Source organism: Ixodes scapularis, unplaced genomic scaffold (assembly GCF_016920785.2).
Source record: "Ixodes scapularis isolate PalLabHiFi unplaced genomic scaffold, ASM1692078v2 PGA_scaffold3__209_contigs__length_174095766, whole genome shotgun sequence".
NCBI lineage: Eukaryota > Metazoa > Arthropoda > Arachnida > Ixodida > Ixodidae > Ixodes > Ixodes scapularis.
In genome coordinates, this window is record NW_024609868.1 from 36807352 (window position 1) to 37068704 (window position 261353).

Consider the following 261353-nt stretch of genomic DNA (forward strand, 5'->3'; position numbering starts at 1 on the left):
TGGAAGAGTACATTTCTCCTCCAAAACTTCGCAATTGCGAGGATCCCAGCTTAGCCAGTAACCTCGAGTGCCCCCGACGGAAGATTTTTCCCCGCCAGCACACACCGGGGCAGCACACCGCTGCTCCAAAACTTACTCTGTTCAAAGATAAAGCCCCAAACCTCCACAATGGGCACACCCTGCGTCTGTCTTCTCGTGCTCCTTCTCTGGTAGACCGCCGATAGTCAACGCGTGGTCATCTCCGCTCTCCTTCCGGCGAAGCACCAAACATGACTTTTGGGAAGATACCTCCAACTGAATTGACAGAGGCATGCGCCAGGAACACTACCTGCGAAATCATTTTGGTAGATTCCACCGACGCCCGATTGACTCGCCTGGGAGCGAGGCAAGACGTCATAAAAGTTTTTATTCAAGAAATTAAGGAGATGCTGGCAAATATCAGCAACCGTATGGAAGGATAAACTCATTTGTTTATCCACCATAAATCTAACAGCCAAACGACAAGTACACCCTCCCTGGATATTTCAATCGCGGCAAAACGCCCGAACCCAAACTCTGTATAGAAGAGAAGAAAAAAGTGAAAGCTGTTTACAGCTCCGTGTAACGCCGAACTAGAGCGACGCTCTTGAGGAGGAGGAGGGAAAGGTGCTGAGGAGAGGCTATACACCTTCTCCTCCTCCTCCCCTCATTCTTCAATTTCCTCCGGGGGGGTCATTTGGCCTCGGGGGGGGGGGGGGGGGGGGGGGTTACGTGACCTCGGGGGAGGGAGAGGAGGTGGGGTCACGTGACCCTGAGAGGGAGGGGTCACGTGACTCCTTCTTGTCACAGTCCTCCAAAAGGAACCCGGGGTCCTTCGGGAGGACCTCGGGTTCCTTTTGGAAAATTTACCGACAATGCACCGCGAGGTTACGCCGACGGCGACGGCGACGCCGCTCAAGCCGGAACCGGGCGCCTAAAAGCTGCGCTCTAAAACGACGCACCTGTGGTCATTCTACTTCAAGAAACCATAAGCACCAACCTCACCATCCCTGGATACTTCACCCACAAATCACCCTCCATTCTACATTCCTGCAGCGAAAACCTCGGTGGGCCACCGGACACCCCGGGCATGGTTTTCACCCTAGTCAAAAACACCTTCCCGTCTCAACAACGAAGAACGTGAAATCGTAGGGGTGAGAGTTCGACTCGGAAGCAAAACTATCTATATTTATAATGTCTGTCTTCGCCCCATAGGGTCGATGTATCATTCATGATGTCGATTGGCGACATCATGAATAATACATCCCACCCAGTCATCGGCGGCAGCGACTTCAATGCTCCTTACAAGCGATAGGGCCACAAGAACACAATTTATAGAAGACGCCACATCGCATTACTCTGCAAGAAACATTATCTCAATTTTCTCAATGTCAGTGATACTCTGACTCGTTTCGGCCTTTCGGCACTTCGGCACGACAGGACGATACTTCTCCGGACCTCACGTGGGCATCCTCGGGCCTTCGGACGCGATAGGGCGTCTGCCCGGACTCCATGAATAGTCATCATGTGCCTCTGCGCACCGCTTTAGATTGGCTGCAGCCCACGCAAGGAAATTACTTTCTTCAAATGGAAAACCTTCCCTAAGGCCTTCTCCACCCTCTCAATTCCTGACTTTACAATGCGCATCTAAAAGGCCCTGCGCATCTAAAAGGCCCTGCGCAAAGCTCAGTCAACATACCAGAACAAAGAAGACCCTCCGAACCTAGACATTCACATTTTTAACCTGTGGGAAAGCTGACTGCAGGTATTCCTATTCTACCGTAAGATCAAGCAAAACCAAAACCTCAAAATTAAACTGAACCTGGCTACCACCAATGCCAAGCAAGATACCCCGGAGCTCATCCGATTCACGTGGGAAACACACTGTAATCCTTTCAATGAAGAGACGGGACTCAAGAAGGTTTCGTGCACCAACAAGGGCATGGCCGAGAAAACTAAGAGCAAGAAGACGTAATACAACCTGGCCCTGCACTTGATCATTTAGAAGGTCGAGTTGGCGAAATCGGCGGGGGAGACGTTCTTCCCCCGACCTGCCACGCTGTTCCCTCCAAACTGCTACCACATCCAGGAGGAGTCGCTTTTTAGCATGGATAAATATGTGTCTGCACTTAGCAAAGCCAAGTGCAACACCGTCCCTTGTCCAGATCGCATAACGATTACTGCTCTTCGCAATCTCCCGGAGGAAGGTTTGCGAGATTTCCTCAGCTTGTTCAATAACGTCTGGCAAGCAAATGTGCTCCCCAAGAACTGGAAGCTCTACACCGTCATACCCATCCCAAAACCAGGCAAGTCCCTCAGCGACGTAAACAAGCTGCCCCCCCCTCTCTCTCTCGTCTTAACCTCTAACCGTTGCAAAGTGATGAAGCGCATGGTCCTCACCCGCATCCCGTGGATCATAGAGACTAACAAATACCCTCGCGTGCATGATGCTCGTGTTTGAGCGTATATGCTCGAACACGAGAATCAGGCACGCGAGGGTATCTTCGGCAAGCTTGCAATCACTCGTGCTTACTTCACGAGCACCGAACGACTAAACATCTGCCAAATATAGCACCGCGAGCATGCTTCATGTGTTGGAGAAAAAAGATTCGCGCCCCGGCTGGACGTGCTCCGCATGGGCTCCGCTTCCACCTGGTTATAGCTTTGTATCATCGCAACCACACCAGTCGAATTGATACCAAAGTGTTCCCAACGTCACCAGGACCACATCGGTGCCAACAACTTCGCCCATCGATACCGGGTACGTGAATCACCACCGAATTATGACCAGCCACGCCGGCACTCTTCGCTAAGCCTAACGTCGCCTTCGCTTGGCGAGGCGGCCGCCGGCTTGACGTCAGCCCTTAGCGACAGAGGCAGCAACCACCTGCGCACGTGCGGTTCGCTCCACTCAACGCACCGACATGAGCGCCTCCCAACCAGCTGCCGACGCGGGAACTTCAAACTCTCCGCCGCCGCCTACCACCAACTCGCCGCCGGAGCAGCTCCCAACTTCTCCGACTAACACCGCCATTCCAACGCGTGTCGAATACATGGTCGAAGGGGACGAAATCGATCCCGACATCCTACGTGAACCTGGATGGAAGACAATTCGCTCCCGCATCGCAGCAACAACCGTTACTTCAGCCACCACCACACCCGCTGCTGAACCCACCAAGCCCCAACAAAAACGCCGACAACATCGCAAGAAACCTACCACCCCCCCCAGAAGACCCGCTCCCCCCTGATGACTTCAAGGTTGTCATTCGTCCTCAGGGCGGTCTGGACCTCAGCACAACTAATGCAGCCCAGCTAGCCGACTGCATCTTCCACCAAGCCAAGATAACAGACTTTTCTCAAGACCAAGTACGCATAAACACCCGTTCAAACTTCATCGTAGTAAGTACCCCCGATGAACGCAGAGCCCAACAATACACGGACCTCAATGCAATCACTTGGAACGCTACCCACTACCCCGTCCAAAGCCACATACCCCCACCCAGCACCACCACGCCAGGAGCAATATTCCAGATCCCAGCTGAAGACTCCGAACCACTAATCATGGAAAGCCTCACGCGTCATAACCCCACCATAACAGTCCTCGACGCCCGTCGCATCAAAGACACGGGCATCGTGCAAGTCCTCTTTTTGGGGCCGCATGTACCCTTCTGGGTGCGGTACCGTGCGGTTATTCTTCGTTGCTACCCCTACAAGAAGAAAACCGAAGCATGCATGGCCTGTTGGTCAGCTGGCCACAGGCGAGACGTCTGCCCCAAACCCTCACCGAAACCCCACTGTACAACTTGTGGTACACCGGGCCCCACACCAAATCACCCATGCCAGCCTCGCTGCATCCTCTGTGGACAAGATCACCTGACAGGTGCAGCGGGATGCCCTAAACGCTTCCAGCCTCGCTGCACCCTACCGAAAACCCTACCCAACATACCCCCCTTCACCCCCGAGACCGGACCTGACCGCAACACCACGACCTTCACCACACCCGGACTCATCTACAGCCAAGCCGCTCAGGGCCAGGTGCGCGCAGCTCTGCTCCCAAATCCCCCAATTCACCCACCCCCACCCCGGCCCTTCACATGGCAAAACGAAATGCGCCAAATGCGCCAGGAAATGCAGCAACTGTGTAACACTATCACCCTCCTTCGCGCAGACAATGAGCGTCTACAAGCGGAAAACCGTCTCCTTAAACAGCAACTCCAAACCTCCCACAACCCTCCAGCCCCGTCACCCGATCAGCTAACCACCTGCCCCCCGAATAAGAAACGGGCACTGCCCCCCCAATACTGACCCTCCCCCCACATCCTCAGGCAACGCAGAAATAGCCACCCTACGCGCCGAAATAGAAACGGCTTTCGATAACCACCGCCAACACACCTCTGCCCAAATCAATGCAATCCAGGAATCGGTACATTCCCTACATCAAGAAGTCCTACAATGGATTCACCTTGCCGCCCCAGCTACCACACCCTTACCTATAACCCACGAAAATGACCCGGACCTCTAACACACAATACATCTGGCAATGGAACTGCCGCGGTTTTCGAGCTAAAAGAGCCAACCTCCAAGCACACATTGCATCCATACCCAACCCCCCCATCCTCATAGAACTACAGGAAACATACCACTCACCCAAGCTCAAAGACTATGCATCTCACTCCCCATCGGATTTCCCCCAGATAGCCACCCTTGTACATCGCAATATTGCCACCCAGCACGTAACTTTTGCCTCACCGATCCCACATATACTCACCACACTCCACCTTCCCAAATCCCTTGTCACACGCCTGCATGTTCTTAATATCCATAGCCCCCCTAAATCCAAACACATATCCTTCAAATACATCTTCCAGCAGGCACTCGCTTTCACTAAACGTGACCCTCTCCTAATTGTGGGTGACTTTAACGCCCCTAACATAGAGTGGGGCTACTCTTATACCACACGCAAAGGCCGCCTACTCTCTGAACTCACCCATTCCCTGAACCTCACCCTTCACACCGACCCTTCCTCCCCCACACGCATTGGCAACAGTGCCCGGCGTGATACCACTCCCGACCTCACCTTTAGCACCGGACGACTCACCCTTCACACATCCACAACACCACACACACTTGGCAGCGATCACTACATCATCAGCACGTGTCTTACCCTCAAAGGCATCTCCACAAGCCCCCCACTTCCACCACCAACACACACAGATTGGGATCTATTCCGTACCGAATGCCCACTCCCACCCACCACCACCTGTGATTCCGACCTAGAACAATGGACGACCCACCTTCTCTCAGCTAAACAGATTGCAACCAAAACTATCAATCCTCCTCCCCCAGCGGAATATGTAGATACCCACCTCCGTAACCTCTGGGAGGCCTACACCAGCCTAGAGCAGCGCTGGCGGAAACATAAACACCGACGCAACCTTTGCCTCAAACAACAAACCCTCTGCACTAAGATTGAGACGCACGCACTCACATTAGCCAGGAACAACTGGAACAATATTTGCGACGAAATGCGAGGCCAGCTCTCCACTAAGAAGATTTGGCACATCCTCCGTACCCTACTCGACCCGCGCACTACTAAGACGCAATCTCGCCACCAAACCACACAAATTATAGCGGAAACTCAGCTCTCACCCACCGCCCTATGCGACACCCTCCGCTCCATATACATTCCACCTCCATCATCACACCCTGTTGGTCCTCCACAATACACTGGCAACCCCAACCCAGAGCTCGACGCCCCCATCACCTTTGCAGAACTACAAGCGGCGGTGCAAGCCCTCAGACGCAACACCACACCAGGACATGACAACATCACAAACACCCTCTTACGTCACCTCAATGAGGAGGTCCTAGAACACCTTGTACAGCTCGTCAACCAACATGGGCTTAACCGCACCCTTCCCTCCACCTGGAAACACTCTGACATCACCCTTATCCCCAAACCTGGAAAAACACCCTCCATACACAACCTTCGCCCCATCTCACTCACCTCCTGTCTCGGCAAACTTCTCGAACACGTCCTGCAGAATCGCGTCAATGCGCACCTTGAATACACACAAACCTACCCACCTAATATGATCGGCTTTCGACCCAACTTATCCACGCAAGACGCCCTTATACAGTATCATCATGATTTCCACCATCACCCCCCGCAACGAGATCACACCTCTATACTCTCATTAGACCTCCAAAAAGCCTTTGACAATATCTCACACCATAGCATCCTTCAGGCAATCTCATCCCAAAACCTAGGCCTACACTTCTACCACTATATCTAACCCTTTCTCGCAAAACGTACCGCTACCATCCGTTTCGGCCATGTCCAGTCTGATTCTTTCCACATGCCAGACCGCGGAACGCCACAAGGAGCGGTCCTCTCGCCCATGCTCTTTAATCTCACCCTAATCCCACTTGCCCGTACTCTCCTCACTATCGCCACACTACGCAGCACACTGTACGCAGATGACATTGCCCTTTGGGTCCACTGTGGCTCCGACCAACACATTGAAGCAACACTTCAACATGGCCTCAACCAAGTCCTACATCACATCGAACCTTTGGAGCTCCAATGCTCCCCACACAAATCCGTTCTCCTTACCTTTACGCCGCCTCGTCACAAACCCCTCGAAAACCCCCCCATCCAACTTTTTATACACTCTGACCCAATACCAGACACACAACAAGTTCGACTTTTAGGCCTCACCCTCACACACAACAGATCACCCGCACCCACCCTCCAATACGTAAAGAAATATGTTACCCAAACCTCACACCTCATTAGAAGGATCGCCACTAAACACCACGGCATCAAGGAACAGGACCGCCTCCGACTCGTCCACAGTTTTCTACTCAACCGTATCCTATATCACCTACCCTACCTTAACCTTACACCCACCCAACTCGACTTCCTTGATGCGCTCCTCAGGAAGACATATAGGCATGCTCTCCTACTCCCCCCTCACGCCCCAACGCACCGCCTGCTCGACCTCGGCATACACAAAACAATACGCGAACACCTAGACGCCCACCACATGTCCCAACTCACCCGCCTCGCATCCTCACCCACAGGGCACTACATTCTTAACACCATAAACATACTCCCCCCCACCATCCCAATCCCCCCACTCCCCATTCCACCGCACATACGTAACCGCATTCGAGTCCACCCAATCCCTCGCCACATGCACCCAACTTTCCATAAAGCCCGGCGACTAGCACGAGCCAACATCCACGCCAAACTATACCCACCATCACCATGCATACTATACACTGATGCCACACCCTACCCTCACAAACCTGCACACTGTGTAGCTGTTCTCGGCCAACATCCACCACCAAACGTCACGGCGGCCACCATCCTCACTACAAACACAACCACGGCGGAGGAAGCGGCCATTGCCCTTGCGCTCGCCCAGAGCCTCACCCCCCAATTCGTCCTATCTGATTCTCAGCAGGCCATCCGCAATTTTATTCGCGGCAATATCTCCCCCATGGCCTTCCAAATTCTCACCAACAACCCTCCATCCGACACCGTGACCCTGCTGTGGACTCCAGCCCACACAGGCGTAGGCGCTAATGAGATGGTGCACGATCGTGCTCGCGAACTTATCGACCGAGCCGCCATTTCAACTGCGCCTACACGCGATGTCCCTGCAGGCAAGCCTACCTCCCTCCTGCAATACAGGGATATTACCCTACACTACCGCCTCCTCCGCCGCCAATACCCACCTCCGCACCCCCACCTCTCCCAAAAGGCAGCACACATGCTGCGCCTCTTACAAACACACACTTTCCCCCACCGAACACAACTCATACACACTCACCCACACCTCTTTACCAGCCCCGCCTGTCCTGCCTGCGGGGCATTCGACACTCATTACCATTCCCTTTGCGAATGCCCCGCAGACCCATACCCCCCTCTTCCCTCCCCTCACCTCTGGGAGCAGATGTTGCGCGACCCGGAGGAGTCAGCCCAAGTCCTGACCACCTCCCGGGCCCTGGCGATCGCGGCGGCCCTCTGGGCCTCCGCCACCCCCAATACCTGATCCCGGAAGAATAATAAAATTTCCTCCTCCTCCTCGTGTGTTGGAGGCTTCACTCTAAAAAAAGGGGGTGTAGACGTTACACCCCTTGTCACATATACGACACCCCAAAATTTTAGTTGGACGTACAGTGCGCTGACGTTCAGCTGACTGCCCCACCTTTTGCGAGACGGTTGATGACAGTGCGATATAACATATTAAACAGCTAAAGCACGTATCATAGTCTACAAGAAAAAACACAGGTTTTGCCCAGTTGAGTCTAGAAAACTGCGATAACTTTTTTTTGCAGTCAGTGACACCTACATTAGCCATTTTAATGAGTTGTACAACTCGGCTATCAACCCGCTCGTGAAAGTTGGTAGCGTCGGTACAAAGTCATTGCGCTGTACAACTAACTGAAGTTTTGGGGTGTCGTATATGTGACAAGGGGTGTAACGTCTACACCCCCCTTTTTTTTTAGAGTGTTGTCCGTGTCGGTGGTTTTTGCTTGTCGCTCTAGTGGGACTCCGGCAAAAGAAACGCCAAGTGTGGGGTTTATCCAGGGACTTTAGCTCACAGTGCTGATTTGGCTTCCCTCGCTTCTATCATCTACTTTACATATCGGTAATTTTCTGACTCAAATTATGTTTGGAAAAAACATGCGCTGTAGCTAGTGTCAGCGTAAGAGTTCATCCCATTCTCCGTTTCATACAGCGTGTCACAAAACAACAAACAAAAAAAACAAAAAAAACTTAAGGCGGTTTTTATTTCTGCCGCAAAAATAAACTACGCATCGCCGAACGCTTATTCTCCGGCAAAATGTAGTAATAACGGTTCGAGACAGATGTCAAAACTTTAAAAAGTAACATTTATCTTAATCAAAAGTTTTGAGTGATTTTCTGAAAATTTCAGGGCAGAAATAAGGCCCGTTTACGCCCATTTTCGGTAACTGGCGCTATTCGGCTCCATGTATCTAAATGCTCCGCCGGCCGTTATTTCCTAATGGAAAATGTCAGAAAATAACCCACAGCTTTTTAATAAGATAACGATTAGTTCAGAAACTTTGTCATCTGCTTATTTGGCACAAAAGGAGCATTGGGCGATACGTGCTTTTTATTTTTTATTTTTTGCGTTATAAAGAACTTTTAAATTTGTTTTGGACGCCCGATATTTTTGTTCAAACGCCCTGTTTCTTTGCCTTGGCTGCATGAACCAAGCCGGGCGCTTTAAGGGTGATCCCGTGTCAAGATCCTACTCAGCTCTGATTCTACGCGTCGCGTAACTGAAAAAACGTCGAGACGTAAGTTCGGCCGTGGCGCTATACATAGCTTGCACGTAACGAGGACGCTAGGCTTTGAGAGTATATAGCCTCGAAACGATGCACAAATTTCATACTATTGAAGAGCAAGAGATATAATTGGGGATGCAGTCTTTCTCACAATGAGCTTTAGTCACGTTTCATGGTCCCGGATGTTGCTTAGGGTCTCGTGAAATGACCGCGCCGGCACCTTCTTTCGCGAGTCTGCCCAAAACACGGAAAAAAAACCTAATAAAAAAAAAACTGACTAATTGTTTAAAGGGAAGCTGAAGATTTTCTTAAATTCGAACAAAGGGTAAAAGTTGTGAGGTAGGCACCTTAATATTTCTATTGTCTTAAGTTTTAGTTCTATCTTATTAGTAGGAATGTCCTAATTAATAGCCAATTATACTTTCGACGTAGACCCGTCCGTTGCGGCGCGCCGACGGCAGGAAAGAGTGAGAGCAGAGAGAAAAAACTAGCAAAGGTGACGTCATCAGCGGTGTCATATGACCCTTGCTCGGCACTAAGCTGGCTGAAGGACGCCGTCAATGACGCCACGACGCTCTAGACAGATAACAGGCGGCAGAAAGGGTCGCCGCATGCCCGGCGGGAATCGCTGCACGAGTTTAGTCACGGGACTAAAACTATAAAAATCCGCTACCAGCTCAAATTTATTGAAAAGTGTTTCAGCTTCCCTTTAAAGGGTAACTGCAAAGAAAAAAAAGTTTTTTTTTTAAATAGCCTAATTGGAACAAGCATGTCAAAAAACAATTTTTCCGCGAGAAAAAACATTTTATACAGCAATATTTATTGCGTGAGACTCATTTTAGTTTGCGGCTATTTCGTCCGTTTTAAATCGCGCGCCACAAAGTTGTGATTATGTGACGTCAATCCCAAAAGGTTCTCATTGGCTAAGAGTTTGATTGACAGCTTAGATCCGGTTGTTAAACCTTTGTTATATGTTGCAATTTCCTTTTGAGCGGCATATTTTTACGTTTAAAGAATAACACATGTGATGAGAGTTATTATTCTTTACAAAAGGTTTACAAGACGGGCACTTCCGTTTGGATTCATACAAACAAAAGCTTCGCCATTCTTTCATGGCCGCCGAAGTCTCTGCTCCCGCCTGTCTCGCCTACCTCGACTAATTGTTTCACCGAAGTGATCAGTGTTTCGTCGTTTCGTCCTGACCCAGGTGCTTGAGTGAGACTTCTTGAAGTGAAGTAGTGTGTGTTTAGAAGCTGTCGCAGGTGTTAGTGATAGGAAGCGACGCGGTGTTTTGGCTTTCATAGCGCGGTTCTTTCGTTTTCCGCTTTGCTTGCTTAGCGTGCTTTCTTCTTTTTTTGCTTGTTTGCGCGTGCAAATGCTGACTTTTCGGAGATGTCAGATGCGTGATCCCGACAGTGAGCCTTCCAGCAGCCATGTCGCCCCGAAAGGAATGCTATTTGGCTGGAGGCAATCGGGCGTTCGCGTAGCGACCATCGCTCTGGAGGCCGTCGAGATTCGCCCCGTGTGTACCTAACGTCCGCGACTAGACAGAAAATAAAAAAGCACTTGTCCACTACGTAAAAATGGTCTCAGTTCATGCATCTGTAGGCAGGTACGAAATCGTGCCCAAATTTATTCACACCGCACGATGCAACACGTCGCTGTACAAACGCAGTCCAACACGAAGCATAAAAACGGCAGATTTAGGACAACAATTCGGAGTCCATTGTTCAATTAAAACGACCTAATTTTGTTGAAAACGCCCGCAGCTTTTTACTCACGGTTTGCGTCGGGAAACTTCCACATTTTGAAACAGAACGAGGCAGATTTACTTTTAAAACGCTCCCAGCGTCCTCCCGGACCAGTTTGACTGGATCAGCTGACGACGACGGGACTTAACTGGTTGAACGTCAACCCCACAACAACCAATTTGCGCTCCGTGTTAGCACCGCATTACACACACCACGAACGTTTCAGCTCTGTCGCATCGCCGTGTTGCACAAAACAGAACGAGATCGCCGAAACCAACGCAGCGCTGTCGTGAACCTTGGCTTGTGGTTGCGCACTCGTGGATTCTGTGACTCCCTTCGCTTTCAAAGCGCGCACGACGATTACGAACGATACTTTCCGTCTTCCGGGAACATCACAGGGGCATTTCTCCGGTCACGTCTTCGCTACATGTGCTCGCAAACCGCGTCAAACCAAAACAATACCGCGGCCTGGCGTAGTTGCCAGATCTTGCCGGAAGTCGAGGCGCTGCGTCGTTCAACTCCGCAACGCAAGAAGAGTGAGGGGCGGGGCGTACTCCTCTTCCGCGGGGGTCGAAAGAGCGGGAGTTTCAAATGTGGAGAGATTCTGACTCTACTAAATTACGTCCTGTGGTGTAAATATTGATAAAAAAAATCATTTTTTTCGCGGAACATTTGTTTTGTGACATGCTTGTCCTAATTAGGCTGTTTAAAAAAAAAACTTTTTTTTCTTTGCAGTTACCCTTTAAGAGCGGCCCAGGGCTACCACGACAAATTCGAAAAACAGCACCTAGAATGCAGGAACGCACGAGGGAGGCTTATTTACGTCGTTCGCGTCATTCAGATTTGCTGTCTTGTATGGGGAAGCGGCGCACCCTTGGGTAATAGCTGGAAACCGGCGATTGGGCAGGCATTATCAGTATAGACCTTTCCAGAAAATGGCTGCTGGCCGGTTTCATTTTCAGTGTTCGTGCGTATCGCGCGTGATTTGCTCGCTTTCCGAAGCGACGCACACGCGCGTGCTGAGCTGTGGAGATCGCACGCTGAGCTGGGGATTTGTAAACATTGGAAAGGTCTATACGTATAGAGGAAGCTACACTCTTAGAAAAAAGGGTCAGTATAGTCCTCCCTAAAGGGAGGAACGCTCTTGACACATATGTTCCTTCAGAAAGGGAGAAACTTTCGTCCCTAAAGCAGGGGAGGAAAAGTTCCTCCGTCGACTGCATCTCATTATGGCGGCCACGAATCGAGCAAATCGAGCTCGGTAAGGCTTAACGAGAACACTAAGTCTATTGCACGAAGCGAGAGGAGCAGGAAATAAAAACGTAACACGAGCTTTCCGCGAACTGTATTTATTTCCGAAGTTTCTTTACCCCTGCAGGTAAAGAAACTTACGTTTCGAAAGCATGCAGTCACTCAGTCTTCTCATCGTCAGCACTGCGATGTTCAACGGAGACAACCGGCACTCAGTTCGCGCACTTTATGTCCTATACCTTTGCTATTCCTCGAGCCGCAATTCCTTCGTCAACCGTTGCGTCAACCGCACATCACGGAGGAGTGAAAATCATTCGCCCGCAAAACCAAAAGCCGCTCTCAAAAAAAAAAAAAGCAAATCCGAAGCAACCTCTTGGCTTATCTCAGCACGGTAACACGAAATTATGGCGTAGCCGCGTAGCGTAAAAGGATGTTAAATCGCTTGCCACCAGATGGCAGGGTCAAGCAGAGTAATCGCACGTAGCTAGGCTAGGTGGCGCTAGGTACCGCCCAATTCATGTTTTACAAAAAATATTTGTATTTTCTTACGCCACAATTGCGTTTCCTTTTCTTCGGAATCTCTAACACATGTAGACACATTGCGCACACTACAAGCCCTACAAACATCAGTTCAACATATATTGAACGCACACACAGGCATCGCCATGGCACATACAAACATCAATACAACAGCACACTACCCCGATCACTACTACCGAGCCCTGCGTTTCCGTCTTTTATAGTGGTCGTTTTGAACGTACGGAATTTTTCGGTGACTCCCTAAGCAAAAAAAAAAAATATTCCGAACATGTTCATTTTTCTCCAGCAATGTCATACATCTGAGGCTATTTTTAATGGCTCAGGGGATGAATCTCTTATTAAAAAGAAGACGCTCGATCATGCCATAATTATTTGAAAGCCAATATATCGAGCCGCTCCAATGTGGTTCCAAGCCATGAGTTTGTTTTCCCTCATGGCCCTTCGTAGCCAGTATTTATATTGTAGTGTTCGTTTTTCTATTTGTGCTGTTCGCGCAAAGCTGCAATTGCCGTCTTGAATTAATCTCTTTAGAGCAGATATCCACTCAGCTGGAAGCACTGATCTCTATGACAATTGCTGGATCGCGCTTCCCCGCTTGTTCGCTGCAGCGCAAGTGAAGCCACCGGGCTTCACTCGCTTGGGATACGATTTGCCGTTTTTGCTAGCCTTTGCTGCGGTTGTCCAGCGTGCTGACGACACGTTTTCTACTCGTTCGTCGTCATTCGCCGAAGAAGTTTTTTGAAGACTCTGTGTATTGTTGAGACTTGCCGTTGTGAACACGTGGAAAATTTTACGAAAGTGCAGTGTCGCAGGAAAAAGGCACAACGCGTCGAAAGGAAGGGCTGGCGGCGTGTTCAAAGCTTCCTTGGCACGCCGAAGTGCCGTGTCTCTGTGCCTTCGCACGCTTGGATACCGACCAAGAACCGACGCCGTGTGTATGTGTTCAGCGAGTGCAATGTGCGTGAAGCTGTTCGTGCCTCAGGATCAGCGTCTTTTCCTCTCGCGGTTTAGGAACGAGCTTAATCCAGCGTCCACTAGCGACGGAAGATGGGGAGAAGGTACGTCTTTTTTTCGTCCTTAGACGATTTACACAATACCGTGCACAACAGCTCCTCATCACTGATCAGTGCTGGCTTATTATCAACCTACTTAATTGCACTTGACGTTTGAGCGCGGCTCAACAGATTGCACACGACCATATCGGCCGCGCTTCAAAGATTTTCATTCTCGCCGTCTTGTACTTTTGCTTTCGAAAACCCCCCTGGCTCCACAACGTTGCCCTATTCGTGCTCCCACGGAATCTATTAGAGTAGATTTGGGACATAGCCATGGTTAATATAGTACATAAGAACACGTACAGATCTCCCCCTTTTATTGATAGCAACTCACCGGAACAGCTGGACGATCCAGAACTCCGTGGCCGATATATATAAATGATCTAAAGGCATCTACGCGCGACACACGTTCAGAACTTTGGCGCGGCGTCAATTCTTGACCGGTATCCAAGCGTGCGAAGGCACAAAGATGCATCACTCGGCGTGCCAAGGAAGCTTTGATCACGCCGCGACACCGGCGACACGTTTTCGACGAGTTGTACCTTTTGATACGGCTTCACGCACATTGCACTCGCTAAACACATTCACACGGCGTCGGTTCTTGGTCGGTATCCAAGCGCGCGAAGGCACAGAGACACGGCACTTCGGCGTGCCAAGGATGCTTTGAACACGCCGCCAGCCCTTCCTTTCGACGCGCTGTGCCTTTTTCCTGCGACACTGCACTTTCGTAAACTTTTCCACGTGTTCACAACGGCAAGTCTCAACAATACACAGAGTCTTCAAAAAACTTCTTCGGCGAATGACCACGAACGAGTAGAAAACGTGTCGTCAGCACGCTGGAAAACCGCAGCAAAGGCTAGCAAAAACGGCAAATCGTATCCCAAGCGAGTGAGGCCCGGTGGCTTCACTTGCGGGAGCGGCAAGCGCGATCCAGCAATTGTCATTGAGATCAGTGGCTGGAAGTGATGCTTCACGGGCACAGAAATCGCTTTTCGATCAACTTGAATGCAGTCAAAGCCGAGACTTGCGACAACTGTTAAGTGTACGGAGCTGCGCCGTTGCGAGCTCGAAAACTTCTAGCGCTCATCCCAGCGCGCCACTTAGAGGGCAGTTTCTACAGGAACCGTAATATATTTAAACAGTAAAATAAAGGATAGCGTTTTTTTTTTTCGATTTTGCCTGTCTTTTTTTTTTTTATGCTAAACTTCCATTATAAATATACGTACTTTCCGTCATACTTTCTTAGTGTTGTCTTTTCCCCAGAGCGCAATCGCTCTCGGAGACCGACAGTCACATTGGCCACTGTACGATAGGAGCTTACCGTTCAGACCAGCGTTCCAACATGACTATCCACACGTCGATCGACTGCACCTAATCCCTCAAGTGGTTTTAAACTCTTTAATGTAAAGCGGAATGTCATCCTGCGACACCCCGGCCCCTCCGATAACGGCCCGACCAGCGACATCAATGCCCGACAGTTTACGTCATCTCATCTTGTTGTTACACCACTGATACGCGAACACACGGTCACATCGGCGATAATTCCAGTCTTCTGTTCACAACCCACAACACTGCCATCACGATGTCGCTGACACGAAGAAATACAGAAACACGTTGACGATGTTGCTGACACGCAGAAGAATCACGTTGAACGCCGGTTGGCACTCGGCACGGGACAACGGAACCGAACTCAGCAGGGAAGGCACCCAGGCAGCCGGCAGGAAAACCTGCCTTCCTTGGACGCAGTTCCCGCGATTTCCATACCGTCGAAAACGTCGACACAGTTCCTCGCGGTTTCGCTGCTGTAGTTCCGCGTGCGTCCCGCAAATTGGAGACGGCCGTCTTACCCAGTGTATGTAGCGCTGCTGGCACTGCTCCGGAACTTCGCTGTTTCTAGCGGCTTCGTTAGCTCGTTTGATAAAATTAGTGGTAAAAACGTCAATGCAACCGAAATGTTCTGCACGTTTGCACTAGAAGACGGAATTACAGGTGGCCTTCGCTGCCGCTGAAGCTCAATCAACTCAACATTAATTTATTAAACAACGTGCGCGATGTGCTCGAAAAACGAAACCGAAAGAAGATGGGTCGGGAGGGCGAAAGCTTTCTCCGGTCTGCCTGGAGGAGGAAAACGTCTCGGAGAATAATAAGGACTTTAATTTTCCTTTCATCGGTCTGGGTTTGTTTATGTGTGTTTTGGTAAACAAAAATTTAAAAAAAAAAAAATTTACAAAAAAAAAAAAAAAAAAAAAAACACAAAAAAAAAAACTACTTTTTTGGGGATTGAACCGTTGACCACTTGGTCAGTAGCGCGATGTTCTACCCCTGCGCCAACTGAACAAAGAGAACCCGCCCTCCTCCTTTCATCTGAACTGCCGTTCCTCCCTTCTCTGGGCAACTTGTCCGCAACAAGGAGGAACAGTCGCTTTTGCTACCTTTCTCCTCCCTTTTTTTCTTAGAGTGTATGGCTCAGTGGAGGCTCAGAACGAGCCCCCAATCATCTTCTGAGAACTGCAATCTTAATGGTGTGCAATGCACATTGCACAAGCGTTGTGAAAGCTAATTATAAGCTCGCGCTGGTCAGGAACGGACGAAACCATGGCCAACTTCGGCACCACGACACGCTTGAGCGAGCAGGGAGTCATTATTAATCGCGCTCTCAGTCAGTCAGTCAGTCAGAGTCTTGGGAGAAGAAAATCAAAGGAAGTGTTGCTGAGCCAGAAGCTCAATATGTCACCTTTGTTTTGGGGTAGGGGAGGGGGAGTGAAAGGTAAAGATAGGAAAAGGGTGGTTGCCTCAGTGTCGCGCCGCAAAATCGCGCCGCCGCGCCACGCAAGCCGCACGAAGAAGCCCCCCCGGCCGAGCAGAGCGGCCGGTGAAGTGCGCTTCTTCCTCGTAGAAGTTGAGTCAGAGTCTTCCCTCTTTCTTGAGTCAGTCTTCTTAAGTCTTCCTTTTAGTGGGCCGCCACAAAATACACCAATGCCAAGCACCACCAAGGAGCCCCGCTACATCGCGCTCTATCGCTGAGGAGCATTTAAAACCTACGGCCGCTAAAGCATAACGTAACAAACAGAAATCGTCCACTGGGACGGCTGAAAGCGCAGTAGAAAAACACAGCGAAAGAAGTTGCAGTAAGAACAAATAACCTCCTTGGGTACGAATGGTAGGAACATGACGCCGGGGCACAATGTTGCTTGACAAACAGCCAATCCGTCAAATGCCTGCTGAGAAGCTGGTGGTAACATTTCTAATATCAGTTTTAGAGTGGGTCGCGGTCCCCATCGGTGTAATATTTTGGCGCTGCTCGTATTTAGACTCCGTAAACCGATATCAGTCACTTATTTTGTTTCGACTTTTCACTGGAGTGACATACTCGGCCACCGCTGCCCCCGTGCAGGACCAAAGGCGTCGCTGTAGTCGGCTTTGCACAATTGGCCAAACGACGGGCACAACAATGTGAGACTGTCACCTTTGACGATGTTGGATTAAGAACGAGACGCCTCCTAGCTTCCACAGTGTTTTTTTTTTTTTTTTTACGTGCACCATCAAAGTTGTCGTCGCAAGTTATCAAAGTAGCCAGGATTAGAACTCGTGACGTCACGGGCGGAAACCACAAGAAGGTGCCACCGAAACATCACCATAGCAACCTATCGCAGCATCTGGTTTTATACTCGGCGTCGACAAGTTCGTGCTACGTTGTCAAAGCTATAGCTTAGCTACCACACTGCTTCAACTCTGTCAAAACTATAGTTGCGCTAGCACATGCAAATGAGGCGCAAAAAACAAAGGTACGAGCTCTCGCAGCAGTGCGGGACTGCTGCACCGTGGAAGCCTTGGCAAAATAGCAAAAAAATCTTTGACGCAGAGTATAGTAACTAATTATAAGCAGTTTCAATGCAGTCGGCGGTAGCTAGAGACGCTTTCAGGCAACTGTGCATGGGCGCCGCCATAACCGACCTTCAGTTTTTGTTTCCTCTAATTTCGTTCGCTTCACTTCATCGTTACCACAGCAGGACAGGTCATCGCCACTTTAGGTGCCACTATGTCCTTCTTTCCAGCATAAGCCTTTGTAGAGGCTCGTCAATGCCCGCTCCAGTGGTTCGGCATCTCGGTAAAACAAGAGAAGGTCGGCTATGGCGGCTCAATCTGGCGCGTGTTTACAGCGTCTATAGGAACAACAAGAAGGTAATTCAAAGAGAAAAGCACTATAAAGTAGCGTAGCAATATTCCCCGGGATCCTTGCACCACTCAACGATCGTCGGAAAGAACAAAGAACAGGCTGAGAGACTATATTAGGTGGCCTTCCCACGGGACGATGCCTTTTTTTTTTTTTTTGTCTTACTTTTTTTTATCAAAGAAACGTTCAATCTTCTCTCCGGCACCATCCGAAGTAATCTATGCACGTCCCTTCCTATACCTTTTTTCTTCCGATGCGTTCTGGCGTTTCCGGGTGCATTCTTTAGAGAGTGCCGGTCGTTCGAATTTGTCAGCAGCGAAGGAATTTATAATTACGCAGCAGCGCTGAACCATTCGGACAGACAAACGTGTCACCAATCACAGTTTCCGTGTTCTACTCTGCCCCTTTCCCCGTTTCCTTTTGAGATTTATAGCGAACAGGCGCAGCGAGTGGATGACGCACCCTGTCGTCTGCTGGCAGCGCCTATCGGGAGATGGCGCCACGTGTTACAACTTAGATGCTTCGCCAACTTATTCGTCTGCAAACCCGTCCTGCCAAGTCTGCTGGACTCATTTTCCACAAGAAGGAAACAATATGCTTTAAACTTTCACCAGCTAAAATTCACCACCTTAGTGTACTTACACTGGGTGAAAGTTTGAGCTTCCTTCTATGTGCAAGCGCCACGTTTTTCGGCTCGTTTTAGATTGCAGAGATTCATTGTGGCGTGCGCGTGACATCAACGCACCAAGTTAAGAAAACTTTTCGAGGGAAAGGAGAGCTAGGGAGGAGGAAATAAACGGAATGCAGGAGAGGAGAGGAAGAAACCTCCACCTCTCTCTAGCGTTATGTCTGCTTCCTCCCCCCTTTTCCTCGAAAACTTTTCTTAAAGACCGACGACCAGTTCCGCTTTCCACTTTTCCCTCGCTTCCTCCTCTCCCTCCTTCTACTCTGTCCACCGTTGCCTGCTTCCTCCTCCCCCATGGTGAGGAAGAAACAGGCCTTCTGCCTTGCAGAATCTGGAGTATAGTCGTCGGCCTTCATCCTATAACTGATTATAGGCGGGAATACGTGACACTTCCCTGATTTGCATTGGACAGAACGACGACCGCGCCAAATCCTCCCCTGGTGGAGTGGGTTATTCGGCGACGACTACCCCCCCCCCCCCCTTTCCCCTCGCCGCGGAGCACGTGACCAGGCGACGTCTTGGAATGTGGTTGAGGTTGACGGCGTCGCGGATGCAAAGGCGGTACCGTTGCCGCCGTTAAGGCCCGTTCACACAGTTGCGTTCGGAGCGACCACTACGCTTACGAACGAATGCAACCGGTTGGAACGACGAGTTACCATAGCAACGAAGCGCCAAACGGTCGTTTCGTTCGTGTTCGTTCGCAACGCAAGGAGTTGAGCCGGGCTGAACTTTTTCGTTACGTTCGGGAACGACGGGAGCGACATACCAATCACAGGTCGAGGAGAGCTCGGTCGCGCACGTTGCATGCCGGTCTGCCAGGCTCCTTCTATTTCCAAACATGGCGTCGGTGGTGATCGTCGACATGGAGGGCGTGGTGAACGCTCATCGTGCCCCGTAAAAGCGCTATCCTTGACTGTGAATTTTCGTCGTGTGCCGTTATGATAACCCAGCACGTGAAGGAAAGATCCACCCACTCGTGCGGCGATCTCGTGGCGGCACTCTCAAGACAGCAGAAACGCCCGTGCCATCGTGTTTGTTTACTTCGACTACAGCGGTGCTTTCTAAGCATTTGTGTCCTCGAACATCGCCCGGATATCTTTTTGGCGCATTCCATGCGTGTGCTCAAGTGCAAGGTATTACAGGTGCGTACCGTATAAAGGATGCGAGGTTTCACGCGTTTTCATCACCCGAGAATGGTGATTAGTGTTAACAATCTTGAACGCTCGCAACGTCTATTTGATCACGAAATTATATTTCTGCGTTGCTATATCGCTGCTAAAATTACATCGTCTTTTATGATCGTAGAAAAGGCGTGTGGCGAGATTTGTATTCTTGGCAAAGTCGTGTATTAAAGTCGTGATCGTGCAAAACGGCGTACTGCATCGTTTCTTTTTCTTTTTTCTTTTTTTAATGCGCTACCCTGCAAGCGTATCCTGAAAAAAAAAATAAAGTTTAGGTAATAGAAGAGGGTATGTCTATTTTCTGTTACGCCAGTGAGTGGCAGAGCGTCCTCTTCTTTTTAGAGGCACCGCTGAAACAGCTGACGGCGGCGGAGAAGCGGTCGCCGTGCTGCCGACCCGCTGCGCTTGTGGCTGTGGTTGCAGGAGTGTACGCGCGGCGCAGAGCGGTCGTTCCGGTCGCTCTGGTCAGATTGGACGCAGTCGTGGTTAACGGGTTCGTTGCAAATGTCAGAACCAGCCTTTACACAGTTATTGTAGGCGCACAGCAGATCTTCGTGACTGTTTGCCGTAGCCGAAACCTCCGGCTGCTCCGGTGAGGAGTCTGAGGAACTCGCGTCGGGCACGAAACCGTCCGCCATGTTTTAAGCGTAGCTGGGTTGCTTACTATTGGCTAGGAGCAAGAGCTGAAGCTCGTTTCTCATTGGCTGTTGCTTCGTATGGTTGCATCCGGTTTCATCTGTGTGTACAAGTCGCGCACAGTTGTCGTTGAAGTCGCAGCGGTTGCATTCGTTTGTAAGCACAGTGGTCGCTCCGAACGCAAGTGTGTGAACGAGCCTTTACGCGTGTTTACGCGGTTCTTCGTTGTCCACTTTTTCCAATGTATTCTCGGGAAGTGTCCTGTATTCCTCCGGTAAAATATCTGACACCATGCTGACCGTCATTTCCTTCCTTCTGTTTAACTACAGATTGGATGGTGCAAAATATACGCGGCAACAGGCTCAGCTGTTTGGTCCTATCATCAGCAATACCTCATCAATAAACTATAGTCTACACAAATGAAAGCCGCCCATTTCATTCATCCTAACTATTCCCCCAAAACAGTAGTATAACTGAACCTAAGGCTAATTCTAGCCTAACTGCCCTTGCTTCTCGCCGCAAACGCTCTCGTCTTTCCTTTTTCAGACGTTCTACTACCGCATGTCATCGCTCATGCTCAACTACAGTACGCCAGCCTCATACCATTCTTTACGTAACGATTGCTCCTTAAAAATTTCACCTATTTTCTGCCGCACTACTAGATTCAAATATTTTCCTCTCGCTCTGGCTAATTAAGGAATTGCGCCGCTCAAACGATATAGCTACTGAGACACGAAATCATATTAATAAAAAAATGCTTGACCCCGACGTTGTGATGTATATTGTTTTAATCCCCACGTGCAATCATGGTTTCCTGTTATTGCGGATATTCCTACTTTTCTTTTTTTTTTTTTCTGTTCAAATAATGAGTGCTCAAATATGTATAGTCTGTTTTAAGTTCGTGACTCCATCTTAGTATTTTGTGTTGCCAATGTATTCAGTGCTTTTTAATCCCTTCCCCCCCCCCCCCTCGTTCCAACCTATTAAAGGGCCCCTGAAAAGAAAAAAAAAGTTTTTTTAAAAACAGTCTGGTTGGGACACGCGTGTCAAAAAATTAATTTTACGCGAAAAAAAAAATTTTTTTTAGAGCACTATTGACCGCGCCAGACGCAATTTAGTCGGCAGTCACCTCCTTTCCACCTTTTTCTCTCTTGGCATCTCGGGCGCGTGGAGGAGAGGTACACCCCGCCTCTTCGTAGTGGATCGGCTTGGCTACTTTCCCGGCTTGGCTGCGCCCCGCACGAAAGCCATTGCTACTTCCTGGCCGTGTTCCAAAATTTACTCGATCTTACCCCAGGGTTAGAGTTTCGTACCCTTGGCGTTCTAAAACCTACCCGCGTACAGCGTTTTTCCATAGAGTTATTATAATGTACACTAGAGGTTCAACTGGCGCTAGTGTCTACGCGACTTCCGGGAGGCAAATTGAAGCAGACAGCAACCAGTCTACTTTTGCAGTGCTCCTGTGCATCCCTATGGTAAAACGCGCGTGCATTTTGTCTCTTCGCCGGAAAATAACATGAATAACTTTTGTTATTTCGGTTGTACCGGATAGTATATACCTTTATTAATATTGGGAAAGCGTAATTACTTTAGTTACAGCATTTTTCTTTACCACTGAACGATTCTAAACGTCGCTGTATTTCAGGCCCAAATCTCTGTACCATGGCAGGTATGTAAAAACGAACGACGATTCTAAGCAAAATAACGATCGAAAGGAATGTAGAGTGTGTTCAAGGTAAGCTAGCATTCCGGCGGCGCTTATAAATTGCTAATATATAAGCCTGTCATTATATGAAGTTGACCCCGTCGTGCTCATCTTTACTATCGGTTAAAAAAACATTCGGACGTAAAAAATAAAGTACGTATGCTACAAAAGGTGTGTCTTTTTATTATTTCTTATGTCGGGCAGTTTTTATCGGGCACCTGTTCTCTGGCTTCTCCCTATTTTCAAATATTTGGAGCGTGCGAGTGATGATTTGAACCCAGAACAAGCATCTTCGCACATATTCACGAGCAGAAAGAATAAAACAGTACTTATTTATTGGAAATCGGACTATTTTACGTGCCTTTCAATTTATTTTGATCATCTGCATGCACAAGGAGTTACTTATCCAGTGCTCCAGCGTAGTTCTTCCAGCCTCTCTTAGTTTTCTACATGTCCTTCGTTCGTTTGGCACGTATATCCGCCACGCTAGAAAGCTCCGACGCCGTGTTCGCGCTAACAGTGTCCGACAGTGCACATAAATACATGTACGAAGCAGTTTTAGCACCGTTTTTCATGCCACGAATTTAAAATAAAAACGCCGTAACTGACCAATTATTTCGTCTGCGTGACTGAGAAATGTTACAATGTCCCTAGTGCGTACAAATTATTCGTGATATTTGCTCTTATAATCCAGCGCAGAGAGAAAATGCACTCACTTTTTCCCATAGAAATGCCTTACCGGAAGTCACTTTCAGACTGGTTGCTGTCTGCTTCAATTTGCAGCACTACACTAGCGCCACTTGAACCTCTAGCGTACATTATAATAACTCTATGCGTTTTTCAATCTGTGCTGTCACGTGATACGATCCGCCGGAATAACTCGGATCCATTTGGAGATTTGGAACACAGCCCCTGTGTCTGCCGGTCGCGCGTCGTATCGTGCACGATGGACCCCGACCTGAAGCGTCGGTTGCTTCAACCCTTCAACGCTGCCAGGAACTGGGCCTTCGCCCGTACGAGGACACGCCTCGCCAGCCGGAAGGCGTCCGCTCCGATCGCCGCGAGACAACCGTTCGCGAGGAGGCACCTACTTCGCCGCGGAAGGCGGCGAAGCGGGTGCCTCGACGAGTTCGTCTGAGCCGCACGACCCTTCAAGCCGCCGCGAGGACATGCAGTGGTGACTCATTTTTTTATTAAACGTTGAGTGCGGTGCCGCGTGCCTTCACTGAACCCTTTACGGGAACCGACATCTAAAAAAAAATTGGCACTGGCGCGCGCCAGAAAACATACAAAAGATGGGGTAAACGGGGCACTCGAATCACGCAAAGAAAAGCAGGAAAACAAAAACCTGTCACACCGCGCCACTTCTAAGTACTGACGATGACTAACTAACACAAGCAACAAGCCCTCTTCAGAAGGTTTTCTCATATAAACGCGATAAAACTATAAAACCACCCGAGGTACGCGAGACGCGTTACAACGACGGCGACCATGACAGAAAACAAAATGGCGAAGCGTTTGTTTGTTGTTTTGTTGTAGTATCCGAACGGAAGTTACGATTTTGTCAAACGTTTGTAAGCAATTGCGACATTCATTCGATGGATTTTTTCTTAAACCTAAAAATATGTCATTCAAAAGGCGATCTCAAGAGATCACGAAGATTTTATAACCAACATCTAAGCTGTCACTCACTCTATTGGCCAATGAGAAGCCGATTTGAATGACCATGGTTACCAATGAGAAGCCGAGCTGAATGACCTGGAATTTCCGCGCAAAATTTCAAATAAATATCTCGCCGTCAATATTGCTCTAAAAATTTTTTTTTTCGCGTAAAATTCATTTTTTGACACGCGTGTCCCAACCAGACTGTTTTAAAAAAAACTTTTTTTTCTTTTCAGGGGCTCTTTAACAAAATTGAACTTGAAGCAGCCAATCCACCGCAATGGACGCGGGTGTGACGTCAATGCGAGAGATGAATTGTGTAAGCACCACCTACGTCCGTAAACGTGGCCGTGTCTCAGAGGACGGCCACTCTATTCTGCTTCCCACGGATGCAGCGTCCCTGCTCAACATGGAGCTAATATAATAATCTTCTAGATGGAAAGTTCATGTGCATTGGGGCCGCTGAAGAACGGCAGGGCATTCACGCGGACGTTGGTGGTCATGGTTGGCGGTGTCGATGGGCTCATATCGCTGGTGACGCCATAATATACACAAATATTCTTTTTCTAGCTTACCTTGCAGGAAAACACCCATATCTCGCATTGAATATGCGAGAAGTTCAAGAAGTATACGGATGCTCGCCGGGGAGCCAGAGTCAAGGTGTTGAAACCTGGAGATAGAGTACGGGTCAAGCTACCAGGACACATTCCAAAAGAGAACCTTAGCTATTCTGCGCCCCTCAAGGTGGTGAAATACCTGGGGAAAAATGCCTACCGTCTAGAAGACGGGTAAGTGTGGAACAGGAAGCGGCTGGTTGTCATACCTCTAAGCACGAAGCCACCTCCTCAAGCTGACCTGGGCCTCATGCCATGGTTCTCGACACCATCAGCGACCCCATCATCAACCGCATCTTCGCCTTCTACGGTCGCGCAACCACAAGCACCTCCCGCGACATTGTTGGAGGCCGCGTTGCCGGCATCTCCATCGACCTCGCCGGCACCGGGATGTCCCCTTATCAGTTCGCCCAGTTCAGTGGCCATGGAACCAAGACGGTCTGCCAGACATACCTCCAGACCACAGAGATTGCGGTATTTTGTTTTATATTATTGTTCTTGTTTCTAATTTTGCACATAGCATTTCCTTTTTATTCTTGAAGGGGGGAACTGTTGTGGCGGCGCCACTGTCGCATTTGCAGTCTGAAGAAGAAGAGGATCAAACAAAAAGGTTGTTCTTCACCGGTACTGGAGCAGGGCGGTCGACTTCAGCCGCCACGGCAGCATACAACAGAATATATGTTTAAAATAAGTGTACCAAAGCATGAGCAACTCCAACTAGTCGCGGTAAGGCGAACGCGCCTGACCTTTCGATTGCTTTTTTGCTCTGCTCTTTTGTCGCTCTCGATCTCGTATTTCTCTCGGGACCATCTACGTCAGCGCTTGAGATTTACCACGTTCTGCTCCCGTCTTCACCCCCCCCCCCCCCCTTTCCCTTGGTGCTCAAACACTTGGCCTGAGCGAAGGGTGGTAAGTTCACTCGTTGTCACTTCGAGCAAAAAATAACTTTTTTGCGCATTATTCATGCGCTGAGCAAAGTAGTTCTTACAATATTTGGTTGTCAAAGAAAGATGCAGATGCAATAATCTTGTTTTTTGAAACGTTTCGAAACGTGCAGGTCTCAATAAAATAACCAATCTAATCTTAGATGAACGTACATATATTTTAATTCAACACAAAAAGGGGGAAATGAGTAACGTTCCGCAAATAGCCCGATATCTTCTTTTTTTTTTACTACATTTTTTAGTTGAATACGAGCACAGAGTCACCATTCACACCATTTTGTTCACACGGTCAGCGTAAAGGCACCTTTAACACGGGTCCCTTTACAGTCGGTAAATCAGCCAGAACTCTTGGGTCGCGAGCACATGCCACGCGCGGAGGATCGCGACCTAATTCGCCGCCGACCATAAAGGTCGTTTAGCTAAAAGGGCCTTGATAATCGCGTGAACGAGCTATTAAAAAGCTAAACGTCTGAAGCATCGGCACTCCATCTTGCGATCTTCTCGTGGGCGCCGCCATCTTGCTGCATAGAGCAGAATGAGCACAATTGGCGACGAGCGCGACCGAAAGCGTCGCTGTGGTCGGCCTTCCACTAGAGTGCCTTCATACACACGCGCGCTTTTGCTTGAGTGGTGACATCTCAGCCATTTTTCCGCTCAATCGTTTTTTTTATGCATTTTGAAGTGCGCGCAATCCGGTGTCGCTCAGCTCGAGCGCGTAGCTTTGGCTAATGCATAGACGTCATTTTACCGCCCGATTCACGCACCGAGTGCGCGAGAACGTCACGCGCTGGCACATTCAGGGCAACAATGGATGTCCTCACCCTGAGACAGACAGACATCTAGGCACCCTACCTTCCACGATTGGCCAAACGCTGACTATGAGGTCGGAAAGGGGTTTATCATCGACGGAAATAAGAGGAATGAAAGAACTTTAAGTTTGACGGTGTTGGCAGTGTTCCTTTGAGAGCGCAATAATTTCAAGCTTCCACCATTCTATTTACAAACACCATCGAACTTGTTGTTTGCAAGGTAATGACGTCGCAATGTGGAACCGTAGGAGGGCGCCACCAAAACATCTCGCCGCTAATAGACCCTTTTAAAAAAAAAACCGCACTCTGAGCACGAACTCAAAGCACGTATTGGACCCGAGCACTGCGTCATCGTTCGACGAGGACTCGGATCTAATCACGCACTTCGTGTCCAAGCAATGGCGACCGCCAATGTTGCTCGATGAACTTTTGAAAACTGTTTATTGGCGATCGTTACGATTTGTATAGAAAAGCCCAGGCATTCGTTTTTCTGTCTGTTTTTTTCTGTCGAGAATTGCTTTAACTTTTCTGGAGGATGGAAGAGCTTTTCCTGTGATTTCAAATAAAGTGACGGCTGAAGCGTCATTATCTCGAAGCGTAGCGAACAGACCTCTCGCAAAATTGAAGCGATCGTTGCGGCGTAGTGTCGTACAAGACTTCTTGGGAAGCCCTCCTCCGCAGTTTAGGTTTCGATTCGCCAACCTTACTTCCCGACATCCCGTTACGGTTAAATACAGTTCTTGCATTTTAGAATTTGTCACCTCGCTTAAATTTATATTAAAATATAGTTGTTGCCTACCAGTACAGAAAGAATGCTGGGGCAGGTTTGAGCTTGAGCGCGGGATTACGAAGGCACATAGGGAAGAGGGAGTATACGGTCGTCCTTTTCCATCTCCTCAATGGGCTTCTTAAAGGGCCCATGAAACGAATTTTGGGTTGGGATCAATCATTTTAGATTGAGATTTTACTAATAACACATCGTTCAGTGGGCCAAAAGAAAAAAGGTAGAAAGAAAGTCAACAGCCTGACTTTCAGTGCGAAAAAATGGAAACAGAGCAGACTATTTCGTACCTCCTCCCCTTCGTAAGCTCTCTGCCTTTTCACTGTGATACATCCGCGGTCCCAAAAGCTCGTCATCGGGTCCAAACGCACGTCACACGACACCGGACCTCACTTATTCTCTTCACCCCGAAGCTGATATTGTGGTGGAAGCTACGCACTTGCCGGACCAATCAGCCGCCTCCCTTTCATCACCTGACCTCATTCTTTGTGCGCGGGTATGCGCGAAGGGGCGTGATCACGTGTCAAGTGTTGCTGGCCCGACGAGCACGTAGCTTCCACAGCACTGTCAGCTGCGGGGTGAACGGGTTGGGGAAAGCAACTTCTATCTGAGTTTTGAGCGACGGGCTAACCTTCTAGGGGGACAATGGCTCTGTCCGGGTACACAAACCCGTTTCCGAGCAAGAGGGGCCTCCCCTCTGTTTGTCTTCTTGAACTGTTTAGTAGAATGCGCGATTTATGAGTTGAGGAGGAAAGCTAAACAGGAAAAAGTTGGAAAAGCGTTTCATGACCCCTTTAAATTATGTGTTTGCCAGGAGGGTCACGCTTCACTCTGGACTGCTAGCCAGACCGCCAGAAAGTTACTGGACGTGGCCGGCCGTACTCCTGCTTCTCGCTTTGACAAGGCAGGCCTTTACGGCCGCTGGAGGTCCGTGTTTCAACGGTGGCTCTCACGAAGATGAACGGGCGCAATCCAAGAGAACGCTGACTTTATTTTTACGCGGTGCTGAGATGTACTACTTCGTGAACGGGGAGATCAAAACCAAAACCACGCCGCCCCTCTCTATGGCCAAAGAGGTACCAGAGTGCTACGCGCGCAGTGTTGCATGCTGCGATCTTTGGAAGTAGTATATTCTGTTACTTTATAGACACTTACAACTGAAGAAATGCCGTGTGCGGCAGGTCTTGAGCATCTTATAATAATTCCGAAGCCAATTATATAATTCGGCATCAACCGGTAAGATCACCGAGGAACGAATCACGACACAAGAAGCGTGAGCATAATTGACTTTCCGTAGAATAACGTTTTCGAGCGAGCGCTAGCACTGCCTGTTCCACGCTGCGCGTGCGTGGAGCTCCAACGGCGGTCATGAATTGGCTCATGGCGACAACGCCCATGCGCAGCGTGGAGCCCGCAACGCTAACGCACAGCGCTCGTGTTTGCTCCTATACGAAATACTAAAACTTTATCTATAATAAGTCATGCCCTGCGTTTGCTGAGCTGCTAGTGACTACGGTAACCCCATGCAGTCACCCGCAAGAGGTGCGCATAAATCAACGAATTGTCTGCCAAGATCTAACAGCTTTGGAGGTTCCGAACGAATCGGATGAAAGCTTGCTCTCAGCGCGTGATCAATAAAAACGCGATCTATCGTCAGGTGTCAGCCATGGTCACCGCTTGGGCAGAACTGAAGAATCACAAACGCTGACGCCGACCAAGCGCCTTGTTTTTCAAAGTGCTCTGTTCGTGATATGCTTAGATTGCTTTGCCCTTTTCCTCTGTTCTTCTCCCGCTGCTTCATCTATTTCATCCTTCCTCGATCCATCTCGAGCACCTTCCGTCGGGAGTGCTCCCCACTAGTAACGTGACCGATCGCACGTAGTCGTATATGTATGCCTCGTAACACGTCCAACCATGGAATGTTTTCTGGCACCGCAATGGCCCCGATTGTCACCGACGCGAAACGGAGATGGCGGCATAAAGAAACGACTGAGGCAAAGCGGTACGCGCTCGAGGAAAGATCGCCGGTCCCCCAGGGATAGGGGCGTGCGTTATAGTCGGCCGAGCCAGAGAGTAAGATCAATCGGACAAAGGGAGCCGCCGACGCGCAGAAGCAGGACATTTGGACACGGATGCCGTTGGGAGTTATCTCTCAGCGCTCGGGGAGGACGGATGAGGGAGGTTGGGGAGGCACAGGCAAAAAGAGGTATTAAGGTAGCCCTTTGAATAGAGATCTCCTTACTGCAACATCCTTCGAGAAAGTGAGTTTCTGGATATTTTCTCCACTTGAAGAGGGGGGGGGGGGGGGGGGGGCGGGAAGGGAGACGTAACTACGAGAGGGCTGCAGTGTGTTCTTGTCTCGCGTCCGTAAAGATCTATTTCCCTTCTCCTTGGTTATCGCGTCTCTACTAAGAAGTCCCGCGGCGGTGCTCTCGCACAGATCGGCTCGCTCCAATAGGACTGTTCAGCAGATCGCTTTATTCTTTCCCATCGCGTTAGCCGAGAGCCCGCCAGTGCCCTTTTTCCTGCATTGTATCGTTACCGGATATTTTTACCGGAGTCGAAAAGCGATTTGATAAACCTGTGTTAAAGGGGTCACGAAACGATATCGGATTGACATGTTCGTGACTTTGCAGATGCGTATTGGTGCCATAGTGTGGCCTGAGTATACTCGCACAGACCGCCACCGATCCAGAACCTTCTTTGCCGTCGTGAAATTGAGATGGTAAAAGGAGGACTATTTCTCTCAGTCTTGCTTCCGCAAAGCTATATGGCATAATTATAGGATCGAAACCACCAGCCTGATGACAGTCCAGTGCGCCTCAAGAATAGGACGCGAGAACTGCGCGAGCACTCGACTTTGGCTCGTAGCAATTAGAGCCACTCTATATGGCAGCGTAGCTGCCAGAGTAGCGCCACGGTTTTCCCTGTGCCGCCTCTCACCGTGATTGGTCACACGCGGTACCATAGCAACGAGCTGAGCTGGCTCGGTTCCCTAAAGGTGTATCCACACGACGGACCGGTCCGCGGACCGATTGATCACGTGATGCACGGCCCGCGGGCCGCCCGGCTGCAATGAGCATCCACACGGCGGACCAAAAGAGCAGACGACAGAGTGAACGGGCCGGTCTAACCCTCGACCTCAAAGCTCCGCCAAACGTATGCAGCGAGCTGCTTTGAGGCTATGTGTAAAGAGCCAAAATGGAGGTTGAACGAAAGAGACGTTTGGCCGCGGTGGCCCTGGCGTTGAATATTGAGGACGAGGACGACCTAAGCGAACCGAAAAAGGCATGGGGACATCTTTAGATGATTATTTGTGTAGTCGTCGCGACTATTGTCCCATGGAGCGGGGAATTGCTCCATGAGCGTGATGATGTAAAACGTTGCATCGTCTTCACAACAAAAAGTTCGTCTTCTTCGCCTTCAACAGTTGGCGCCTAAAGAAAACGACTTTGGATTTGGATTCCAACCCAAACAACAAAAGTCAGCTTGTTGCCAGACTTAGCGCTTCAATTATACTAAAAACGCCGCGGTCCGCCGCCAAGGTCCGTGCGAGAAAAGTCGCTTGGCATTTCTCACAAGCGCGGGCCGCGGACCGCCGGCGGACCTCAAAAACCGGTGACGTAAGATCACGTGATGCGCGGCCCGCGGACCAAAAGAGCAATTTGGTCCGTCGTGTGGATACACCTTAAAGGTGTATCCACACGACGGACCGGGCCGCGGACCGATTGATCACGTGATGCGCGGCCCGCGGGCCGCCCGGCTGCAATGAGCATCCACACGGCGGACCAAAAGAGCAGACGACAGAGCGAACGGGTCGGTCTAACCCTCGACCATATCATAATCACCATCACTTTCATATGTACATTACATCGTCACATAATCACCTTCACACGGCACCGCGGGCCTCCTTGGTACGGGCTTTTGCCTTTCTGCGGTGCCGCGGCTCTCCTGAGCAAATGAGCAAATAAACAGCTCCGCCTAACGCATGCAACGAGCTGCTTTGAGGCTATTTGTAAGGAGCCAAGATAGGTTGAACGAAAGAGACTTTTGGCCGCGGTGGCCCCGGCGTTGACTATTGAGGACGATGAGGACTTAAGTGAACTGAAAAGGGCATGCATTTATTGTCCCACAGAGCGGGGAATTGCTCCACAAGTGCGATGAAGTGAAAAGTTGCATCGTCGCACCATGCCGCCATCCTCGCACAACAAGGAGGAGGAATAAACGTCTTTATTTGCCTGCAGAGCTAGGTCAAGCCTAGCCGGTGCGGCCCACACCATCCGACGCCCCAGCGCAGGGGGCCCGAGGTCGGACCTGCCTGCGCAGTAGACGCCGGGTCTGCTGGACGTCTTCTTCGTCTTCAACAGTTGGCGCCAAAAGAACACGACTTTGGATTTGGATTCCAATCTAAACAACAAAAGTCAGCTTGTTGCCAGACTTAGCACTTCAATTATACTAAAAACGCCGCGGTCCGCCGCCAAGGTCCGGGCGAGAAAGCGCTTGGCATTTCTCACAAGCGCGGGCCGCGGACCGCCGGCGGACCTCGAAAAGCGGTGACGTAAGATCACGTGATGCGCGGCCCGCGGACCAAAACAGCAATTTGGTCCGTCGTGTGGATACACCTTTAGCAACGGAGTGACTACTCGTCACGTGACCTCGCAAGAGCCGTGATGTCACCGGTAAGATGGCAGCGCCCAGAGCTGGTGGATACTAAAGCCCCTCGATATGTTTTCGTTTGTCTTTGCAAGTAGCGCCAAATGCGCGAGCGCACATGGCCCAGGTCTCGAGCGGCCCTTGGAAGCAAATGGCGGCGCAGCACTGAAATGAGCGGCCCTTGGAAGCGAATGGCGGCGGAGCACCCGCTCGTGGCACGTGTCTTGCGCATTTCCACAACAATGGTTGGCGGTACTTGTAAAAGCACCTTTATCAAGGGGCTTTAGTGGATACGAGTTTGTTCGGTGCGCGGTAGTCGTAATGTGCCGCTGCTTGCCGACGATTTCGGACTTCTTCGTGCTCTCTGACGCACGTATAACTTGAAGATCTGAAAGAATGTGATTTTATACCTTTTCTGTGCAAGATCGCTTTGGATATTAATACCTGTGCGACAGCATCTGTAATTTCACTGTAGCGGTGCTGGGATTCGTGGGATTTGTTCGAGGATGGATAAGACATTTTGCATGCAATTTTCGCATACTCCTAGCCTTGTTTGAACGTTGGAATCTCTGAGAATCAATGCGAATTGTATGCGCCGCATGTTGGGCCTTGGGGAAGTTGTTTCAGCCCCAGGTAACCGCGTAATCACGAACCTTTAAAAGTTTTAATTTCTGAGAATCGAAACGAAAAGTATACGTCGCGTGTAGGGCTTTGGGGAAGTTGTTTCAGCCCTGGGTCACCGAATAATCACAGCAATCATGATGGCGTTAACAATCCTCAGTAGACCACCGTGCTGTCCTTCTTGGTTTAACCCCGTCGACTGTTAACCCCATCGCACAAAACGAGGGTGATACCGTCGTCGACGCCGCTTCCCGCCAGTCGGTGAGATAATCTCATCTTGAATGAATGATTGGGTCTTGAAGAAGTATGGTGCTAAGCATACATTCTCTTACTATTGGGCAGTCGAGCAGCAGTCATGTCCCAAGGCAATCGTCCTGTCGTGGCCGGCGTAATCGGATTTTGTTCCATAGGAGCGAAGTCCGAAAGTACAAGGATGGTTCGTTCGTCCCACGAAGCGGCCGCCATCCCGGCGGCGCTGAAAACCACTCGCCTTGTCCGTGCACGCTGCACATCGTCTCATTTCACAGAAGAAACAGGAACCGCTCCTCCAGAGGCCCGTGCCGTACCGCCATGCGAAGCGTCTTTTAGGTCTGTTACCACTTTTCAATTAGCGAATGGAGATATCAACTACATAAAGGTTGCCGCCCGGCGTCGCTAGCAGTACGGTTACCATAGAGTGCCTTCATGTGCGCGAGAGCGTCACGCGCTGGCACATTCAGGGCAACAATGGATGTCGTCACCCTGAGACAGACAGACATGTAGGCACCCTAGGTTACCATAAAAACCTCCCAGGCCCAAAATGGAGATCTTTCTAAGCGCTTCTGACGTCGTGCATCTAGATAATTTTGCGTCGTGTCGCTACTCTGGCAGCTACGCTACTCTGGCAGCTACGCTGCCATATAGAGTGGCTCTAGTAGCAATCAATAGAGAGTTTTAGTAGATCGTTCCCATGACTCCGATAACGATACCCGATACTCCGCCACCGCCTCCCTTGTGCATGCATAGTATCGTTATCGGGGCTATCGGAGGTATCGGAACGATCTACTAAAACTCTCTAATGTCTCGGTGGACACATCAGGTAGTGGCTCGTGTCCAACCACACCAGTGATTAGAACAGCCGAACCCTGACAATGCCTGGAACTCAGCACGCGTTTTCTACGTTGCCAACCCGAGCCCGTGGCTACATATGATTAACGTTGGCGGCAAATGATAGGCATCGCTTGTTGTGGCTCCGAGCTGAGGGGACGAACTGTGTGTGTCTGTTCGTCCTTCATGTGTTTTATTCTTTCCGTGTATTCCGATGCTTATATTTCTCGATTTTTTATGGCAACTGTCATTGCGTAGAGAGAAAAACGAAAGCAAGCTTATTCGGTTATTAGCGTTAGGAAGTGATTCTTAGTAGTACTTATCGAAAGTAGAAACGTAGTTTCATGGCTCTTAAGCCGCAGGGACATTGCTCATACATTATACAAACACACATACTGCAGACATTGCCTGACGCGTGTTTCTTCCTTATAGGATGACGCTCCTGACACGTTGGTCATATATGTCTGCAAACATGTTCGAAACACACATGCGTGTGCAGCCAAAGTGCGTCGAACATTCTCGATGCAGCCAACATCGTGTCTTTTGTATAATGTACGACCAGTGCGACTTCGGCTTTATGGTATATAGTATTAAAGGCCCCACACACGCGCGACAAAGCGACCGGTCGGAACGTCCGGTTGGATCGTCCCGTTGGATCGTCCGACGCGTCGCAAAGTTGTGCTCAATACGACGAGACGTCGGTCGTGAGGTCGTGTTTGTCTCGCTTGTGTTTCGAGCCTGACGTCGCACAGAGTGGTTCGCGTAGCTAGACTGGCTTCTGGAGCCATTCGTACAGATCTGCACTCGGGAATCTCGCAAGCGCAAACCTAGACGGATGCGAAGAATGGGACATTTTGTCCCACGTCCCCTTTCTCGCGTCCGTCTCGGTTTTCGCTTACGCGTTTTCCGAGGATCACGTGCCGATTAGCCCAACGAGTGTCGTTAAGCCAAGTGGATGCTGGTGGTGTGTGCATGTTTATATGGCCAGAAGTTAGTATACCTGAACAGGCGACTTGCCTCTCAGCTGTAGATGAGCAATTTAGCCAGTGCGGTACTGCTCAGGATCTCTGGGTTCTGCAGCGCGAGCTTTCGCTCCACGTGTTCCGAGCTAGTGTGCGCCGCTAGCCCACTCGGCCACCGATCCCCACAGTGGATACTGGCGGGTTTGATCACTATAAAACTGATTGAAGAGTTTGATTCCAGACACTTGATTTGAATAGGGAGGACAAAATATATATAGCACGTTTCAATATAACGAGAATAAAAAACAATTGCTGTGGTACAACGAAACAACTAGCAACAACCGTTTTAATTAAAACTGTCTCAATCGGTAAAATAAACCAGTTTGCTATTTCCGACCACATATTTGTTCGTTGCAAGACAAAGAATGTGTGATTATGGAGACAATGATAGCGAGACTCTCGCAAAAATAGTTGGCCACGCGGTCTTGAGAAGCTTCTCGAATGCCTTGTGGAGGCTTGAAGATGTCTATACAAACTAGGGAGCTTTCGTAAATCGTTTTCGCCGTCCCGCAACGCTCTCCGCAACCCGCTATAATGTTCGAAAGTTAACAGTCAAGACCATCGGCGCGCAGGCGCCGTAGTAGCTTCTTCGTTGCGAAGGACTTAGCGGAGGGAGAAACGTGGTCTACGGACGCTCCCTACTTACAGTATACGAATGACAGGTTGCGTCTTTCAAACGCCCGGCCTTCAGAACACGCTCCTCACCTTCCGCCGTGTTTTGTCTGCACGCCTGCGCTAGAGGAGCACAAGCTGCCGAAGCGTTGTCGAAAGTATATAGGAAGCTCTTGCGCGAAGCGGAACAACTGAGGCTCGTCCCCGCTGTTTTCACCTCGCCGCAGGACAAAAGAACACGCTTTCTTACAAACGCAGGCGCCACATGGACCGTTAAGCCCGGGTCACACTGCTCATACATCATACAAAAGACAGTCTGCAAACACGACTCACCGCAATATCTGTGGTTCGAATGCCACGTGCAAAGTTATCTCCTTGAAGTCATTGCCATGCGGCATTCGAAGCACAGATCTCGCGGTGACTCGCCTTCGAATCTATATGCAGACGGTCTTTTGTGTCAGGTATTAGCGACGAGATTTTTTGGTGGCGCCCTCCTGTGGTTCCCTTTTGTGACGTCATTACTTTGCAAAGAACAAGTTCGATGCTGTTGGTACTTAGCATGATGGAAGCTTGAGATCACTGCGCTTTCAATGCAACACTGCCAACATCGTCAACCATTGTAGTTCTTACCTTTTTCTTATTTCCGTCGATGAGAAATTCTTTGCTGACGTTATGGTCAGGATTTGGCCAATCGTGGCAGGCCGACCACAGCGACGCTTTCGATCACGACCCGGCTTTAGTTATTGGGATAAGATGCACAACGGTTGCAAAACGTACGGTTGACATAGTACCTCTGTTTCTTTAATGCATCTCTATGTGGTTGCTGCTGTCGACGACAACCGCAATAACAGTTCTGTTTATAGGCATGTATAATAGCGCTAGCTGTTAAAATTGAAAACACCGTATAGCAGGCGCAAGCAGCTGCCTGATTTAAGTGGTTCAGGCCATAGAGTTATTGTAAGGTACCCTAGAGGTTGAACTGGCGCAACTGTCTATGCGACTTCCGGTAGGCAAATTGAAGCAGACAGCAACAAGTCTACTTTTGCGGTGCTCCTGTGCATTCCTATGGAAAACTCGCGTGCATTTTGTCTCTTCGACGTAAAATAACATGAAACGCATTGGTTATTCGGGTCGTGCCTAATATTATGTGCCTTTATTAACAGTGTAAAAGTGTAATTGCTTTAGTTATAACATTTGTTTTACCCCTGAACGATGTTAACCTTTCCGATATTTCAGACCCAAACCTCTGTTCTATGGCAGGCATGTAAAAGCGAGCGACGATTCTAAGCAAAATAAAAATTGAGAGAACTGTAAAGTGTGTTGAAGGTTCGCCAGCATTCTGGTGGTGCTTATATATTGCTAATATCCTCAGTCTGTCACTATATAAAAATGACTCCGTCGGGCATCCCTACAAGCAGCTAAAAAAACATTCGAAACGTATGGAAAGAAGTATGTGGGCTATGAAAGGTGTGTCTTTTTATTATTTTCAATGCCGGGCAGCTTTCATCGGGCACCTGTTCTCTAGCTTCTCCCTATCTTGAAAAATGTCGAGCGCGCGGGTGATGTTTTGAACGCAAAAAAAGCATCTTGGCACATATATATCAGCAGAAAGAATAAAACAGCACTTATTTATTGCAAATTGGAGTATATTACGTGGCTTTCAATTTATTTGGATCGTATGGATGCACAAGGAGTTACTTATCCAGCGTTACTGCGGTTCTTGCTGTCTCTCTTGGTTTTCCATATGTCCTTCGTTCGTTTGGCACGTATATCCCCCATGCTGGCAAAGCGCCGACGCCGTGTTGGCGCTAGCAGTGTCCGACAGTGCACATAAATACATGTATGAAGCGGTTTTAGCACAGTTTTTCAGGCCACGAATTTAACATAAAAACGCCGTAACTGACCTATGATTCCGTCTGCGTGTTTGAGAAATGTTCAAATCTACCTAGTACGTACGAATTATTCGAGATATTTGCTCTCATAATCAAGCGCAGGGACAAAGTGCACTAGCTTTTTCTTATAGAAATGCATTACTGGAAGTCAATTTCCGACTGGTTGCTTTCTGCTTCAATTTGCCGCAGTACACTAGAGCTTGTTGAACCTCTAGCATACCTTATATTAACTCCATGGTTCAGATGCATTCATTCGTTTGTTCACCCAGCGGTAACACGTGAACGCAAACCTTGGGTCTATACAATAGAGACCTGGGCCGTCATGCTAGAAACAGAGTATAAGCTGAGACTGAAAGAAAGAGAACACTGCCAAAGCCAGCGCGCGAGCTGAGCGAGACTCAAGCTGCATCTCAAGACGCTCGCACCCCACCCTTTGCACTGCGTTCTTTCAGCCAGTCTTAGCTGAGATGCTGTTCTGGGCCCAACTAGGGTGCCTTCATGTGTGCTTTGCTTAGGGTGGTGGCATCTCGCCATATTGTCCCACACGTTAGGGTGGTGGCATCTCGCCATGCTTAGGGTGGTGGCATCTCGCCATATTGTCCCACTCGGGCTTGCAGGGCACGCTCGATGTTCGTTGCCTCGGCGACAAAATCTTCGACAGTTGTCGGAGGGCTGCGGACAAGGCCACCAAAGATGTTTTCTCTCACGCCCCGCATAAGGATTCGTAGCTTCTTCTCTTCTATAGCCCGAGGGTCGGCGCGGGCGCTCAGGCGCAGGACGTCCTCTACGAAGCCGGTGACACTCTCGTTGGGGCCCTGGGTTCTGGTTCGCAGTAGGTCCTCGGCTCTCTCCCGGCGGTGGTGGTTGATGGAGGTAGTCTTGAGATCGGTCTTGATAATGTCCCACGAAGTCAGGGAGGACTCATGATTCTCGTACCAGTGCTTCGCGGTCCCCTTGAGCGAAAAATAGACATTGTGCAGGCGCTGCTCGTCGGTCCAGCAATTGTGGCGGGCGACGCGTTCATACTGGTCAATCCAGTCTTCGACGTCTTCGTACTGCTCGCCGTGGAATGGAGCCGGTGCCCGAGGAGCGACGGGTAGGTAGACGACGCTAGGAGCGGCAGGGGTCTGCGACTGGTTGGCCATCGTCGGCTGCCTGGTCCTGGGTGGTAAAAGTCCGTATTCCGGGTGTAGTCCTTGGGTGCGGCGACTTGATCGAGTCTCTTCGTTGGGTCCTCGGGAGTTTGGGTTCGGACTCCCGAGGACTCGGAGGGCTGCGCCGCACGGACATGCGGTACCCCGCACCTCCACCAAAATGTCACAGGTGGTGACTAAGAAAAACAATAAATAAACAGGAAGAAATTAACGTTTAATGTGGCGAACTTGTGCCAAAAATAAAAGGGTACAAAAGATAATAACAGGGCGTCGTGGGCGTCGAAGTCGACGTAGCAGCAGAGTCAAACGCTGGGGCGAAAACTGACTTCGGCTTGCCCGCGGAGCCGCTTTTGTACACACGTTGGCTTCTGGAGCATTCGACGTAGAAGGTTCGACGCGTAGAACATTCTGACCTCGAATCAGCTAGACGGTTCTCGATTTCACCAGAACATCACATTACAGTGTCAACAAAAATGCATAGCCGCGGCCAGGAATCGAACCCTGGCCCTTCGCGTGGGAGGCAAGCGCGATAACCGTTAGGCTACGGCCGCCCTGCCTACTTGGCGCGCGGCAATATCACTTCCAGCTGTTCGTGTTTCTGCGCAATACCAACGTGTTTTTTTTTTTTTTTTTTTTTATAAGGCAGTTTTGTTATGTCATTTTTTGAGGCTTGGGTAAACACCTTTTTCGCTTACTTTTGTCCCCAGACACCTGCCAAACATATCCGGTATGGACGACGAAAAAATAATAAAGCATTTCAACCTGCAAATAGTAAAAAATAAAGAGGAGACAAAACGAGAATGTGTGACGGTGACGCTTACATCCAAACGTGTTCTAGCGGTGTGGCGACGGCGACGATATTTCTAGCGGTGTGGCGACGATATTTCAAGATGGCGGCGTCCTTGTGAAATAGGCGTATGTAGTGGTAGGCACAGCTGGTGTGGCATGACGTGGGGGGAACTGCATGCGAAACGTAGAATTTTGCGCCTACGTGTCTATTGAGCGACAGGCAAGCAAACTGCTATTGTATTGATTATTATGCAATTAAATACAAATATGCAAGCGAGTTGGACGGGAATGACGAAAATAATCCCTGGAGAAGGGGAACAATGGGGAAAAAAAGACAAACACAAATCTCCAAACACAGCTAGGTGACTGGTCACGGGTTCGACACCCGGACCAGGCAGAATTTTTCGGTCGCGCACCAGTCAGCTAGCTCTGTTTGGAGATTTAATTTTGTCCTTTTGACCCCCTTGTTTCCCTTTCCCAGAGAATATTTTCGTCGTCCGTCGTGCTATTCTAATTCATAGTGTTCTTAATGTCCGCACCCAATAAATGTTCCGTACAGCCCCCTTACCTTTACAGGTAGTTATGTCCGTGTCCGTATGCATCGTCGCTTGCAGTTTTGTTTTACGCGGGCACTCTTTGAATAATGTTCATGTGTGCTAAAACGTTTTGTGTCGTTGAGATTAGTTGTTCGAGCCTTTCCCCCCCCTTCCCTCCCCCCCCCACCCCTCTTTTTTTTGACTCTGCTGTAGACGGCTGTGGGTGTCTTGTCAGACGGTGATAGCTCGCCTTTGCTTTATCATCTTAGACTGAAACTTTGAATAAAAAGTTTGAGTGTGAAAATTATTAATTAAAGCTCATGTCGCAACCTCAATTGACAGTAGACAGCGTGAATTGAGTTTCAGAGTGCTTTCAACTGAAGTTCATTCGCTTGGACAAAGATACGAAATATCCAGCGACGAGCCAAGCTTATGCTCGAGCGTGCCTAGTGCCTTCAGCTATTTTATTTTCTGCTATCCACGCCGGCCGGCCATGGTTGAGTCATTCTAATGCTATGCCAAAACTAAAAAAGATATATTGAAAAGTTTGAACAGTCGGCATAAACGGAATTCGTAGGGACTCTAAAAACCCGTTTAGGGGAGTCTTTTCGTTAAAGGCACAACGACTGACTTGGTCTTGAGATGAAGTCTTTTTGGGCCTACTTAACGCACTCATTAAAGCAGACGTTGTCTGTTTCTGTGTCGAGAGTCGCTTCCTAGCGTCAGTGGCTTTGAGAAATTCAACCAAAAGCACGCTGGTGTTTTTTTTTTTAGTTAGTTTTACAAATTAAAAAAGTAATCGGTATCATTTGCTTCTGCGAAGCACATCGTTCAAGTAGTAGCAGATTTGACTAAATTTGTTTTGTGATCACAGACATTTAATGGGCATGGGTGTTTCTGTTCCGCTCGCCCTTTTCTTTTTTTAGACTCGTTAAAGTGAGACCAGTTATTGTTATTCTAAATGAAACGCACGGCGTTCGTGTCAGTTAAGTATTGCACAGATTTCGCTACCTGTCGAGATATAATCCAAGATCCAGTAAACAATTTCAAGGTAGAATACGTTTGTTGGCTAAGATTGGGCGTTGCAATGGCCACGCAAAATTGTGACGACCAAGCGTACTTTTTTGGTTTGACTTATAATATTCGTTGGTTTATGTTTTTTTTTGTTTTGTTTTTTTTTGTTGGGGAGGGGTTGTTTGTGACCTTGCGTAAACCATGACCCTTGATCTTTGATCTCGAGGTAAATAATCTTGAACGAAAATACGGCCGATGCCCATGAGGTAAGCGTGGAGAGCGTTCGCACACCAAGTACACATTTGAAGTACTACGGAATTTGCAACCCAGCAGTTCAATTTTTATCCTTTCTTAGTAAAACATTTTTTATCGGTTTTTTCGCAGCACGTGTCCACAAAAAACTCTCATTTATCGTCTGCTTAGAGTGGCAATTTCGTTAGCCTAAATTTCACGTTGTCAAAGCTGCCGTGGAAGATCACCGCATTCAGGACGCGATCAGCAGCAAAGAACGGGGCATAATGATAGCTTCGTGGATTGCGCCCGTACCCGACGAGATAAGAGAACCCTGCCAACGTCGTCTATAGTCGACAAACGAACCCCACCCGACCAGGCATTCCTGACCTCCGGCACCCAAGCAAAAATACTATACCAATTTCCGAAACACACCTACTACGTCTCCCGAGATAGTACGGGTAAAGTTCCGACGTCACGCGAAGTCCACTCACGTGGCTCTTTTTTTTTTTTTTTACTTCTGATTAGGTCATAAATTTACACCCCCCCCCCCCCCCTCCCTCTCCACAGAAACAAAATTGGCCGTGTCGTTTCATCGAAATGAACTTGTGCCAAAAACACCCTCTGCGATTTTTTTTTGAAACATGACTTTATTTGCTCCCGTGGAGCTGGGGAATGCACCTGGACAGGAAGCTTCCTGGGCTGTAATTCGAGCCCTCATGATTGCGACTTGTGTCGTTTGCTAAAAGTTTTTTTTGTCTGTGTCGAAGTAGTGGGACCGCTATAATGATAGCCGAGACCATGATATACGACCCCTTCTTTGTCATTTAGGACACGATAAAGAGATGGTGGCGGTCCTCCTTCCCTTCTTCCAATTGTAGCGCTTACTTGTCATAAGACTGCTCCATGTTTTCACATAAAGAGGAAGCCAAGCGGCGAAAGCTCAAACTATGGTTGTCGTCTGGAACAGGAGTTGCACGCTAAGCTACCTTTCCTCCCAGACGCCAAGTGTGGAGTTCGAGCTTTTGACGTTGCGCGGTGAGGGCCTGCGCGTGCGCAGAATTCTTCTTTGGAAAGGTTTATTGCGGTTCGTGGGGATGGAGACGGCGTACCTCCAACGACGGATTTCTTCCGGAGCATAAAAAGCCACAATTGGCAATATATGTCCGGCCCAAAGCCGAAGTGACACGCATTCTTGCTTACTCTCTTTGGTTTCCTTGTTTTGAAAATATCGACAACAGAGGCCATGGTATGGACTTACAGACGCTAGGCCCTGTTATTGAAACAACAAGCTTAAAAAATATATATATATAGGATTTGAAAGCGTTTTAGCGCGATTCTTTCCTCGCATCTATATTGTTGCCGCCTTGGGGATTTAAAAATAAGTATTTCGATTGACAGTCGCGACGCACGTTCCAAAACAACCAATTTGAAGTCTATTTTTTCTGCGGTGGCGTACTTTGTTTCTTTTGGGATGAACACAAAGATAGTGAAAACGTCTGCTTGTGTTGATTATTCTATCAGCGGCATCGCGAAAGCGGTACACTTAACCTTATTTACCTAAACAACAACATGTTGCGGGGGGCGGGGCGAAAGGAAAGAAATAAAACCGACGCGCGATCACGTACGGTCGATTTATTCTTTTGTAGCAACCCAACTGTTGGCCTTGAGTGGAACCCTGGTTCCCACTCCATGCAAGCACCACTTTTCTTCCTTACAATCGACGTATCAGGTCCAACGTTACAACTCTTGTTCGCTGCCAACACCAGACCTATCAGCATAGCTGTCATCTACAATTCATAGCCTGCTTTTCACTTCGCCAAAAATTGAAGACGACATAAGCGCTTTGATTGAGCCAGAGAGCGGCCCATATAAACGTCGGAAATTTCCAATAAACCGTTTCACATGGTGTGATAGCACGAAAAAGAAAAAAACAAAAAAAAAGTAGGCGCGTACGACGCCGCGAAGGCATCATCAAATTCATTTTTTCTCCCGAGAACTTATGACAACGGGACCCGCGTGGCGTGGCAATCGCTTAAGTTTTTCTAAATTTCAGGTTGTTTTTGTGCAGGAACTTTATAAAAAATAAAATCGAATAGTTAACCAGTCAAAACCGGTTGCCTTGTTTGCTTTCACTACTTTGTGAACATGAAATGAAACTGTAAACATTCGAAGCGCCCCCCCCCCCCCCCCCCCTTGCCCAGCAAGGATCATCGTTCAAGAAAAACTACAACGTAAAATTACTAATTTATGCCGATAGCACTGATACAGTTGAACATCCGTAGAGCGATTGAGACGTTTGACTTTTGATTCTTGTACATTTTGATTACAATTTCCGCAGCTTTTTTTGGCAACGCGCAACTCTGAACACTGTGTTAGATTCATATGTTTGCATACGTTGTGTTCTCAACTGTGATTTTTTCTTATTAAATTGCCGTATTCTTTAGTGGTATGTTTTATATACGTTAAGCGGTCTGCATCTACTATTGTGTAGCCTGAATTCTAAATAAATTAGAACAAATGATCGTATCCGGACTAGAGCTTCCATTTCCTGTTTTTCAATCGTATGCTAAACAAAGCAATTCAGTATCGTCGCTCTTTATTATCAGGTAAACATTTCTAAATAAATATGCGTTGTAAATTTTAAAAAAATTGTAACTTCTGAAAAGATGATGAGACTCTGGAACTCGTTTTTTTTTTCGTTTCCTTTCTGTGTTACATTCCTTGCGTTTCATGACGTGACCTCTTTACACTTTTAATTATAAAAAAGTGCGTTCTAACATATTGAGAAAGATTCTTCGAATCTTTTAGGCTTGATATTTTTCAATATTCAATGTTCAAAAATTTTGAACATGAATAGAATATTTGTTTGATGACAAAGTTTGTTTTTCCTGATTGAAGAGTCGTGCGATTTGGAGATTTAAAGGAAGAACAGCGCTTATCTGGTACATACATATTCTATCGCATAGCAGCTGTTTGCGTGTGATGCATTTTTTATGTTATATTTTTATGATGTCGGAACCTAAGTGGCAATTTCTTTCAACTATGTTCAAAATAAAACTAAAAATACATAAAATCAAACGTTTTTGGAAAAAATGCTTCTGAGATTTTTTACGCCTCACTGAATATGTTTTTTTTTATTTTTGATAATCAAAACAATTAAAAATTTGTTACCATAGCCTATATAAACCTTTTGTATCGAGTCTCTCTTTGAATATGTTAATAGGTTCGAAATGTTTTCAATACAATAATTAAAAAAACAGGTTTTAGTCAATTCTCATTTAAATCAGGCGAATTCGGGGGAAGAATTCGGGGGAAGAATGAACCTACATATTAATATGTAGGTTCATTGATGACTTCTCCTATTTTACGATATCTGTGCTCTCCTAACAAGTTATAGTAAAATTCGGTATTTTATTTGAAGAAACCTATTCTATTCGAACGAATTTAGCGAGCCAACCGAAAATGAGGACTCCTTCTTGAGCTCCGACTCAACTCAGACTAATTAGTCGAGAGAATTAAGCACCCACCGAAACCACCGACCCTTTTTCCAAGTGGCCGTTCTTTCTATCTCGGTATCGTAATGAGGGGATTAACGAGTCCTAAAACTTTGGGGACCCGAAAAGTCTTAATCCCCACTCGAGGGACCCATAAGTCTACGATGAAGAAAACAGCTTTGCGCTTACCACCTTTATCCGGTTCGGTCGGGCGCGACGTCGCTCGCCTACCCCTCTCGTAGCTTGAAGGGATACTGAACCGAAATTTTAGGCTCACAAGACAAGGCTGGACGGATAAACGGGACGCCGCAAAACCCCAAAACAACATTCGTATAGCAAAATCTCTAACTGATTGACGTATGTTTTTGAAAATAAGTAGGCGATCGAACACGGCCGACGAGGCCGGCCGACGTGACAATTCACGTCGCACGATCCTCATTCCCTCTCGTCCTCGCTACGTCTCGTCGAGCTGGTAAACCGAAGCGAGGAGGAGAGAAGTGAGGCCGCTTCCCCTTGTTTTTAAATTTTCCAGGAGGGCAATAACGTCATAACCCTCGCTTGATCGCGCCCTTGTTTTCATAAAGTACGGCCATCCGTTTGAGATATCGATGTATGAGTGATGTTTTGAAGTTCGCAGCGTCCCGTTCGACACTTCTGCGGCCTTATTTCGCGAAATCCAAATTTCGGTTCAGTATATCTTTAAAGCAAGGCCGAATATTTATGTTCTCTTTGCATCGCGGGGCAGTGCAAACACCCCCCCCCCCCCCTCTCTCCCTCAAAAAAAAAAAAAAAAAAGAAATGTTCCTTTTATTGAAACTTGGTTAATACAGAGGAAAAAGTGCCGTCCTCTTCTCATTATCGCGCGCATGCGCGGGTCGTAAAAACAATGAAGTGCATGTGCTGTCCTTTCTCCTCACTTCCTGTTCACATCACAGCGGCCTTATGCACCTCGAAGTGAACCCTGCGGAACAGTCGTTTTGTTGGCGAACACGACATAAGTGATAAAGGGGCACTCAATCAGTTTTTGGGGAAGCTACTTTTTGGTGCGATGGCGTTAAGGAAGTGTCAGTGAATGAGTATCTTCAGTTTTAGAAGTCAGAACTGCCTATTAATCACGCAGGAATAAAATACGTGCGGACTCTTTTCTGTACTTGCGAGGGCCAATGATATTATCGTATGTTTGAAAATTTTGGCGGTCTTTGTAAAGTTTCGCTAAAGAAACAATTTTCAGTTCATTTAAATATGTTGTGCATGATAATTTCACAAGACCTCAAATATTTCCAGTTGAGAATACGCGATACTGCAATTATCGTTTCACAAACAAGGGACTACGTTTTCTCTTTGCCTTCCTCCGCGTTGGGTGCATTTCCCGTTCCCTCGGGATGCGCAGAAGCGCGCATATCATGAACTCTTTCCCTCCGGGTTTTCGGGAAGTGCGTTCGTGTCTGCCCGTCCTCCCGAGGCGAAATTCAATGTCGCGACATCGTTTGACATCACATACCAGAGGTTACGCTGCGATGCCAAACGTTTGCTTGGTTACGACTTGCCCCAACCGCAAATCGAAGAACGCCCGAAAAGGCCTGCGTTTCGTCGTCCTGCCAAAAGATGAACATCGCAGAAGCACGTGGTTACGTCGCGCCGGCCGCCAAGACGACACACAGAACTTGCCTATGACGCCCCGTTTTTGTCACGACCACTTCGACCAAAGTGAGTTTTTCTGCGCGGAGGACACGAGTCGTTTACAGCTTCGATGGAACGCGGTGCCGACGCTTCTGCTTCCAGTCGAGGACGTGATCGAGGCATCTCCACCGAAGCGCCAGAAAGTCGTGGTAAGTTAGTTTTCTTTTTTTCGCGGCATAGCTTTTGTGGGGAGTTCCGAAAATCTTAGAAGCCACGTGTTCGGAACAAGTTGCAAGACGAATTGCGCGTGCACGCGAAGCTTATGAGCAGGAGCTGTCCACGTAAAGGGATTCATTTGGACAGTGACCGAACACGGACGTACCGATACCCACGAAAAGTGCAATCGATACGTAATGTATAATAATAGATAATCCCAGTACCAGTAGTGTCGTCAAGATCAGTTATTTGCTGTTTTATGGAGGGTTAGTCTCAATATTTCGGACCCCGGAAGGTCGCAGCGTAATTTTGTTTTCACAAGCAACAGTAATGTCGTTACTGCGCACACTGTGATCCGTCGGCACCAGATGAAATAGAACAGGAGCGCGTGAGCGTCTCTTCACGGTAGTTTTTGGCAGAATAAGGGTGGGTGGAATATATACGGAGTGCAAGTGCGTCTACTGTTCGCGTATCTCATGCGTTTGTTTACAACCAACATGTGCCCACGTGCTCTTGTTTGCCATCTGAGATCAACCAGTGGCAGCGCGTACCTGGCTGCTTTGTAGACGTGTGTTTCTTGCGTATTCTCTAAATTGCGCGTTGATTGGCACGTTGTTTATGCGTATTCATGTTTTCCCGGAAGCTCGTACAAACTCTCTCCTACACGAAAGGCGCATTTTGGTTCACTTGCATGCCGTATTATGCGCTGCTTTGTTTCCATTCTTTTGGTCCCGATAGTACATGTTGCGCGTAGAAGGTTAGAAGGAAATGATCGGGTTACAAAAGTGTGGGAAATGCAAGACTATTTTCAAATCAGAGAATTGCCCTTCCCCCCCCCCCCCCTTGCTTTTACTGCTTGCCAAGCTTGTACTATTGCAAATTGTTACGAGTAATGAAAATCATGTATGCAGAACATATCCCAAGAACTAGGCAGATGATGCATAATACCACTGTGTCACCATGAGATTCAATAAATAAAGACTTATCTTTCTTTAAACAACTATTACGCAGGGCAACGACACTGGTGCCACCAGTGGGGCACCAGTACCTTCTAGTAGTCCTGAGCATCAGGACAATGGTGCTGTGGAGCCTTCCACAGCAGGTCAAGGTGCTCGTAAGTACTTACGGAAATCAGCGTGCATATAGAGGTTACAAGTCTGTAATTTCTAATTGTAGCAACAACATACACCCTTGCTGTGGTAGCAGCTGCACCACCAGTAGCTGCACCACCAGTAGCTGTACCACCAGCGACAGCCATTACCATGGAGGAGGCAGTCACACCACCAGTAGCTGCACTACCAGCAGCTGCACCGCCAGCGACAGCCATTGCTGTGGAGGAGGCGGTTCCGTCAAGTCCGCTAAGCCCTGGAGCCACCAGCTTCTCATCGGGGTCCGTTCTGACATACTCCCCAACTCGTGACGAAGATTTTGAGAGGTAAGCTGTTCTTGTTTACATTCCGTTTCGTTTCTAAATATTTTCTTGATTCTGCTGCAGCGATCAATACACACCAGGCCCACCAGAGGGGGAGCGACAGTTCCTCGTGTTTGAGAGCTGCCTGAGGGAGCTGTTCAGCACCTGCAAGGAGTGTTCACGGCCCTGCAACACCACAATCACCCCCCTGGGCACACTGATCAAGGTGAAAAGCATCTGCCCCCTGAATCACGAGCGGATATGGGACAGTCAGCCTCTCATGAATGGGAGGGCAGCTGGAAACATCCTTCTGTCCAGCCACCTGCTGTTCTCTGGATCAAATGTCACAAGCACCTTGAGGATGCTGCGCCACATGAACGTGGAGGTCTTCAGCGATCAGACCTTCTACACATATCAGAAGAGCCTCATGTTCCCTGCAATCGACGAAGTGAGCAATATTTAAAAGGGTCTTAGTTGCTTTCTGTTTTGTTTTTTCTTAGTGGTGCTTAAATAGGCATATACCTTGAAATAGGTAGGTCTAAAGGCAGAGAAGGGTGAAATCTTAGTTGAAAAATGACTAATGCACTTTAGTTTTGTAAACAAATTCTGCAACACAGCCAGGGTTATGACTACTAAATATTTATTTAATTGTGTATTTAGAAGGTACTGAAATTACAAATAAGCAAGTTTTATTTTATTGTGCACACATAACCGTAACTTTGTAAGGTTCACCTGGTTTGAACAGCAACAATCATTTACATAAACAGGTCTACCTGCAAGAACAACAGGATCTGGTCAGACAGCTGGAGGACAAGGATGTTGACATCACCAGCGATGGCAGATTCGACTCTCCTGGGTTCTCTGCCAAGTCCCTGACCTACACTGCACATGTTCAGCAGATCAACAAGATCCTCCACTCCATCCAAGTCCAGCTAGGAGAGGTAAGAAACCCGATCTGAGCGAAAATATAAGCACTGCTTTGCTGGTCGCATAACTCGATTAAAATATGCCACACCTCTGCTTGTAGTCGGAGCGAGCCATGGCAAGTGTCAACATGGAGAAGGAGGGCTTATCAAACTGCTGGAATTCTTCGAGGAGAAACGTACGTGCACTCAGTCAAGGCTCAGCAGCTACGCAGCAAATTCAGCAACCAGACCTAACATTTAGTTTTATTATTGCAACTTTCTGCAATTATATGATGCAGGTATCCATGTAAAATCCTTGGACACTGACCGCCACCCTGCCATACGAAAACACATGGAGGTGCACGAACCTGGGACCGCCCACTACTTCGACATTTGGCACATCTCCAAAAGTAAGCAATTTTGATAAGTATTGCATTTAACCTACATTTTTAGGGAAATATGCTGCACGTTGATATGAGTTATCTCGTCAAATCTTAGGTGTGAAGAAAAAGCTGAACGCAGCACGAAAACGAGCTGGATGTCAACCGCTAGAAGAGTGGGCGCAGGCGACCACCAACCACATGTACTGGTCTGCCATGGCTGCGGGAGGCAACAGGGAGCTGCTCGTCGAGATCTGGCTGAGCATGCAGAACCACGTCATCGACAAGCACACTGGTCACGGGGGCAGCTACACGCGGTGTGTGCACAACGAAATTCTCGAAGCCACAAAAATGTTGATGGATCCCAGTAAGTCATTGCCTTCATAGCCTACCCAGGCAGCACACGATATTGGGCCAACATTGGAATTGATGGGACAAAGAACGGCCCAACAATGGCCCAACTGAGCCATGTGTTTACCAATATTGGAATTACCTGGGCCAATAATGGACTATCATAGCCAATGTTTTTCCAATATTGGTGATGCACTGGAATAAGCTGTCCAATATTGGACTGTGAAAGGCAATGGCTTGCCAATATTGGATAAATGCTGGCATAACCTGTCCAATATTGGACTGTCAAAGCCAATGGTTTTCCAATATTGGATATATGCTGGCATAAGTTATCCAATATTGGACTGCCAAAGCCAATGGCTTTCCAATATTGGATATATGCCGGCATAAGTTATCCAATATTGGACTGTCAAAGCCGATAGGTTTCCGATATTGGATATATGCTGGCATAAACTGTACAATATTGGACTGTCAGAGCCAATGGCTTTCCAATATTGGATCCAATATTGGACTGTCAAAGCCAACAGCTTTCCTATATTGGATATACGCCGGCATAACCTGTACAATATTGAACTTTAAGAGCCAATGTGTTTTCCGATATTGAATATACGTTGGCTTAAGCTGGTTAATATTAAACTGTCAAAGCCAAGAGTTTTCTAATATTGGTGATGTCTTGGTATAGGCTGGTCAATATTGGTACTGCCATAACCAATGGCTTATCGATATTTACGTCGCCTAGGCTATAGACCCGCGAACCTCTTTTTTGCATTGCAGAAATAGGAAATTGGAAAAGAGTCATTCATGAGCTCGCTCGGGCGAGAATTTTATTTAGCCAACTTCATGGGGCGTACGTCGCCGGCGCTTTATAACCGCAATCACAAATACGTCCTTAGCTGCCTAAAGGACTATTGCAGTTTTTTTGCCGGCTGCTCTCCATTCGCATTGCCTTACCTCGGCGTTGACAACTTAACTCCGTTTTTTTAGATTTAAGTATTTTGTCTTTTCCAATATATTTTTTATATATACGTAGCGTTAACGTTTTCTCTTTGTCCGTGCCCCTGTCATGTTTGTATTTCTTTCTGCGTGCTCTATTTTTTATATTGAATGATTATGTGCATATTTCGTCATTGTCGACGCAGGTGTCAACAAACATAAAGCCGCCGCTTACGCCGCAACCGAAGTGACTCTCAGTTTTACGAGAGTATATCGCGATATAAAGTCATATATTAAACTCGAGTGAAGTCTCGACAGGGTTGCTTCGACTGCCAGTGCACATGTCATCAGGGTAGGCAGAGCAACGACGTAGCTATCGCGACGCGAGAGCACACTGCGCCTCGATGTGGCCGGCCGCGCTCGCTCTGCGGAAATGTGAGCGTGGGACTCTCGAGCCCCGTTAGCTTACTGAAGCTGCTAGACCCTACTTTGTTGTCCCGAATCATTTGCCCTTCGAACGGTCGCGAAGCCGTTGCGCTCGGAGTACCCTACCCAGCATCTTTCAGAAACCGTTCGCGCAGCATCGCAACCTTCTGTCGGCGAGCGTGGGCGATTCATCGCGTGCTGCTATTCGGACGATGTGCTGCTCGGGCTGTCTTTTATGTGTAACTCTTTCGTAAAACAATTTGAAGTTTAAAAACGCGAACCTAACAGCGTACAAACAGTTTTAAATTTATTGATAAAAAATATATTTATATACTTATAGATATATTTGTGTACATCGAGCGCAAAAAATAGTCGCGCTTAGTTCTTCATTACATTATATTATATATTTATATATTATTATATTTACGTTATACGACGTAAAACATACTGTCTTCAAACTTGCCCCGTTTAGAACCACTTTTGGGCTGGAGAGCTTCTTTAGAAGTTCGAAAGCTGACCTTCAAAGAGCTGTCCTGTTAAATCGGTATTGACAGCAGGGTAGACGCTATGCGTGTTTAAGGCCAATCCTGTCTCCGGTTAGGGTCACTTGACTACGGTCTCGAAGCTGGTGATAAGGCAGAGCACGGAACCTGCCTAAAGCCCAAGGCCACGCATAACATCTACTGCACTATCAACCTTGGGTAGGAGTGACAAATTCTCTCGCTGCGTTCATTGTTGAGATGCCCCTGAAGATTAGCCTTTTGTAAGCGCACCCCACCCCCGTTCTGGCCTGCTTGCTTTGTCCTCCTTCTCTTTTTTTCTCTCTCCCTAAGCTGAAGGCGCGGTAGACGGTCCGTACTCGCCGGACCAATGAACCGTACACGTTTTATCGCTTGAGTTCGCTCTCTGTGCGCGGGTAACGGCAGAAGCGTGATCACGTGGTTTGACGGATGACGCATTAGCCGTTGAAAAACTCGGAATGCCTGCGTCGCGAAGACCGGACCTAGTTTCGCGTGTGATGCGGCCTGCGGGGTGCGGGCCCGCTGTGGATTTCGCTTCTGTGGCAAATGGTATCTCGTTCGAAAAGTCCCACCCGTGCCGATTTCTTCATAGAAGCCCAAGACATTTTTGTGAATCGTTTAGTGTTCGGTTCGGCAAATGGCAGCGTGTGCTACATCGTGTTGAATCTTCACGGATCACTTCCTTCTGGTTTTTGTGTTTGAGTGGTTTTTCTGCAGTGCCCGTGTTTACATATATGTCGGATTACATCTTTCAAGTCCGGTATTTTCAAAGTAAGTGCGCTGCAACCTACTTGGTGATCATTGTCCGCTCTTGTATGGGTAATCTTCCGGATAACCTCTAGAATTGAGCAGGGCCTATATCCTGGCAGCCGGGAGAATAAGTTTCCCGCAATCTTACCGACAGTCGCCTGCCATTATCTGTCTGAAATAATGTCACAACTGCAGGTAGAATGCTGACTTTTTTATTCTCCGTGCGTTTCGCGAAAACACGTTTCGTGGCCACCTTTTCGTCGACATTTTTGTTTCATCGACACGCGTTACGCGAATTTCGCGCTGTAGGGGCATTTCGTCGTGCGTGTATTCCTGAGGTGCAACGTTTCCTTGACATGCGTTACGCGAATTGCACGCTGTAGGGGCATTTCAACGCAAGTGTATTCCTGAGGCGCGTGCTCACCGAACCAGCCCACCCTTTCACGCCGCTTCATGCCAAGTCTGAAGCGGTTCATTGCAAAAAAAGAAAAGAGGGAAAAAGACGTATTTTGAGTTTTTTTTATGAAACATCGCGTGTTGATGAAACGATCTGTCTATGAAATGTCGTTCGATGAACTGATTGCACCGCCAATGAAGGGCGAATAGCGGTAGAATTTGGGGGAAAAAATTCTTCCAGCTGCCGGGAGACTGGACACTCCACAATAATTACCCCGGTTTGTGTTTACTTTGCAATCTTCTTAGTTGTATCACAGTTGAATAGTGTCTCTTCACATATTAAAAATTGCTGATTTTGTGCCTGTCTACAGAATAAGCTGTGTGTAATAAACTCTTTGAAGATTTTAAAACAATCCCTTGTGTCTGTCTACCTTCCTTTTTGCAAACAACTTGGTGAATGCACTTGCAAAGAGCCGGGCGAGTGCAACGATGGCCAAAAATCAGCATAACGGCCAACATTGGATCGGGTCGCGCTTCCAGTGTTGTCCAATATTACGCCGGTTTTCGCCAATGTGGGAGCACCTTGGCTGGAACCATGGTTTAGCAATGGCCCAACATTGGCACCAATGATTGGGCCGACATTGGCTGGAACGATGGCTGAACAGTGGCCCAACATTGGCACCAATCACTGGGCCAACGTTGGAAAGGGTAGCGCTTCCAATATTGTCCAATATTGCGGCCGGTCTTTGCCAATGTTAGGCCAATGTCGGACCGACATTGGTGTGCTGCCTGGGTAGTTTGCTTTTCCTAAACCACATTCTTTCTTCAGACTCCCCGGCCTACAGTCACTACAAGCAGATCACTGAGAACAAGCGCCTCCTGAAGGACCTGGCCCAGATGTCCCTCCACGGCCAGATATTCGCCCTGGAATCCTCCCACAGCGTCCTGATTGACTTCGCTCCCAAGTCCCGGGCATTCACTCCAGAAGGCATGCGTGCAAGGTAATATTATGATTAAGCTCCATAATGTTTAATCAGTTTGCATATAATCGTTTATCACCTGAACCTACTACGACCTGACTTAGTCCTTTTCCCCAACAACTAGATATTGGTCTCGCAAAGTACAAGAGAAACGGTCGAATGACAATTATTATTGCAAACATCATCCCTAATAAAACACCATTTCACTGCAGGACTCGAGTGGCAATCTTGCATTTCAATGAGAATGCTGATCGCTGCCAAGCTGAGACGCAAGCGGGCAAGCCACGCTGGGCGGTGAAAACATCCAAAGCACGCAAGGGCCACCACACAGCTTGTCCCGTCAAGGCAGCACCCACCTACAGTAAGTGTGGCATTCATTTTATGGTCGTTGACTTGCTCGGTCATTTGATAAAGTAAAAAAAAAAAACCTTCAATTCCAGGCTACGTTCACAAGCTCGTAGTGGAGGTGATCGCAATCAATAGTCGATGGCGGTGTCTTGCTACTGCGGCGAAGGCCAGCACAGACATCTTTCCGGCGCCCATGACTGCGGCCTTTGCCAGGTCTTCAAAGGAGGAGTTAGTGGAAGCACGGAGGTCCCGCCTCGGCCGTAGTCTGCAGTAAGGGCACTCTCTAAACTCATGTTTCATTTCCGCAGCCTGAACGAAGTATACCTACCAGTTAAAATGAGCGTCCTAGTACATAAATGACTCTACTTTCACAGGACTCCCTGAACATCGCCATGCCCTCCAAGCAGCCTGCCATCTCATCCTCAAAGCCAGTGGTAAGTGTGGCTGCAACAAAGCGATAACTGGCTTATAAATACGCAACCTTTTCTCTACAGAAATGCCCCGGGCAATACAAAGTCCACTCATTCGTCCCGCAGTCTCGTCATGAAAGCCTGCAGTAAGTATGGCCGCTGCACGATGCTAGCAGTCCTGTAACCACGCAACCTTTTCTCTACAGAAATGCCCCGGGCAGTACAAAGTCCACTCATTCGTCCCGCAGTCTTGTCTTGAGAGCCAGCAGTAAGTGTGGCCGCTGCACGATGCTAGCAGTCCTGTAACCACGCAACCTTTTCTCTACAGAAATGCCCCGGGCAGTACAAAGTCCACTCATTCGTCCCGCAGTCTTGTCTTGAAAGCCAGCAGTAAGTGTGACCGCGGCACGATGCTAGCAGTCCTTTAACCACGCAACCTTTCCCCACAGAAATGCCCCGGGCAGTACATAGTCCACTCATTCGACCCGCAGTCTCGTCTTGAAAGCCAGCAATAAGTGTGGCCGCTGCACAATGCTAGCAGCCCTGTAACCACGCAACCTTTTCTCTACAGAAATGCCCCGGGCAGTAAGCTTGGCTGCAGCAAAGGGTGAACCAGCTTATAAAGAAGCAAGTTTGTTTTATAACACTTACACCAGGTGAGCACTACCAGGAATGAATGGCCAATCCTGAAACCACGGACCTGCAGTAAGGATATGTGTTGCTTTGCAATAATTTTTAAGTAGAATTGAGACCTATTTCAACAGTTGTGTTTGGATTTCAGGACCACGAGAGATGCAAGCTTTGACGACTGATATCACCTGTCAGTGTGGATGTTAGAGGACAAGGAACACCAGCGAGCAAAGCAAAATATATCAGGAGGTCCCCATTTTTCAATATTTGTTAGCAAGGAGTGAGCCGTAACATTTATTTGAGAAAGTCTGGTCAGTATAATTGTCTTCGGTGCAGCTACATTAGTGAAGTAAAGATAATCAGTACCCTACACTTACCAGTGGGCTACCATCTCACGCAGTGTTCATAATGTGACCTCGACCGGAGTGTGACATTGACAACCAAGTAGAAGGACAGGGTCTGTCCTTGCATGCCAGGAATTTTCAACATTGTCAAAGGAAAAATAGTCGGTTTACTGAAAGTGTAAATTATATTCAGTTGAAGCATACTAATGAACCTGTTCATGACACTTTTTTTTTTTTTTTATAATTGAAGCATCTAATATTCTGGCGTTGATTTTCCATTTCATGTGCTGGCAAGCTGACAGGTTGAAGAGGAGTTACCACGATTACAGCACTGCTCGCCTGAGACTTTTTTTAATAAATGCGGTTTTCAGCCAGGAGGTAGACTGGCAATGCTGAGTAAAGTTGTGCATAACTCGGATCACTCAGAGTTATTTTTAATGATATCCAAGCAGTACTGCCATTCTACACCGCGGTTTTCCCCCATCTGAATCATTTTCTTGTTTCACCTTTGTGCGATATCTCTCCTGTGTAGACCGGGTGGTGCACTGCTCTCCAGATAGTTATAAATAAATGTTTGAAATAACTTGCTTCTGTTTCACATGAAGCAGATAGAATGTAACCTAAAAATTACCTGTAGGATCCGGTGCATCAGGCATGACCAAAAAATGGATAGAGGGCATTTTCTGCCAATAAAGGAATGGTGAAATAAAATTAAAAGAATTGCTTCATGATTGTGCCCTGCAAATAAGCAAGTAGGTCTCGATGTACAGGGTTTTCCACTGTTGGGGTGCAGACGGCACTGCGTAGCTGACGCTCGGTGGAGCGCCGCAGTTGGCTGCCTTGTGAATTGGGGCCGATTAGCGATAGCCATTGTCCAAGCCTTTGCTGCGTCGTCTGCTACATGAGCAGCCGACGCGGCAATTACTTCGCTATGTGGCGAAGTAATTTTTTCTCGTGCGGGACACTTGCTGTGTGCCGGCTGGTTTACCTTTCTCAGAGGAACAAGTTGTGCAGAGCACTTGTAGATCAAAATTTCTGAGTATCATGTGACACCAGGGATGTAAGAACAGTGCTTGCTTCGCCTCAGAACATGGCCGCTGTGCCGACACTGTAGCAGATGACGCGGGGGAGGCTTGACCCCTGGCTCTCCCTGAGCCTGCGCACTAATTGGCCCTAACTCGCAAGGCGCTCACCTGCGGCGCCTCGCGGAGCGCCGGCCACGCAGTGTGGACGACCCTGTACACCACTCATGTTTGTATACCTCCCCAAAGAGAAACTCGCATGACAAAGACATGGCCAATGTTTCCAAAAAAGCAATCGCATTTTATTACCTTCACAACATACATGACGGATTCACATACCTTTAGTGCCTTTCAAAGATCACATGGCACTATTGACACTTTGTCAATCAACGAAGGAATCAATACTTCAACATTTCTAACATCGCCAACAATATGTGCTATTCCATGAAGCAGAGCTGTAAAAATGCTAACGCTGCAACAGTAATCACAACAAGATAACTTGTAATATTCAGCAAAGCTAACCAAGGGTCCAGTAATGACCCAGGGCTCACCTCAACCATCAGAATCTTCCTTTTCCCAGACACTGGCAACGCCGCACAAAGCCAGGCATGGGTGGGTACTAACCCACGGATTCCTCTTTGTCTGGCCCCTATCCTCTGGCCTGTCCGGCATGGGTGACCCTGGCCGGCATAGCCCAAGAGGGTCATTGGAACACACAAACCCCTCCACCACAATAAGGTAAGAATCCTCTTGGGGGGGGGGGGGGGGGGGGCGGGCAGGCAGGCAAGTGAAAAAATATCTGCAATGTGGCAATAACTTTTCATACATTGTTTTTACTAACTTCTGTCTTCGTTTATTTTATTGTTATGCTGTTGTGGTCCTGCTATGAAAGTTTGATAATAATTCTTCATTTGTTTTCCTTTTGTTGCGAATAGATCACAGCCCTTCCCTTGGAAGTTTGTACCAAAGAGCAAAAACGAGCAGGGTTCCGGTTTATGTGGTCGGAAGGTGTGGACACTCAATTCATAGACACTCCGTTGAGCGAGACACTGGCTCCCTGCTCGTTTTTCCTCTTTGGTGCAAACTTCCAAGGGAGGGGCCATGATCTATTTGCAGCAAAGAGAAAACAAATGAATTATGGTCAAACTTTCATATCAGAACCACAACGGCATAACAATAAAATAAACGAAGACAGAAGTAAGTAAAAACAATGTACGAAACGTTATAGCCACATTGCAGATACGTTTTGACTTACCCTCATATGTTTGAGCCCCCAGAGTGGCTTTCAGTGACTGTGCCGAAAGCCAGAATACGAAGTGTCGGGAAACCGGCCCCTGATGGCCTTCACCACACAGGATGGCAGTGGTCGCCTGTTGTGCTGGCCAGGGCGCCGCCACAGCCACAGGACGCACTGCCGGTAGGCGGCGTAGCGGTTGCGCCTGAAAGAATAACCACAATAATTTTCTGTGAGACGCAATATCACAACCTTTTAAAATTGCAGATTCTGGGCTCTACCAGCAGAAAAAAAAAAAAAAGTGCTGCAACGGGCCTCATGCCTGGAGCAGCAACCTATCTAAAATAACCCGAGGAGCAGAGCAAGTTCTAGATTGTGTCCATTATTCTTCCCACAAATTAAATTGACATGTGTGAACATTATATTATGTTGCTAATTGAACCGCAGTAGTGTATACTCCATGTACAAGAAAGTAGCAGCGGTTGTGGGGCACAAGTGCAACCATTTTTCGTTGTAGTTCGGCATCGTGTAGTAATGGGCCATAAATCATCACAAAGAACTGTTAGAAAAAGTAAATTCCAACAGACCAGATTATCAAAGCCTAACATGCGCAACAATATGCATGTCACAAACCCTAAAATATGCGGCAGCACTGTTCATGCTGACTCGATTTAACTACTGCATCTCTTTGTGGCAAAGAGATGCAGTAGTTCACGCCAAAGAGACGGGGCATTGCTTTTATCATAATTGCTTGCACGCTATTAATAAATAACCTTCGGATAATTCAGAGAGGGACTTCAATGAAGCTAAGGGAAATTAGCTTTTTTGTTGTTTTTTATCTAGTGTTCAAAGTCTCGACGCACCATTTCGTCTGGAAGCTGCACCTGCCGGAGTGGAATCAAGGGGCAATGATCAAGGGGCACATTCCGCCGTGATCAGCTTTTTTAACGACACAATTGCAAGCCCGTCGCTGCTACCGAGGAGAAAATGGCCATATCAAAACTTCAAAGGCATCCCACGGGGGTCTCGAGTGGCGCAGCAGTCAGAGGCGAAACTTGAGCGCACTACTCCAATGGGTGTGAACGCTGCGTTCAGTAGTGTACCCTGAACGTAGCGTTTATGCATGTTGTGCCAACGTTTGTTGCAAAAGTTACGCCCGTTAGGTCCATAGTGTGAACATAATATTAGTGATGGGACGAATCACCGGAGATTTGGATTCGGACAGATTCGGAGATTCATCAGATTCGTCGCTGGTTGCAGACGGCAGTGTGAAAATAGTGGTAAACTTCGCGAATGTGGTCAGTTGTGCTTTCCTTAGGTACTGGTACTGCAGATAACCAGATTTCGTCTTGCTTATTTCAACATATGGTATGTACTAAACTGTCGTTCTAAACCCTGGCAGGCGCCAAGGTCCAGCTGAGCTGATCGGTGTGGTTGGCGTGGGCCTAACCAATGCACGGTTTCGCTTCCTGTGAGGTTTCGCGGTGATCGGTATAATGTAGCAGAATGCTCTGTATTATACATAATGTGACGCAACGGACAATAAATATATATTCAGGCAAGAAAATGATTTGTCTGCTTCTCTAGAGTTGCGTATGTCTGCACCTTTAAGGCGCGAAAACTAGATGAATGTTGCTCGTCACAACTTCGACTGCGTACCGGCACCGGTGGCGAAGAAAAACGTTGCGCTGTCGTTTCTACGTTCTCGGCAGCAAGTTTTTTTATACGTGAACTTTATTTGACGAAAAAGAAACACAACCCAGGGGTGTCCAACACAACTTCATTGTTTGCAACCAAACACTAACTAAATGGGATAGCATTAAACAGGAGTTTCACATTGTTTCCCGTGTTTCGATAGCAATACCTCAGTGGAAACACGTTGGAGATAATCGAATCGAACATACTCACTTGTGTGGTTGTGCGCCACTATGACAGTAATTATGGGCACAAAATATGTCTGTACCGAAGAGCACGTACGGCATCGATCTCTTGCAGCGATGAAAAAATGCGCTTGCATTTCTATGTGTGTGCACCAAGCATGCCTATTGCGTTGTAATTTAGAATCGAAACCAATTTTCCCGTGATGTCTGGCTACCGTTCTCGACAAACATGCGAAATAATTTAAACAAAGCGGAACATTTTATTTATTACTGTGATATTATATTACAATATATTTAGTCCACTTTGTAGAATTTAGTGAGTATAATATCATGAAAAGTTGAAACACTCATCAACGTGATTTGGCAACCATGGCAACGCTCCGAATGTTTCCGAACTTTTCCGAATCGCTTGGGATTCGGCTACTTTTCCGAATCTTTCCGAACCTTCAGATTCGGATAAAGATCCGTCCCATCACTAGTGATAAGCTAAACTGGACCTAACCATCTTACGAACTTGTTTTGAAGCAAGAGATACTGATGCAGCCATCGAGGTTTTGAACATTTTACTTTATGATGACCCACAACTTCACAATGAAACACGGCACGAAACGCAAGTAAAACATGCGATGCAACTACTAATGTGACTTCAAATTTGAAAAGTAACGTGCGTAAGGCTCCCTGAAACAGATAGTAAAGTAGCTGTCTAACGTTTTAATGCTGGCGCCGGTTTGCAAGTTAGCCGAACAGCAAATTGCGGCGCTGAACTCACTCGTGCGCTGTTGTGCCCATTCCGCCCTGGCGGTAGTGGCGCATCATGAGGTAGGCGACCTCGAGCACCCCCGGATTCAAGCACACCGTCTCGAAATTCGGGTTGCTTGTTAGGCAGCCAGGTTGCCTCGACGCGGCGGCGGGGTACTCGCGGCAGCAGACGCACTCGTCAGCTGTCGGCATCTGCGCGTAACATCCGCACTGGCACCTTTGAGAAAGAAAATAAGAAGAAAACAAGCGCAAATGACACATACAGCGGTAAAATAAACAGCGTATCACCCACCAGTCGGTGTTGCCGATCCGCCCCGTCTCGTCAAAGGCGCCGTCTTCGTCCTCGGACATGGCCGCCTGCTCGTCCTCAGAGCCCGAACACGACTCCGATGCGCTGCTGTCGTGTACATCGCACGTCGGAGTGGCGTCGTAGGAAATCATCCCCAGGTCGGCTGTTCGCCGAAGAATGTCAAGCTCTAACGGCGTCACGTCCTCGAGCGTAGAGAACTCCGCCATGATCGAAGCCCGAATGACAAAGAAGTTCGGCCGGTGCGGCTACCTCGGTATCGCTGCGCGACGGAACGTCGTTCAACGCCATTGGCCCGAGATCGTTTTGATATGCGTGCGATGACCAATGAGAGTGGTTTCGTTTCCGGGTGGATCCGAGGTTTGTAGGCCTTCATTTACATTTTTATTAAAGAAATAATCACCGTATAACTATATTTTTTGGCTTTTAGGGATACTTACGGCGTCTTAATTCAGTTGTCATCATCGAAACACGAACTCAAAAACCACTTGAGTGCCCCTTTAAATATGATGGATAGCTTCTTCTTGAAATGTGACTTAAATACAGTGGACTCACCGTTACGCTGTTCATTCAATGGTGAAGGTTTTTAGTTGAAGAGTGATATGTTTCCGTCTTCCCGATTTAGAAGTTATAGTCTGTGTCAATCTGTTAAGTGGGGCCATGAAAGCTCGTTCTTACAAGGCTTCGTCACGTAAAACGTTTCCCTTCCGCCTCGGATGCAATCTAATCCTATGCGGAGGGCATGTTCGTCTGCTTCTTGCGCAGGGGGTACCGGTGACGTCAGAACGCCGAGCCCTGATTGGCTGATCGCGACAGTCTATCTGAGCGTCGTCTGCTCCTTTGCAACGTCGTCTGCGTCTGTCTTACCTTTCCTGCGACTTTCGGAAGCGCAGAGGCCAGATTCACGAAACGATCTTACGCCAAAAATGTGCGTAAGACAAAACTTAAGAACAAATTCGTATTCACGAAACGAAATTTTCGTAAGTTTTGCGCAGGTTACGACGAAATCCTATGGGCAGCTCCGAAACTGTCTTACCGACTTCTTACGATCAAATCAGCATGGCCGACAGCGTCGCGGTCGCGACGACATATGGACGTTATTTTTCTACCTGCGCTTCTGACGCATCCCGACCTTAAACAGCAAGAAAAAATTAAGAAGTACTTGAAACAGACCATGACGAACAAGAACGCTGGATCCACAAACACCCGGGAAAAGCTCCAACGGCCACGATTCCACCGAACGCAACCATACGAGCTGGGCGGTTAGGCCTCGCAGGCACTCCGCGACTCGGCGGCCGTCTGCCCACGACCGGCTGGCGTGCTAAATGGAATATGCCCGCGCGACCCTTGTGAACCCTTCCCGTATTATACTCTGATCGCTGACCTCAATTTTAGATTAAGAGGTCAATTTCTTCCTCTTGTCCTTGCTTCCCGAGGCAACGGTGACTCTCGCCGGTGAAAAAGCGGTGAATCTCCGACAGACGCAGGAAAGGTAAAGCAGCCATCGCTTTGAGTAGCAGACGTAAAGCAGACAACGTTAACTGCGCCAACCCGCCGACGCCGTTAAAGAGTGAGGGGTCTCGCTGCACACGAATGGAGAGAAAAAGTATTTGGGAGGGAACTTGCGGACACTAACACGCTCACTCTCGGTTCTTAGCAAACAAACCTCGGCGCCCCGGGACACCTCGCCGGTGAGTCCTTTGACTTCCCTCCTTGATGCGCGCCTGCTAGTTGTTAGAGAAAAACAACGTACCGCTCGAGTTATTTCGTCTGCCCTCTCTTAAAGGCGAAGTCGAGTTCGCTCCGAAAGTCGCAGGAAAGGTAAGACAGACGCAGACGATATTGCGAGCAGACGACGTTGCAAAGGAGCAGACGACGCTGAGATATGGGGTCGCGATCAGCCAATCAGTGCTCGGCGTTCTGACGTCACCGCTACTTCTTTTCCCATGCGCAGAAGACGAAAATAAGCCCACTTGCGAGGCGTATTCTCCCAAGAGCACTATAGAGAGCGTATTCCCGGTCATTCCTCTCAATGAGTCCTGTTCCCAAACACCCGAAGAGCCCAAGTTATTGCGCGTTGCCACTTAGGGGGACTGGATATTTGCTAGGCAGAAGCTTCGCCAGTTAGAGAAAGGGATGACGCGAGCTTCGTAAGATGTCTACTTTCACAAAAAAAGGGTTGCGGTATCTGCTCGTAGGTTTATTCCCGAATAAACTTCCGAAGAAAAGGCTGCGAGGCAAACCGCGAGCGGCACCTGCTTTGCTCGATTCCCGTCTTTTCCGACTACAAAATGCTCGTTTACTTAACAAGGCCAAAGATACACAGGAAACATCCTGGGACCTTGACAAAGCATTTGATATTAACCATTTATTCGTTTTTTCACAATGGTCGAAGTTTACGGTTTGACCTTACTTGACGAAAAAGCAACAAGGTTGGGGATCTGTTTGTCCTGTCCTCTCAGGTTTTGAAATGTGTTGACCTCGCTTGTGATGTGCCCTTTGCCTTGTGTCCCATTAGCCGTTCATCCTTAAGCTGACAGTGGGGTGGAAGCTACGGGCTCGTTGGAGCAGTAACACATTCATGTTTCGCCACGTCACCACGCAAAAGAAAAGAGACTGGTCAGGTGATCAAAGGAAGGTGGTTGATTAGTTCTGGTGAGCTCGTAGCTCCCACCGCACTGTCAGCTTAGGGATAAACGAAGCAGAGTATAGTCGCGCTTACATGACGCCGTGAATCTGTCTTGCCTGGAGTTCGTGAGCCACGGCCTTCCAGCGATGTCTTTACATGTAATCTTTTCACATTCTCCTTTCCAGCCTACATTTGTGCGTCTGTCAAGTTCTTCGCACGAAGCTGTGCGCTCAGATGGCTGTCGTTTTTTTGATCCAATGTCTCTTTCACGACATTTCCCCACGAAAAATAATTTTTCTCTTGTTCTAAAGCTCGCGAATGAACTTTTTTTTTTAAATTCGGACGAAAGTTGTTTAAAGAGTAATGAGTATTTTTTTCCAGAATTACTGCCGAAGAGTACTTCATTGCACTACTAAATTACCAGCCTTGAAAAGTAGTTTAATACATTACTCATTACCACGAAAAAGTAATTTTTTACTGTAATTTTATTATAGTAATGCCCTGGCTGTCATCTCTGGGCTAAGAACAGAGAAGCAATTAGCAACTCGCACGACCTATAGGGGGCGCTTGAGCCTATCAAAATGACTGTCATCTGGATGATCATCGTAAAACAGCAGTACGAGGAGGGGTCTGCGACGTGTAAGTGATTATAGTTTTGCTATATACCAGCAGTACTAGATCCTTACTTTCTGTCTTCACGCCAGAAAGGTGTAGGCAAGCAACTCTATTTTGAAGCCGATCATCCAGGAGCTTGGGAGCACGATTCTCAGACCGCGGTACCACCATCGCTGAAAGTTGCGAATGATTAAGGAAGCGCATATTTAATGCATGTTTACCATAAGGTACGCTAAATTTACTCTACCTAACGTAGTCTTCATAGGAGGCAATGAATGCTATTACAATCCGACGTAGTTTGCAGCAAAGTACCGCAGAAAACGCCGCCCCGATAATATTATCTGGCAAATTTTAACTATTTAAAGAAACACTCAATTTTAGTTTAGATGCGTATGAGTATGACGGTATATAATTATCAAGATCATTACGTGTTTTTTTTTGTTGTTGTTGTAAATTAAATTATGAACAAAATCAAGATGATATCACGGTGGCTCTTAGTACCCAATGCAAAACAATAGGTTGTGCCTAGGAATAGAAAGTATGCGTTCGAACATAATTAAATTAAATTTAAGTTGTAGTATTGCCGTAGCTATTTCTTTAGGAGAATAGACATATCACCTCGGCAGTTGTTTGGCAGAAATGAAATTTGCTACAGCTTTTTCGCTGAAAGCAACCGAGAGGGGCGCACGCAGCATATGTCCCTGAATGTTGGGGATAGCTTTTACATCACGCAAATCGGCATCGTAATAAAGCCGAGCGCTTATTACGTAGCATAACATCAATTTGTTCTTTTGTATTACGTAGCATAACATCAATTTGTTCCTCTCATCAAGGCAAGCCTTGAAGAGAGAAACAAAATTGATGCGGCGAAATGTAGCGTCAAACAGAAGCAAATAGAAGAGGGGGAAGGACACCGACAAGCCTCAAACCAGTCTTTTGATATTTGACAGGCTTTGTAGAATGAAGAAGGCTAGGATCAAGCACGAGCGTCATGCACGCGAGGATATTTTTGGCAGACTTCCAATCACTCGTGCTTAATTCACGAGCACCCAACGAGAAACCGCCTGCCAAAGGTATCGTCGCGAGCATGCTGCATGTTTTTGAGGCTTGTCGCTGTCGTTTGTTTCTGTTTGTCGCTCTAGTGGGACTTGGGGGTAAGAGGCAGGGGCGCAGAAACATGATACGGAACAATGGCGACTGCTGTGTCGTCAATGGAAGTCATGTATAGCTTTTGCAAAACAAGAACTGCAGTAGAGGTTTTACTTTAAATTCTAAAGGAAAGGATTCCGTGAAAAACTCATTAACATAGAGCAATTTATCTTGGTGGATTTGGAGTGGTTTTGAAGCGTTTATTTGTTGATTCCTTCCGGCTCGTGCAAGCACGCGCTAGCATTCGCCGCTTTAAAGACGCATGAAAGGAGCGCCCTTTGATCCCTCTAAATAGACCGACCTCACCAAGCGTTCGGCGCATGCGTGACGCCGCCATAACTTTAGCTCGTAGGAGGCAGGCAGCAGTGCACAAGACGGCTCGTGCCGTCTCATGCTCCACACGCGCAAGCTCCAGCTAGGTTGTTGCACGTGCAGAAAGACGAAAGCTCCCTCGACGCATTGCGGCAGCGGTGGCGTAGTCAAACTGGCTGGTGAGATCGGTCCGTTCGCGAAAGGAGTGGCCCGTAAGTGCTCATTTTGATTTTCTGATAACGCGGAAGGAAAAAAAAAACATTGTCAGTGCCCCCCATTTTTGGTGTGTGTGTGTGGGGAGGGAGAGGGGGGCACTGACGTTTAACAAAAGAAACCGTCTAAATTCTGATGCGCCTTCGCAAATAGTGCAATAAGCGATTCTTCTTCTTTTCGTGCGGATGGAGCTTTTGCTGACGTTTTGATATTGCAACAGGAATTGTCGATATGACACTGAAATATGTCGATCCAGCAGTAGAAGCCAAAAGAGACGCATTGCGGAAGGTTCCTATATTGCCTTCAGATACTTCGTGTACGATTCTCAAAATGACCCCTCCCTCTCTCTCTGTATGTATATATGCCTTCTTTTTGTTGAATCGCTTTATTGCTTCGTGATCGAGCCAAAACCGGAAACTCTGTCGTGTTATCAAAACATAGTGCATTCACGCCAACCGAAACACTAACAATACTGGCAAAACAACAACAGTAACAGCCTTAATCGAATTGGGATCCGACAATGCTGTTTTAGGCCGCGCAACGTCGAATACTATTTATTTTCAGGGGCATCAATGTAAACAGGCCTGGGAGGCTCTGAATACACAACTTGGTTATTGCTTGGCTCCAATGGACACGCAACCCATGCGCCCGCCCGACAAACCAAATAAAAAAAAAAAAAACATGGAACACGCCATTTTATTAACGAGAATGGCGTTACGAGGTTTCAGACTTCTTCCTAACCAACAGTGCATAACACAATAACCACAATCAAATAATTTCTTTTTTGTTTTGTTTTTCTTTCTTAACTGGAAGGCTGTTAAAGCTATTGCTACTTCTATGGGACGGACTCATTCTGTTCACTTGCTTAAGGTGGTAAGACATGAGCCACACTCACACTGCTCATGCATCATACAAAAGACAGAGTGTTTGGTTTCTAGACATAATGACAGAATCATCTTCGGGCACGCACCAAGCATGTTCTCAATATGTTTGCTTCATACATTTGTATGCTTTGAATATCTCTGCATACAGTTTTGGTGTTATCAATATGGCAGAGCCGACATGCAAGGAAGCAACACGCCTCCGGGTCTGTGTCTGCAGGCTGTCTTTTTGTATACAATATATTCCCGATCGGAGCGCGACTTTAGTGTTCCGCACTAATTACCTGTTTGTAGGAAGTTCATAGAGAAAGAAGGAGACAAAGAACGAACGAAGATTGTAGAGAAATCGGCTGTTTTATAAACGGAGCGGTCTAAAATGCAGGAGATTTAAAAATGTTGCGTTCGCGCTAACAGTGTCACGCACAGTAGGGAGTTTTCGTAGATCGTTTTCGCCGTCCCGCTACGGTACCCGGAACTCTACAGCCAAGGCTGTCAGCGCGCAGGCGCAGTAGCAACTTCTCCGTTGCGGAGGTCTTAGACTCTTAGCGGAGGAGGAAACAAGGTCTACGAAAACTCCCTAGTACCTGAGGGGAGTATACCGACGTTATTTCGAAGACTTTCAGCGTGCGTCTCGTGGGCCTGGTAATTCAGTCATTTATCTTTTTTCCTCGTAGACGTAGCTTCTTTTTTTTTTTTTGTGTGTGTGTGTATGCGTTTGTGTTTGGGTCGGTTATATTTTCGAAAGATTTAGAATAGGGGTCCCCAAAGTTGGGGTAGGGGGGGGGGGGGGGGGGGGTTGCGCTAAGAAATAGAGGCTCATCACTGCGAACGCTCCCGAACACAAGCAAACAGCGTCTAGCGTTCCTTTTTTTTTTTTTTTTTTGGCCGGGGGGGGGGGGGGGGGGGGAGAGATGGCGCTGGCCTTTAACGCAAAATTCGAGAAATAGCGTGAGGCCCCTATTTGCTCGAGGACCGGATGCGTTTGTAAAACATGGCGGCGCCCTTACCGCTCCCTTCGGAGCAAATTCCTCACGGCTGCCGTATTAGCCACGTTCGCTGCCAGTAAATGGTGCAGCCGGCTTTCGCGTCGCTTTATCTCGCTGAAATCACGAAGAAAGTAGCGGTGAGCTCACCACATTTTAGATATCGTTTTCCGATTCTGGCCTTTTCTAAGCCTGAAGAGACGCGGTAACCGTTGACATGGCAACGTCTCGCTACTCCGAAACTCCGAGTGGATTTTCTTGTCTCGATAGGCCGAGCGTTCGTGGCAGGCTACCCGTAGCAAAAAAGCGAGTCTTCCAAGGATTCCAAGTCACTCCAGTTCGGATCTAAATAAAGCAGCTGCTCGCAAAAAGTATGCTCGTCTGCGTTCGTCCCAGTTTCGACATAGTTGAAGGTTCATATCTTCGGCGACACGCGGTCAACGCGGCACACGAATGCCAAAAACAATCCGAGAAGGAGCGCCAAATTAGAGCGCTATGCATTGCATTGTTTATTTAATTACATATTTTCATATACCTACCGCGCCTGGGGCGTTATAGCAGAAGGAGGGGAAAAAAAGAAAAAAAAACATTAAAGTTAAACCTACCGGGCAAATGGAAACGGAACAATGACTACATGCTAATATATGCCTACCCCCCAACACACACACAGACACACACACACACACACAGTCTATAATATTACAAAAAGGATAAAAGAAGTAGAGATAATTTTTGAAAAAAATAAATACATAATTTCTTGTAGTGTTCACAATTTCGAAAGGTAAGGAGTTCCAATCACTTATTGTATTAGCAAACAATGAGTTCATAAATAAGGAGCACTCTTTGACTTTAAACGCATGGCCAAACCTAGGAGCTGAAAACAGCTCGAAATATTTGTACTGATTTTATACTGGCTTTTATTTTAGCCGGGCTGATTTAGTTTTACCTTAACTAATTTCTGTAAACAAAAGTACTGGCTAACCGCGTATGTTTCACTTTTTTTTATAATATTACGTTTGTTAGCCGCATTGGCGCTCCAAGCGAAAAACGCAAACGCGCCACGCTGCGTTGCGAAATCCCTTTTCCATACGCCGGCGGCGAGAACCTTGTCGCGTTCGGGTTCCCCAGTTATCTATTATCTCAAAAACGGAATGACATCCGAACGAGTACCACTGCACTTTTCTTTCTTTGTTTTCTTCTCAATCTGCGCCAGCACAATTTCTGCTGTTGTTGTTGTTTTCGCGACTACATCCCAGAGTTTATTAGACAGCAAGGATTGCAACTGACGGGCGAAGTTACCCCTGCCAAAACCTGAAGTCAATCCGCACGGTGATTAAGCAACCCCGTCTAGTGGGCGGCGGATTAAACGCGACAAGCCGGCTCTTTTCCCAACTCTCTCTCTCTCTATATATATATATATATATATATTATATATATATATAGCAAACGCCCGACTGCTCCCCCCCCCCCCCTTTTTTTTTTCACCGCGAAAAAAAAGTACAGGAAGAAGAAAATAAGGGAGTTAATTACGTGCTACTTTCAGGCGGAAGTATTTGTCCCCGACTAAGTATAACTAATTTCCCCGGAACTTTAATCGCGGACATAGCCAATTACGCCTTGAAGGGAAGCCCAGTGAAGCATCGAGCGAAACGTCCGGGCTCTTAGGGCCTCGCCAGGATGAGGAAACGCCCTACTCCGCTTAATAGGAGGGACCCGTCGTTGCGGAAAGGGATCGATGAGCCCGACGGTGGCCGTCGGTTCAATAATACCGAATTTACGACTACGTTTTCGTCGGGTTATTTGGGACAGCAAAAAATTACCGGTGTAATAGGGACATGAAGTCGCGGTGTCACACTTCTCGTATACATCGCACAAACATTACGGCGTTCCCTGAAGAGACGCGAGGGCAGAATTGTCGGAAGACACGTCTCCGGCGTGTTTGAAGCGCGCTTGCAGCAGGTCTGCGGACAGTTATTTTTTATTATTTTTTTGTAAGCAAAAGGGGGTGGGGGGGGTGGGGTGACAAGAGTGTTATACGGAGAAAAAATACGGCCTCGGATTTGGGCATACGGCCGTCCAGTACATGTTCTAAAAAAAACCGAGTAAATGTTTTGGGTAGGTCTCATCCCCCCCCCCCCCCCCCCCCCACCAAAAACAAAAAAAAAACACCTTTGCTGTTTTTCAGATTGTTCTCTGCGTCTAAAAAATATATTATTAAACACTGGCTATAAATATGTTTAGTATTGCTCCAAATAGTTAGATTATTTGCATTGCCTCAGTATTTTCAGAGTAAACATTTTTTTTTTGTATCTGTATATAGCTTTAACTTTGTTCTATTTTTGTTTTATTTTTACATGAGCTCACAATTCGGGCATTAGTGACGAATAATTATTTTAAAAAATATGTTGACCAATACAAAAAAGAGTACCTATTTAATTTTAACGTCAGCGCTATGGGCGGTCACCGCCCGAAGCTATTTTAAGATGGATTTGTACGGCTCTACATCAGCGATCCGAAAGGCACGTCCGAAAAGGATATGACAGGAAAATTAAATTCGATGAAGTTCGGTTCTTTTTTTTTTAACAAAATAATTTACGGTCTGGTTTTTAAACGTAAAGTGTCACAAAACCTTGTAATAAAAAAAAAAAAAAAAAAAAAAAAAAACACGCGATCACACAGCGAAGGTACGTCAACTAAACTGAGCGGAAAGTGCTTTTGCTAAATTTAGCGAGGAAACTTGACTGAAGTAATTTCCGGATGTCTTGACGTTGAGCAACGTTTCGCGCTGAATTTAGGTCATGTGACGTCGCCTAACACCGCGTCATGTGAAGTCATGGGAAGTCACGTGACGGGATACTACGACGTGAGGCAGGGATTTCACGGGGCCAGCTGACACCGTTACGTCACGTGGCACTATGATATGACGCCATGACGTCAAGTTCTCCTCTAACACCATTACCTGACGACACGTCGTGTGCTCACGTGACACCGCTAATCGTGGGGGCACCAACCACCTGGCAACGTCACTCGCTGGGGCACCAAGTCCACAAATCCAGAAGCGAAACAAGCGAAGGAGATTCACAGATCGAAGCAGATCGAAACAGATCGACACGTCGCATTCTGCGTCCATTGCCTCCATACAAAGTATCGAGGTCTTTGTCATAAAGCGCAGCTCTTAGGCGCCCATTTCCGGGTTGAGCGGCGTCGGCGTAACTGCGCGCGTTGCATTAGAGGAAATTTTCCCCCTAAATTTAGCGGGGAACATAAACCGGTAAAATTTAGCTGGTTAAGTTTCCCCGCTAAATTGAGCGCGGAAATTGACGTCACGAGACCTCAACTCCAATTCAGTTTCCCCGCTAAAATTAGAGAGAAAATTTTCGATAAATTTCACCGCTAAATTTAACGGGAATATTTCCCCGCTAAATTTGCCTGAGAAATTTTCACTAAATTTATCGGGGAGTTTAGCGAAAATTTCCCGCTAAATGGGAGGGCAGCAGGCGAGAAGGAGGGCATACCCTCCCCTCCGTACCCTCCCATCCTCCTCCTCAAAAGCTACGCTCTAATTCGGCATTACAGAGAATTGTAAACAACTTTAATTTTTGTTTTCTTTGTAATTACAACAGAATAATACGTTGGGCCATAGCCTCCTATATAGAGGAGGCTATGGTTGGGCTAACTGGACTGTCGCTGCAACTACGCGTGGCGCAATAAAAAAAAGAACGAGAACCAAGACTCCGCTGCACTGCACCTTGTGTTGTGTAATCCCTTTTGTATGTCTTTTTTTATATGGACCATTTGATTAAAACGCTGATAGTCGGCAGTTGAGACAGTATGGGATAGTGTAATACCTATCGTTTGTAGGGTTTTGTTATTATTTAGAATTAACAGAAGAATTTGTCTACACCGAATGAATGAACAATGCAAAAATAATAATCGCCAGAAGTTCGCTGGATCCGTCAAATCTAGTAATTATTTTATACTTGATTATCGGTAAGTCTTAATTTATGCTATAGTCGTGACAACTTTAGAGGCCTGTCATAATAACTCCCTAATATAATTTGGATATTTTGTTTTTACACTATATAAGAAAAAGGTCAATTGAAATTAGGAAATGAGCCCTTCTTGATAAAGTTATCAACCGCAGAACGCGTAAGTGTGCCAATGAAGTATGATGATTAGTTCACTAAGAACCTTTCAAAATATTCGCCTTACCGGGCAAATTTCAAATGGAGAATATGTTGCTCGTCGTCCAATTACGTTATAGAAGTTGTTAAAAGCAAGAAAACTAAAATCTTCGTGCTATTCGATGGCGAAGTTAGTCTACCTATGGTCGGTGACAGATTAGTAAAGTGGAAGCTCTCTCCCACCTCTTTCCACTTAAGCAGAGCGAACGACGGAGAGGAGGTAACCTTCTCTCCATCGTTCGCATAACTAAAGTAGAAAGAGGGGGAAGGAGCTTCTGCTTCGCTCTTAACCTGTCAACGACAATAGTATCCGCCCTACCTAAAGCAAGAGAAAGAAAGCACGGAAAGCTTCGCGCACGAAAAAACATAAGAGTGAGGCTCGCCTTTTCTACGACCACGTGATTCTCAACGCTACGTTGTTAGGTCCTCTCACGATGATTGGCTACCCTCTCTAACTGCGGAGACTAACGTCACTTCTGGTTAAGACTTCCGTCGCTCGTTCGCATGAAGGGCGAGGATAGCGCGGAGCAGAATTAAGTTGCCTGAGTTTTAACAACACGCATGGCATATTTTAACGATCAACACCAAATCCCCAATTAGATTGTGCCTGCTGAGGCAAAAATTTTAGAACTTAATTAGTAGATGTTGGGTAATTTATTCGCTAATTATGACTCTATACTCGTGCCCTAACGGCTGCCGCGGTCGCAAACATTATGGCGAAGGAATGATTTTTTTTTTAGGCGCCAGCTTATAGCAATGATTGCATCCTTAGCGACCATAGCAAGCGCGTTCGTTGCGCGCGGTGGCTAAGCACGCTGGAAGCTAGGAGAGTTGGCCCAGTTTGCCAGCTGCCAAACGCGTGCACCAGGAATCAACTGCCCGTGTTTGCACGGGTCGCGTGTTGACTAACCGTAATGAGTGACCCCACAGGGTGTGCCCACGCCTATGAAATTGCATTCTTGGCGTCGTATAGAAAAAAAAAGGGGGGGGGGGGGAGAAAGAAAACGCGACGTTTTGAAAAGACGAGGCGAGGCGGCCCGTGCAAGAAAGGTTTACGTTGAGCTCGCGTGGTGGCCGCGTTTTTTATAAAAGGCAATGACCTCAAACGTCGGTTTGCTCAATAGATCCAAATACAGCTGCAATCTGTTTTACTACTTTGAGTTGTTGTAGATTATTAATGCTAGTTATGTAGTTTAACAATAGTAACCCTATGCCCACTAGCCTTTTGTTGAGGTCTAAACATTTTGTTTTATTTTCTATATCATGAAGAAGCTGTGTCAGAAAGAAAATGAAACAGTTGTTATATTCGTACCACATCCCTTAAGCTGCTTTCCCATCATGCTTTTTGCAATATTTCGTTACCAAGATTTATTTTTAAACTTATTGTGAGTAGGGCCCACAGAAAAATAAAATAAATAAACAACGAGTTACGTAAATGTTATCTTAGGAAAACAAAACTCCCATTCATTACGCCAAAATGTCTCACAAATAAACGGCGAAAACAAGAATCCACGAACGACATATTCAGCTGTTTGGATGGGGACAAATATATTGGTTGAACAAATAAGAACAAAAAGATTAAACAAAACAGCTGTATTTGTGCCTTTCGCTTGACTGTGTATTTTAGTCTCTCAACTTCAAATCCAGAAATATTTTGCTGGATTTTCTCGAGGAAACTAAATTATTTACGTCTTTATTTCATATCTTTAGGTAACTTGAAACGTATAGTGCGTGTGTGTTTAACCAACCTCTTGCACTAACACATATCTTTGTTCTCCGAAACCAACATTTTTTTTTTTTTTGTATACGTCCGTGTTTTTGTTTTTTTTTCTTTTTTTATGCGCTTAGTGTACGCGTGTCATCGATCTTTTTTTTTTTTTTTTTTTCACCACTATATTTCGGTCAAAATGTTGCACGTTTGGAATTCTACAACGCGCGGTTCATTGGAACAATAATAACAAACAAAAAACTAACGACCGAATTTACGTTGTTTAAAAATCTCCGTTTATTTTCATCATTTTTTTGTAGCTTCTCAGACGAGTCTAAAAACGTCTGATGTTCAACTTTTTTCTGCAATAAACTATACAGGCTACTTGCCAATATTGGCGTTTAGGTTACGTTGTCTCACCGATGTCTCCCAATCCAACAGCTTTTTTGTTTTGTATTGGATTTCCAATCGCCAGGCGCTTGCTGAAACTTGAATATCAAGGCTCTACTACTCTGCTCTCCGTGGATAATGGTGCTCAGCGCAAAGACCCGCTAAAATGCATCGTCTTCTATGAAAGCATCGAGCAATCAGACCCTCAGCTGGACAAATATGCCACATCGAAAGCGTTTTCACCGTTTTGAGGACGAGAATGATGCTGATTATCACGATTCAAAGGGCGTTGTTTGCTGAGCATACTCTATTCTCAACTAAAAGACTCTGCTCGAAGGCAGATGAAAGGAACTCGCCGCGTCGCACAGTGGAGAAGACGTAAAGTAGTTAGACGTGAATCTGTGGTCTACACAAATGAGCGAGAAAAAGTGGCACGGCCTTCAAATCCAACTAGAAACATTTTGATTATATATATATATATATATATACATATATATATATATATATTATTTTTTTTTTCTCTTTTTTTTAATTTTTTTTTTTTGGGGGGGGGGGTTGAATTGTATCTACAGCATCTGGAACTGCGTACATTTTCCACAAGAAGAAAAATTTGGTTAAGACGTTGAATTGGCACCACACATCAAACAAATATACGAACCGACCAAAAGATGGAAAAAAAAGGTTGCTTGGCGTCAACAAAGACGTTCTACGTCTACAGCGGAAAACCTGTCGTGTTTCTTTATGACGAATAAAGATTAATTTTGAAAGCAAGTGCAGGAAAAAATTCGGTCCCGAACAAAAAAAGTGTCGCCGCTCGCCTTTCAAAGCGAAGTGATATCTTTATTTTTTTTCTCGCTCTTTCAAGAACGCCCACACGTACCACCACCGCAGTGTGGAGCGACGCCCGAAAGACAATTACAGTTATCAAATATTATTCAAGATTCCTATTAATTTATCGCTTCACAAAAAAAAAAAATAGGGGTGGTCTTTTATACGTTTTGCAAAGCTTGTTTTTTGGGCATGTCAGTCTCAGTTCCAATTCAGAGAGGACAAACGTAATATTTGGTCCGTTTGTTTTTTCACTGGAGACAAAAATAAAGAACAAAAGGTGCGCGCCGTATGAAAGTCTGGGTTATAGAAGGAATAATAAGAAAAGTGAAGCACACTGAGAGCGAATTTATAGCTCCTGAGATATAAAATGAAAAACCCAAATTTTCGGATATGATACAACTAGAGATTATTCCAACGGGACTTTTTTTATTATTATTATTTCTCGTGCTTTAAGAATTATCTGTCTGCGGCACGTTAAATTTTAAATTGAAGCAAGTGTCAAACTTTAGTTGCTTCTCGATCTGTGTTCTTTGTGTCTGCTCATCGCGCACCCGACAAGTTGAATTTCTTTTTGTTTTTATTCATCCCGTATTGCCGGAATTCATTACTGGGGAAAATCATAAACGTTTTTTTTTTTTCTTAAAAAAACTGCAAGAGACACTTTTTTATGGTTTCATGAATATAGCGCAGGCCATTCGAGCAGCATTAAAAAGTAAAGGAGAGTAAAAGTATCATTTTTAAATACTCAATTATACAAAAAGAAATAATTGTCCCCAGAAACTTTCAATCCCATTCTTTTTTCTTTTTTTTTTTCTTTTTTTGCTTGACGCTTTAAGTGAGAAGGACTGATAGAATTTTTTTATTGGCTGAATTTCTTTTCAATTTGTAAATCCCCGTCAGAAATCACTGTTCTTAAAACTAATCTTTTTTTTAAACCTTTACACGTGTACTGCCGATATTTCTTTGTTCTCGTTTGCCTGCTAATTCACTTGGGACCAATAAAAATACGTTGAGTCTATATCAAAAGAGCTGTTCGTCTACATGAAAAGAGTTACTGGCGATTGGCTGTTACAACACACAAAACGCGTATGCCTGGAAAAGACCGCTTAAAAACAATCCCTCTTACGACCAAAAAGCTCAAGCTGAAATATATGGGAGGACGAATCCGCTTGATTAATTAGTGTCCAGTCTATAATACTATGACCATTACGCGTCATTGCCGGTCTGTGGTAGGTACTATCATTGATGAAAGGGTTCATAACATTGGAGGAGCGCCAATACACGACATTTAATGAACCCTGAAACGATTTTTCTATTTTCGCTAAGTACTACTAAAAAAACATTTCCTAACGTTAACAACTAAATAGACTTGCCTTAGTTTTTCTTCGTAGGAAATGAGAGACGCAAAAATGTTTATCCCCTCAACTCGGAGCAAAAACAGGCGGTCACGTGGCCTGGTACCTATCCTATGCCGCCAACGTCAATCATACCCAAGTGCTAGGATCGGCAAAGTAGAAAACGTATGCTCAGTTCCAGGCATTGTTAGAGTTGGGCTATTCTTATTACCGCAGTGGTTCTACACGAGCCACTACCTGGGAGTCCGCCGAGGCATTGATTTTTACGAGCCGAAGTCGAGTGCTCACGCAGTTCTCGTGTCCAATCCATGAGCCGTGCTAGACTGTCCTCAGGAGGGTGGCTTCGATTCCCCAATTACGTCATCAGGCATTGCGAGGGCAAGACTGAAAGAAATTGACCGCTTTTATCCTCGCAATTTCACCGCAACAAAGAAGCTTCTGAACCAGTAGCGGTCTGTCCCAATATACTTGGGCCAGAGTAGGATCAGTACGCCTCTCCAAAATCACGAGCATTTCAATTAACGATATCGGGTTGAAGTAAATGCAGTGGCGCTTTTTTTTTTTTTTCATCTCTACCCTAGAACTTCGCACTTTTACTACAACATTTTCTTCTAATGGCGTGAAAAATAATATTGCAAAGCATGTCATAAAACAGCCAAAACAGTTTTTTTTTTTTTTTGGGGGGGGGGGGGGGGGGACGTTTGCTTAATGACTATATTTGACAAGATATCGCCAAGTGAATCAGTCTCTCCAAGAACCTACACTTGCAGAACTGACTTTAAAAAAAGAAAGGAGAAACGTTAATTTCTACTTCAAGGCTTTGCGTCCTTTCTCCCACCCCTGGCAGTCGTTTGTGATTTGTCCGTAGATCTGCACTTGAAGTTTGGAAATACTCCTCGCTCACTTAATCTCCGACCCTTTTTCAACTCGTTTACCACCCGCCGTTTCGTCACTCGTGCGCTCCAACCTCGAACGACCGATACATCTGTTGCGCATTTTAAACGCGTTCTTTTCTAACCTCCACGCCGTTCGGATATTTAAAATTTGATGAAATCTAGCTGCCCCCCTTTCTAAAATCTGGCCCGAATTCAGTCTGTTCAAACTGTGAGAAGCAGTTTCTTCAATCACCAGCTGTTACCCGAAGCGTGCTTTGCCGCACGATCAATATGAATGATGGAAAGCCCTCCCTAAAGAGCGTACTTAGATAGCGTCGGTTTATTGCTCTTTCTTTTTGGAAAATATTTGCGATGCTTACCTCGAAATAACGAAACAAATAATATAACAACTTCCCACAATCGAAACGTAGAAATCTCCACACACGCGAATAGCCTCTGCGATAAGAAAACAGAACGTCATGATCGTTCAAAGCTACTAGCCATCCACGCGAAAAACAAATCCTCGTAGAACGAATTCCGCAGTAGTATGAGAGTATTTCTTAATATTATGTTATTGTGGCTAATATTAAAATGTGTGGCTGGCGCTACGTAAGATATATTCGTAACTCGTTTTAGCTGACATATTCTTAAGTGGCATTATACAATACTATATTATATTATTTGGCGTTGGCTCACCTGAACCTGCGGTGCCTAATCAGCGAGTAATCCAAGGCACCCCGGAGTTCCTTGTCATCCTTCAGGCACTTCAAATGGCAAACTCGTTCAACTCTGAGAGGCTTCCGACAGCACTAAAAACACAAACTTTGTTCAAGACCTAATCCGCTAAACGAAGCCATAACACCGCGTGCCGTGCGAACTTTCCTCTTAATCTCGGGGGATCGCGTAAACGTCGTTAAATCCGTGGGATCACCTAATCCTTTCCGGGTGGGGAGCGCAGAATAATCCGGCCTAGCGCCCGTGTCCGCGCGGAACCACCACAACGCAGACTGCACGGGTCGAGCGGAAGCAGACGACGGACGAGGCGATCGGAGCAGACGACGCCCTTCAGGAGCAGTGCGGTGGCGCCATCTCTGCAAATTGACAGCGACAGACTTCAGGCCGTCGTGGGCTAGACCCAGATCTTGACGAATGACGTCTGAGAACGAGATTAAGTGAACTCGTGAAGGATGGGAACAACAAAAGTATACGCGCTTTTTTTATGCTTTACTAATTTGTTTTGAAAGCCATGAAGGCTACAATAATACGTTCTGTACGGGTGAGGTATATGGTCAGGGGAACATGGTATAGGGGATAATTGCAACGATAGGTCATTAAATTACTTATACCGTTTTACTGTTTTGAATTAGTGAATATAAACATATAATTTCAATAAGAATCTTACTGAGCGTTACAAAATACCACTAACTCAGCGAATTTTGGGAAAACTTTAAGCCCATAAGTGGCGCAGTGGTGCGCTAAATTTACCCTTATGCAACGGGCGCAAGCCTGAAGGTGCAAGAACACGCCCGCACGGTTTTTCCAGCCTATTATCATCCGCGTTTTTGTACCGCAAGTCTCGCGGCTGTTGCAGGTGTTGTTACTTTATCGCAGTACCGCGCTTCCCACGCGCTGCAAGTATTTATAAAATCTACTGATTTAGTTGTTGTCGATGACTCTGAGCAAGTATCTCATTGTAACCATACGTTCATTTCTTATCACTGATTAAAACGTGAATAGCCATATTTCAGATAATTCTCCGACTTAAAGGGGTACGGAAAACAAATTCTGGAGCTCATTTCTTTGTTTCAACACGACGTAGGTAGCAGCACAACCACAGAAACATAAATATTGCGCTAGAAAACGCAAGAAAACATATTTTAAAGTGAATTAAACGATAATCAAAAACCACCTGGTAGTTGGTTATGAAGCTTCAATGGAATGTCGTGACGACAACATGCCTCTGAAAGCAGCGCCGCAGCGGTATGTCCGCTCACTGGTATAGATTGCCTAGGCCTGAACGCAATACCGAGGCGTCTTGGTGGAAAGAGCCAAAACGAAGTGAGCCACCTTGGTTTCAGCTCTCGCGCGACGTGCAAACGCGTGCTTCGGTTGTTCTCAGGTTTGGTGCGCGTGCTGGCCCCGCAATATCTACAGCCCTTGGGTACTTCGACAAAGCGAGATTGTAACGCGTTGACGCCTCCAAGTGGCAAAACTCGTCACTACGGTACGCTTGGTCGTCCGAGGCATGATGACGTCAAGACGTCTGCCGGATCTCCCAAGATGCATCGCGCTCCCCCATGGCTGATTTTGAAGCGCTCGCCAAAATCGCGGCATTTAGAGCACAAAATATAGCCATCTGCTCAAAATACGACCGTGCGATTATTCATTACGGGCTTAGCTGATCATATTGAACTCATTTCTTGATGTTTTCTCTATATTTCAAGTTTCGATTCCGTATCCCTTTAACGATGCGATTGGCCCCCAACATTATGTCCCCCTGGCTGCATATCTAGGCTGCATAGACCGCATTCTGGTGCTTTCACGGCTATTTTAAAACAAGTCTGCAAAGCCAAAACACACACACACACACACACACACACACACACACACACACACACACACACACACACACACACACACACACACACACACCCTGTATACGTTCAGACCTCATATCACGCCCTAGCGTGAGCTGCACCGAAGTGTACAAGCACGAACGTATATGCATCGGTTGCAGATGATTTCGCGGAGCTCAGCTTGCCTAAGCGAGGGGCTGGCGCACATGTATTCTTTTCAGCAATCCGCCGAACAATGGGACGACGACTTAAGACAGTCGATAAATGGAAGGAAACTATAGTCGTGCCATCTATGGGATTGTGGCTTTCTAACGCAGCTCAACATCGCGACTTACTCTTATGTTTTGGTATCCGCAGGTTTTCTCCGGGTTAATAGTGTGGCCTCGTTGAAGATTAACCAAGCCAACAATAAAGTTTGAGACGCATTAAGTCCGACAAGGATATACAAGTCTTTTGAGTGTGAGCACGTTTCGCATCAAAGACATTGGTTTTCTGCCACTACTTCAGAAGAAATTGTACTGGTTCCCCATGTTTAACAGAAAAGACAAGACACACCTGCTCTAAAGAACGTACCTAAAGAACGCCATTGATAATGGTAATGGTAATGTAAAAAAATAAAACAAAATTTTTTTCTCGAAGAAGCGAACCCACATTGTCTCGACGAGTAAAAACTTACACCCCCCCCCAAAAAAAAAAAAAAGAAAGAAAAAGATTTTGATAATTTTTTTTGTGCTTTACAAATCGTTTTTTTCCACTTGGAGAGGCGAAAGGAAGAATAAACAAGTATCAAAGGTGTTTTTCTTTTTTTTAATGAATGGCCCGAAAGAAATGGGCCGTCGTGGAATAGATTTGGTAGCAACGCAAACCCCCCCCCCCCCCCCCCCGAAAATTGAGGAAAAAAAACGTTATTGCAGTAGGTTTTTTCTACTTTTCTGTCGGCATCCGAACCGTCCAAGTGTTTTCATAAATAGGCTCTGCTGCGACGCAGAAGACAATTCAAAATCCGTCCATACTCAGTGATGCACGGCGCACAAACAGGGACAATCATCGTGACCGATGCGAGGGTAGAAGATAGCGATACGCCTTGTATACTTTTTTTCGGTCCAGAGAACCCTGTCCGCCGCGATGCACGGAGCATAGAACATGTCCGATGTTTGGCATCCCAGTGACCATAATATTTTCCAAACTTTTACGTAACGCGTTATTAGCAAATATGTGCTTACTCTCCGTAATGAAGAAAAGACACCGTTGTATTTATTTCCTCGAAACGTAACGTGATTAAGTTACGTGTCGGTCCAATAACGAGCTCATTATTTTACTTACAGTTTTTTTGAGAGACATGTACAACACCGACCTTGTCCTCATTCCCGAATTATTGTTCCCCGCACCATACTTAATGAGCCTGTGAGATTTTAAGAATAAATAAGTAAACTGGTGCTTCACATTTTTGTGATGCTCTAGAAGCGTCCAAAAGAAAAGTGGGGAAAAGACATACACAAATCTGGATGGCATAAAGCCATGCTTATTTCAGAGCGCGTAGGATTCACTCTCCATTATTCGTAATACGTTTACAAACGAACACAAAACATAAAATGAAAACATACCTAGAAAAATAATTGTAGAAAAAGATTAACACTATTTTTATATAAAAATATTTAATTGGTACACGGCGTTCATGAAAAAAAGAAAAAGCAAAGTAGGCAATCTTCATTTTTCTTTCTCTCTTTTGGTCGACTGTTAGAGAAAATTATGTTGTTCAAGAACGGTGACGCATTGTGAGAGACCCAATTTTCTTATGAAAGGATCTAAACATGGACGCTGTGTTTGATTTGTAAGTAGACACCGTTATGTATTGTCGGGGCGGTGCATGCGTTTCCAGGCATTTAACTTCCAGATTAGGAAACACGAGAACATGCCTATGGGTGGTGAAAATCTGAAACCAGCTTCACAAAGATTGTTTTTAGGCTACAACTTAGCTAAGAAGGTATTAAGTTAAGAACATCGTATGAGGATAAATCGGTATTCACGAACGCGTTGTTAAGTGAGAGGAGGAAGGTTACGTTCTCGTACGGAAAAACTAGAACTTCCAATGTCCCGCAAGGTCCCGATCCCCGCGAGAGTGGGCTGTTGCTATGGTGACGACGTCTTCAGCAACACGACAAACCAATCAGAGAGCTCGGCATGGTTCGGAGCAGTTCGGGGTAGTTCGAAGCAAGTGGATTCTCAATAGAAAACACGGGTGGCCTTTCCTCCACCGCTTGTCTGCGGTTCGTGCCTGTGCAGTGATATGCGACGCTAACACGATTTAAACGCGCCCGAATTCCGAGGCCGGGAAAACCGCCTTCGTTGACTGCTACAAACTCGATTGCTGCGAAGTCAACACAACTGTCATCGTTGCTAAAAGAAGACGGCCCGTGCCAGTCGTTTGCAAAGCGGCGCAGATAGAAACAAATCGGCGCGCCGTTTTTCGCGGCATCAGAGATGCAGGAGCGAGCCGACGTTAAAGCAGATACGTTTGAACTACGTGAGTGTCAGCAAGAGCCACGTAAATACCTGTTCACACTCGGAGCGGACGCACACGTTTGATCGGAGTACTGGGTTAGATTCTGTTGGACCGCGTCTTGGGAAGCGCTTTGGGACAGATATTTTACGATTGCAACTCGATACTGACGTGACACTTAGCAAAGAAAGGTTGGAGCGGCATTGCGTAGCTCCCATGAACTTTTATAGCTCGACAGTGACGTAACGCCGTGCCAGAATAAAAATGGCATACTAATAATACAGTGTACATACCGTGTTGCGTAGGTAATACATACATCGTTTATTTGAGCTCTATATTACACAAAACAAGCAGATAGAATCGATGAGAGTCCCTTTTCGACGACAGCGTTCATCACCGCTGCCTCGGAAAGCAAGGAGATGACAAGGGGAAGAGATTTACCTCTTTATCTAAAATTAAGGTCAGTGATCAAACTGCAATACGGGAACGGTCTTGGACAGGCCCCGTCTTAGCAATGCTGCGCCAGAGCATGTCAGTGCCTTGCTAGGCCTATATTCTGCTGAGCTTGCCCTTGGCCGGGTCGCTTGGTAGGTGAGATCGTTGCCATTGTAGCTTTTCCCGGGTGTTCGTGGATCCAGCGTTCATGTTCGTCGTGGTCGGTTTCAAGCAGACAAGTACGAGTTACTCAAAAAAGTAATTAAGTTAAGTTACTGAGTATTAATGTCAAAAGTAATTTGAGTAGAGTAGAAATTACTCAAATAGAAAGTAATTGAAAAAATTACTGATTACCATAAAAAAGTAGAAAATTACTTGTAAGGTTATATTTGAAGTTACATTTATATGTGTTTTTTTTTACGGTAAAAAGAAAAGTACAGGGGTTTTAATCCTTTAGCGAAATTGCGCTAGCCAAATATGCATCGGCCTTGTTGTTTTCACAGAAATGCTTTAATAGCTGGTTCTGCTTCTGCGTGCCTAATTGTTTTGTACTTTCTTGTTTGTTTGGTCAATGATGTACTGCAAATGTGTCCTTTCTACTTTGACGTTTAGAACTGTCTGAGCTTGATTTTTTAGACAGTGTTTTTGTTTGTTTACAGTGTTGCGTAAAGTACATCTAAAAAGTATTTCAAGTAAAGTACAAAGTATATGAGAGGTTATGTACTTCAAGTAAAGTAATAAGCACACCGGGTGAAATGTACTTGAAGTAACGTATATAGATGCAATATATTTCAAGGTAAAGTACAAGCACTTTAACACAATCTTTCATGATGGAACTTCATTCCCTATACTGTGTTTTTTTTGCCGAGTATGCATTGCTCTAGGGATAATCGGAGGTGCATCACTGGCAGCAAATATTCTATTTGATCAAGTAGCCGCAGAGTAGTTCTTTTACTCTCGCTGACGAACTATTTGACACAATCAACTTAAAGGCACTTATTTCCATCGGTCTTACAACCGCCATTACTTCACTCAGACAAATTACCAGATGACGTCACGAAAGAGCGCGTTTTCACACGACGATACCGTCATTTTGTGTTTTCAAATTCGGGGAATGTAGATTGAAGTCGGGAGTTTTACTCTCCTTGGAAAATGCAAGTACGTTCAGAGAATGTACCTCAAGTAAAGTACATTTTTTTCTAAACAGTGGTACTTTAAGTACCATGTAAATACTGTACTTCCCAACACCTGCTTGTTTATTATTTTTTATATAAAAACGTTGGGGGAATTACTACAGGTTTCTCGAACGATCTATGAATCTTTAAAGATCTGCATATTCTGAGTTTTGGGAGGAAAGGCAACGCAAAAAGGTAATCTTTTCGTTGCCCTTTTGCCCGCGATTCTTCGAGTGCAACACAAACTAAGGGAGCACAAGATGCGTTTCAGAGCAGGTGCTGCATTTTGTTGCCTCCTTTGAGTGAGAATGCAGTGTGTGCATCTAGAGTTTCTACGTTGGAGAAAAGCGAGGACCAGCCATTTCTTTGAATGGGTCAAGTCTCCTTGAGCTTCGGGACACAAAAACGCCAGTCTTCGGCGCAAATCCCGCAGTTACTCGGCCTCTCTTGCGCCGTGTCTGTTCGCTCCCCGCGCCTCGTAGCAGTGTTGTTGTAGGGGGGGGGGGGGGGGGGGAAGGGAAGGGAAGGGGGAAGGGAAGGAAGGGGGAAGGGGGGAGGAAGGAGGGGGGGTTCGGACTTTCCAAACCATTTTCTCCCCCCTCCCCTTTCTACGCCACATGCTGCCCCCTCTTTGCAAATTTCAGCTGATTTTCGAACATCTTATCTCCTTTTTGCAGGAATATGTGTTGATAGGCAAAACAGCCACTAAAATTCAAAAGGAATTTGTAACTTGAGCAGAAGTTACTCAAAAAAGTAATTAAAGTAAATTACTCATGACTTAAATAAAAATGTAATTGAAAGTTGCTAAACTACTCAAAAAAGTAGCTAAAGTACAGTAACTTGAGTAGAGTAGTTTAACTACGTACAAGCCTGGTTTCAAGTGCTGCTTTCTTGTTTCTTGCTGCTTAAAGTGGGGACGCACGAGAAGAGCACGTAGAAAAATAAATGTACCTTGGTCGTCGCCACAAAGTAACTGAGCGACGCTGTCGGCCATGTTGATTTGATCGTAAAAAGTGCGTAAGACAGCTCCCGGAGCTGTCGTAGGATTCCATCGTAACCTGCAGAAAAGTTACTTACTATAATTTTGTTTCGTGAAAACGAATTTGCTCTTACAATTTGTCGTACGCATATTTTTGGCGTAAGATCGTTTCGTGAATCTTGCCCCTGATGGGGACTCGCCGAGCGTCAAATATTTCGAGATAAGCAGTGATATAAGCAATCTCTGGTGCAGATTCTTTGCAGCTCTACAACGCAGCGAATCCTTGTTTACAAGGGACAAACTCGGAAGGTGGGGTACTTCTAGTTTTGTATGTTTCTTTTATACGACACTTAAAGTTGAAACATACGACGCTAAAAATCCGGTTATTTATTTCTTGACATCGTTAAATCTCATGCTTCAAAAATAAATTTCAATTATATGACCTCAGTATAAGGCCGCGAACGAGCTGGTGAGTATTAAGCATGACAAGACCGCGGAGTCTGCGAGTAAGAACGACAAATACACTAAACGGTCTCGAAGGGCGAGGCCTTTCAGTGTGTGTGTCGTTTCTACCCGCAGTCTTGGGTATTTGTCATGCTTAAATTACGTGTCCATTTAGCAACTGCTTTAAGTATATTTAGTATTTTTCATGTGCAGATTACGGTTAAGTCTCTAGATATTACTTCTGAGTTAGGATTTTGTTTACTATTAAATAAAGCGACTCGGAAGATTTCTTTTTCATATTCATTTTTATGAGAAGTAAAGTGAGCCGAACAATTCTGAAAAGAATTCTTCCGAATACAACCCGAGAGAACTGGATCCCCTCTACGGCCTCCCTCTTATTGTACAACCAGTGTCATGAAATATTGCCGGGATGAGAGAAATGCGTTCAACCCACACCGCAATATATTTTTTCCGGGACACGTTCATTTTTCTTAATATAAAACAGGGACTACCGTTTCCCCTTTTTCAAATCTACTTCTTTAACCCCTTTTCTCCCCTTTCTATCTTTGCTGTGTTACTTCGATTTTATCTTGTTTTTTAAGAGTCCTCTCTATATATATATATTTAATAATGTAAAACCGTTCATTTTTTTACGGCCTCTATTTTCCAGACTCGGTCACAGAGGACATGATCGCGGCCACTAATTTTCGCTAATTCCAGACGCCTGGATTGAAACTCTTAAAGGGACACTGACAGGGTATTTATGCTCGCCGAGATTTTTAGTTGAACACAGTGTTGGAGGTAACGCGTTACTAGTAACGACGTTACTGGTAACGCGATACATTTTTCGCTAACGCAGTAACGTACTCGTTAGTATTCTGAAGGACTAACGAGTAAAGTATCTTCGTTACTTTTTTACGGTATCGGCTGTCAAATTTCGTTACTCGTTACTCGTTACTTTTGACCAAAACTGGTGAAATCCTGCGCGAGCTTGTCTCAAAATCCAGCACCAGCTTATCGCTGCACGGAACCAGCATCCGTTACAGTAAAGTAAAAAAAAAAAGAACTCACTTCTCGTAGGCGGAAAAAGCCTGCGGCTACCAGCTCATTTCGTTCATCCTCCTTTTTCTTCTTTTTTTCATAGTGTCACCACCCACAAGGCTTGAACTTGCGTTACAGCCTCCTCCCCTCCCTCCTCTTCCCCCCCTGCTTTGTGCAGCAGAGGTGGACAGCGGGGGGGGGGGGGGGGGGGGGGGGGAGCCGTGGAGACATATCCGTTTACAAGAGTGGACAACTAGTGGCGAAGCGATTTGCCCATTTCTCTAGTTTAAAAAAAAACAAAAAAAAAACACCCTTTGTGGAATATTTTTACCCTCGCTCTCCCCCTCGCTGACTGTAAGTTCCTGACTCACTTTTGTACACAGAAGAATCTTTCGCTTGATTAGTCTTTAATTCCCTAAGGTCATGATAAAAGAATTGAAAAAAAAGTTTTAAACCTGGAAAGAAAACTTACAAACACAAGAACCTTTCTTCTTTTTTTTTCACAGAAAAATTAAGAGCTAATGCTGGTAAGAGGCAGCAAGTGATTATAGCCAGTGTGCTGGTAACCGGTGTCCTGTTCCATATAGTGAAGTAAATCAGTCTCTGGTAATAGTATGAACCGGACTGTTACTAAAACCGGCGTACAGGTGAGGGGTGTTGTTGGTTGGCTGGTTGCGTTCCAGCAGTCCTCGTTCGCATGCTGTAGTTTATAAAAGCCGATTGACTAACATCTCCGACTCATTCTGCGCGTGAGATGGGCATGAATAACGAAAGTCCGTCGCCATGGCCAGCAGGTCTGAATGAAATGTATCAACTAAAAAAGACAGAATCAGGTAATTTACAGTTTCAATGCATAATCTGCATGCCGAAAATTAAGCTGCTTCGCGAATCAAAACACTATGAAACCACTTTATAAATTTTTATCTTTACCCAAGCTTGTTAAGGAAGGCTTATCATACATCTCTGCCAAACATATGTACTCGAACAGAAAAGTAACGTAAAAGTAACGTAAGAGTAACGTTCGTTGTTTTTGAAAAGTAACGGTAACGGTATATCGTTACGTTTGTAAAAAAGTAACGTAGCTCGATAACGCGTTACTTTTTACCAAACTAACGAGTAACGCTATTTCGTTACTTTTTTTCGGTAACGGGCACAACACTGGTTGAACATGACATATGAGGGCCCAAATACCCAGAACAGAATTTGCTGCTCGAAATTCGGTCTCTTTCCGCCCGAAAACCGCCGATCAAGAACCGGCCGGTTTGAGTCGCGCTCATTCTCTTCTCCATGGTCACGGGCCATTTTCTAAGGTTTAGACACAACCACCAAATTTAATCAAAGTCGTCGGTCATTCAAGGCACATACTCAATATAATATATATATATATATATATATATATATATATATATATATATATATATATATATATATATATATATATATATATATATATATATATATATATATATATATATATATATATATATATATCTGGAACCCCTTTTTTGGGGTCCAAAAAATGCCAATACGTCGATTGAAAAAAAATGTTTAGAGAACCGTAGGTACCGTGTGCGTTCACTGCGTAATTCTCAACATTCCGTCGTATCGGGTATCGTGGGACTCGCGGCTTGACGGCGCTGGCAGCGAAAGACGGGCTTGGGACCTCTACTTCAGAACTGTCGTTCGCGGTACGGGCGAATTTTCTCTTCCTTTGAAAGAGAAATTTTGGACCGATCAAAGGAATCGGGATTCATTCCGCACGACACGCCCGACAACCAAGCCGATTTGCACGAAGACGTCGCCGAGCCGTCGCCCCTTCTCGTGGCTGAAGACATCGCTCGCGCAAACGTCAAGCAGGAAGTGCGTACTTCAATTTGAATATGCACGCGTGCGGTTTCTTTACTAGGTGCGAATGTCCCCAAAGCGTGGTGCTTCCCGACTTCGACCCGGGAGTGCTTTTGCTAGAGAAAAATCGACAGCAAACTTTCCGACCTACAATCGACCGGTTGCATTACTACGAACAAAAGAGTTCCTCTTGTAGTTTAGTGGAAAGGTGTTCGCTTCACAAACAGCGGACTCGAGTTAGATTCAAAGTGTAAGCGTGCTGTTCTTTTTTTCTTTTTTCTTTTTTTTAGGGGGGAAGGCTTTATTAAAAATATACGTGACTCTGTAGCAAAATATTAATAGGGCAGTCTTCTCACACCATATTAAATCGCCTGGCAAAAAAAAAAAAAAAACTGAAAAAAACAAAGTTTTGGGGGGTGTTAGTAACCGTTTAAAGGCCGAAATTTTCGGGTTCTCTTAACTTTTGCGAATTGTTTAATTCGTAAAATTCGAGAACATTAAGGGCTCGGGAGCATTAAGGGTTCCAGAATATAAATCGCACTAGCTTTTTTAAACTTTACATCAGTGCGTTTTATAGAGCAGAGCGACTTATACACGCACATAAAAAATATTATTAAAAATTGTCGGGTCTTACTTTTTTTTAAACTATTTACAACGTTTTGTTAGGGTAATTACCGTTCACTTGCCAGGCTGACACGTAGCGTTCAGCGTCATACACACAATATTAAGATGAACATTCACAGTGACTCGCATGTCACATTTTGTTATGTGGAGCTTTTGACAGTGAGAAGTTGGGCTGCATTCGAAGAACCGTAGTGCGGACGCTTGGGATGTGGTGCACTATAACCTTTATTTTACCACTGAGGAAGTTCCCGAAGTTCAATTTGTGCGCAAACAGGCCACCGACTTTCGTTGCTTTCGTAGGACAATATTTTTTTTTTATGCTCTTTTGCCGTATGTCCGATTTACGGTTGAACGTGGTCCCTGAAGTGACAACAGATTGCGTCACAGGAACCGACGTGTCATGCTGTCGGATGTCGCAATCTTCGTTGTGGGTCGTGAAAATGCCGACGAAAAAGGTAGGAGGACTCTAGGTTCGCTGTCGTCGCATCACCCGATCTCGTATCTGCTTCGATTTCCGTCGACCGTCGGGCTTCAGAGGGAACTACAGCAAAACAGGCGTATTTTGCATTCACCTCCGCCGCCGCGCCACCTCCAGGATCACAGCAGGAAACAACGTGACATTTTATGACGTAATCAGGCGGAAGTTGAGCGATCGCTTTTGAGTACACGGCAAACGCACCGGCTCGAGACGCGCTTCGAGCTCCATTAACTCGCAGCACACTCAAAGGCTGGAAGACACACCGACACATACACACAGACGAAAGTCGTATGGTCACGGAGCATGGACTGAGCTTTTTTGGGTTTTTCCGGGGCACAACCAACACCCCCTCGACAACTTTCGAAGCCAGCGCGTCACGTGACATGACGTCACGTCCCAGAGGCCTGCATGGGCGCTGACTGGATGCGAGTGCCGCCTCCGCCTTCGCGTAGGACAATGATAGGGAACGAGTCCCACGCGAAGGCTGACGCGGCACTCACATCCAGTCAGCGCCCGTGCAGGCCTCCGGGACGTGACGTCATGTCACGTCACAAGCAGGCTCTTAAAGTTGTCTAGGAGGTGTTCGCACAACACCGGCATCAAAAAGAAAAGAGGACAGACGTCGTGACTAAACTTCGTTTCACCTTAGATCCGAGCGCGGCCGATAACATGAGTCGAAGGGCTAATCAAACCGCGCAGAAGGCGCAACGTCATGGGGTGCTCTTTGTGCTTGGCATACACTATCCGGCGGAGGATCACGCACACAGAGGCGGCAAATACCGGCTGGCCCTATCAACTGCAGAGAGCACGCCATGACGTTGTGCCTCTTTAGCTGTTTGATTGGCCCTTCGGCTCATAAGATCGGCCGCGCTCAGACCTATGCTGAAACGAAGTATAGGCACTTTTCGCGCTCCCTGATCGTCCCCATCGGCTCCTATACGTCGAATATGCTCTCTGACCTAAGCGTGGTTCACGCATCTGTTTCTGACTTTGATCGAGTGCGCTGTGCTCGTTTTTTTACCGCTTCCGACGAGAGAACGCTGTAAAGAGCCTGTATTACAGAGGGTTTCTAACTGCTCGATTAGGGTCACGTGATTTAAGGGCCGCGTCTGCAATACGAGCTGCGAGCAGGTGACGAACGCGTTGGTTGTCTGCTTTTACGCTGCTTTCCTCCTCGCTAGGCGACAACGCAGCGCATGCGCTCTTATACGACCAATCTCCGTGGGAGGCGTCCGCCATTAAATTACAAACGCTCCCCGTGGTTTTGAGATAGACCCTCTCTACAATCTATAGGCTCTCTGGAGAACACATTGGAACGCTGGCGTGTTCTATGCGGAGTGCAATTCGTCTGCGTCTTGGGCAGGAGTTGTAGTGACGTCAGAACGACGCCGAGCCCTGATTCGCTTTGATTGGAAGAATAGTGGGTAGACTACAATGCTGGATGCATGAAAGGGGTTATGACACGGAACAGACAAAACATGGGATAACTATGACTGAAGAACCCACTATGTGCTGCCATATATTTGCGATATTTGTTTTGTAAACCGCACGATAGTTTCAGGGATACAGTCATTTTTTATCGCGGATCCTCGGCTTCGCCCATTGAGATGTTCGGAGGTCCGTGTTGTGCCGGCCTCCGCTGAACGCACGCCCCTGGTAGCGCCGCGATGCAACCGGCTGAGCTGAGGCTGATCTGCTGCATGCACTCCCAAACTAGGCTTACTCAATCCTCCATTCTAGCAACTTTTTGGGTGCTACGGCTAGGTTTCCTTTGTCCTTGACATTTAACACGTGCGACCGGCGATGAATGCGGCGGAGAAAGAAAGGTGCGGAAAGGAGCAGGTGCTAGACGCTAGGCCGCAGGGCGGCGGTTTTTGTGCTCGCAAGGGTCTAGGCGAAGAGAGTCGCCGAGAGTGACGAGAATTAGTCAGCATCACGTGACCCATAGACTCCATGATGTGACTATCGGAAGCAGGGGTGGAGGCTTGTTACGTCATATTCTGTCAGGGTTGTCTGATCATTTCTTACAAACGATCAACCTCAAAAAATTAATTTTCGCAATTACTGGAGCTCCGAAATTCGTAAAACTTATTGTGAAGAGAACACTACATGGCACATGTAGACCTCATATCTACCTCTCAATATATTCATGCCCTACCCTTTTAAAGGGATACTTCAACAAAATTTGAAATATTTCCGTCGTGTTCAAAAATAGGTTGAATATGATCCATAATATCCGTAAACGGCAATCGCACGTTTGTATCTTGAGCCTGGTGGCTGTATTTTTCGTTATAAACGGCCCACTCTGGCAAGCGCTCGGAGAAGGCCCATCTTAGAGCACGTGACATCCAACGCAATCGTGGCGTAGGTCGTCTCGGGACGAGCCAAGCTACGGCGAGGCTGACGTCGAGAGGATGGCCTAGTCGTTCCAGCCACCGAAGCGGCTGCTTTTGTACGAATTTTTAGTGACGGGTTAATCTTCTATAATCATGTAGGGGGACAATAGCGACTTCTGCGACACAAAAAAGGCATTCTCGGGATGAGGGGAGTTCCTCCTTCCAGTCTCTCTCGTCGTGGCCGGAGGCGAGACACTCACCGTCACTAGCTGTCAAGGTTCCTAGACGGGCATTACAAACGAGGCGTTAGCGACATCCACCAGGTGCTCTTTACTAAACGTTAAATTCGTTTTAAAATTCCTTTTCGAGACTTTTTTAACAAGATATTGGTATGTTCGATGTGATACTGCTCCATTGAACACATATATAGAACAAAAAAAAATGAGCGCCGAAATTTCTTTGTAGTATCCCTTTAAGGTCCACGTACTTCTTTTTAATCACCCAATAAGAGCTCGGTGTTCTTACATCATCGCAACCCCTGTGCAAGAAGCAGACGAGCTTGCGCTCGGCTATCCTTAGTACCCTTCTAGTTTTCGTAGCGTATCTACGCACCGTCCTTTCACAGTTGGCTTAAAATAATTATTGACAGCGTTAGAAGCGACCATTTCCCACAGATAACGCGTAAATTCCAACTCACAAATGCTGTTTGTTTATTGTGGGGTGCCGGGAAGGGGAGAGCTAGGAGAAATGTGGGCCTCCAGGTACAGGGGCAAGTCGCTGCAAAACATTGAGTCTACTTTTATGCGGTTATGGAGGTGCCCGATAGATGGCGCCATTGGGAGAGTTCGGCCAGTGGGTGTGGCGACGAAGGCACCGAAGAGGAGAAAAGTAAAGGAAAGGGAGGAAAGCGCCGAAGGAGCGAGAGAGGCAGAAGGGATCAAAGAGGAGACGGCCGCCTTTTGACGCAACGCTGTCGGCGCCAACGTTAGTCGGCGCCGAGCACTGTTGAGGCTACGCGTCTCCTGCTACAAGCTTATTTCTTTTTCGCCTCGATAAAATTTTGCGTTCAAACGTGAAGGAACTTCATTCGGTAGCTTATTAAGCCACTGAGGAATAACACTATAGACGCTTTCAGCGCGCGCCAGATTGAGACGCCATTGCTGACCTTCTCTTGTCTTATCGAGATGCCGAGCCACTGAAACGGGCGTTGACGAGTCTCTACAAGGGCCTATGCATAGGGAGAAGGACACAGTAACACTTAGAATTGCAATAACCTGTCCTGCTGTGGTAATGATGAAGTGGAGCAAACGAAATAAGAGGGAACAAAAACTGAAGGTCAGTTATGGCGGCGCCCATGCCCAGCTGCCAGAAAGCGTCTATATCATTTTCTTGCCAGAGCCTGCCGAATGAAGAAAAAGAAACGAAATTGGGATGTCGATCCCATGCATTCCGCCGGGCGAATGATTGAAAATGGCGCCCTTCCCGCTCAGCTGGGAGCAGATGGGAGTACACGCGCATGCGCTCGCGCCTCTCGCTGTGCTCCGCGGGCTGATTGACTCACTAGGGAGGGGGGCGTTACGGCGGCGAGATCATAGACTGGCCAAACTCTCCCCATATACGGCTCTGGCAACGAGCTGGAGTCTTACCTTAGAGTGGTAAACCGGAACCTATCGCCTGCAGCGGAAATGGCAACCCCCCGTTTGCCGCCATCTTGCCTGTTTGCCACATTAGTGATCACGTGACGTTGAGATGGCTGCGCCCAGAGGTGGCCCAGATTATATTGACCAGATCACGGTCAGCAGATGGGCACTCTGGGGCTGCGTTTTAATCTTACTCAAATCGATCCGAGGCAATCCGGCGGATCAAGTTACGTGACAAGACAGATACAGCAATGCTGGACGCGGGTAGGTTTTCCAACGCAACGGGTACGAGCCCTTCACCCAGGAGTGAGGTAGGCGTGGCCTTCGATTTACTTGCATCTCCTGCACCGGTGCAGAAAAATGTTGACTTTTCTGCACCGGTGCAGGAGGTGCAAGTAAATCGAACGCAGCGTCTGTCTCAATCCTGGGTGAAGGGCTCGTACCCGTTGCGTTCGAAAACCTGCGTCCAGCATTGCTGTATCTGTCTTGTCACGTGACTTGATCCACCGGAATACCTCAGATCCATTCGAGTAAGATTGGAACGCAGCCCCAGAGTGCCCATCTGGGCCCGTTTGCTCGAAGCACTAACCGCGGCTGAAGTTAGCCGCAGTACCTAGGAGGGGGATTTTGAGATCACGTGACTGGCTCGGTAGGGATGCGGGGAAACATGGCGGTGCCCCAGTGAGTGAGCGCCGCTCGCTTTGGAACTAATATGTCGTTGTGGTTGCAATATCGGGCGTGGTTGTCAGCAACGAATGGTGCAGGAGGCTTTCGCTTTGCCTTACATCACTTAAACCGCAAAGCATGGGCAATGACATCGCCGGATTTTTTAGATAGTGTTTCGATTCTGGGCACTCCTAAGCCTAAATGAATGCGATAATCGTCGGCATAGCAACGTCTTTGGAAAGCGGACCTTTTCGGTCCAAAACCGAAAAGGGGTAACATGGGACATGTGTGCGTAGAAGATAAAGTTTCGAAGATTTCTTTGTTGTACGCCTACTTTTTCGCTTCGGAGCGATCAGTCGCTTTTGTTTTCTAGACTCCGTGTGTAACCCTGTTTAGGAAGTTCACTATGCTTCGCTGCGTTGAAGATTCTTTGTTTCTCGCGTCTTTTTGGTTTCAGTCTGTAGCGGGTTTTCTTTTCTCTTTTTTTTTTCCTTATTAAAATACTTTCTGGGGTGCATATGACTGCTATGCTTCGGTGTTGACTTTGGTTGCTTTTGTTATTTTTAATCTTTATTATTTTTTTTTTATTTTGAGCCCGCGGAGGCTGTATCAGGTATTATCGCAAAGGGCAAACAAACATTAAAAAAAACAAAAAAACTTTCCACATTTGCGGCTTAAACAATTTCACTAGGCAGCGTATACCATTCCTTAATAAACTAAAAAAAGCAAAAAAGTTTTTTTTAAATTTTGTTTTGGCACGGAGATCACCTGTCTTATGTGATGTTTACGTTCTTAAATATAATTTGGAGCATTGCAGCAAGCCCTTTCCCATAGGATACAAGAATGTTCACTGAAAAAAAGGTCCTGGCTTATCACTATTTATTTGGGAGCAGTATGCTTGATAAATTACAGGAATGAAATAAACATAACGCAATTATAGTCAGTTACAGGTTAAGAAGGTAGCGGCAAATGCCCCTCAAAGGGAATCAGATATCCCTCCGCCACCTCCGCATCCAATAGCGTCCCACGTTTCCTTGACGTCGCGGCCCAACGCGCGAGGAGGGTCTTTGCCTTTTCTGTACATATTTGCTTTATTTTTCGACTTTGACTTGGCATTGTGGAAGCCACGAGAGGGAGTTGAGAGTTCTCCCCCACCGACGGAAACAAATACGACTTTCGGGGATTAGCTTCCCCCCCCCCCCCCCCCCCCCCCCCCCCCCCCCCCGATGGATACAAAGGCTGCTTTCAGGGGCTCGGTTCAATCTCCGATAAATACAAAGGTCGCTTTCTTAAAAAGTGGGATCGGAGACAAGTGGGAATCCATTGAAGCGGAACAAGGAGCGTTTCCAGTAAGCTCTTCTTTCGACTGCGGAGAGATTTGAAACGGGCGCATCACACTTGTGGGAGGAGCTTCTTCTGCCTTCTTGACTTGTAACCGACTATAGCTATTTAGCCTCAGTGGTCATTCAGGCCTGGTTGGATCTTCCGTCTCGTTGGACATTCGGACTCGTTGGAGATTCCGTCTCAATTGAACATTTCGTCACGATGGATATTCCGTCTCGCCTGTCACGTGACCAATTGGATCGTTCGGCTCGTTGAATCTTCCGTCTCGATGCATATTCAGCCCGCAAGCCGTCGGGATTCATGCCCTTTCCACTTGTTTTCTCTCTCGGCACTTCGGGCGCGTGGAGGAGGGGTGGATCGGCTTCGCCTTCGCGACTGTGATGGTCATTCCGGAATGACCCATGACGTCATGGTCTTCGCACGCCTTTTTTCAAATAAATCTCTTGCCGTCAATATCGTCTCTAAATTTTTTTTCCCGTAAAATTTACATTTTGACACGCGTGTTCCAACCAAATGGTTAAAAAACAAATTATTTTTCTTTTTAGGATTTTTTTTAATAGAAAGCCGTTATCAGCTATTCTTTCGCGTCGACCGCTTGCCTCGTTGCATCCCGGAACAGCATATGATTCCCTGCTTTCTCTGACGCGCGTTCTGCTGACGTCCTTTTCGAAAACTCCGACATTATTCTGTTGCGGAGTACGCGTAGTGGAGGCGGAAAAAGCGGTCTACACAAACTCCCTATTAACTAGACGTCTCCGTTTCATATTTCGATAACGTTCTCAGGGGACACGGATACGAGGGCGTAATGCGCCGAGAAACCTAGGAAGGAGAGGAGCCGCGTTCTAGGACCTGTTTCCGAACAAACTATACCGATCGTTTTTACACACTTTCTGAAATGTCAAAATCCGTCCGCTTCTCAATACCATCGGTTTTACGTGGAGGCACGCGCACGAAGGCTATCATCGCCTCAGAAGAGTGTTGTTTGCTCGCTCGAGGTGCCCAGCGAAGCGACATAAGCGCAGACCGGCGGAGTGCTAGGCAAATATACGCTCCAGTTCGCAGAGGACGAAAATATCTCGCTGCGTGTGCCATGACCCTACGCACATATGTCGCCGCAAACATGGAACAGTAAACATCGCGAAAGGCTGACACGTGTGCCGGGTTCAGTCGGGAAAGGAAGGCATCGATCTCATGTAGCACTTCCGGAAATGTATTTACAAAATGCGTCAAAACGCAAAAAAAAAATCTAAATAAAAAAATGTATTTTGCTTTTCGATCTATTATTTCCAGCGTGGTGATCATCTCGTACATGCAGAGGCTGAGGCTGAGGCATTCGCATGCCCATTTTCGAAAACAGGTAAGGCTACAGGGACGTTAGCATTGAGCTATAGCAGCTGGTTCCTGCACACGTGCTAGCGCGTATAGACTCGGCATTTTCCGTCTCTTAGCCGGGACTTTCTTTGCGCTCCGGTTGAGTGAAACATGAAGCTTATATACAGTTTGAAGAAGTTGAATTCGACCCCCTACGCATTGCGAGGCTACATACGCGAAGCTTAGCTACACACCTGCTCAGCTCTTTGACGTCGCGCAAATGCGGTGGCGCTCCTGTCAGCAATGCGCATGCGCAGAAGCTTCATTTGTCACGCTCACCTTTTTTCTGCGCACCCGCAGTGCGCACACCTGGTGTGAGAAAACTCGGGTTTGCCCGTAAACAGTGTGTTATTTTATAGTCGCTGACCGCTTAATGCGGGACGCAATAAGTCCCGAACCACTTATTATCGTCCCGCGGCCTATCAGATCGCGGCGTTTGCAGATAAGGTAACCCGAAGAACCAATCACAAAGCAAGAAACGCGAACGTCATAAGCAAAGCTCTGCGTTTGTTAAGCTGACGGTGATTATTGTGATAAACTCCGAGCTCTCACGCTGCACTAAAAACATTTTTTTAAACATAAAATACATATTTGATGGAAGAAACGTGACAAGAAGGTAAAAGGCACAAGTGAGACACAAAAATGAGAGGTACAAGTGGGAGGTAAAAGCATAACGATCGGGAGAACGACAAGTAAAGTTTCTCACTCCGTTGGCTGGCGTTAGCGATCACGTGACCATGGCGGCAACAAAACCAGTTATTGCTTGAAGTCGCCGTATGAGCCTCAGCACGTAAACGATTGCTGAAAAATTCATCGATTCAAAGACTTTTTTTTGCACTTTGGATGCTTGGTATTTTTATGTATAATTTTTTCATACAGACTTCACGTATCACGATTTTGTAAAACCAAGGCAAATTCTGCGGCAATCTTTTTTTTTTTTTTGTGAAGTGCATTTTTTGTTTATAGCTATAAGCCGTAAAGCGAAATGGGCGCATTTAGCGGATGAATTGAGAGCGTAATTTACGTGGCTGCACTCTCAGCAGCTTCTACATGAGTACTGCCGCACCATACACTCTACACCCAAATTACCGTTTTTCCGTAAACCAAGTTATGTAATAAGAAAGATAACAATGTCACACCATCAACAGTCACACAATCCCAGTGGCAAAGAAAAGGTTCTTACAACGCAGACCACAGGACAATGGGAGCATGACTCATATCACCCTTCTTCTTCGCACCGGTTAAACTGATCCAAAAACGACTCGCGGGACTTTGTTTCCCGACTAAATCGCGGTGCACTCCTCAAGCCTGCGGATTTCCAAGAGTGAGTACGCCAATAATGGCACCGTATTTATGCACGGGGCTACCGTGGGCGGATCGCGATTTGCGTGGCATCAACGCAAACGACAAACAACCGCGGCGGCCTCAATCACGCGCGAGTGGCCTCGCTGGACACGCCTGCCGAGATCCAGGCTCTCGCTCACTCTCTATAACATGGACCGCCACGAACGCTACGAGCTATCCTTAGCCAGTGCAACGCCGAGGACGCATCATGTGACCTTTCAGTTGGGATCGACGATGCGCCAAACTTAAAAAAAATTGCTTACAAAAAAAAAAGTTTAGTGCGTATTTTTTTTAGCAAAACACTCGCAATTTGCGTATGGAGCTTGGAGTATGAAGCTGAGCATGACGTAAGTACGTGAAACATCATGCTTCTTGTCATATAGAGCAGACTGTTTCTTTAAGTCTGAACATATTTTCAAGGTTCGTCCTTCGCTGAGCCTCATTCGAAGATTGTGGCGGATGACTGTACTCGGTGCGGGAAACCATGCACACCAGATTTCTCATACTCTGATATTTCTCGTAGGTGGCGCAAGTTGCCGCCCACTTCAAAGGGTATAGCCATTAACATCTATCCATCCACACGAAAGACAGTCTGCAGACAGTGTTCGAGGCGTGTTTCTTCCTTGTCGTGGTGGGCCTGTCAGGTTGTTCACACAAGAAACCGTCTGCAGGCGAGTTCCGAGGCTTCATATTTCTTTAAGCGAACGGACTTCCCGAACGTGCTTGATGCACGTCTACGGATAATTCAGTGAACAACGAACACTCTATCTTTTGTACGATGTATGTGCAGTGGGACTTGAGGAATCCAGCATTGCCAGTGTAGTGCTCGCGGAACTGGATGGGCTGAGGGGATTCGTAGCCGTCCGGGCGCAGTCCATCTTGCGGTGGAACGGAGCCGAGTGGCGTCCAGCAAAAGTGGGACGGGTCGGGGAACGTGACAGCGGCCGGTTATACATCCCCGACCGCTCTCCAGGAACGCTCGTGGCATTGATCGTCGCGGCGGCGCCGCAGAGCAGCCGCCGCGACCACGTCCCGCCGACAATCTCGTTTAGGTTCCAGTGAATTCATCCTTTTCCTAAAATATTGTTCTTCTTTTCTTTTCTTTTTCTTTGAGGGTGTGGGCAACGGGAACCGGCTGTCGGAAATAGGAAATGGTATTAATTGCGAGAGTAAACTCTCAACGTGTCAGTGCAAAAGCAAAGCCCGCCTTAGTTGAAGAGCAATCGAAAACGGACGGTTTACAAAATCACTGATATAGAGAACGTTTTTTTTCCGCGGTTGTCGCCATATTTAATTCTGACATTGCTGAGTTGGGGAAGGGGGGGGGGAGGATACAGTTTTTCTTTTTCGTTCACCACATGTCAATATTATTAGAACCGTTTCCTTTACACCGACTGACACTTTTTGTTATCGCTCCATTAAAATATTTCATTTTGCTTTTTTTCTGACATTCCGATGTGTATAGGGTTGGATCATACCATGTGAATGGTATTTAAACTAGTGTCGTGAGGAGGAAGTAGAAGTAGAAGAAGAATACAAAGAACTTGTAATTCAGCGCATGTGTTTGTCTTTTTGTGTGTCTTTCGTTTCGTCTTCGTCTAGCGCGCTGTGACATCAAGATGAATCACCTACTCACCCAAGTTTCCGTCTTACAGTCGACAGGTCTGAAATACTTTGTATTATACTAGTACTTAAGCGACGTACGCTTTTTCATTATTTTATATAAGATTTGATGCAGTGGTCGTCAAAAAGGGGACAGTCTTAGAAGTAGGGCAACGTGATTATGACGGGGGGAAAATAACCTCAAAAACAAATGACTGTTAAAAAAAAAACTAATTTTATCTTACTTCTCTTTATAATATTCATTATAAAAAGTTGGTGTTCTGCAATATTTACGTGGTGAACGGTGTTTTCAGGTTGCACCGAGAGAACATGCTTATAAGGCACATTTTAATACGCTTCGTCCAAAGTATGAAAATAAAACAAATTTTAGACTATTTGATTGTGATGGCTGGAAGGTGAAGTTTGACAGGAGCTGTGTGCGCGTCGTGTCGCGAGAGGCGATGAAAATGTTTAGAGAGCCTAGATTTCGTGACGTCCCGCTGATTCCGTGCACCTTCCGGGCGCGCATAAGAAAGTTGGATGAAGCGCAACCTTTTCTTAACGCGCACGAAAACGCGCTGTGACGTAGTAAAGCGCTCCTGTTCCCGGCCAATCGGTGGAGGGCGCTAGTTCCGGCTCCGTGTTTCTTCGCCGTCCGGCGCAGATGCTCTCCGCCCGCACCGAAGCCGCACCGTCCTAACCAACGCGCGCATGGTTGTGAGTCCAGAGATGGAAAGATTACTTTCAAAAAGTAATTAAATTACATTACTGATTACTTTTCTAAAAAGTGCAAAATTTTAATTAAATTACATTACAAATCAGCGCAGACTAAATGTAATGACATTACATTACGATTGCTTTCAAAAAGTAATGAAATTACTTTTACATTACTTTTGAATACCTTGAGGCATTCATTCGCGCTCATTTTATTTACCGTATACACCAACACACTGTTTACAAAACAAGCCCTCGTTAGCCCACATAGCGCGTGTGCAGGAACCAGATCCGGGAGAAGCGAGGCGCTGCGCATGCGCAGACCCGACAGCAGCGCCACCGCAGTGATGTGACGTCAAAGAGCTGAGTTGGTCTATAGGTACCAAAACTCAGTGCTCCCTGTTTACACCGCAACAACCTTATGTGCCTCAAAGGGAATAATACTGAACAGAGGTTTTGCTGGCGCACACGACACAAGTGTTAAATATGACGGATAGCTTCTTCAGATGTGGCTCAGAAAGACAGTAAACGCACTGGTTTCGCTCTTCATTCAACGGTGAAGGTTCTCACAAAAAGAGTGATATGTTTCCGTCTTCCGGATTTAGAAGTTATAGTTCATATCAGTATGTTAAGTCGAGCCATGGGAGCTCGTTCTTACAAGGAGTCGTCATGTGAAACGTTTCCCTTCCGCCTCGGACGCAATCTAAATCTATTCTCCCAAGACCACTATACTCGGCGATAAGTTTTCTTGGCAATACAGTGGAGAGGAGAAGAGCCAGCGCACAGCTTTATTCAGAACTCAAAATGGGAGAGGGAACGCGTGCCTGGACCCTCCCCTGCATTGCCAAGAAAAGTTGTCGCCAAGTATAGTTGACCTATTCCCGGTCCTTCCTTTCAAGGAGCATTCTTCCGAAACACCCGAAAAGTTCACGTTTTTGTGCATTGTCACACAAGGGGACCGGATAATCGCTAAGCAGAACCGTCAAGTGAGGAATGGCGCTAGCTTCCTAAATTGTGGACTGTCCCAACAAACGGGTGGCGATATCTGCTTGTAGGCTTGTTCCCTAATAAACTTACCAAGGTAAGGCAGCGAGGCACACCGCGAGCGGCACCTGCTGTGCTTGAGGACGCACAAAGCGTTCTGTGGCTTTGACGAGGCATTTGGAATTAATTATTTATTCCGGTCGTTTATTGTTCACCATGGTCGAAGCTTACGGTATGACCTTGCTTGACGAAATTACAAGGCTGGGGATCTGTTTGGCCTGTCCTCTCATGTTTTAAATTATGTTTAATTCACGTACTGGTGATGTGCCCGTCGCCTTGTAGCCTATGAGCCGATCATCCCTAAGCTGACACACTGTCAGCTTACGGATGAACGGTGGAAGTTACGTGTTTGTCAGAGCAGTCACATATCTATCGTTCGCAACGTAAACACGCTCTCGTTCATACCCAGGCGCAAAGAAAGGGACGGGAGACGTGATTAGAAGAAGGTGTTCGATTGGTTCTCGTTTGCTTGGAGCTCCCACAGCACTGTCAGCTTATGGATGAGCGAAGTATAATATCGTCGTAATGACGCGACGCCGTGAATCTGTCGTGCTTTGAGTTCGTAAGCCGTTGCCTTCCAGCGATGTCTATACGCAAGATTTTCTCCTTCGCCTTTCCAGGCCTCCTTTGTACGTTTGTACAGCTCTTCGTACAAGCCTATGCGCTCAGGTGGCTGTCGATTATTTCCTATGATGCACTTTCAAAACATTTCACCATGCAAAATAATTTTTCTCTTCTTTCCTAAAGCTTGCAAACGAATTTCTAATTTAGGACAAAAGTAATTTCAAAAGTAATGAGTAATTTTCTCAAAATTACTCATTGCATTTATTTGCATTACTAAATTACTAGCCTAGAAAAGTAATTAATTGCATTACTCATTACTTCAAAAAGTAATTTAATTACTGTAATTCCATTACAGTAATGCCATTACTGCCAACATCTGGTTGTGACTCAGAAAGCGCGACGGAAACTGCAAGAATTCCACGAAATACGCAATTTCCGGGAAGCGCACGGCCTACGCGGTCACAAAAACGTGTTGGTTCAGATCGCGCTTGACGTGGCACCATATGCGCGCCACGTCAGAGAAAGGCGCAAGCAGTGGCGTATTAACTTGTTTTTGAAGGGGGGAGGGGGAGACCAAACCAACCAACCCCCCCCCCCCCCCCCCCCTTCCCGGGTCGCATATTTTTGCTAGTGATGGGCCGAACTTTTGAAGAATCTTGGGATTCGGCGGAGTCAAACTTTTGCCGAACTTTTCTAAAGATTCGGCAAAAAAGCACTGTTACCAGACTTAACGTTCATATTTAGTATTTTCTTACGAAAAGAGGTTTATGTGTTTTTTTTCTTAATTGTAAGGGATGGTGAACCAAAATCTGGATTCCAAAAATACAATGCAGGGGATGTAGGCGGGACGCTACAATCCCTGCAACACTACTCGTACGGCGATATCTCGAATGGACGGCCGGATTTTGGGGAAAAGAGGTCAAGATTGAACCAGGTCGACAAGGAGCGTGACGTAAAGATATCTCGTTTCCTCCTCTCTTTGCTCCGCCCCCTCAAAGCGGCGAGGCGGAGAAGACGCGAGGCCGTTCCCTCTCCTTTTCGGGGAAACAAGACGTGAACAAATCTGTCAAATGCGCCTGGTTGTTTTAAAAAAATACGGTCATCCGTTCAAGATATTGCTGTATGAGGGGCGTTTTGGTGTTTGTAGCATCCCGGTTGCACGCTTCCGCCGTGTTTTGTGGAATCAAAATTTCTGTTCAGCATCCCCTTAAGTACAACATGTAGTGTCTACTGACGCAATTATTACTAAATAACATGATATTCTGCAAAATAATTATATCGATGTGTTTTTTTTTTTTTTTGTGTGTGTTTACTTGCAATTTTAGTGTCTGCTTCCAGAAAGTGGCGTGACAACGAGGTTGGGTAATAGCCGGCGCAGTCACGAATCACGCTACGAGAGATTTGATTTTGAGACTTCATGAGCGCACGCCTGCAAGTGTGTGTACATTGTTAAAATAAAGGCAATCATTGCGTTCTTACTCTCTCTGGGAGTCGCCGTTTTGTGCGTGAAAACGAAGGCAACGGTTGCTGGAGCCTTCACCAAAAGAAATAAAAATATTGTAAATATGCATGTTTTTCGATTTGAGTCACTTGACATCAGCTTTGCATGAAAGTGCGCGTTCCATATTCGCAACATGACGTTTTTAACCTTTAAAATTCCGGTTTCTGCTGTTAGGGCACTCACGGACGTTTAGGAAGATGGGGTGAGTTAGGAATTTCGGATGTGCAACGTCGAGCATGATAGATAGTTATGTGTTTAGTTTTATGCAGATACATAAAAATCGCGAAATAACGCGAACGAAAGAGCAACATCATTGTGTTTTGGCACAAACTACTTGTGAGCCGAAAAATAGGAATGTGAGAATAATAATAATAATAATTTTATTTGCACAAACTGGAAGGGGCCCATGTGATGGTGTGCGGGACTAGGCAGATAGGTGAAAACCCTTACGAAGGGCGGCTGCCAGCCCGCCATAACATGTGAAAAAACAGAACCGATATATAAATGTACAGAATATACACACTACAGGAAGTGCGTAAAAAGGCAAGAAAAAAAGGGGGAAAACATGTATCACATTATGACGAGGATGCCCAGCTGCATCCCATACATTCTGGCAAGCTCTCGTGACTCTGCCCCGTTTGACGGCAGTGGGCTACGAACACTGAGCGTAATTGTCAGTTGTCAGTCAATGTTACAACTACCTCGTTGCATCAATGGAAAGGTCAAATGAAAATCACGCTATCCAGAATGCACTTCATCATTTGTCACTTGCGCAGTGGACTGCGAAGATTACAGGTCGATCTTCTGTTCTTGAGGCAGAAAATATTGAAGAGAACCACACTCACAACAGCTCACAAACGCACAGTTACCGTGTCGCCTACTCCCTACCTCGCAGTAACCGCTGGTTGTATTAAACTGTACGATGGGCGTCCATTTGCGATCCATGGCCCCGTCGCGTTCGTGCGCGTGCGCAGACATTTGCTGAATCTTTGCCGAACTTTCCTTCTAAATTTCGGCATGTGCAGAACTTTGCCGAATCGGAAGTTCGGCAAATTCGGTCCATCACTAACTTTTACGGCGCAGGTGATAGACCCATAGCAACGACACTGACGCCGGATGGGCTGCTCGGCAACGCGCGGGAACTTACATTTCGGATTCGGACGGCGCGTGTATCACTCGAAGCGCGTTAACACCACCCCCCGCCCCCCCCCCCCCCCCCCCCCCCGGCCTGCGTGCACACCGCTTTGCAGCGGCAGTGTGCTGCTGCTAATTACAAAGCTATTAACTTACGGGTCACAGTTTCGACTTTGAGAATGCGTCCACTCTGGCGCGTGAATAAAGGTGGGGTCCACGCAGGTTTGTGGAATCATGGTTCATCCGAAGCGACTCATCGGCTTGCAACTCCAACCGCGGCCCCCTCCCCGATCTGTACGCGGACTTGCTTAAATAGGACTGTTGGAGTTTTTTCGCTCATTCCTGCTTGAAGATTTCACTGATGATGTTTCCCGCATGGGAGATGAGCCGTTTCATAAAATTGTTTATCTTGTTATGTAAAGTCGGCGCAGTTTTTTTATCATTGTGATTCCCGGCTTTTGGAATATTTTTGCATTCGTTCACACCTTGTACGGCTCCGCTGCCTTGGGCGACTTGAGAGAATACTTCAACCAGTCCACAGAGATCGTCTGCCTGGAATGCCATCAATGCTTCAACCGTGAGCGCCTGAACCACAACGTGATTTCACATTTCTACGATGTCGCCCCCTGGTCGACACACCCTACGGAAGAAAACTGGCCCAAAACTTCAGCCGCGACTGCCTCAAAGCACGGATGCTGGACAACAGGCAGAAACTCATCGACTGTCGGCACCGGCTTGTTACAGCTGAGAAGTTCCTCCGACGGACTCTCCAACCTGACGACATGCACCATGTGTTCGGTGCACGGAAGCAAGCAGAAGAAATTGAAAAGATCAAGTGCACGCACACCCATGACAAGGAACTGTCCCAACTAATTCCAAAGGTCCCCACACCACCGGCATCAGCGGTCTACAATTTGTCATCGAAGCAGCTGTCCCCTGGTCATGTAACTCTTCTTTCGAAAGGTCTTGATTCCGCTCTAGCCCCCCATGTAATTCCCAAAAGAGACTCTATAATCGAAATCAAGGAGGCGTCACCTACAGGATACGACCAGGATTAATCTGGCCCGCGGCCGCATATCGACTATGCTTAAAAATGCTAAAGTAACGCCACCGGTTCTGAGCAAGGTGGAGCAGTCGGCCCTACGGGATCTTAAATCGGATCTATCCATTATTATTTTTACAGCTGATAAGGGGAAAGGCACTGTAATACTCGATAAAGAAATTTACTATTTACTAAAAAATGCAGGTGGTTCTTGACGACACAGCGCATTTTGTGACGTTACCACGGGACCCCACTCCTAGATCTGAGAGATCCCTTGTTGATCACCACCGCGATCTAAAAAAGAATAAACGTCTAGACGACGCCACGTACCGTCGTCTATTTTTTTTCTGACGGATCTACACCTAAATTGTATGGTCTCCCCAAAATTTAGAAACCCGAGTGACCGTTGCGTCCTATTGCTTCATTCATTGGGTCTCTGACGTACAAGCTGTCAAAATGTCTGGTCGAACTGATCACCCCGGTCACAGGAAAAAATGGTTTAACAGTACGGAATTCCCAAGAATTCGTGGGCCTGGTTCGGGATCACGTCCTAGACGAAGCCGGCATAATGGTTTCGTTTGATGTTGTGCCCTTGTTTACGAATGTCCCCACCTCTCGGGCTGTTGAGATATATACTCTAACAGGATACCTTGCTGGGATGTTTGGTTGAACGACATAATGAGAAACAGCGCAAAAGGGACAGGGCACAAAGTAGAAGAAGGACACAGGACATACGCTGACTAACAACCAAAGGTTTACTCTAACTTCCACGCGCGCACAGTGGCCCGCGCAAGCACAAGCTCCTCTTTCTCTTTCAAAGGAGATAAATGCCAATAAAAAAAGAAACAACGGCACTAGAAGGACGTTGATAAACGCGTGCCCAGAATAAATATGAAAAAACAATTTTAAAAATGTGACAGTGGCACGAGAAAACAATAAGATCATGCGCTGCGTACACTCCACGTTCGCACCATGTGCGCACCGCGTTCAGGACACCTGTACGCGCGATCTGTAAAGGTATCCTGAACGCGTTGTGCACGCGGTGCGAATGTCGAGTGTACGCAGCGCATGATCTTATTGTTTTCTCGTGCCGCTGTCGCAATTCTAATATATTTTTTTTTTATATTTAATCTGGTCACGCGTTTTGCAACGTCCTTCTAGTACCGCTGTTTCTTTCTTTATCAGCTTTTATCTCTTTTGAAAGAGAAAGAAGAGCTTGTGCTTGCGCGGGCCACTGTGCGCTCGTGGAAGTTATAGAAAACCTTTGGTTGTTAGTCAGCGTATGTCCTGTGTCCTCCTTCTACTTTGCGTCCTGTCTCTTTTGCGCTGTTTCTCATTATGCTGTTGAGATAATCGAAACACGCTTACGTAACGATGACAGCCTCCCCTCACGCACATCGTTAACGGTGGATGATATTGTAATTTTGCTGCGTTTTTGTCTTAAACAGTCGCCTTTTACGTTTCGCGGACAAATGTATCGCCAAATTGAAGGATGTCCAATAGGTGGCCCAATTTTTGTAACAATGGAAAATCTTGTTGTGGAGTATGTGAAGGAAACTGTCCTTGGAACAGAATGCGCACCCAATAGGGTTTTACAAACGTTATGTGGACGACACCTTTGTAATTTTAAACAAGGACCATGTCTGACTTTCATTTAGCTTTAAACAACGTTGAATCATCAATCTAATCCACACATAAAGTTGAACAGAACTGTGCGCTGCCTTTTCTGGGTGTTAATGTGTTCCGAAATAGTACCGGTCGCTTAGATACAACAGTGCACCGCAAAGCTTGCAATACAGGCAACCTCTTAAACTTCAACTCCCATCATTCTTTCGAACATAAAAGGGCTGTTGTAAAAACCCTACTACATCGGTCCGAACGCATTTCTTCTAATCCTCTATTGCGCGCCTCTGAGGATGCTGTTATTGTTGACCTGTTGATGAAGCGGAATTATCCGAAACGTTTTATTGATAACAGGCGCAAGCAGATGGGACAAGGAATAACCTAGGATAATGGAAGACTTAGGACCAGGGCAAGTAACAATACCCCAATTGAAGGGTGTTTCTGAGTCTATTCGCAGGGCCCTCGTAACTTTGTATATCCGCACAACTTTCAAAACCCATCGTAAACTACGGGACCTCATTTCTAAACCTAAAGATTACACCCCCCCCTCCTCCCCTCCCCCAGAGTCCCACTGTGGTGTTGTGTATAAACTGAACTGTTTAGACTGTGAAACATCCTACATTGGGGAGACAGGCCGGAGGCGCTGCACCCGCCTAAATGAACACAAAAGGGACGTGGCGAAGGCCACGCATGCTAGAAGAGCGAAGGAGGAACTCGTAGACCGTTGTTGGAATACGGGTCACAATTTCGACTTTGAGAATGCGTCCAACCTGGCGCGTGAATAAAGGTGGGGTCCATGCAGGTTCGTGGAATTATGGTTCATCCGAAGTGACTCATCTGCTTGCAACTCCAACCCCCCCCCCCCCCCCCCACACACACACACACACCCCCCGCCCCCGGACTGTTGAAGTTTTTTCGCTCATTTCTGCTTGAAGATTTCACTGATGATGTTTCCCTCATGGGAGACGAAACGTTTAAATAAATTGTTTATCTTGGTATGTAAAGTCGGCGCAGTTTTTTTTTATCAACTTATAACTAAACAGTGCACAAAAAAAGGTAATATAAAAATTCGAAACAAAACTAGTTGAGGAACGACTGTAGTTAGGACGCCACTTTTTATGAACTCATTAACGTGTTCCCAACCGGTCTCCACGTTGCTGTAGCCTCTCTCCATCCATCACCTTCTTGATGTCAAACAAATTGGGTTGAAGTTCTGGTTATGTTTGCACCTGTGCATTTATATGTGCGTGTGTGTGCGTTCATGCTTAAGTGTTTTTCTATGCTGTATGTACGTTCCTTCTTCTGCCAGTGTGTCCACGCAAGCATATTTCTGATCATCTGCGAATGTGCTTGTGTTTTTTTGTTTTTCTTCGCCTAGGTACGTCTTCATGTTCAGTGTGGGGGAACCGGTGGCAGGGCGTGTTAGCGCACACGCAGTTTGGAGCGCGTAGAGTGAAAGCTCGCTCCTCAAAACCCAAAAGATCTCTCGTTCAACCCTCACCCATGGTCGTTTCAATATGGCGGAACACCGTGAAGGTGGGTGTTTCTGTATCACCACTTGTTGCTGCACGTTAAAGACCCCAGGCTAGCGAGGGTACTGCATTGGCAAATTGTCTCATCTACTGCGCAGACACCAGGCGCCCTACGGGGCTGGTGAACTTCTCGCTGTCTGTACAAACACACAACGCAATTGCAGTTTCAGTGTGCCTGTGAGCGCGCACGTGTTGGTTGCAATTTTATCTACACCTACATAATTTATGAACAAAAATATTGGCATTGTTCAATTATCAGGAGTCTTCCGCGTAAAGCAATTACGCGCAATATATATTCCTGTCGGCTCTGCGTCGTACGGAAATGGGAAAAAAAAAAGCAAGACGAGGTAAAATATGACCTCTGTGCAGAGCAGCTGGCGCTTCGACCAATATATACATTAAAAGACACATCCGGCGCTACGAAATATGTTTCCCGAGCTCAGCGGCTAACTTGTTTTCGCAAGAGACGCGAACCGGAGCCAAGTTCGTATTCGTAACACATGTGCCTGAAACAATAAAAAAAATATCAAATGTGGAAATTTTAATGTTCTTTGACGATCGCTACGTGATAAACAAAAATTTGCATTAAAAATATTTACGTCTTCCGGTAGCCTATCAGCGGTGTACGCTCATTCTCATGACGTCTAGGACCAAAAAGATCGAATAAATATAATGTATTTCTTTCTTTATCTGAAATCACCATCCTTAGACAAAGTAATTCATTTAAGAAGCGTCTGAGTGTTCACATACGCAAGCTTCTTCGTGTAGGTATATGACCCAGTTATGCACTCAAGAGACAAATAGCAAGTATATCTCTATCCAGTTAGTCTTATAAAAAGGTCCCCCCCCCCTTTTTTTTCTCTCTTACTAAAACCATATGCTCATGCAGTATGATAAAGATTATCTTTCTTCATGGTAGAACTGATAGTTATATAGAATAAAATTTTTGTTTCGAGTGAATCGCGGTACTCTACACATTTAATCCTTACAAAAACGTAGGGTTGTTTGTGTGTTTTGCTCTAGAAGTATCGGAACTTTTTTTTTTAGATGTGTTACGTTATTTTAACGTGCATGATATCTGACTGTGTTTCCAGCTTAATATAAAAAATGCCATGAAATGAATGTTACGAATGTGAATTTTTTTATTATTATTTGACTTTTAGGTACTTATATTTGTTCTTTCTATGTTCGCTTTCGTACCACCCTCAAACCAATCAAGCAGCCGCTCGCAAAACTGTTTTTCGAAGTGCCCCTTCAGAACAATTTTTTTTAAAATACATTTTCCATTGAAACCAACTTTCACGCCTAAACGGTAAAAAAATAATCTACTTTGAATCTGATGTTCGAGGGTATTGTGATTGTTCTAGGTTAGCTTATATAACGTTGCTTATTTAAATCATGGTCACGATAACAACCAAAATATCCGATGACCGGCAAAGCGCGTAAAATAAAAAAATATCTAACCCAAGTTCCATTGGAACGTATCTGCTTTCAAAAAATGTTATGACGGGACAAAATAGGCATTTTACTATACCACAAATACGTCGACTTTTAAACAGCGCTATAGCTCATAGATTGATGATAAAATAACTCGGACAAGGTGCCACATACCCCTGCATGCGTTACACTTCTTAATGAGAAATGGGAAAACGGGGTGCATCTATGCAGACCACTGTGCTGACCGTGTCTTCTAAGAAGTTCAATGCCTGCCGTAAGCCTGAACTACTAAGGGGGGGGGGGGCAGTGAGGCGACTGCTCCCCCCCCCCCCCCCCCCGCCCCACCCCCCTTGGCCCTTTGTTTTCGCGCCGACCGGAATGCCTGCTTTTCCGCGCAATAGTTCACAGTATAGGCACCGGCTACGAACATTTAGCAAAGGCGGACTTAGCATTTTGCGGGCCTCAACAGCCTTTAAGAGTGAACCTCCCCCCCCGATCATCGACATCATACACGCGCAAAAATTTAAATAGTCCGTTGTCCAGGAGAATTTTAGAGGGGGTTTCGGAGAACCACTTCCGCAATGCCACTACCTACGTACACTCATTTGGGAACCGCAAAGAGGAGGTCGCCTCCGCGCTTTCTCTATAACACTCGAGTCTACCACGTCATCGTCGAACGTACGGAAACGAGAGAAGAAGTCTGGACTCCGTGGTAACTGGTGAGCAGCTTAAGGGACTTATCAATGCAGAATGCTGGGCTAGTTGGTAGTGGGATGTCAAGGGCATGGCACAGCGCTTTTAGACGAGGACGAATAAGTGACTAGGCACACACGAGCGCTGACTGCAACTGTTTAGTCAGCGTGGAAACGGGACATGTATGCACGCTACGACAGAGTGTCGAACCAAAATTTTCATCGGTTCGGGTTGGGTTCGGGTTCACGGCTTTCGGTTCGGTTCCGGGGAACAGAAATAAAGGTTCGAACCGGTTCGAACCGCTTAATTGATCATATATTTTCCGCGATGTCTTGGCAATAGGCGGTACTTTCACCGTAAAACAAATAACTATATATAGCTGCTTTTTCTTATCGTTCGTACAATTTACTTTAATTTTCATGTACAAAAGAAATTGTGTTCTTTAATTTTTAGTAAACACTTCGAGACAATCTAGATCGACATATGGTATCCATTCGTTTGCATCGGTCACATATATTTTCCTTAAATCAAAGGGTTGTCACGAAGTGTGGTAGGTCGCCTAAAGTATCCGTGTTTGCTACAACCTTGCGTCGCAGAATGGAAAGTTAAATAGTAGTTGGTGCTTTTGAACTAACTAATTAATTACACTGCATAAAATCATCAAATGGGCACTTCGTCACCGTATATATTGTGAAATATAGTTTATAAAATACATTTAAGAGTATATATGATGACGACACAACTGAGCTAAGATCAATAACATTTTCAAAATGTCTCGCAAGTTTTAGGACAATTCCTTTCAGTGTACCTTTTATAGAAGTGAATAACAATTGCTGAGCGGCAATCACAACGCTTGTTTTCCTAACCAACATTGATTACGCTCAGCAACGTGATGCAGACGAAGAATCGCGCAGAGAGGACTAATAAAAAATGTTCGCTCTAATCTATACGCGAATTCGCAATCAAATCGCACCTGGCCTAAAATTGCGCGTACTCAGTTGAGCATTTTATTATACAGCATAAGCATATCCTGTCTGTTGGGGTTCGTTCTTGACAATATGCCGTTTTATTCAATTTGCTGATAAGCATCACCTTTGATAATTGATGATTTTTGTTTTGTAAAATAAAACAAAGTAGTATTGCACCCTCTATTCGACATGGCAGCTACTTGATTGGTCGCTTTCTGGTGGTCTGCGTGCGTCATCGTCATAGATTTGCCACGTGCCGTTCATATAATTGCTTGAGACCGACACGGGAGTAAAATACTCGAAAACACACCAATTGTTGAACAGCAATTAGTTTTCCACTCCGCGCAATGGCAGACGCAGGAAAAATAGAGGTCAAAAACAACTTTCCCATCCTCAGCTCGCAATCAGAACAAGTGCCATTAGAATTCTAAAAATATACCGTCAGTTTTCATCATAGTCCTGGGCTGGGGTTGGCAAAGCGTAAAGCATGGGCTGAGCTTCAAACATTGTTACAGTTTGGCTATTCGATTTCCGTGAACCCGAGCACTAGACTCAAGCTCATGCCAATCGAGTACGTCACGGTGTCATGGGACTCGCGGTGCGAATTTGTAATATCATGTGACGTCACGGTCTCAACAACGCTAATGAATCTAGTGACGTTCTCAATTTACATCAACTCGACGCAGTGAGTCACGTGACTACGGCACGTGACGTCACGGGGATACGTGACGAGATATTACTTGACAGTACGTCTTGACAGCATGACATCAAGTGAAGACGTGACGCTTTATTAATCATAGCCTCAATACAAAAGCACCTCCCGCAGTTGCTCATAGAATGCAATTCTGTATATGACGATTCGATCAATACATAGAAATAGAGCTGCCAATTTTTTTTTATTTTGTAATATTCATTTTCTGATAATAACAAAAAAAGAAAAAGAAAAAACAATACCCCAAAAAACAATAACCGGTTACCGTTATATTTTTTTCGGTTCAGTTTCAAGATGGTGGTAAAGATTTCGGTTCGGTTCAGTTCCAGTTCGTCTAGAAATATCGGTTCGGTTCTGTTTCTCGGTTCAGTTCCGGTTCGACACTCTGCGCTACGGTCCTATAACAATCAGCCAACCCCAGGCCTTGCCGCCGCTCGCATGAACTGTAACTCCGTAACTTCTTATCAAACAGGTCGATGGATGCAACGCTAACTAAACCTACACCAGATCTTTTTACTCGCCCGCTTCGATTATCTCCGAAACATATTTTTTTTTTTTTTTTTTTTTATGTTTGGTCAGTATTGAGCACGTGCGGCCTGCACCCGCAGTCCTGACAGTGCGCTGATAGGGGGCCATCCCGATAGTTGTTGAAGTTAAGATTGTGTTCTCAGAGCCTTTCGTTCAAGCATCTGCCGGTTTATTCTACGTATTTATTTTCGCATGTTAATGGAATCTGATAAACAACACAGCACAAGCGAAAAACTGTCTTTAGTGCTTTTTCACACAACCAAACAAGGCTTTGCAAAAAGGGTCCGTCAAATGACTCAATCTGGCGAGCTTTTCAACCTTAGTATTTATGCGGCTTGCTGCTTTGTTTAGGTTATGCGCTGTCTTGTGCATATGAGGCACGACTGCGTTTTTTTGTTTTCTTCTGAACTCATCTGGACAGGAGTTAACCTTAACCTTTCTAGAAGTAGCAGGCAGGATCACGAGGTGAAGAGGAGGGAGGAGGGGTATACCCTCCCCCCCCCCCCCTCCCAGTGCCCTTCCCTCCTCAAGAGCTGCGTCTAATTCGGCGTTACAGGGAGATGTAAACGGCTTTCATTTTTTCCAGCATAGGCAGACTCGTCTGATAAAAGGAGTCGTTTGGTCAGTGACCATCTCAACCGTGAAAGATATTACAAATATGGTGCTGCTTTCGTACGAATATTATTCTCCAATATTGTTGCTAAACTTTTCAAGGAGTATATCTTTTACTAAGAAGTAACGGTACACACAATAGTTATTTGTGACTGTATATAAAACAGCGTCCCCATAGGCCCCCAGCATCCGTGTTCTCGCTTCCCCGAATGGACTGCCCAGGGATGGGCAAAATACATGCAAATATGTATCGAAATACAAATACAAAATACTTCGTCAAAAATGTATTTAATTACAAATCTAATTACATTTCCAAAAAAGCATTTAAATATAAGATACAAATACAACCAAATGTATTTGGTCTCCTTCAAATACTTTTCCAAATACATTCCTCAAAATTTGCGTCAGCGACTTCAGGGCACCTGCAACGAGTTTCCGGGTATCTCATTTTAATTTTGCATTGCACACTCGGGAGTTAGTGTGCGATGCTCTAGTAACGTAATAGAAATGTAATCACAAAAAAAAAAAAAAATGTAATCAGCTTGGACGTAATAGGTGAAAAACGTACAGAGCTTCAAGCAGCTTTTTTTTGTCAATTACATTCTGGTATAGAGACCAACAAAGAACCGACACGACCAAGACGCGCAGGACTAGCTAGAGAATTTTTTATTGTTTCAACTCGCACCAGTTACAAAAATCTGGACGACCCGCGCATTTAGAATGTTCCAGGCAAAAATATGGAGGGAAATCAGGCTGGAAAGCATCACAGGTTGTCGCAGGCACTTATTTAGCCAGTCTGGCTGTGAACGTCGATTTCGTTACTATTCTTGCCCTGGACTAGCACCGTAATCACAAAGTCACCAAACGCTTGTGCTTGATTGAGAGACACTGCATTCGGTGCAGAACGTAGTTTTCTTCCTGCTCTGGACAGTGAAAATAAATTTGAGGGATGTATTTTCGCCCACAAAAGTGTATTTAATTACAATTGTATTTGAAATACCCATGTTTTAGTATTTAAATACACACGTCAAATACATTACCCAATTTGTAATTAAATACAAATGCAAAATACACAAAGTATTTTAAATACGTATTTCAAATACTTGTATTTGAAATACTGCCCATCCCTGGGACTGTCCTACTTTGCGCATGCGCGTCTCCGTGGTAACCACATCGTCTCTTCTGAAAAAAAAGAAAAAAGAAACACAGATGTTAAAGAATACAAAAAGAAAAGAAAACAGAATGAACCTTTTATGTCTTTGGACACCTTTTTACCCACGTGATACGTGGCTATTTTCATCCCAGTTAAACCAAAAAGAAAATATAAACGCTTTCAAAGCACGTTTCAAAGCATGCAAAGGGGAAGGACGCCGTGACAAACGTAAAAAGCCGCATGGCCAGTGCATCATCAATGGCGGCGTTCGAGTCAGTGCTGGCTTCCACGACGTGCTGGAACAGAGCTGCGATCGTTATAAAGTCAGCTGCAACCTTTAAACGTGCACCCTGCTGCAGTTTTCGGTGCTACGATCGTCCGTGGATACCTCCCCCTGCGTTCCGAAACAGTAAGTACGTCGCTAACGCTGGCCATTGGCGATGCAGTAGAAGACGCCGCCATCTTGTACCCGCGTTTGGACAGATGCACCCACGATTTACTCTATACTTACGACCACTCCATCTGTAAACATTCCAGCACGCACCTCCCGGAGGGCTGAGTCTCAGCGGCGCCCCATGGCGGGGCCTGGAAATCGGTATTTTTGTTTCGTCTTTTTCCGCGCTGCACCAGACTGTGTTGGCCACTATGGCGTTGGCGGCGCGCGAGAGCAGCCATTACCATCTGGTGTTGGCTGCACAAACTTAAGAAAATCAAACTAATTAACGAATTGGACTCCTTCACTATCCTTTAGATAGAAAAAAACATTTTGCAACGTGAACGCGCCTGAAACCAGAAAGCGCGATCAGGTGCCACGCAGCCACGGATAACAGAAGAGCCCGACGAGGTAGGAGTTAGGTAGGAGGACCCAGGCTTTCGTGCCGCCTAGTGAGAACGCCTTTCGCTAGGCGGCGCTAAAACTCGGCCCTCTGCCGGGAGCAGGCTCTTCCTTACGGAGTGCTCAGAAGGAGTGGTCGTAAGTATAGAGCTGGTCGTGGATGCACCCTGTGTTAGGAGGACTAATCACTGCTTTTGCTTTGCGTGCCTATCGGTTAGTCCCGGTCGAGTGTAGTTAGTCCTCAGCATATGCGCGCGATACCTAGCTCGAACCAGATGGTCTCTTCGGGGAGAAAATGGGAGTTCAGAGGACAAAATGCTGCCGTTAGTCCTTTGAGACCATCTTTTCTTTATTAGAGTGTAGGTCGATACATCCAACATACATTATTCTCGGAGAGAGTAAGCTTAATGCTGAGGAAAAGATGGACACCTTCTACTGGCACCTCATGTGTAGGTTTGAGGGTATAAAGGACATCTATAAAATAGTTGAGAGACTATCTACCACCAAGTGGAAATGGGGCGAGTCATAGTTAAGAAATATTAAAAAATAAGGGAGTCGGTTTTTGGCTCCATAATGATCAAGCGCATGCAATTTTTGACGTACCTCAAGGATAAGGAGGTCGCTTGGAGCTGCAGCTCCCTGCTCGCTTGCAGTGAAATATGCAAAGTGCACTGTCCACGTTCGGGCAAAAGCTCTTGCAGTTTCTTGGTGTCTTTCAAAAACTTCACCGAAGTGTTCGCTGAAAGGCCGAGTTGAAAACGAAGGGTGAGGGAAACGAAGGCTAGAGAGGCTGTTGTTTTTGCATTTCAATTTAGAATGTTGGTTATATGCCGTAAAACATAGGATCTTCATACTTCCCGTTCTTGTTTAACATTTGGGATGGGCAGTTCCTCTGGGACTCCAAATCTAGCCTTCCTGCAGCTGTCCTGTTCACTTGGTATTGACAGCCAGGGGGGTAAAGGTGGGTGAGGAGGAGTGGCAAATCCCGTGCGCCGACACCCGGGGTCCCGAGTGAACGATCGCGAAAGAGAGCGACAGAACACGAGAGAAAGAAAGCAACGTTGCCATGGTAAACGCGGTAAACGCGAAGAGTGTGAACTCTCAGCAATATAAACAGTGATAATTTAACGTTGTAAACTAAATTCTGAGCTATTCTAACGCTTATAAAAAGCAATAAAGTCATTACGCTGCATTAACTTCCCTTCTGTCGAAATCTCGGAAATCTGGTTGTTGCGCAGTTTCGTATTCCTCAACCGCACCCAGCCGCGCCCCACCGGCGAAGCCGGGTATATGGCTTAGTTTAGCGTTAACGCGAGGCCGTACATCTGCGCGCTATGCAAAAAAAAACATTTGAAAGGAACGCGAGTATCTTTCCACCGGTAAGTTCGTGGATTGTTGAAGTTCACGAAACTGCTCTGATGATGTAACCGTGTTTGGGACCCCGAGGGTCTGCCTGCATGGTCCGCCGCTTGCGGCAGCCAGAATGTATGGGAAAATGGCGGACCTTTTCCTCTGGAGTTAGTATATGGTCTCTATGTTGACAGCAGAGTAGACGCTATGCGTATTTTAGGCCTATCGTGTCTGCGCTTACGTTGTCGTGAATATAGTCTGGAAGCGGGAAGAGCACGGTATCGGCTTGAAAGACACTGCTTGGTAGACCATTCATATAGTGCATTATCATCTTTGGGACGAACTCACAAAAGTATCCAGTGAAAAAGCCTCTCGCTGTGTTCATTATTGGGATGCCCCTTGAGGATAATCCTCTTGTGGGCGCACCTACCTGCAGATCTTGAAGAAGCGCCTGCTCTTCGGGCTGGGGAGGAGGAGGCAGGTTAAATCCTGGAGCGAGGGGGATGTTTCCTCCTCATCTCTCCAGCAAACCATCTGCTTCCTCTTCTCCAGCATTCCTTTCACTCGTCCTGAACTCTTCGCTGCTGCTTGTGTGGCTTGCGTAGATTTCAACTTATTCGAAGTGGACCAAGTACTAGCATAAGTCGGCAAAAAGCGATTTCTTCAAAGAAGTCCCAGAAACTCTTGTGGTGTGGTTTGGCTCGGCAAATGACAACTTATGCCGCATCGTGTTGAATCTTCACAGAGCGCTTCCCTCTTGTTTTTGCATTTGTGTGATTGTGCTCCAGTACCCGTATCGACATATATATCGGAATACATCTTTCAAGTCCACTAAGTTTATGGTAAGCGCGCTAAGACCTACTTGTTGGCCACGAGTGACCGCTGTTCTACGTGTATTCTTCCAGATTAATTATAGAATTAGGCAGTGTGTATTCTGCCGGCAGCCGGGAGAACAATTTCTCCGAAAGTCTACCGACAGTCGCCTTCCGTTAGATGTCTGAAATCATGGCACAACTGCCTGAAGAATACTGACTTTCTTGTTCTCCCGGCACTTCGTGGAAAGACGTTTCATAGACGTCTTTTCGAGGATACATGTTTCATGAACACGTTTCGTCAATACAAACATACCACCGATACTCGGGCCGCGAATTGCACGGAGCAGAGACATTTGTTTCGCGGGTGTCTTTGGCCGAGCGACCCGTCCACGCGGCGACGTTCTGCGACGGCTCAATACAAAAAAACGTTAATCTTCGTGGTACACCTACAAGCCGTTTGCGGCGACAACTTAAAACGACTTGTTACCAAAAAAAAAAAAAAAAAAAAAAAGCTGATTATAGCTGTCTGTAAAACAATCTGTTGGTGAAGCGTCGTTCGACGAACTGATTGCCACTGCCAATAAGAGGCGTCTGCCGGTAGAATTTCGGGGAAATTATTTTTGCAGTTTTCGAGAGAATAGACAATATAGCCTAGAATTACCCCGGGTCTTGTTTGCTTTGGAAACTTCTCAGCTGTATAAAAGCTTAGTAGTACCTCTTTACATTTCGCAGATCGCTTGCAAGTTTGTACTTGTCTACGGAACGTGATGAGTGTAATACACTTCTAGGAGATTTGAAAACAATCTCTTGTGTCTGTTTATCTGCCTGTTTACAAACACCTGTGCTTTTACATTTTTTTTTAAAGGTTTCCTTCTTGTTTTAAATAGGCTAATTCAGTTTCGGACGTTTTAAATAAGTTTAAGATATCCAACCTTCCAGACGGTACCCGTTTAATGTTGACGAATTCTTTTCAATAAGCATTGGTCAGCGAATTGAATCCCGCGGCTATGCTTCTGCAAGAGCAAGTGAGCCAGCGCTGTCTTTCGTGGCTTGATCGCGTCTGTTCATTTAATTGTGCGTGATATACTCAGTTGCATAGTTGAGAAAGAGCTGATATTGGTCAGTCATCCTTCACTTCACGACAATTTGGTTGAGGTAGCGGAAAAACTTCTAGCCTATTGGTGAGCTAAGCTCCTCAGAACATTCGATGGTAACAGAAACGAGTGAACTTATGTCGAGTATTGGACGTTGTCAACCTATGCGGAAAAAAACTGAAGTCGTCGCCACTGTTGGATTACAAACAATATTCGCGAAAGAGCGGTATGCGTGTGTGCTTGCGGGCAAATCTTTTTCAAATTTAAAAATTGCATGTGGATATTTTGCATGGATAAACGAGACCTTTGGTAATTGATTCTTAAGAACCGCTAATCATTTGAGCCATTGCGTTAATTACTTTTGGCTTAAATTATATTCAGAAAAAAAAAGCAGCCGTTCCCAATCCAAGATTTCTTATAACTTCTTGATGCACCAGGGGCTCTCTAATGACATTTTTACTGTAATAGCTTGTATTGCCCTGTCCCAGTTCAAATTGCTGCAAGACATTTGCGTTAGAATATTGAAAAAAAAAAAGATAAACAGAATCAGTAAAACAATCAAGCTGCTTTGATTTAGTTGAGAAGAAAGGGAACCCCTTCATGACGGACTATTTTTTTGTTTTTTTGTTTTTGTTTTTTATTCTATTTTGGGAATAGTACAAAGGGTAATCAAAGCACAGCTGTTCTTTTTATTATCTAATGCGAGCACGTGCAATGCTTGCAAGCTGTTCAGATTGACAAGCATCGAATGGAAATATTAAGGTTGAAAACTTGTCGCGTTTTTTTATTTGGTTTCATTTTGACGCATCCGCTTCCACTAAATTCAGGCAGTCTCAGGCTCCGTACCGGAGGTACTCCGGGCGTCTCTTTCCCATTAGTGCCAGTAAGCTTGTGTAAAGTTAAAAACATCGCAACTGAACATCGTTGCACTGTCCCTTCAACTAAATTTACTTTTTTTTTTCTTTCACAGCTGCAGTCCGGGGGGGGGGGGGGGGGTTTAAGGGCTGGATTATGGACCATCCATGGTCCCACGGACGACTAAAATGGTGGTCGACACAAGCGTTTTAAGATGTAGTACTCAAAAAGTTCAGTAAATATTAAGCAACCTTACAGCAGCTTCGCTTTTCATTAATATGTAAAAGTTTCTGGAGTTGAGTTCTCAAACTTGATCTCCCGAAATTCTTGACAGTGTCCTGAGGAACACACACATTTCCTGGCAGTATGTGATAAATTGTATAGAAAGTGTATCGTGTTGGTCATTTTTCTCCCCTAACGGGAATCAACTTTTTGTGCCGATTTTTTTTTTATATGCGCCTAAAATGCTTTTAGCTCTGTTGCTCGGTCACTATCAAAATATGCCTTCGACATCCATAGACGAACGCTTAAAATACGTATATGCAGTTATGGATATTGGGAATGGCTACCCTCATTGTACGGGAGTGAACTGTGAATTTATTCGGAAAAAAGGCGCTCGCATGATCATATAAAATCCGGTTCAACTTGAAGTAGTTCACAGTTTACGGAACTTGAGTGTATGTATTTAGAGACGATAGTTTCAATTAAAGTGGTCTCTAACCCATAATGTGTACCCCTCACGCACTGACGAGCACAACAGTGGAGCCCTAAATTAACAGAGCATGCGTTTAGTTACATGATTATACCTAAACTGTCTGAGTTCAGACAGTTCACGTATAATCATATGAGTCAGTGCTCTGTCCTATCCGATGTGTCTCTTCCTTTTATATATTTTCGAGCTGTTTTATTATTATGTATAACAACTACCAACTAGTCCAACTTTTTACCTTATAACAGTATATATGTGTGTTTATTGTGTTTTAAAATAGAAATGAACACTTACACATGTTTTGTTCGGTGGAATAATAACCTTGTGAGCACCATAAAATAAAGTATAGTAAACGCAAAGTAATTGCTAAGCCACGTCGGGATGCGATTCAAATCTAATTCAAGCAAAATTTATGTTCTGGTGCTTGCTTCTTTTAGATAAAACTGCTGTTCATGCCTTTCTTATATATTTTTTTATGTTACGTGGACGCTACATACTATTGTGTTTCTATGGTTGTATTTTTTGGTAACGTTTAATATTAACTCACACAATGTACAAAATTTGGTCGATTATTTCAGCCCAGCAAAAAATATACCAGGTTTTGAAATATTTTAGGCTTTAGACAACAAATGCGCAGCAGAAACGTGTAAGATTGCGGTATTTTCCGCCTGAAACCAGGAGCGGCAAGCGGCTGCTCACACTTTCTTGTGCCGGCCTTTGACTGGCGTGGCGATCGCAATATCTTTAAGATGTAAATTATGTGTTCCCAAACATTGTGGATTTGACATATGGGCACTATAAAGTCTTCCAGATTTTTTTATGTTCTTCAAAAATTTATTTTTACGTGCCCCCAAAATTGTTTGGGATTACATCATAAGTTCAACACCCCCGCCCTCAATTGTTAACAACCACACACATATATTGCTTCAATATTCTCGTAGGCCCTGTACATGCACAATGAACAGATATCTCACCAAAAGACCGCGGTTGTCAGCTAAAGCATCCAGAATGCATACGCAAGATCTGGCGAGACCTGCGCTCCGGTTGTGGCAAGTACATCCAGGGATGCAAGTCTATCAGCATCGATTACGGACAACATTCTGGAACCACCTTTAGCGATCGTGAATGTGACTTCAACTGGCAAGCCATCTCTCGTGGTTGCTATGGGCATACTCGATCGGAATCCACTAAAAGCAACGGTGTACAAGGCTTCTTGAAGAGTTGAGGATCCACCTACGAATGCATTCGTAGGTGGATCCTCAACTCTTCAAGCCACGGCTTTCGAACAAGGCACAAACCGGTAAGGTGTATAGTGCCAACTGCGCAGAAGCTAGTGAGAAAACGTTTCCGCTCCCATGTCATCGCGAGAGAAAGATGCGTGTACCGTTTTCGTTGAAAGTGGTCCCCAGAACTGGAAAAGAAGCATTGTAAAAGCTTAGAAGTCATGAAATTCAGCACTTCGTCGCGCGGCGTCCATGGTACTGACAGATGCAAGCACAAAACTAAATATAGCCTCTGTGCTCTCATCGTCTAAACTTTAGCAAATGAAGGAAAGTCGTAAAGCTTTGTAGGCACTATTGCCATTTGTTCGTTTTTTGGCGTTCCAAGGTCTCGCACTTTGAGTTCACAATGATGACGAGGGCAACTTGAAGCAGCTTTTACTGTTGCGCGAAGCCGATGTATCAGGGCTAGCAGCATGGCTAAACAGAAGGGACTCTAAGTGGACTTCCCAGGACGCACCAAACAAATGCTGGAACTAATAACCCACAGCATGCTTCGCTCCCTGATGAAAGAAGTGCATGGTGGAGAGATTTATTCAGCAATTGCTTCCAACATAACTTCGCAGGAACAAGTATTCTTTCTTAGGTATACGTAGGCTTGTTCGTTTTCGGGTTTTATATTTTTCTAAATTCGGGGGGTAAAAATGGGGTGCTATTTTTCAGGCTGATAATCGGCGAGAAATCGGGTTTTTTGAGGAAACATTCGAAAATTCGGGTTTTTTCGGGTTAAATACACGAATGTACTCAATAATACATTAGTTGTTTTTTTGTTATTGGAGGGTATTACGAGCTGATTATTGCTAACGCGTTAAAATTAGGGATGTGTTTCAAGCTGGTAACTGGGGGGAGGGGGGCATCAGGGTTTTCCAGCTTCGATTGCCGTCGGTCACTTCAGGGGGATTACTGCCCAAGGGATCATCCTCTGCCTCAGGTGCCAACAAAAATCCTGACCGTTCGAGGGACGGTCGTCTTCGATCAGATATTTCGCTATGAAATCAACTTGTTAAGTTTTCCCGATCTGTTTACGTGACTGACTGGCTCGCACGTTGTTCGTGAGAAAGGTTGGACGTCAGCGCGATGGCCATGCTACCCGAGAGACCCTGTTGGGCGTCGACACCTCAGTGATCGAAGGGGGATTGATAGTGCATTTCACAAGCTGCGTGCAGCAGGGCCTAAGCTACATGGCGTGCCGAGGAGATTCCACCTGCACAGCGGGGGGACGGAAATGTCCCTCCGAGGCCCCAACGCCTATTGTCGTTGTCCCTCAGCCGCCCTCCGTAGAATGCCACGGTGAGTTAGGCGCGCTCGTTGGGCGGTTGGTTGAGAGCCGTGTAGTGTCCACAGTGCTGCACGCAGCTTTCGAAATGAACTACAGGTCACTGTTGTCCCAAAGTAGGGTAGATAGCGTGTGTGCACGGCAAACTCCCGAGCGGCGTAAAAATTAATAGGTTGGTTATGTGGTTTCGGAATTCCGGGAGAAATCGGGTTTGACCCGAATTTCCTGAAACATGTTCGGGGTGTAAAAATCGGGTAAAATCGGGTTTTACCCGAAAACGAACAACCCTAGGTATACGGAAGAAAACCTCGAAGTGTAGGAAGTATTTGTTGGACTGTATGCAACCGCGGACACCACAACACGTACTCTCGTTTCTATTTTGAATGATGTGCTTTGTCGAGTCAACCTTGGAATCGACAACTGCCGTGTGCGATGCTATATGATGGAGCTGCAAACGTTTCCAGCGAAATCGGTGAGCTTCAGGCCTTAGTGCAAGATACTGAGCCAAGAGCTCTGTTCGTACATTGCCTTGCTCACACACTGAACATAGTGTTGAAAGATTTGTGCATGAAAATTGATGTGTGTCGGGAATTCGTTAGCTTGTGCGCAGACCTCGTAAAGTTTCTTAAAACATCTCCGAAGCGCCTGAGCTGGTTCGAGCAGTTTCAGAGGGAAAGAACACCTGCTCAGAGGCAGTTCTGTGAAACCAGGTGGACGCTCAAAGCGTCCTCACTCCGGTCTCTCTCCAGTAACTACTAAAAAGTAGTCAAATATCTTTTCACGTTTTCATCAGATGAAGAAAATGACACTGGAGCCAAGTCGAGTGGGCACGGAAAGACATTCAAGATATTCGATGCATATTTTATGCTTAGGCTCATGCTCTTTGTATTTGATAGATTGGAAAACGTGAATACCGCTCTCCAGAAGAAAAGCTTACAGTTTAGCCACGCAGAGCTCTCAGTAAAGGCGGTTAAAGAGAGTATCGGTCAACTTTGTCACGACTTTTTTTTGCTTTTGGAGCGATGTCTCTCCTAAAGCGGAAGAAATTAAGGTTGGGGATCCGAGCATTCTGAAGAAAAGGCAAGCGCCACGTCGTTGTAGTGAAGGATTCCATGCACATGACTTTAATTTCCTGGAAAATTTTTACCGGCAACGATTTTATGTAGTTTTTGGCGCGGTGCATGCATCACTGCGAACGCGGTTTCCGCCAGAAATGTGGAATCACATAACGCAAGTCGAAAAGTTTGTGACGGGAGAAAGCGGCAGTATTTATCTGCGTGAATTTTATAAAGGGGATCTTGATCTGGGCCTCCTCGAACTTCACAGGGACATAGCAAAGCAACGTGTCCCGAGCCTTGTTACATTTCAAGACGTAATAGAAGTTCTTTCGGGAAAGAGGGTGAACCCCTGAGAGTTCTTCTTTCAGAGATTGTTGAGCTCCTCCGAATCGCACTGACAATTCCTGTACCTTCCTGCACGTCAGAAAGGTCTTTCCCGTGCCTCCGGAGAATTAAGACTTACCTACGCTCTACAATGAGACAGGCTAGACTAAACCGTACCGCCTTGCTTTAGTGCCACAAGGACCTTACTTACCTAGTAGATCTATACATTGTAGAAATCAGTTCATTAAGGGAACAGTTGTTAGAGGAAACGCGTTTCATGTTGCGAACTGGGACTATCTTTTGCACCTTCTCAAGGATATTTTAGAGCGCAGCTCTTAGGCGGCCGTTTCCGGCTTGAGCGGCGTCGCCGTTGACGTCGGCGTAATCCTGTTGTCACGTGGCCCCCCTGAGGTCACGTGACCCTCCACCCCCGAGGTCACGTGATATCACGTGACCTCACGGGGGCCACGTCACCTCAGGGGGTCACGTGACCTCACCGGGCCCCGTGGTCCCCGTGGCTGTGTAGTAGGCAGGATGACGAGGTGAGGAGGAGGGAGGAGGGGTATACCCTCCCCTCAGTACCCTTCCATCCTCCTCCTCAAAAACTGCGCTCCAACTCGGCGTTACAAGGAGTTGTAAACTGCTTTCATTTTTCACCCCCAAAGGTTTGTTCATTCATTAACTTTATACTCTCAACCGTGGGTTCATTTATCATATGTTTCTAATACGTAGACGCTTTGCCTTTCTGTAATTTGTTTTCATCTATATGTATAAAGCAGTATGAGAAAGAATTGTAATGTTTGTGCTCATATTGGACTTTTCTCAATGCGCGTGTAAAACTCCATTGTAAAGTGTGGCAATTTTACCTTCCATGTCAAACTGCGTTTTGTTCTTCAACTTTTTATGCACGTAAAATGTTACACAAAAGTTCGATATGTCTTTGCTTACTTTTGTTTTTTTGCTAATTATATTCATGCATTTAAATATATATATATATGTATATTAATCCAACAAAATCGTGCCAAGGTATAAAAATATTTTAGTGCATTTTAGAAAGACGATACCAAGCGAGTAAGTTTGTTCATTGTTTGGAGCAAGTCGGGCTATTTGTTTTTGTATTTTGCCCAATTAAATAATTAAATAAAATTAATAATTAACTTTTGTAATACTCAATCTAGAGCCAATAGTCCAATGGCAAAGTTGTAGAGCGTCCTCAGTAGCGTCCAATTCAATGGTTTTTATAAAGACGCCTTAACACTTTTTTATTGGCTTCAAAAAAAGTTTGCAAATTATGAAAATAAAAAAAGAAATAAAAAAAACGTTACCTTGCGCACGTGCATTTTGTATTGCAGGGGTTTCAGCCAGGGCTTGAATAAACTATACCAGTTTTCACCTCAAGAATTGTAGTAAAAAGAGTCCGGCTCTTCGCGGAGCATTACTAAAGCTACCCTTTATGTCGAGAATTAAGATATATACAGGTGCATTTTACATCAAATATGTGTTATCGTATCAAGACATATGCGTTTCAAACGCCAAAAGCATCGCTTCTTTCTCTGGCAACCAAACCTTGTAAGAACTACTTCGCCCGGCGTAGGAACAATGCGCGAAACGTCCTATTTTCTTGAGGTGAAAACAAGTATAGGCCTGCATGCTGAATAGAACACTGTTGACTGGGCGCTGTTTAAAAATTTGCGTTTTTCGTGTTTTTTTTTTTTTTCGTGATTCGGGCACTTTTTTTCAAGCTCGAAAAAACGAACCGCGTAAAGGTTTCTTGATAAAAAAAAAAAAAAAACACTGAACTGGTTGTTTCTGAGGACGTTACACAACTTTGTCATTGGAACCTTTGCTCTCAACTGAATCTTTGAAAAGTTAATTAATTGTAATTTAATTGGAGAAAAATAAACCTGACTTCAAACATAAAACAAACTTATTGGTTTAGCATCGTCTTCCTAAAATGCACCAAGATATTTCTAAAGCTTGGCTCAAGTTACGTGAAATACCCTGTCTCTCTCTGTTACTATATATATATATATATGTACTGTCATGAAAAATAGAAATTGCGTGTCCCTTTTATGGGGGCTGTCAATATTGTTATTTTTTTTTCTTGTTTTGTTTGATAATTTTCTGAGTGAAAGTGCTAATTAAGGTAAAAGTAATGACGTAAGAAGCTGCATCGTATCATTAGATCTGAGAGAACGGCGATTTGGCAATCACTGAACATTTTTGCTGTCTTGTTTCTTCGATGGTGTGTGCTGTTATTCAATGTTACAAATATATTTTTTGAACTTGTATATCATGTATGTGCCCCAGTGTATAAAGAACGCGCTCACCATGTGGAAATAAAATCTTCAGAGCTGCTCACTGAAGAACCAATTTCTTCTTTTTTTGCTTCCGGAGTATTACTCCCACTCCCCTTCCCCTGAAAAAATGGAAACACTATGCCTCTGGTGCCTTCCTACACTCTGAGAAAAAAAGGTGTATTATTACACCCGATGTCCCATATAATACACCCCAAAACTTCAATTCGACGTACAGCTCCCCATAATCGAACAGGCGTCCCCAAAGTTTACGAGGGGCTTAATAGCCGTGTGGTACAACTTATTAAGATAGCTGATGAACGTATTATTGACTACAAAAAAGATTATCGGAGTTTTCTTGGCCGTACTGCAAAAGCTTTGTGTTTTCTTTCTTTGGTCTTTGATACGTACTTTAGCAATTTAATAAGTTATATCGCACCGTTATCAAGCCCCTGGTAAAATTTCGTGCCGTCTGTTCGACTATAGGGCGCTGTACGTCGAAATGAAGTTTTGGGGTGTATTATATGGGACAAAAGGGTGTATGGTGATACCCTTTTTTTTTAGAGTGTATCGTAGCAGAAAAATATATAAGCTAGAAAAGAAAACAGAGTAAACACTAACATTAAGGAAATTGGCGTTCGTTCCCCTTACTACTGCTGTACTGTTTTTTTGTTTCTTTTTTTTTTTTTGGGGGGGGGGTTATTACACTGGGGTCTGCTGACAGTGAAGCACGCAACGCTGTGCGAAAATCTATTACAGCCTTCAGATGATTATTTTGTGAGGCCTTTTCGAACTCATTGAATAACTAGCGGCGATATTTAGAATTAACAAAACATAATACATGATCTAACCATTCAGATCTTTGGTCAAAGCCCTCTTTGAGTAAGTGTTAAAAAAATTTCCTTATAGAATTCACACAGATAGGTGCTGTCGCGCCCCCTCTCTTAAGATAACAAAGAGGGTAACCAAGCTGGCCGTCATTCACTTCCGCTTCAGCAAATAAGAACTATACCTTACCAACAGGAAAGTGTTCTCGCTCGTCGGGAAATTTCAGAATGGCATTCTGGCCTGATCTTTCGAACACAGGGTGTCTCGGGTGGATTGAAAGGTGAGACACCTCAATGCGACCGTCGTAATATCGACCAGTGCTTTCCTTCCCCCTCACAAAGATGTTTCGTCGACACGCAACACGAGAGGATCGACCGACCAGCGAAAAATTTTACTTTCTGGGAAAAAAAAAAAAAGAAACCTATCTTCCTGATAAAAAAAAAAAAAAAAGTTGTATGCCGTTATCAATCACTGGATGTTTGAAGCATCCTATAAAGTTTAAAGAAAGGACTGTCGAAAAGTTGAAGGTCTACTTTCTAAAGCAATAAACAAATCGCAAATATTAATAAAAAATAAATAAAGCTATGCCTTCTTTCTCACTGCTGCCTAAAGAAGATGCAGTGGGATAGCATTTGAGATGCTTTGCACCTCAAGTTCAAAGGCCTGTCGAGATTGGCGCTCTCGGTCTGGCCCAGCGGGGCACCGTTTTTGCACCAAATTCTTGCTAAACTGAACTGGTAATTACTTATACAGGATATTTTTTTTCGTTGAATTTAGCGGCCAAACGCTTCTCGCTAAGTTTAACAGGTAAATTAAATTGGCGTGTAATTATGCACCAATGTAAGCTTCCCCGCGAAATTTAGCGGGTAAATTGAATTGATGTATAAATAAGCGCAAATTCAGGTTTCCCCACTAAGTTGGCGGATAAATTGAATGGGTACATAATTATAGACCAAGTCAGGTTTCCTCGCAAAATTTAGCGGTTAAGTCAATTGGTGTATAATTATACACCAACTCAGGTTTACCCCGCTAAGTTAGACGGGTAAATTGAATTGATGTATAAATATACACCCAACTCAGGTTTCCCGCTCTAAATCAAACTAACTAGCGGCAACAGACAGATGCGCACAATTTCTCGGTTTTAGTGAACGTTAAAATGTTATCGCATTAAAAAAGAACTGCTGACTCACCCAAACGACATCGGAGTCGGCATTCGCTCCGCGTGACGTGCCCGCGTCTGTGATCTCCTCTTCGCCACTTGGAACTTTGATGGTGGGCAAAGGCCTCCGCCAAGAACATTTCTTGTACGTCGACGACGAACAAGACGACGCCACAAAGTTCTTGCAGAAGTCGTCCCACATGTCGTCATGGCCGTCGCCGGCGCTGCAGCCATTGCGGTCACTCTCGTCTTCTTGTGGGTCTTCCGCCGACGACGTGGCCATAGAGACGTCTATGAGTCGCTGCGCTCAATTCTACCGGAAACAGCGAAACCGGAAGTTCCAACAGCAGATGTGAACTAAGACCACGGTTCCCCGACTCGCTACACTGCTACGACCGTTTGACCGGATAAGAACTGTGATGGACTGCATTATTGGGCCGACTTCCGGTGGAGCTGAAGACGTTCATAGCCGGAGGTGGACATGGGTGCCCTGAAGGGATGAAACGGTGCCTTTGAGTAAGTCGACGGGTTGCTTATAGACACTTGCTTTGCTGATATACTGACTATAGTTAAACAAGCCGCGCTGAAGTTACTGCATTTTATCAAAGACTTTAATGTTAAAGTCAAAGGGGCCCTGCAATCATATTTATGCGTCTACCGTTTTTGCGGTTTCCACGTCTCTTGGGGTTTGGGCAAGCCAGCGGGCACGGAGAAAGCAACTAAATATCACTGCGTCATATTTTATCCGGACGACGCGGAAACCTCCTCCACCTACGGGGGCGACCCGCGATGCCGAAAGCGCGATATTTGACGTCTTTGGTCCTGGGCTTACTACTGGCCAGAGCCGCTAAAAGCTTCTTTTTAGTCGAAATACAAAATATAAGTGGCGCGAACCGTTTCGACTATTTATAAAAGTAGTTTTTGTTCAGTATCTTAGATCAGAAAAGAAACGAATGCAGTTTAAAAAATTACGGAAACAAGAAATGACTCGTCGACATACCCGCCACCAAGCGGTGGAAAAGGCGGCGCACACTAGAAAGGTGTAGTGGGATCAGGCACCAACGTGCGGCGAGCGTAGAAAGGTCCCGGATGTACGCGGCGGCGCTGCGGTCGTATGAACTGGAGAATCTGACCGATTCCGAGCGTTCCGAAGGCCCTCGGCGAGCAGCCTTGGCTTGCGGTTTGGCCTTTTGGCCGTAAAGGAGCGCGAAGTGGCTCTCGTTCTGAACTGATCTTTACCCCGTGTTTGTTGTCGTTTGTGGCCAATGAAGTGTCATGCCGAATTAGTGTTTAATCGCGCAGCAAATGCAATGCCAGCCGTTCTGGTTGCCCGCTTCATACAGCCTATCCAGAACATGCTTTAGTGGCGCCCTCTTGAACCGTCGACACGGAGTGCGGGAGCCGTGAGCGCTCGCTCAGCTCACTACAGCTCCTCTAGTTCACGGCCACTCAAGCGACCAAGGACGTCATGAAGGAGGTTATTTTTTGCTTGTTTTTGTAATTTTAATTCGCCTATACTTTTAAAATAAAGCGAAATTCGAGAAAATAAAAGTTTCATTAACTTACTGCGTTTAGTGCGCTCAGATTCAGTGCAAATTAAAAACCAGTAAAAAAAAAGTCATTGCAGGGCCCTTTTAAGTGGTCTGTTTTTGTGTTTTTTTTATTGTCCCATGGCGGGCAGTTTATTAAAGCTTTAGTCGCTTCTTCCAATAAGACCCTCCCTCCTTATTTCTTTTTAGAGACCAGACTGAAATTGATATGAGGTAAGATAACGGTTTGATAAATAAAAGACGCTTGTTATACATTTCAAATCGATGTCCCTACAAATATGTACCTGTAATGTCGCTCCGTGCGAAACAAGCCTAAAAACAACGGGAATGCACTCTCGGCAACTAATAATAAATGCGGCAAGAGGGAAACCGGCAGTGCATGCACCATATATGTCTCAAGCCTTAACCTTCACGTATAATGTACACTTACGCATATCGAAGGGTGTAGTGTACTCACATCGATTGTCGGGGGTTTCGATGAGGCGAAGCGTCGACTCCAAACCATCCAGCACGTCGATGTTCTCAATCTACAGGGAACACAGCGCCAAGCAAAACGACACCGGAGTGTATGCGTAAAACTATTGGAAAACTCATAAAGCGACGCGAAAATCTCTAATAGTATCGCGGGCAATCAACGGACAAAACGTACGCACACAGTATTTTAGCGCAGTTGTGATGTCTGGCCACAAGCTTAGAAAGAGAAAGAGAGGGCTGGAAAGAAAAGAACGCGTGCTCTAGACACCAGCTCCCACCAGCACCGTCCGGAGTCGGTCCTCGAACCCCTGGCCAGAGTTGCCAGACTCGTGGCTGAGACTCGGACGTTCCCAACGCGACCTACCCATAGTTGCTAGGATCTCGCGGTCTCGCGATTGGCTTGCAGTCACGTCTCCAGTCTTCGAACCGTGACCATCGTTTCACGCCACGACAAACACCGCGCGCGCGCACTTTCACGAAACTGTTTTGTTCTTTCTTTCTTTTTCCCTTTTTTTTTTATGTAGCCACCGACGACCAAGCCAGCGAAAAGTGGAAAGCGAAACAACAAACCACAAAGCGACGACCAGACGATAAGGTTACAAAAACCTACGAGTCCGGAACCAATTGATGGAGACAAAGAATCTAGAAGGTATAAAGGTTCAGGATACAAGTACAAACGTCCGCAACTAACAAAATGAACCATTTAGGGTTGGTGAAAAAATTAACAAACAACAAACGTGGTGGCTCCGCACTCGGCGTTCTCGGATGTTTGGGCAATGCAAAAAAAAAAAAAAAAAAAAAAGATATACCAAGGGTCCTAAAAGTCGATCTATTGAGCACGCGAGGAAACAAATTGCTATTGCGCATGCGCGGTTGATATTAGGGTTACGCGTCCTTTTCTGCGTCCGCCATTGTGAAAAAACCACACGACCATGTTTTTCTTTTTTTTTTTTTTTTTTTTTTTTTTAGAAAATAAGTCAACATTATTAGATTACCGACGAGCAACTTTTTGCGCGTATTGAAATTTACTTTATAGAAAGAAATAAAAGAACCTAAAATATGTATATTTTGACCAAAAAACGAGAATCCTTAAGAAAACACCTAAATTAATATCTCTTTCCATTTTACTTTTTTTTTAATTTTTCGTTAAAGTTCAGTTTACGATTGCTTGCGTGTCCATAATAAGTTTCATCTGGAGTACCATCCGCTGGTTACACACGCTCGATAACCTAGGATTCCCTTGTTTATTACACGTCTTACCTTGAGGAGAGGTTCTAATATTTTGTGGCTTGGTGCGCTTGGGCCTATCATTTTAGAGTTGTAAGAATATGCTCATTAGGGTCTGAGATTAGAGGCGACCGAAGTGATTCAGTTGATTCAGTTGCCTACGGCGATGATTTGGGGTTATTTCTGAGTCTCAGAAAGATAGAGCAGGTAATACGTTATGAGGAAGTCAGATCCTATGAGGCATCCGCTGTGCTTGAGCCCAACAGTAAAGGCCCGTTCACACTCTTGCGACCGAGTACGACTGAGAGAGACGAGATCTCTTAAAACTTCTTAAATGTTTTTAGAATGAGGGAACACACTGGCATTGTCGCGCCATCTATGCGGTGACCCTGGAACTGCATTTGACAAGAGCGAAGGTTTTGCGGGATTTCCGAGGTCAAATGTGCGTAATACCCATAGAAAGACTCGTTTATAACATTGCCAAAAGTTTTTCGAGCCAAGAAATAAAGGATAATGCGCGAGAAATAAAAAAAAAAAAATATGCCGGACCGCCGAGTTTACACTGCTTCCCAATAGATCGCGCCAGTGTGTTCTCTGGTTTAAGAAGTTTTAAGGAACCCAGGTTTAAGAGGTCGCAAGAGTGTGAACGGGCCTTAACTTTGTATTGAAGATAGCAGCCTTTTTAACTAATTGTCACGAGAATACCACACAAATATATGGAGCAAGATTTATATACAGTTATTCTAAACCTCACATGGTAGACCTAATTTCAAATCAAACAAGAACAATTTCAGTCACTAAAATCGTTTGAAAAAAAGCTTATCCTCGGACAGCTCTTGACCAGAATGAAAAAAAAAAAAAAAAGAATTTACGGCATTTATTTAGGCATCGATCTTTTGTTGTTTTAATTCCATACGGATTTGTTTTGAAAAATATTATTTGGGTGTTTTTCCAGGATTAGATACATGCCGCAAAAAAACAAACAAAACAAACAAGGGAACTAACATAGTTTAGCAAAATACAATAGGAATAAAAATGTGTGTTTTAAAATATATTGTTTTTTTTTAATTTACAGCCGGTACTTTCTTACACTAATTGGCTTGGCTTTATTTTGATTATGTTTGCATTCAACATAGCGCAAAATTTACAGGGTGTCCAAAAAAAAGTTGCAGTTTTTTGTCTTTAGCGCAGAAATAAATTAGGCATTGTCGAACGCTCATTCTCCGCCAAACTCTAGCACTAGTAGTCTGAACCGGACGTCGAAGTCTTTTGAACTAACCTCTACCTTACTAAAATGTTACGTGATTCTCCGAAATCCTATATAGGAAAATGACGGCTCACGGATCTCTCGAATACATCTAACTGAATGGCGCGGTGCAGTTACCGGAAACCGGTACCTTTTTTTTCCATTTAAAACATTAAAAAATCACATAACTTTTGAATGAGATAACAGTTGGTTCCGAAACTTCGGCATCTGGATCAGACCGCCAGTGCTACATTCAAGTAGAGAATGAGCGTTGATGTAAAACTAAAGAACTCAGTTAAACGTTCCAATTTTGTAGGGCATGCCGACTACGCTTAAACAGGTGCCCACGAAACACGTACAGTTCCGCTCCACGTGGGTAAGGCGGCGACTTGTTTTCGTAGATACGCGAACCAATTATTTCGAGGAAAACGCGTCATTCGCAAACAGAGTATAACAAGCGCGCGTACATGTTCTCTCTCTTACACTCTCCTACATTACTTGCTGACGATTTATCAGGAGGCTTTGGACTTCTCGGTATATATACGTGGGAGGGTTGATGCAGACGCTCCTCGCTTCGGCACAAGCTTTCGGGATTGATCGACTTCCATGGAACGTGCAGAAACACACCTTGAGGTATGGTACTTATTCCCCATCGTACTGGCCTGCGGTCGTGTATCAATACTACGTGATGCCCGTTAAAGACCCCAGGCTAGTGGTTGTACTGCACTGGCTAAATTGCTCATCTACAGCTGGGAGACTCGTCGCCCGTTGAGACAAACTTCTAGGCTGCATGAACATATACACAACCCATTTTTCTTTTTTTTACTTAGGCTTTGTCTACACCTACGCATTGTGCCCTTGAGTTGCAGAACACTACAACGCAACATTTAAAGAGCTCGACAGCTGCGGTTCTCTGTATTCAGATCTTGCTTAATGTTAAATTCCAAATTTAATGACTAAACAACAACAAAAAAATGTGTTGTTTGTTGGAACGTCATCACCCACGTACCGTCTCTCATGCAGATGATAACGAGCACACAGAACATCGAGGAGGCGAAGGAGCACGCGGTTTGCGTGTCCTTTCTATTCGACGGATATCCTCAAGACCTTCAAAGAGTTTGTACAGATCTTCGCCACCGAGTGGAGCCACCACCTCTACTAGCAGAACATCCGGCAGATGTGCAAAGGTAATGCGAGCTGCTTATAGATTTGGAGCATGTCGATTATTCTGCTTTCTAAAACAATTTATTTTTTAGGACACAACGAAACGGAGAATAGGCATTATAAGGACAGTTACGCTATTAGAGGGCTCCCCCCCCCCCCCCCCCCTTCTTAGAAACAAAGAGAATTTCACATGAGGAACTTTTGTAGCACTGTATTTGCACTATGATTGGCACCTAACCGTCTTCGGTTGATTACTCCAGTGAGGGAAGAAGGAAACGCGAGTGCCAGCTGAACGCCTTGCTCGGGTTGATCCGAGTTACTCCTGCGGGTCAAATAACGTAATCCAGAGCCGTATATTAGGAGAGTCTGGACGGTGGGCGAAGCGACGAATGCGCTAGAGAGGAGAAAAGTGAAGGGAAGGGAGGAGAGTGCCGAAGGTGCGAGAGAGGAATGAGGGAGTATAGAGGAAACGACCGCCATTTTGGCGCAGAGCACTGTTGAGGCTACGCGTCGTCTACTACGGGCCGACTTCTTTTTCGCCTGAATAAAAGTTTGCGGTCAAACGTCGAGAAAACCTCATTCGTGCGCTTTTTAGCCCAACGAGGGATAACACCATATCATTTCCTCGCCAGGACTAACGAGAAAAAAGGAGGAAAATTTGGGTGTCGCTCCCATGCATCCCACTGGGCGAAGGAGTGAAAATGGCGTCTGTCCCCGTACAGCTGGGAGCAGCCGGGAGTCATCGCGCTCGCGCCTCTCACTCTGCGGCGCGGGTTGATTGGCTCACTAGGAAGAGGGTCGTTACCGCGCCCATAAACTGGCCGAACTCTCTCAGTACACGGCTCTGACGTAATCAAACATGGAGCGCCGCTAACGACGCGCTCCACTCCTAGAGCGCGGTTATCGAGCAAGCTCCGGGATTTCGGCGTTTCTGCCAAATACAAGCGATTTTTTTTTTTTCTACTTGGGAGCGCTAGTTTCTGAATAAAGCGCGAAACACATGTACGACGAAACCTTCCGATCCGACGTGCGGACTGCCGGAATGACCTTGGGGGGAGAGGGTTTTCGTAGCATCGGAGAGCGTTGAAAACCCTCGCCTCCGACCGTCGTATAGCGCGAGACACATGCGCGAAAAATCCGTCCGATCCGACTTCCGATCCGGCAATACGACTGCCTGATCCGAAAAATTTGGTCGCGTCAGGCGTCGGATCGGCGATCCGACGTGCGTCCAATGCGCCAGATAGTTTCGCACGGTGGACGGATTGTCGGATGCGTCCAGCCAATGACAGCACAGCTAGCGCGAACGTCATGATGACGTACTGGGTCTGTCGGGACGAATCAGAAAACGGGACGGGCGACGGGAAGCCGGACACGTGGATCCCGCCGACCCATTCGAGGAAGATGGCCCCGGCAAAGAATGCACGCGCTAACGCGAACGAGCTTCTAAGTTTGCTCGTGTGAGCTAAACCGTCAATCTGGGACCAGAGTTCTGTGAACGCGGACCTCCGCTGGGGTGCATGGATCTCCTGGGCGGAGCCGAACGGATCTTCGTGTCGCATGCAAGGTCGGAAGCGTGTGTCTCAAACTGTCGCGTGCGGCAATTCGGGGCGGCGTTCGGACTGTCGGATCGGACGTCGGATCGGACGATTCTGTCGTCCATGTGTCTCGCGCTTATTGCGCGCTCGGACGTCGGATCGGACGGTTTCGTCGTACATGTGTTTCGCGCTTGCAGTTCACGAGGAGGCCGCAGCACGGCGCCATTCCTTCACCTTCCCCGTTCCAGTACGAATCGTTTCTGGAGTTATTGTGCCAGAGTTGTCGTGGTACCAGAAACGGCGGCGCTGCGATTTAATCTAGCTCGAGGTTGCATCCTATTTTGTGTTACCGCTAACTTTGCCTCAATAGTATGTGAAAGGGTAAAATTTTTTAAATACTTTATTTGCAATAAATTGACATTGAAGAAAGAAGGTGACGAAATTGATAAATTTAAACATTGCACATGCTCTTTTTTTGGGGTTCCCGGACATTTCATCGAACGCCGTTTCGTCGAACGCCGTTTCATCGAAAAAATGGACGTTTCATCGAACGCCGTTTCATCGAACGCCGTTTCATCGAATCGCTGACGGCCGTTTCATCGAATGTATTTTATATAAAAAGTCTGAAAGATACTCTTTTTTGCACGGATCGAGTGCATTTTCGTGTCATTCACCCATTTCATCCCCAGCTTTTTTAATGTCCAAACTTGTAGCTGTTACAATTTATTTTGATGCAAGTAACCCATGAAGATATTTGTACCGATTTTTATGTTTGTTTCGCATGTTGTGCTTATCTGTTCACCCCTCTCTATTACCCGATGGGCCTTAAAGGTATTGTAAGAAATAAATAAAAAGTCGCTCTCCCGGTAAGAGCGCACTCCAACTCATGGAGGCCAGAAGGCGACTTAAGTTTTGCGCAGGCGCAACAACTTTAGCTATGTGAGCCTCCTAGCCTCTCATGTCTTTCTATTGATACATTTTACTGCCCGAAGCTTGCATTAGCTAAAGCTGAAGTGCTATTTATAAAACTGCAACGAAACTTTTTTTTTTAGTTCTAAGACTCAGTGAAGTCAAAAGTAAGTACGTCACTTCAAATTTTATTTGAAAACTTTCGGGGGTTCATGTGTTCGTGCGACAGCCATTCACCGTTTCAAATGATGAACAATTGCTCTCAAAAAGTCCCCCACAGCCATGCTCCGTCGGTTCTCATAAAAAAGGCGGACCTTTTCATTTCTTGCCGCTTTGGCCTTCTTCTGGCAAGGACGCTCTTGGGAACTCAGCATCGCTTCAGCTTGTCTTCCGTCAGTTGATATTCTGCGGCGATGCAAGTCAAAAACTTCCAGAACCCGGGATGGGCACCTCCGACCAGCTTCAGGAAGCGGGAATGCCATCCTGGCGTTCGATAAGACGGCGTTCAATAAACGGCGTTCGATGAAACGGCTTCGATGAAACGGTGTTCGATGAAACGGTGTTCGATGAAACGGCATTCGACGAAACGACATTCGATGAAACGGCTTCGATGAAATGGCGTTCGACGAAACGGCGTTCGATGAAATGTCCGGTCTCACTTTTTTTGTAGTCGCTCCACGCAAAATTATATTATTGCAATGAGAGCACGTGCGACTAATCATAAATTACTATATGGTACACACTAACATTATAACACCCATAATCGTGTAAAATGGAGGTAAGAAGAGTGTAAGCTAGGCAAAACACCCTTTTTACACTTTTTTTACACGATTTCTGAATATCGGTGGGTATAAAAAAGTGAACGCCGTTTACAACCCCCTGTAACGCCGAATAGACCTGTTGCTATATTACCCAAGCATCAAGGTGAATGCAGGGATTGGTGTTCCACGCGCCGCACGTGCTGGCCTCAGCAGTAGTAACTTTTCTAAAGCAAATACCTAAAACAAATAGCATCTTGCACGCGCGCTCGTCAACGCTTTATTTTGGTTACTAGTATTTACTTCGAATCTTTTATTCGGGGAAGGCGTGCGCGTGTGGCGCGTAGAACACCAATCCCTGCATTCTCCTTGATGCTTGGGTAATATAGCAAAGGGTCTATTAGACCGCAGCTCTTGGGGAGGAGTAGCGAAGGGTACTGAGGGGGGCGGGGGGGGGGGGTCATGTGACCTCGGGGAGGGGGGGGGTCACGTGACCTGGGGTGTCATGTGACCCTCCAGAGAAATTTTTCCGCTACATTTAGCGGGGAAACCTTTCCGCTAGACTTAGCGGGGAAACTTTTTCGCTAAATCTAGCGGGGAAATTTTTCCGCTAGATTTAGCGGGAAAACTTTTCCGCTAAATTTAGCAAGGAAATTTACCCATAATGCAAGGCGCGGTTACGCCGATGGCGACAATCGTGTAAAAAAGGGTGTATGGGCGAATTTTCCGCCTTTCATTCACACGGTGTGAAAGGGGCCTTATGGTGATGCAGTCGAATATACCCATGATTTTATATCCGTTAATGTTCATTGCTTTGGTGAAACTGTTTCTGATTTACGGCGGTACAAACATTCAGTATAATTAATCGCCACTCGAAGTCGCGTATGATTAGGAGGTGCTTGAGAATAGTTTTGGCAACTCCGATCGAACTCACAGTCTTAAACGAGCCGAAAATTACGTGTTGCGCGTGCGTCAATTTTATCAGTTCAACTTCAATTAAAAAAAAAAAAAAAAAAAAAAAAACGTCTCCACTTGCAAAATATGAACGAAGATGTGCAAATTTACAGCCCAGGCAGCCCACAGTATTGCGCCGATATAGGATCAAATCTGAAAGATTGTTCCGTTACCATTTTGGTCCGGGGTGTCTGTGAAAAAAGGGATGGGTCGCGCCGACACCATCCTCACATACCGTACGCGACGCCGTTCTTTTGGTTGAGTGTCAAAAGTGTCCTGCGTGAATGGGCTAGGCCGGCGAGGTATTTCTAATTCTGAACCGCCCAAAATTCATTGTTAAAAAAGAAAAGAGAAACAAGATTAATGAGCAAAACGGAATCTGCTTATTTTAACGTGAGAAACACATCCTGCTCTGAAGCCTTGAACAAACTGTTCCGCCCCTCATTTCGGGTATTAAAAACTCACCCGACTGGGCCTCGCACAACAGATAGCACCTTCATTGAGATTTTATTTTTGTGTGTAGTTCTGAAGAAACAATGCCGCAAGACAATCGAAAGTGCCGAATCCTTGACAGCCCGGCTAGAGTACGCGATTCTTATCTCTGCGTGGTGACACCAAAATATCTAGCGTCCCGATGTAATTTTTTTTCTGTTTTTTTTTTGTTTTTTTTTGAGGGGTACACGTGAAATCGCGTCTTTCGTTTTATGCTCTCGACGTCTTAGCTTTGAGCCTTGCTTCGACGGCGTTCGAATTTGTTTTGTGTGTTTATTTTGTGATTTTGCGGTCGGCATCAGAGCAGGCATCCTATCTGCAGCACGCAAGTCCTGACGTATCCCATTTTGTGCGACCCTCCCTGGGCAGGGCAGGTGGACTGTACAAGGCAGCAAAGGAACATTAGCTGCTTTGTCAACCCCTCTTTGACCTCGTCTTCTGATAAGCCACCACACCTTCTCTTGTGTCTTCGTGTGGCTGTGAACGAATGCGAAGGCTTCTTCTAGCAAATTAGAGCGGTGGTGCGAAACACGTGACCGCTCTCCATAACACAAAACCGATTGGACTAAAGTTTGTAACCTGACTCGCTCTGACGCGGTGATGGGGTCACTGGGGCCGTAGTCTTTGCCATATTCCAAGTTATCGTGAATTATAGGGACCACGCAGGTCCGGTTTGCGTCCGTCAGGCGTCAGTGTTCTCCTGTTTTTCGTGCGTCTTGAACGGCCTGAATACGTCCACTCCATAGTAACTTTTTGGTAATAATAATAATAATAATAATAATAATAATAATAATCATTTATAATGGTCATTTATTTCGTCGGAGTCCATGGAATTATTGTGCTGTGTTTGTTGGACGCGTTTCGACAAAGAGCTGTTCATCGGCGGTCGCGAGACTTCCGCTGAATGTGACCGACCGCCTTCAATCTCGACATTGTGTTTGCGTTGTTTTGTGCTGCCCGAATCGGACTGTGCATCAATCACGACAGAGAGCTGCTCACCGGTGACCGCGAGACTTACGTTGGATGTGAGCGACCGTTTCATCACCGACGTTGTGTTTGTGAATTTTTCTGTGCTACCCAAATCAGATTTTACATCTATCACGGATTACATGAGATCGCTGTTTTATATGTAAGTACTCTGCAAGCATTCTTTTGATAGTAGTCTTGATTTCGTCTCAATAAACCATTTTACTGTTTACAAACAGGAACTGCTGCTTACGCCCCAAGCAACTCCCGGTCGTTCCGTCTTTGCCAGCCTGTCGAGTTTTGCTTACGTCACCAGAGCTAGAAAGCATTAAAGTAGCTTTAAGCGAAGGAAAGCCTTGCTAAAAGTTTGAGTGCATTCTAAGAATTTCGTAGCTTTGTCACGAATGCTCGCGTTTGAGGTTTGACATTGGCTTCTTGCGAATTCGTGACAGAAGAGGATAAGATCCACGCATTTTTTTTTTTCAGATTGAGAAAATAAAGTGGTGCACACGTTTCAACTTGTTAGCAATCATTTCTCCGTAAATACTTTTTGATGAAGTGCTGCGGGGGTCTATGCCCTGTGGATGTGTTACACATTTTGTATTACCTCTTCTAGTTGAATGAAGTGGAACTTACTGCGCAGGCGAGGTGGTGAAGGATCATGGTGAAAAAACCCTGACACCAGGGACAAAATGTCGGGACAACACGACACGTCTCAAAACTTTTTGAGTTAGTGTTTTGTTGTACTGCTGCCATCACACCTTAACAAAATGGTGTAGAGCAGAATCACACCTTTCTGTGAAGGGTGTAAGAAATTACACCGAGTTTTGAGGGTGTGAAGATTAACCCCTTTTTTCTATGGCGTTTTTGTACACCAATAAGGGGGTGAGTTTTGACCCATGCCATTTACACCAATAAGGGTGTGAAAATGTTTAGTGTGTATAACCTAGGCTGGTGATCCTCTGTCGATACGACTCCTACAGGATCGAAAGCGGAGACGCTGTCGATCCTGAAGGGGTCGGAAAAGAATGTTGTCCTGGGGATGTTTCAGCAGTACGGAAGCATCACGCGAAAAAGTTCAGTCCCGTCACCGAGATGTCCAGGTCTGTAAGAGTATGCCTTTCTAGTCTTTTTACGTGGCTCATCGCATACATGCAGAGCACTGCTTTGCGGCAGTGGAACATTCGGCACAGCAGGGCACTAAAGGCCCTGTCACATTGAGGAAACACGGCGGAAACATGAACAAAACATGTTTCTCAACAGTCGGGAAACATGTCGGCTGTCGGCTCTGTTGCCCGACAACCCTGTCACATTGAGGAAACAGCAACACAACATGGACGACAGCGACAATGTTGTCTCGGTGTGACAGCTCTTGGTCACGGAAACCTCGACAACTTGTGTCGGACGACACGTGTTGCCCATTTCGGTGGCTGAGCGAATTTTGCTTTCCAGCAACACGGCAACATCTATATTTTTCTGTACAGATAGTCGCACGAGAATACTTCAATAATAACGTCAAGCGTGAAGGGCAATTTTGAACGCGGCTTCTTGCGCGGCGGCAGCTGATCGTCAAAATCATCTGAATCGATGGCACAAAGAAGCACCCTGTCACACTGCGGAAACAGTCAGAGAACTTTGTCCTTCAACACGAGGAAAACATGTTTTCGGGGACCCTGTCACATTGCGGAAACAGCAACTGTCCGGAAACATGTTGCTGTAGTCCGAAAATTATGTTTCCAAACTTGTTCTCCGACACTCGGGGAACATCCTGTCACACCGAGAAAGCGTATTGGAAGAACACAAATTGCCCTCCTCTCCTGCGCGCTGCCTCCCTCTCTCTTTCGCCCTCGTCTGCCCGGCCGGCTCGGCTAAGCTACAAGCGCGAGCTCCGGGCTTTCAGCATCCCTGCCAAGCACGCGCGCTGGTGCAGTGCAAGCACTGTTCTGGGCCAGATGCTCGCGCGGCTGCGTCTGGACCAAAGCTGAAACGAAGTATAGGCGGCTAGGCTCAGATCCGCTGGCTCCGCTCGCCCCTTGAATCGTTGCCATTTTGGATCGCCGTCTCATCGCCGTCGCTCTACCGTAGTCGATTCATCAGCCGCGCGAACCATCTCGTGTTCTCTGGATTTGGCGGTTGCGTTCTGCTACAGGGCTGGACCCTTGCAGGATGGCATACGCGCCGGCCACAGCAGCAGCTTCTGCTTTGGTGCTTCTTTGTGCCATCGATTCAGATATTCTGACGATCAGCTGCCGCCGCGCAAGAAGCCGCGTTCAAAATGGCCCTTCACGCTTGACGTTATTATTGAAGTATTGTCGTGCGACTATCTGTACAGAAAAATATAGATGTTGCCGTGTTGCTGGAACAAAATTCGCTCAGCCACCGAAATGGGCAACACGTGTCGTCCGACACAAGTTGTCGAGGTTTCCGTTGCCAAAAGCTGTCACACCGAGACAACATTGTCGCTGTCGTCCATGTTGTGTTGCTGTTTCCTCAATGTGACAGGGTTGTCGGGCAACAGAGCCGACAGGCGACATGTTTCCCGACTGTTGAGAAACATGTTTTGTTCATGTTTCCGCCGTGTTTCCTCAATATGACAGGGCCTCAAAGCAGAAGCTGCTGCTGTGGCCGGCGCGTATGCCATCGTGCAAGGGTCTAGCCCTGTAGCAGAACGCAACCGCCCAATTCCAGAGAACACGAGATGGTTCGCGCGGCTGATGAATCGACTACGGTAGAGCGACGTCGATGAGACGGCGATCCAAAATGGCAACGATTCATGGGGCGAGCGGAGCCACCGGATCTGAGCCTAGCCGCCTATACTTCGTTTCAGCTTCGGTCCAGACGCAGCCGATGCTACAAGCGCGAGCATCTGGCCCAGAACAGTGCTTGCACTGCACGGGCGCGCGTGCTTGGCAGGGATGCTGAAAGCCCGGAGCTCGCGCTTGTAGCTTAGCCGAGCCGGCCGGGCAGACGAGGGCGAGAGAGAGAGGGATGCAGCGCGCAGGAAAGGAGGCAATTTGTGTTCTTCCAACACGCTTTCTCGGTGTGACAGGATGTTCCCCGAGTGTCGGAGAACAAGTTGGGAAACATGGTTTTCGGACGACAGCAACATGTTTCCGGACTGTTGCTGTTTCCGCAATGTGACAGGGTCCCCGAAAACATGTTTTCCTCGTGTTGAAGGACAAAGTTCTCCGACTGTTTCCGCAGTGTGACAGGGCCTTAACAGAACATCGGAAAGCGGATTAAAATATCAAGACATTATGTGAACAATAATATCACACCTGATTCTTTTGACAGAGAAGGGATAGGAACCGGTCAGTTTTTGCGTAGCCACCACTGCACGGAGCCTGTTAAGGAGCCCCTGGATAATATCCGTACGGATCTGTTCCATTTGCTTCCCCATGGCAGAGGTGTAACAAAAATTATACTTTAGGGCAGTCTGAGCATCTGACGAATAGACATCCGGACAACGGATAACATATTTATTGGCAAAATTATACATCAGCCCCCCCCTCCCTCGCAATTGCAACCCTAGATTTTTTCAACCTAAAGTCGTAGCAATACGTGGTTACTAAGTTCTTCAGGTAAACTTTGACCACAGATAGCAGCCAAACTTCATATTCTTTGGCCACAGTCTAATTTCGGTCTTTATTCGCAAAACCAGTACCAAAATAGTAACTTCACGGTACAATTTAGAAACTCGAAATTGGAACGAGTGTCCTCCCTAAAATTTCTGGGTGTCCGGTTCGAAGTAAACTTAGGCTGGACAGATCGCATAAATCATATTCGCTCTAGAATATTGAAATCCATTTTAATCTTGTATAAACTTAAACATCTCCTTCCCTGTTAGCTTAAGTGCCAACTCTACTGCAGTCTTATACAATCTCATTTACATTATTGCTTACTTGATTAGGGAACCACACCGAAAACAAATCTAAAAAGACTGTTAGGCCTACAAAAAAAAGTCTGTCCAAATAAAGTTTATTATTATTATTAGAACATGAGATTAGGCTTCACTGCGCGTTCTTTGCTTCCTACGTGGCATCTTCTGCTCAAGTCCGGCACTTTGGCAATCATGTGGCGATCCCAGAGAAAAGCCCATAAAACCTACAAAGAGAAGTACTGTGGCACTAACTAACGCAATGGAGCAAAACCGTAAAAGGCCCAACTTAGATCCCCTATGATTGCCAAGCTTGTGCAAAGTTAAGCGCTTCTCTGACGTGCTACCTGGGGTGTGGGAATGTTGGCAAGTTTTGCATTGCTCAATGTGCCCCCCCCCCCCCCCCCCCCAAAAAAAAAAAAAAAAGGAAAAAAAGATTTGTTTCCGCACGTAGGCAGCTGTACCCGAACCAGTTTGTTCGGACGGCCGAGGTCGGGAAGGCGACTGAAGACCTCCGGCAGATATTCCTGGTCAAGTACAACTGCAGCAAGTGCAATTACGACCAGGGACCCCTCGTCCTCTCGCAAACCGAGGATCTCAAGCCGGAGTCTTGCCCCGAGTGCCAGAGCCTTGGCCCCTTCACTGTCAAGAAAAAACAGGTAAGGCGGGGCATCATCTGCTAGCTGCTGGTACCTTATTGATTTGCCGAACCAGACGCCGAGTGAGGTAAAAGTTTCTACTTTCCGGCAAGTAGTTGTAGGCCCCGAAGAGATAATAATTTGCAAGATTACAGAAAACTACTCAAAGCGGGATTTCTCAGCAGTGTATCACTCGTGCAGACATTGTGCCCCTAGTACCAACAAGGGCGCAGGATATGACAGTGTCACCGAGCAACATAAAATGAACAGCCCAGTTACGCATCTTAAGCTGCTTTTGTGGCGTAAAGTTCGTGAGGTTCTCGAGCTGTATAAAATCAAACTGCGAAATAGGAAGAAAGGCTACACAAAACACCCCATCGTATTTGTTGAAGTGAAAGGCTTTTATCTGATTAGTCTTTATCCTTCCACAGTGTTTCCCAGGAGGTCGTCAGACTGATGCAGCCATGGCACCACTTCGAACATCTTTTCAACCGAGTGACGTCGACGAATATTCTAGTGAATGCTTCCCGAGGAGTGAATACAAAACAAGGTTCCATCATACCAGTGCATTTGAAATGTCAGACCCGGAGCATTGGGGGACGTATTTTCGCACAACGCCTGACAACGATCAATCTGATAGATTATCCAAACTAAAATCAAAAGACTATGAAAACCCTTATACTAATTTGCTAAGCACAACATCGACTGAAGCTGGTACATTATGCAGTCCTTGGCAGCATGCTCAATATAACTCAATATTTTTTCCAACGCCAAAAGCACCAAAAATATCCCATGGGCCGGCGCATTTATATGACTTGTTGCTCGCATATAAAACAACTGCTTGTTTAAAAGTGGAAAGGAACTTCAATGAAATTAAATTTGCAGCTAAAAGACTAGAAGTGTATTGTGCAAATGAGTACCCTTGTGTTATGGTAAAAATACAAGATTGTGATAATGTTTTCACGGAACCAGAACGCTTATGCGAGATGGTTATGACTTATTTTGTTGCTATAGCTAACAAGATTGCACATTCAAAAAGTATTCCTATTGAATTAGTAATCAGAGAGAGTTTCGGACATAACATTCCAAGTGTTTCAAAAATAATTACTTCTTTTAGGATTAATATTGGCTTGACGCCAAAAATCTACACAGAAGTGTTAGTTCAGAGCCTTATTGAATTAAATGATATGTTCCTAGATCCACTTTTGAATTCAAAATTTCAAATAAATTTAAACGCAGCGCAGATAAAAATTCATAACGAAGGAGTTAGGATGTATAATAATCACCAAAAAGGCACGGAAAAACCGCGATCAGTTGGTTTGTGGACAGAGAATGAATGTTTATTGAAGGTATTAAATAAGGTTGGGGATTCTAGCGGAAACAAAGTGTGTAGTCAAATTATGAGACCAAGAAGGAATGTAGATTTGTTAGCAAACTACGCATCTGAAGAATTAGAGCAGCCGCAACCAAATTTTGTTAACCCTCTTGCTAAACTTTTGGGACAGTTATCATATTCTGATAGAGTAGTTTTAAACGTTCCTGAAATCGATTACAAGAAGGTATCAATGCATGTATTTTCAGACAAAGAAAACCACAAACTCAAACAAGATTTTGTATTTTGGCGTATTATGCATGACATGGTATTAGCTTTTGATGTAAAACGTGGACATGAATTGCTTCAAGCGATAGAAACGCATAAGCTGTTTGGTCTATACAAGATGCTTGAGAAAGAAAATTTGAACTTTATCAGAAACAGCGGTTATCAAGAAGCTCAAGATGGGTGTGGAAGTGATAGCGATTGCGAAATACAGAGTAGCCCAACCTTCTATTCCAGAAAGGTCACGGTAGCTACGGGAATGAGGGCAATTAATTTGGCTCATTTTTTGTCAGTATACCGTTTACGACAACAAGGTTTTACACCTCAAACAGATGCTGATAAAATGTATTATGAAACAAAAAATGCTGTCCAAACAGTACGCGATATCTTTAGCGGTTTAGCTTCAGATAATAGCACTCAAGAACACAAGGGCAACGCATTTATAAGATACATTGATTTAAACCACTGCGCTGCTGCTGGTCCTGAGCCTCTAGGCCTAAGAGAAATTCTGTGTAAAACATCAGAAAATGATATCGTAGTTTTTGATTACACAAGTGCAAATACAGAAAGGATAAGGGCATATGTAAACAAGTTCATTAAAAAAGTCCACGTCATAATTTTGGTAAGTAGTGGACTAAAACACGAGCAACTTGGAGCTGACATGAACACATATGGGACTATTAGAATAGTTGCAAAGGACCGTGGTACACTCATTGAGTTATATTCTCTATTGAAAAATGTATTAGAACTGACAAAAGAGGTTTTGGTTAAAGAGTTACACTGCATAAGGAAAGCTTACAAGAATGCTGGAGCTGTTGTGACTAATGCGGGAATTTACAAAGAGATGTACAGAAAGTTAGGGAGTGACGAAACCAGGTAAAAATATGCCTACAATATCGAAGGAACCGAAATAGCAGTGCGCACCTATATGGCGTTTTATAATTGGTGAATACAGAGGTAAGAATGCATGTTCACTTTTAGGAGTTAATTTTCATGGTGCTGTCATACAGTATTACAAGCAACATCATGTTGATTTATTAGGTGAATCTGATTACGCAACTAATGTCGATTTCTAGAAAACAATTAATTAGGTATTGAAATGAATCAGCCAAATTTAATAATTAAAATAATTAATTGGAAAAGCCGATTTATTCCGGAATTAAAATACTACGTTTAATTTCCCGCAAATAAATTTGAAATTACAGAAATATTATTGTGCTAAAGAAATAACTAAATATTAAGGTTCAAAGCAGTTTGAAATTATAGCAAAGAATTACTCGGGCAATGTTCGTTTTTGTGTCATTTCAATAATAGTGCAATACATTATTTCTATATTGTAGATAACCTTTTCAAGAAATTTCCTCGAATGCACAATATGTCCACACTGTAAATATAATATTTAATGATTCCCCACAATGCAGATTGGATTTTAAAAAGTTACATATATAGAAAAACATATCAATTGTAGCTGCCCAGAAAGTTAGTTTTAAAATAACAAGGTAAAAATAAATATTTTTATTCATTAGGATTTATCCAAATTTCTAATACCATAAATATCACATAAAAAACCCACAAAAGTCTACCAATCAGTCACTTAATTTATTTTTAACAAGCTGCACAGCATATTCTAGAAAACTCAAATTTAACAAAATCAGTACACATAATTTATATTAAAAAATGAAAACATAGAGCCTCGAAGTTATGAAATTCTTTAAGAAAAAGCATCTAACAAACTATTAGTAGCCATTGTCATCACGTTTTGTGCATGCATTTTATTTATTCTCTCGTTTATATTTTGGCATTGTTGCCATTTACGAAGCAACAGTATTAATACACTAAGTCTTGAGATGCTTGTTATATCAGCTTCACAGGCAGGGCAGATAGAAACAAACCCTCAATGCACACGATCAAAAGCAATCTTTAAACGCCTTTCTCGCGTGTTCTTGCTATGTACAGTATCATTTGACACATATTGTGTTGCCTGAGGCATCATATTAGACTATTGTACTACGTTCTCTACATTTTTATTTTCTTGCTATTCGTCAAACTTCATTTTGAAAGTTTTTGTCCGGTTCGCTGTGCGCCAATTTGTTGATGAAATAAAATGTGTGTTCGATTTCTTCTTTCTTTGAACAGCTGTTATCAATTATATGTAGACAGGCTATTCCACGCATCTTGAGCCATGGTTTAAAAATATTTCGGTGCATTTTAGGAAGACAAAACCAAACCAATAAGTTTGTTCATTGCTTGAAGAAAGTCACGCTATATTTTGTATTTTACCCAATTAATTAATTAGGATTACTTCACTTTTGAAGTATTAAATTTCAAGCAAAAGCTAAAATTACAAAGTTTTAGAGCGCCCTTAGAAACATCTAATTCAAACATTTTTGTTAAGAAACCTTAACAGATTTTTACAGGCATCGAAAAAGTTTGCGAATTATAAAAAAGTGTGACTTTGCGCATGTTCACCTTGTATGGCAGCGCTCTCAGCCGTGGCTTAAACCAACTAGGCTTGCATGATGAATAGAGCACTGTTGACTCGGCGCTGTCGACAAATTTGTGTTTTCTGCGTTTTTTTGTTCTGTTTTATAATTCTGGCACCTTTTTTGACGCCCTTAAAAACGAATTGTGTTATTTTGTTGAGGCTTCTTGATAAAAACAACTGATTTGGATGGTTCTTAGGACGCTCAAAAACACTTGTCTTTGGAACATTTGCTCTAAATTGAATATTTCGAAAGTTCATGAATAATCATAACTACTTAGTTAATTGGGTCATATACAAAAATCGACTGACTTGCTCCAAGCAATGAACAAACTTATTCGCTTGGTTTCGTCTTCCTGAAATGCACCGAAATATTTTAATCCTTGGCTCAGGTTACGCGGAATACCCTGTAATATATATATAGTTTTAGAGCGCAGCTCTTAGGGGCCCGTTCCCGGCTTGAGCGGCGTCGCCGTCGGCGTCGGCGTCGCCGTCGCCGTCGGCGTCGGCGTCGGCGTCGGCGTAACCGCAACCCTCGTAACCCTCGTGAGGGTTACGAGGGTTACGAGGGTTAATCTCATGAGGGTTACCCTCACGAAGATCACGAGGGCCACGAGGGTTACTTACCCTCGTAACCCTCACGAGGGTTACGAGGGTTAGTTACCCTCAAAAGGGTTACCTTCACGAGGGTTACCCTCACGAGGGTTACTTACCCTTGTAACCCTCACGAGGGTTACGAGGGTTAGTAACCCTCGTGAGGGTAACCCTCGTGAAGGTAACCCTTTTGAGGGTTACGAGGGTTAGTAACCCTCGTGAGGGTAACCTTCACGAGGGTTACCCTCACGAGGGTCACGAGGGCTATGAGAGTTACCCTCACGAGGGTTACTCACCCTCGTAACCCTCACGAGGGTTACGAGGGTTAGTTACCCTCACGAGGGTCACGAGGGTTATGAGAGTTCCCCTTACGAGGGTCACGAGAGTTACCCTCACGAGGGTCACGAGAGTTGCCCTCACAAGGGTTACTAGGGTTACCCTCACGAGGGTCACGATGGTTACCCAGGTCGTGACCCCCCCTGGGGTCACGTGACCTGGGGATACCCCCCGAGGTCACGCGACCCCCCGTTGACGTCATAGGCACTGATGACGTCGTCAGTGACGTCACTGATGACGTCACCGGCATCCGCATCGTCATCGTCATCATCACTGATGACGTCATTAGTGACGTCACTGATGACGTCACCGGCATCCGCATCGTCATCATCATCACTGATGGCGTCATCAGTGACGCTACTGATGACGTCATCGGTATCGTCACGTGGCCCCAGGTCACGTGACCCCCCGACGTCACGTGACGCCCCAAGGTCACGTGACTCCCACAAGGTCACGTGACCCACAAGGTCACGTGACCCCCAAGGTCACGTGACCCCCCGCCCCCCGAAGTCACTTGACCCACCCCCCAGTACCCTTCCCTCCTCCTCCTCAAGAGCTGCGCTCTAATTCGGCGTTACAGGGAGTTGTAAACGGCTTTCATTTTTTTTTTTTTTATCTAAGATTTGTTTGAGAAAGCCGTGAAAGTTACACTTATGCGGTTTGTGCAGGTGAGTTATACGGCCAGGGAGGCATAGTGTAGGAGGCTAGTCATAATGATCAGTCGGCTAATTAATTAAAATTCGTTAATTAACTTTCTAAATATTTAAAATATACATATGGTTCCAATTAGAAACTTGCTGAGCGTCATCAAAAACCACTAACTCATCTCTTTTTAGAAGGACATAACGCAGAGGCAGCATTTTACGGCGTTCTAAAAACGCGTTAAATTTGGACGCGGTTCTAGGTTTCGCTTTCTTATCGAAGCGTATCTTTGCGCCCGCGGTCCTGCCCCCCGGTGGTCGCGGCGCGAAGCCACCCCCTTGCCTCCCTCGTAGCATGGAGGGGAGTCGGGCGCACCTGTGTTGCACGCGTCTCAGCCACTGGAAAGCAGGACCGCGGCCGCAGAGGTGCGCTCCATTAAGAAATCTAAACCTAGAAACGCGTGGCAATTTAGCGTTTCTTATCGGAACGCCGCAATATACTGCCGCTGCGTTATTACCTCCTAAAAAAAGTTGATTTAGTGGATTTTGATGACGCTGAGCATGTTTCTAATTGGAACCATATGTCCCTTTTTATTAATTAAACAGTTAATTAACGAATTTCAATTAATTAGCCGACTGATAGCTACCGTTAGCCCCCTATAATAGGGAATTTTAGTAGACCGTGTTTCCCGCTCCGCTAGCCCTCCGCTACGAAGAAACCGCCACTGCGCCTGCGCGCCGATGGCCTTGGGTGTAGAGTTCCTGGTAGCGGAGGGGCTTAGCGGAGCGGGAAACACGGTCTACTAAAACTCGCTACTATGTCCCCCTGTGTGTATTTCACCTGCACAAACCGCATTGGTGTAACTTTCACGGTTTTTTTAATCTGATAATTAAAATATATATATATATATATATATATATATATATATATATATATATAGAGAGAGAGAGAGAGAGAGAAAAAACGAAGCGCAGGATGACGAAAAGTATATACGGAAGAAAACGCACCTGAGACGGTTGTTGGAGTTTTTAAAACATATTATTGGTAAAGTTGGTCGACGTTTCGGCCTGAGACAGACCTTTTTCAAGACTGGCACATAGAGGCACACTGACGCTCCTTGACCACGTCACGTGGCATTCCACACATCTGGTTTCTCTCAAGAGTTGACGGTACCCCCGACGCAGGCGTCCCCCCCCCCCCCCCCCCGTAAACCTGACCCTGGTGAAAGAACTCGCACCATGTCGGGAAATCTAACTGAAGCAAAGCGGTGGAGGAGGGAGGAGGAGGGGCAGCCCCAAGAACAGCAAACAACAAACTCTCGCTGAAAAAAAAAAAAAAAAAAAAAAAAAAAAACTTTTGAGAAAAATGTTTTGAGCGGTGTCCGAGCGGTGCACCAGCCGCCCCCTCTGTCCGTGAAAAAAACACACATCAACACATCCCCCCTTCACGTAATGAACTTCAAGACAGGGAAGACGAGGGGTGGTCCTGGACCTCCTCGCCGAAAAAGCAAAAAACAAAAACGGTTGCAGTTTTTGTGGAGACTTGCACCAAGCGGTGCACGAGCGGTGTGCGAGCCGCCTCCTCAGTGCGTAAAAAAACAACACACACAGCATACATATCCCTTTTCTCACATAATAAACTTCAACGAGGGGAGGTTCTGGATTTTTAAACCGATATGACTGCTCAAGATGTGTTAACTGCGTGCATGGACGTCATTATTCCAGGGTGTTCATTAAGGTAGATTGCATGCAAAGATGACATTATGCCGGGATCTTCATTAATACCTGCCCGGATTGAATTAAATTTGTTAATAAGATACGATTCTCTCTGCTCGCAACTGTTCAGTCAACAATATTATTAGAACTAACTCTATATGAAATAAATTGTGGATGGCCTAAAGTCTTTGGAATGTGTACGCTCACGCTGATACAGGAGGATCGTGAATGTTAACCGCGTGAATGGAAGACATAATGCCGGGATGTTTATTGATCGCGGCTTTGAACTTGTGAATAAGGTAAGATTCTTTCTGTTCGCGATCTCGGTTGCTTTTGAAACCAGACTGTAAAAATGTGACTTGGAGCTCATCAAATGAGTGTTTTGGATCGCTAACATGCTTTGAAACGGGAAGTGTGGGGTTTGATTTTGCATGTGATCTGTGATTATTAAACCGCAATCGGAAAGGTGTCTCTGTCTGGCCCACGTACTGCGCGCCGCAAGTGCTACACTGTAAAAGGTATACTACATTACTGGTGTCGCAATTTAAGTTGCCATAAATTTTGTAGGTGAAGTTGGAGTTTGTACTCTCTATGGAGTTTCTCGGTGTTACGTGTGGGCAGACCCCACATCCCGACTTTCCGCATGGCCGACTCCCAGTGCTCTCAGTGGCAGTTATCTTGGACCTGACTAAGGAATCCTTAATGTTCCGCGAGCGTCTGTACACCACACGTGGGACGGTAGTAATAACTTTTGCGAGGTGTTGACTTTGTTGCAAAATATTAAAATGTTTCTTTAATATGGCGGTGACATTCGGAGACTTATTGCTGAAGGTCAGCACGAGGCTGGCCTGTCGGCTTGTCTCCGCCTGGGGACCGCTGTCACCTAACAAGATGTCGCGATCGAGGGCGCGCGCCTTACTAATTGCGTCATTTATGATTTTTTCTGGATACTTCTGTTTTTTTAGAACCTCGCGTAGTTGATTGGCGTTGGAGTCAAAATCATCGTTATTAGAACATACACGTTTAAACCTGTGAGCCTGGCTGTACGGAATACTGGTTCGGCAAGGTCGAGGATGGCAACTGTCGAAGTGCAAATATCTCTGACTGTCCGTGGGCTTTCGATACAGTTGAGTGACCAGAGTTGTGTCCTTAATTATTACTCTAACGTCTAAGAAATTAATGTCAGTTTTCGAGTAACTGTGTGTGAAGCGAATGGAAGGGTCCGCGGAGTTAAAATCTGCGATGAACTTGAGAAGCTCATTTTCTGAGTGTGACCAGATAAAGAATACGTCATCAATATACCTCCTGTAGAACATCGGTTGGAGCGGACAGGATGCGAGAAAAGTTGATTCGAGGTCGCCCATAAATATATTTGCAAAGTTCGGGGCCATTTTCGCGCCCATTGCGGTCCCTCTAGTTTGAAGAAAAAATTTGCCGTCGAATTCAAAACTGTTTAACTCAAGAACCAGGCTCGAAAGGACAGCCAGAACTTGGCTCTCCGGGAAGTCATCCCTCCTGTGGGCCTCATATGCCCTCACAAGCGCCTCTATGCCGTCTTTATGGGGAATATTGGTGTACAGAGCAGTTACATCCATTGTCACCAGAAAAGCATCCTTGGGTATTTGAATTTGAGAAATTTCTTTGAGAAAGTGAGTCGTGTCCCGAATGTACGACGGGAAGGTAGGCGGGATGTGTCTGATGAGGTTATCAACGAAACTAGAAATTGGCTCGGTATGTTTTAAAAACTCCAACAACCGTCTCAGGTGCGTTTTCTTCCGTATATATATATATATATATATATATATATATATATCAACGATCGACGTTCTTCCTTTTGCTGACTCGCTCGAGAGCCCGCTTCACTTTCTCCTCTTCTGCTTGTCTTGCTTACTGCTTCACTCGCCCTTCCCGTCCCCTAGTGAACTGACGGTATTGTCACGGGTCGAGCTCTTGTGTCTAAAATTCCGACTAACGAGGACTGTAGTGCCTAAGGTGGCTACGAGGCACCGTGAATGTGGCCTTTGTACGATTAGAACTGCGAGTGCAGTCTCGTACACGAAATTTCACAGGACCCAGTTGCTGAAGGACTTCACAAGGCCCTATAAAGCGTGGTAAAAACTTCTCTGCGCGGCCTTTCTTTCTAAGAGGTCGGCGCATCAGAACCCAGTCTCCAGACTGTATACGAGTTGGTAATGAGGCTGGGGCAGTGCGTTCTTGAGTTCGATGCTGAGCCCGCAACAATGCGTCTCGGGCTTGCCTTCTCACGTCTCGCAAAGGGTGCTCAGAGCTGCTCGGGAGTTCTTCGGCTCTCAGTCGCCAAGCAGCAATGGTACCAGCTTCGCCTGGAAGAAATGGCGTGCGTCCGCATACACAATTTTAAAAGCAGTGAACGCGGTCGTTGACTGCTCCGCAGTGTTCATAGCAAAGGCTGCGTAAGGCACAAGTTGGTCCCAATTATTGTGTTGGTTGTTGACGTAGCTTGCAAGTATGCCGCTGATAGCTGATAGGTTGGCACGTTCAACGAGACCATTTTTTGCGGATGATACGGAGCCGCCCGAGCGTGATGGATACCGTGCAGTTCTGTTTCCTTCACAAAGTGACGAGAAAGGAAACACGAGGCGCAATCGCTCACGAGGACCCGAGGGATTCCGTGTCGAAGAATAACTTGTTGTCGCAGGAATTGAACAACATGGTCGACCGCGGTATTTGGAACTGGTCGTAACTCTGCCCATTTGCTAAGGTAGTCAGTGGCGACCAGAACGTATTTGTTGCCATCTGGCGTACAAGGAAATGGGCCGAGGTGGTCAATGCCAATAATTTCGAATATGTTTCGGGAAGTGGAACAGGTTGGACGCCACAATTGATGGTGGGGTTCGTAGTTTTCCGAGACTGACATTTGACGCAGGACGCGGTGTACTTGACGACGTCCGTGCCAACTCCTGGCCACCAGTAAAGCTCTAAGATCTTCTTAGCAGTTTTATCTCTTCCAAGGTGTCCAGCGTCAGGTCATCGTGACAGAGATGAAGTACAGCTGGACGTAATTTCACGGGTACAAAGGGCACCCAACCTTGAGATCCACGATGGCAGAGTAGGCCGTGGTGGATACGATATGCACGGCGTAGTCGTCGCTCTGGTGTATGCGATGGAGGTGACCTAAGTCGCGACAGAATGCCTTGAACTTCTGAGTCTTGTCTTTGGTTTTCAGTGAGGGTAAACACAGCAGTGAAAGATTTAACATCTTCTTTGTTTACCTCTTCGGCCGGGGCTACTGGGTTACGAGAGAAGAAATCGGCATCTGTGTGGTATTTCCCGCTACGGTGACGGATTTCGAACTGATATTCTTGAAGTAGTAGAGCCCAGCGAGCGAGTTTAGGAGTAAGGTCACGTTTTGTTTGAAGCCGCAGTAACGCTGAATTGTCTGAAATGGCCGTGAAATGATGACCATATAAATAAGGCCGAAAGTGTTGGACAGCCCAGATGAGAGCAAAGCATTCCAGTTCTGACGAATGACACCGTTGTACCGCACCTGTGAGACGACGACTGGCGTACTCCATGACTCGCTGAGTTGTTGTCGAAGGGTGCTCTTGAAATAGCACAACTCCCAAACCATTTCCGCTGGCGTCGGTATGCAGGAAAGATGGTAATTCCCGGAATTACCATCTTTTTTGCATACTGACGCCAGCGAGTCATCTTGACCCATTTCGATCCGGAATTTAAATTAAATTCCGGATCGAAATGGGTCAAGATTGGTGCCTGAAGAAGACTTTCTTTGAGATCGTTAAAAGCTCGTTCCTCGCTTATGGTCATTGCCAAGGGCTATTTTTACGAAGAAGACGTGTAATTGCGCGACTGGCGAATACTGGAAACTTCTATCGTGTTTTTCGCAAATAACAGTAAATATTGTGGGCAAGAATATCAAACGCGTTGGAATACCAATCTTCATTAAATAAATGTTGTGTGGTTGAGGGTCGAGGGCGACTTTGTTGGGCGTTAACTGTGATGTGTTTAATAAGACAAGGGTTACTGAGAGTTATTGTGGAGTCGTACGTGGTCTCGGAGTCACCAGAGCTCAGCAAGCGATAAGTTATAAGGCCTATACTGGGGTTATTCGCATCGTTTTAACCGCTTCTGCATAGTACTTCTGGTGAAAGCTTTTTCTTTGAACTGCTGTGACAAACTAACTTGGAGCGTGCCGTTCAGTCGCTGAACGTGTCATTTATTTAGCAACCGAAGCAAGCGACGTCGGTAAAGTCGGTGGTGCTCCGGCCGGTTTTTTACAGCGGAGCTGTTAAGGGCTAGGTTCCCCAGGATCGTGTCCGTGTATGTCGACACAAACCTAAATGGACAGCTACCGCCATCTATAAGCGACGGCGGCAAGCAGACAACCAGTATGGTTTCCGCCGTCGTTCTTAGATGGCGGCAACATTTCCAGCTATAATAGGAGAATGTATAGTCGGGCGCGTTGGTGGGAATTCATCGTAGGAAACAGCGCGAAAAACAGACGACGACGAAGAAGCACATAGTGTATCGAGTACAGCTCCGCTGGTCTTCCTTCTTCACAAAAATAAAAAAAAACTGAACGTTTTTTTTTTTTTTCACATCGATGTTTGAACACTTGATGCATGTCTATTTGATCTCCAAGCATCCGATATAATGATCGCAGCACGTCATAAAATACTCGCCCTCGAGCACCGCGTACAAGCTTCCTACTTTTGCGGGTGCCTCCCTTAGACTTGCGTGTATTACTTGTTGTCAAGCAATGGCCGCCGCCGGTGATGCCAGTGACGGGTTCCCGATTCGCGATCCAGGCTTGCACTGTGAGAGTTATAATGCATTGCACCTGCGGAGGGCTGCACGGAGAACCGGCCCCGAACAAACTTGCCGAATTCACCTAGTGCAGACCGATGTTATCGCCATTGATGTAGAAAAGTACCGACCTCAAACCGAAATTAGCGCCTTTTTGTTCAACGTGATGGGTGGGAATGCGAGAGTTCAGTCGCTGCCATCGTTTATCTATAAACTTTGTGTACTTCAACGTGGAACTAACATTTTCGATAACTTCGAATTAAGCAACTCGGCTATCAGAGATATCTACAGACGGCGTAAGTTTCCGAAACCAGCTGACTACAAAACAGCATATACTTGAGACAATTGATGGCACTGTACGCGCAAGACCTTGCTTCGTTTTAAGCATGGTATTATGAGTGAACCACTGAAGGGATACTGCCTAAATCTAATTTGTTGGAATATCTAGCAATACGTTTCGTAAGGTTTTTTTTATTTCCCCGGTGAGGGCGTTGAGAACGAGAGCTTTCTCAAACCAAATACGACGGGGCAAGATAGCTGCCGTTCAAATATGACTTTGTTCAAGCCTGGGGCAACGTCTCCGTGTTTAGCTTTCCCGGACGCTGTGTGAATGCGTCACAGGTTTTTGCCGTGGGAGGCTTGTCGAAATATGTTCCACTTTTCACCCGCACACAGATGATGCGAGATCTCGCGGTCTCTGTGTTTGTCCTGGGCCTTTCATTACACACTGGTAGGTTTCAGCGTCTGTGCGCCAACATAGCGACTCAAATTTTGCAAATAAAGCACGGGTCGTCGATTCCTCCTTTCGTGAAATATCAGACGCTTACAATTCAAGCTCGCGTTTGAGTTTGTGGCCCGCGGGACGCGATTTCGAGCAGAAAATTTACTTTTTCTTTCAGTTCCGCTGTGCGAATGCCTCATCGTAGCAGATGAACTCCCGTCGTCTGCTCTCGCTCCTCGTCTGAGGCATTACGGAATCGAATTTCGGCCCAACGGCGCTACAGAGCTCAAAGACAACGTACAGCGAGCGGCGTGAACGCTCGCCTGCCCGCGCTGTCTTGTGCTCTCGTGCACCGCCTAGGGATCGCGGGGGATTTTTCGTCAAAAGTTGCGAAATTGAGCGCGCGCAGGGAGGAGGAAACTCTGCGGCGTTTTTTTGGTCCCCCCCCCCCCCCCCCCCCCCTACGTCAGAAAGCAAAGAATGTTTTGCTCCACGAGTTTAGCGACCCAGTCAGTGCTCTGTGAGTCGCGTACTTGTTGATGTCACGCGATTCGACACCATTGTGTTTTCCAAGCAACGGTAACAGGCTTAAGTTGAGCTAGTTGGTTCATACTTCAGGTAGAAAGACAGATATATGTCAGCTAAACTAGAATAAACATACACATAAAGAAAAGATCATACACACCGTTGGACTAACAACTGATTTTTTTCTTCCTCTTCTACTACGAACCCCACTTGAGGGAAATAATCTCTTTTCTTCTTTCTTGCTTCCTACTTCACCGAAAATTTAACCCCAGAAGGTACATTGTTTCTTTCTCGTGCAGCACGAGAGATGTTGCACTAATGCAGTCAAATGTAGTCTGCCTGAACATGGCGTCCTTGTTACTTACTGTAGATAAGCAATTTAGCCAGTGCAGTACAACTACAGTGTACTAGAATACTTGGGTAGTGTTGGGACCGGAGGGGCTCGCCTGAAGCCCGTGGTATTGATCGCGACAGGTGACGACACCGGCGCATTATCCAGAAGGTGTGCGCATGCGCGGCTGCACGCGCGAAAATATGAATATTTTGTGCCGCTTTGGTGGAGTGCACATAGGATTTCTGATACAGTTACGACCTGCCAGCGGTCATACCGTAGCATCTATTAAGCTCCGGCACGATTGTTAGCAACATGATGCTTCAATGTATGGACGGTACAAGCTACATTACCTTACCTTTACATAAAAACAATTGCGACTTTAAAAAAGCGGATTGCAAGGTGTTTCAGCGTAGAATTAGCTGCGACTTTCGGTTTGTCGGATCGTGAGCATCTTAAATGAAATGCCCATTGCCTTGGCCGCAAAGGCCGAACATTAGATATTTGAACAGAACATGTAGACAGCACAAGCGCTAACTCACAACTGGCGTTTTAATAGAAAAGAAGAGAAGGAAGCAGCATAGAAATACGCCGAAAAAGGAAGAAAAAGGTTTATAATAAAAGGAAAAAGTGAAAGGTATATACAAGAAATGCTGCTTCCTTCTCTTCTTTTCTATTAAAACGCCAGTTGTGAGTTAGCGCTTCTGCTGTCTACATGTTCTGTCCTTTGTCCTTTGTCTAACCTTTGCGCTATTTAATTTTTACATCATGCATATCCAACTAGCCCACCTCAATATCTTAGTACAATTTCTGTCTTCTACTATGGGCCCTTTTCCGTGTGTCTCTTCTCATGATCCTGTTTAATATTATATCTTCTTAATCGCCGAATCAACCTGCCGGGCAAGATTTTATGCATTCGCCATCAGAAAAAAACGTAATACCTCATGACATCGGAGGACTTTTTGGCCAAGCAAGACCATCACTCCACCACAGCAAAAGGATTTGCAGGATTCTGCGTTCCGAATTGTGGAGACAAGTGCGTTTTTTCCGTGAGTGCGTCTGGCTACTAGCTAACAACAACAATCCTGGCTTCAATAATGAATTTAGATATTTGAAAGGGATATCTAAAACTCGGAAGCAGTGTCTTTTTTTTTTTCCCCTTCTTATTTTATAATGGATCGAAACGGCACATACTGAAGTCCGAGAGTGTTTAATATGTCTTTAATACCCAAGGTTAACTTCTCTGTCTTCTTTTCTGCCCGACTTCTTTTTCTTGACCTTAATCAGCTCGTTTCACTTGTCACTCATTCTTGTGTTCATTTATGCAACGAACTACCCAAGCGACGGTCGCCAAGGGGTGAGAATATTTTATTTCTTCATGGCTGCCACGACCATCCAAGGACCACCCGAGGTTCACTTGTAAGAAATGGCTTATAAGCCGTGACAATTTTTATCACGCGTTTTAACATTGAACTTCAGTAAAAAAAACAGAGACAACGTGGGCTGGACAGAGCAATGCTTTATAAGATTAAAAAAAAAAACAAGCAACTATTTCACATCATTTTGAGCAGAAAACATGATCACACGTAGATCAGGCAAGGAAAAAGTTGTAATAGTTTACAGCACGGCATTGAAATCATGGGGGCAATATGCAGCGCAAACATGGTTACAATATGCAGCGCATTATCCTCTTGAGGGTAAACCATCTGAAACCCACACGCTCATAACAACACATTTAACCGACAGCTGCTTTCTGCCAACCAGGTAAGTCTCGCCTGAGTTGGGTATTCGAAGGCAAAGACCCATGGTTCCACAGGAGGCGTATCTGGTTCACGCAGACATACAGGGTGTTTTTGTTTTATTGTTTACAGAACTTTACACATTTTACAAAAAAATGGATGTGACAGATATCTGGATGCCGTCTTTCGTTATATTTGTAGGGCTCGGTGGACAATAAATGGGCGAATAACCGCTGCAATGTTTAATAATTAACCAAAATTTGTTAGTTAACTTGTTTATTAACGGCTTAATTAGTCATGGTGCAATTGCAGTTTTAAAAGGAGTTATTATTAAAGGCAAACACATTTTCGACAATTCGCGAAAAGGCAACGAGGTTCGCGAAATTGATCGTAAAAGTTTGCCTTTCTTCACTTGATTCAGAAACCGCGTTATGAAAATAATACGTAAAATAGTGACTTAGCCGTCTTGATGTGTGGCGCCGGCGAGTCCACCGAAGACACGCTGTCGAGTTAGTGACGAGGGGACAGAAACAACCTGTTTCATTCTTCTACGCATCAATATCAGCCCAACTTCATTCGCGCTTTCAGCGCGCTGTTTTTTAATTAGGCGAAGAACGGCAACATTTTAGCGATGAATATCTCAAAGCTCGTTGTTTGTTCGCGAACTTTCTAAATTGGGTTGGCCTTTAATAATGGCTCCCTTTAAAGCTGCAATTGCAACATGGCCCATTAACCGTTCATTAAAAAGTTTATTACCATATTCGGCTAAGTAATCAAAATATTTCAACGGTTATTCACCCATGTAGGGTCCGCCGAGATCTACGGATGTACAGTGCAGACGACATGCACGTATCTACTACCTCCTTTCAATTAATTCTGTAAAGTTCTGTTAAGAATAAACAAGTATCCTGCATAAGCATGAACTCACAACATTGGACATGCCTGGGACGTAGCCATTTCCTCTTTTCGATTATGGGAGTAAGAAGCTTTTAAGTTGGTTGTTTTAAAACTCAGATAGCAAAATCTGATATTCCGCTGGCACCCTTGGGCTTGCAACGTATTGATATAGGCTATCGTTCAGGGTACAAAAACTTTCCACAAAAGCTTCCCAATAAAACAAGTGTAAAATGACAAGAATTAAAGGCATCTTAGTGCATAATCAGCAAACAGGAGCAAGCCGAGAACAAAGACTATTCTTCGTATGCTTTGCTTTAACGCACGTATCCCCAAACCCAGTGCTCCACCAAACGTACAACGCTGATGATTGGCAGATGTTTAACAACGAACCAGCGGCAAGCTCTTTCCAGTCTTATGGAAGGTTATGGCGACTTATTTGACTTCAACCGGTTCGTATTCTCACAGACATCTCTGGTTCACCATGAAATTGAAACCGGAAACGCATGTTCCATAAAGAGCCGCCCGTATCGTATTTCACCTGCGTAACGTAAAGTGATTTGAGGCCATGTGACTGATATGCTAAAGAACAATGTTATACAGCCGTCATGCAGACCTTAATTTTCCCCGGCGGTTCTTGTAAAGAAAAAATACGTCTTGGCCTTTTTGCTTTGATTACCGGCGTCTACACAGGGTAAATAAAAAACACGTCTATCCGCTCCCTCGTATCGATGATATGCTTGACGCACTTCAAGGCTCCTCGATCTTTTCATCTGTTGACCTCCGTAGCGGCTACTGGCCGCTACAGAGGTCGCGGACAAACCGAAAACTACGTTTGTCACTTCGGACGGTCTATTCCAATTTACTGTCATGCCTTTGGCCTGTGTAACGCTCCCGCGACGTTTGAGTGAGTGATGGACAATGATCTACGCGGTTTGACATGGAACGTATGCCCCTGCTACCTCAAAGATGTTATGGTTTTCCCCCTAACCCTTGAAGATTAGCGACATCGGCTCCAACAGGTTATGGACTACTGTCACTATGCTAATTTGCAGCTGAACTAAAAAAAGTCCACGTTCGGTGCTCGGGAAAATCGGATTCTGCGTCACCTAGTCCACTCGGAAGGCATCCGCCCAGACCCCAACAATGTGCAAGCTGTCTCTGACTTCCTGATTCCCAGAACCAAAAGAGACATCGGCACTTTTCTTTGACTCTGCACATACTTCCGGGAATTCATTCCTCGTTTCTCGGATCTCACCAAACCGCTAAACGAACTGCTTCGAAATAACATCAATTCTAACGGGAACCCTCCCTGGTCAAGGCATTCCTATATTTTAAATTTGCACTAATTTCCTCCCCGGTACTTAGCCACTTCGTACCGGACGCTGACACGGAAATCTGAACGGATGCCAGTGGACATGGCATCCGTGCTGTTTTGGCACAAAATGTAAAAAGTCGCGCAGCATAATTGTATACGCTAGTCGAACTAACTAAGTGTAAGAAAAATTGCAATATTACAGAGGGTGAATGTCTTGTGGATACGCGCCCGACTACACATCTCACAGGAAAAGAAGACCTAGGAGCATGTGCTAAGAAGAAGACGAGAAGAGGCTACCGGCGCGAGCAGAGCTAGTTGGAACCGTTGGTCGATACAACATCAACCTTCAAGAGCCCTCCCTCCTATGTCTAGACTGTAAATACGTTGCATAAATCTCTTTTGTAAACCGGTGTAATCTAAATTATCGAATATGTCCAGCACTAATATGGGCGATATCGAAATTCAGACCATATCTTTATGGCATCCACACTAAAACTGTTGCAGACCACCATGCCCTATGCTGGCTTGCCAGCCTTAAAAATACATCTGGCCGCCTTGGATGTTCATCGTTGAAAATTCAAGACTGAGAATTTAGCGTTGTTTTCAAGTCAGGAAAGCGTCATCTCGATGCCGATGCGCTGTCCCGTTGTCCTTTGCCCGGGAACATTTAAAATCACGCTCCAAGCGACCACTATTTTTCCATCGCTCTGTTAGATACCGTTGACATCACAGCTGCTGAAGTGTCCACTCAGGATGTGCGACCACTGACACAATGCTTGATGGGGCCTTCTGGATCTCTCACTCAGCACTCTCAACAGCGCGCTCGTCTTTTTACTTTTCGTGATGGTGTCCTCCATAGACGGAACTACGAGCCACATCGACAGCCCTGGCTGCTCGTTGTTCCTCGGACATACTTCGGACATACTTAGGCATACGTTCAAACTACTTCTGGAACGGCATGAATCGCACCATAAGCAAGTACACTAATACGTGTCACCAATGTCAGCTACACAAGACCCAAACCACCCAGTCATCCGGCCCTTTGCATTCCATAACACCGCCTCATCGACCCTTCCAGACAATCGGAATCGATCTTCTCAGCCCATCTTCTTTGTTTAAAGACAACAGCCGGTGGATAATTTCCACCGTAGACCATTTCACCAAATACCCCAAAACAGCCTCCGTTTCAACCGTCATAGCCCAAGAAGTTGCAACTTTCTTGTTGCACAGCATTCTCCTCCGGTACGGTGCACCCCCTGACATAATAAGCGATCGCGGCACGCCTTTATGCGGAGGGCAAGTTCGTCTGCTTCTTGCGCAGGGGTTGCGGTGACGTCAGAATGCCGAGCTCTGATTGGCTCGAGTGGAAAGATAGGGGGTCGCCGAGACCCCCTATCTGAGCGTCGTCTGCTCCTTTGCAACGTCGTCTGCTATTCAACAGCTGTCTTACCTTTACGAGCGAGCTCGACTTCACCTTTCAGAGAGGACAGACGAAATAACTCGAGCGGTACAATGTGTTTTTGTCTAACAAGTTGCAGGCACGTATGAAGGAGCGAAGCCAGAGGACTGACGGGCGAGGTGGCCGACGCGCCGAGGTTTGTTAGCTAACAACCGAGAACGAGGGTGGTTAGCTTCCGCAAGTTCCCTTCTTTCGTGTGCGGCGTCGAGCGTATCGCGAAAGTTATGTCGTAGACTCGTTGACACTAAGAAGTAATTATTTTTGTTTTGCGAAATTTTATGGAAACTTATTTTTCTATGCTCTGTTATTTAAACAGACGAACACTTGCTCGGGGGTAATCCAATGGACTTCAATTAGCCCTCTGTATTTGCTCATGTCACATTTTTCTAAGCTAACTGTCTTAACAGACAGGGATAAAAACACGCTGCTTCCTTCAGTGTAGCGTGCGTGCGGCCCCGGACATCTAAGCGCACCACAGACCTGTTATTGCTCTGTTTCGTGCGGCTAGGAGCCGCTTGTCCCTCTAAGAAGGGTGCAAGGTGCAGAGAACCACGCACCTATTCAATAGGCTAGAGTTTCGCTCGCTATCGAAATTAACCAGACAAACCATTCCGCCAACTAAGAACGAACATGCACCACCATCCACCGAATCAAGAAAGAGCTCTCAATCTGTCAATTCACCCAGAAATTTAGAATGCGACACACCGTCGTGAACGCGCCCACCACATCCGAAGACGCAGCACGTTTTTATTTCCCCTGGTCACACTGCCCCTTGGACAGCGCCTGATCGGATCCGGCCTCTAAATCACAAAGGACAGAAGCGGAACGTTCTTTGTTCTTTTTTTTTTTTTTCAACCAGCAACCACGCGAAGGACTCACAGCTACAGCCACAGCTGCTACAGCACGTCCGCCATTGCCGACGCCGAGATGTTTAAAACAGCGCCCTCCCCGGGGCTCGGATGTCTTCACGTATATAACTCACGTATATAACACTTTCTAAACTTACATCATCACCAACGCGCTCACTAACAAGTATATATAAGCTAGTTTGTTTCAAATTTTGTTATATCGTGTTTCTGTTATATTCCGTTTTATTACATTATGTTTTGTCATAGTTTGTCAATAATGCCTTTGTCATACAAAGGCGTTATTGCGAGTGATGGGTACAAATACATTTGAGAAAAAGTACAAACGTACAAACGTACAAATATTTTATTGATATTTTTATTTATTTATCATTTTTAATACTATTTTTACGTATTATATTTATCTTACGGTTGAATTAGATGGCACGTTTTCAAAATACAATCCCTTTGTCGCGACGTTTGTCGCGAGGTACATTGCACTCGTTCTCTTGCTGCAGAGAGACCATACAAAAAAAATTGTTTTCCCCGACTCTCGCTAATAACCGTTTTTCGGGTAAGGGTACAATGTCAGTATCACAGGAATGAAGGGGACGGAAAAAAACTTTGTCCCCTTCATTCCAGTAAAATTCACCGACAGATTATGACATGTACTTTAAGGTGCATTGCTCCCTCCTATATTTTTTTATGTTGGATGAACACCTGCACCGGATAGATACACATATGAGTCGTTTTCATTCGGGATAACAAAGGTACAATCATTCGCCATGGGAGTTTCGCGAACAGCGTACGACATAACATCGTGCATCCAACTTCTTATTTTTTTTTTTTTTTTTCAAAAAGTGTGTTGTACCGCAAATAAAAAAAAAGCGTGGCGTTTATTTTTTTCTTATAGTTCAATCATTATTTTTCGCGTGTAAGACGCGTATAGTGACAAAAGTCGTCACAAACCGATCTACTGAGTAATCTTAGGCCAGAACGTATACCGGCAGCACTTTCTTTCTTAGCTTGAAGAATGGAAGTTTAATGATAACAGATTTTACTTACTAGCATGAAAGACATCCAAATGGTGCGCTCGCTTTATGCTTTCGGGAGGGAACTGAAACATAGTAAAGGTAGATGAGTTTTTTTTTTCTCTTCTATTGGACCCACAAATGTCACAAAAACAAAACAGTCAGGGCCCACCTTCTTTGCAAATTCGGTGAGTCGAACACAAAAGGCAGTGTTGTTTTCCTGAAAACCTTGAATCGTTTGCTGCATGAATGAGAGCTCTTGTGAAAGATAATCGAAGACGACGATCTGTCTTGTTTAGAAAGGGGACAGTCGAATGTTAATGTCAGAAACATGGCCTTCGACTGACATTTGGTTTCGTCTCGTCCAGAGATAGGACCAAACTATACCTTGCGTGTTTTAACACGTGTCTGAGCAGCTATGGTAAACTTTGCAATAGAGACAATATTTCCTACAGCGATGGCTAGGACTTAGGAATAAAATTCAACTGAACACGTGAGAAATCGAAGCATTCCTGTACCTCGATGGAATTTGCAACAACGTTGACACCTTGCCAATTTTAAAGCCCGAAGTGGTTTTAAAGCATGAAGTGCTTTTAAAGCATGAGATGGTTCTAAAGAATGAAGCGCTATTTAACAGAACCCCCAATCCTAAAACTTCGCCGATACGTGCATTTACTTTTTGCTAAATTCAGCGGGGAAATTTAATTGGTGTTTAGGTCACGCGACGTCGACTGATGTCACGTGACCTCAAGTTACCTGATTTATACACCAGTTCAGTTTCCCCGCCAAATTCAGAGGGGAATTTCAGCGATTTACTTTTAAATCGTGCAAAAATAAGGGGTCATGTCTAAAAAGCTTTTGAAAGGAATATATATGCTAGGAAAAATCTTCCCTAGTACGAAACTGAAAACCGCTTTTGCGTCATGTTTTAAGTTTTTTGGGGTTTTGGACATCTGAAGGACCAAGCAGCTTCTCCATGCTCAGATACATTTCCCACAAGAAACATTTTGCTCAAGTTCTTGCACTACCTTAAGAACGCAAGATATTCATAAAAGGTTCTTTTTTTCATCCATTTTTATGAAATATTCAAAACCTGACTCTTTCGACGAAAGTTTACCAGGTTTGGATAACTTTTGTAACATTCAATTTTATGACAAATTATATATAAAATAAAAGCTTAAACACAATTATATAGTTTAAAACCACAATATCGTTACAATAATCTAAAGATCTCTTGTCGAAATACGCCTTTGAATAAAAGAAGAAACTCTAAATGTACAAATATCAACATCAATTTTATGAAAATGAATACTTCAAATGCATCTTTCACAAATGTACTTTTTTTTACTAGAATTCTTTTTTACTTTTACGCTTTTGTGTTTACATTTAAATTTGATTTAAGTAAACATACAATTCTATAAAATATTTAACTACACAAGTTCACAAAACGCTTGCTTTGACCACCCAAGCGACATTAAGATGGGTTAAAACCTTACTGTTGAGGCTAAGCAAATCGTTTTAACATAAGATTGAGGGACCATGCTTCAAGCTTTCGTCCGCAATTCGCAAACTGAACGGTATGGATAGGACTAAGCGCTTTCTGCTCTTTCTCTTGGATTGCAGCAGTATTTCTCTTGAATTGCAGCTCCGTTATTTTTCGGCAGAATAACTCCAGGCTTAAGAAGAGACTATCAGAGTTTAATCAACAGCACATCCTGTTGCTTTAAGCAATGTCGATCTGCGGTTGTGCAACCGGGCTTGATGCCCATATGCACTCGCCCTGACACGCACTTTAAAGTCCCCGCATGGGGACTGTCATTTGCGTGTCCCGCATTATGGAAGAAATCTCAGAACAAGGACGGGTTTCTCAATGCTGTTTACAAATAGCTCAGCATTTTGAGTAATATCCCAGCCAGACGGGCACGTTAAATGAAATTTAAGCAAAATGACACTAAAACTCGGCCAATCCGCGCACTTAAAACGCCGCACTGCGCGAGCACCCGCCACGTGCAGAACCAGCATCACGAGCGGATTCGCCAAACGGTGAATGACATTTGATCAAAATCACATTTACTTTACCGTCTGACAGGGGTATAACTTTGTTACCCCTTTTAACGGTGCTTTTTGGTAACATTAAACGTTCTCGTGAATTTTCTTTGCAAGATAATTTACGTAATTAAATCTTCTTTCCCAAAGTCTATGCAAACTTTCCCTTTCTAAAAAATTAAAAAAGCAAGAAATCATTAGTAGTTTTAGTCAAGTGTACCTTTTTACATGGCTTAGAGTTCATGCAGAAGCAAGATTTCGATAAAGCTGAAATTTCGTGCTGGGGCTGTTGGCAGATCGACAATACAGTGTTTTCATCAAATTACTCCATCATTCCGCATAAAATGTTTAGAGAGAAATATCTATGAGCTCTTCATTTTCACGAGTGAATATAAGATATCAATTTAATTGTGACTTCGGATATTTTTTAATGTTCATAAATCGTTTTCGCTTTCGGTTTTTCGATTTCATACGAAATCGAAAAGCGAAACGAAGAGCCCTCAATATGTTCTAAAATGTAAATCATATTAAAAACTCTTCGTAAAAAAAAGGTTTACAAATTGTCTTTTTTTTAAATTTATGTTGAAATTGGTTCTTTCCGAGACTCCTCTTGTCTTCAAGAGCGTTTTTCGTCAAAAAATCTTTATTTGACTACAACAATAATGTTCATGTTGAATACATATTTGCTTAAGCTTTATTTTATATATAATTTATGTCTTAATATTGATTGTTACACAAGTTACGCCTATCAAATTTTGTAAATTATCGTCATATGGGTCAGGTTCTAGATTAGAAAATTTTATAGAATTTTTGATGTTGTAGCGCTCGGGTACATTTTCCGCTGCATTAAGCGGATGGTAAAGGGATAATGCGACCCAGACGTAATTTTTACAGACACGTGAATAGCGTCATTTCTCTCCCACTTTCCTGTTGAGAATTGAAAGGATCCCCTCTTTTACATTACTTGTTTATGATTTAGCGGTAGTGTTTGCACTCTTCGGTATATACGTTGGAGTGTTGATGTAGACGCTTCACGCTCCAGCAGCTCCCGACATAAGCTATCGGATTGCTCAACTACCATGGAACGTGCACAAACTGAGCTTGAGGTATGTCACTTCGGCGCTGTCTACACCTACGCATTGTGCTGTGTATTGGGATCTTGCTTAATGCTAGAATTCTAAATTTAATTCCTGAAAAAAAAAGATTTGCTGTGTGTTAAAATGGCATCGCCTCGCCCCGTCTCTAATGCAGAAGATGAAGAGCACAGAGAACACCGAGAAGGCGATGGAGCACGCGGTTTGCGAGTCCATCGCATTCGACGGAGGTCCTCAAGGCCTTCAAGACGTCTTTAAAGATCTTCGCCCCCGAGCGGAACGAGAAACTCTTCTAGCAGAACAACCGGCAGATATGCAAAGGTAATACGAGCTACTGACTGGTTCGGAGCATGTTGATTATTCTGCTTTCTGTGACAAAAAGAACCCATTAGAGGGTTCTTTTTTTTTTTTTGTCAAAAACGAAGGAAATTTTACATGATGTACTTTTTAACACTGAATTTATTCTATGATTGGCCACCTAACCGTCTTCGCTTACCCTCCAGTGAGGGAAGACGGAAACGCGAGTGCCAGTCGAACGCCTTGCTCGGGTTGATTCGAGTTACTCCTGGGGGTCAGATAACGTAATCCAGAGCCGTATATTGGCAGAGTCTGGCCTGTGGGCGAGGCGACGAATGCGCTAGAGAGGAGAAAAGTGAAGGAAAGGGAGAAGAGTCAAAGGATCGAGAGAGGAACGAGGGAGCAAAGAGGAAACGACTGCCATTTGACGCAACACACTTTCGGAGCAGAGCACTGCTAAGGCTACACGCCGTCTGCTACGGGCCAACTTCTTTTTCGCCTGAATAAAAATTTGCGGTCAAACGTCGAGAAAATCTCATTCATTCGCTTTTTAGTCCACCGAGGAAGAACACCATATCATTCACTTGCCTGGGCTAGCGAAATAAAAGGAGAGGAGCGAAATTTGGTTGTTCATCCCATGAATTCCTCCGGGCGAATGAAGGCAAATGGCAGCCCTCCCCGCACGGTTGGGAGCAGCCGGAAGTTCACGCGCATGAGCTCGCGTATTTTCATTGTGCGCCGCGGGTTGATCGGCTCACTCGGGAGGGGGTCATTACGGCGGCGAGATCATAAATTTGCCAAACTCTCCCAATATACGGCTCTGATGTATTGAAAGATATAGCGATGCTAACGACGAACTCCGCTCCAAGAGCGCGGCAATCCACCAAGCTCCGGACTTTTAGCGTTCCTGCCAAGTACAAGCGCTTTTAATGCGAAAGCCTTAACCGTCTTACGGAGCGCAGCGGGTGTTGTCTGAAGCCGTTGTCTGCAGCAGCGACAAATGGCACCTAAATTCCCATTGGCTGAGCGAATCGACATCAACACGGATGCTCCGTCACGGCAGGCGGCGGGGGCGCTCAAGATCAAAGCGGAAGCGCCTCAGAAATAAAATACAAAGAAAAGCACAGCCACGCAGATGCTTCGTCACGGAAACCGTCGTGAGGAGCCGGCGAGGTTCGCCGCGCCTGCGCAATGGGGGAGCGTGATGTCACTGTCTGGGCGCCATGTGAAAAAGGAGGACGTGGAGCGCTGCTTGTAGGAATGCTTTCGCATTCCTACAGGTAACTAGCCTTTGTGTCTCTGCCGTATTTTTAATAGCGAAATCATTAACTGTGCCGTGGAGCGAAGCCGGCGTTGTGTGTAGCAGCGAAAAATGAAACCTAAATTCCCATTGGCTGAGCGAAATGGCACTTAAATTCCCATTGGATGCGATGTGTCATATGACTCCATAGCAAAAAAAAAAAAAAAAAGCGTCATCGTTGCTAAAGGGCCATTTGAACTGCCTGCGGCCTGTTAGGCTTAGCGTTACGCCTTAAGGTCTAACGTCGACAAGCGGTACCCGCAGCTAGGGCGATCATGATGAGCAGAGGACACGTGATTTGAGCACGCGCCGCGCCGAGTTTCGCACTCTCGTCGCTGCCTCACCCAGCGGCGACGCAGTTACCTGTGAGCCAGAGCTATAAATAGATGAAGAGTCTGGATGTCTATTGTCCTCGGTGACCTCTCGCCGTAGGTTCGCTCCTCCCAGATTCCTCCCATAAAAATGACGGCCTAGCAACCGTCTAGCAATGGGAAACGCCGGGCGATTGGCGCGGGCCTGTCCACCATCACCGATCCCAGGCCAACGCGCGGGTATGCAAGGCAGCATGGTATCCTGCATAAAGACACTTTTTTTTTTAAGGTTTCTAGTGAGACAATGGTTGGTTGTTGTGCGGTTGGATTTTCCAACTGCAACCGTCACGTTTTTTGTTTTTGTTTTTTTTTGTTTTGTTTGATGTCAAAAGGAATAAAAGTCGTAAAATATGGTTTAATAATTTCAACCGCTGGCACTTGTGAATCCCCAAGGAAGGTTCCCCTTTTTGTGGGGAAAGCGTTTTTTGCTTCATGCTGAAACTTTTTTTTTTTCAAACGGAGTTTTCGTCGCACTAGCAAGGAAAACTAGCGAATTAGCTGGTGCACAAAGCTCGGATGTAATGTGTAATGTGAATAATTGCAGCACGAGACAGGACAGTCCAATGGATGTGAAGCTTTTCCAGCTGCCTTCTCCTCCAAACCGCAAACCGCAAAGGGAATGAATTTAGTATTGAATTGTTGCTTTCCAATAAATATAATTTTTGTATGAAAAAGCTAGTTTTGGTATGTTCCTACCGTTAATTTTCATATAATGACATAGCGTTCGATGCTCGAATCTCATCGCCGTTAGGAACTGCCCCTCAATTGAGTTTAAATCTATTAAAACGAACAAGCTTACTGTTCGCGAAGAGCCGCAAGACGCCGAGTCACTCGATGTTTATTTCGTAACATTCCGTTACAAAATAGACGGCTTTAACGTTACGCGAAACGTTACCGCCGGCGCCGTTTTTAATAACGTCTAACTCGTACAATCCTTACTTATTTTCCTTCTATCTCCGAAACCTTCCGGCTTCTTAGACGTTCGGAGAACAAAATCGCTGTTTCATTGCTGAGAAAGGTCGGTGGAGGCAGGCGGTAAGCATGCACGGTATGACGATACCATATCAGGAGTAGCGATCGCTTCGATCAAGCAATCTCGTTTACCCGAAGGGATTTATCTAACTTTACAATCTAACTAACAATGTTTTTCGAGAATACGGGCAACGCGTTCTCAAGGCTGGCTCATGAGAACACTCTACGAACACTCTACGAAAAGCGCCTCAGCAGCGAATTAGAAGTTGTTGTCGTTGCGCACCGCTAAAATAACAAGAGGCGGGAACTAGAACTAAAAATTCCGAGATTTACGTGACGCACCGGACATCTGCCAAGCGTATGAACGGGCTGGTGTTGCGGCGCGTACGGAGGGAGAATACTACAAGCTAACCGGGAACTAACTTAATATATATGTCTCATGAATGAACGCGACACAGCCCAATTAAAGTTTAGCGGATGACTTAAAACAGTCATACGTTGGAGGAAACCGACAACCAAGCATACGGGCATACACTCTAAAAAAAAAGGGAGGAGAAATGGAGGAAAAAGTGATTTTCCTCCCTGTCCCCTACGGAAGGGAGGAAATCGCACCCGTTCCTCCATTTCACCGATTTAGATGCAGCGCAACCTGGTGGCGCTTGAAAAAGGGACGAAAATTTCCTCCCCCATGATCGCGGCGGCAGCGGCGGTTCGAACCGCCGCTGCCGCCGCGAACATGTTCAATGGCGGTGACGGCAACTTGAGGGATTGGTTACCGTCACCTAGATCAATCCCACTACTGCCCATGCGCGGTGCTAGGAGAGAAAAAGCGGAGCTGCGGGGGCTAGCGGAGGTACACTAGTTTAACAAACCAAAAAGCGAGGCGCGTAGCGCGGCGCGCGTCTCGCAAGAATCACGCCGTATGTGCCCGCTTCGAGATCGCGCTTATTCATTGTGAATGAAACCTTACAGCTGCGATAAGTACAGGTGGCGACTTATCACTGGCATGGCAAGTACGACCGCTTTCGTCGCGTTACTTGCTACATTACAAGTGGACATAGTGAACCTGGAGCGAGGGAACAAAAAAAGGACGAACAGACTCGAAACTATCTATCCTTAACCAGCTCGCCTGCCTATTGGCTTTAACTTCAGTAACAAGTAGGGCGCACAAGAAATAATCGTCATAAGCGTGGAACATTTTTTTCTTTAATCACGTTGTTGCTAAGATCGCTGCTCTATTCGAGTCGACACGTCTATACGTTCCTAGCCCCGTCACCTCCGCGAAAAACATATACACTTGAAATAAAGCGTACGTACCATATACAGCGAAAGGTAATCCGTGCAGCGTTTATTTCAGTTCTGTGTAAAACAGAACAGCATATCCAGTCGATAGGAACGAGAACTGCGATGCGGCGAGCGACTGCCGTCCGACACACGTCGTAGTCCGTCAACATCGGGACCACGACCGGCTTGCGGGAACACGCGATATATATATATATATTTTTTTTTAAACCTGTTTCCCGCACAAGAAAGGACGCTGAAATGACGATTCGGCGAAGGAACGAAGCAACAAATCCGGGAGACAAGGTCAACAATTCATTCGGGAAGAGTCCACTTGGAAGAAAGGGTAGCACAACCATTCCATTCTGGTTGCGGGGCGAAGGGGGGGAGGGAGGCCGGATCTGCGGTCTTGAAGGAACGGATGATCCAACCAAGCGGACGGTTCACCGCCGCTTTTTTAGTTTGTGCGGCATCTCCTGCTACTGTGTGCTACATATCAAATAACGCACTCGCAACAAAAAAAAAAAAAAAGAAGGTAAAGTGAACAAATAATTCCGTCGCACTTTTGTTTTCTTTTATGCGGCCCACTTAGTCCCTTATCGCGCGGTTTCTCTCGTGTCGCGAAACGAGCGCTGGCCGGCTGTAGCACACGACCAAGTTCACCCGGCGTCAACAACGTGGATCTCAAGTCTGCTCGTCGCAAATGTACTGGACTTACTTTTAAAAGAAGCAAGGATGAACATAAGCTTACTATTAACGTTCTATTTAGATAGCGACATGAATAGAATATTACTAACAATTGCTGTACAACCTTTTATTTTAGCTTTAGTGTCCAAAATAGTTGCATTGCGGTAGCTCTCGTAACGCTATATTCTGCAACGGGTTGCAAACGTCCTCTAAAACATGAAAACACGGCTCCGCTACGGTACATATAGCGGAGGCCATACCCATAATGGATTGCTTATAGAGTTGCGGAAGTGACTGAACGATCTAAAACTCTCAACACGGGCTTTTTAACTTTTTGACTTGGGCAGCATGATGTTTTCAAGCGGTTGTGATACCAAAGTCATGGTTCGTGGGTCCTTATCGCTCCCGGCACTTACTATTTATAGGTAGAACGCTCCAGGTTAGAAAATTAAAACAATATTAAATTTCACTTTTACGGGTGACGAAGCGTGACCCAAGATATGTCCCCTGCTCTTGCAACGAGTCTTGTTAAAACCAGGAATATTTTTTGTTTGAAAAATTCCTTGAAATTCTTGTGCAACAATTAAAATTAATCATTCCCCCGCCGAAACTTAAAATTGATTACACTGGCACTGCACACTCCAATCAAGCTATAGCTTGGTGGCAAATTTTAGCACCAGTGTACTGCATTTCAACACTGCATTGCCAACATGATTCTTCGAACTTATTAAAAATATATTCATTAAATTTTAGTTAATTAACCTAATGATCTACATTTACTTTGATCAGGGTGTTGAATTAAGAGATAGGGGCTATTCCAAGAGACAAGTGAAATAATCTATGAAGTACGAGTAACACTCGCTCCGTCTCTCCGTGTTTATGCGACAAATGATGGCAGTCACCGGCCAATTCGGATTCAAAAATAAGACTGCCATATATAGAGAGAGTGCGAAGTTAGCGTACGTGGAGAGGGGTGGGGGTTCAGTGTCGGTGCGTTGTTGCGTTTGTGGGGTGTTCTCCTTGTGTTTCGTGTATTCTGTATGTTCGGTGTTGTATTTGCCATGTAGCGTTCAAGGGCGGGGGACATTGGAAAACAAATTGGTACTCCACCAACATTTTTTTTTTCTGTTTTGAGCGCCATCTGGTGGAAGTTATATGAATTACACGAGGGGAGAAAGTTTCCTCCATTGGGCGAAAAAAGGTGGCGATTTTCCTCCCTTCTTAGGGGAGGAACGTTTTCTCCACGAGCAAAAATAGGTGGCAACTTTCCTCCCTTCCTAGGGCAGGAAATTTCCTCCCGTTTTGTAGGAGGAAAATTTCCTCCATTTGTAGAGCAATATATGATACATGCGAGTTCCTCCTTTAAGGGAGGAAGTACTACTCCCTTTTTTTTTAGAGTGTAGGTCCCCGGCGTCGGTTGGGATCGAAGATGGCGAAATGGGAATGGCCATGGCGTTCGCGTGATGTGTCAGTGACGTATAGTTGACGAGCTGTCAATAAGGCCAAGCCAGCTGGCCAAACTCTCCCCCATGTATGGTTCTGCAAAATGCCAGGGCGGTCTGCTCGGCGCACGTCCTCACTCCCTGCCGGCGCTGCGGCCGCTTCTGCTCATATCCACGCCCAGAATGCTTCCGCATTCACAAATCATAAGATGTGCTTAGTTGTCCTGGGAATTTCTTTTCAATATTTTTCTTATTTATTTCGGCGCGCTTGTTTCCGGATGAGGCAGTTCACGAGGAAGCCGCAGCGCGGCTCCATTACTTCACCTTCTCCATTCCAATATGCCTCGTTTCCGGAGTTATTGTGCCAGAGTCGACGCGGCGCCAGAAGCGGCGGCGCTGCGATCGAATCTAGCTCGATGCTGCATCACATTTTGTGCTACCGCTGACTTTGGCTCAATAGTAGGGGAAAGGGTCACGGTTTTTTAAATACTACATTAGCAATAAATTGGCATTGAAACAAGATGGCGAAGTTGATCAATTCAAACATCACACATGTTCATGTTTTGGTAGTCGGTTCATGCAAAATTATATTATAGCACTCATATCATGTGCGACTAATCACAAATCACTGTATGATAACCTCGTTGTGATGTTTTTGGAACAAAACCTCGTTTTACAACCACATCGCTTTTACGCCGTCTAGGGAACAGGCTTCGCCTGTATCTGAACAACAACGCGCTAGCGGCAGCGGAACAGATGCTGGCCGGCTTTCTGCTGGATTTGCCTTCGGAGGCGCTGTCGATCCTGAAGGAGTCCGGAAAGAGCGTTGTCCTGCGGGTGTTTCAGGAGTACAGAAGCACCACGCGAAAACATCAGGTCCCGTCAACGAGATCTCCAGGTCTGTAAGAGTATGTCTTTACAGCTTTCTTACACGGCTGGTCGCATACATGCAAAGCGCTGCTTTATGTCAGTAAATTACGCATTCAGCACAGCAGGGCGCCAACAGAACACCGGGAAGCGAATTCAAATATCAAGACATCCTGTGAACAATACTATCACACCTGGTGCTATTCACAGGAAAGGAATCTGTATCGGCCAGCTTTCGCGTGGCCACTACTGTACGGAGCATGTTAAATAGCCCCAAGATAATCATTATAATAACCGTACGGATGTGTCCCATTTACTTCTCCACGACAGAGGTAAAAACAACTATACTTTAAGAGAACTGAGCATAAGCCGATTTGAAATTCAGAAAACAGATAACATATTTTTTTGGCAAGATTGTATTTCGCACCCCTCCCTCCCCCGCATTTGCCACCCTAGATTGTTTCAACTGAAATTCGTAGCAATACCCCTGCAGCTAACAAAGTTTTCTGAGTAAAGGTAGGCCACAGAAAGCAGCTAAACTTCACATTATTTGGCCACAGTATAATTTTGACCTTCATTCGCGGAACAGTGCCAAAAATTAGGCTTCACTGCTGATTTTTTGGTTCATACGTAGCATCTTTTGATCACTTCCGGCACTTTGGCAATTATGTGGCGAGCCAGACAAAAGCCCATAAAACTGACAAAAAGAAGTAATGCCGAACTAAATGACCCCTTGCAGCAAAACCGTTCTACGCGCAAATCAGGCCCCCTGGGATCGCCAATCTTGTGCAGAGTTAACCATTTCTCTCACTTGCTACCTGGGATGTGGGCATGTTGCGCAATTTCTGCTCAATGTGTCCCCCCAAAAAGATATGTTCGCGCACGTAGACAGCTGGACCAGAACCAGTTGGTTCGGACGGCCGACGTTGGAAAGACCAGGACTGCAGACCTCCCGCACATATATTTGGTCAAGTACAACTGCAACCGGTGCGACTACTACCAGGGACCCTTCGTCCTCTCGCAAAGCGAGGATCTCAAGCCAGGGTCTTGCCCCGAGTGCCACAGCCTTGGCACCTTCACTGTCAAGAGGAAACAGGTGAGACGGGGTATCATCTGCTAGCTGCTAGTACCTTATTGATTTCCCGAACCTTCCCTCCAATAGTTCTGGGTTCCCAAGAATTAACAATTGGCAAGGTTACAGAAACCTACTCAAAGCCGGATTTCTCAGCAGTGTATCACTCGGGGCAGATACTGCGCACCTAGTGCCAACTAGGGCGCAGGATATGACAGTGTCACCAAGCAACATAAAATGGACAAATCAATTACCCAGCTTAGGCTGCTTTTGCGGCGCAAACTTCGTGAGGTTCTGGAGCACTTGAAAGAACACCAGTTGCTGTCGGAAAACTCGAACTGCGAGATAAGGGGAAATGCTACACAAAACACACCTTCGTATATGTTGAAGTGAAATGCTTTTATCTGATTTGTCTTCATCCTTTCACAGTGTTTCCCTGGAGGTCGTCAGACAGATGCAACCCTGGCACCACATCGTACATCTTTTCTAACGAGTGATGTCGAAGAATATTCTAGTGAATGTTTCCCTAGGTGTGAATACAGAACAAGGTTCCACCATACTAGCGCATTTCAAATGTCAGATCCGCAGCATTGGGGGACGTATTTTCGTACAGCGCCTATCAATGATCAGACTGATAGATTATTCAAGATAGAATCGAAAGACTATCAAAACGCTTATACAAATTTGCTAAGCACAACATCCACTCAAGCTGGTACTTTGTACAGTCCGTGGCAGCATGCTCAATATAAGTCAATATTTCATCCAACGCCTAAAGCACCAAAAATAACCCATGAGCCGGCACATTTATATGATTTGTTGCTCGCCTATAAAACAACTGCTTGTATAAGAGTGGAAAGGAACTTCAATGAAATTAAATTTGCTGCTAAAAGATTAGAAGTGTATTGTGAAAATGAGTATCCTTGTGTTATGGTAAAAATACAAGATTTCGAAAATGTTTTCACAGAAACAGGACGCTTATGCGAGATAGCTATGGCTTATTTTGTTGGTATAGCTAACAAGGTTGCACATTCAAAAAACATTCTTATTGAATTAGTGATTAGGGAGAGTTTCGGTCATAACATTCCAAGTGTTTCAACCATAATTACTTGCTTTAGGATTAATATTGGCATGACGCCGAAAATCTACACAGAAGTGTTAGTTCAGAGTCTCATTGAATTAAATGATATGTTTCTTGATCCGCTTTTGAATTCGACATTTGAAATAAATTTAAATAGAACGCAGATAAATAGCCATAACGAAGGAGTTACCATGTATAATAACCACCAGAAAGGCACGGACAAACCGCAGTCAGTTGGTATGTGGTCCGAAAATGAAAGTTTATTGAAGGTTTTAAATAAGGTTGGGCACTCTAGCGGAGACAAAGTGTGTAGTCAAATTATAAAACCAAGAAAGAATGTTGATTTGCTAGCAAATTACGTATCTGAAGAATTAGATCAACCGCAACCAAATTTCGTTAGCCCTCTTGATAAACTTTTGGGACAATTATCATATTCTGATAAAGTAGTTTTAAACGTTCCTGAAAATGATTACAAGAAGGTATCAATGCAGGCATATTCAGGCGAAGAAAACCACGCACTTAAAGAAGATTTTGTATTCTGGCGTATTATGCATGACGTGGTATTAGCTTTTGATGTAGAATGTGGACATGAATTGTTTGAAGCGATAGAAACCCATAAGTTGTTTGGTCTATACAAGATGCTTGAGAAAGAAAACTTGAACTTTATCAGAAACAGCGGTTATCAAGAAGCTCAAGATGGGTGTGGAAGTGATAGCGATTGCGAAATACCGGGTAGCCCAACCTTCTATTCCAGAAAGGTCACGGTAGCTACTGGCATGAGGGCAATTAATTTGGCTCATTTTGTGTCAGTATACCGGTTACGACAACAAGGCTTTACACCAGAGACAGATGCTGATAAAATGTATTTTGAAACAAAAAATGCTGTCAAAACAGTACGTGACATTTTTACCGATTTAGCTTCAGATAATAACACTCAAGAACCCCAGGGCAACGCATCAATAAGATACATTGATTTGAACCACTGCGTTCCTACTGGTGCTGAGCCTCTAAACTTAAAAGATATTCTGTGTAAAACATCAGGAAATGATATTGTCGTTCTTGATTACACAAGTGCTAATACAGAGAGAATAAATACATATGTAAAGATATTCATTAAAAAAGTCCAAGTCGTAATTTTGGTAAGTAGTGGACTTAAACACGAGCAACTTGGAGCTGACATGAACCCTTACGGTACTATTAGAATAGTTGCAAAGGACCGTGGTATACTTATTGAGTTATATTCTCTATTGAAAAATGTGTTGGAACTGACAAAAGAGGTTTTGGTTAAAGAGTTACACTGCATAAGGAAAGCCTACAAGAATGCTGGAGCTGTTGTGACTAATGCGGCAATTTATAAAGAAATGTACAGAAAGTTAGGGAGTGACGAAACCAGGTAAAATATGCCTTCAGTATCTAAGCAACCGAAATAGCAGTGCGCACCTATATTGCGTTTTATAATTGGTGAATACAAAGGTAAGGTTACATGCAAACTTTGAGGAGTTCATCTTCATGGTGCTGTCGTAGAATATTACTAACATCATGTTGATTTATCATGTGAATCTGGTTAAACAACTACTGTTGATTTCTAGAAAACAATTAATTAGGTACTGAAATTGAGCAGGCGTATTTATTATTAAAAATTATTTATTTCAAAAGCCAATTTATCCGGAAATTAACAGACGATGTTTTATTTCCGCTAATGAATTTGAAAGTACAGAAATATTATCTTGGTGTTAAAGACAAAATTGAATATTGATGCTCATAGAAAGTTGCAATCGAAACAAATAATTACTGAGGAAATGTTCGTTTTTTGGTGTCGTATTAATAATGGTGCCAATAAATTACTTCCAAATCGTAGTTAAACTTTTCAAAACATTTTCTTGAATACACTTGAAAAAACAATATCCACAGTGTAAATATATTATTAATTGATTCCCCACAAAGTAGATTGGATTGTAAAGAGTTACATATATAGCAGAACATATAAATTGTATATGCTCAGAAAGTTGATTTTAAGATAAGGACAAGACGACAATTAATATGTTTATTAATTAGGATTAATCCAAATTTTTAGTACGATGTAAAATTACATGAAACAAACCTCAAAAATCTACCCATCAGTCACTAAATTTATATTTAGCAAGCGACAGAATATTTTCTAGACAACTCAGGTTTAACATAATCATTGCACATAACTTTCATTGAAAAAATAGGGAGCGTCTAAGTTTTGAATGATTAAACTGGAAGCTTCTCACAAATTATTTGTAGTAACTTCAGATCAAGTTTTGTGGATGCATTTTGTTTCTTCGCTGATTTATAATTTGGCATTGTTGTCATTTACGAGAAGCATCTCAAGTAACAGATACTTGAGATGCTTGTCGTATCAGCTTCACAGATAGCACAGTAAGAAACAAACCCTCAATGAGCGCGATCAAGAGCAATTACCAAATGCCACTCGCGAGTCGAGTCATTGAAATGCTTTTTCTTGCTACGCAAAGTATCCTATGACACATATTTTTGTCGACTGAGTCCTCACATTGGAGGATTGTGCTATGTTATCTACATACTTGTTATCTTACAATGTCCAGTACTTGCAGAGGGTAGCGGCCGTCAAACTTTATATTGGAAGTTTTTTTCCGGTACCCTGGGCGCCAATTGTTTGATGAAATAAAATTTAAGTTCAAGTTCTTTGTTCTCAGAACATCTCTCGTCTACTCTCTCTCTCTCTCTCTCTCTGTCTCTCTCTCTCTCTCTATATATAGATATATATATAGGGTGTTTATTTTTATTCTTTCAGATTTGTTTTAAAAAAAGCCGTGAAAGCTATACTATGTGGTTTGCGCAGGTGAGTTATACGGCAAGGGAGACATAGTATAGGGAGATAGTCGCGACTATCAGTCGGCTAATTAAGTACGATGTTTTAATTAACTTAACAATTACTAGTGCAAATAGTCATATAGTTCCATTTAGAAACTCGCTGAGCATCATCGAAAACCACTAAATCAACTTTTTTAGAAAGATATAACGCCGGGGCAGCATTTTACGTCATTCTGTGAAAACGCTCCATTTGGACGCGTTTCTAGATTTCGGTTTCTTATGGGAGCGCATCTTTGTGCCCGCGGTCCTGCTCACCTGTCGTCGTGGCGCAAAGCCACCTCCTCGCCTCCCTCGTAGAATGGAGGCAAGTAGGGCGCACGTTTGTTGCGCGCCTCAGCCACTGGCTAGGAGGACCGCGGGCGCGTAGATACGCTCCCATAAGAAACCGAAATCTAGAAACGCGTCCAAATGGAACGTTTTTACAGAACGCCGTAAAGTGCTGCCCCGGCATTAAATACTTCTAAAAAAAGTTGATTTAATGGTTTTCGATGATGCTCAGCAAGTTTCTAATTGGAACAATATGGCTATTTGCACTAATTAAAAGTTAATTAACAAATTTTACTAAACTAGCCGAATGATAGTTGCGAATATCTCCCTATACTATGTCCTCCTGGCCATATAACTCACCTGCACAAACCGCATAAGTGTAGCTTTCACTTTTTTTAAACAAATCTGAAATAATAAAAAAAATGTATGTATATATATATATATATATATATATTGTCACGAAGGACAAGTGATGAGGCGGCGAATAACGGAGTAAACTGAACGTTTAATCGGGCGAATTTGTGCCCAAAAAGTAAAAGGAGAAAGAAAGATAACAACAGAGCGTCGCGGGCGTCGAAGGCGGCGAAGCAGCAAGATCGAACGCTGAGGCGAAACTGACTCGACAAGGTCGCGGGCGGCCTCTTATCTAAGGTGAGTCACTATATCGAAGATTGGGCGGAGAAGGTTCGAGCGTAGCGCGCTCGGGGCGAGAATGAACACGCACTTTCTGGAACAACAAAAGCAGGGATAAACGAGAGAAGTTACGTCTGGAACAAGAATAAACGAGAACTTTCTAGAGGTTCGTGATGGAGCGTTGCTTTCTCAGCCCTGCGCGCGGCAAAATATATATATATATATATATATATATATATATATATATATATATATATATATATATATATATATATATAGGGTGTTTTTTTTAAGCATAACAAATTTGTTTAAAAAAAGCCGTGAAAGTTACACTTATGCCGCTTGTGGAGGTGAGTTATACCGCCCGGGGGACAAATTATAGGGGGCTAATCGTAACGATCAGTCGGCAGATTAATTAAAATTTAATAACTAACAGTTTAATTAATGAAAATCGACATATGGTTCCAATTAGAAACTTGCTCAACGTCATCGAAAACCACGAAATCAGTCATTTTCAGAAAGACTTTGAGCGAGTGAGAAGCGTAGTAGTGCACTAAAGTTACCACTCGTGGAGCAGGTACAAGGCTGGGGCTACATAAGAGACGGAAAAATCGCGCGGCCGCCTTATCGCAACCACTAGCTTTGTACCTGCTCCACGAGTGGTAACTTTAGTGCACTACTACGCTTCTCACTCGCTCAAAGTCTTTCTGAAAATTACTGATTTAGTGGTTTTCGATGACGCTGAGCAAGTTTTTAACTGGAACCATATGTCTATTTTCATTATTTAAAAGTTAATTAACAAATTTTATTTAATTAGCCGACTGATCGTTACGATTAGCCCCATATATTATGTCCCCCTGGCCGTATAACTCACCTCCACAAGCGGCATAAGTATAACTTTCACGGCTTTTTTAATACAAATATGTTAAGCTTAAAAAAAACACCCTGTATATATATATATATATATATATATATATATATATATATATATATATATATAAAGAGTGACGAATGTTGACAAATGCTTCCGTTGATATATGGGCAAAAGTGATGTGCGCAGACACAGCAGCCGTAGGATGAAAAGAATAACATTCTAATTTAATGGCGAAAAAAGTCACGCAAGAAAAAAGGGTGAAGTGCCGAAAAAAAGTTGTATTAGTTTACGGGAATAATGAAGACTAGGCACAAGAGCGCTAATGACGCGGGAAAGAAACTTCTAAACAGGACGGAGTAAAAGTCAAAGTTAACACACAAGAACTTACACAAATAAATTGTTAAATGAAAAATAAAATAAAGAATTGAAAATAAAAAATGTATAAAAAATAAGAAAAGGGCCTGACGTCCGTCGACGTTTCGGCAGTGGCACTGCCTTCTTCAGGACGGGAGCCCACATGGCGTGGTAGGTTAGTTTTATAAAATATCTAGGGAGAGGGTTAGTTAACGCGAAAGTTCGAAGGGGTTTGTAGGGTAAGGGAAGCACGGGGGGGACGAGTCCAATTTTGTCGCGATGAGGGAGGCGGTTCTGGGTTTTTTTCACAGGTGCGCTGGTGGTATGGAGGAGCTCGTAGGGAAGGGGAACACAGAGGGCAAAGTCCAATCTTGACGCGATGAGGCATGACAATTGTAGGTTCTGTTCGCCGGTGCGTTGGTAGCAGAAGGAGCTTGCCGGGAGAGGAAGCGCCAGGGGGTATGAGTCCACTTTTGTCGCGGTGAGGGATTAAGGTTGTGGATTTTGTTCGGAAGCTGCCCTCCCGGGTAACTACGGTGCAGTGAGTGAGTCGTAGCGTCCTTGAGTGACCGAGTCGTCTGGGGCCCTCTTTCTCCTTGTCCCCGAGGGCTGGTACGTCCAGACCCAAGAAGGAAGAAAAAGGAGAGAAAAAAAGGAATTAAGTAGGGCGGGGATGTCGCGGCAGGTGGTCGTTTAAGCTGTGTATGGTTGACAGAGTGCCCAAATCTTTGTTAATTTTGCACTGGAATTTATGAATTAGGAATGACTCGCGAATTTCTCTATTTGTTTGACTTTTGAAGCCACTCTGTATGATGACTAATTTTGCCTCCGTTATTACATGTCTATTCTGGTTAAAGTGTTTGGATACTGGAAGGTCGGGTTTGCACCTAACGTCGGACTTATGGCCGTTGTATCTTTGACGAAACGTGGATTTGGTTTGTCCAATGTACTGCTCTTTACATTTGTGACATTCAATAAGGTATATTACATTGTCCGAGTCACAGTCGACATCGCTGCTAATCGTTTGACGGAAGTGCGAATTGGTGCTAGATACAATATTAGTGGAAAGCATTTGACGGCATATCTTGCAAGGAGATTTTCCGCATGGTTTACATCCCGTTGGTTTTGAATGACTTTGTTTATTTAGTTTTGCATGCACGAGATTGTCACGAATGTTTCGAGGTCGTCTAAAAACCGCTCTGGGCGCGTCGGGGAATATTTCTTTAAGTTTAGTCGATTGCTCTATCAAGTACTGATGTTTCTTTAAGATCGAGCGGATGGCAGGGAGGTTATTACTGTAGGTAAGTGTGAGGTTCACAGGATTTTTGGGGGCATTTCGCGTGGTGTCCGGAGAAAGTATTAAATTACGATCTTTTGCACGTGCCTTGTCTATCGCGTTATCCACTAAGGCCGTTGGGTATTCACGTCCCCGGAACGCCTCCCTGAGTTGTTCTAAATTTCTGTCTAGATCGTCATCGTTTGAGCAGATTCGGCGGCATCGGAGGGCCTGGCTATAAGGGATGGCTGTTTTGAAATGTCGGGGGTGCGAGCTTTTGAACGAGAGATATTGCTGTGAATCGGTTGGTTTTCGGAAGAGTGTGGTGCTTAATACACCATCTACGAGTTTCACAGAGACATCCAAGAAGTTGATACTTGTGAGGGAATAAGAGCTTGTGAATTTTATAGTAGGATGAAACTGGTTAAAATTTTTAATGAAACAAAGTAGATCGATAAGGCCGTGCAGCCAAATTATAAATATGTCGTCAATATATCGTTTGTACAAGAGAGGAGTTAGCGCGCATTGTCCCAAGAAACTGTTCTCCAAAACTCCCATGAATACGTTCGCGTAGTTTGGCGCCATTTTTGTACCCATTGCTGTGCCATTAGTTTGGAGATAATGGTTGTCGTCAAATTCGAAATGATTAAAGTTTAGTATTAAATCCAAAAGTTTAGAGAGAGTCTCGGAGCTGACAAGCTTGTCTTTTTTGCGGTTGTATGCGGAAGCGGTGGCCTGAATGCCGTCGGCATGTGGTATGTTGGTGTAGAGTGAGGATACATCCAAGGTTACCAATAGCGCGTTTGGGGGAAAGTCGACATTAGAAATGAGATTTAGAAAGTGTGTCGTGTCTTTGATGTATGAGTTAAAAGTTTCGGGGAGATCTTTAATGAGGTAATCTACAAAATTTGATAAGTTTTCAGTCACAGTGCTATTCGACGAGACAATAGGTCGGCCTGGATTTCCTGGTTTGTGAATTTTGGGTAAAAGATAAAAGCGTCCTGGTTTGCAGTCGGTGGGAGTGAGGAAGCTTAAGAGGTGGTCGTCTATTTTGTTCTCTTTGTGCAAGCGCCTTAGGACCCGGGCGATGGTAGCTGCATAGTTAGCAGTCGGATCAGAAGTTAGGGCGGTATAAAAGTTTTGGTCACTGAGTTGACGCAGGGCTTCTGTTTTATACATGGCGGAATCCATTACGACTGTGGCCCCTCCCTTGTCCGCCGGCTTGATCACAATGTCGTTCCTTTGTTGAAGGTTCTCCAAACTTTTTTTCTCGTCGGGTTTTAGGTTACTTTTTTTACCATTCGAGTCTTTGCGTCTACAATGCATTAAAACATATTTTTGAATTCCCCTTACGTATAGGTCTAGATTCGGATCTTTGCTGGCGAATGGTGTAAAGTCGCTGGATTTTCTGAAGGGATGGATAGGGCGAGAGGAGACATTTCCATGAAAGTGCTCCCGAAGGCGGAGATTTCGAGCGAAATTATGTAGGTCGAGGTGCATTTGATATTCATTTACATGATTATTGTCTGGACAGAAGGAAAGTCCCTTTCTTAATAGATTTATATCTGAGTGAGAGAGCTCAACTGATGATAAATTTACCACGGTGTTATCAATGATGCCGGATGCATTAAGCATACCGGTAGGTTCGCTCTGGCTTAGGGTAGGGGGCTCTGTGTCGGGTGACCGTCGTCGGATATCGGTTATCCCTTCCTCTCCGCGGGCTTGACAAGTCTCTTGCAGGGTGTCTGGATCGGGTGATTCTAGATCGATATGGTCGCGGGAAAACTTTTTGGATACTCTTACATGTAATGAATGGGACTTTTTGGTGATGAAGCTAGCTAATTCATGCTTGTGCTTTTCCGAAAGTGGCATGCTTTTGGACAGTTCCTCCTCCTCTTGGCCTAAGGAGGTTATATTAGATTTACATTGGGCAATTAGGATTTTGACTAAATCATTAGAAGTCCTCGAGAGCGACGCGCTCCATTGCGATGCACGTGCGGGATCAAGTGGAAAGTTTGGAAGAGCGGATATTTTAAGGCCCCTAGGGTAACTCTCGTTCTGGGAGTATCGTGATAATGACATGAGATGGTTTTCATAACTAATGCGTTTTCCAATTATTCTGCGGAGGCGAAAGAAATGCTGATTAGGAGCGTTTAGGTTAGGTTTAGCGGGCGGAGAGTATGAAAAGGGTTCACCGGATGGCAGTCAGTTCGGCCGCTGGTTGCCGTGGGGCCGGATTCGGCGTGGCTGGGTGCGACGTGGCTGGGTGCGACGTGGCTGGCCGCGCCGGGCCTCCGTGTGCTGCATCAGTGTAGCCTCCCCGAGCGTTGGCCAGTGCACATCCGGCGCCGAGGCTCCTTGAGGTCTCGGTGTCTGCCGCAGGAGGCATGGGAACAGCGCCTTGAGGTTTCGGCTCATGATGTGTACTCCGGCGAAGCTGGGATGGAGGCCATCCGCAGCCAGGACCCGGGGGAGTCCGCACGCCTGCAGGTTGTGCGTGTAAAAAAACAGGCCGGGTGTGGACATGCAAATGTCCGTCAGCTGCCGGTTGAAGATTCCGGCTTGGTGGTTGAAGGCATCCGTGAAATGCCTGTTAGGAAAATGGAGATGGCGGTTAATGATCCGGGGCAGGACGTGGCTGCAGACGACCAGTTGGATGCCTGGTCTTGTTTGGATGTGGTGCAGCAGGTCGAGGTAGTGTTGACGGACGGCCTGAGGATCCTTAGAAGCTAGGTCATTAGTGGCGACGTGCAGAATGACGATTCGAACGCTTGGCGGCAGTAGGTCGACTTCTTGGTGGAAGTCCGGGATGTAACCGCCGCTGACGGAGACAAACATGGTCGGGAATTGGCAGCAGGAGAGGTCAAACCTAGTATGAAGATACTTCACTTGTGAGTCGCCTAGGACGGCGACAGTCGGCGAGTAGTGCGGGTACATCCTGGTAGGTCGCTGATGTCTGCTCTGGACAGGAAGCATTGTTAGTATATAAAGAGTGACGAATGTTGACAAATGCTTCCGTTGATATATGGGCAAAAGTGATGTGCGCAGACACAGCAGCCGTAAGGATGAAAATAATAAAATTCTAATTTAATGGCGAAAAAAGTCACGCAAGAAAAAAGGGTGAAGTGCCGAAAAAAAGTAGTATTAGTTTACGGGAATAATGAAGACTAGGCACAAGAGCGCTAATGACGCGGGAAAGAAACTTCTAAACAGGACGGAGTAAAAGTCAAAGTTAACACACAAGAACTTACAAAAATAAATTGTTAAATGAAAAATAAAATAAAGAATTGAAAATAAAAAATGTATAAAAAATAAGAAAAGGGCCTGACGTCCGTCGACGTTTCGGCAGTGGCACTGCCTTCTTCAGGACGGGAGCCCACATGGCGTGGTAGGTTAGTTTTATGAAATATCTAGGGAGAGGGTTAGTTAACGCGAAAGTTCGAAGGGGTTTGTAGGGTAAGGGAAGCACGGGGGGGACGAGTCCAATTTTGTCGCGATGAGGGAGGCGGTTCTGGGTTTTTTTCACAGGTGCGCTGGTGGTATGGAGGAGCTCGTAGGGAAGGGGAACACAGAGGGCAAAGTCCAATCTTGACGCGATGAGGCATGACAATTGTAGGTTCTGTATATATATATATATATATATATATATATATATATATATATATATATATATACATATTTTACTACACTTTTCTGCCTAATAAGATTTCGTTGATACCATTGACCAATAGAAGAGCAGAGCGCGACTTATTTTTTCTGTACAAAATTGTAAATGGAGTATTTGACAATGCTTCGCTTTTACGTGATGTAAACATTCATGTAGCTCGTCGTTCCACTAAGACATGCAGTACTTTCAGCATTCACACCGTTTGTAAACCATCTCCTCTGTCACGGATACAATCTCTGTTTATCAATATTGAAAATGCCGACCTTCATATATACAGTGACATTAAGTTGTTCAGGGACCAACTGAAAGTTCTTGTTGCCGAACTTTATATATTGTTTGTTTGTTGCCTTGTGTTTGAAAGCTGCAATTGTTTTTTTTTTTTTTCTGCTCATATTTATATATTTGTGCACCAAAGATGCATGCATGGTTGTTTTGGGCCACGTAAGATAAAATAAATAAATAAAGAAAATAAGAGTAATATATATCAGAATTCATTTATAAATTAAAATTAATATTCATAATTCATTTATAAATGTAATACGCTAGAACCGAAGGGCCTTATTATTCCTAACGGAACAGTGCCGTTTCTTTACCTTGATAGTTAATGTAGATATTTTCTCGGTGCCGCACTGTGTTTTTCTTTTATTTTCTCCTTTTGTTTCTCGCTTGATATATTATTACGACTCGAGCGAATATTTTAACAAATGATCAAGAAATTATGACCCAGTTATTTATGGCTTCACGCCCACCACATGTCCCAAAACTGGTTTTACCTAGAATATTTATTAATAATTTGTTTTAACAATATAATAACGGGTTCTGTCTTTTTAGTTTATGTATTTATTTATTTATTCAAAATAGCCCACAGGACTGTCGTCATTACATGAGGGGGGGACTGTGCAGTCTTCTGATTAACATGGATAAGGAATGGCAGAGAGCAGGCCGACTCCATACAAACTATAATACACAATTGCGCGCATCAGAATGAACCAAAACATTTGCACAGCGGGGTGACTAAAGCACATAATGACACAAAATAATAATATTGCACACATCCATTAACATCTGCAGTAATGCAAAATATAGATGCAATGCCCAGTTCACAAGGAAAGAACATCGTTACACATTTTTAATTAGCTAAAATATATGTGGTCAAGTCTGAACGAAGAAGTGTTTGATCGGAAAGTGAAACAATGACCTCGGATAGAATTTTCGAACTTGGTGGTACGTGGCAGGGAAGAATTGTTGAATGAAAATGATGTCCCAAAGATGCGTTTCAAACTCTTAGTGTTACAAATACGTGATTCCTTGTTCAGCGATTTGAGATGCAAGAACCAAGATCTACCGGGGCTGTAGCATAATCGGTGAATTAAGCATAGCAGAGAAATGTTACATCCAGTTTCCAGTAGGCAGATAGAATAATTTCGCTTTATTAGTGGCACGCTGTCGAAACGCGAATATGATGAAGAAATGAAGCGGGCAGCTCGGTTTTGAATGAATTCTATTTGAATAATAAGGTAGTTCCGGTGAGGGGCCCAGTTAGCGGTGGCGTACTCTAATTTCGGGCGAACAAAGGTTTCATAGGATAATTTGCGGAGGTGAGAGGGCGCAGATTTCAGATTGCGTTTCAAGTAACCGTGGGTACGAGACGCTTTCGCGGTTATCCTCTTAATATGGGAAACCCAAGAAAGATTAGAAGTTAGTTCAACACAGAGGTACTGATAGGAAGAAACAGCAACGATGGGAGAATCGTTGAGTGGATATGCGAAGTCTGAATTTTGGCGTTTACGAGCGAAGGAAGCAAGTCAACATTTTGCTGATTTAAGAGTCATTCGCCATTCGTGGCACCAGTTAACTACCCGATCAATATAACTTTTGAAATGTAAGTGGTCGTCGAGGTTGTTGATCTTTCTGTACAGTACACAATCGTCAGCAAAAAGACGTACACAGGATGTTATTGCCTGCAGAAGGTCATTAATGTATATTAGAAATAGAAGAGGGCCAAGGACAGTACCTTGCTGCACCCCGGAGGTTAAGCATATTTAGTAAATATATTTTCACGTCGTAAGTAGTTTTCTTTTTAGACTTATTTTTCTTCACGTTGCGATTATATACCCATGAAAGGGGTCGAAGTTCATTGAGAGTTTTAACGAACGGAGAAAGGACCTGTCAGGTTCTGAAACATTGCCTGCCTTGTCAAGACCATTCGGTCATGCCACATTATGGAAGAAAGCTCAGAACAAGGACGAGTTTCTCAATGCTGTTAAACAAATAGCTAAACATCTAAAGGAGGAATGCACAACTAAAGAATCAGGCAGGCCGAAATTACGTTTATAGAAAACTGCGCGGGGCCGCACCTAGTGCAACGTGTTGCAATTTTGGCTGCGGTCAGCGGCAGCAGTAGCGAAGGACGTTGTACTCTTTAGGCACGGCGAGGGACTCGCGACACACAAAACAAATGCACTTTAATGCATTCTCAATAAAGAAGTACCTCTATGTCCACTCGTGATTGATCTTCTGGCCCTCCGGATCGATTTTCCTCTTCTTTGGAAGGAAACTCGTATTCCACGAGCAACAAGGGTCTTTCAACGAACGCAGGAACCCATCTGGTATTTTTCCTCTTTTGTATGGTACTGCATTGTTCATGTGGATGGATGGATGAATGTTAATGGCTATACCCTTTGTAACGGTCGGTAGCTTGCGCCGCCTAGCCTAAGTCTAAAAAGACAAACATGATTTCTCCCGCCCTTCTGAGCCAATTTTCTCCCCGTAAGTATCCTAACAGAAAGACAGAGGTTTGATAGCCTCCATGGTAAAAGAGGGGAGGGGATCTGTTGAGAGAGAGCAAGAAGTTTTCGTGTTTCGTGTACAGACATGCTGAGACACAACCACACAATGGACAGGGACGGCTCACGCGCTGTTTTATTGTGGTCAGCGGGATTGGTGGAGGGGAAAAATTTGAACTGAGAGCTCGTAGTTCCTCCGCCGAAAACTGAGAAAAGTAGGTCAGAGGCAGACATGTACGTAACGCGTTACAAGTAACGAGTTACCTAGTTACTATTTTCGGCAACGGGTAACGTATTTAGTTACTTTTTTTAGAAAAGGAACGAGTAACACTATTTAATTACTTTGAAGGCCAAGTAACGAGTAACGCTTTCTCGTTACTTTTGAGGAGTAACGTGTACAACACCGCTTAAACGGCCTTATTTTCATTCTATCCCGAGTATGCCTCTATCACGACAAAGGCAGATGGGCAACCCAAAAAACAACTAAACAGTATGACAGTACAGCAACGTATAATCGTTGAAAGCGTAAGTCGAACAGTTCGACTGACGTGTCCAGCGATAAACGTTGCTGTGCTCAGCTCTACAGCTAAGAATGTCATCCACCCAGCGAACACAATGGGGTTCGTTGGTTGAAGATTCTAGAACCGGGTACGGGCCGAATGTAAACCCGGAGGTTGCGAACGCGGGAAGGCACAGAACACATTACCCGCTGTCCTCAACGGAGGCGCAGTTCTCGAAGATTCACCAGCTCTTCCTGAAGCACAACACTGCCCTTCCTTCAAGCGTGACGGTAGAACGACGCTTCAGCGTCGCCGGAGATGTATTTTCAAGGAAGCGGGGAAACATAACTGATGAAGACTCCGAGAGGCAGCTGCTGCTTAAGTGCAACGACTTCTAAAAAGAAAACAATAAACATTGAAACAAAAGCAGTTGTGTGTTTGATCGTCAACGTAACGTGAAAAGTAATTCGTTACTTTTGAGGTAACTCACGCGTTCCTTTTGAGAGTCGCTAACGAGTAAAGGTATTTAGTTATTTTTTGGGGGTAACGTGTACATGTCTGGTCAGAGGTTTTTACTGCTGCTTGCCAAGCGGAGCGGGCGCTCGGTGGATGGAATGGCATAATAGCGAGTTTTAGAAGACCGTGTTTCCCGCTCCGCTAAGCCCCTCCGCTACCCGGAACTCTACAGCCAAGGCCATCGGCGCGTAGCCGCAGTGGCGGTTTCTTCGTAGCGGTGGGCTAGCGGAGGGGGAAACACGGCCTACTAAAACTCCCTAATAAGCAACTTTCTGCACCGAGCCGGGTCGCGGGCCGCTAGAAAAGCGCGCGCAGGCCGCGTGCTTCCCGCGGATTGTATATTGTGCACCCCTGATCTAGAGTAAGGTTGCAACTCGTTTTAACGGTGCTTTTCAGTCACATTAAACGTTCTCTTGAACTTTTGTAGCAAGATATTTTACGTAATTTTATCTTATTCCGCACGGTGTATAGAAGCTGGCTTTCTCTTTCTAAAAAAAACAATAAATTAATATCAGTAGGTTGCATTTAGTGTTTTTCGATGATGCTGAGCAATTTTCTAATTGAAACCATTCCCTTAAACACAATATTAAAAAAGTTAATTGCACAAAAATATTTAACAACTTAATTATTCCGGACTTTAATAATTTTCCTAAATGGGCCCCTGGCCCAGGACCAAAACGCCACAAGCCTTTTTTTGCTGCGATGAGTAGTTTTCGCAGGAGCGATTTGGCCTGCGTTCTCTGAAACACCCTATATATATATTGTTGAGACGTTGATAAAGGAGATTTAATAGAAGATAGGAGGAAAATGCGACCAGTGTGAATGGCGGTACAGCATTGAAGAAACGCTCGTGCCGAGCGCGCGCTTGGTAATACCCCTGCCTGTCTGTCCGTGCCACTTCTTCTTCCTTGCAATATCCCCCCGGTGTTGTAAGCGCCGGTCATCCGGCGCGTTTAGATTATGAGTCTTGGCTGTAATAGGGCTTCATGCGGCTGATGTGCACCACGTCGGAGGACTTGGAGCGAAGGTCGCGGTGCGGCGTAACGGGCTCGACTTCATAATTGGTTGGGGAGAGCTGTGGGATGACACGAAAAGGGCCAACAAACTGTTTGAGAAACTTCTCGCACTTGCCCGGTGCTCGCCGGGGAGACCACAAGAGGACTTCGTCACCTATGTTACAGGCAGTGGGGAGGTGGCGGTCGTCATAGCGTAGTTTTTGTTGTTGCTGGGATTTAATGGTGCGGATCCGGGCAAACTGACGGGCGTCTTCTGCTCTGGAGACAATCTCCTCTGCGTACGGTTGCATGAAGTTGTCAGGTCGGTAGGGTAAGATCGTCTCAAGGGGTGTTAGGGGTTCGGATGCATAGAGCAAGTAGTACGGAGAGTGTCCGGTGGTAGATTGTCGTGCAGTATTGTATGCATAGGTTACGTAAGGGAGGATGATGTCCCGATTGTCGTGATGATTGGCGACGTACATTGAAACCATGTCAGCGATAGTATGGTTGAAGCGCTCTGTTAATTCATTTGTTTGTGGGTGGTAGGCTGTTGTAACGCTGTGAACAGTCGAAGAAAGGCGGAGGACGTCTTCGAGCACGTTGGATAGAAAAGGAGTGCCTCGATCGGTGATTATGTATTGTGGAGCTCCATGGCGCAGCAGTATCGAGTGGATAAAAAAGTTTGCGACTTCGTGGGCGGTAGCGGCGGGAACGGAGGCCGTCTCGACGTAGCGTGTTAAATGCTCAATCGCAACAAGTGTCCACTTGTTGTTGCGAGTGGATTGGGGAAAGGGACCAAGGAAGTCAATTCCGATGCGTTCAAATGGGCGGTCTGGTTGGGGAAGGGGTTGTAGGCAACCTGGAGGCTTTGTGGTAGGACGTTTCTTGGCCTAGCAGTGGTGGCACGCTCGAACGTACTTGCTGATGCTGCGGGTCATGCCGGTCCAAAAGTAACTGCCTCGGATGCGAAAGTAAGTTTTAGAAAATCCAAGGTGGCCAGCTGTAGGGTCGTCATGGTGTGCTTGGATAAGATCCTTTTGTAGTCGGCGGGGAATCACTAAAAGCCATGGCCTTCCTTGTTATGTGTCGTAGTTTCGCCTATAAAAAATACCATCTCTGAGTTGAAAAAGGCGGGCACGGCGCTGAATTTGCACAGCAGGATGCGGCAAAGCACCTTCAAGGCATTGAATAATGGGGTGCAATAAGGAATCGAACCGTTGCTCTTCTGCAATGTTGACGGAGCTCAGGACAGCAGTTGTGTCTTCGTGGGTGGAGGGGTTTGAACATTGCGACCCATGGGGAAGGGGGCATCTGGAAAGGCTGTCAGCATCAAGGTGTCGTTTTCCAGATTTGTAATGAATCGTGTAGTTATAGTGTTGGAGTTTCAGGGACCAACGTCCGAGTCTTCCTGAAGAGTCTTTTAGGGTGGCTAACCAGCATAGGGCGTGATGATCGGTTACAATAGTGAAGTGTGTGCCGTATAGGTAGGGAAGAAACTTCGAGATCGCCCACACAACGGCCAAGCACTCGCGTTCAGTTATGGTATAGTTACGTTCACTTTTCGTTAATGTGCGGCTGGCGTAGGCGATTACTCGCTGGACACCGGAAATGTTCTGGGCCAGTACGGCGCCGAGGTCATGGCCACTGGCGTCTGTACGTATCTCAGTGTCAGAGCCAGGAACGAAGTGACCGAGCACTGGGACAGTCGTTAGGGCGGTTTTCAGGGCTTGAAAAGCATCGCTTTAAGGGCGATTCCATTGGAAAGCGGTGTTGTTACGGCGTAGCGTGTTGAGAGGTTCAGCGATGTGGGAGAATGCGGGTATAAATTTTCTGAAGTATGTGCAAAGGCCGAGAAAGGACCGAAGGTCGACCGAAGGTCTTTTAAATTTTTCGGAGATGGAAATTCGGAAACAGCTTGTAATTTAGATGGGTCAGGGCGGATGCCATCTGCACTAATGATATGACCGAGGACCTGAATTTGGCGAGCTGCAAATATACATTTTTTTTGTGTTTAGTTGCAAATTGGTTGTGAGAAAGCAATTCAGCACTTCTTCTAGCCTGCGCAAGTGCTCGTTGAATGAGGCGGAGAAAACAATTACGTCGTCGAGGTAACAAAGGCAGGTTCTCCACATGAGACCCCATAGCACAGTGTCCATCATGCGTTCGAATGTGGCAGGCGCATTGGACAGGCCAAACGGCATCACATTAAACTGGTATAGGCCGGAGGGTGTAACGAAAGCAGTCCATAGAAGAAAAGAATGATGATCCCTGAAGAGTGTCGAGGGTGTCGTCGATTCTAGGTAAGGGATAGACGTCTTTAGTGGTGATCTTGTTAAGTCGACGGTAATCTACAGAAAATCGCCATGATCCGTCTTTTTTTTTTTTTTTTTTTGGTGAGAACAACAGGGGCCGATTATGGGCTGAATGAAGGCTCGATTATGTTTGTTTGGAGCATATCCCTGACGTGATCGTCGACGGCCTTACGTTCGGTGGGTGAAATTCTATAAGGGCGGCTTCGAATGGGAGATGCTGTGCCGGTGTCAATGTGATGAGAGACTACCGAAGTTTGAGCTAGAGAGCGGCTATTAAAATCAAAGAATTGTTCATACGAAACAAGAAGCTTTGTTTGGGCGTATTTCTGGTGAGTAGGCCATTTTAGCAACTTGTGCGGCGGTGCTTTGGGCAGCTGACGGTAGTCTCGTAGGTGTAAGTTCGGAGAGCGTTGCAAGCGTGGTATATGAATGAGATGTTAGAGTGGCCAAACGTGCACTCCGGGGAACAATTGGCGACTCAGTAGATGTGTTGGTGACGAAAAGAGAAACTTGTCCTTGAGTTGCTGTGGCGATGCAGTAGGGAAGAATAACTGGCTTTTTTGCGACAAAGCTGGCGATGGGTTCAATGAAACCAGTGGTGCTTTCGAATGGACGGTCTGGCAGGAGTGTGATAGCAATAGCGGAAAGGGGGGGCAAGAGGTAATCGTCGTCGGTGTGAAGCAAAATGGGTGAATTTTCGTACACGTCGTAACTAGTCTGTTGAGTGTTCAAATGAAGTTCGCGGCTGGCGCAGTCAATGAATGCCTCGGTGGCCGACAAAAATCCCATCCCAAAATGACGTCGACGACACAATTAGCAAGTACAGTAAACAAAATGATATAGGAAGTGCCTCCGATAGAAATAGGGATGGTGCAGTAGCCAAGAGGTTGCACAAGTTCACTGTTTCCCATCCGTAGAAAATGTCCAGCGGGTGGAGAGGTGAGCACTTTGTATAAACGGCGGCGAAGCTGATTAGAAATGCAGGATTTTTCAGCACCTGTGTCAACTAATGCTAAAAGTTTTTCTTCTCCAATGTAGACGGTAATAGTTGTAGGGCCAAGGCAAGGAGGATTTAGGACCGGAGACGGTAGTGCATCCTGACCTCCATCGTTAAGGCAGGCTGCGCTGCTTAGTTTGACGACGGAAGTGCGGTAGTAGCGTCATTGAACGGCGAGACGGAGCGGTTTCGTCGAGGATAGGGGGAGGGTGATCGACCACGTCGGAATTCAGCAGCTGGAAAGGAACGTGTGTTGCGATGGTTGTCAAAATTGCGGCGGTCGCTGGAACTGCCGTGGTTGTCGAAATTTCGGCGCGTGTCATGGTCGTCAGAATGTCGAGTTTGATTCTGTGGGATGCGACTGTAGGCTTCGACATTCATGCGGCGTCGGCAGTAGCGGATGATATGACCTGGGGCGTGACAGTAGAAGCATATCGGACGCTGATCTTGAGTGCGCCATTCCTCTGTCCGCCGTGGTCATAGGTAGCGTGTGGATGGAATTGAGGCGTTATGAGAAGTTTGCAGAGCGCAAATGTGTGGTGCGGAGTGCTGTAAAGAGCAGATGGGTGGTGAGGAGGTCGATGGTGCCATGCATGTGGGAGACGACGAAGAAATAGGACGAAGGGCAGCACGAAGTTCGTCTTTGATTACCTGTTCAATCTTAGGCGCCTCGGGTTGCGAGATTAAAGAATTGGCTGAGAGGCGCAGGGATCCCAAGAAGTCGCGTAGTTCGTCTCGAATTATTCGCCTGATGAGATTGGGAAGGTCAGTGTCGGCAGTTGTAGTTGAAACTTCAGGGAACCGTTCAAATCCGGTGTTGGAGATCCGACCACTTTGAAGGTCTTCATAATGCTTGCATTCTGCAATGAGCTGCTGCACGGTCTGAGGTGACCTGGGTGCGACGATGGAAAACAGCTCTTGGGATAATCCTTTGAAGAGGTGCTTGATTTTTTCGTCCTCCGGCATAGCTGCGTTGACACGTCCGCAAAGGCGAAGGACGTCCTCGATGTAGGACGTCGATGTTTCGGAGGGGGCTTGGTACCTCCTGGAGAGTTTGTCCCGCGCTTGTTGTCTTCTGCGTTCAGGTGTACCGAAGACGTCTGCGAAGGCGGTTTTGAACGCATCTCAGGAATTAATTTCTTCCTCGTGATTGTCGTACCAATGGAGTGCAGTCCCCTTGAGGAAAAATACGACGTTGGCGAGTTTGATGGTGTCGTCCCAACGGTTGTGTTGGCTCACCCGGTCGTAATTTTTGAGCCAGTCCAGAACGTCAGCGTCGGCTGAACCGGTGAAATCCTGGGGGTCACGTTGGCGAGTTTTGACCGTTGAAGTGTTGGTGGGGCGCTGGTCTCTTACATTCCCGTTATCGTCGTTCATGGTTGTGACAGTTGACCGTCCGCCGCGCAGCTCCAGGTCGGAATTACCAGATGATCAGGTTGGGGATCGCTAGAGCACCTCCACGAAGTGTTGAGACGTTGATGAAGGAGATTTAATAGAAGATAGGAGGAAAATGTGGCCAGTATGAATGGCGGTACAGCATTCAAGAAGCGCCCGTGCCGAGCGCGCGCTTGGTAAATCTCCTGCCTGTCTGTCCGTGCCACTTCTTCTTCCTTACAATATATATATATATATATATATATATTCGAAACTTTTTGAAACGTATGCTTTTTTTCTTCATTATTTGAAATGAAGTTGCCCATTTGATGTCACGTGACCTGACGTCACATGACCTATACATCAATTCAGTTTTCCAGCTATATTTAGTGGGAAATTGGATGTCACGTATTATGATACTTATACAACAATTTAGTTTCCACACAAAATTTTGCAAAAAAAAATTTGACGTCACGGGACCGGTTGTCACGTGACCGATACACCGATTCAGCTTTATAATAAATTCCAATTCACCCGGCCACTGATTTTTTTCCTTCTTTACGGCTATTGTTTTTTCCGCAACATTTGACCAACAAAAAGTGCTGTTGCTCTCGCAGGTCGGGGGCGCAACACTCTCGCACTCCAAGTGAGGTAAAACCGAACGTGTTAAAAACAATGCCGTTCGCTGGAAGGAAGGCACTGACGGTCCGAGGCTTTTTTTCTTTTTGATCATTCCTCGTACGGAAGCAGGGATAGCCGGAAACTTTGTTGGCACTGCCTCTTTCGCAGAGCAACTTTCCGTGGGGTGCTTACGAGGACGTGGCCCTTGTAGGCGGCTTTTCGCAATTTTTTCAGAAACATTGACTCAAAATGTCACTCGCAGTCGAAGTCTGTCGACTGCAGTAGGTGGTCTTACCGTGCGATCGCATCACACCATACTTTTTTTGCGGTTCTCTTCTTTGGGAGTAGCAAAGACGGGTAGCTTCTCCGTTCCCGCCTTGTATCCCACATTGCAGAGTTGCAGGAGGCACTTGTCCGACATTTCCGGCGACTTCCGGAAGCCGAAACTGGCCAGCAACGAAACGATAACCACGGAAAACTGCGCAGCGTTGCAGCCAGGCGCACGCCATCGCCCGTTCCCGCCACGAAAAAACGGCCTCGGCGTTGGTGGCGCGACCTGGTGGAAGGAAAGAAAATCGCATACTATCCTTCGCCAAGGCCGCTCTATGGCGGAGGCACAGCGTTACGCCACTTGAAGTATTTCTATCACCGTGACCTATACTATACAAGGCTGTATATTGTGTTCTAAAAAAAATTAAAACGATTATTTCTTAAATACTGCATTCCATGCATTAGCAAACTTCAAAAATAAAAATCTGTCAACTTTTTTATTTTTCGTGCACGCACGCATTTTCGCTGTTAGGAGTGGTACATTTTGCGTTTAGGCAAGTATCCGCTTTTCGAAGATAGTAGCACTTTGCTTGACATGTGTACATCAGAGTGCTGCCCAATCGGAAGTGGAAAACACTACAGCCAACGCTTGGTAACAAGAAGTACCCTGATTCATCTTGCGTAATTATTATTAGGTGTGTTATGTTCTATCTTCAGCGTCTAAGTGCATGCAATGACCCGTATTTCGGCGTAGTTCCCAATTAATATATTTTTCACTCTGAATGTAATACGGCGATAGATGCAGCAACATGTTGAACTTATGGCGTGATGGACGAGCATTCTCCACCACCAAACTTCTACAATATTCGAATCGCATCCAAACGCGTGTAAACACATCCATCGTGCCCGTTTTGCAGATGTGTAACAGCTCTGTGAATATACTTGTTTATTGAATATGCTGACACCTAATTAAGAAGGTTATGCGCCAACGTCAGATGAAACTAAGAAGGATAACTTCGAAGCAAACATGGATCATTTTTATTTCTCAACTTTGTTTACAGCACAAATCCGCAAAGTGCGAAGGTTTGCTCCCCTGTAATTAGTCAACATGCACTCCACACAAAGAGAATCTCATAATAACATTCGCATTCTTTTTGCAATCGCACGCTGTGACATACACTCGCTTCACATATACACTTAACCCTTTAACCCTTTTTTTTTTTTTGTGACAGCGGTATCTTATTTTGTCTTCTCGTTTCACTTAAATAACACGGTTGGCAATGCATACACACATCACTTACGTTAGTTACCAAATCGTTATAAATAAGTGCGAACGCTCGAGTCACAAACTAACGTACAGCATATCGTCCGTCTCCTCAAGGAAGAGTGTTAACGAGACCACAGCGGACGTTTTCTAGTTTATGCGACTACTAGCGGGCGATTAAGAACGTTGTAGAAATTTAAAAAAAAACAAAAAAACTCTGTGTAATAAATAATATAGTGCGAGTTAAAAGGCGTCGCCGGTTTAGCTAACCGTCGACAAAAGACGAAATCTGAACAGTGCTCCGACTCAAGTGAAGTTAATGGCCTACACAACATATATTAATTAGGCCACGGCCGAACTGGAAGAGCGCGCTCTCTTTCTCTTCTTACGGCCTTTGCAATTGGGGTAATCGCCACCTCCCGCCGCAATTCGCGGGGGGCGCTGTCACCTCACCCCTGGTGACAGCGCCCCACGCTGTCACCAGCGGGGACAGCAGCGGATTCGACCTTTCTTACAGTAAGCTAGGACAAAAAATTCAACAATCCTTACCGGGATTGATGTATGCGGATGATATCGTACTAATGGCTAACAACAGTACAGAGTTGCAGGAATTAATGAGCATATGTGGTAGGGAAGGAGAGGAATTTGGTTTAGAATTCAGTAGCGAAAAATCAGCAGTCATGATTTTTAACGAGGATGAAGTTGAGAGGCTGAAGATACAGACTATTACAGTTGAAAGAGCTAGTAAATACAAGTATCTAGGAGTATGGATATGTGATGGTGCAGAATATCTCAGAGAGCATGAAAAGTATATAATAGGTAAGGGCAACAGAAATGCAGCTGTAATGAAAAATAGAGCACTTTGGAATTACAACAGGTATGAGGTGGTTAGAGAGATTTGGAAAGGGGTCATGGTACCTGGCTTGACTTTTGGAAAGGCGGTGCTATGCATGAAATCCGAAGTGCATGCGAGACTAGAAATAAAACAGCGCGGAGTAGGTAGACTGGCTTTGGGGGCACATTGCAAAACGCCAAACCAGGGAGTACAAGGAGACATGGGATGGGCGTCATTTGAAAGCAGGGAAGCGGTGAGCAAGATAGAATTTGAGGATAGGTTGAGGCATATGGATGGAGAGCAATGGGCACGAAAGGTTTTCAGCTATTTATACATGAGGAGTGTAGACACAAAGTGGAGACAGCGCACTAGGAAATTAAGAGGAAAGTTTTTGGGCTATAGCGAAGATACGGAAGAGCAAGTCTCAGTTAAGAAGAAAGTTAAGGCCACAGAAAGAGATCGGTGGCTAGAGGGAATGCAGACAAAGACGGCTCTGGAAAGCTATAGATTAAACAAAACAGTTATTGCCAAAGAAAGCATTTATGACAATTCTAGGGGAAGCTCATTGCTGTTTGAGGCGAGGACGGGTGTTCTGCGAACCAGAACATACAGAGTGAAGTACCAGGAAATGGATACAGTGTGCACTGCTTGTGGACAGGAGGACGAGACGGCTGAGCACTTGATACTCTACTGTTAGGGGCTTCACCCTATGCCTACCGAAGACAACATAGATTTAATAAAGTCATTGGGTTTTAGAGACAGCGAAGGGAGAGTGGATTTCAAGACTGTAGAGATTACCAAGCAAAGATTAAGTGAATGGTGGCAGAAATCGAGAGAAAACTAGGTATTTTCTTATTCACTGATGGCAAGGGGGTTTCCTAGCCTCACTTTTTTTGCACTGCGGAGTGAATATAGATTTCACATTTAAATATTCTAAGCTTAAATGGTAAAACAAAATGGCTAGGTGGCGTAAGCTACCGCCCGATCCAAGGGGCTCAGCCGTATTCATCCATCCATCCATCCTGGTTAACCCCTGGGCTACCCTTTGCCGTTTGCACAGAGCCCGTCTGACAGTGTATCTCAGCGCTGTCGCAACTTGCGGCCGAGATTTTTTATAGCCTTTGACATCTGATCCTTACGTTCAGACCCTCAGCCACTATCTAATGCGCTTCTGATGAGCCCAAAACGGTGAATATTTGACGAACATCTCCGAGAGATTCGGGAGTAAAAAGTAGTAAGTAGAGACAGCGAATGCGCGGAAAAACTATACTCGTGTTTACCCGTTCTACGTGGAGAAACTTTAAATTATAAATAATTTGTACACCCTCGTGAAATGTAGGCAGGCCCAATCTATCTATTGCCGTGGTCTGCATCATAATTTCATTGGCCGCTCATAAAGTCGGTCAGCTGCTCTAGGTGAGGGTGAAGTAGTCTGTACAATTTTCGCACAGTGCATAATACAGCCTAAAGTGCTTCTTCGAGGGCTTGTGCACATATCCAGCTGATTATTCGATTCTGTCCATGACCGTCTTTGCATGGTTAATCAGAAGTATTCTGAGAAACTTGTTGCAAATTAAACCAGCCAAGCGCTCTGAGTGACTGTTGTCGATGCCCTCTGGGCAACTTAGGTCAGCTCGAAGGGACTCTCCGAATGGGGTGAAGTGGGGTGAGGTGGTTACGCCCCTGGCGGCAAGCAAGTGAACTACATACGGAGAAAAAATGCCATTGACTCCCGGGCGATTGCAAAGGCCGCAAGAAGAGAAAGAGAGCGCGCGCTTCCAGTCCGGCCGTGGTTAGGCCTACCTTGGAGTGCGCTGCATCGGTGTGGGACCCCTATAAAAAAATTCAAAGTGGTGATTTCGAAAAAGTTCAGAGATGCAAGCGACTTGATTCTGTCACAGATATGCTGCACCCCTTACTTTCCGTCCGTCGAAAAATTGCTCGACTAAAGTTTTTCTTTATGTTTTCCCATCACCTGAGTAATATGAACCCGGATTATAGATTAACGCATCGAGCATCGAGCGAACTCGGGTACGTTAGCACGAATGAGTTTGAAGTGCCCAGATGTAATATTAACGCTTATAAGTTTTGTTTTTTTCCCTAGAACTGTAAAAGACTGGAATAATCTCCGACAAAAATATTTTGTCATTGGACTGTTTAGATGAATTTGAGAGCGCCCTTCTGAATATGTGTGATTTGGACTGCTAAATAGTAGTTCTAATATTTTTGCTAAGTAGTAGATTTCGAGTGCTGAGAATTAATTGTGTTCAGTGCTAGCTAATATGATGAATGTGAGTGCTATTTCAGCCCCTATATTTTAAGTAGATGTAGCTGAATGTGTGTTGTAGTCCTGATGTTGTATGTTTGAGTGTTCCTTTATACCCCCCACCTGTTAAAGCCCCGTACTTCGGGTAAACCGTATTCACAAATAAATTTTAAAAATAATAAATATATAAAAAAAGCTCCACGTTCAAGGCATCGGGGTTAGCTCCAAAATTCCGCCGTTACAGGCATCATCAGTACTTGTTGTGGGACATAGTAACGTCCCTTGGACACAGATGTGTACGGTGGTGTGACAGTTTTTGAGCTTGAAAACAAATCCTAACAATCTGCGAGAATGCTCAACAGTATTTGCATATAGCATCCAGAAGAAAAAAAAAAGAGAAAAATCAGCTCTATAATTTGAGTTTTGAGAGTTCCTCGGTACACGATTGTTTTCTTCAAATCTCTCTCTATTTCAAGATAGCGGGAGGTTTATTGAATTGTATGTAAAAAGTCATTATATAAGTGTCTGTGCGCGCTTGAGAGGAAACCCTTCTGCAATACTGAGGGTGGCGACCGACACCTCGAAAAATGGCATGGCTGCAGGCACTGAAAAACCTGCCTCTTAACAAAACATTGAGGCTTCCGGGAGGCTTTAAACAGATGCCTTCCCAACTTATTTTAACCAACTTTGAGTGCCTTCGTGATTTTGATTTTTACTCGTATATCCACAGCAGCCTGCATGGGCTGCTGTGGATATGTGTTAATGTATTAACTCGAAGCTTAGCGACCGCGCTCTTATTTGCGTAAATCTCTTCGCACATAAGCTTGTACTGGTTTTTCACTTTTGATGATTATATTTGTATAGCTCAACGGTATTGACAAACGAATTAAATGAAGAAAAATTTAGCAATTTTACATAGGATTGCGTGACTGTGATAACCCGAGGTGAAAATTGTGATCAATTGTTAACCCACTTCATTACGAAATTGCTTAGTGGAAATCATATTAAAAGTCGTTTATAACCTTCAGTGACTGGCCTTTTGTTATTTATTTCCTTCACTAGCTGTTTTGAGCGAGAAACCTAGTAATTGTTTTCATCTATTTATTATTTTATAATATTCTTTATCTCATAAAGTAGTTTTATTTTGCTTTTTAAAATATCCATCTATTTAATATTTATTATTTATTTATTTATTCAGAATACCTCGCATCGCCTTACAAAGGCATTATTGCGAGGGAAGGGTACAAATACATTTGAGATATGTTACGGTTGAATTAGATGGCACGCGTTCAAAATACAAACACTTTGTCGCGACGCTTGTCGCGAGGTACATTGCACTCGTTCTTTTGCTGCAGAGAGACCATACAAAAAATTTTTTTTTCCCCGACTCTCGCTAATAACCGTTTTTCGGGTAAAGGTACAATGTCAGTACCACAGGAATCAATGACGGAAAAAAACTTCGACCCCTTCATTCCAGTAAAATTCACCGACAGATTATGACATGTACTTTAGGGTTCACTGCTCCCTCCTATATTTTTCTATGTTGGATGAACACCTGCACCGGATAGATACACATATGAGTCGTTTTCATTCGGGATAACAAAGGTACAATCATTCGCCATGGGAGTTTCGCGAACAGCGTACGACGTAACATCGTGCATCCAACTTTTTTTTTTCAAATATGTGTTGTATTGCAAATGAAAAAGCAAAACAAAAAAAGCATACCGTTTCTTTTCTTAATTTTAGTTCAATCAATATTTTTTGCGTGTAAGACGCGTATCGTGACAAACGTCGTCACAAACCGACCTACTGAGTAATCTTAGGCCAGAACGTATACCGCCAGCACTTTCTTTCTTAGCTTAAATAATGGAAATTTAATAATAATAGATTTTACTTACTAGCAAGAAAGACATCCAAATGGTGCGCTCGCTTTACGCTTTCGGGAGGGAACTTAAACTTAGTACAGGTATATGAGTTTTTTTTGTTTCTCCTATTGGGCCCACTAATGCCACAAAAACAAAATTGTCAGGGCCCACCTTCTTTGCAAATTCGGTGAGTCGAACACAAAAGGCAGTGTTGTTTTCCTGAAAAGCTTGAATCGTTAGCTGCATGAATGAGAGCTCTTGTGAAAGATAATCGAAGACGACGATCTGTCTTGATTAGAAAGGGGACAGTCGAATGTTAATGTCAGAAACTTGGCCTTCAACTGACATTTGGTTTCGCCTCGTCCAAAGATATGACCAAACTAACCTGGCGTGTTTTAACGTGCTTCTGAGCAGCTATCTAAACTTTGCAACAGAGACGATATTTCCTACAGCGATGGCTAGGACGTAGGAATAAAATTGAACTGAGGACGTGAGAAACTGAAGCCTTCCTGCACCTCGATGGAATTAGCAACAACGTTGACACCTTGCCAATTTTAAAGCCCGAAGTAGTTTTAAGGCATGAAGTGCTTTTAAAGCATGAGATGATTCTAAAGAATGAAGCGCTTTTCAACAAAAACCCCAATCCTAAAATTTCGTCGGTACGTACCTTTACTTTTTGCTAAAATCAGCGGGGAATTTAAATTGGTGTTAGGTCACGCGACGTCAACTGATGTCACGTGACCTCAAGTTACGTGATTTATACACCAGTTCAGTTTCCTCGCCAAATTCGGAGCGAATTGGAGCGATTTACTTTCCAATCGTGCAGAAATCTTCCCTAGTACGAAACTGAAAATCGCTTTTGCGTCATGTTTTAAGTTTTGGTGTTTTGGACATCTGAAGAACCAAGCAGCTTCTCCAGGCTCAGATACATTTCACACAAGAAACATTTTGCGCGGATTCTTGCACTACCTTAAGAACGCAAGATATTCATAAAAGTTTTCTTCTTTTTTTATCCATTTGTATAAAATATTCAAAACCTGGCTCTCTCGACGATAGTTTACGAGGTTTGAATAACGTTTGTAACATTCAATTTTATGACAAATTGTATATAAAATAAAAGCTTAAATACATTTACATAGTTTAAAACCACAATATCGTTACAATAATATCAAGTTCTCTTGTCGAAAAACGCCTTTGAATAAAAGAGGAAACTCTAAATGTACAAATATCAACATCAATTTTAACAAAAGGGATATTTTAAATGCATTTTTCACAAATTTACTTTTTTACTTGAATGTTTATTTACTTTTACGCTTTTGTGTTTAGATTTAAATTTGATTCAAGCAAACATACAATTCTATAAGATATTTAACAACACAGGTTCACAAAACGCTTGCTGTGACCACCCAAGCGACATTAAGATGGGTTGAAACCTTACTGTTGAGGCTAAGCAAATCGTTTTAACATAAAATTGAGGGACCATGCTTTAAGTTTTCGTCCGCAATTCGCAAACCGAATGATATGGATAGGACTAAGCGCTTTCTGCTCTTTCCCTTGGATTGCAGCAGTATGACAGATGTGCTCCGTTACTTTTCGGTAGAATTATTCCAGGTTTAAGAAGGGACTGTCAAAGTGTAATCAACAGCACATCCTGTTGTTTTAAGCAATGTCGATCTGCGGTTGTGCAACGGGGCTTGACGCTCATCTGCACTCGCCGCGACACACACCTGACAGTCCCCGCATGGGTACTGTCATTTGCGTGTCCCGCATTATGGAAGATATCTCAGAACAAGGACGGGTCTCTCAATGCTGTTTACAAATAGCTCAGCATCTTGAGCAACTTTGTTACCTCTTTTAACGGTGCTTTTTGGTAACATTAAACGTTTTCGGGAACTTCCTTTGCAAGATAATTTACGTAATTGAATCTTCTTCCCCACAGTCTATGCAAGCTTTCTCTTTCTAAAAAAATCGTAGCAAACAAGAAATTAATATTAGTAGGTTTAATCAAGTCTACCGTCTTATATGACTTAGTGTCCATGGAGAAGCAAGATTCCGATAAAGCTGAAATTTCGTGCTGGGGCTGTTGGTAGATCGACAATACGGTGTTTTCATCAAATTCCTCCATCGTTCCGCATAAAACCTTTAGAGAGAAATATCTATAAGCTCTTCATTTTCACGAGTGAATATAACAAATCAATTTAATTGTGACTTCGGATATTTTGTGATGTTCATAAATCATTTTCGCTTTCGGATTTTCGATTTTATACGAAATCAAAAAGTGAAACGAAAAGCCCTCAATATGTTCTGAATTCTAAATCATATTAAAAACTCTTCATAGAAAAAAAGGTTTAGAAATTGTCTTTTTTTTTTAGAAACTTTTTGTTGAAATTGGTTCTTTTCGAGACTCCTCTTGTCTTCAAAAGCGTTTTTCGCAAAAAAAAAAATCTTTATTTGATAAGAACAATATTGTTCATGTTGAATACGTATTTGCTTAAGCTTTATTTTATATATAATTTATGTTATAATACTGATTGTTACACAAGTTACGCCTATCAAATTTTGTAAATAATCGTCATATGGGTCAGGTTCTAGATTAGAAAACTTGATAGCATTTTAGATGTTGCAGCGCTCAAATACATTTTCCGCTGCATTAAGCGGATGGTAAAGGGATAATGCGACCCAGACGTAATTTTTACACACCCGTGAATAGCGTCGTTCCTCTCCCACTTTCCGGTGTAGAATTGAAAGGATCCCCTTTTTACATTACTTGTTTATGATTTAGCGGTAGTGTTTGCACTCTTCGGTATATACGTTGAAGTGTTGATGTAGACGCTTCTCGCTCCAGCAGCTCCGTACATAAGCTATCGGATTGCTCAACTACCATGGAACGTGCAAAAACTGAGCTTGAGGTATGTTATTTAGGCTCTGTCTACACCTACGCATTGTGCTGTGTATTGGGATCTTGCTTAATGCTAAAATTCTGAATTTAATTCCTGAAAAAAAAAAAGAAAAAGATCCGCTGTTTGTTGAAACTGCATCGCCTCGCCCCGCCTCTCATGCAGAAGATGAAGAGAACAGAAAACTTCGAGAAGGCGAAGGAGCACGCAGTTTGCGAGTCCATCGCATTCGACGGAGGCCCTCAAGACCTTCAAGAAGCTTTTACAGATCTTCGCCCGCGAGCGGAGGCAGAAACTCTACTAGTAGAAAAACCGGCAGATATGCAAAGGTAATGCGAGCTACTGACTGATTCGCAGCATGTTGATTATTCTGCTTTCTGTGGTAATATTTTTTTAAGATTCAACGATACAGGAATTAGTATTATACGAAGAGAAATATGCCATTAGAGGGTTCTTTTTTTTTCGTTAAAAACGAAGGGAATTTCACATCACGTATTTTTTAACACTGAATTTGTTCTATGATTGGCCACCTAACCGTTTTCGGTTACCCACTCCAGTGAGGGAAGAAGGAAACGCAAGTGCCAGTCGAACGCCTTGCTCGGGTTGATTCGAGTTACTCCTGCGGGTCAAATAACGTAATCGAGAGCCGTATATTGGGAGAGTCTGGCCTGTGGGCGAAGCGACGAATGCGCTAGAGAGGAGTAAAAGTGAAGGAAAGGGAGAAGAGTGCCAAAGGATCGAGAGAGGAAGGAGGGAGAAAAGAGGAAAGGACTGCCATTTTGACGCTACACGCTTTCGTCGCAGAGCACTGCTGAGGCTACAGGCCGTCTGCTACGGGCCAACTTCTTTTTCGCCTGAATAAATATTTGCGGTCAAACGTCGAGAAAATCTCACTCGTTCGTTTTTTAGTCCTCCGAGGAAGAACATCATATCATTCTCTTGCCTGGGCTAGTGAAATGAAAGGAAAGGAGCGAAATTTGGTTGTCCATCCCATGCATTCCACGGGGCGAATGAATGAAAATGGCAGCCCTCACCGCACGGCTGGGAGCAGCCGGAAGTTCACGCGCATGAGCTCGCGCCTCTCATTGTGCGCCGCGGGCTGATTGGCTCACTTGGGAGGGTGTCATTACGGCGGCGAGATCATAAACTTTCCAAACTCTCCGAATACACGGCTCTGATGTATTCAACGATATACGCCTCGCAAGTGGGCTCATTTTCGTCTTCTGCGCATGAGAAAGGAAGTAGTGGTGACGTCAGAACGCCGAGCCCTGATTGGCTGATCGCGACCCCCTATCTCAGCGTCGTCTGCTCCTTTGCAACGTCGTCCGCTGGCAACATCGTCTGCGTCTGTCTTACCTTTCCTGCGACTTTCGGAAGTGCAGGTCTTTACGAGCGAGCTCGACTTCGCCTTTCAAAGAGGGCAGACGAAATAACTCGAGCGGTACGTTGTTTTTGTCTAACAACTAGCAGACGCGCATCAAGGAGGATGGGATGTCAAATGACTCACTGGCGAGGTGTCCCAAGGCGCCAAGGTTTTTTTGCTAAGAACCAAAAGTGAGCGTGTTAGTGTCCGCAAGTTCCCTTTCAAATACTTTTTCCCTCCTTTCGTGTGCGGCGAGACTCCTCACTGTTTAACGGCGTCGGCGGGTTGGCGCATTTAACGCCTGCTTTACGTCTGCTAGTCAAAGCGATGCCTGCTTTACCTTTCCTGCGTCTGTCGGAGATTAACCGCTTTTTCACCGGCGAGTGTCACCGTTGCCTCGGAAAACAAGGAGATGACAAGAGGAAGAGATTGACCTCTCAATCTAAAATTGAGGTCAGTGATCAAAGTATAATACGGGTAGGGTTCACAAGGGTCGCGCGGGCATATTCCATTCAGCACGCCAGCCGGTCGTGGGCAGACGGTCGCCGAGTCGGAGTGCCTGCTAGGCCTACCTGCTCATTTCGCTTGGTCTGTGTCGGTGGAATCGTGGCCGTTAGAGCTTTTCCCGGGTGTTTGTGGATCCAGCGTTCTTGTTCGTCGTGGTCTGTTTCGAGTACTTTTTACTTTTATCTTGCTGTTTGTAGTCTGGACGCGTGAGAAGCGCACGCAGAAAAATAAACGTCCATTGGTCGTCGCGACCGCGACGCTGTCGGCCATGCTGATTTGATCGTAAGAAGTGCGTACGACAGCTTCGGAGCTGTCGTAGGATTTCGTCGTAACCTGCGCAAAACTTACGAAAATTTCATTTTGTGAATACGAATTTGTTCTTAAGTTATGTCTTACGCACATTTTTGGCGTAAGATCGTTTCTTGAATCTGGCCTCTGCACTTCCGAAAGTTGCAGGAAAGGTAAGACAGACGCAGACGACGTTGCGAGCAGACGAAGCTCAGATAGGGGGTCGCGATCAGCCAATCAGGGCTCGGCGTTTTGACGTCACCGCTACCCCCTGCGCAAGAAGCAGACGAACTCGCCCTCCGCATAGCGATGCTAACAACGAACTCCGCTCCTCGAGCGCGGTAATCGAGCAAGCTCCGGACTTTTAACGTTCCTGCCAAGTACAAACGCTTTTAATGCGAAAGCCTTAAGGCTAGCCCACATGGCGCGTTTTTCAGTGCGTCTAGACGGGCGTCTCGGCTGGGCGCACGCGTCTGGGCGCACGCTATACAGGGCAACGCTTCGCGCCTGCGTTTCAGAAGCGTCTGCCCGACGTCGCCAGACGCGCTTAAGAAACGAAAGCAAACTTGAAATAGAAATCGCGCGGTAAATGATTGGCTACATGCCATAATATTCAATTTTAGTAAGAATAAGCACGCATTTTTATTACAACAATTGCAATGACGCTCAATTTCACTCATTTTCATCATTTTTAGTGCGCACGCCTCATCCACGTTTCGATACGCCATTGGCATCGCCATCGCAGCGCCAAAACCGCCAAAACATTCACAGCTGGCCGCTGGCCGCTACAGAGGTTGCATTGTTGCGGTTGTTGCCAGTAGTATTAATTTTGTACCTTTGTGTCTCGCTGTCCTTGTATTCTTTACATTTCACCTGCCAGAGTACGGGACGCTTTTGTACTTTGCTCGGCCCTCTTTGTTCCGTTGAAGGAGCGTCAGCCTCTCCCGCGGAGCAGGGAGGAGTCCCTGGACTTGGGTAAAATGTACGGTAAACTGATATCCGCGGGGGAAGGACGTAACTACCCATGTTCGCCCTACTGCGAGCGTTGGCGGGGCCTAAAAGCCGTTTTTATTTAAGGCCGCGAGCGTGCAAATTTTGTAAACTCCGCGCGCGCGGGAGAGCGTGTGTACGTGCGCGCGTGCGCTCTGCCTTGGAATGGTACAGGGCTGTTACCCGTTTTTGTGTCTGTATCTTTCTGTTTTGAGTGTTTGTATTTATTTTCCTCTCCCGTATCCCTTTCCCTACTTGACGGCGGGCTAGCAGGCGCACCTGCGTAAGGGTCTCAACCTTTCTGCCTAGGCTCGCACGCTGCCGAGTGGGTATCGCAATCTGTGCAAATAAAAATTATTATTATTATTATCGCCTTTGTCGCAAGGTTCGTGGCGAAAACTACAGTCCTACAGTGGCGAAAACAGCGGAGAAAATTAAAACGCTCCTTGCAACTAGTGAACACGGCCGTTCATTGGTTGTTGCCTTCTGGACGCAGCGCGAGACGCGACGCCTGGACGCAAAATATCTGGCTCCTCCAGATACGCCAGAATGCGCCAAAAAACGCTGCGTTTCGTCCAGGCGCCGGAAGTGACGTCAAAGCGCAGGCGCAGACGCGACGCAGACGGGGAGAAAAGCGCGCCATGTGGGCTAGCCTTTATCTGTCTTAGTACAGAAGCATCACACGAAAACATCAAGTCCCGTCAACGAGATGTCCAGGTCTGTAAGAGTATGTCGTTACAGCTTTCTTACACGGCTCGTCGCTTACATGCATAGCGCTGCTTTACGGCTGTAAAATACGCGTTCAGCACAGCAGGGCGCCGACAGAACATCGGGAAGCGAATTCAAATATCAAGACATCATGTTAACAATACTATCACACCTGGTGCTATTCACCGGGAAGGGATCTTTATCGGTCGGCTTTCGCGTGGCCACTATACTGTACAGAGCATGTTAAAGAGCCCCAGGGTAATAAGGATAATACCCGTACGGATGTGTCCCATTTACTTCTCCATGACAGAGGTTAAAAGAACTGTACTTTAAGACAGCTGGGCATAAGCCAAATTGAAATTCAGAAAACATATAACATTTTTTGGCAAGATTCTGTTTCGCCCCCCTCCCTCCATCGCAATTGCCGCCCTAGATTGCTTCAACCTAAATTCGTAGCAATACCACTGCAGCTAACAAAGTTCTCTGGGTAAACGTCACATTATTTGGCCAGTCAAATTTTGACCTTCATTTGAGGAATAGTGCCGAAATTAGACTTCACTGCTGATTCTTTGGTTCATACGTAGCATCTTTTGCTCACGTCCGGCACTTTGGCAATCATGTGGCGAGCCAGACAAAAGCCCATAAAACTGACAAATAGAAGTACTGTGGAACTCAAAAACGCCTTGCAGCAAAACCGTGCTAGGCCCAAGTCAGGCGCCCTAGGATTGCCAATCTTGTACAGAGTTAACCGTTTCTCTTACGTGCTACCTGGGATGTGGGCATGTTGCGCAAGTTCTGCTCAATGTGTCCCCCCAAAAAGATATGTTTCCGCGCGTAGACAGCTGGACCTGAACCAGTTGGTTCGGACGGCCGACGTTGGAAAGACCAGGACTGCAGACCTCCCGCACATATACCTGGTCAAGTACAACTGCAACCGGTGCGACTACGACCAGGGACCCTTCGTCCTCTGGCACAGCGAGGATCTCAAGCCTGGGTCTTGCCCCGAGTGCCACAGTTATGGCACCTTTACTGTCAAGAAGAAACAGGTGAGACGGGGCATCATCTGCTAGCTGCACGTACCATATTGATTTCCTGAACCTGACGCCAAAGGAAGTAAAAGGTCCTATTTTCCCTCAATAATTCTGTGGCCCCAAGCAATAACAATTGGCCAGATTACAGAAAACTACTCAAAAGCCGTATTTCTCAGCAGTGTACCACTCGGGGCAGACATTGCGCACCTAGTGCCAACTAGGGCGCAGGATATGACAGTGTAACCGAGCAACATAAAATTGTCAACCCAATTACACAGCTTAAGCTGCTTTTGTGGCGCAGACTTCGAGACGTTCTGGAGCAGTGTTGCGGAGTTGCCACTCCGGAGTTGGAATGATTCCGGAATCATTCCGCATTTTCGCGACCCCGGAATGGAATGGGAATGGAATGGCGGCAACGTTCAGGGGAATGGAATGAGAATGAAATTAGATGCCTTTTGCCCGGAATGGAATTGGAATGGAATGGGCCAGGTTCTTTATATTTTATTTATTTATTTATTTATTTGTTTTTTACGTTGAGCTATATCGAGCCAGTCAGGGAGTCGGTTGTTCAGAAATTAAATGAGCAGGAAACTGCGAACCCGCGTAAGGCCCTATCAGACTTATGCGCAAAAGAAAAAAATGCAACACAAAAAACAAGCGTCAAAGCAAAGAACAGAGGGGGGAGGGGAGGGAGGGGGGAAGCGGCGGTGGCGCCTTTCACCAGTGAAGTTCTACACATATCCGAATGCGTCTGCGCCTGCAATATTGCACGGCTGGTACGTCATCAGCCGACGTGCACGTGACCTGCTGCTCCGGTGTTTCGATACCCAGGAAGGAGGCCTGACGTGGCCTCGCTGTGTGAACCCAGACTTCGTGCCCTTTCGACTCGTCTCGAGCGCGCTGTTTCTCGAAGAGCTCGCACCTGTGCCGGCCATCTCAGGTCGCCATCCACGAGGTCTCTGCTTGAATGATGCTAGGCGAAACTTGAGACTGCCATTCATGCGTTGGAGGCGGAGAGTCGGCAGGAAGGACCGTCACAACAGGAATGCCACCGTATCGATTTTTCAACCGTAACAGAAGATAATACATGTGCTTCAGGATGCTTCAGGTGGTCCACTTTTCTCGAATATTCCAAATGCAACTGCCTGCATGGTCTTCAACGAGGTCAGCTGCAACGAAAGTATGTATTGTTCTTTCATACAGCAGCGTGGGTAAAGTTTCATGTTCAAGGCAACACCTACAGATTCAAGAATTATAGTTCATCCCACCGTGACGTCATGTGGTCAGTGCTGACAGGGGCGCCCTTATTGGACAGGGAAGTGGTGATGTTTTGATGGGATTTATTTTAGAGGTCGAAGTCTTTTCGCATCACTGGTCAGTCAGACAGGATGCCAGGGAAGGGACTGCGGTCAATCCTTGATGGAACGTTTTTTAAAGCCATTTAGGACTCTTAACTCGTCCGGAACCACTACCTTTAAGGCAAAGTGAGAAGCCTACAGAAAAGTAATTTCGGGACCAAAAAAAAAGAAACTTCCACTTCAAACTTAAAGCCTCATCTCAGTTGGCGTCTCAAAGAAATTTGAAAAATGTATTGTATTATCAGTATTTATATTTCTGCCCTCCCTAAAATGTATTCTTGTATTTGTATTTCCAAAGACTTTTTGCCTCTTTTTAAAATGTATTTCCGATACGTATCAGTATACATTTTTATAGATACATTTGAGACTTGAGTATCAGTATCTTAGCAACTACTTTCATCAATCCCAGTATTTGTATTTCCAAATACATTTCTGAATATTTCTGCCCAACCCTGCAACGTAATGCAGCTGTCAAGTGACACTTTTAACGTTTAGGAATTGGAGGAATGGAATGGAGCGACTCATCCATTCCAGGAGTGGGAATGGGCCCAGTGTCTCCATTCCTAGGAGTTGAAAGGAATGGAATTATCGAAAACTCTAATTCCCCGGAATGGAAAGGGAATGGAATGGGGGTGCCCATTCCGCAACACTGTTCTGAAGCACTTGAAAGAGCACAGTCGCAGTCGGAAAACTCAAACTGCGAGATAAGGGGAAATGCTACACAAAACACCACTTCGTATATGTTGAAATGAAAGGCTTTTATCTGATTTGTCTTCATTCTTTCAGTGTTTCCCCGGAGGTCGTCAGACAGATGCAACCCTGCCACCACATCGTACATCTTTTCTAACAAGTGATGTTGAAGAATATTCTAGTGAATGTTTCCCTAGGTGTGAATACAAAACAAGGTTTCACCATACCAGCGCGTTTCAAATGTCAGATCCGGAACATTGGGGGACGTATTTTCGCGCAGTGCCTGTCGATGATCAGGCTGATAGATTATTCAAGCTAGAATCAAAAGACTATCAAAACTCTTATACAAACTTGCTCAGCACAACATCGATTCAGGCTGGTACTTTGTACAGTCCATGGCAGCATGCTCAATATAACTCAATATTTCATCCAACGCCTAAAGCACCAAAAATAACCCATGAGCCGGCACATTTATATGATTTGTTGCTCGCCTATAAAACAACTGCTTGTAAAAGAGTGGAAAGGAACTTTAATGACATTAAATTTGCAGCTAAAAGATTAGAAGTTTATTGTGAAAATGAGTATCCTTGTGTAATGGTAACAATACAAGATTTTGAAAATGTTTTCACGGAAACGGGACGCTTATGCGAGATAGCAATGTCTTATTTTGTTGCTATAGCTAACAGGGTTGCACATTCAAAAAACATTCCTATTGAATTAGTGATTAGGAACAGTTTTGGCCATAACATTCCAAGTGTTTCAACAATAATTACTTGCTTTAGGATAAATATTGGCATGACGCCGAAAATCTACACAGAAGTGTTAGTTCAGAGTCTAATTGAATTAAATTATATGTTTCTTGATCCGCTTTTGAATTCGAAATTTCAAATAAATTTAAATAGAACGCAGATAAATAACCATAACAAAGGAGTTACCATGTATAATAACTACCAGAAAGGCACGGACAAACCGCAGTCAGTTGATATGTGGTCCGAAAATGAAAGTTTATTGAAGGTTTTAAATAAGGTTGGGCACTCTAGCGGAGACAAAGTGTGTAGTCAAATTATAAGAACAAGAAAGAATGTTGATTTGCTAGCAAATTACGTATCTGAAGAATTAGATCAACCGCAACCAAATTTCGTTAGCCCTCTTGATAAACTTTTGGGACAATTATCATATTCTGATAAAGTAGTTTTAAACGTTCCTGAAAATGATTACAAGAAAGTATCAATGCAGGCATATTCAGGCGAAGAAAACCACGCACTTAAAGAAGATTTTGTATTCTGGCGTATTATGCATGACGTGGTATTAGCTTTTGAAGTAGAATGTGGAAATGAATTGCTTAAAACGATAGAAACGCGTAAGCTCTTTGGTCTATACAGGATGCTTGAGAAAGAAAACTTGAACTTTATCAGAAACAGCGGTTATCAAGAAGCTCAAGATGGCTGTGGAAGTGATAGCGATTGCGAAATACAGAGTAGCCCAACGTTTTATTCCAGAAAGGTCACGGTTGCTACGGGAATGAGGGCAATTAATTTGGCTCATTTTTTGTCAGTATACCGTTTACGACAGCAAGGTTTTACACCTCAAACAGATGCTGATAAAATGTATTATGAAACAAAAAATGCTGTCGAAACAGTACGCGATATCCTTACCGGTTTAGCTTCAGATAATAGCACTCAAGAACACAAGGGCAACGCATTTATAAGATACATTGATTTGAACCACTGTGCAGCTGCTGGTCCTGAGCCTCTAGGCCTAAGAGAAATTCTGTGTAAAACAACAGAAAATGATATTCTCGTTCTTGATTACACAAGTGCAAATACAGGAAGGATAAGGGCATATGTAAACAAATTCATTAAAAAAGTCCACGTCATAATTCTGGTAAGCAGTGGACTAAAACACGAGCAACTTGGAGCTGACATGAACACATATGGGACTATTAGAATAGTTGCAAAGGACCGTGGCATACTCATTGAGTTATATTCTCTATTGAAAAATGTATTAGAACTGACAAAAGAGGTTTTGGTTAAAGAGTTACACTGCATAAGGAAAGCCTACAAGAATGCTGGAGCTGTTGTGACTAATGCGGGAATTTACAAAGAAATGTACAGAAAGTTAGGGAGTGACGAAACCAGGTAAAAATATGCCTACAATATCGAAGGAACCAAAATAGCAATTCGCACCTATATGGCGTTTTATAATTGGTGAATACAGAGATAAGAATGCATGTATACATTTAGGAGTTCATTTTCATGGTGCTGTCATAAAGTATTACTAGCGGCATCATGTTGATTTATTAGGTGCATCTGATTACGCAACTAATTTCGATTTCTAGAAAAAATTAGGTATTTAAATGAATCAGGCATATTTAATAATTAAAATAATTAATTGGAAAAGCTGATCTATTCCGAAATTAAAATATTAGGTTTAATTTCCCGCTAATAAATTTGAAATCACCGAAATATTATCGTGTACTAACGAAATAACTAAATGTTGAGGTTCAAAGCAGTTTGAAATTATAGCAAAGAATTACTCGGGAAATGTTTTTTTTTGTTTCATTTCAATAATAGTGCAATACACTATTTCCATATTGTAGGTAAACTCAAGAAATTTCCTCGAATGCACAATATGTCCACACTGTAAATATAATATTTAATGATTCCCCACAATGCAGATTGGAATTTAAAAAGTTACATATATAGAAAAACATATCAATTGTAGCTGCCCAGAAAGTTGGTTTTAAAATAAGAACAAGGTAAAACTATATATTTTTATTAATTAAGATTTATTCAAATTTCTAATAGCGCAACTATTACATAAAAAACCACAAAAGTCTACCAATTAGTCACCTAATTTATTTTTAACAAGCTGCACAGTATATTCTAGAAAACTCAAATTTAACAAAATCAGCACACATAATTTATATTAAAAAATGAAAACATAGAGCCTCGAAGTTATGAAATTCTATTGGTACTTAAAATGACAATGACTACCAAACTATTGGTAGTCATTGTCATCACGGTTTGTACATGCATTTTATTTATTCGCTCATTTATATTTTTGTACATTGTTGCCATTTACGAAGCAACAGTATTAATACACTAAGGGCCGGTTGCACCAACGTCGCTTACCTTAACCCAAAGCGGCTCTTTCTTAAGTCGGCTTAGCGTGCTAAACCGAGCTCGGATAAGCACGGGTTTAAATTCCGGTTGCACCAACGAAAACCCGGCTTTACAGATGCGCCCCTAGCTAAACGCTGGATTTGCGTAGGGAATGTAGGGACAAATAGAGCTAACTATCCATCCACGTTATCATCAACAATCAGGTTGTTTGCAGACGATTGTGTTTTATATCGAAAAATAAGTAGTTCAAATGACAGTTGTGCTCTGCAAATTGACCTTGACAAAATTAGTAATTGGTGCTTAAAATGGCAGCTTAACATTAACATCAAAAAATGCCGGCTAATGAGAGTTACCCATAAAACTAATGTGATATTGACCCAGTACAGCCTCCTCTCTCTCGAACTAGACGTTGCCACGTCGTATAAATATCTAGGTGTTCATTTCACATCCAGCTTAACTTCGAACGAGCACATTAATCACATCATATTAAGCGCATCTAGAAAACTCGGTTTTCTAAAGCGTACGCTGTACCAGGCACCCCAAGAAACACGTCTGCTTGCCTATAAAACTATAATTTTACCGAAACTAGAATATGCAAATATGATCTGGAGCCCGCACCAAAATTACCTTGTTAAAAATCTTGAGGCCTTGCAAAGTAAAGCCGCCCGTTTTATTTCTGGAAATTACTCTTATCAAACCAGTGCCACGACTTTAAAACGAAACCTGGGTCTGTCAAGTTTGGAGATAAGAAGGAAAATTTCACGCTTGTGCTTTTTTCGTCGAATTTATTACAGTGACTCTACTTTCAGACAAACTTTCTGTAGGCCTGCAACCGATATTTCGGCCCGATGTGATAACACCCAGAAAGTGGAACCTTTTGCATCACGCACTAATCTCTTCCTGTCATCTCCGTTAGTTTCGTGTATTTCAAATTGGAACGCACTCCCAGACTCTGTGGCAGCTGAACGTGACGAGTTGTTGTTTATGAAAAAATGTAGCGAATTATTGTTGAATTAGGTTTCCAAAATGATAATCTGTTTTCGGTTTGAGTGTTCTTGGCATTGTGTACATTACTTGAGCCAATCAAGGGTCCCTCTGATGTTGTTCTTTCTTTTTTTATTGTTTCTGAACACCAAGTTTTATATGTATTATGCTTTTGTATTTTTCCCCCGAATCCTCGGGTTTGACAGTTTTTGAACCCAAAGTTTTATATGTATTGTGCTCTGTATGATTTTTCCCAAATCCTCGCTCATGTAATACGTCCGAAAGGATGTCTTTGAGCAACAATAAATGAAATGAAATGAAATGAAAAGTCGATCAGAAGGCTAATCTGGTGGACGAGACGCGAGGGCTTTACTTCCGCTTCTTTGTGTTGTCGGCCATGACTGCCTGCCTGCGCAACGTAAAAGGATGCAGTCAATGCTAATAGTCTTTGTGTAACTTAGGTAAACTAAACATTTCATGCGCCGAATTTCAACAAAAAAATAGTTTAATTAAATTGCTTTGCGCTATTCGTTTCGGATCCTTAAGAGTATTGCTTTCTAGAACCTTTCACTGCCGAGTTTTGCGATTCTCCGAAATTCCGTTGCGTTGCGTTGCAGTACCAAAGCTAGCAGCTCGAGCTGGGAGAAGAACGAACGCGCGTTTGAAATTAAAGAGTAGACAAAAGCGCCGGAAAGAAAATGGTCTGTTATCACCAGCCTAAGACAGACGCATACACATAGGGAAACCCTAGCCCGCTTAAAGTGTTTTGTGCGAAAGACAGCCCTGCGGCTCACGGCAGGGCAAACGATTAGCGACGCTTTATCCTAGCTGAACGAGCAGATCCAAGAAGCGAGCGCTGACTACAGTTGAACACTCTCACTCTACATGCAAAGCTCGTGCATTTCACAGCCACCGTGAAAATATTCGTGGCTCGTTATTCTCACCCGCAATGTACCCAAAACAAAAGCGTCAATATAACAGGATTACTCACCCGAAGGAAGTCAAACGAGCAGCATGACGCTTGCGACTCTCCGACCACAACCGCTTCCAGCTCTCCGTGAATTGGCGCGAAGCCTTAGCACCGTTCGAAATCTTTGCCGTGAATTAATGCGCCTGCTCCTTTCCTCTTGACCGAACTACGGTGGTCCAGTTAAGGGGGACCAGTCCTCTCTTAATATAAAAGACACGCGTGAATTTTTCTGTCGGTCTTTCCTACTCAGAGGAACCAAGGAAACTCTTAGTATATTGGTGTCCCTCTAGATTTTGCTATTTTATTTTTCCATTTCCCTATTAAAAAGAGCTGTCCCCTCTAACATCTGAGGGACAGCGTTTTTTGTTTTTTTTTTAAGAGAGACCGGAAGTTGGAGTGTGCGCGTCACGCACGGTAACCACATTCAGGCGCCGATAGTCGACACAAAGCCGAGCCGTTCCATCCTTTTGGGGGGCAAGGACAATTGGGAAGGCCTTGGAGCACCTTGTCCAGCAGGACTCGCTTGAGTACGCTGATCAGAAACTAACACAAATACCATAAAGCACTCAACACATAAGCCTTAAGGCCCGTTCACACTCTTGCGACCTCTTAAACCTGGGTTCCTTAAAACTTCTTAAACCATAAAACACACTGGCGCCATCTATTGGGAAGCAGTTTAAACTCGGCGGTCCGGCATATTTTTTTTTATTTCTCGCGCATTATCCTTTCTTTCTTGGCTCGAAAGACTTTTCTCAATGTTATGAACGAGCCTTTCTATGGGTATTACGCACATTTGACCTCGGAAATCTCGCAAAACCTTCGCTCTTGTGAAATGCAGTTCCAGGGTCACCGCATAGATGGCGCCACAATGCCAGTGTGTTCCCTCATTCTAAAAACATTTAACAAGTTTTAAGAGATCTCGTCTCTCTCAGTCGCACTTGGTCGCAAGAGTGTGAACGGGCCTTTAAGGCCATGTATTTCCGGTGTCAAATGAATTCTTTAGGACACCGGTTCTGCCGGGGTTCTTCATTAACATCGGGAAAAACTCCTCCGGGAGTCTTTGAAGGCGCCGCTTTTGCTGATCCGTAGCAGAACACTTCTGCAAAAAAATCGCTTAGCGCAGATGGGAGTCTCAAGACAGGCGTTCTAAATCCAACGTTTTTGACACTGCCGATACAAACTTCTCGTCTGGTAAACGGAATCAGTGTCGCGTCACTACCGAACCGGTAGCCTTTATTCAAAAAGTCAAGAACCAGGTTCTCCCTGAAAATTAAGAATCGCCCCAAAATAATCGGTACCGTGAGACCAGATAAGCAAACAAAACGCTGACGGCGTTTTTTCACGTTAAACCCGATCTGTAATCTCATTTCATGACTCGCGAGCATTTCTGGTCCCGACGCCAGCTGTAAGCGCACGTCAGTCTCCAGCAGGTTAGCTTTCTTCTCCTCGCAGCGTCCAGTCAGACAGTATCCCATAAGCGACAGTGCTCAGAATAGCAGTGGCAGCGCTGATTGATACCGGCGCGAGTTTGTCGACAAACTCGCACCGGTATCAGTCGGCGCTGCCACAGCTCTTTTGAGCACTGTAACTGTCAAACGAGCCTCAATTAGCTCAAGGTCAGGCTGGAGTCGACATACCGATGGATGTTTTGCCGTGTTGTGCATGGTCACCGCGGCCGGCAGGCGTTCAGCGGTCAACGCCGCCAGTCGCGCATGTTTCCTGAGGCTCTAATACTGTTGCGCCGATGGTCGGAGAAGTAACGCCGGAAGTGGCGGTGGCAACCGCAGCCGAAGCAGGGCATCGAGTTTCCCCGGTTAAGGCCGTGCGTCGGGCTTGCCTGGGCCTGTCGTTGCGGCCTTTTTTGCTGTCCCTCGATGGACCAGCGATCCGCGCCACGGTTGGAATTGCGGGGTAAGGACCTTAAACGGGGTTCACCCTGCCGTAGTCTGGATCCAGCCGGCCGGAAACGTAGCCGGGGGTTCGAACCATCGAGCTGTCTCCCACGATTCCATTGCTCCAAGGCGTAGGAGTCCAGCGCACGGGGGGACGGCCCGCGCCATCCAGGGTTTGGCGCTGAGTAGGACTTCTTCTAAGCCCGGGAGCTTACCAGGCAGAGGGCAGCTCGGGAGCTTCTTCAGGCGGCGGCGGGGGCCGCTATTAGAACTGGGCCAGGAGCGTCTCTTGTATCCCGTGAGCGTCCCGGGCCAGGTGCTTCAGAGTGGAATAGGTACGCCCATGTAAGTAGGGCCAGTATCGTGCGTGGCTCTGCTGCAGTACACGAGCAACCGCGTCTGGCTCCGACGTCGTTGGGCAGGCTCTGTCATAGAGCTCTTGCATCACCCGTACACATTCGACGAGGATCTGGTCCGGGTGCTGGGTTCGGTGCTGCAGTTCTCGCTGAACTGGAGACTGGTAACGAGGTAGAAGAAATTCATCTTGAACCTTCCGACGAATATCTTATCAGGTGAGGAAGGGGGCCACGATGCTGCTTTCTGTACGCGGTCCCGACAAGCTGTACCTGACAGCTTTTTCCCTGATCGCCACTATCTTATGGTGGTAATAAACATTATTATTATTATTATTATTATTATTAAGTGTTATTACTCGTGGAACCACTTGCTAGTGGTACAACTTGCTAGTTGTACCATTTGACAACAATACCATTTTCATATAGATGCACAAAACAAAGCCAGATGTTAGTCTTTCTTACTTTTATTTTGCAGGTGACAGTGCTTGTAGAGCAGAAGTACTTGGGCTGATGAAGAATAAAAATCCTGAAAACCCAGACGCCTCAGAGCTTTTCGGGAGTCCTGGATCTTTTGTGAAAGGACTGTCGACATGTTAGTGATGACTTGCTGAACAGGCACCTTGTTCTGGTGTCCCCAATGGTGCACTGTTTCTGCGAAAACAACAGAACAATAATATTCTATTATCAGCTCATGGGGTTACAGTCATAGTTGAACAGATTGAACTCATTTATCTATAGCGAGGCCAACTCTTAAAGGGATACTTCAACGAAATTTGAAATATTCCCGTCGTGTTCAAAAATAGGTTGAATAGGATCTACAATATCCGTAAATGACAATCGCACGTTTGTATTTTGATCCTGGTGGCTGTACTTTTCGTTATAAACGGCCCACTCTGGCAAGCGCTCGGAGAAGGCCCAGCCTAGAGCACGTGACATCCAACGCAATCGTGACGTAGGTCGTCTCAAGACGAGCAAAGCTACGGCGAGGCTGACGTCGAAAGGATGGCCTAGTCGTTTCAGCCACCGAAGCGACTGCTTTTGTACACTGTTAGCAAAAATAACACGCCCAGACGTGTAAACCGTTGTCCCATAGCGGACACGTCGAAACGTGTTCGTTTTACACGAGGCCATCTGTGTTTTTCGTCTACACATGAGTTGCTGTGTAAACTTAACACGCTACACCGTGTCTGCCTTCCGCAAAACCGCTTAGAGCGTGTTCCTTATGAAGCATGGCGGCCAGCGGCTGAGAACAGGCGAGAGACGAGCCCAGCGAGCCGCGCGCCTTTCAGCCGAATTGAAAGCACACAGGGCGCGTTAGTTCTCGTTCGATGTCTTTTATACACGGTAAAGTCTCCGAGCGGCGGACGTAGCTACTTGCAAAGGTACGTACGTGTGTTGTCGGCGGTCGGCGGCGTCAATAGCTTCAACGAGCCGCTAGACAAAAAAAAAAGAAAAAAACGAATGCCGAACTCACATGAATAAATAACTTGAGCAAACTATTTAGAATCGGGCGGTAACTTGCGCCACCTATCGAGATTTCTAGCAGCCTGTTTTTTAAAAAAAGACGAGTCTGTTAACACTGGGAACGACCACGGCCACACAGCAACCGTACGTACAACGCAGGCAACACAGCACACAGCTACACGGCACCGACATATACACAAACACAACAACCGACACAACGCCCCACACTTCCTACTCGATATCTATTTCTCCCCGCGGCGCATATAAGCTTGACATGTGCGGGTGAGCTCCTTGGTCACTGACCATTACAGATTTATAGAAGAATACACAAAACACGGCGCAATGGCAGCCGTGTGTTAGAACTGTTTGCATTTAAAAAAGTATGGAGGCAAAATCTATAATGCTAGTCCGTTGCAATAAATAATGATATGTTAACAATAAATCTTAAACCGGTCATGAAAAAGTTCAAATTTTTGTTATTTTCTTGCTTGACCAGTGTTATGAGCAGTCCGACTAGCATTAATCAGATAGAAAAACAAATTATTGGGATTTTGTCATTACGTATACACTAATAAATGAAAATGATCCTTGCGCAAAGCATTTTTTATATATTTTTGTGAAGGACATCCGGACATCCGCCCAACACTTCACTTCCGCTAGTTGCAGCAGTTGCAGTACGGGAGCAGACGCCTTCACTTTTGGGGCGTTTTGATGCAGTTTGTTGTCGTATGTCGTGTCGGTGTCGAGAAGAGCGGTGGGGCTAGGGAGTTTGTGACCGGTGTTATTCGTGAACACTGGTGTGGGGCTCTGATGCGTCTTTTTTTTATACTGCCACCACCCCGAACTTTGAAGATACACGGGCCCGTAGCAGTGTATTATGCTGAATCGCGAGCTCCTTCTCTGTTGACGTCGCTTTCCTGGTACCACTCGTGGATACTGCAAGCGTTTAAACAGTGTGCACCGTCTCGCCTACATCCCCTGTGACGTACTTGACCTGTTGAAACTTATTGCTTCCGTCATTTTAGAGTACGCAAGGCAGTTATCTCGTTGTTCTGGTTTCGGTTATAAAAGCAAGGCAAAACGCTCGTAGTTCCCGCCCTCAGTACACGTCGGACATCTTCCACACTTTGACACCGGATAACTGAATGAACGAGGATTTACATTCACTTCCGAGGTTACTCTCGCCGCTTCCTCACCGGTGAGCAGCAGGATGAGCTGGCGACAAGCCGCGGATGAAAGGCTGGAGCATCAACAGCCCAAGCGCACTCGGTGCCGATGCGGGCGACGCGGGTTTCTGTCAACCGGGAGGCCAGCACAAACCGTGACCATTCCAGCTCTTCGTCATGACACGGTGTTGCAGAGAGCAGGGTAAAATACAGCTGCACGGATCACCGAAGCAAACGACTGCTATCTTAAATCTTGGCTTGTGATTGCGCCTTTGTAGTAGATCATCTTATTCGTTTTGCTGGAGAGACGCAAACGACGGGCGTAACAAAATCGCTTGCATATTCCGCATATCTCACAAAAGCATTTACCCTGTCACCTTGCGAAAAGCGCGAAACACGGAGTCCGCACCGTCCTAAGCTTCCCGTTTTTTACCTGCTTTAGAGCAGTTTGTACCTGCTAGTAGATATGCCTACTGAAACTGAAACAGGGCAGTGCCAGAGAGAAAGAGACAGAGTTGAGAAAGCTTGCTCGCTCTCTAATTTCTCAACTCTCAAGTGATTGTACCATAATAAATGCACCAACGCGTCTTCCAAAATAAAGAAAGAGCACTACGTCCACAACATAAAAAATGGTGTCAGTACATGCATCTGTGGGCAGGTAGGAAACCTTGCCCTTATTTATTCACGCCGCATGATTGCCGCAACAAACTCGTTGCAGGACCGAATCATACTTGAGCGGTGTGCGTCGCTATGCAAACGCAGTCCAACACGAAGCATAAAAAACGGCAGATTTAAGACAACAATCCGGAGTCCATTATTCAATTAAAACAACGTAATTTTGTTGAAAACACCCGCTGCTTCTTACATTACGGTATGTGTCGGGATACTTCCACAGTTCGAAACGGAACGAGGGAAGATTTACTTTTAAAAACGCTCGCTGCGTCCTCCCGGACCAGCTGGACCGGATCAGCTGACGACGACGGGACTGTACCCGTTGAACCTCCACCACGCAACGAACAATTTGCGCTCCGTGTTAAAAGCGTGGTTCAAACAGACCCGGAATACAAAGCACCGCACCACACACGACGAATGTTTCAGCTCTTTTTCGCATCGCCGGGTTGCACCAAACTGAACGAGATAGCCGGAGTCAACGAAGCGCTGTCGTGAACCTTGGCTTGTGGTTGCGAACTCGGGGGCCCTGTGACTCCCTTCGCTTTCAAAGCACACACGACGATTACGAATGCTACTTTCCGTCTTCCAGGAACATCACAGGGGCACTTCTCCGGTCACGTCTTCACTATGTGCTCGCAAACTCCGAAGCTCTATGCGAAGCTTCTCGCGTCCCGTCAAACCAAAACAGTAGCGACGCCATGCGTACTTGCCAGATTTTCTCCGGTCAAACAAAAACAACGAAAGCCAACCGGCGCTTGCTTCCAGCGTACATCGGCGTTGCGTTTGCGCCGTGGCCAGATCGCCAGATCGCTTGCAGTTGAAGGTTGAAGCAAAAACGAAACCAACTGAAATGTCACGTGTTCGCATCGAGGACACGCTTTTTATATCCATTTTAACTGTTTGGAACGAATAATTAGACCCATAACTTTATTTGTGGTGTCTAAGAAACTGTTATCAGGACCCCTAAACTAAATACAAACATGGGCGACATGAAGCAAGCCGCATTGCCATCGACCAGAAGATGGCGGCGAGCCCGGTAAGCGTGGGTTTCGCCAACGTCCTGCGACATGGCGCAATTGCTTTTGGTGCATATCTGTCTCCGAGACATGCTTCTTTCCGCGGCATTTGTCTCGACGGTCCTTTCTAAGTGTGTCCCCAAGCAGTCCGGTGCTTCGATAGCCGGCAATGCCGCGGTCGTCGCCGGGGGCGATGCGTGTTTTCGAGGTCGGCTACACGGTTATACGTGTATGACCGAACCAAAACACGTTTTTTACAACCTCGCATGATTTCTGAACGAATTATCCGTTACTCATCGTGTAAATTTATGGTAATTTGTGTAAATGGCGTGTTTTTCACCCCAAATATTCGCCAAATACACGGGACTTGCTAACAGTGTACGAATTTTGAGTGACGGGTTAATCTTCTATAATCTTCTAGGGGGGCAATAGCGACTTCTGCGACACACAAAAGGGATTCTCGGGAAGAGGGGAGTTCCTCCTTCCCCCCTTCTCTCGTCGTGGCCGGAGACGAGACAACCTCCGTCACTAGCTGTCAAGGTTCCTAGACGAGCATTACAAACGAGGCGATAGCGACATCCACCAGGTGCTCTTTGCTAATCGTTTAATTCGTTTTAAAATTCCTTTTCGTGACTTTTTAACAGGATATTGGTATGTCCGATGTGATGCTGCTTTTTTGAACACATATAGACCAAAAAATGAGCGCCGAAATGTCGTTGTAGTATCCCTTTAAGGCAATCAGTTCCTTCCGGACCACCATTTTTTGTTTTTGTTTTTTCTTCGATGCCTTGCCCCATTAAGTCCTTCGGGCAAGTCCCACGCGACCCCAAATCGCTTGCGCCATGTCTTTGGCTACCATGGTTGGTTTGGTCTGCTTCAATATTTTTTCTGCTTGATATTAGCCGATGGTGGTACCTTGATGCACGAGGTACTGTGGATCAAAAGGGTATCGTAGCTTAGGCAGTGGTCAACACAATATTCACAATAAGTTGCCTCGTGCCACTTAGGCGCTCGTGTGTGAAAAGCTTGATGCTCCAGAGTCATTACTCTCTATGGAATCGATCGCGCGCTGGTCGTTATGCAACTAGGCAGGGTAGGCAGATTTACTCAGGGTAGAAGGGACACACTGACATGAGGCTTGATAGAACGATAGACTGTGCCGTTTATCGTACCGATGGGAAAAAGTCTGCCCCGATGACTGACGGGAAGATGAAATTCCACGTGAAGACTGTCGACGGCGATTGAGCGTTCGAGCGGCGTGAGTGACGTTGCAGGTCAGTTGGTTTACAGTGGCAATGTTCAAGTACTTAGCCTCAATCTTGGTCCTTTCAATGTTTAGGATGATCTCGATAACTTGCTCGAAAGGAATGCTGCTGTCCAGGAGCAGCCGTTCTCAAATGTTATTGGACAGAATTCCAGCCGGAAACTGCTCCCTGATATTTGTTTCCTGTTTCCGACCGAAGTTGGTCGGAAGTAACAACTCCCGTAGGGCAGTCAAATAATCTGACAATGATTCTTCTTTCTGTTGATGACGCCGGCGGAACCGCTCACGCTCCAGCTAGGTCGATGTTGCACGACTTTTTGAAGTGCGCGCTGAGGTTGTGGACAGACTCTTGGTGGGCGTCTCTGGTCGGAGTTCTAGAAGCGGCTGCCGCTGACGTCGTTGCTGGTGACGGCACAGCGACAGCGCGGGAGGAAGGCAACTTGTCGAAGACCCGTTGACCCGCGACCCCAGGCAGTGGCGGAGCAGGTATCGACGACATTCCGAGGGCACTGCGTGAGCACCACATGCCTGCATGAAACATTTGAAGAGTGAAATCCATCGCTCCCAGGGAATTTCTGACTTCCCTGGTTTACTCAAGAAGTCTTGAGGAGGTTTGACGCCGAATCCGCCGTCCATCCCGTCGTCTAAAGAATGTGGGGTCCTTGGTGGACCTGGCGGGTCGGGAAGTATCGTCCAGTCACCTGTGCTGCTCTCATGGCACTCTTTATTAAAAAATAATGATGATGAAGAAGAAGTAAGTGAATCAACACATAGCATAAAAGAGGGAGAAGTTATCCGAATATATGAAAATATTGATTCAATGAATACACAACACCCCCAACGGGTAAGCGCAGTACACGCGGCCAATGACGCAGGCACGTAGCCAGGGCGGAGGCCCATTTCATTTCATTTCATTTTATTATACCTCAAAGGCACTTCTACCGAAGTGCATTACATGAGGGGGGATAAGAATACAAACTCACATAAAAACAAACAAAAGCAAAAGTAGATTCACAAACAAATACAAATAGTAATATTTGCCGAAAAATGGCTAGGGTTAAATCGCATCAGGATGCATATCATGGTAAAAAAAAAAAAAGAAAAAAGAAAACTAATGACTAGCTACCGACATAAACATTTAGACTAACGAAAAACACTTTTGAGGTGTGCCTTGCAAAGATCGCGGAATTTAGCTGGATTATTTTCGAGAGCAATAGCCTCAGGAAGAGAATTCCAGTTATTGATGGCTAGAGAGAGCGGGGAATTTTGAAATTTATTAGTTCTCGCAAATAGAGGGTTTATTTTCTGGCTGTGGTCACGACGTAAGGAGATGTGAGATGGAGGTTGGCAGTAATGGTTTCGGAATGACGAAGAGGAATAGTAGATTTTGTGGAACATGACAAGACGAGCAAGTTTAGTTCTTTCGGCCAGTGGGCAAAGGTCTAGATTTGTTTTAAGTGCGGTTACGCTTGATGTCCGTGAGTAGTCATGAGATATGAAGCGAGATGCTTTATTCTGAACTGATTCAAGTTTGTTAATAAGGTAAGCTTGATGCGGCCACCAAATAAAGTTGGCATAGTCCAATTTAGCCCTCACAAAGGATTTATAGGCTGTTAGTTTAACACAATGCGGGGTACTGTGAAGGTTACGTTTGATATATCCTAGAGATTTACAAGCACTAGAAACTACAGTGTTAATGTGGGTATTCCAGGTTAGGTTGTCTGAAAATGTTACACCTAAATATTTGTAGCTGGACACTTTTTCGAGAGGCAGAGTTTGTAATGTATAATTTCGTATTGCAGGCGTTCGTTGGCCAGTGAATGTTAATAGTTTACTCTTGGTGACATTAACTTTCATCTGCCATGTGTTACACCATAGTGAAAACATATTTAAATCCTGCTGCAATATTAAAGACTCTTCAGGTTTAGTAATACGACGATAAATAACACAATCATCTGCGAAAAGCCTTATGGAAGATGTTATATGGAGAGGAAGGTCATTAATATAGATAAGAAATAAAAGCGGACCCAAAACGCTGCCCTGCGGAACACCTGATATTACGGGAAGGCTAGGTGATTTGTCCTGCCCCAGGTGGACAGCCTGGTTACGGTTACTTAAGAATTGAGCGATCCAGTGGATAATAGAAGGGTGAATGTTTAGTTTTGAAAGTTTATATAGGAGACGTTGGTGAGGAACCGTGTCGAATGCTTTTGAGAAATCAATGAAGATGGCGTCAGTAGGGTGAGACGAGTGGAAGTTGTTATGTAGATCAGTAACGAACTCAAAAAGTTGGGATTCGCATGAATATCCCTTCCTGAAGCCATGCTGACTATTACATATTAATTGATGTTCTGACATATAGTTCATAATGTGGGAGTAGATGACATGTTCCATAATCTTGCAAGGCACACTAGTTAGTGATATGGGTCTATAATTTGATGAGTCGTTTTTATTGCCGGTCTTAAAAATGGGTAAAACTCTCCCGAATCTCCAGTCTGCGGGAAGGGAAGTTAAGTCGAGCGATTGTTGGAACAAGCGACACAAAAGGCGACAGGATATGTTCTTTGTTAATTTGAGAAGTTTAGGACAGATTTCGTCATCACCAGGACCTGAACTTCGGGAGAGCCTTTCTATCACACTCAAAATGCCATAAGGGTTAAAAGTGATAGGTTCACAGTAGACGTTAATTGGTTTACATATTTGATCACTGGGTACAGGTAATTGTTCTAAGGTAAATACGGATGCAAAGTAGTTATTAAAGACGGTAGCTGATTCAAGGTTCGTTAGCACTTCGTTGTGTTCGTTGCACAATTTAGGAAGCGAATCATCTTTTCTCGGACATATACTTTTCCAAAATTTTGGGGATTGTTTATTAATAAGTTAAGTAGGTCTTGCTTGTAATATTTATCCTTTGCCTTCTTGATGTTACTTTTAAACTCTTTACAGCAGTCATTATACTTAGTGAAGTCAGACGCAAGGTTTGTAATTTTTGCTTTGACATAAAGACGTTTCTTTTTGTTATTTATTTTCCTAAGGATATTTGTAAACCATGGTTGATCAGCACTCGTCCTTAAAACCATCTGAGGTACAAAATCAGACTTTATACGCCTAAATTCATTTTTGAGCATTTCCCAGTTGCGCTCGACTGTTCTTTCGCTAAAATGCAGCTCGTATTCCGAAGCAAACAGCTCAAAGGACTCGTTTAGAGCGTTTTCATTAACTCTACTGTAGACGTTTATGGTTTTAGGGGTTATTTTTTTACCTATTACTGGCAGAGACATTTCTACTAGGACTGTGTTATGGTCGCTGATTTTCTCAAGAATACGAACCGATTTTACATTTTCTGCACTCGAGGTAAAAACAAGATCCAAAACAGAATTATTTCTTGTGGGTTCCAATACAGTTTGAGTTAAACCGTAGCTATTCATCAAGTCAACAAAACTGGACACTTCTGAATGGGCCACCCAAGAGTTTATTTCTTCCTCTTTCCAGTTGACCCCGGGGTAATTAAAATCGCCGCCAAAAATAACAGTACTACTGGGAAATAAAGAAAAAATTTGCTCCATGCAAGCGTGCAGCTTCGTAACAAAAGTACTATCTCGGCCTGGAGGGCGCTAGCAGGCGCCAACAATGATGGGCAACGAAGGGTGACTCAAGCGTACCCACAAAATTTCTAGTTCACTATCTAAAGATATAAGGGAAGCATCCATCATTTTGCTGATAGCGATAAGAACGCCGCCACCACGGGAATGTGTGCGGTCTTTTCGAAATAGATGAAATGATTGATTAAAAAATGGGGCCCGCCCCCCCCCCCCCGAAATCTTTCATTTTGCTGGGACCTATCTCCTCCCTCCGCCTTATACAGCATTTTGTAATGGGAGCCCCCCCCCCCCCCCCCCCCCCCCCCCCCCCCCCGAACAAAATCCTGGCTACGTGCCTGCAATGACGGCTTAAGAAACGCAGGGCGTGACTCGCTACCTTCCTGGTTCGTGATTGGTCCTCCGGCGGTCGTGTTGGCTGATGTCGCATTCTCATTGACTGTGAAGGAATGACGAGACACTCAAAACTCGGCATGCCCTGCGTTGCTTGAGCTCGAGCTCAAGAAACGTCTTGTTGCAAATTTTTCAATTTAAAGAAAAGACCTCCATGAAGTGCACTACTGTTTGCGTGAACAGATTTCCAAAATTTCTTATGGCTTAGTGAATCTCGTATGAAAGATTTGTTTTCCCGTGTTTTGAGAATATTGTACTGATTCAGAATGTAGCATATCAATATGCAGAGACCTTTATCACACTGTATACATGTACGATATCTTGTCAATATATTTTAATTGCGTCTCAAATGAGTGTGGATGTATCACTTTTTTTTTTAAACCTTTACATGCATTGTCTCTGATCTTCGCTTTTTGTAACTAAAAGCAACATATTTAAGACACCTGAAACTTTTTGTAGATTGAACTTGGAGCAACAGCTTTCACTTATTTTATTAGTGTTATATGTGATTTTGCAAACTGGTTCGATTTGCAACCCACATTGTACCACTTGAAGCTCATGTGGCACCATTTGCAACCTAAGTGGTACCACTTGAGCCCTAAGTGGTACAACTTGAAGCTCAAGTGGTACCACTTGTCTTACAAGTGGCACCATTTGACTTGAAACTGGTGCCACTTGACTTGCAAGTAATATACCACTTGAAGCCCAAGTGGTACCACTATAAAGAAAGTGGAACAACTTGAAGTACCACTTCATATTTTCACCTGGGTCGGCGGAACCCGCACGAGGACGCATTCGTCCGAGGCATTCGTGGCGAGCTTATAGGCCACCAGCTCGGCCAGGAAGTCGGTCAGACTTCCACCCGTCGTAGCCCGTGTACAATAAAACCGACACCAGGGCCGGCTTGCTAGAACAGCGTCTCAGCGCAGACTGGGTGAAAGAAAGCACTGCAGAGGCCGGGGTGCGCGAGCGTCTTGAGACGCGGTTTTAGTCCCGCTGAGCTCGTGCGCTGGCTTTGCCAGTGCTTTCTTTCACTCAGTCTCAGCTGAGACGCTGCTTCTAGCAAGCCGGCCCTGGTGTCGTGACTCTCGCCCTTGAGGTCCGCGGTCAGCCAGGACCAGGCGTTGCGCGACCGTGTCGCAGAGGTTGGATACCCAAGCCATTAGGTCCAATTGACGTCGGATTAGGGTCCCTTCCGGTATTGCCCAGCTCTGCGGCAGGCCTGTATTGCAAAAGCAACCGCAGAAAAAAAAGGCAATACACAAAAGCAGGAACGAAACAAAACAGACGAAAAAACACTTAAAATGCGATATGCACAATATACACGACAGCCGAGCTGCAGTGGCAAAAATAGCGCCTAACGGCCAAAGCCTAGTCGAACGACCATGTAGGCCTATCGGGCATAGCAAGAACGAGAGAAAAAAACAGGCTAAAACGCCTAAACGGGCTAACAGACTGCGGTCGTGGGTCCAACCCGAGGGAGAACAGTAGGCCTCACGTGGAGCGCCAAATGATGTAGGAAGGGTTCGGTGCATAGTGCATACTGCTCACCCGCAAGAACGTCAGCGAGGCAGAAACCAGAAAATACAACTTTATGTTCCACTACCGGCCAACGACTGTCTGGTCGCTTGAGCGCCAGTGTGGCGCTCGGGCGACCATGGATCGGGCGAGCGCACGTTGCGCGCCGGGCTCCGATCGCGAGTTGTTTTTCGCAGGGATAGGCCGGAAAGCCCACAGCGTATATATGTATATATATATATAGGTGAAATAAGATAAATATAAAAACAATGGACCGAGAAAAGTTAATAAGTCAAAGATGCGTACTGTCGGAGTTACTAATTCGAAGTTTTTTACGACGTTTCGAGCGGGGACCGCTCTTCATCAGGTAACGAGGATACCGCCCGTGAATGTTTATATACTTTTTTAGGTGTATATAAACATTCACGGGCTGTACGCTCGCTACCTGATGCAGAGCGTTCCCCGCTCAAAACGTCGTAATAAATTTCGAATTAGTAACTCCGACAGTGCGCATCTTTCACTATATATATATATGTGTATATATATAGGAAGAAGAATGGCGATGCTGAAAAAGGAGGGTCAAGCTGCGCACGCCTTCGGCTGGTGGACAACAACCTCGTCGATCGAACGCCTATAACCAGTCCTAATTAAATTCCCTTTTTAACATCCTCACGTGTGGAGGTAGGTATGTTTCCCGAAATCTCGGCTGACCCCCATCCTAGAGTTGCTTAGCAGGCGCACCAACAAGGAGCGGGCACTTCCAACAGCCTAGCACCTCCCGGTTTTGCTCCATCGACACCGGTCGTCAAGAACCAGCAACGGGACCCTCCTATTTTCTATGGCTATCCTGACACCGACTTTCACGACTGAGGGAAAAGTCATGACCGCGCAAGTCACAACAATCTAGTGTTCATCCTGAAAGACGCTGCGTTGCAATGGTTTGACAAACATGAAGAGGAAATCAGTTCGTGGGACGCCTCTACAGACGCGTTTTCGGAGGCGTTCGGACAACCAGAACGACGCTAACAGCAAGTGAAAGGCAAGCTGGCTCGCCGATTTCAGGCCAACACCGAGTCTTCCACGAGCTACATTGAGGACGCGTCCTCCGTCTCTGCATCAGAGTGGATGCCGACATGACCGAAGACGATCGTATCAGGCATATGTTCAAGGGGCTGTCCCAAGACCTCGTCGCAGTTGTCGCACCCAAGTCGCCCACAACAGCCCAACAACAAATCGGTAAGTGCAAAAACTACGAAGAACTGCAAAGTGCATGGATCTCGAAGGCACCTTTCGAAAGTCTTTCAGAGGTGCCCGTCGCAGTGCACGGACCAAATGCTTGCCCTTTTAAACAAACTTACTGCTGGCCAGGCAGCAAAATGGTTGAAATCAGGTCCCTACAATTATGACAACAAAAAACCGGCTCTGCTTTAGCAACCATGAAAACCAAAATTGACGACATTGATCGGGAGGTTTTGAGCTTAAAACCAGTTAAGGCGGACGTCGCTGCCATTTCAGCGGTTACCTCGCGAAACAGTATCGCGCGTGAGAAAATGGCGCAAAGGTGCCAAGTCACTCAAGACGTAATAATCTGCTCTTTTTCAATATCGAAGATAGCAGAAGTGAGACGTGGAAACGGTCTGAGGAAAACGTCCTTGCGTTATGCGAAGAGATGCTTGGCGTTGAATATAGAACCTTGCTCGATTGAACGCGCCCATTGAATTGACTATTACGAAGACGAACGCAACTCGTACAGGCCAATCATTGTTAAATTTAACTATTTTAAAGAAAAGGAACTTGTCCTTTCAAGAGGACCTCAACTTAAAGGGTAACTGCAAAGAGAAAAAAGTGTTTTTTTAAACAGCCTATTTAGGACAAGCATGTCACAAAATAAATATTCCGCGAAAAAACAAATTTATTTCTAGCAATATTTACGCCGCAGGACGTAATTTAGTGGGAGTCACAACTTTTCCACATCTGAAACTCCCGCTCTTTCGACGCGCGCGGAGTGGCTGGTATACGTCACTCCGTGACGTAGAATACCAACTTTGTGGCGCGCGATTTAAAACGGACGAAATAGCCGCAAACTAAAATGAGTCTCGCGCAATAAATATTACCGTAAAAAATTTCGTTTTTGGCAGAAAATTTGTTTTGTGACATGCTTGTCCCTATTAGGTTGTTTGAAAATACACTTTTGTTTCTTTGCAGTTACCCTTTAAGGGAAACAGACTATCGCTTGAGCGAAGATTTAACCGAAGAAGTTCGAAAGGCAAGGAAAGAACTCATTTCCTTCGCAAAGACTCAAGGAAAGGCCTTTAAGCTACGACATGATAAGCTTATCATGGGAACCTCACGTTATTATTTTGACACCGAGACCGCGGTTGCGTGAAACCGACCCTAGCATAGCTATTGAAAAAATCCAAGTCACCCCCGTCCAACCAAGTGCGTCAACCGCCGCCTTTCTCAACTTTAAATTTCTTTATCTCAAACGCGAGAAGTCTGTACTCTAATCAAGAAGAGGTACTCTCCGCTGTTCAATCATGTACAGCTGACGTGGTTGCTGTCAGTGAAACGTGGCTCACAGCAGATATCCAGAACTCGGAATTAATTTTGAACGACGATTTTTCCATTGTTCGGAAAGACCGCACTGAGCGGAGAGGGGGAGGAGTTTTGATCGCGATAAAGAAGGGCTTGCGTGTTGAAAACTTTGATATCATTCCAAGTTTTGAAGGCGCGTGGGTCAGAATAAAAACGCATGGTGTTTATGTTATAGGTCGTTGCTTGTTACAAGCTTCCCGGGCTTCAGGAATTGTCCCCTTTACTTCATGAGTTTATGAAACTTCTTGTTAGAACTTACCGGAATGACATGTTTGTGTTGACTGGAGACTACAAAGCTACTTTCCTGACATTGTTTAGCCATCCTTGCCCTCCTCTATGCCCTTTGAAAGCTGGTTTACTTTTCCTAAACAAAGCCGATATTTTGTGGATGTAACGCGCGCATTCTCACTTAGTCAAATTATTAGTCAGCCAACTCGCGGCTCTGCTGTTTTAGATTTGTTCTTTACATCGAAACCTGAGCACGTAGTGAGTGTTCATTCTATGGAAACATTGAGTAATCACGTTTTTATTAATGTTGAAATGGCTATCCTTACGCAGAAACAATTCCTTTGATCAAAACCATCTCGAATTATTCAAAAGCAAAGGGTGATGAAATCTGCGAGAATTTAACATCATTTTCAGATTTGTACCTGGCTGACTTCGGTTTACATCGGTTAACGAAAATTGGTCGTTACTTAAAAATAAATTTCATGAACCAGCAAATTTATACATTCCCAAAATAACCATTCAATCGTGCGTTGAAAAGCCTTGATTTTCAGCACGGTTGAAGAGACTACTGAATAGAAACAGAGGCTTCACAGGAATGCCAAGCTCTCTCAGTCTGTAGATGCATGGGAAAGATACAACCAATGTCAACAAACGTCTAAATTCAAAATAAAAAAAGGAAATTTTACAATGAAAATTTTAGTAAACTTATAAGAATCAACCCCAAAAAGTTATGGACCGCTGTTAACCCAAAACAAGGTAAATAATGCTTCCCTTTCACTGATGCATCGGGTAATGAGATGAGCACTGCTGAGACATGCGAAAAGTTCAGTCGGTATTTCAAAGACGTTTTTTCCGAGGACCAGTTTCCTCTACCAGATTTCGATTCAGACCATAATAGTTACAAACAAATGGCCCCTTTAACTATCTACGCATCTGGCGTTATGAAACAGATTGACGACGTATTATCGAACTCGGCAGTAGGCCCTGACAAAATAACATCAAAGCTACTCACACTTTGTAAATATGAGTGTTCATAGCGACTTTCCTTGATTTTTCAACAGTCGCTAGACTCTGGTGAAATACCCGACGACTGGAAGATGTTTAAGTGATTCCAATTTATAAAAGTGGTTCAAAGAATGAATTTTCTAACTACAGGCCAACATCTCTAAGAAGTGCACCTAGTAAACTCATGGAACCCATAGTATTTTCAAACATAATGAACACTTATGCTCGCACAACTACTTCTTTGTAAACCAGCACGGTTTCCGAAGGTCCCACTCTTGCGAAACGCAGCTTTTCGAGTTCACTAATGATATCCATGAAAACCTGCACTCTCGAATTGAAACAATGCCATCTTTATTGATTTCCAGAAAGCGTTCGACAAAGTGCCTCATCACCGCCTCATGTAAAAGATACGTTCATTGAAAATAGAACCTCTTGTTATCGAATGGATCTCAACTTTTCTTTATAACCGTCCACAAAGCGTTCATTATATATAACGATAAAAATTCTTCACAACAAAACGTCAAATCAGGTGTGCCCTCAGGAACCGAGCTCGGTCCTTTGCTTTGTCTAATATATGTAAATGACTTGCCAACTTGCATTCGGTCCACAATTAGGTATATGCCGATGATTGTGTGATCTATCGGAAAACAGAAAGGATAGATGACTCTATATTTTTGCAGGGCGACTTGAAATGTCTCGAAACATGTTGTGAAAACTGGCAAGTAAAAATTAATGTTTCCAAAACAAAATTTCTCAACTTTAATACCAAACTTACATCAACCCAGTTCAACTACACTATTTTCAATTTGTCTATTGAAAATGCTCCAACATACAAATATCTTGGGGTTCACTTCACCTGCAATCTTTCCTGGGAGCCTCACATGAATTACATTACTGCAAAGGCTAACAAAACCCTTGGTTTCCTGAAGCGACACCTTTACCTTGCAACACGGGACACTAAACTAATCGCATTTTTATCTCTCGTTTACCCAAGCTTGAATATGCATCTCCCATCTGGAATTCGCATCAGTTTTATTTAATCAATAAGTTAGAAGCCGTACAAAACCGAGCTACTCGCTTGATACTTCGTAACTTCACCCGCACAAGCATTACAACATTAAAACAGCAACTTCAGCTTCCCTCTTCTTGCAGACCGTCGGAAAGTGTCACGGCTGACTGCCCTGCACCAGTTGTACTACCATTCGCCATCGAAAAAAGATAAGTATTGCAGAGCCGCCATCCACATCTCCTCACGCACAGACAACACACGGAAACTTCACGTCGCCACACCTAGGACTAACATCTACAAGTATTCATCTTTACAGCTGCCTATTACCAACTGGAATTCACACTCCGATAACATTGTAACAATGGAAGAGCCCAGCGCGTTTCGAGCCGCACTTGCCGCTCTTTACACATAATCAACCTAAACTTTTGTGTGTGTGTGTGTGTGTGTGTGTGTGTGTGTGTGTTTTCTTTGTGAGCTTTAATATATATATTGCTGTTTGTCCCCCCCTATGTAAAGCCTCCTGAGGGCGATATAAGGGTACAATAAATGAAATAAAATTAAATATAATATGTTGCCGGTGTTGACTTACAGGCATTGATTCGCAGCATCACTCGCGAAGAGTTGGGTTCCTTTCCTTATCACTTCCGTCCATCTTCCGACATGACAGAAACCCACCCTCAGGCACAGAGCGTCCAGAAAGCAGTTCACAACGAACTTCATGCTGCGCTTGCATCACTTACACCATCGACTTCGGCACATGCTTCACCACCTTCCCCACCGCCGCTCTTCTGAACCTTCCACATGATGCGCAACACTTCCACCAAGGCTCCCGTTTCAATTAGCACCCCCCCCCCCCCCCCCAGCGTCATGAACATACGCACCGCGCCGAAAAGGTGGCAACTAGAAAACAGAAGCCCAGCGACCCATCTTTTTTAATTGTTTTATACCCGGTCTTGTCGCGCGCTAATGCCGCCGTCGCCTAAATCCCCATGAGTATCGCCGTTTCCTTCAACCTCATCCACGTTACTTCCCCGATGACGACAGCCGTCCCTTTGACCACCAGGCAACAGCTCCGTTTTTACAGCGTGACAACCGCAGGGGCCAATCACCGTCTCCTTATTCTCGACACCAACGCTCCGTGTCGCCCCTCAATGTCACCACCGTCGCGAATACAACGTAGAACTGAAGCCCGCAGCCTGATTTGCCACAGTAGATCAGGCTGCACCAACAAACTGCAATATAAACCCTCCTGGAGATTTCCCAACGACTGCTGCTATTGAAATTGATGGACAAAAGCTTATAGCACTCGTAGACACCGGTGCCACGAAATCCTATACCTCTTACAGTTTCCGACGGCGTTTGAGAAAAGTATTGACGCCAGCACCTGAAGGATTTTTACGTGTGGAAAATGGAGATTTTATTCGGCCTCTCGCTGTTCGACACTCTGAGTGACCCTGAGTTCCATTCGTTACGCTGTTCTCTTCACAGTCCTCTCGAACTGTGTGGCTGACGTGATACTGGAATGAGATTTCTTGTCGTCAACCAATGCCGTCATTGACAGCAGAAAACGTCAACTGCAATTAAACAATTCTGATACAAACGAATCAGCCAATTATGAACCTGTTGTCCTTTGCACTACAGCCGATCTGTCTATCCCTCCATTGACGGCTGTCGCAGTAACACTGGAGCCTCAGTTTAGCTTCTAAGATGTTTACGGTTTCTTAAGCCACTGCTTACCACATTCGTGCAAAAGGTCTTGCTTGTGACGTGATCTACCATCGCCGTAATAGCAAGCCAAGGTAGTTTATACGCTACAAACGCTTCTGCGCAGCCTGAGCGGCAGCGCAGAAGCGCAGAGGACTCGAGGACCTGGTATTGCAACCGTCCAGACGTTCGACCGTGATAGCCTCGCCATTTTGGCTGAAGACACGTGCCATTTCCACTCACAGCCAATTCCCCAAACCCTGTGCTCCACCAAACGTACAACGCTGACGATTGGCAGATGTTTAACAACGAATCAGCGGCAAGCTCTTTCCAGCCTTAAGGAAGCTTATAGCGTCTTATTTTACTTGAACCGGTTCGTACTCTCACAGACATCTGTGGTGCACCATGAAATTGAAAGCGGAGACGCAGGTTCCCTAAAGAGCCGCCCGCATCGTATTTCGCCTGCGGAACATAAAGTGATTTGAGGCCATGTGACTGATATGCTGAAGAACAATGTTATACGGCCGTCAGACAGACCTTAATTTTCCACGGCGGTTCTTGTAAAGAAAAAAAGACGTCTTGGCCTTTTTACTTTGATTACCGGCGTCTACACAGGGTAACTAAAAAACACGTCTATCCGCTCCCTCGTATCGATGATGTGCTTGACGCACTTCAAAGCTTCTCGATCTTTTCATCTGTTGACCTCCATAGCGACTACTGGCAAATGCCGTTTGCTGACGCGGACAAACCGAAAACTACGTTTGTTATGAAGCAATGGTGAGGGTGCAGGCTAGCTGGTGTAAATTGAGCATAGTTGTAACCCGAGACTGGGGATACGGACAAGGGACAAAACACAGAACGACAGAGACTTCGTCCCTGTCGTTCTGTGTTTTGTCCCTTGTCCGTATCCCCAGTCTCGGGTTACAACTATGCTCAATGCTACGTTTGTTACTTCGGACGATCTATTCCAATTTACTGTCATGCCTTTGGCCTGTGTAACGCTACCGCGACGTTTGAGTGAATGACGGACAATGATCTACGCGGTTTGACATGGAACGTATGCCCCTGCTACCTCAACGATGTTATTGTTTTCTCCTCAACCTTTGAAGATTATTGACATCGGATCCAACAGGTTATGGACTACTGTCACTCCGCTAATTTGCAGCTGAACTAAAAAAAAGTCCACGTTCGGTGCTCGGGGAATTCGGATTCTGTGTCACCTAGTCAGCTCGGAAGGCATCCGCCCAGACCCCAACAAAGTCCAAGTTGTCTCTGACTTCCTGATTCCCAGAACCAAAAGAGACATCGGCACTTTTCTTTGACTCTGCACATACTTCCGGGAATTCATTCATTCATTCCTCATCTCTCGGATCTCACCAAACCGCTAAACGAACTGCTTCGAAATAACACTACATTCCAACGGGAACCGTCCCTGGCCAAGGCATTCCTATGTCTTTAATTTGCACTAATTTCCTTCAAATACATAGCCACTTCGTACCGGACGCTGACACTGAAATCAGAACGGATGCCAGTGGGCATGGCATCGGTGCTGTTCTGGCACAAAACGTAAAAAGTCGCCACGCATCATTGTATACGCTAGTCGAACTAAGTGCAAGAGAAATTACAATATTACAGAGGGTGAATATCTAGCACTAATATGGGCGATATCGAAATTCAGACCATATGTTTATGGCATCCACTCTAAAATTGTTGCAGACCACCAGGCCCTATGTTGGATTGTCAGCCTTAAAAATACATCTGGCCGCCTTGGATGTTGGTCGTTTAGAATTCAAGACTACGACTTTAGCGTTGTTTTCAAGTCAGGAAAGTGTCGTCTCGATGCCGATGCGCTGTCCCATTGTCGTCTGCCCGGGAACATTTAACATCACGCTCCAAGCGACCACAATTCTTCCATCGCTCTGTTAGACACCGTTGACATCGCAGCAGCTGAAGTGTCCAATCAGGATACGCAGCCACTAATATAATGCTTGATGGGGCTTCCTGGATCTCTCACTCAGCACTCTCAACAGCGCGCTCATATTTTTACTGTTCATGATGGTGTCCTCTATAGACGGGACTACTATCCACATCGACAGCCTTGGCTGCTCGTTGTTCCTCTGAACCTCCAAAAATGTGTCATCCAAGCACACCACAATTAGCCTACCGCAGGACATCTCCGTTTCGCAAAGACATACTTCCGCGTACGTTTAAACTACTTCTGGAATGGCATAAATCGCACCATAAACAGGTACATACGTGTCGCCTATGTCAGCTTCGCAAGACCCAAACCACCCAGTCATCCGGCCCTTTGAATTCGATAACACCGCCTCATCGACCCTTCCAGACAATCGGGATCGATTTTCTCAGCCCATTTCCTTTGTTTACAGACAACAACCGGTGGATATTTGTCACCGTAGACCATCTCACCAAATGCCCCAAAACAGCCTGCGTTCCAACCGCCATAACCCAAAAAGTTGCAAATTTCTTTTTGCACAACATTCTCCTCCAGCACGGTGCACCCCCTGACATAATAAGCAATCGCGGCACTCATTTTATGCGGAGGGCAAGTTCGTCTGCTTCTCGCGAAGGGGTTGCGGTGACGTCAGAATGCCGAGCTTTGATTGGCTCGAGTGGAAAGGTAGGGGGTCGCCGAGACCCCCTATCTGAGCGTCGTCTGCTCATTTGCAACGTCGTCTGCTATTCAACAGCTGTCTTACCTTTACGAGCGAGCTCGACTTCACCTTTCAGAGAGGACAGACGAAATATCTCGAGCGGTACGATGGGTTTTTGTCTAACAACTAGCAGACACGTATCAAGGAGCGAAGCCAAAGGAATCACGGACGAGGTGGCCGACGCGCCGAGGTTTGTTTGCTAACAACCGACAACGAGGGTGGTTAGGTGTCCGCAAGTTACCTCCTTTCGTGTGCGGCATCGAGCGTTTCGCGGAAGATATGGTTGGTGTCAACGAGTCGTAGACTCGTTGCCACCAACAAGCCATTATTGTTTTGTTTTGGCGAAATTTTATGAAAACTTGTTTTTCTATGCTGTGTTATTTAAACAGACCAACATTTGCTCGGGGGTAATCCGATGGACTTCAATTAGCCCTCTGTATTTGCTGAAGTCACATTTTTCCAAGCTTACTGTCTTAAGAAACAGGGATACAAACGCGCGGCTTCCTTCAGTGTTGCGTGCGTGCGGCCCCGGACATCTAAGGATATCACAGACCTGTTATTGCTCTGTTTCGTGCGGCTAGGAGCCGCTTGTCCCTCTAAGAAAGGTGCGACGTGCAATGAACCACGAACCTATTTAGTAGGCTAGAGTTTCGCTCGTTATCGGAATTAACCAGACAAATCACTCCACCAATGAAGAACGGACATGCACGACCATCCACCGAATCAAGAAAGAGCTCTCCATCTGACAATTCACCCAGAAATTTAGAATGCGACACACCGTCGTGAACGCGCCCACCACATCCGAAGACGCAGCACGTTTTTATTTCCCCTGGTAACACTGCCCCTTGGACAGCGCCTGATCGGATCCGACCTCTAAATCACACAGGACAGAAGCGGAACGTTCTTTTTTTCTTTTTTAACCTGCAACCACGCGAAGGACTAGCGGCTACAGCCACAGCTGCTACAGCACGTCCGCCATTGCCGACGCCGAGATGTTTACATTTCCTTCACTAGCTGTCTTGAGCAAAAAAAAACAAGTTTATCTATTTATTACTTTTTAATATTCTTTACCTGATAAAGTAGTTTTATTTTGATTTTCAAAATATCCATCTATTTATTAATTTTTATTTATTTATTTATTTATTCAGAATACCTCGCATCACTTTACAAATTTCATTATTGCGAGGGGAGGGTACAAATACATTTGAGATATGTTACCATTGAATTAGATGGCACGTGTTCAAAATACAAACACTTTGTCGCGACGCTTGTCGCGAGGTACATTGCACTCGTTCGCTTTCTGCAGAGAGACCATACACAAAATTGGTTTTCCTTCCGACTCTCGCTCATAACCTTTTTTCGGGTAAAGGTACAATGTTAGTACCACAGGAATCAATGACGGAAAAAAACTTCGTCCCCTTCATTCCAGTAAAATTCACCGACAGATTCTAACATGTACTTAAAGGTGCAGTGCTCCCTCCTATATTTTTCTATGTTGGGTGATCACCTGCACCGGATAAATACACATATGAGTCATTTTCATTCGGGATAACAAGGGTACAATCATTCGCCGTGGGAGTTTCGCAAACAGCATACGACATAACATCGTGCATCCGACTTATTATTATTTTTTTTTTTGCAAATGTATGTTGTATTGCAAATGAAAAAAAAAGCATAGCGTTTATTTTTTTTTTAGTTAAAACATTATTTTTTGCGTGTAAGACGCGTATCGTGACAAAAGTCAACACAAACCGTTCTACTAAGTAATCTCAGGCCAGAACGTATACCGCCAGCACTTTCTTTCTTAGCTTAAAAAAAGGAAATGTAATGATAATAGATTTTACTTACTAGCATGAAAGACATCCCGATGGTGCGCACGCTTTGTGCTTTTGGAAGGGAACTGAATTATAGTACAGGTAGATGAGTTTTTTCTGTGTGTGTTTTTTTTTTCTATTGGGCCCACAAATGCCACAAAAACAAAATATTCAGGGCCCATCTTCTTTGAAAATTCGGTGAGTCGAACACAAAAGGCCGCGTTGTTTTCCTGAAAGCCTTGAACCGTTTGCTGCATGAATGAGTGTTCTTGTGAAAGATAATCGAAGACGACAATCTGTCTTGATTAGAAAGGGGACAGTCGAATGTTAATGTCAGAAACTTGGCCTTCGACTGACATTTGGTTTCGTCTCGTCCAGAGATATAACCAAACTAACCTGGCGTGTTTTAACACGTTTCTGAGCAGCTTTGTGAACTTTGCAATAGATACAATATTTCCTACAGCGATGGCTAGGACTTAAAAATAAAATTGCACTGAGCACGTAAGAAACCGAAGCATTCCTGCACCTCGATGGAATTTGGAACAACTTTGATACCTTGCTAATTTTAAAGCCCGAATTGGTTTTAAAGCAGCATGCAGTGCACAATCAGGTGGTTCTAAAGAATGAAGTGCTTTTTAACAAAACCCCCTATCAAAACCACAATATCGTTACAATAATATCAAGTTCTCTTGTCGAAAAACGCCTTTGAATAAAAGAGGAAACCTTAAATGTGTAAATATCAACATCAATTTTATCAAAAGGGCTACTTTAAATGCATTTTTTTATAAATTTACTTTTTTACTTGAATTTTTATTTACTTTGACGCTTTTGCGTTTACATTTAAATTTTATTTAAGTAGACATACAATTCTATAAAATATTTAACAACACAAGTTCACAAAACGTTTGCTGTGACCACCCAAGTACATTACGATGGGTTAAAACCTGTTGAGGCTAAGCTATTCGTTTTAATATAAAATTGAGGGACCATACTTCAAGTTTTCGTCCGCAATTCGCAAACCGAATGATATGGATAGGACTAAGCGCTTTCTGCTCTTTCCCTTGGATTGCAGCGGTATGACAGATGTGCTCCGTTACTTTTCGGCAGTATAATTCCAGGCTTAAGAAGGGACTGTCAAAGTGAAATCAACAGCACATCCTGTTGTTTTAAGCAATGTCGATCTGCGGTTGTGCAACGGGGCTTGACGCTCATCTGCACTCGCCGCGACACACACCTGACAGTCCTCGCATGGGCACTGTCAGGTGCGTGTCCCGCATTATGGAAGAAATCTTAGAACAAGGACAGGTTTCTCGACGCTGTTTACAAATAGCTCAGCATCTTGAGTAACTTTGTTAGCCCTATTAACGGTGCTTTTTGGTAACATTAAACGTTCTCGTGAACTTCCTTTGCAATAGAACTTACGTAATTAAATCTTCTTCCCCACAGTCTATGCAAGCTTTCTCTTTCTAAAAAATTAAATAAAAAAACAAGAAATTATTAGTAGGTTTAATCAAGTCTACCTTTTTACATGGCTTAGTGTGCATGCAGAAGCAAGATTTCGGTAACGCTGAAATTTTGTGCTGGGGCTGTTGGTAGATCGACAATACGGTGTTTTCATCAAAATCTTCCACCGTTCCGTATAAAACCTTTAGAGAGAAATATCTATGAGCTCTTGAGCTCTTCATTTTCACGAGTGAATATAAGAAATCAATTTAATTGTGACTTATATTTTTTAACGTTCCTAAATCGTTTTCGCTTTCGGTTTGTCGATTTCAAACGAAATCGAAAAGCGAAACGAAGCGTCCTCAATATGTTCTAAAATGTATATCATATTAAAAACTCTTCGTAGAAAAAAGAATTTAGAAATTGTCTTTTTTTTTAATTTATGTTGAAATTGGTTCTTTCCGAGACTCCTCTTGTCTTCAAGAGTGTCTTTCAGCAAAAAAACTTTATTTGATTACAACAATAATGTTCATGTTGAATACATATTTGCTTAAGCTTTATTTTATATATAATATATGTCATATTAGTGATTGTTACACAAGTTACGTCTATGAAATTTTGTAAACTATCGTCATACGGGTCAGGTTCTAGATTAGAAAACTTTATAGCATTTTAGATGTTGCAGCGCTCAGGTACATTTTCCGCTGCATTAAGCGGATGGTAAAGGGATAATGCGACCCAGACGTAATTTTTACACACACGTAAATAGCGTCATTTCTCTCCCACTTTCCGGTTGAGGATTGAAGTGATCCTCTCTTTTACATTGCTTGTTTATGATTTAGTGGTAGTGTTTGCATTCTTCGGTATAGATGTTGATGTAGACGCTTCACGCTCCAGCAGCTCCCGACATAAGCTATCGGATTGCTCAACTACCATGAAACGTGCAAAAACGGAGCTTGAGGTATGTCACTTAGGCTCTGTCTACACGTACGCATTGTGCTGTGTATTGAGATCTTGCTTAATGTTAAATTCTAAATTTAATTCCTGGAAAAAAACTACCGCATCTCCAGGTGGTGAATGATGTTGATTGGGGCGAAGCTCGGGTGGTGCTGATGATACTGATTTTGGTCATAGGTAGTGCTGATGGTGCCGTTTTGATTCATGTCAGTAGGAGAATAGAGAGTTTTAGTAGATCGTTCCCATGACTCCGATAACGATACCCTATACTCCGCCACCGCCTCCCTTGAGCATGCATAGTATCGTTATCGGGGCTATCGGAGGTATCGGAACGATCTACTAAAACTCTCTAATGTGTGGTTTTCTTCTTTTTCTTTTTTTTTTAAGAAAACAGATAGGATGGTACCTCAGAACCCCCTACTCTTTTTTTTCTTCTTTTTCTTGATACTGATTTTGGTCATAGGGAGTGCTGATGCTGCCGTTTTTATTCATGTCAGTAGAAGAGTGTGTGGTTTTCTTCTTTTTCTTTTTGTAAGAAGACAGATTGGATTGGATGGGATGGCATCTCAGAGCCCCCTATTTTTTTTCTTCTTCTTTTTCTTTTTTTTCAATCTTTTTTTTTTCTTTTTTTTTCTTGCTCTCGCTGCCAAACTCACGAGCAGGGGCACGCCGGACGGTGGACGGACAAACGGACATGGCCAGCCCCTAAGCAACTTCGCTTCTAAAAAAAAAAAAAAAAAAAAAAAGATAGGCTGTTTGTTGAAACCGCATCGCCTCGCCCCGTCTCTCACGCAGGAGATGAAGAGCACAAAGAACATCGAGAAAGCGAAGGAGCACGCAGTTTGCGAGTCCATCGCATTCGAAGGAGGTCTTCAAGACCTTCAAGAAGTTTTTACAGATCTTCGCCCGCGAGTGGAACCAGAAACTCTGCTAGCAGAACAACCGGCAGATGTGCAAAGGTAGTGAGAGCTACTGACTGATTCGCAGCATGTTAATTATTCTGCTTTCTGTGAGAATTTTTTTTTAAATTTTTTGTTAAGATACAACGATACCGAAATTAGTATTATAAGAAGAAAAATATGCCATTAAAGGATTCTTCTTTTTCCTTAAAAACGAAAGGAATTCCACATGACGTACTTTTTAACACTGAAGTTGTTCTATGATTGGCCACCTAACCGTCTTCGGTTAACCACTCCAGTGAGGGAAGAAGGAAACGCGAGTGCCAGTCGAACGCCTTGCTCGGGTGTATTCGAGTTACTCCTGCGGGTCTCATAACGTAATCCAGAGCCGTATACACCAACTCATGTTTACAAACAAACCGGAGCGCCCGAAGCGCCCCTAGCGGACGCCACCGGCGCCACGCATGCGCGGTAGGGGTGTGGGCAAGAAGCTCGCCGTCGCCCATAAACAAACCATAGAAATGCTATGTTGTCGGCGTCGGTGTGAGTCCCCGCGCTCTTTTTGGCGTTGGAATTGTTGATTCTACGTCCTCCTAACGATGTCTGACTACTTGAGCGGCGTCGGCGAAATTACCGAGGCTCGTTACACCGCGAAACTTCGCTTGAATCATCTGACATGCGGTGATTCATTCCGCGTGGACGCCACAGATTGTACGCTAAAGCCTGATTCACATGATGAGATTTCGCTCGCAATTTTCAGTAGCGACGTCGCTCGGACGGCAAAAGCGTGAACCGTAGCTGAGATGTCGACTTCGATACTGAAAATCGCAAGCAGAACCTAACCCAGTGAATCAGACATAACAAGTCGGTGATGGCCACTGGTAACAATGATCAACATCTTCTTGTATCTACTGTTTACGTCCAGCCTGCTTACCAACCTTCAAACTTAAGTCTTTTGAGGCCTGCACTTACTTCTTATCGCAAGTACCAGGCCCACGTTTGATCTACGGGCCGGTGTCCTCTAAAAGAGCAGACGACAAGCAGAAACGTTTGAAAGAGCAGACGACAGTTCGAACGATCAGGCGGCCGTTTGAACTTGAAGACGCACTGAACGTAATTCGCAGGTGGTCCGTACAACTTGACAATTTTCCGGCGCTCATTTTGGAACAAAACAAATAAATTTAATGACCAGAAGTATCCGTGAATTCGACCCAAAATGCTTCCCGCCCAAGCAATCGTGGTCCGACGGCGTCTGGTTTTCCCTTTTCACGACACATATCCACACTCTCGGACGAACCTAGCGCATGAAAACTGACCTTCAAATCTGTCTCGACACTTTTGGTACAGCCCCAGTTGCAGCATTTTGACGAGAAGGCAGTTTTTGTCTGGTTCCTTTCAAAACAACGCAGGAATTCACGTCTCACATGGGCGCTTCCGCCCAAAGCCCCGGACCGGAAGTGCGTCCGACGCGCCACCACCGCGGCGTGACGTAACAGAGATGAGTTCGTGTATATTGGCAGAGTCTGGCCTGTGGGCGAGGCGACGAATGCGCAAGAAAGGAGAAAAGTGAAGGAAAGGGAGAAAAGTGACAAAGGATTGAGAGAGGAAGGAGGGAGCAAAGAGGAAACGACTGCCATTCGACGCAACACACTTCCGGCGCAGAGCACTGCTGAGGCCACACGCCGTCTGCTACGGGCCAACTTCTTTTTCGCCTGAACAAAAGTTTGCGGTCAAACGTCGAGAAAATCTCATTTGTTCGCTTTTTAGTCCACCGAGAAAGAGCACCATATCATTCTCTTACCTGGACTAGCGAAATAAAAGGAGAGGAGCGAAATTTGGTTGTCCATTGCCATGCATTCCACGGGGCGAATGAATGAAAATGGCAGCCCTCCCCGCACGGCTGGGAGCAGCCGGAAGTTCACACGCATGAGCTCGTGCCTCTCATTGTGCGCCGCGGGCAGATTGGCCCACTCGGGAGGGGGTCATTACGGTGGCGAGATCATAAACTTGCCAAACTCTCCCAATATACGGCTCTGATGTATTAAAAATTAGAGCGATGCTAACGACGAACTCCGCTCCTAGAGCGCGGTAATCAAGCAAGCTCCGGACTTTGACCGTTTCTGCCAAGTGCAAGCACTTTTAATGCGAAAGCCTTAACTGTCTTATGGAGCGTAGCCGCCGTTGTGTGCAGCCGTTGTCTGCAGCCGTTGTCTGCAGCAGCGGAAAACGGCACCTAAATTCTTATTGGCTGAGCGAATCGAAGTCAACCTGGTTGCTTCGTCACGGCAGGTGGCGCGGGCGCTCAAGATCAAAGCGGACGCGCCTCAGAAATAAAATACAAAGAAAAGCACAGCAACACAGATGCTCCGTCACAGAAGCTGTCGTGGGAAGCCGGCAAGGCTCGCCGAGCCTGCGCAATGAGGGAGAGACTGCCTGGGCGCCATATGAAAAAGGAGGACGTGGAGCTCTGCTTGTAGGAATGCGAATGCTTTCACATTCCTACGGGTAACCCGTCTTTAGTGTCTCTGCCGTATTTTTAAATGCGAAAGCATTAACTGTGCCGTGGAGCGAAGCCTGCGTTGTGTGTAGCAACGAAAAATGAAACCTAAATTCCCATTGGCTGAGCGAAACGGCACTTAAAGGGGCACTCAAGTGGTTTTTGAGTTCGTGTTTTGATCATGTCAGCTGAATTTAGATCGCCCTAAGTATCCCTAAAAACCAAAAAATATAGTCACACGGTGATTATTTCTTTAATCAAAATGTAATTGAAGGCCGCCAAACCTCGTATGCATCCGAAAACGAAACCACTCTCATTGGTCCTCGCACGCTCATCAAAGGGATCTCGGGCCAATGGCGTTGGACGACGTTCCGTCGCGCAGTGATCCCGAGGTAGCCGCATCGGCCGAACCTCTTTGTCATTCGAGCTTCGATCATGGCGGAGTTCTCTACGCTCGAGGATTTGACGCCATTAGAGGTTGAAATTCTTCGGCGGACGGCCGACCTGGGGATGATTTCCTATGACGCCACTCCGACGTCCGATGTGGACGATAGCAGCGCTTCGGAGTCATGTTCGGGTTCCGAGGACGACGAAACGCAGACCTTTTCGGGCCTTCTTCGATTTGCGGTTGGCGCAAGTCGTAGGCAAACCAACGTTTGACATCGCAGCGTTACCTCTGGTACGTGGTGTCAAACGATGTCGCCACGTTGACTTTCGCCTCGGGAGGACGGGGGGGAAGGCTGGTTCAGACATGTGCAACGAGCGCGTACCTACGACTGCGTCCGTTGCAACCGGAGCGACCGGAACGACCGCTCTGCGCCGCGCGTACACACACCTGCGACCACTACAACAAGCGCAGCGGGTCGTCAGCACGGCGACCGCTTCTATACGCCGCCGTCAGCTGTTTCAGAGGCCCCTCTAAAAAAGGGACGCACTGCTACTCAATGCCGTAACAGAATATAGACAGACAGTTTTCTGTAGCCTAAAGCTTTATTATTATTTTTTCTTGACAGGCTTGCAGGGTACAGTGGATGAAAAAAAGAAAATAAAAAGATGCAGCCCGCCGTCTTGGACGATCACGACTCTAATACACGACATTACAATAGTATAAATATCGCCGCACGCCTTTTCTAAGATTATAAAAGACAATGTAATCTTAGCAGCGATATAGCAACACAGAAATATGATTTCGTGATCAGATAGACGTTGAGAGCGTTCAGGGTTGCTGACACTAATCACTTTTCTCCGGTGATGAAAACGCGTGAAAATTCGCATCCTTTATACGGTACGCGCCAGTAATACCTTGAACTTGAGCACAGGCATGAAATGCGCCAAATAAGAAATCCGGGCAATGTTCGAGGACACAAATGCTTAGAAAGCACCACTGTAGTCGAAGTAAACAAACACGACGGCAGGGGCGTTTCTGCTGTCTTGAGAGTGCCGCCACGACATCGCCGCACGAATAGGTGGATCTTCCCTTCTAGTACGTGCTGGGTTATCATAACGACACACGGCGAAAATTCACAGTCAAGGATTGCGCTTTTACGCGGAACGATGAGCTTTCACTACGCCGTCAGGAGCCGGCCGGCCCGCGACCGGCACGACCGGCCTGCAACGCGCACAGATACGTGCGCTTCCGCGCATTTCTGGGGAACGGGAAATTCACCCCCCGCGGAGGAAGGCAAGGAGAAAACGTAGTCCCTTGTTTGTGAAACGATAATTGCAGTATCGCGTATTCTAAACTAGAAATATTTTACGTCTTGTGAAATTATCATGCACAACATACTTAAATGACCTGAAAATTGTTTCTTTAGCGAAACTTTACAAAGACCGCCAAAATTTTTAAACATACGATAATTTCATTGGTCCTCGCAAGTACAGGAAACAGTCCGCACGTATTTTATTCCTGCGTGATGAATAGGCGGTTCTGCCTTCTAAAACTGAAGATTCTCATTCACTGACACTTCCTTAACGCCATCGCACCAAAAAGTAGCTTCTCCAAAAACCGCTTGAGTGCCCCTTTAAATTCCCATTGGATGCGACGTGTCATATGGCTCCTTAGCAAACCTGTCATCATTGCTAAAGAGCCATCTGAACTGCCTGCGGCCTCTTAGGCCTAACATTACGCCTTGAGTTCTAACGTCGACAAGTGGTACCCGCAGCTAGGGCGATCATGATGGGGAGAGGACACTTGATTTGAGCATGCAGAGCGCCGAGCTTCGCACTCACGTCGCTGCCTCACCCAACGGCGCAGCAGTCCCCTGCGAGCCAGAGCCATCATATAGAGAAAGAGTCTGGATATCTTTTGTCCTCGGTGACCTCTCGCCGTAGCTTCGCTCCTCCCAGACTCCTCCCATAAAAATGACGTCAGGCCTAGCAACCGTCTAGCAATGGGAAACGCCGGGCGAACGGCGCTGGCCTGTCCACCGTCACCGATCCCAAGCCAACGCGCGGGTATGCAAGGCAGCACGGTATCCTGCGTAAGGACACTTTTTAGAGCGCAGCTCTTAGGGGCCCGTTTCCAGCCTGAGCGGCGTCAACGTCGCCGTTGGCGTCGCCGTCGGCGTCGCCGTCGCCGTCGGCGTCGGCGTAACCGCGCCCCTCCCTCTCCTCCTCCTCCCCCTCCTCCTCCTCCCCCTCCTTTTCCTCCTCCTCCTTTCATTGTGTAGTATGGTCCGGGCGGGTCACGTGACCTCGGGGGGAGGGGGTCACATGACCCGTTTCCAGCCTGTGCGGCGACGGCGTCGGCGTCGGCGTCGCCCCTCCCCCTCCTCCTCCTCCCCCTCTGCTCCTCCTCCTCCCCCCTCCTCCCCCGCCAAGGTCACGTGACCCCGGGGGGTGACTCCCCTCCCTCCGCCGGTCACGTGACGGCCCGCCCAAGGTCATGTGATCCCGTCCCCTCGAGGTCACGTGACCCCCCGGACCTCTGCCCTCCTCCTCCTCCCCTCATTGTCTAGTATGGTCCGGGAGGGTCACGTGACCTCGGGGGAGGGGTAAAGGAGAGGGAGGGGGAGCAGGAGGGGAGGAGGACTAGCAGGCATGATCGCGAGGGAGGAGGAGGAATATACCCTCCACTCCTCCTCCTCAAGAGCTGCGCTCCAATTCGGCGTTACAGGAAGTTGTAAACGGCTTTCACTTTTTTTTTAAGGTTTCTAGTGAGACAATGGTTGGTTGTTGTGCGGTTGGATTTTCCAATTGCAACCGTCACGTTTTTTTTTTTCCTTTTTTTTTTCTTTGTATGTTGTCAAAAGGAATAAAAGTCGTAAAATATGGTTTAATAACATCAACCGCTACAATTCTGAATCCCCACGGAAGGTTCCCCTCTTTGTGGAGAAAGCGTTTTTGCTTCATGCTGAAACTTTTGTTATAATAAAACGGAGTTTTTGTCGCGCTAGCAAGGGAAACTAGCGAATTAGCTGCTACACAAAGCTCGGATGTAATGTGTCATGTGAATATATACAGCACGAGAGAAGACAGTCCAATAGATGTGAAGCTTTTCCAGCTGCCTTCTCCTCCAAACCGCAAACAGCGAAGTGAATGAATTTATTATTTATTTTTTTATTTATTTGAAATGCTATCGTTCCTGCACAGGACCAAGATAGGAGTGGATTTTGCACAACACAATGAATATAATTTTTGTATGAAAAAGCTAGTTTTGGTATGTTCCTATCGTTAATTTTTAAATAATGACATGGCGTTCGATGCTGGAATCTCATCGCCGTTAGGAACTGCCCATCAATTGAGTTTAAATCTATTAAAACGAACAAGCTTACTGTTCGCGAAGAGCCGCAACACGCCGAGTCACTCAATGTTTATTTCGTAACCTTCCATTACAAAATAGACGGCTTTAACGTTACGAGAAACGTTACCGTCGGTGCCGTTTTTAATAACATCCAACTCGTACAATCCTTACTTATTTTCCTTCTCTCTCCGAAACCTTCCGGCTTCTTAGACGTTCGGAGAACAAAATCGCTGTTTCATTGCTGAGAAAGGTCGGTGGAGGCAGGCGGTAAGCATGCACGGTATGACGATACCATATCAGGAGTAGCGATCGCTTCGATCAAGCAATCTCGTTTACCCGAAGGGATTTATCTAACTTTACAATCCAACTAACAATGTTTTTCGAAAATACGGGCAACGCATTCTCTAGGCTCGCTCATGAGAACACTCTACGGAAAGAGCCTCAGCATCGAATTAGAAGTTGTTGTCGTTGCGCACCGCTAAAATAACAAGAGGCGTCAACTAGAACTAAAATTTTGAGATTAACGTAATGCACCGAACATCCGCCAAGTGTATGAACGGGCTGGTGTCGCGGCGCTTACGGAGGGAGAATACTACAAGCTAACTGTGAACCAACTTAATACATATGTCTCATGAATGAACGCGACACCACCCAAATACTGTCAGCGGATGATTTAAAACAGTCATACGTTGGAGGAAACTGACAACCAAGCATACGGGCGGAGGTTCCCGGCGTCGGTTGGGATCGAAGATGACGAAATGGGAATGGCCATGGCGCTCGCGTGACGTGTCAGTGACGTATAGTTGACGAGCTGTCAATGAGGCCAAGCCAGCTGGCCAAACTCTCCCCTATATGTGGTTCTGCAACATGCCAAGGCGGTCTGCACGGAGCACATGCTCACTCCCTGCCGGCGCTGCGGCCGCTTCTGCTCATATCTACGCCGAGAATGCTTCCGCAGTCACAAATCATAATATGTGCTTAGTTGTCCTCGGAATTTCTTTAAATATTTTTCTTATTTATTACGGTGCTCTAGTTTCTGAATAAAGCAGTTCACGAGGGAGCCGCAGCGCGGCTCCATTCCTTCACCTTCTCCGTTCCAGTATGCCTCGTTTCCGGAGTTATTGTGCCAGAGTCGACGCGGCGCCAGAAGCGGCGGCGCTGCGATCGAATCTAGCTTGACGCTGCATCACATTTTGTGCTACCGCTGACTTTGCCTCAATACCAGGGGAAAGGGTCACGTTTTTTTTAAATACTAAATTAGTAATGAATTGGTATTGAAACAAGATGGCGAAATTGATCAATTCAAACATCACACATGTTCGTATTTTGATAGTCGCTTCATGCAAAATTATATTATAGCACTGATATCCCGTGCGACTAATCACAGATCACTGTATGGTAACCTCGTTGTGATGTTTTCGGAACAAAACCTCGTTTTACAACCACATCGCTTTTACGTCGTCTAGGGAACAGGCTTCGCCTGTATCTGAACAACAACACGCTAGCGGCAGCGGAACAGTTGCTGGCCTGCTTTCTGTTGAATTTGCCTTCGAAGACGCTGCCGGTCCTGAAGGAGTCCAAAACGAACGTTGTCCTGGGGGTGTTTCAGGAGCACAGAAGCCTCACGCGAAAACATCGAGTCCCGTCAACGAGATGTTCAGGTCTGTAAGAGTATGTCTTTACAGCTTTCTTACACGGCTCGTCGCATACATGCAGAGCGCTGCTTGACGGCACTAAAATACGCGTTCAGCACAGCAGGGCGCCAACAGAACATCGGGAAGCGAATTCAAATATCAAGACATCATGTGAACAATACTATCACGCCTGGTGCTATTCACGGGGAAGGGATCTGTATCGGTCAGTTTTCGCTTAGCCACTACTGTACAGAGCATGTTAAAGAGCCCCAGGATAATAAGGATAATAACTGTACGGATGTGTCCCATTCACTTCTTCATGACATAGGTTAAGGAAACTATACTTTAAGACAGTTGAGCATAAGCCGAATTGAAATTCAGAAAACAGATAACTTATTTTTTGGCAAGATTGTGTTGCGCCCCCCTCCCTCCCCTGCATTTGCCACCCTAGATTGGTTCAACCTAAATTCGTAGCAATACCACTGCAGCTAACAAAATTCTCCGGGTAAACCTAGGCCACAGAAAGCAGCTAAACGTCACATTATTTGGCCACAGTCTAATTTGGACCTTCATTCGCGGAACAGTGCCAAAATTAGGCCTCACTGGTGATTCTTTGGTTCACACGTAGCATCTTTTGCTCACGTCCGGCACTTTGGCAATCATGTGGCGAGCCAGACAAAAGCCCATAAAACTGACAAACGGTGGAACTAAATACCGCCTTGCAGCAAAACCGTCCTAGGCCCAAGTCAGGCGCATTAGGATTGCCAATCTTGTGCAGAGTTAACCGTTTCTCTTACGTGCTACCTGGGATGTGGGCATGTTGCGCAAGTTCTGCTCAATGTGTCCCCCCAAAAAGATATGTTTGCGCACGTAGACAGCTGGACCTGAACCAGTTGGTTCGGACGGCCGACGTTGGAAAGACCAGGACTGCAGACCTCCCGCACATATACCTGGTCAAGTACAACTGCAACCGGTGCGACTACGACCAGGGACCCTTCGTCCTCTCGCAAAGCGAGGATCTCAAGCCTGGGTCTTGCCCGGAGTGCCACAGCCATGGCACCTTTACTGTCAAGAAGAAACAGGTGAGGCGGGGCATCATCTGCTAGCTGCAACTACCATATTGATTTCCCGAACCTGACGCCGAAGGAAGTAAAAGGTCCTACTTTCCGTCCAATGGTTCTGGGACCCCAAGCATTAACAATTGGCAACATAACAGAAAACTACTCAAAGCCGGATTTCTCAGCAGTGTATCAATCGGGGCAGACATTGCACACCTAGTGCCAACTAAGGCGCAGGATAGGACAGTGACACCGAGCAACGCAAAAGGGATAGGCCAATTACCCAGCTTAAGCTGCTTTTGTGGTGCAGACTTTGTGAGGTTCTGGAGCACTTGAAAGAGCACAGTTTCTGTCGGAAAATTCAAACTGCGAGATAAGGGGAAATGCTACACAAAACACCACTTCGTATATTTTGAAGTGAAAGGCTTTTATCTGATTTGTCTTCATTCTTTCACAGTGTTTCCCTGGAGGTCGTCAGACAGATGCAACCCTGGCACCACATCGTACGTCTTTTCTAACGAGTGATGTTGAAGAATATTCTAGTGAATGCTTCCCTAGGTGTGAATACAAAACAAGGTTCCACCATACTAGCGCATTTCAAATGTCAGACCCGGAACATTGGGAGACGTATTTTCGCACTGTGCCTGTCAATGATCAGACTGATAGATTATTCAAGCTAGAATCAAAAGACTATCAAAACCCTTATACAAATTTGCTAAGCACAACATCGGCTCAAGCTGGTACTTTGTACAGTCCGTGGCAGCATGCTCAATATAACGCAATATTTCATCCAACGCCTAAAGCACCAAAAATAACTCATGAGCCGGCACATTTATATGATTTGTTGCTCGCCTATAAAACAACTGCTTGTAAAAGAGTGGAAAAGAACTTTAATGAAAACAAATTCGCAGCTAAAAGATTAGAAGTGTATTGTGAAAATGAGTATCCTTGTGTTATGGTAAAAATACAAGATTTTGAAAATGTTTTCACGGAAACAGGACGCTTATGCGAGATAGCTATGACTTATTTTGTTGCTATAGCTAACAAGGTTGCACATTCACACAACATTCCTATTGAATTAGTGATTAGGGACAGTTTTGGTCATAACATTCCAAGTGTTTCAACAATAATGACTTGCTTTAGGATAAATATTGGCATGACGCCGAAAATTTACACAGAAGTGTTAGTTCAGAGTCTAATTGAATTAAATTATATGTTTCTCGATCCGCTTTTCAATTCGACATTTCAAATAAATTTAAATAGAACGCAGATAAATAACCATAACGAAGGAGTTACCATGTATAATAACCACCAGAAAGGCACGGACAAACCGCAGTCAGTTGATATGTGGTCCGAAAATGAAAGTTTATTGAAGGTTTTAAATAAGGTTGGGCACTCTAGCGGAGACAAAGTGTGTAGTCAAATCATAAAACCAAGAAAGAATGTTGATTTGCTGGCAAATTACGTATCTGAAGAATTAGATCAACCGCAACCAAATTTCGTTAGCCCTCTTGCTAAACTTTTGGGACAATTATCATATTCTGATAAAGTAGTTTTAAACGTGCCTGAAAATGATTACAAGAAGGTATCAATGCAGGCATATTCAGGCGAAGAAAACCACGAACTTAAAGAAGATTTTGTATTCTGGCGTATTATGCATGACGTGGTATTAGCTTTTGATGTAGAACGTGGAAATGAATTGCTTGAAGCGATAGAAGCGTATAAGATATTTGGTCTATACAAAATGCTTGAGAAAGAAAACTTGAATTTTATCAGAAACAGTGGTTATCAAGAAGCTCAAGATGGGTGCGGAAGTGATAGCGATTGCGAAATACCGGGTAGCCCAACCTTCTATTCCAGAAAGGTAACGGTAGCTACTGGCATGAGGGCGATTAATTTGGCTCATTTTGTGTCAGTATACCGTTTACGACAACAAGGCTTCACACCCGAGACAGATGCTGATAAAATGTATTTTGAAACAAAAAATGCTGTCAAAACTGTACGTGATATCTTTACCGATTTAGCTTCAGATAATAACACTCAAGAACACAAGGGCAACGCATCAATAAGATACATTGATTTGAACCACTGTGTTCCTGCTGGTCCTGAACCTCTAGGCCTAAGAGATATTCTATGTAAAACATCAGAAAATAATATTGTCGTCCTGGATTACACAAGTGCTAATACAGGGAGGATAAACAAATATGTAAAGATGTTCATTAAAAAAGTTCAAGTCATAATTTTGGTAAATAGTGGACTAAAAAACGAGCAACTGGGAGCTGACATGAACACTTATGGGACTATTAGAATAGTTGCAAAGGACCGTGGTATACTCATTGAGTTATATTTTTTATTGAAAAATGTATTAGAACTCGCAAAAGAGGTTTCGGCGAAAGAGTTACACCGCATAAGGAAAGCCTACAAGAATGCTGGAGCTGTTGTAACTAATGCGGCAATTTACAAAGAAATGAGCAGAAAGTGAGGGAGTGACGAAACCAGGTAAACATATGCCTACAGTGTGTAAGCAACCGAAATATCAGTGCGCACCTATATTGCGTTTTGGAATTGGTGGCTACAGAAGTAAGGCTACATGCATACTTTGAAGAGTTCATATCCATGGTGCTGTCTAAAGTACTACTAACATCATCATGTTTATTTATTATGTGAATCTGATTAAACAATAATGTTGATTTCTAGAAAACAATTATTAGGTATTGAAATCGAGTAGGCGTATTTATTAGTAAAAATAATTAATTTCAAAAGCCGATTTATCCCGAAATTAACAGACTATGTTTTATTTCGCTAATAAATTTGAAAGTACAGAAATATCATCTTGGTGTTAAAGGCAAAATTGAATACTGATCATCATAAAAGGTTGCACTCGAAACATATGATTATTCAGGAAATGTTCGTTTTTTTGTGTCGTATTAATAATAGTGCCAATACATTACCTCCAAATCGTAGTTAAACTTTTCAAAACATTTTCTCAAATACACTTGAAAAAAACAATATCCACAGTGTAAATATAATATTTATTTCCCAAGAAGTAGATTGAATTGCAAAGAGTTACATATATAGCAGAACATATAAATTGTATATGCTCAGAAAGTTGGTTTTAAGATAAGGACAAGACAATAATTAATATGTTTATTAATTAGGATTTATCTAAATTCCTAATACGAAATAAAATTACATCAAAGAAACCTTAAAAATCTACCCATCAGTCACTAGATTTATTTTTCGCGAGCGGCAGAATATTTTCTAGACAACTCAGGTTTAACATAATCATTACACATAACTTTCATTGAAAAAACATAGAGCGTCTAAGTTTTGAATGATTAAACTGAAAGCTTCTCACAAATATTTGTAGTAACTTCTTATCAAGTTTTGTGGATGCATTTTATTTCTTCGCTGATTTATAATTCGGAATTGTTGTTATTTACGAAGAAACAGTATTAAATAACAGATACTTGAGATGCTTGTCCTATCAGCTTTACAGATAGCACAGTAAGAAACAAACCCTCAATAAACATGATCAAAAGCAATTACCAAATGCCACTCCCGAGACGAGTCATGGAAATGCTTTTTCTTGCTACGCAAAATATCCTCTGACATATTTTTTTGTCGACTGAGTCCTCATATTAGAGTATTGTGCTATGTTCTCTACATATTTGTTATCTTACTATGTCCAGTACGTGCAGGGGGCAGCGACCGTCAAACTTTATATTGGAAGTTTTTTGTCCGGTGCCCGGGCGCCAATTTTTTTATAAAATAACATTTAAGCTCAAGTTCTTTATTCTTAGAGCATTTTTTGTCTACTATATATATATATATATAAAGTGGTTCAAGTCATCAGGCTCGATCTGAAATGGACTGTAGAAATCGACCCCTGCACGTAGCAATCTAAACTTTTCGTCAAAGGAGTATTTCACAGGTCTGTTTTTTCTTGTAAAATTACAACGCGTACTTCTCTTTCTGTAAAAAATGAGGGGAAGAAACTTGCCAAGGTCTACGGTGGGCAGCGACGCAGACGACAGGGGTTCAGTAGCGGGGTGTGTTTGGCGTTCGTATTGATAGATGGCACTACCTCCTTATCGCGACGGCTTGCGACAATCGTGGTTTTTTTAAAATGATGTTCTTTTTGAAATGTACCTTCGGTTAAAAAATAAATGCGGACAATAAAAGCAAAACTTAAAGTAAAAAAAAGAACGCGTCTGCATAACGGCGGCGCGTTTGCTGCCAACGGATTTCGTCTGCGTGTCGTCTGCTTTTTTTCGCTGGTCGGCTGCACCGTCGGACACTGCTCCCTACACCATCTATCAATACGAACGCCAAACACACCCCACTACTGAACCCCTGTCGTCTGCGTCGCTCCCCGCCATAGACCCTGGCAAGTTTCTTGGCCTTATCTTTTTTTACAGAAAGAAAGCTACGCTTTGTAACTTTACAAAAAAAAAAAAAAAAAAACGACCTGTGATACACGCCTTTAACGAAAAGTGTGGACTGCATGCAATGTGCAGGGCGTCGATTTTACGGTCCATTTTAGATCAAGCCTGGTGACTTGGACCACCCTGTATATACACAGGGTGTTTCTTACTATTTTTTTCAAATTTATTTTAAAAAAGCCGTGAAAGCTACACTTATGCGGTTTGTGCAGTATAGGGAGATAGTTGCGACTATCAGTCGGCTAATTAAGTTAGATGTTTTATTCAACTTCTTAATTACTAGTGCAAATAGACATATAGTTCCAATTAGAAACTTGTTGAGCCTCATCGAAAACAACTAAATCAACTCGTTTTAGAAAGATATAACGCCGGGACAGCATTTTACGTCATTCTGTAGAAACGCTTCATTTGGAAGCATTCCTAGATTTCGGTTTCTTATGAGAGCGTATCTGCGCCCGCGGTCCTGCTCCACGGTGCTCGCGGCGCGAAGCCACCTCTTCGCCGCACTCGTAGGATGGAGGGAAGTAGGGCGCACGTTTGTTGCGCGTCTCAGCCACTGGGGAGCAGGACCGCGGGCGCGTAGATGCGTTCCGATAAGAAACCGGAAGCTAGAAACGCGTCCAAATGGAACGTTTCTACAGAACGCCGTAAACCGCTGCCCCGGTATTATATCCTTTTAAAAAGAGTTGATTTAGTGGTTTTCGATGATGCTCAGCAAGTTTATAATTGGAACTATATGTCTATTGGTACCAATTGAAGTTTATTAACACATTTTACTTAATTAGCCGAATTATAGTTGCGACTATCTCCCTATACTATGTCCCCCTGGCCGTATGACTCCCCTGCACAAACCGCATAGGTGTAGCTTTCACGACTTTTTTAAACAAATCGGAAAAAATGAAACAAAAATGTATATATGTGCACATATATATTTTTTACTACACTTTTCTGCCTAATAAGATTTCGTTGATACCATTGACGAATACAAGAGCAGAGCGCGGCTTAGTTTTTCTGTACAAAATTGTAAATGGAGTAGTTGACAATACTTCGCTTTTACGTGATGTAAACATTCATGTCGCTCCTCGTCCCACTAAGACACGCAGTACTTTCAGCATTCACACTGTTTGTAAACCATCTCCTTCGTCACGGATACGATCTCTGTTTATCAATATTGAAAATGCCGACCTTGATCTATACCGTGACTTTAAGGTGTTCAGGAACCAAATCAAAGTGCTCGTTGCCGAACTTTATGTATTGTTTGTTTGTTAGATTGTGTTTAAAACCTGCAACTGTGTTTTTCTTTTTTTTTTCTGCTGATATTTAGATAGTTGTGCACCAAAGAGGAGACCTGCATGCTTGTTTTCGGGTACATAAAATAAACTAAATAAAGTAAGAAAATCAAAGTAATATATATCAGAACTCATTTATAAATTAAAAAATATATATGTATATAAGAATTCATTTATAAATTAAAATTAATATTCACAATTAATTTATAAATTGTATACTCCAGAACTGAAGGGCCTTAATATTCCTAAAGGAACAGTGCCGTTTCTTTACCATTGGTATTTAACATAGATATCTCAATCGGTGCCGCACTGTGTTTTTCTTTTCTTTCTCCTTTTTTTTTTCCTCGCTTTTTTCCTCTTTTTTGGGGGTTGCTGTATTTGTATTTTAAGTGCCTCTTCTTCTTTTACCTTATCTTGCTTGTCAGATGTCGCTATGTGTTCTATGTTTGTTTTGTGAGTTCTTTTTGGGATACCCATGTTTTCTCTGTGCTTATACTTTTTATCT

The 261353-nt window shown here is 45.2% G+C and overlaps 2 protein-coding genes and 2 pseudogenes across 2 annotated transcripts; 2 read left to right on the forward strand and 2 right to left on the reverse strand.

The window, feature by feature from the left end:
* Positions 1-7154: 7154 nt before the first annotated feature.
* On the forward strand, positions 7155-47006 carry LOC115325089. The gene is made up of 2 exons (XM_029985789.3): positions 7155-8008; positions 46988-47006. Exons 1-2 carry the CDS (start codon positions 7218-7220, stop codon positions 47004-47006), a joined length of 810 nt encoding a protein of 269 aa, XP_029841649.3. The 5' UTR covers positions 7155-7217.
* Positions 47007-47338: 332 nt separating this feature from the next.
* On the forward strand, positions 47339-53751 carry LOC115324146 (annotated as a pseudogene).
* Positions 53752-59762: 6011 nt separating this feature from the next.
* LOC115326240 lies at positions 59763-128008 on the reverse strand. The gene is made up of 3 exons (XM_040216183.1): positions 127757-128008; positions 60049-60230; positions 59763-59973 (listed from the first exon to the last, which is right to left on the reverse strand). The coding sequence occupies exons 1-3, from the start codon at positions 128006-128008 to the stop codon at positions 59763-59765; spliced, it is 645 nt and encodes a 214-aa protein (XP_040072117.1).
* A 66543-nt stretch (positions 128009-194551) lies between these two features.
* LOC120844399 lies at positions 194552-197527 on the reverse strand (annotated as a pseudogene).
* Between the last annotated feature and the right edge of the window lie 63826 nt (positions 197528-261353).

What these genes read in the sequence shown, in the direction of transcription:
- LOC115325089 (XM_029985789.3), top strand. Translation starts at nt 7,218, where the DNA reads ATGCACCCAACTTTCCATAAAGCCCGGCGACTAGCACGAGCCAACATC.
- LOC115326240 (XM_040216183.1), bottom strand. Translation starts at nt 128,008, where the DNA reads ATGGCCACGTCGTCGGCGGAAGACCCACAAGAAGACGAGAGTGACCGC. An exon ending in CCGACTCCGATGTCGTTTGG is followed by an intron (nt 60,231 to 127,756) that starts GTGAGTCAGCAG and finishes ACGCCGTTAGAG; the next exon opens with CTTGACATTCTTCGGCGAAC. An exon ending in CGGATCGGCAACACCGACTG is followed by an intron (nt 59,974 to 60,048) that starts GTGGGTGATACG and finishes TCTTTCTCAAAG; the next exon opens with GTGCCAGTGCGGATGTTACG.